Below are 234,473 nucleotides of genomic sequence, written 5' to 3'. Positions count from 1 at the left end.
CATACTGCATTTGCTGAACGTAGAATCATAGAGATGTACAGCATGGAAACAGACCCTTCGATCTAACTCGTCTATGCCAACAAGATATCCCAACCCAATCTAGTCCCACCTGCCAGCACCTGGTCCATATCCCTCCAAAGCCTTCCTATCCATATACCCATCCAAATACCTCTTAAATGTTGTAACTGTAGCAAATGTTGCAAGCCTCTACCACTTTCTCTGGCAGCTCATTCCATACACGCACCATCCTTTGCATGAAAAAGTTGTCCCTTAGGTCTCTTTTATATCTTTCCCCACTCACCCTAAACCTTTGCCCTCTAGTTCTAGACTCCCCCACTCCAGGGAAGAGACTTTGTCTATTTATCCTATCCATGCCCCTCATGATTTTATAAACCTCTATAACGTCACCAATGCTCCAGGGAAAACAGCCCCAGTTTATTCAAACTCTCCCTTTTGCTATGGTTGGAGGATTGGAGCTACATCCTTGAAAATCTTTTCTGAACCCTTTCAAGTTTTTTTTTAAAGATATTTTTATTAGAAATTTAATATTTTGACAGATTTACAAAAATAAACAGAACTTTCAAGCACAAACATTAATATAAAAATAGATCTTAAATATATAATCATCAAAATTCAAAGGAATGATACTAAAGAAGAAAGAAAAACAATGAAACTCAGTTAACTACTAATCTAATCCACAATTATCCAGAGTGTACAGTTGAGTCACTTACATCCTTCAAACAAGAGAAAATGTTCTCTAATACACTCATAACAGTATAATAAAAAGGAAACTATTTCCAAACAATAAGAACAAAAAAAAATAAAACATGTTTGAATGGAGATCCTCCCCCTTGTTCTCAGGGGGCCTTACTTCCTTTCTAAAGGTCCACCATATCCTCTCCCAAACAGTGTCCCACCCTTGACCCGGGCGCTCCTTAATAGGATTTAGATATAATACCGAGCTAGAGTTAACAGTGTGCGCCCCACCCCCACCCCTCCCCACCCATACCTGAGTATATCTGATAGCATCAATGCCACGTACAAACACACACAACTATAAAATTACAACTCCAACAAATTACAGTTAAGTATAATAACATAAAATAGCAAGGAAAGACAACCCTGCTCCCAGAAGCAAAAGTAAAGTAGAGTAAAGTATCCATTTCTCCCCACGGAGTGTGGAAGAGGCAAGCCAACATAAATTGTTTCTTACGATTTATTTAAACGAGTCTAAAAGTTCCTTAGCCTCTTCTGGTGATCTAAAATTATACTCGGATCCTTCGTGGTTAAAGCATAACGTCGCTGGGTAGTGTAAGGTGTATTGAATATTTAAGTTCCTTAGACATTTCTTCACCTCATCAAACGCCTTCCTCCTTCGTGCCAAAGCCGGGGAGAAGTCCTGAAATAACATAATCTTGGATCCTTCATGAATCATAGCTTTAGGATCCTTTCCAAGCTTTCTGGAGGCGTCCAGGAGTATCTGCCTCTCCCTATAACTCTGCAGCCGGAACAGGACCGGGCGTGGGCGCTGGTTTGGGCCAGATCCGCGTACTGCGACCCGGTAGGCCCACTCCACCCTTACCCGGTCAGTTTCAGCCCCCAGGTTTAAAAGCTGGGGCAGCCATCGCTCCAGAAATACTGCTAACTGTCCCTTCTCTTCTTGTTCAGGGAGGCCCAGAAGACGGATATTCTTTCTCCGATTTCTATTATCCAGGTCATCCATGTAGATTTCAAAGGCCCTGACTCTCTGCTCCAGAGCTCGCACCTGTTCTGCAGCTGTTTGTGCTGCAGCCTCGGAGGTCATGGCCTTTAGCTCCGCCCCCTCCACTCGGCCCTGTAATTCCTCGAGAGCCTCGCTGTGCTTTTGTAGCTTTTCTTCGAATGCATTCCATCTCTGTCTGGATTCTGCAATGAAATTGACGAGTGTCGTTTCCAGCCTGGCAATCATCTCTTCAAGGCCTGTTTTTACATCAGCTGCAGCCGGAGGAGGAGAGGAGGGTGGGGGAGGGGTCTTTGTTTTCTGAGAGCTGCGGGATCCCTTTGGTTTACTCATTATCCACTTAATATTAAACTGCTTAAATATAATAGTAAACAGTTAATTAAGGTTAGAAAATTTTTTTGGGTGGTTTGGTAAGTGTGGTGGGGGTGAGTAACTCACTTTACCCAGGTTTTGGGAAGAGCTCTGTAAACTCAGACTTGCTGAGTCACCGCCATCTTGGATCTCCCCCCTTTCAAGTTTTACAATGTCCTTCCGATAGGAAGGAGACCAAAAATGCATGTAATATTGCAAAAGTAGCCTAACCAATGTCCTGTACAGCCACAACATGAACTCACAACTCCTGTACTCAATACTCTGACCAATAAAGGAAAGCATACCAAACACCACCTTCACTATCTACCTGTGACCCTACTTTCAAGAAGCTATGAACTTGCACTCCAAGATATCTTTGTTCAGCAACATTCCCCAGGATCTTACCATTAACTGTATTAGTCCTACTAAGATTTGCTTTCCCAAAATGCAGCACCTTGCATTCATCTAAATTAAACTCCATCTGTCACTCCTCAGCCCATTGGTCCATCTGATCAAGATCCCCTTGTAATCTGAGGTAACCTTCTTTGCTGTCCATTATACCTCCAATTTTGGTGTCATCTGCAAACTTACTAATTTTACCTATTATGCTCGCATTCAAATCATTAATATAAATGACGAAAAGTAGTGGACCCAGCACGGATTCTTGTGGCACTCCACTGGTCACAGGTCTCCAATCTGAAAAACAACCCTCCACCACCACCCTCTGTCTTCAACCTCTGAGCTAGTTCTGTATCCAAAATGGTTAGTTCTCCCTATATTCCATGAGATCTAACTTTGCTAACTAGTCTCCCATGGGGAACCCTATCAAACGCCTTACTGAAGTCCATATAGATTACGTCCTGCCCTCATCAATCTACTTTGTTACATCTTTTTTAAAAAATTCAAACAAATTTGTAAGACATGATTTCTCAGGCACAAAGCCATCTGATTTTCCTCCAGCTTAAGATGTATTTTACTGCAGAGAATAGAGATTTCCTGAACCTAGGGAGTTCTGAAATCTAATTCATTATCCAAAATTGTTCAGCTACCTAAGATCAATCACAATATTGTCAGATAGATGGCCATTGTCATCAATAATTGATTACCCGACCACAGATCAGTTGTTACTGTTACTGGCGGCATTTCCACTTGTACACACCCTTGGCTCTAGCTTGTCTGTACCTTGTATCATGGCTAGAGCCAGCCGCGCTCTGAACAGAAACTGAACAAGTTTCCAGTTACTTGCTTTTTTTAAAAAAAATCAGTAATCCTTCCACAATCCTTAGATTTTAAAACAGTCCTTTTCCCTTTTCAGTCCCCAATCAAACATACAAAAAAAAGTATTAATTCAGAAATTTATTTTTCTGTAAATTGTTTAATGCTTCCTTTTAAATATTTATTTTCACATCTTGATATATAAGGATGAGTTGCTGGGCCAGTAATCCAGAAGTCCTGCTTCATCCTCTGCAGGTTAAATCCCACAACTGTAGCTGTGCAGCTGATAGAATTTAGAAAGCAACTGCAGATAGTTCTTCTACAATCCGATGGTTGTGTTCTTGTGCAATATATAAGAATCATGCTTTGGAAACCATGCTTAAAATGTTGGTGATGTAATTGCATCATACATTTTAATAGTTTGTGCTTTAGATAACATTCCTTAGTGGTATAGTGGTTAGGATTCCGCATTTTCACTGCCACGGCCCGGGACCGATTCTTGGCCAGGGAACGGGTGCTTTGATTATTGGGCAGCATGGTGGCACAGTGATTAGCACAGCTGCCTCACAGCGCCAGAGACCTGGGTTCAATTCCCGCCTCAGGCAACTGAGGAGTTTGCACAATCTCCCCGTGTCTGTGTGGATTTCCTCCCACAGTCCAAAAATGTGCAGGTTAGGTGAATTGGCCACGCTAAATTGCCCGTAGTGTTAGATGTAGGGGAATGGGTCTGGGTGGGTTGCTCTTCAGAGGGTTGGTGTGGGCTTGTTGGGCCGAAGGGCCTGTTTCCACACTAAGTAATCTAATTTAAAAAAAATAGAGTCCCTAATTCATCAATCTCATTACAGCAAACTCACGTGAACAAAGTGCATTTTAGCAGAATGATCTGCAACTAATCTGAGATATATCAATTGTTGCAAAGACCTAATCTCAACAATTAGAAAAATAATATTTTTAAAATTATTAACCATAAATAATCTCTGTATCTTGTCTGCTTCCCTGTGTACCTCATGAAAAGGTAATGGATCAGGAAGTTGATGAGTTCATTCATTTGTCTGCATTCAGTTAGTGAAGGTGATTGTATTACTTTGGCCTAGATCTTCCAATGGTTGCAAATCTGTTTCTTGGGGAAATCCTGACCTGTGTATATGTGTGGTATTACCTGGAAGTTTAAGTTTCTAATGGACAGAATTATATCATCTAAGCCTCTCTAAGGAATTCTCCATCACTGACCTTAACCTTGGATTCAAAGAAATACACACAAATTTGCAATGTAATACTCCCATTGTTAATCATAGCCTTGTCTCCTCAGTCTTGCTCCTCTCATGCTTTGCATCACTTCACCATTTGCTATCTGGATTCTCTTGTTCCTTGATCTGGTAAATACCTGTACAATTTCCCTAAAAGGGGCTTTGGCAGGGGGAGGGGTTTGCTGGAATGTGTTGTTTTGGTGGGGTGTTGTCTTGGTGCAAAATTGTACTGATGGGGGGAGGGGGAGGCATGTCACTGAACAAAGACTAATACATCTAAAATAATATGAGGTGAGGATTAGCCTCAGAGGCATGTGATGAAAACATGACTGTTAATTCACTGCAGGATCCCCAGGCTGAAGTCAGGACAGTCCAAAGGTGCCAGCATAAAAAGGTAAGTGGCAGTTTCAAACCTGGTCAGCACATTTGCTTCTATACTGTCATTGACAGGGTGGCACGGTGGCTCAGTGTTTAGCACTTCTGTCTCATAGCGACAGGGACCTGCGTTCAATTTCAGCCTTGGGGACTATCTGTGTGGAGTTTGCATATTTTCCCTGTATTGGGTGCTGTGGTTTCCTCCCACAATCCAAAGATGTGCAGGCCATGCTAAATTGCCCATTGATTAGATTAGATTAGATTACTTACAGTGCGGAAACAGGCCCTTCAGCCCAACAAGTCCACACCGACCCGCCGAAGCGCAACCCACCCATACCCCTACATTTACCCCTTACTTAACACTACGGGCAATTTAGCATGGCCAATTCACCTGACCCGCACATCTTTGGACTGTGGAAGGAAACCGGAGCACCCGGCGGAAACCCACGCAGACACGGGGAGAACGTGCAAACTCCACACAGTCAGTCACCTGAGTCGGGAATTGAACCCGGGTCTCAGGCTCTGTGAGATAGCAGTGCTAACCACTGTGCCACCATGCCACCCAGGATTGTGTTAGGTGCATTAGTCAGAGGAAATGGGTTTGTGTGAGTTACTCTTCGGAGGGTTGGTGCGGATTTGTTGGGCCACACTGTAGAGAATCTAATTTAATGACCAGAAGATCTCAGCCCTTGAAATTACTGGTTGGGTTCCTGTTACTGATTTCTGTCTAGGGAATTCTATTGTGTATGGATAGTGGAACAAGGTCCATTTAGTCTGAGCTGTGATACCACATTTCATTACATAGATTTAAATGGATATTTGGGTAAAGTATTGATGGTTACCACTGTATATTCCAACATAACCTCAGGAGAAAGGGGTACACAAGGAAAACTAACTTATCGCATGACAAGATTTCATATTTAAGATACAAGAATTCAATACAAGAGTAGGCCATCCAGCCCTTTGATCCTGCTCCACCGTTCATACTATTATCGCACTGAGTTATCAGATTTACCCTATCAACTTTTCCTAGTTATCATTCTGAAATATCCAATGTATTTGAATATTTAAAACCCCACCTTATTCTGCTAGCTAAAAAATGTGTTGCTGGAAAAGCGCAGCAGGTCAGGCAGCATCCAAGGAGCAGGAGAATCGACATTTCCGGCATAAGCCCTTCTTCAGGAATGGGAGGATTGGAAAGAGAAGTTGTTCAGAGTGAGGACCAGTTCAGTCAGTCGAAGGAGGTGTCAGTGTAAGGGTACTGGTGGGTTTGGCGGGAAAGGAATAAGCGGAGGGATTTCAGGCCTTCGTGATGGGGGATGGAGGCGTATAGGGACTGGATGTCCATGAAGATAAGGCGTTGGGGGCCAGGGAAGTGAAAATCATGGAGGAGGTGGAGGGGCGTGGGTGGTGTCCCGAACGTAGGTGGGGAGTTCTTGGACTAAGGGGGACAGGACCGTGTTGAGGTACATAGAGATGAGTTCGGTGGGACAGGAGCAGGCTGAGACGATGGGTCGGCCGGGCAGTCAGATTTGTGGATTTTGGGCAGGAGTTAGAAACAGGTGGTGCAGGGTTGTGGGACTATGAGATTGGAGGCAGTAGATGGGAGATCCCCTGAGGTGATGAGGTTATGGATGGTCTGGGAGATGATGGTTTGGTGGTGGGAGGTGGGGTCATGGTCAAGAGGGCAATAGGAGGAGGTGTCCGCGAGCTGGCGTTTAGCCTCAGCAGTGTAAAGATCGGTGCGCCAAACTACCACTGTGCTGAAGAAGGGCTTATGCCCAAAACATCGATTCTCCTGCTCTTTGGATGCTGCCTGACCTGCTGCGCTTTTCCAGCAACACATTTTTCAGCTCTGATCTCCAGCATCTGCAGTCCTCACTTTCTCCCTATTCTGCTAGCAACTATATAACTGAAAGTGCTATTATATCGTATATATTTATTTCTGAATATGCTATTGATTCAACCATTTTGTTATGAACGCTGCAATGTATCCAGATGCAAAATTTTAGTTCAATATTTTTACCACTCTTACAAAGTCTGGGATACCTTCTGTTCCACTTTTCAGTTTACATGCTACATCCTTTCTTGCCACATTTAGTGATCATTTTCTATATGTCTACCCTGCTCTCATAGCTGTTGTTCCTATTTAAGTTACTTGTTAATGTACATTGGCAGGCCATCTTTCCTGCGGGGTAGTTGATGCAATTCCTCCATGCACTCTTTAAATGTTTGCCACTGCCTGTACACCATCATCCCTTTTAAGTAAGGTTCCCAATTCATCGTAGCCAGCTCGCACCTCATACCATTTTGTTTCCTTTATTTAGAGCCAGGATTATAATTTGGGTCTGCTGGTCATATACAGTCCATCAAATGGCTATCTGTGAGATAGATGAGATACTTGACATTTGGGAGAATGCTATCTCACAGAGGTTTGTGGAGTCAAAGTAAACTTTAAAAGCACAATATTAAAAGTGGGTAACTTCTGTTTTCCAGTCCCCAAAAATCATTGCACCTTGATCTAATTTTCAGCTCAATATCATTTTGTAATTTTATAATTATCATTTTATAATTTTCTCCATATCAAGTCCACTGCTTTGTGAATCAAGCACCTGATGGAATTTGGTAGCCAACCCACCAATGTCTACTGAAGAGATGGACTGAGATAAACTTGATTTATTCCATCATATCAAATTCCTGGAATCACTTGCTGACTTCCTCAGGTGTGTACAGAGATTTCTGGATGAAACTAATTTTTTAAAATCATTGTTTTTTTTTCCTAATATTTTCTCCAGACATGGGAAATGCTGCAACATTATTTTTAAAACAGAAAGAATCACAGACCAGTTTCAATCTAAATGTATTCACAGTACTGACCATTTATGCTACGTCTCTGTTCTTTCTCGAAAGTGCACCTGTTCAATTTTCACATCATGTCTGTAAAGAGCCCAAAACTGAGCAATCACATTGTCCGATATTTCACTGAACACCCCACTCCTTGATTTGAGAAAAGTGATGATTCCAGGCATCAGGTCTAACACCTTTGCAGAATCTTCCCCTCGTCTTAACCACGTCATATCAACACGATGAGGTTGCCATAGGTAGTATCGAAATGCCGAGTAAGAATTTAAACAAGGAATTCAGAAGGGTTCTTGTTCAAAATTAACTTACAATCTTAACAGCTTTTATTACATAAGAAAAGTTCATAACTTTACTCATGTTTGCGGGTAGCTTATACAGTGATAGTTGATGAAAGAGGAGAAATTAAGATCATTTCTGCAGATGTAACAAACCTGCAGTGCAATACGCATAGCTGATGTAAAATTGGTTGTGCTGATCCTTAAAAGGTCTCATATTTCCAGCACTACACACCGCCCCCTTAAAATTGATAAGTTTTCACTCTTTCCACTTTACAAGGGGTTTGTTCCAATTTCAGAACATATTGTGCATTTTTGATCAACTTTTGAGGTTCCAACTTTTGCATCCACGTGAGTGACTTTCAGGCTCTGCCTATGACCCGTGATTTCCCTCCTGCTCTTCATGTCTCCTTTCCTACTGCTGTCCCTGTGGTATCAATGACCTTTAACCCTTCTGCATTTCAGTTGGGCCGTTTACATTACTGTATCATTTGTACCTTTAGAGCCCATGACTCTCAAGCTTTCTATACCCTTGTTGGTCTTGCACCCTCCTCAACAAAGCCAGAATGACCACTACTTACTTTAACACACCCAACCCCTCCTCTGGCCCATTTCAAGACCTTGTATTCAACTCTGATATTCTTCTGAGTCCCACACTACTATCTGCAATTGTTCCTATCACTGTGACCATTCCCTCAGCAATTGAATATCATGACTCCAATTCCCAGATTTGAGCTGCCCACAGTCAGAATGATGCCCTTAAAAATTCCTGGATAATCTGCAATTTACGTATCTCTCTCCCTAACTCCCACTCTAACTGACTGACTGCGACCGTCTCCAGCTTAATAATATCCTTCCTATAATAGGGCGACCAGAACTGGACACAGTACTCCAGAAGAGGCCTCGCCATATTCTGTAACAACCTCTCCTGATGAAGTTCTTATACTCAAAACGTCAACTCTCCTGCTCCTCGGATGCTACCTGACCGGCTCTGCTTTACCAGCACCACACTTTTTGACTCTGATCTCCAGCATCTGTAGTCCTCACTTTCTCCCTGTACAACCTGTACATGACATCCCAATTCTTATACTCAAAAGATCTGAGCAATGTAGGCAAGTGTGCTTAAATACCTTCTTAACCACCCTACCTATATGTGATGCAAACTTCAAAGAATTATGTACCTGAACCCCGAGTGTGAGACGTAAAAAGTCTGCTCAAGACAAATTCAGGAAAACAAAGTTTATTAGCAATTAGCAAGTCTGCAGAGTTGGGTACCCCTCAAAGAAAGGGACCCTGATCGTTACAAAGCATCCCCTGATATACCCTTAAACTCCACCCCCTGTTGAGTCAGGTGATTCTCAATCTTGAGTAACCGGTACTTTTCCATTACTTGTTTTTACCCCAATTTTGCAAGCGCAGCTGGACACCTGCCCCCCCTCAAGTGTTTACAATTTTCCCAGGCAGCTGACAACCGCCCATTGTCCACTTCAAGTTGTTTCTCAACGGTTGTCCTTCGTTATCAGTCACGAGGTTCGTTTCTGACATAAATGTCGGCCTTGTGGTTTTTCCTGCCTGGACTTGTTCTGCTATGAGTAAGGTCGCCCATTGTCTGGTTTCGTTATCTGTCAAGGGGCTTCATTATTCTGTTATCTGTCTAGCTGCTTGTTTTCTGACTTCTGCTGACCTTGTGGTCCAGCTGCAACTTGTTTACCACTTCTGCTACCTACTATGTGTTAGTGCTGCTGCTATAGCTAAGTTAGTCAAATTCATATGTCGGCCATTTTCTTTTGGTCACCTTCTTGCCCCTTATGCTTATGCACATCTTGAATCATTACTCCAACTCTCACACCGAGGTGTCTCTGTTCTACAACACTACCCAAGTCCCTACTTTTAATTTTATAAATCCTGCCCTTGCAGTAGTTTTACGAAATTGCAACACCTCGCATTTATCCAGATTAAAATCCATCAGTCCATTGACCCAATTGATTTGTAATCTCTTTGTAATCCTAGATAACCTTCTTTTGTCAGCTTTAACAAAATTGTTTCCGACCCAAGTTTCCCCTCTCTGAAAGCTAAATTTTACTATGTTACAGTACATCGTGTAATTTTGAGGTATCCTGTTAGATGTCTTCTCCAGGTCCAAGCCGATAAGACAGAATACCCACCATGGACTTCTTGCCACCTCAGAATTGCTGCAGAAACGCTATCCTACCTGGTCAGATTTAATAACATATGATACCACATATGAAAATGAAAATACAGCAGATAGGGTAATAACTATTTAAGATAATAAAAATTGTTTGAAATATTGTTTGAAAAATTTTCTTGGCAAATTCTTGTAAATACAATGTTTGATCGTAAATCACATGATTTGACACAACAGTGACAGAGCAAAAAGTTGACTGTGAACAACCAGAGTGTCATATGTTCAACTGTCAAGGTGTTTTGACCTGATGCTTATGGCACTGGACCAGAAATACTGTAACTCACGCGGCAGGTATCCGGAATTAACTGACTAACAAGGACACGATGGGCCAACAAGGTCTCTGTGTGCGCTGTAACCATTTTATGAATTTAAATTGACTGTGATTCCATGTCCAAAAAATGGTCAGCGGGTCGGGGAAGGGGAAGAGTAAACGTTTCAGATTGTTTGGCGATAATGACTGTGATACGGTTTTGCGCGTTTTTCAGGTGACCGTTAGTCTTCATTTCCCGGGACAGGTTCCCGCGCATTTTGCTGCGGGGGCGGGGGGCGGTGGTATGAGAGAGAGGGGGCGGGGCGCGGGAGGGGTGTGGGAGGGGTTACAAACTGTTCATCATCCGCGTTAACCCCGCCCACCCGCAGCCACTGGCTTATATTAGGGCGGGCACGGGGACCGCTCCCTCTTTCCGTCGCCGGGGCTTGAGAGCGTTCGCAGGGAATTTGCTGGCCTCCGGATGGCGGGTATCCTCCTGTCGGCGTCCCGAGGTAACCGGCCCTCACCCCAGCGGCTGGGGTGTTTCGGCCTCCCCTGATCCGGGGACAGATCCAGAGGGAGCCGTGGGGAGCTCCAGTCGATGCCCTAGCCCTGGCTCGGGAGGGGGGGGGGAAGGGAAATGGTGGGGGCGCGGGGGTTTGTCGGCCTCTGCCTGGTCTGTGGATCCAGGGTTGCCCGGGGTGGGGGGGGGAATGGAGGAAGTGGTGGCGAGCGAATGTTCGGGGATCCTGGTGGGGGTGCTGGCGAAACTGCTGTCGGTGTTGGAGCTGGCGGGGGGAGGTGAGCGAGAGATCCGGGGGTGGGGCGGTTACAAGACGTTGTGGGGGGGAGGGGGGATTGCTGAAGCTGGATCGCGGGCAGCGGGTTGACCCGGCCTGCGCGCCAGGGGCCCACGTGGTGGAGTTGCCCTTTGCCGCCTCCTGCAGTCAGCAGGCGGGATTTCCACTGGAGCCGAGGTGCTGAGAAAGGAACAAGGGACTGTGAGCTCTCCCCAGCTTGGGCTGGAAACCACTGACACTAACTTCTCCTTACCTGGTCAGGTTTGTGACAGGTTGCCATGATGTGCAGGTGCTGGTGTTGGACAACAAGGTCAAACTTTACACGATACCAGGTTATAGACGGTTTTATTTGAAAATGTGTTGCTCCTTCAGGTGCCTTGTAAGAGAGGAAGACCTTAGACACAATTAAAGACTTAAGAGCCATCTTATGTTTGTTCGCATGAGTTGTATGACCCTTTAGTCTTTTCCTGATAAATTATCTGCCTCTGTTCTAACTCTCTCTGTACCACCTGATGAAGGAGCAGTGCTCCAAAAGTTAGTAAACTTCTCTCAGATAAACCTGCTGGACTATAACCTGGTGTCATGTGATTTTTGACCGGGTCAGGATGGATAGGGATTGCATGCATTCAAACTTGAGGGATGTTGCAATTAAGATCGGTTATCTGGTAGCTCTGGTATTACTTGCCCCCCCCCCCCCCATATTCATCCATATTGTTGAGATTTTCTTGGATTGTTCATCCAGTTCACTTGGTTGTGTGGTAGGCAGGACGGGTTATTTTGTAGCATAGTGCTATCTGAACTCTACTATAATGGATTGATTACCGTAGGGAACTGAATTGAGGCATACTCGGTGAAGTCCAGTAAGATCTGAACAGCTAAAATTGAAAGTTGTTGCTGAAATTAGTGAACCAGCATCCCAGTCTTTATCAGTACACCATAATGCATCCAATTTCATTGAAAGGATGAATCTGCTGGAGCTTCTCTGCATCAATAAGGAGACAGGATGTGGTGATCTTGTCCTAAAGTTGATCTACAACTCTTGTATGAAATGTCACTAGAATAACTGGGGAGGTAGTCGTTTCTAGTGTACATGTCTGTGGAACCACCGTGTTGTGGTGGTTGTGGTATTGCGGCAGCATGGTCACTCAGTGGTTAGTACTGTTGCCCCTCAGTGCTACGTTCAATTTCAGCCTCGGGTGAGTGTGGTGTTTGCATGCTCCCTTTGTTTGTGTGGGTTTCCTCCCACAGTCCAAAGATGTGCAGGTTTGGTGAATTGGCCATGCTGAATCGCCCATAGTGTTCGGCGATGTGTAGGCTATGTGCATTAGTCAAGGGAAATCTAGAGTTAAATTATGGGAATGGGTCTGGATGGGATTCTCTTTGGAGGGTTGGTGTGGACATTGGGCAAATGGCCTGTATCCACAGTGTAGGGATTCTGTGATTGATTCTTAACTGTCCTCTTAAAATGACCTAGAGAGCTGATTCCATTCAAGAGAAATCTAGGAATGGACAGCAAAGTTTGAAAGCAGTGGCCACGTGCCATACAAAAGTAAAAGTTCAAAATTGGCAAGGATTTCTGCTGATGTCATAGGGTCTTTTCCTTTTGTGTTGAGTAATTTGGAATAAGCTGTAAAATAGTGAGCATCCTGATGCAGAATGTTGTAGTGGCAATACTGAGAGTGGCACAGCTGTCTAAAGAATCATAACTAGCAACTAGATGTGTTGCTAGTAGAGAAAAACCATTGGCAGATATGTTTATTCATGACAAAATTGGACAACTGGCCATGAGCTAAGTTTCTGCTTTTCTGCTACATGTCCAACATTGGCACTTCACTGACAAACGGCAGCTCGCTCCCCCCATCATTAGCATAGAGTTTCATAGTTTTATCAGAAATTCAACTAGTATAACTCAACTGTTTCTCCATCTAGAAGAAACAAACGAGTGCTGTGGTGAAATGATGTCATAGTGTGCCCTAGTTCTAGCCTTTAGCACATGGGAATATCCTTTTTGCATCTATCCAGTCAGTTACTAATTTGTCTAGTAAAGAGAATAAAGTACTGTATAAAGAACGTTATTTCCTAGCAGCAGTTTGGGAGTACCGATGCTACACAGCCAGCGTTGGCCAGGACTGGCTAGTAACTGCTGGTCATGGCAGCATTTTACTTAACAGCCTGAGAATGAATACAGATAGAAGAATCTGAGCCTGTTAAATCTGCAGTATCATGCTAGAGCTAGTGTTGTGATTCAGAATGAGCATTTTTAATTGTGCTAAATATTTAATCTTCAAATATGTAACATGGTTTTTTTAAATATAGATACAACCTGTGTAAAAACTTTTAAGGAATGAGAGAAATCATGCATTTCTTTGGAATGCTACATCCTGTCACTCCCTCTTTCACTGGTCATCTGACAGTTGGATCAAAGAATGGCACTCGGCTGGTAAGATCTCAATACAAGCTTTGGATAGTTCCTGATAGGCTTTTTCAATAATTAGAAATAGATTTTGTTTTGAAGTGTTATGTAACAAATCTAGTTTGGAGGGTGTAAAGAAGACTAACCTAGTGTAAAATACTCAAACCCAGAAAAAAAACAGTAACGAACTTGTTTTGTCTTGCTATGCATATTAAATTTTTACAGAAAGTGAGGACTGCAGTTGCTGGAGGTCACAGTCAAGAGTGTGGTGCTGGAAAAGCACTGCAGGTTAAACAGCATCCGAGGAGCAGGTGTTGACATTTCTGATGAAGGGTTTATGCCGAATTGTGTATTCTCCTGCTCCTCTGATACTGTCTGACTTGCTGTGCATTTCCAGCACCATATTATGTTTTTGATCAGGTTCTGGCCTGTCCTGGAATGTGATGTTAAGATTGGAAGAAGGTAGCATGTAAATGCTTCAAGAACACCAACTATTTCAAGTGGAAACTGTACTGACCACCTTTTCATGTGGGGTGATTTTCTTCTGGCATCCAGTGGAGCAAATGATTGAATTTGACTGTTTTTAATCTGGTGTTCATGCAGTCCTTCCACACGTACATCCCACTTTTTTTTTGTCTTCCAAAACCACCATGAAAAGGCAAAAGACAAGATTTCAAACATTTCTTGCAATTAGTTGTATGTGCTGGCTTGAATTTTGATGAGATGGCGGTATCAAACTAGGTTAATTTCTGGCTTGCTTTGTAAATGGTGGATAATGCGAGTGACTTTTTTTTGTTGTTGGCCATCTTTTTAATGTTGTGAACATTGCCTTCTCTGCAGTTAAGTTGCATTGTATCTGCCTGATGTGACAAAGCAGTAAAGCTGTGGAACAACCTGGGGGTGTGTAAATGAACCAGGTATGTGTTTACTATTTTCTTGTAATGCCACAAAACAAATTTGCAGAAAAAAATCTGATTCTAATGTGTCTACAGTAGATAATTGCCAAAGTCGGGTTACCCTGTGATTAAAGCATGATCACATAATTTGAGTTATCCTTTCTTTGAAAGGAGAAGACTACCTGTCCTGCAAATATGAGGGTTTCCTGATTGTTAATAAGATATCCTTTCTTGTATGTTCACAAGTCACTTTCTCAACTGACATTCTCTTATTTTTAGAATTTTGACAATGGATGTCTTGTTTAGCTCTGGGTGAATCTTGTTCGTACAATCGGCTCCTTGTGGTTAGGACATCTTACAAAGGTAAGGCGAGTTCTGCAGTTTACAGATTAGACAAACCAATATGGATTAAAACAGTGATGCAAATTCTGTTTTTTGCTGTTGTGGTTATGATACTCATGATTCCTATCTTTAAGATTGATGTGAATGTACTGTAGTGTGCATTATTCTTAGACACTTGCCCTGTATGGAAGTAAATGGGATTTTCCTTAAAGGTATCCCCCACTCTTAATGAAGGCTTTCTTTTTTTATATTCTCATCTAGCTTTTTTCTCTGATGACTAAAAGATATAATTACTGCCACCCAGCTAAATATAAATTTCTACTTTGGACATCTCTAATTTCTGCTTTAGCACTTGCAATTTTTTGGTAAAAGTTAAATGGTTAAGATGAATATGCATGTCCAGTGATTAGAACATTTTCACTGCTGTTCACATCATGAATTTTTATGATTATGTTGAAAAACTGAGGACATGTAGTTAAGTAGAAAGTATTTTTTTTTGTTTTAAATGTTGTAGTAATTATAGTTTTAAAAATTGTTTACTTTTAATCATTTCATTCCTTCAAGCATGTTGATATCTTTTTGATTTTCCTCTGTCTGCTAATTGCTAGGTTTAGGAGTTTGCAAATTGAAGATCAAACATGTTGGTTAACACTCCAAGTGGAAAGGTATGCACTTAAACCTTTTAGTGATGTTAGCATCACTGATGGCTAAATTTAAACACGTAATTCTGAAAGATTGTATAATGCAGAATTAACCTGCTACAAAAGTCATTGTTAGCTGTGATGAGTCTTATGCCTTTCTGAGATTTGTATATGTAGAAACTTCAGAGGCTGTTACTGAGCTAACGTTTCTACCTTATGGTGGTTTGGATGTCAAGAAATTGTTTTAAAGTACTTATTGTGCGCTTGGTACTGTTTGCAAATGCTATAATTAGCATAGTTGTTTCCAGAAGCCTGAAAACTAGGTGGGGCCACTTTGATGCCAATCAGAAAATAAAATTGTGATTCTCATCTCAAATTAAGTAGATGCCAGTTTTGTATCATTGCAAGTCCATTCCTTTTTTTTGTTAATTCCTCAAGCCCTTTGAGGTGTGATGTGGCATGGTTCCTATACTATTCATATTCCTGCACTGAGTTTTGTTGTAGGTTTCTGCAACTTTTTTTTAGACTTCAGGTGAGCAAAGCTGGATATAATTATGAAGTCATTTAGATTTTTCAGATATTTGGTTTATTTTTTTTTAAATGTGCAAATTAAAACTTAAGGTTTTATGCTTGTTGATGCTTATTCTTTTTGTTTTGTTCTCCTGCAAGGCATATGGATAACAAGTTATATGGCTACATGATGTTATCATGAACACTACATGGAGAGTTACTGCAGTGCTAACCATGTTTGGTCAGGTAAACCTATTTTGTTCAATTTACCTTATGACAGGTCAGTGTGAATGAGAGACTGAACTAGATGTTCATGACTGTCCCATTGATTACATTTGTCACTAACTACCCAGCTGACCCTGTAAGGGGCAGGATGATCAATATGTTGAAATGAGGGTACAGTCCAGAAATGTTGCAGTGTAAAGGTTGAGAGTGACCATTGTGATCTTCTGTCCAGTGATAATTAGTATCCTTTTTTCCTAAAAAAAGCTGAACTAAATACAAATCGGAATTTAGAAAAGTTTAACAAAGATACGAAAGCAAGTGTTACCTTTTTGAAATAAACAGTGACTTAGTTGAAGATATTTGTTTTGGTATTTTCCACACTTGTTTTCATTTCCTCCCATTCTGTTTGCAGGTTACAATCATGTCTTCTCTCATCGTAAGACTGGCTGATCTGATGATCCTCCGGATTGTAGATTGGAACTAGAAGAAAATCTTTACTTGCGGCAAAGAATGAGATCAATTGAGTGAAGTGTTGTAGTATGCTATTTTCAGAAACCAATAGAAAAATAAACTTAAGCAAAAACAGTTTTACTTTGTCATTGTTTTCTTTTAAAAGCTTTGCTGGTCAAATAGTAATCAATCTATTGACAGTCTGACCAATAGTATATGTAATTTCATAAATTTTTAATTGTAAAAAAATTGAGTCTATTTGCAGTTGTTCCACTGAAGTTGGTGCAATTATGTCCCTGGCCCAGCAAAAAAGTTAAGCATTTAAGTGACTAATGTTAATTCGAGTGAACTGGGTGTAGCCAAACTTAAGCCAAGACTTAAATTCTTGGCAAAAGCATTTTCCCTCTGCATATAGCAGTAATACATTTACGGAAGCAATCTAAGCTGATCCTGTTGCAGGGGTAACAGCAGTTTCCTGGGTAGCAAAGGGGCTATCGGTTTCTTCCTCAAATTTTAAACCTGGTGGAAGAGAGATGTAGCATGTGTTGCAGTTCCAAACATGATAAACTGCAGCCTAATTGAAGTCTTCAGGTATACCTAATCATATTCCCACCTGCTGAGGCTGATTGTCTTGGTGGTGAGAGCAACTAATGAAGTGTGTATTCCATGGCAACCATTCTTGTGTAACTTAATGAAAATGTGACCCTCCTGGGGAGCCTTTTTTAAAAACTACAATGCATTTGTCTGGTTGTGGTTCTTGTAAACAAGACTGATTCAACCAGTGATTCTGTCAGAGGGAAGGAACACTCATTAGTTTAGCTTCCAGTGAAAGGAGGAAACACCTGAGCTTATCACACACATTCTATTTTATAAAACTGTGGAATAACAGATCATTAGCCAAAAAAAAGCTTGAAGTATTACAAAGGGTGGCAAATGAACAAGCTTTTGGTCATATTTTCTTTTGAAGGAAAAAATGTGAAAAGGTTTATGGGGATTTCAGAATTTCTAACCTTTTTAACCAGCTGGGTCTGTAGTCATGAATGGTAACTAAAATTTGGTTGGTTAGCTCAAATGTGGATCTGGAGTCTGGGATTGAATTCAGTTAAGGCTATCAATGATAACTGAAGCTGCCCATCTTAAGTCCTTTTTTCCTTTTTAATGGAAGGAAATCCTGGGGTTGATCGATCCAGACCCACAACAATCTCTTTTTTTCCCATGATTTTTTTTTTTCTCTCATCCCTCCCTCCAGCCCAATGCCATTTGGCCCAAAGGTAATTTAGACAAAGGTAACAAATGCTTGCCTTGACCAGTGCTGCCAGCAAGATGTGAAAGAATGAAGGGGTAAAACGGCTAATAGAAGTCAGAATGGGGTGTATCTTTTAATGGAAAAAGATCCTTGTACTTTCAAATAAACCTGGTGCTTGAGGTTTTTAGCTCTGTCCTCCCCAGTCTGGCACTGGCACTTCCATGTTTTTGTAGCAGAAAGTTTAAGCTGGGTGGTGATGCTTTGAACAGGGATGAGGACATGTGATTTTGAAATCAGGACTGGGATGGGAGGAAGTCTTAGGCAAGGTTTGTAGTGGTGGAAGCACCAGGAGCACTAGATCAAATGTAAATGTTTCAGATTTGATCTGTATTCACTACATTTTGATAACTCAAGTCTGCAGTTGATTGGTTTCAAGTAGACATTTAAATCCGATTAAATGTTGCTTTCACTTGATGAATTTCTGTAAACCCCCTTGGAAAAAGCAAATGCTGAATGTGAATTCCTAATTGTTATCTTAAAACTCAAACAAAATTACAGTAACATGTGCAACTATCCCACTAATGGTAAAGAATTTCCCCAAGTATGCAAAACTGTCAGATGTTACAATTTGATAAAATTAGGAGGGATTATTCATGCCTGGCAGCTTGTTTCCACCTGTGCTTTCTCCATTACTGGTGCAGTTGTGGCTGGTGTGATTTGTCTTGGAGACATTGGAGCTGCCTTGGGATTCTCACTTAATGCAGGTTGTGGCAATGAGGGCCTTTAAATGGATCCCCTATTTGATGAGAAATTCTTTTTAAAAGAAGGATGTGAGGTCTTATTCAGTTGCTGTAAATTCAAAAGTTGCACTGTCTGGAAGTAAGTCACATGATTTCAGCTTTCAAGTATTTCTCCCAGTAAAATAGTTTACAAATCTCTATCAGCCAAAGATTGTCTTTTGCTGTGAATTTTTTTCAAATTCCATGAATTGATTATGTAATGTTTGGATAACCTTCATAAACCTCTGTTGTAATGATATGACACGTGCTCTGATACATTTGTATACAAACAAGACATGTACAGTATAGGATGTCCATTTGCCACTAAATGGTTTCCTTGGAAAGCTAGTGATGGCGGCATCAGATTTTTATTTTTAAGGGCTCTGTCTGAAGTTAGCATAGTCTACCTTTAGTTTTCATGGGTGGCATAAAATGTAGGAGCAAGTGTAGGCCATTCAGCCCATCGAGTTCTGTTCAATGAGATTGTAGATGTGTTCATTCTCAACTCTGCTTTTCCTACCTGATTCCATAACTGATTTTTCAAACTACCTCTGCCTTGAATATACTTAACCCAGGTGTGACCGTCCTCTGGTAAAGAATTCCATAAGATTCAAGAGCCATTGAGAAGAAATTCCTCCTCCATTTCTGTTTTAAATGTATGACTCCTCATTCTGGCCCATTGTTCCTTTTAAATGGCTCTTAACCCATGCATCAACCTAGTGCCAATTTCTGCAACTTTTCTCCATGCCCTTGCACACTTTCGATCCAAATTGTCCAGTGTGCTCTTGAAGGCTTCTATTGAACCTGTCTCCACTGCAGTAGGTAGTATGTTCCATTCTCTAATTACATGCTGTGTGTGGAGAAGTATATTTTTCATCTTGTTGCTTTTGCACATCATCTTAAACATGCATCCCCCACTAAAAGAAAAAAAGGCAACCTCTCCCTGTCTAGCCCACTCATGATTTTGAAAATCTTTATCCAATATCTCGCTCGTCTATCCTTAAACTAGTTTAATATTCTTCTATGTTACATCTGTGGTCTCCCTATGTGTTCACATCATTCATATAATATGATAACCATAACTATGCAGTATTACACCTGAGGTTTAACACTACCTTGTACTCTTATGTCTGTTAGGATACTGTATGCTTTATCAACTGCTCCTACCACCTTCTTTGATTTGTGTGCATATGCCAAAGATTACTGTTTCTGCAGTCCCCCTTAGAATCGTACCCCCCTATTTAGTATTGTATTTCAATGTTCATCCTACCAAAGTGTATCACATTACACTTCTCTATTGAAATCTCATCAGCCACCTATCCATCCACTCCAACTTGTCAATATCTTTTTGGAATTCTACCGGTTATGGATTAGGCGAGCACCCCTCAAACTATTTTTAAGGTAGTCTCGACCCTAAAATTTTTCTTCTATTTAAAGGTAGATGTGAAGTGAGTGTTCCAGGAATTATGTGACTGGTCAAACCACTTTATATTAGACAAAATATAATTTATTTAAACATGGTAAAAACATAAACTAAAGAAAGTGGTCATTTTTCAAGATGTCACCATCAATTTCCCCATATTCTATATCTTCCATGTCTTCCACAATAAACACTGATGCAAAATACTTGTTTAGTATCTCCAGCTCCACACACAGGCTGCCTTGAGGGGCCCTGTTCCCTCTGTAGTTACCTTTTTGCCTTTAGTGTACTTATAAAATCCCTTTGGATTTTCCTTAACCATATTTGCCAAAGCTATCTCATGTTCCCTTTTTATTTTGCCTGCCTGATTTCCTCAAGTACACTGTTTAATGCCTTTACATTCTTCTAAGGATTCACTTGATCTATCCTGTCTATACCTGGCATATGCTTCCTTCTTTTTCTTGACCAAAACCTCAATTTCTCTAGTTATCCATCATTCCCTATACCTACCAGCCTCACCTTTCACCCTAACAGAAACCTACTGTCTCTGGAGTCTTGTTATCTCATTTCTGAAGGCTTCCCATTTCCCAGCTACCCCTTTGCGAACATCTGCCCCCAGTCAGCTTTTGGAAGTTCTTGGCTAATACCTCAAAATTGACCTTCCTCCAATTTAGAACCTCAACTCTTCGATCTAATCCATCCTTTTCCATCACTATTTTAAAATAAATAGAATTATGATCACTGGCTCAAATCCCCCATTGTCACCTGCCCTACCTTATTTCCCAAGAGTAGGTCAGGTTTTGCAGCTACTGTAGTATGTATATTCACGTTATTGAATCAGAAAATTTTCTTGTATGCTCTTAACAAATCCCTCTCCATCTAAACCCTTAACATTATAGTAGTGCCAGTCTGTTTGGTAAGTTTAAAATCTCCTACCACAACCACCCTATTATTTTTACAGATAACGGAGATCTCCTTACAACTGTTTCTCAATTTCCTGCTGACCATTGGAGGGTTTATAATACAATCCCAATTAGGCGATCATCCCTTTCCTGTTTCTCAGTTCCACCCGGTTGTATTCCCAGGAATATCCTCTTTGAGTACAGCTATAATGCTATCACAAATGCTAGTCCCCCTCCTCGCTCGCCTCTTTTCCCCCCCCCCCCATCCTTCCCATAACATTTGTATCCTGGAACATTAAGCTGCCAGTCCTCTCCCTCCCTGACCATGTCTCTTTAATTGGTATGATATCCCAGTCCCATGTTCCTAACCATGCTCTTGAGTTCATCTGCCTTACCTGTTCGGCCTTGTGTATTGAAATAAATACAGTTTAATTTAGTAGTCCTACCTTGTTCTCTGTGCCTGCTACCCCAGAAGAGATTCCAATGATCTAAAAATGTGATCTGTTCTCTCCTGCACCGGCTCCTTGGCCATGCATTCATTTCTCTATCCTCCTACTCCTGCCCTCACCAGCTTGTAGTACCGGAAGTAATTCAGATATTACTACCCTTGAGACCTGCACAACTTTCTATAATGTCCCTTCAGAGCCTCATCCTTTTCCATTCCTATGTTGTTAGTTCCAATATGTACAACAACCTCCTGCTCGTTTCTCCCCTTTCGAGAACATTCTGTATCGTCTGAGATATTCTTGATCCTGGCACCAGGGAGGCAACATATCATTTAGATTTTTTGCTGCCAGCTGCAGAAACATCTGCCTGTGCCTCTGACTAGTGAGTCCCCTATCACAATCGATTGCTTGGAACCCAACGTACCCCTCATTGCAATAGAGCCATTCTCGGTACCAGAAACTTGGCTGTTTGTGCTACCTTCCCCTCAGAGTCCATCATTTTCCAAAACAGCTAACTTGTTTAAGTTGGGATAGCCACAGGAGATTCCTTCACTACCTCCTCCCTCTCGTACCTTTCCTGGAGTTAACCCATCTACCTGACTGTATCTGCGGCTTTTGTCCCTTCCTATAACTGCCATCCATCACACCCCCTAGCTTCTGTAAATTTCTTATTGCCTCTAACTGCCACTCCAACTGATCCATGTGATCTGATAAGATTTGCAACCAAAGACATAGTCATCAGTAACTTGGAAGCTCTCCCTAATCTCCCACATCCGACAGGAAGAGCACATCTCTCTATGAAAGGCCATCTTTAATTTAATACTTAGAGCTTATTGGTTTCTTGATTAATTTTTTAAAAATATATCAATAAAACATATAATCAAGAAATAACCCACTCTCCTCACTATTGTAGATTTACAGCAAAGCTATACTTAAAAGCTATACACCTATCTGTTTCTGTGCTGTGAGCTCTCCCAAACAGGTCCCTCTAAGGTCAGCTTTGAATTTCGCTGTTTGTTAATTTTTCTGAGACACACCCCAATGTTCAGAGATACTTGAATTCAAACAGCAAAGGCAATAACTGTGCAGATTCATTGCTGTGTCAGCAGCATTGGTTTCATTCTCTGACCATGTGGTCACTACCTTTATCTATCCTTTTTAAAGTGCTGTTGTTTTGATCTTTTACCCCAAGGTTCCAAAACAATGCAACAGTATATAAAATAGTAATTGCTGTTCCTGGACTTTGAGGAAATCACCTCCAACACCTAAAATACCTCTTACATCCACATTTTTTTTCTCATTTTCTACCTTTGATTACCTAGCCTCTGTCACTATATCTTTGGAGTAGCATAGTAAAGCTTCTCTGGACTACCTCCAATCCCAGTACACCTTTCCTTAGATAAGGAGACCAAAACTGTTCAGAGTATTCCAATGTGTCTTGTATAGTTTGTTCAAATCCTCCCTACTTTTATACTCTTCTTCCCTTTGCAATAAACATTGACATTCTATTTGCCTTCCCTATTACCTGTTGAATGTTTTGACAAGGACTTCCAATTCATCTGTTCTGTAGCTTTCTGCAATCTTGCTCAATTTAAATAATCTTCAGCTCCTCTATTCTTCCAGTCAAAGCAATTAGCCTCATTTTGTACGTTATATTCTATCTGCCACCTTTATGCTCACTCTTAGCCTGTCTGTATCCCTCTGCAGACTGTCATTCTTACTGCTTGCGTTCCCACCTATTTTTGTGGCATCCACAAATGAGTTGGGCTCTTCTGGATTGATTGGGCTCCTGATTTTTCTGCACATCAAGTTGTTTTAAAAATGCACAAATCAATAATAAAAAAAAAATCCTTGCATGCATCTTGGGAACATAAAAGCTGATTTCTTCACAATAGTTTTTTTTCCTGTACCCTGGATCTATGTTAAACTTTACTCACAAATAAATTGTTATATAAACATAAAAAGGAATGAAAAGCTTTGGGAGAAAAAAAATAACATTTTCTTTCATGTTTGGTTAGAGCATCCTAGAGATATGTAACATGAAAACAGACCTTTTGGTCCAACTCGTCTATGCTGAGTAGATATTCTAAATTAATTTTGTTCCATTTGTCAGTATTTGGCCCATATCCCTCTTAACCCTTCCAATTCATATACCTATCCAGAAGTCTTTTAATTGTAATTGTACCAGCCTCCACCACATCATCTAGCAGCTCATTCCATACATGCACTACCCTCTGGACAAAAGGGTTGCCCCTTAGGTCCCTTTTAAATCTTTCCTATCTCACCATAATCCTAAGGCCTAGTCTCCTCCATCCTGGGGAAAAGACTTGTCTATTCACCCTATGCATGCCCCTCAAGGTTTTATAACCCTTTATAAGGTCACACCTCAGCCTTCAATGCTCCAGGGAAAACAGCCCCACCTATTCAGCCTCTCCATATAGTTCAAACCCTCCAACCCTGGCAATATCTTTGTAAATTTTTCTGAATCCTTTCAGGTTTCACAACATTATTCCTGTAGCAGGGAGACCAGAATTGAATGCAGTATTCCAATAGTAGCCTAACCAATGTCCTGTACAGCTGCACCGTGACCTCCTAACTACTATACTCAATGCACTGTTCAATAAAGTAAAGGACACCAAATGTCTTATTCACTAACCTGTCTACCTGCAACTCCACTTTCAAGGTACATGAACCTGTAACCATTGTTTGGCAACTCTCCCCAGAACCGTACCATTAAGTGTTTAAGTCCTGCCCTGATTTGCTTTTCCAAAATGCAGCACCTCACACTTGTCTCAGTTAAACTTCATCTGCCACTCCTCAATCTATTGGCCCATCTGATCAAGATCCTGTAGTACTCTGAAGTAACCCTCTTCATTGTCCATTACATGTCTGATTTTGGTCTGTACGTCTGAAAGCCTGGCCCAGGAGGAGGAGTTTAGAAATACTTTGTTTTTACATAGCAATGAGGGCCTTGGACAGAATGTTTCTGCTAGCAGTGAGGTCACTTACTAGGGACCATAAACTTAAGATGATTGGTAGAAAGAGGGGACATGAGGAAGTACTTCCACCCAGAGGATGGTGCGCGTCTGGAATTCACTTTTCAATTCACGGCTGAGTTGGAAACCTTCATTTAAAAGGAAACTGAATCTGTGTCTGAAGTGTTCTAACCACCAAGGCTACAGACCAGGTACTGGTAAATGGGATTAGAATGGGCTGCTAGTTTAGTCAGCTGGCACAGACTCAGTGGTTAGTTTGTGCCTGGTACAATGGTTCTATGGTTCTCTAGATGCTGTAGGTCTCTCAATCTTGATGAGTTAATGCAGTATTGCATCAATAACTGAAGCTGTGCCAATGACAGGCAAATCAGTAGGTTTGTGAAACCCCCGCACTGAGGTATCTTTTCCTGTTCCATGATGAGCAGATTTTCTTTGGTGTTGAGTGATTTCTTGATGACAGCATTTCCACCGTTGTTAAGTAATCAGACTGTTTATCCGATTTTCAATTGTGGATGTGCAGAAATTTTCCATAAAAAATATCGCGAACACTGAAGCTATTATTTTCAGTCTCAGCAACAGGCTCCATTCCCTAGCTTCCATATCTCATAGAAGTCTATAAAATTGTAACAGGACCAGACAGGGTAAACACAGGAAGGTTGATCTTGCTGACAGGGGAGTCCAGGCCAGGGGTCACAGTCTAAGGATACAAGGTAGGCCATTTAGAACTGCGATAAGGAGACATCTCCTCACTCAGAGACTGGAGACTCCATGGAATTCTACATCACAGAAAGCAGTTGAGGCCAAAACATTTAACATTTTTAAAAAGGAGTCAGACATAATTCTTAGGGCTAAATGGAAGAAGAAGGGAAGTCTGAAATTGAGATGTTTCAGCAAGAGTAAATTAAGATACAATTGGAAAAGAATTGAGTTAGAAGTGAAAGAGGATTTAAAAAAAAGAAAAATGGAAAATTTAAGATAAGAAAAGCAGGAGAATGGAAAGTAATGAAAGGCCAAATGAAAAAGATATGAAACTTAATTACTTGAACTCCAAAGGGATAGGGAAATTAGACATCACGAGGTGGCCATAGAAAAACTTTAAGCAAAGAAGGAGAGAAGAGATAATATCTCAAGAGGACGATTTTGATTCTAATCAGGGATTAGGTCAAACTAAAAATCCATGCTTAGTACCTAAACTTACTGAGACTGGAGTCAACACGTATTTCACCTCATTTGAAAACATAGCTTGACAAATGAAGTACCAAAAGATGTTTGTTTCTTAATGTTACATAGGTTCAGCTATGACTATGTACCACAAGTTGTCAGAAGTTCAGTCTGTTCATAAATGTTCTGAGCTTGTTCCTGAAACATATCAATTACAATTCAGGACTACTGAAAGAAGTCTGTTGGATATTTGTAGAACTTGCAAAAAGGTAGAAAAGAAATGTTGTGGGATCAGTGGTTTTGACTAGTGAAGTTAGAGAAACGTTTTGAGAAGGTAAGGGAAATTATAATTATGGAAGAATTCAGAAGAAGCATTCTGGCAAACGTAAAAGCTTACTTAGATCCTCATTAAGTATCAAAGGTCAGAGAAACAACAGTCAGTGAAGGATATTAATGATATCTTGCAGAACAGTTACAGGTGGGGAGATGGTCATACAGGAATCCACAAGTAAGTCAAAAAAACAGAAAATTGGCAGTTTGAAGAGGTACTGGTTTTTTGGAGTGAACAGAAGAATGCAAAAATGATAGGAAGACTAAAACATTAAGTGCTAAAAAGAAAATAACATTTCCATCATAATAATTCTGGACATACCAAAGCCAATTGCTGGGAGTTAAGAGGGACTGATTGCCAGGTATGAATGTAAAACGTCCTCAGAAAAGGATTAAGATAAAATTGTGGTTAAATCACCTCAAGCTGCTTTTAATTCAGCTCCTTACTAATAAATCTCACAGACAATCACACACTGAAATAGTGATTTAAACTTTATTGCATGTAGAAACCAAGAACCTTAAGCAATGTAAGCTTCACAACTCAACTTAGCTATTACCCAATTATTGGTGGAATGTGGCCATGATTCCAATCAGCAGAGTCTGTCTCTGATGTCCCGGGTTTGATTCTTGTGCGGAATTGTTCTTTGAAGTTCTGCGGATGAAGAGTTTTGATGTTGAATTCTTATACAGTTTCTTGTATTTCAAGTCTATGGTGGAACATTATTGACAATCCTTTAGATTCTTTCATCCAAAATAATGATTATTCTTCTGGAGTCCTTGCTTCCTTATCAGACGTAACTCCTCTGTTCCTTGTTACATTCGGCCTTAACTGTCTGTTTGAAGACCAAGTCTGTCTTGCCGTTAACTCCTGAAGTCCTTCAGCAGTGCATTTATCCATGTGACATAAGGCAGCCAATTATCAAGCAGGTGTCAAAACAATTTCATTTATATAGCCTCGACTCTTCCTTTTCCCAGGCATGGCTAATTGTTTTCAATCCCCTATGTAACAGCTTGTTTTTGTCCCTTAACTACTTTTTCCAGGCAGGGTTATTACTGATCACTTTATGTTTAACAGTTTATCTTTGTTGGTTCTTTCAATCCATGAACAGCTATTGATATTCTGAAGTTTGTAATGTCACAGTACCAAAACTATAGCAGTCGTGCAAAGAGAATTTTTCCTTAGAATGTTCTAAAAATGAAAAGAAGATTATTTGAATTTTGACAAGAAGAATAAGACCTCTGAATCTTCTGAATGTTTTATCTCAAAAGGAGAGGTGTTTCCTTATGTTTCAGATCAAAACAGTAAATTGATAAAGGTATTGAGAGGTTCTGGAGCAAGTCAGTCACTGATGCTGGCTGATGATACTATTTGACTTCCAAAGGGGTTCATGAAGAAGAACTTATCAATTGGAGTTGTTCATGGAGGTTACAAACCAGTTCCAGTATACACAGTGAGATTGAAGAGTGACTGAGGAAATAGTGAAGTTGTAGTTGGAGTAATGAAACAAATTCCTAAAGAAGGAATTGATAATATTTTTGGAAATGACCTAGCAGGTTCAAAAATATTGGTTTCACCAAGGCTGGTAGAAAATTCAGTATATGAAAGTTTGAAAACATGTACCAACAGATTTAAGAACAGTTTCTTCCCCACTTTTATCAGACATGTGAATGGACCTCTCATATTAGAGTTGGTCTTTCTCTGCACCTTCTCTGTAGCTGTAACACTATACTCTGTATTCTGTTTTATTACCTTGATGTACTTATGTAAGGTATGATTTGTCTGGTTGGCACACAAAACAATACTTTTCACTGTATCTCAGCATGTGTGACAATAATAAACCAAACCAAAACAAATGAAGACTGTTTTGTGGCTGCTTAATGACTCGACCTGATGTCCATAGACTTAGACCAGATGGCATGGAGTCAGTAAAGCAGGGATATGACTTGGAAATTTAGTTATCCGACACTATTTCTGAAAATTTAAGTACAGTATAAAAGAATAAAGGCAAAGAGAATTAGATTGACATTTTGATTGAATTTTCTTTAAAAGAAATGTTACCAATGCATCCTGAATTGCAAGTTATACCAAATAGTCTACTCAGAAATTGAATTTGAACCAATATCTAAGTATCATTGCTCAAAATTATAATATCACAGTACTAAAAGTATAGTAGTAGTGCAAAGGCAACATGTTTCCTTAGAATATACTTAGAAGGGAGAGAAGATTCCAAACGATTAATAGGAGATGATAGCCTCGTGGTACTGTTGCTGGCCTGTTAGTCCAGAGACCCAGCTTCAAATCCTGCTGTAGCAGATAGTGGAATTTGAATTCAAAACAAAAAAAAAATCTGGAATTAAGAGTCTAATTATGACAATGAATTGATTGTCAGGAATAAAACCCATCTGATTCACTAATATCTTTTATGGATATTTGACTCTAGACCTACAGCAATGTAGCTGACTCTTAAATGCTCTCTGGGATAGGCAATAAATGCTGGGGCCTAATTAGCAACGCCGTCATCCTATGAATGGATTTTTCAAAAATTATTACTTGAAAGACATAGTGCTAATGAGGTATTCAAAAACCAGCTGATGAGGAGTGGGGAGTAGTTCATCAGGTGATTGTCCCATCTGATGATAAGAATCTGTACATTAGAATCCCTACAGTGTGGAAACAAGTCCATACCAACCCTCCAAAGAATATCCCACCCAGACCCATTCTTCTACCCTATTACTCTACATTTCCCCTATCTAATGCACTCTAATGAACACTATGGGCAATTTAGCATAGCCAATTCACCTCAGCTGCACATCTTTGGACTGTGGGAGGAGACCAGAGCTCCCATAGGAACCTATGCAGACATGGGGAGAACGTGCAAACTCCACACAGACAGTTGCCCAAGGCTGGAATCGAACCTGGGTCCCTGGCATTGTAAGATAGCAGTGCTAACCACTGTGCCGTCCCATATTATAATGACACATTATGAGTGACTTATGAAATTCCAATCACAGGTCACTTAGATGTTAGGAAAAGGCTAAAATAATAAAATATGTTTATTGGTTAGGATTACAGAATGATGTGTCAATTTTGTTTGACATTCCATGCATGTCAGGTAATGGGAAAGCATAGCCATCAACCTGTGTCTTTAATTCCAATACCAATTTTCAAGCAGGGTCTTAGTAGATTAGGTAGGACTCCTACCTAAACCCAGGAATGAAAATCAGGATTTTCTTTTATTAAATTCCCAATGGTGTGGAAACAGGCTCTTTGGCCCAACAAGTCCACACCAACTCGCCAAAGAGTAACCTACCCAGACTCATTTCCCTACATTTATCCCTGACTAATGCACCTAACACTATGGGCAATTTAGCATGGCCAATTCACCTGACTTGCACATCTTTTGGAATGTAGGAGGAAACCGGAGCACCCAGAAGAAACCCATGCAGACTCGGGGAGAACGTGCAAACTCCACACAGACAGTTGCCTGAGGCCGGAATTGAACCAGGGTCCCTGGTGCTGTGAGGCAGCAGCGCTAACCACTGAGCCAGCATGCTGCCCAACGATTGTGGATTTCCAAGCAAGATGACCTGAAGCAGTGCCTTTAGGAATAATTACTGTGAAAATGATGGGTGGAAAAGTTACTTCCACTGGCATGGTGGCTCAGTGGTTAGCACTGCTGCCTCACAGTGGACCTGAGTTGAATTCCACCCTGGATTTTTCTTTCAGCTGCTCCGGTTTCCTCTCACAGTCCAAAGGATGTGCAGGTTAGGGTGGATTGGCCATGGGAAATGCAGGGTTACAAGGATAGGGATGGGAGGGGGATCTAGGTGGGATGCTCTTCAGAGGTTCGGTGTGGACTCAACGGGCCAAATGCTCTGCTTTCATGCTGTAGGGATCCTATGACATTTCCTTATAAAATATGGATTAACCAAAATCAAGTTAGGATATGAATATTATGCCACAAATATTCAAAGGAATGACTAATTTGGGGATTTGCATTTTCTGCTTATAACCCACAATCTCAAGATGCATTGAAAAAATGGCACCAAATGCTGAAGACCATGACAACTTATTGCCAAGAATATCTGAATGGTTAGGATAAAAGTATGCTTTGTTACTGTTTGCTATTAGGAATGTTCCTAATTAGTACACAGGATACAGTCTTTTTGAACTGCCACATGAACATTAAGTGTAGAGACCTCTTAAAACTGATTAAAGTGAAACTGGTGATAGATCAAAGCTCTGAGACATTTTGAGCTTTAGCGATAAACCAATCAAAGCACATGAACTGGCCAAGAAGCAGTTGAAGAGTGCTCAACAAACAATGAAAATTAAAACAGATAAAATGGTTGAAGTCAAATTTTTGTTGCTAATGACAAGATGTTACCTTAATTATTGAGAATTATCGAAAGCAGGGTTCACTGGAACTTATCAAATCAAAAAGAAATTTAATAATGTAAAATATTTGGTAATTACTCCAGACAGGAGGAAGAATCAGCAAGTGTGTCATGTTAATATGTTAATATGACAGGGATGATAGTTAGGATAAAAAATGTGTTAACTGTAGTGAAAGAATTAGCAAGTGACATAAAAACATCAGAAGAACTGTGAACATACAAATATATTAACAAGGGACAAGAGAAGGCCACTCAGCCCTTTGAGATTATTCTGCCATTCAATAATATCATGGTGAATCTGATTTTAACCTCGCCTCGAAATTCCTGCATATCCCCAATAATGTTTCATCCCCTTGGTAATCAAGAAACTATTTACCCCATCTTAATTTTTTTTTAAAGATTGCCTTATTTCCAAGGTATGCCCCAGGTCTATATTCTCCCACAAGACAAAATATTGTTTCAACATCATACATTTACAACATTTAAAAGCCATCTGGGTGGGTATATGAATAGGAAAGGTTTAGGGGGATGTGGGCCTAGTGCTGGCAAATGAGACTAGATTAGTTTAGGATATCTGGTCGGCATGGATGAGTTGGACCGAAGGGTCTGTTTCCATGCTGTACATCTCTATGACTTTACATATTTATTGTTAAGGATTTAGGTCACATGATGGTGTGCCTAAGGGAGTGCCCCCTCCACTTCGCATCCCTCAATCAAGCCCACACCCCAATCAGTGCCCATCCATCCGATCCAACCCAGGGATTATGTCGTGATAAAATCACTAGAAAAAGATTCTTTCTCCCCTAGGTGGAAAGGCCTGAACCTGATCCTAATGATGACCCGGACAGCTGTGAAATTGGAACGATGGCCCGAATGGACACATGCCTCCCGATGCAAGAGGGCTCCACAACCAATGAACAGGGACCACCCAGAGAAAGACACCACTCCAACCACCGAGGATGGATCCAGCTGCTCATGGCAGCCATCACCATCAGCACCCTCGGCCTGACCTGTCTGACCAACACTGTGGCTTGCTGGTAAACAGGGACAAAGGGCAGCACATTTCATAACTCGCCGTGACTTACGGACCAACACCTTCCTCAAAATGGCCCAGAGATTTAATCAGACCACTGCTGGGTCTGCACTAGGGTCCCTGTCCACTCTCAGGGACATTCCCTCAATCCCCTTAAACACCTCTGACATGGTGGAATGGTGGCTAGACCCAGACAGATCCCCTGGCCATGCCCAACTACAGGGACAACAGCCCAGCCTTTTGGAGGTCAGCAGGGTACCACCTGGACAAATTTAAAGGGTGGTTTTACCCAGCCTACAACCTCTCCGGTGAGCCCCCAGCCCTGACTATTGCAGACACTGACACACATGGGCCACCTGCGGGATCCATCTGTTTAAAAAGCACACAGCCATCCAGGTGGGAGGCTGGCTGGAACCGGTGCACTGACTCCCTGCTCCTAACTCCCACAGCATGGCGATCTACTGCAGAAGGCAGCATTTTAAACCTACAGATCCTCAACAGGAGCAGCCAGAACACCACCTTCTTCACCATCTGGACAGGGACCCCGACCCGCCATCTCCAGACCTACAAAGGCATCTATTTTATCTGTAGCCACAAAGCCTACACCTGGTTGCCATTATCCTGGGCTGGGAGCTGTTACGTCAGGTACGCTGTACCATTCATGTTTCGCTCCAAGTCTCCTCCCTTCCCAAAGTCCATGACCCACAGCAGATGAGTCCTCTCTGCCCATTGAAGCAGCTCTCTACCTGATGTCACCCCACTCGGTAACCCTATGGTTACAGGTAGAAGCCCACAGAGTCGTAGCCACACTAGAGGAGGTGGCAAACTCCACAGCAGGCACACTCAACCAGCTGAATGCAGAGGCTGTTGCCATCCGTACTGCGGCTCTGCAGAACAGGATGGCCCTGGACTACCTGCTCACTGCAAAAGGGGGCACATGCGCCTTTGTTGGTGCTGACTGCTGCACTTACATTCCTGACCTCAGTAAAAACATCACAGACCTGGCCCAACATGTCCAGCAGGCAGCTTCTGTCCTGCATGATCAGAACACCCTATGGGACTTATGGGACTGGGCAGTGTCCTGTCTGGGGTTATGGGGAACAGCCATACTGCAGGGACTGATAGCCCTCATTGCTATCATTGCCGGCCTTATAGTGTTAGCCATGGCCATCCGACTGTGCTGCTCACACCTATGTGCAATCCTGTTACCCTCTGCCCCCCCTCACCACTCAGCTAGCACAGATCCACTGGGAGAACATCCCTGCCCCTGGCCTCTGCTGGCCAGACACTGAGAGCTACCTGTCCAATACGGAGCTAACCCCCTCCCCCCAACCTGACAAAACCCCTGGCTCTGGCTACATTGCCCCCATCTTGTCCCTCCCCTATGCAAAACAAAAAAAGGGGGGAATAGTGAGAAAAGATTTGCTAACCCACGATAGGTCCTCAAAAGTAAAAGTGGCCAAACTATACCAGAACACCCAGAATCCCTGAGCAGGTCACAAGCTGGATCAGACAGCATGCAGACAAGGGAATACACTGTAAGCTCCCATGGACATGACAGAGCGCCACAGATATATCAAAGCCTTAAGGGCAGTTTCACAACCCAACAATACCAAAGCCACACAGAGAGCAGGACAGACAGACAGGCACCAGCAAAGGACATGCTCCAGGAACAGGACGATGGAACTACCTCACCACTTCAGAAGAGACTTTGACACCTACCTGTGGAGATGAATGGAACCATGATACTATCAGGATGTTGCATTGTGTGAAGGAACAGGATATTCATCCGATTAAACTGTTTTCCATTAGCATCCTTGTAACTAAATTACTCCATTTTCAGAAACATTGTAGTTTCCCATTTCTTAATCAGTGTCATTGTGCAGCATTACTATAAAACTGGTCTCATCCTCAGCTCTGGGAGGAGAAATCTGATCTACCTGTACAGACTGTCAGTTCTGTGTCAGCCTGGGTCAATTTCTCGTCCAGCGATATCGCTTGCAATAAATTGTTTGTCAATTTCACTTCGAGCTGTGTTTTGTGATCTCTGACCTATTGGGCAAATTTCTCCGACAGTAACCATGCCTCCTATATTCATATCCAATCATTTATATAAATGACAAAAAACAGTGGACACCAATTTTTGTGGCACACAACTGGTCACTCGCGTCCAGTCTGGAAAGTAACCCTCTATCGCTGTCCTCTGTCCTCTACCTTCAAGCCAATTTTGTATCCGGTTGGCTAGCTACCCCTGGATCCCATGTGATCTAACGTTACCAATCAGTGTAACATGCAAAATCTTGTTGAAAGCCTTGCTGAAGTCTATATAGACAATGTCTATCCCTCTGCCTTCATCAATCTTCTTTGTCACCTCTTCAAATAACTTAATCAGGTTAGTGAGATACAATTTCCCAAGCATAATATCATGTTGACTATTCCTAATCAATCCTTGCCTTTCCAAATGTGAGTAAAACCTATCCCTCAGAACCCCCTCCAACAACAGCTGACATAAGGCTCGCCGGTCTATAATTACCTAAACTTTATTATGGGTGCAATACTACTACAAGAACATGAGATGGGGATCAAAATGCTTGTCACTTATTTTTCAAAGAAACTGATCATAAATCAACATAAATATTCAAATGAGGAAGAAGACATGAGTCTTAGATTGACTCAAAATCATTTTGAAATTTATGTCAAATGAAAGAAACCACTTTTTAAACAAACCACAAACCTTTGATTTTTTTGAAGAAATGTACGGTCAAGAGCTTATGGTTGTTTTGGTGGAGCTTAATATTTTGGATATACAATTTAAAAAGTATTCAGGTATCTAAAAAAGAAAATGCTATAGTTAAGGTTTTGTCAAAAGTACAATAAAGGAATTGAGTGCTCGATGCAAATTGAGTTATGTAAATATAATTGCAGGGATCTCATTGCAGGTTTTATGCCATTTAGTTTTCTGTTAATATTACACAGAAATAGAGTTAAAAAGAATTCTTGTTCTGAAATGAAAATGTTTCTTAATGATATGTTTTTCTTTCTCATTTACAGCGAGGTATGATGACGTGCATGATTTATAGATATGTGTGTGCTATTATGGACCAGGCCAGACACCCTCAAAATATTTTTAAAAGGTAGCCTAGAACCTAACTTTTTCTTATTTTAAAGGCAAATGTGAACTGGATATTCCAGGTGTGATGCAGTTGGTCAAATCACTTGGCTTTAAATAAAACAGAATTTATTTAAACACTACAGTCGAAACACGAATGAAAGGAAATTGAACTTAGAGTAACGTAACTACTGGAAAACTTAATCGGCCCAATAAAGCAACTTAAGGAAGGAATTGTTTCGATCCAGTAACATTCGATAAACACATGCCTTTATAAAAAGGTCAGTTGAAACACAAATTCTTACAAGCAGGAGAGAACAACTTCTAAAAAGATTTCAGAGAGAAAGTCAGTCAGAAAGCAATCGCTGAAGCTTGGAACCTTTCTGGACTGTAGCATTTTGTGACTGCTACAGCTAAAATAAACTAGAAAAAACCTGAACTGGGAGAACTGGTCACTCCTCTGCCATTGTTAAACTAGGCTCTTTCTAGACCCATTGGTCCCTCTGCCTTTGCGACCCCTCTCAAAAAAAAACCTCAAAGACAAAATACACCTTGCTAAAGTGACAGCATCATCACAGTATATTAATATCATTGCTTTAGAGCTTGTATTGTAAACTAGTGTCATATGGGTGTTTGTCTTTTTTGTGAAGCTGTTTAACAATTAGATCAGTCTTTCAGAACCATGACTTTAAAACCACTACGTGCCAGAAAGGGCAGAACTGTAACGATCTTTTTGAGTTTTGTTCAAAAGCTTTTTGGGTTCATTTTGAAGGAGACCTGTCTGAGATCAGAAACACATATTGTCTCTCCATGAAAAGGAGATTGTGTACAGCAGTTATGGAAAAAAGTTACTTCAATGAAAGAGTATAGTTTGTGAAATTTTCACACCAAAAGTGTTTATTATTAAAAGACTGAGAACATCTAAGCTCTAATCAGTTGTGTGAGGATTCTAGGTAAGAAATCTTCACAATGTACAGAAGCAAAACTAAGAAGCAATTAAGTCAGAGATTGGACTGGGAAGGAAGAAGTATCTGGATTTTGTGAACTAAAACGCAATGGTTTTGGGGAGTAGATCGGATTCTGTTTTGCTGCTTTCAAAATCTTTCAAAAACAGTTCCTGCTCTTTCTGACTCATACTGCTTTTAAAGACATAGTTCTGAAAGATTGACCCTAATTAATTATTAAACACCACCACAAACAAGAGTAAGACCCCTTTGCAATAGTTTAAAATGCAAACTCTGAAACAATAATTTTGTGGTTATATGTAGATAGATTGGTTTGCTTTATTTTATTTTGTGCGATAAACTTATGTTTTATTGTTAGAACCCAATCTACAGTCTTGTGTGCTTATGTTTCAATGGAAGAACATCACAGCACAAAATAGGTTAGATTGATCAAACGAGATACTAATCAAAAATCTGTCTATTTTCATCTACCGTACTCTGGGGTAATGTTTTCCAAACATTCATGACTATTTGAAAGAAGTAATTCCTCCCCATCTCTGTTTTAAATTTGCCACCCTATAGCCTAAAACTAAGACATCTCATTCTACATTGCCCCACAAGAGGAAATGCCCTCTCTATGTCTACTTTGTGATTCCTCTTTAGTGTCTTTTAGTAACTCCAGTGAGTATAGATCTAAACTGCTCAAAGTCTCTCCTCACAAGACAATCACTTCAATTTCCAGTTGTTTGCAGTTTTACCAGTTCGGATACAAGTGATGTAACAGCTTTGTTGCAGATAGTATCTCTGATTTTGTTTGATTGGGAAAACTTGCCCACAGCAGAGTCAAATAAGATTACATTACAAACATTTTTTTTAAAAAACTTACATATTGGCAGTGACCACAAGACTATTCCCTTATTGCTAAGCTAGCTAATGGTTCAAATGGTTCATTAATGGGCAGCACGGTGGCACAGTGGTTAGCACTGCTGCCCCAGAGACCCGGGTTCAATTCCCGACTCAGGCGACTAACTGTGTGGAGTTTGCACGTTCTCCCCGTGTCTGCGCTGGTTTCCTCCGGGTGCTCCGGTTTCCTCCCACAGTCCAAAGATTTGTGGGTCAGGTGCATTGGCCATGCTAAACTGCCCGTAGTGTTAGGTAAAGGGGTAAATGTAGGGGAATGGGTGGGTTGTGCTTCGGCGGGTCGGTGTGGACTTGTTGGGTCGAAGGGCCTGTTTCCACACTGTAAGTAATCTAATTAATGAAGGTAAAATGTGCTAAATTGAGACGGGTTTATCTTTATGCCAGGACCTCTTAAACGAAAATGTTCATTAGATGTGGGAGCTTTTTGTCCATCAGGACTGGATTGAGAATGACCTGTTCCAGTGAAAGCCAAATGTTTTGGGTCTGTGGCCTTTTACAAGATTATGAATTAACAACTTATAGAGTTATGGAGATGTACAGCACGGAAACAGACCTTTTGGTCCAAGTCATCCATGTTGACCAGATATCTTAAATCAATCTAGTCCCATTTGTCAGCTTTTGTCCTATGTACCTCTAAACCCTTCCTATACATCTCCCCATCCAGATGCCTTTTAAATGCTGTAATTGTACCAGCCTCCAACACTTCCTCTGGCAGCTCCATACATGCCATACACGCACCACCCTTTCTGTGAAAAAATTGCTCCTTAGGTCCCTTTTAAATATTTCCCCACTCACCCTAAACCTATTCCCTCTAGGTCTAGATTCCCCGACCCCAGAGAAAATACTTGGTCTATTTCCCCTATCCATGCCCCTCATGATTTTATAAACCTCTACAAGGTCACACCCCTCAGCCTCCGATGCTCCAGGGAAAACAGCCCCAGCCTATTCAGCCTCTACCAATAGCTCACATCCTCCAATCCTGGCAACATCCTTGTAAATCTTTTCTGAACCCTTTAAAGTTCCACAACATCTTTTTGATAGGAAGGAGACCAGGATCGCACACAATATTCCAAAAGTGGCCTAACCAAGGTCCTGTACACCTGCAACATGACCTCCCAACTCCTACAGTCGATGCTCTGACCAATAAAGGAAAGCATACAGTCGTGTAGGACTTTGGTTCGGCCACATTTGGAATACTGAGTACAGTTCTGGTCACAACATTACCAAAAGGATGTGGATGCTTTGGAGAGGGTGCAGAGGAGGTTCACCAGGATGTTGCCTGGTATGGAGGGTGCTAGCTATGAAGAGAGGTTGAGTAGATTAGGATTTTTTTCATTCGAATGACAGAAGTTGGGGGTGCGGGGGGGGGGGGGGGGGGGGGGGAAGGGGGAAACCTGATTGAGGTTTATAAAATCATGAGAAGTATATACAGGGTGGATTGCAAGAAGCTTTTTCCCAGAGTGGGGGACTCAATTATGAGGTGTCATGAGTTCAAGATGAGAGGAGAAAAGTTTAAGGGAGATATGCATGGAAAGTTCTTTACACAGAAGGTGGTGTGTGCCTGGAACACTTTGCCAGCAGAGGTGGTAGAGGTGGGCAGATAGCATCACTTAAGATGAAACTAGACGGAAACATGAATGGCAGGGAGCAGAGGGATACCGACCCTTAGAAAATAGGTGTCAAGTTTAGAAAACGGATCGGTGCAGGCTTGAAGGGCCTGTTCCTGTGCTGTAATTTTCTGCTTTCTTTATAACAAACACCTTCTTCACTATCCTATCTACCTGCGACTCCACTTTCAAGGAACTACGAACCTGCACTCCAAGATCTCTTTGTTCAGCAACACTCCCCAGGACCTTACCATTATCATCTTGCTCTGATTTGCCTTTCCAAAATGCAGCATCTCACATCTATCTAAACTCCATCTGCTACTCCTTGGTCCATTGGCCCATCTGATCAAGATCCCATTGTACTCTAAGGTAACCTTCTTCACTGTCCATTTGATAAGAGCTACTGCAAGTTAAGTCAGGAAACTGCATGTCAGGAATTATTTCTGGTTATATATTCATTTCAGAAAGTGGGGTAAAATGCTAACTTAAGAGAGGAACAGAACACTTTTTTGTAAACAACAAAAGCTATTTTGAATGCTGGAAATCTGAAAGAAAGTGCTGGAGAAAATCAGCAGATCTTGCAGCATCTGTGGAGGGGGAAATAGTTAATGTTTCGAGTCAGATATGACTGTTAAAACTGAAAGCGGTTGAAAATAATGTTTTTATGTTGTAGACAGAGGGGGAAGTGCAGCGAGTGAAACAAATTGCATGTGTACAGAATAAAAAAAACAAAATTTTCTAATCCCTTTCAGTTCTCAAGAGTCAGATCAGACTCGACCCATCAACTCTGTTTGTCTCCCCACAAGTGCTTCAGGACACTGACTTTCTCCAGCACTTTCTACTTTCAATGACAAAAACAGATTTTAAAACACAAAATGTTAGAAATGCTCAGTACATCAGTATCTGTGGAGGGAGAGAGAGAAAAACAGTCGACAACTCAGCTCGGAGGATCTTTCAGATTGCTGAGGGATATCTTTTGGACACCCATTCAGTTGTTCAAATGTAGCCGTTCAACTCTTTTGGAGTGCACAGAATAGTTCATTGATCCCACAGTGTGGTTGCTCGATGACTGTGATAATGGTGAGGTTACAGTTCAGTGCCTGGGTTACAGTGGGGGGGGGGGCTGCAGTATTGTGTGCCCAGTGGGTGCCTCCAGCTGCTGCTCTGCTTCGCCCTGCCTCATGATCTGCCCCCTTCCTCCTTGTCCAAGCTGCTAAGATCGGCTCTCCCTGCCTCCCTCGCTGACTGGTGCCTGATGCTGGGCGGACTTTGCACTCCGAGGAAGCGGAAGTGGAGCTGGGTCGGTCCAATCTGCTCTGGCTGCCACGTTGGTGGAGACGTGGACTTGAAGCACCGGCGGCCCGGGAGCGACAGGCGGAGCCGGAGGTAAACCGGGGAGAAGGGTGAGTGCCTGGATCCCGGGGAAGGGTGGGGGAGGATGGGCAGCTGCTCTGTTGGAGCTTCCTCCAGCGGGCCCCGGCTCCCTGTGAAATCTCTCCCAGCTGAGGGAGCACAGGGCTCGGCAGGGAAGCTGCAGCCCTGGCCGCTCCCAGGGGCTTCCTTTTATAAATGGGGTTTTAATTTGGCTGGAGGCCGGCTCTGAAACTTCACTCGTTTCTCTGCCTTATTTTTTTTGCAGCAAGATCCAACTTCCCCCTTTCCCCGATCCTCGCAGTCTGCCTGCTGGATTCAATGTTTCTTGCTATTTACATTGAAATACTGTACTGTCTGTGTCAACATTGTATCACCAGTGGGTTCACTCACTGTCACCATCAAAGCGGCCCAATTCACCCTCTATCTCTCTCCAATCCAGGGGTTCTGCTGGTCAACACTGTTCTACATCATTTTGCCCTTTTTTTTGTTCACAGGTTGATCTTAGTATCCCTCCCCTTTTCCAAATAATACTATTTATGTCCAGCAGTGAAAATGCAGTGGGTTTTGTGTGTATGTGTGTGGCGTGGGGGAGATGTTCAAAACTTGCATCTTTTGCATCTCAGATCCTGGAGTTGTGCCATTCCTCAGCTACTAACAACCTCGCCTCTGAGTCAAAAGGTTGTGGAATCAAGCTCCAGTCTAGAGATTTGAACATTAAGTGCTGAAGCTGGTATTGCAGTGCTGTCCCTCAAAACAGACGTCAAGCCCAGGACCTGTGTCAGGTGGACTCATAAGATCACATGGCATTATTTTGAAGAAGAGCATGGGATTTATCCCCTGGTGTCTCCGCCAGTGTTTATCCCTCAGTCAGGAGCATTAAACAAAACATATTATCTGGGTCATTATTACCTTGCGGTTTGTGGGAGTTTGCTATGTACAAATTGGCTGCTGCTTCTCCAACATCACAATAGTGAGTACGCTTCAAAGAAGTGCTGTGCTGCTGGTAAAATAATCTGGGAAAAGTGCTCTATAAAACTGGTTTCTCCCACCTCCATTCCCCACAGCAAATAGGTGCAACGATTTGACAGATCAATAGTAGAACATGATGGAGGGCACATTGTATGTTTCAAATCAGTGAAAATTGCTTCTAGCAATCTTTTAATTGCTTGAGATTTCCTCGTTTGTCTCAAAGATGGGAAGAAAAGTGTGCTTGTTAATACTTAACCTGTTACAGTACATTCCCAGTGTACTCGTCCAGTTGTCAGCTCTGGTACAGGATGAGTGCTGGTGAGACTGAAGACCGAGGGGATGGAAAGAGCCCATGCAAGACTCTCCACCTTGATATTCCCGAGTGAGTCTTGGGTTAGCCATTCATTACTAGGACAGATAATATTATCTTTAATCCTGTTTTTATCAGGGTCGTTGTTGGAAATCTCTCTATGGATAGTTCAGTCAGTTTGGGTCTGTTAGTTTATTGGTGAATTAGGAATTGCAGCTTTGAGGATTAATCCTGCTGATGTTTGGCCTCATTGATAGCACTTTTACTTCTGAGTCAGAGATTGTTTATTTGAGTCCCACCCCAGTATTTGAGCACATGGATTAACACTCTTAAGTACATCTTCAGCTTGCTTTTTAAGCAGTTAATTTACTTGTCAAAAATATGTTTGAGAGGACTACAGTTATGTTTCAAAGGAAGTATGAGTTTATTGTACTTTTTTTCTGAAGAGATAATCAGTCCTACCATAATTAAACAATTTAAATCTTTACTTTCATTAATATGGGGAATACAGGACCTGGGGAATTGCACTAAAATATTTAGCCTATCCAGATTCTTCCAATATTCAGTGTGATCTTTGACTTAACTCCAAATATCCACCTTTGCCCCATGTCTCTTAAGACTCTTGGTTGATAGAACTTTAGAAACCCCACAATTAACATTTAAACTAATTTAGCATCATTTACCATTTGCTGGCAAATGGTCAAATCATCTACCATGTTGTGTGTGTGTGTGTGTGTATATACACACACACACGTGTCCATATGTCAACCCCAAACAGGAGGTTGCCATTCCTCCTGTTCCATCATTCAATGAGGTTATGGCCAATCTGCAATCCACCTCCATGTACCTGCCTTTGTCCCACTTACCTTAGTACATTTGCTTTATCTATTATTAGAAGCAACAACTGATTCAGCATCCACTACCATTTAGGGGAGAGAGTTCCAAAACTCAATCACCCAGTGTGTGTAGAAATGCTTCCCAATATCTCTCCTGAACAGTCTGGCCCTAATTCTCACATTGTGTCCCCTGGTTATAGATTCTCCAACCAGTGGAAATAGTTTATCTAACATGTCTGACTGTAATTATTAGGCTATGTTTTCTAAACCCAGTCTGTTCATCCGCAGGCAATAATTTATGTTTATGAACCCTAGTTTGCGTATTTCGTCTTGATCAAAGTACCTCCGAGTCCAAGTATCATTCTGGTCTATCTACATTGTTAATATCCGATACCGGTCTATTCTCCTGAAGGTGTAGTCCCCAGAACAGTTCACAATACTCCAGGTGTGGTCTAACCTGATGTATATTCCCTTGTATTCTAGTTTGTTAGATATAAAGGCCTAGCATTCCATTAGCCTTTATGATTTTTTTTGTTCAATTCATGATACTTTGATAATCTGTGTCTCCAGGCCTACTTAGAATACCATATATCTTCATGTCATCAGCAAATGAAATATTACAATTCAGCAAGCAAAAATAATAGTAAATACTGCCAAATAATTAGCTGGGTTTGCTTTGGGTCAGGCACGACGTTTCTTTGTTGTTAAAAAAGAAGCACTTTTGCAAAAGAGCATTAGAAAGATTCAGTCCATGTGCTATCATATAGTGGTGGAGATCTTTTAGTTTCTATTAACTTGCAATCTATTTTTTCAAAGCTTAGCCTTGCAGCATGCTGTCACTGCCACAGATTGCCATGTGCGCAGGGTCGATTATATAATTAGTTATGTGGTGATCTCCTGGGATTGGATGGGGAGACAAAGCTTTTAGTGACTGGGAGAACCAGAACCAAACACAGAACACAGACTCCAGTTGGGAATAGCTAAGTACAGAATGGCATCCTTTCAGAGATCCAGTCAGATCATGACTTAGAGAGGCAGGAATAAAAATGCAAAATCATTTCGCTGCTTCCTCTCCTCTGTACACTGTCACCCTTGAAAATGTATTAAATATATACTTTTTTTGGCAACTTAGTGAAATTGCTTACTGCTGACCTATTGCGAAACCTTTGGCAAAATGGCACATTGAGTTGCAAAAATAGATTTAAAGTTTTCTGTTGAAACTGCATTGATAAGTGTGTTCTCAATGGTTACCTTTTGTGCAGAAATAGAATAAAGTTGTGAAAATATATAACCTTTAGCTTTTCTGAGCTTATTGTTCTCCTGCCTTGTGCTGACTAGTTTAAGGGAGCCAGGGAGTTGCTGTTATGCTGCAACTCTGCCAAATTAATATTAATTCATGAAAGAAACATATGGGTAGGCAGTCTAGTATCTAGAAACCAAGAAATCTGATGTATCAAACTGCTCCTAATTTCTGTGGATATGCATAAATTCTGATTCAAGCATAAATATTTGCTTAGTTGGTAATTGTTAATGTGCTAGAGCTTGTTGAGGTGATCACAGCAGCAGTTAAGTGCAGCCATTTTCTCTTAACTATGAATTGATTATAACTGGCCCATATCTAACCAAAATACACGTTTCAGAACCAGCAGATTTCAACTAGAGTAAACTCAGTTTCTTCAGTTTGCCAAGAACACTTTGCAAAAATTGAGTGATATGAAGAGGCCAATGTGCATAACTCTATGAATTGGCTTTATTGGAAATTTCATAATCATCTAATCCACATATTAATATATCACGTGTTCACTGCTTAATTATATAATTGTGCATTAATATGGAGAAAGGTAATGGCTATTGTAGGTAGCAGATATTTCTCCAAGGTTGTACAGGAAAATTAGTGCCACTCTATTTTTCCATACTATCTCCATGGTCAACAACAATGACAGTTTAGCAGAAACCAAAGTGGAGAACCATTTTTAGGGGAGGTAATGTTGTCTGTACAGGGAAACATTCTTTGGGTGCATATCGGAGCATGTGGGAATGAACATTTGTATAACCCCCTCACATCTCCCACCATATGTGTTAAATGTTAATATGGCATGAAACAAGAAATAGAGTAGTGCTTTAATGGAGCAGGTATAATTTCTCCTTTTATCCCCCCCGTTTTTATCTTAGTCTAAATTTTGATCTTGGTTTGTGCTTATTTCAGCCAACTCTGCACTAAAGACATTACTGTTGGCCTGAACAGCTAAGAATCAGTGATGAAATATCTGCAATTGGGAGGGGAAAGATTTAAAAGGGACCTAAGGGGCAACTTTTTCACGCAAAGGATGGTGTGTATATGGAATGAGCTGCCAGAGGAAGTGGTACATTTGCAACATTGAAGAGGCATTTGGATGGTTATATGAATAGGAAGGGTTTGGAGGAACATGGGCCGAGTGGTGGCAGGTGGGACTAGATTGGGTTGGAATATCTGGTTGGCATGGACGAGTTGGACCAAAGGGTCTGTTTCCATGCTGTACATCTCTATGATTCTGTGGTGGAGGCTGGTAGAATTATGACATTTAAAAGGCATCTGGATGGGTATATGAATCGGAAGAGTTTAGAGGGATATGGGCCAAGTGCTGGTAAATGGGACTAAATTAATTTAGGCTATCTGGTTGTCATGGACGAGTTGGACTGAAAGGTCTGTTTCCATGCTGTACATCTCTATAACTCTATGCTAACCATTGATTCAGGCTAAAATGCAAAGACAGGATGGGCTGAATGGACTCCTGTGCAGTATTCGATATATGATTGTCTGGTGCTACGTTTGGGTGTCAATTCGATCTAGCTTTGCTGGGATTGAGCTCATTGCTTTGAAGGGTTGTTGACTAGTCTGTGAAATTTACAATCTGGTTTTGAGTATGAAGGAAGGGATTGATGTTGAGCTAGTGTGTCATTGTGTCATTTTGTGTTGCATTGCAATTCCATTGATGTGTCCAGCAAACTTGAGGTGGGGCTTAACATGTGATGAATAACCTGATAGCAGATTACATGGTCCATAGTAATCATGGACTGTGCATTGACCCTTGGGGTTAGTTTGTCTATGATCAGCACGTTGTCATTAGTAATCCAACCACTGTTAACAACAGCATACTCTCAATTAGAACCAGCTTTGTGATTCCCCACAAGTATATAATTTTTCAGAATTAACTGTCTTTCTATCCTATCTTTCTCACACTCTAGTCCCACCATCATGGAATTCACATCATATACTGGAGCCCCATGTCTCCCCCATTTTCCCTGATCATCAGTTTTGTTCATCTTTACCTATATTTTGTTTAATCATTTTTATTGCTGACTGTTTCATACATAACCTGTATGACAGAAGGGAAAAAGATCCATTCAAGCAGTTGAATCTTGTAATCATCGTCATTATACATCTTCATAAGTCAACATAACATTAGTAGTGGGCAAACTTGAGATTATGATCTGGAGTTGAGTTAATACATGTTTGGAATGACTTTGGCAAATTTGGAGCTGCTAGCATTGAGGCAACTTTCACTGTGTTTTTGGAAGATGTAATGCAGCATATTGATACAGGAGAAACAGTGATTGCATGCATTTTCAGAAGGCATTTGAGAAGGAACTTAAAGGGAGCTTTTAAACTGTAGGACTTGCGTGTAGGGATATGCTGAAAGAAAATGCTTGAAATACTCAGGAGGTCAAGTAGCACAGTGGCAAAAAAAGTATTAATGTTTGAGGATCATGTGTTTCCTCCGGGTGCTCTGGTTTCCTCCCACAGTCCAAAGATGTGCGGGTCAGGTGAATTGGCCATGCTAAATTGCCCATAGTGTTAGGTAAGGGGTAAATGTAGGGGTATGGGTTGGTTGCGCTTCGGCGGATCGGTGTGGACTTGTTGGGCCGAAGGGCCTGTTTCCACGCTGTAAGTAATCTAATCTAATCTAATGTCCTTTCATCAGAAATAATGGCAATAAATTAATTTAACAATTTTTAGCAAAGGGCAGAGACGAGGAAAGTTGATGTTGAGAAAAGAACAAAGGAAAAGCCTGCATTTGGATGGTAGGCAAGAGAGATTAAACAAAAGATGAACCAACAACTTATACCATTTAAAGGGACAAGAGCAGAAGTTGCATGGGACAGTGCCTCCACATTTCCCTGGTGAGACAACATCACTCTGATTTAGTAATATATTGCTGATCCTTCAGTGTTACTGGGTCAAAATCCCAACACCATTGTTACCACCTTTATACCAGATATACTGCAACTGTTCAAGAAGCTGGCTCACTACCACTTTCTCAAGTGCAATTAAAGATAAGCAGTTAATGATGTCCTTGCAGTCATGGTTCAAATCTCACTCATTAGAGAAAAGTTGTGGAGTTGAACTTTCTAAAACTTGGTAACATTGGCCAGCAGGGGGTGGGGAGTCATCTTAAGAATGAGAGAAAATGCAGAAGCCGCAATAATCTAAGTCAGAGGAAAAAACTCTCAATGATCTCCCGGTTCTGAAGATTGCTCATAATTTTTTTAAAAATAGGATCATTGAAATTTGATCACTACTTTCCCTGCCTTTGCTGCTAAGTGCAGTTTTAGCTTTTAGGGGAAATGCTATTTTCCGATCTTGTAAGCAATTGAGTTGTGCATTTTTATTGTGTAAAATTAGTTAAGATTAGTCCTAGAGTTAACATTGGGCCCATTATATCTGCAATGTAAATTTATCTGGAGTGGGAAGTCCATGTTACCAAACTTACCATCTTTTTACTTAGTTGCCTATCCACTTTTGTATTAATCCCTTCTGTATTTTCTATTGACTTTTATTTGTGTAAACATCATTACCTGACTTCCTTAAGGTCCAAAAAGCTGAAGCAGTTCAGTGAAAACTGCTATTGCTCCTTCTTTATTACATCCGTCAGATTAAAACTGTAGGACGTGTCTTTGTGTGTGTACATATGCAGGTGAGGAGTGTAAACTCATCAAACTAATGGCATGAATTTAATTTAGTTATTTATTTGGCTCCTAATTTGCATGTCAAAATTAGAGTGGTGCTGGAAAAGCACAGTAGGTCAGGCAGCATCCAAAGAGCAGGAAAATTGACATTTCAGGCAAAAGCCCTTCATCAGGAATTCAGCCCTGATGAAGGTCTTTTGCCCGAAATGTCGATTTACCTGCTCCTCGGATGCTGCCTGACTTGCTGTACTTTTCCAGCACCACTCTAATTTTGACTCTAATCTCCAGCATTTGTAGAACTCACTTTCGCTTCATAATTTGCATGTGTCCACTGTAACTCCTTTTCATAAAGGAGAATTGCTAATGATTGAACATATCTTGCCTTCAATTCTTATTGATTTATTTTAAAATTGAAGAAATTCTTTGAGTGTTTCCACTGAAATATGTCATTAAGGTGTGCACTGAAATGTTGCTGATTGACGGCATTATTCTCTATAGGAATGTTATTCTAGCTACTTCAGTTATTAACAAAGTGATCTTTTGGAGTCACTATGGTATTTATTTGGCAGGTAGTGAAGTCCTGGGATTTTGCTGATTACTACTTTTTTGTTCGGATCTACTTCTCTGCATGTATTAGAACAAAATTTTGGTAATCAATTTCTTCATGTATTTCTGGTAACATTTTTTGAATTTACTAATACTGAGCAGGACCTATTTTAAAAAAAGAAAGAATTAAATTTCTTTCTCCCATTTTGTTATCTTATTTTCTCCTCCTTCTCAGATCCTTCCACATGTGAAGAGATGAACTGGTGATCTTTCCCAGTGTTAATGACACTTCTGTAACCTTCATTGGGTGAGCTAAGGTAGCTTGGGCTGAACTTGTTTTGTTCTCTTCCTTTACAATGTGGACAAGAACCTCCACTCTGCTGAGCATGGAACCTATTTTGTAAAATATGCATTTTTCAATTTTTATTGAAAATTGTATTTTATCCTGAATTTGCTATACCTGGGGAAAATAGTTTAGTGTGGTTAAATATGACTGTATATCTACTGTATTCAGTGATTATTTGAGGAGTCTCTGTGTGACAGTTGAGTGGGTGGATATCTCATGACTACAGGATTGCAAAGGAACATAAGTTGAATGCTTGGGCAAAACACGGCAGAATGGAATATAATTCTAGAGGTTATGCATTTTGACAGGAAGAATAGAGGAGTTGAATATTATTTAAATGGAGAAAGACTGCAGGAAGATACAGTCCTTGTACATGAATTACAAAGAGCTAGCATACAAGATATGCAGGTACTAGCAAAGGCAAATGAAAGGGTGACCTTTATTTCAAAGAGAGTGGATTATGAAAATAGAAACATCTTGCTAAAACTAAACAATGCATTAGTTAGACCATAGCTGTAGACAGTTTTAATCCCCATTTCTGAGGCAAGATATACTTTCATAGGATGCAGATTGAAGGAGTTTCATTAGCTTGTTCCTGGATATAAAGGGACTTATGAGGAGAGGTTGAGTAGATTGGGCCTGTACTCACTGGAATTTAGAAGAATGAGAGGCAACCTTTTTGAAACATACAAGATTCTTAGCTTAAAACTTACAAATCAAGCAAAGACTTCAATTTTGACATGATGATCTCAATGGTGTAAATTATTTATAAAACTTTCTGTAAGTTCAGAACCAACCTGATATTTTTCTTTCAGTTGAATGTGTTTCTGAATCCATGGTATAAAGAGGGTTTAATAATCGATTTTAGCAGATAATTTCTGAATTCACAATGACAGATGCTGCAGTTCTTCAACTTCTCATGGATTACAGTTGTATGAATAAACATATGTAGTTTTAAATCTATGGATAGGTACTGTGTGCCCCCAAAGCCATGTGGACCCAGTAACCTTGGTTATTGAAGAGACCAAAATTAGGCAACTTGACACAGTAATGTGCAGAGGTTGTTTCCCCTTCTAGGAAAGCAAAGGACCCAAGGAAGACAGGGATGAGAAGGAATTTCTTTTCTGAGGGTAGTGAATCTATGGAATGCTTTACCAAGCGGCTAATAAGGCTGGACTGTTAGGTATATTCAAGGTTGAGGTTACAGAATTTTAATCAGAAGGTGAATCAAGGTTAAGGAACGTGGAGTTAAGGATTATCAAATCAGCCATGATCTCATTAACTGTGGAAATGGTGTGATGGGCAGAATGGTCTACTTCTGCTCTTACGTCCTATGACCTATCATCCAATTGGCATTCGTCACTGTTTAGGTCCACATACTGAGAAATATGATCATCAGGGCAAGATGCAGGAAGGCTCCAAGCACTCCAGAACCTTGAACAATTTGTATTTTTCTCAAGTGCGTTATTTGTTTTGTTTCGTTGGTAAACGTTTTTCAATCACAAATGTGTTCTGATGGAATTTTTGAAATCATGAATGGGTTGGACCGAGTAGATGTGGAGAGCAGCACAATGGCTCGGTAGGCCATACTGCTTGCCGCACTTGTACCAGGGACCTAGGTTCGATATCAGCATCCAGTGAGTGTCTGTATGGAGTTTGCATGTTCTCCCTGTGTCTGTGGGTTTCCGCTGGATACTCTGGTTTCCTCCCACAGTTCAAAGATGTGCAGGTCAGGTGGATTGGCAATGCTAAATTGTCCCATGATATCCAGGGATATACAGGCTGGGTGGGTTAGCCAGGATAAATGTGGAGTTATGGGTGCAGGGTGGGAGCGGGGTCTAGGTGGGATTCTCTTCACTGGGTCGGTGTAGACACATTGGGCCAAATGGCCTCTTTCAGCAGCATTGGGATTCAATAATTCTAAGCTGTTCCCACTAGTTTGGTTTAAGAAAAAAGAGAGGGCATGCATTTAAATAGATGCGCAAATGCAGCAAAGGTGATGTGGGAAACTCCTTTTTCGTACAGTGAGTAGTTAGGGAACGGAATGAATTGCCTGGAAATGTGATGGAGGTACATTCAATTGAGGCATTGGATGGTTATTTAGATAGAAATGGGGTGCGGTGATATGGGGGAAAGGCAGGAGGTTGGACTTCGCTCATGGTGCTGGTGCAGGCATGATGGGCCTAATGGCCGCCTTTTGTACCGTAATGATTCGGTGACTGTTTACCTCATGGACCACCAACCTTGACGTAGACCTTCATTGTAAATATGACTGTGGGCTTCTCCATTTAAAAGGCGAAGACACTTTTCTGGCTGCCTCTGTGCATTTGGAGCATGTAGGTAGCATCTTCAACAGCTGAGCAATTTAACTAACTGCTGTACTGATCCTTATTGTTTCTATGTCTATCCCAACACTGAGGCACTTGGTATCTTTATTCCCCAGCTCAGCTAGCAAGAATGAAGCTTAAAGAAATCAATCGGACTGCTATCCAAGCATGGAGCCCAGCTCAACAGCACCCTATTTACCTGGCTGCAGGTAAGAAAACTACTGATGAATGACTAACATTTGGAGAAGTTCAAATGGTTCATAAAAAATCAGAATTATATAGTTGTCCATGTGAAACAATCTTACAGATAAAGAGCAACATGAACATGTGCCTGAATCAATGCTGCAATGGAAAGGGGAAATGTCGTGCAGGTATAGAGGGATCTGGGTTTGTTTGTACAGAATCTCAAAATGTTAGCTTGCAGCACGGCAAGTAACGAGAAAGTTGGCCATTGTTGTAAAGAGGATGCATTATAAGTGTAGTGAAGACTTATTGCAACTATTGAGGATGTTGGTGAGACTGCAGCTGGAGTACTTACTCCTGAGGTAAAGAGATTGAGGAGGCTTCTCTTGGAAGTGGTTAACAAAAGCCTGATTCCTTGGGTGAAGGAGTGGTTTTTAAGAATTAAGTTAATCAGGAAAAGGATTAGCAGGGACACAAGGAAAAATCTTTTCACTTGGATGATGATAGTTGTCTGGAATTTGCTGCCTGGTTTGGTGGTGGAAGCAGAAACTTGTTTAAGAGAGACTTGGATCTGCAGCTGAAATGCTGTAATTTACAGCTGGGGTCAGGTGCTGAAAGGTGGGATTAAAATGTGACGAGGTTTACTTTTCACCCATTGCCGACATGGTGAGCTGAATGGCCTCTTTCTGCGCCGTGATCTTTGTATGGTTCCTTGGGAAAGTTTGAGCAGGTTGGGCCTACACATATTGGAGTTTCAAAGATTGAGAAGTAATGTTATTGAAATATGTAATGATCTGAGGGGAATTGACAAGGGTATGTGGTGAAAAGATGTCCTACTTTGTGGAGGAAGCTCTAATGAAGGGGCAAGGTTTAAAGGCTCTCCCACTGAAGACTTGGATGAAGAGGAATTTCTTTTGAGGTTTGAAGGCATTGAAATTTTCCTTCTAAGAGAGTAGTGCAGCTTGTTATGGTTGTGGAATATAATTTTTCATTGAGAGTGAGTCCAGGACTTTGAGCATTGGCAGGAGAGTGGAGTTGAGGCCACAGTGAGATCACCTATGATTTGATCGAATGTTAGGGAAGGCTTGAGGTGTCAGATGATCTACTCCTCATCCTTGTGTTCCTTAATAAAGGACCTTGTTGTTTTGGCTGGATGTAGTCGGATAAATATCAGATTAATCCAAACATTAGCTGCTCCTTTCAGTCTTGGGAAGACCTGAGATATCTCAAGGTTATTTGATGAGAGTCTAGAACTCAGTGCTCAAAAGCTTGATAGTGACGCAACCTCACATTGCAAAGAAAAAAAATCACTTTGATATATGCTTGAGGTGCCTTAACCTAAAGGGTTACCCCCCAGAATTGGAAAGTGGAATTTAAGTTGATGCATCTTTATGGCTGACAGGGAGTCAACATCTTGGATTATTTTCTTAAACATTAACCTGAACTGGTTTGCCATTGTGGAGATAGATGGAATATAGTTGCCTGTAGTACTGTAGTAGTAACAGAGAGTCACATGCCTGAAATTGGAAATTTTAAAATGCCTTTTTTGTTTATTTCGATGATAATTCCCAATTAGTTGAAAGAGCATCAAGAACTTCTCCAAACGAAAGCAACTCCTTTGAGCTGTGGTGTTAAAAACTTAACCTTGTTGGATGCCTTGTGCACTTCAGTTTGTTGAGTATAAAGCGACATTGATGCTTTCTACCAAAGATAGTTTATCAATTTATTACCCATTTCTAATTAACCTTGAGAAGGTAGTAGTGAGCTGTCTATTTGAACCGCTGCAGGGGTGCAAGTATACCCATAATGCTGTTAGTGAAAGGATTCCAGGATTTTGACCCAGCAACAGTGAAGAAACTACCATATAGTTTCCTGTCAGGATTGTGTGTGGTTTAGAGAAGAACCTGTAGGTAGTGGTTTTCTCAAGCATTGACTGACCTTGTCTTTCTAGGAGGTAGAGGCTATGGGTTTGGAAGTGCTACTGGAAGAGCCCTGGTTGTTCAGTTACAGTATGAAAAATAATCATGTTTTTTGGATCAATTCAATCTTGTCATTGTTGTGTTGAAAGTTTCTTTTTAAAATTCAGGAGACGTATACTTCACTAGCTAGGCCAGCTTTTATTGCATATCCCTAATTGCCCTTTGCTTTTGTATAATTTTAACTGGTGCCTAGTAAATGAAAATTGACTGTTTTAACCTGATCAGTATTTTCTGTAACCATTAATACAACAGTAAAATACTGGGGATGATGGAAAACTGCAATAAAAACAGGAAGTGCTAAAAATACTCTTGTGCAGAGAGACTTGGTAATGTTTCAGGTCAATGACCTCTTATCAGGATTGGACAAAATGTAATAGGTTTCAAAGAAGTGAAAGGGAAAAGTTTTGAAAAGAACACAAGAAATGATTTGTGAAAGGGTGGAAGATGGAGATTAAATGAAGAAAGAATTGATTACATAAGGTGAAAGGGAATGGCAATAGTACGGATGCAAAATGCGTGTGTAAAGGAGATATGACTAAGAGAAAGGTGGTTAGTGGCCACCTGAAAATGAAAACCAGAGTAAGAGTAAAAGTGGAAATAAAAAAATTGGCAGTGGAGATTATGGCCTTAAATTGTTGAATTCCATATCAAGTAGGGAAAGCTATAAAGTGTCTAACTGAGAGACGAGGTGATTTTCCTTGAGCTTGTGTGAGCTTCCTTGGTACAGGGAACTGTTCCACAACAGTTGGCTGATTACAGAGATCAGTGTGGGAGGATGATGGTGAATTGGAATAACAAATTACGTTATTGCACATTGACCTCTCTGTTCCCTTCTCACAAATCTCAATATAAACTTATAAACTCAAAGAACTACATCTTCCAAGAAAGAATCTTATAGCTTTCCTGACTGAACATTAAGTTAAAAAATGTCAGACTATATCTGCCTTCGTTTTGTTTTCCTTTTTGTCGCTGGTTTTGGTTTCACTCTCTTTCTCTCTTCTTTGCTTTTGGATGGTAGGTGTTCATCATTTTGCTATTCATGTCTTCTGTAGAAAAATATTTTATTTCTTTGTTTCTCCCTATATGGCATTGCCATTCACTTCAGTTGGTACCACCAATTAAAGTCATAGAGATGTACAGCACAGAAACAGACCCTGCGGTCCAACTCGTCCATGCCGACCAGATATCCTAAATTAATCTAGTCCCATTTGTCAGCACTTGGTCTATACCCTTCTAAACCCTTCCTATTCATGCAATCATCCAGGTGCCTTTTAATGTTGTAATCGTCCCAGCCTCCACCACTTCCACTAGCAGCTCATTCTAAACATGCACTACCCTTTGTGTGAAAAAGTTGGCTCCTAGGTCCCTTTTATATCTTTCCCCTCTCACCCTAAATCTATGGCCCCTAGTTCTGGACTCCTCCACCCCAGGGAATAGACCTTGTTTATTTACCATATCCATGCCCCTCATCATTTTATAAACCTCTATAAAGTCACCCCTCAGCCTCTGACGCTCCAGGGAAAACAGCCCCAGCCTGTTCAACCTCTCCCTATAGCTCAAATCCTCCAACCCTGACAACACCCTTGTAAATCTTTTCAGAACCCTTTAAAGTTTCACAACATCCTTCTGATGGGTTGGAGACCAGATCTTTTGTAATTTTGTCTCCTACTGCATATCCTCACTTTTGTTGTTTTTGTACCCTTCCCACTTTTACTAGCTTAAAAACCTGCTACATCTCTTCTGTGGACCTGAAGTGCAAAGCATGCTTCTCTCTTCATAGATAGTGCCTGAACTACTGAGAATTTTATGTTTTTATTTCAGGCTGTAACCGTGGTTTTTTTTCTGCAAATGGGAGAAGTCAGCAATACAATGATGGGAAATATTTGCTATATCTGATGTAAAATATCTAGATAGAAAGCTGTAAAACTTTAAAAACTTTCACATTTACAGTGCACAAAAAAAAAGTCATTTTCTGAATTATAGAAACTGTATCTGGCTGTGAACTTCAGCAAAGTTTGAAGAGACTGTTTGAACAATGGAATTTGGGAATTGCTGTTTAGCTGGTTGAAATGTGCAGCTGGTGTGTGTGTATTTTTAAAACTGATGGTAGCAGTCAGTAACCAGCATTTTGCAAAGACACAGTTGATTCGTGTCCAGAAAATCTAAATCTACATTTATCTTGGTGCTAGGCTGCAGTGACTTTGTGCAGTATCTTTACATTCTTTCTAACTTTTAACACAGGCACCTCAGCACAGCAGCTGGATGCGACATTCAGCACAAATGCATCCCTGGAGATCTTTGAGTTGGATCTGGCTGATTGTACCCTGGATATGAAATCATGTGGTTCCTTTTCTTCCCCACACAGGTAAAATCAAATAAGTGTTAGATCCTAACTTAATCCTGCACAAAATGTACCATATGTACTCGAGTCAAAGTCGATCTCATATTAAAGTCAACCCCCTATTTTTGGCCAAAATGTCGGCAATTTCTATATATCTAGTGTAAAAGTCGACCCTAGTTCTTCACAGATAACAGATCAACATTTGTGAGTCAAGGTATTACTTTGTACATAAATGTTACGATGAGGAAATGAATTTTTTGTTCATGTTATTATGTGATTTGATGTACAATTCACACTACTTTAAAGTGAAAAAGAGTCAGGTGACAATCAATCTCGTGGAATAGTCATATACCAAGTTGAGATTTTGAAATTTCTTCTTCATTTTGTGTAAAAATGCCCTGCAGAAAATAACAAAAATATATAGCAACGTTTAAACTGAAAGTTATTGAAGTTACAGAGAAGACAATTAACCGTGTAGCAGCAAGAGAATTTTGTGTTTCGGAGAGGCTCATGAGAGACTGGAGAAAGATATTGAACCAACTTCAGACGATGCTAAAATGAAAGTGTGCCTCCGGAGGTAAATCCAGCAAGAGGACACAACTGGAAGAAAAATGTTGCTGAGTGGGTACTTGAAAATCAACAAAATGGAAAGTGTGTTAATTGTGAAGCTATCTGAATGAAATGAATCAAAGAAGGATAAAATTTGGGATTTTAAGGCAAGTGCTGGATGGTGCATCGAGTTTGTCAGAAGGCATAACTTAGTAATTCGGCAGAGAAGTAAGATTGCACAAAAGCTGCCTGCTGAACGAGAAGATATGATATCACAGTTTCACCAATTTGTAATCAGAAATCAGCAAAGTAAGACTACAAGGTATCTGCGTTGGAGGTTGTTCTGCTATAATGCGTACTTAGTTAACGTGAATTAGCTGCTCTAATGCAATTAATGAATAGGGCATACTAAAGCGTGAACTGTTAAAACATGTTGGCTATAACGTGATTCCATCTCACATTCTCTGTACTGTCCAATGCATTCAAACTTTCACATTTCTTGAATGATTTGAAATTAGTGTCAGCTTTTATTTCCTTCCATGAATCTACGATCCATTGACTTTAAGTGCAGGTTTTAATGCACGAGTTTTATATAGCGTGGGCTCAGGAGAATGCAACCATCGCTTTCTAGAAGAACGACCTGTATGACTCTCAACTTGCCGGAGGATCAAACTGTGAACCAAAAAGGAGAAAACCACTGGCCATGAGAAAAGCAGTTGACTTTCGTTCGTTCTTGTCTGGCTGATGGCAGCAAGTTAAAACTGATGGCTGTTTTTAAGGGAAAAAACTTTGCCAAAGGAGAAGTTTCCAAAAGGAATTGGCATCCATATGCATCCACAAGGCTGGATGGATGAAGGTGGATTTAGAAAATGGATAAAGGAGGTTTGGAATTTACACCCTAATGGACTACACAAGGAAAAGAGTTTTCTTGTCTGGCACCAGTTTAGATGACACCTAGTGAAGAACGTTGTTGAAGCGTTCACGTAACACCGACGTAGCTGTAATTCCTAGCGGATTTACAAGCGGATTTACAAATGAACATCTATTCATTTGTAATGAATAGATGTTGGTGTCAATAAACCATTCAAGGATATGATCAGAATGAAGTGAAATAACTGGATGGGTAACAGAGAAAAAGCATACACAAAAGAAGGCAGTGTGAGGGCCCCATCACTGCCACTGATCTGTGAATGGATCGTAGATTCATGGAAGGAAATAAAAGCTGACATTATTTTCAAATCATTCAATAAATGTGGAATTTCAAATGCTTTGGACAGTACAGAGGATTATCTATGGGGTGATGTAGATGAAGAAGAAAAAGTGGATGATATGCTACCGCTAACTACAGACAGTAAAGATGAAGTTTCCTCAAGTAGTATATAGAGGGTCCTATTTGGGAAAGGGCAAAATGCGACCTTTCTTGGGACATAGGGCAGGACAGGTGACTGAGGTGACAATGGGGGAGCACTTTGGGATCAAAGACCATAGATCTATTAATCTTAAAATTGTTATGGAGAGGGACAAAACTTGTCCACAGGTTCAAGTTCTCAACTGGGGCAAGGCAAATTTTGTTGGAATGAGAAAGAAGTTTGCAAGGGTTGATTGGAGTAGTTTGTTTGCAGGCAAAGGGACGTCCGGCAATTGGGAGGCCTTTAAAAGTGAAATAGCTAGAGTTCAAGGTCTATATTTTTCTGCGAGGGTGAAAGGCAAGGTTGACAGGAATAGGGAACCTTAGATGATGAGAGATATTGAGGCTTTGATCAAAAACAGGAGGAGGCATTGGCTCAGGTAGAGGCAGCTGGGATCAAGGGAATGCCTGAAGGTATATGGGGATACAGGTGCTACTGAAGAAGGAAATCCAGGTGGTTGAAAAGGGGGCACGAGATAGCCTTGGCTGAGAAGATTAAGGAGAATCCAAGGAGGTTCTTTAAGCATAAAAAGGATAAAAAAAACTAAAGAGACAATAGGACACGTCAAGGATCAAAGTGGACATGTATGTATAGAACCGCAGGAGATGGGCGAGGTCTTCAATGAATCCGTGTTTACTGTGAAGAAAGAAATGAAGATTTGGGAACTTGGGGGAAGTTAGTGGTGATATCTTGGGGGACAATCCATATCACAGGAGAGGAGGAAGTGGATGTGTTAGAATCTATGAACGTGGCTAAATCTCCTGGTCATGAATAGATATATATAAGAACACTGAAAGAAGCTAGAGAGGAAATTGCAGGAGCCCTGGCTGATATTTTTGCATCATTGTTAGACACAGGTGAGGTCCCGGACGACTGGAGGGTCACAATTGTTGTGCCATTATTCAAGAAGGGCTGCAAAGTAAAACGTAGGAACTTTGGACCAGTAAGCCTGACATCTGTGGTAGGTAATTTACTTGAGAAGGTTCTGAGAAATACTGCATTTGGAAAGACAGGGTTTGATTAGGAATAGAGCATGGCTTTTTGCATGGGAGATCATGACTCACAAATTTGTTAGAGATTTTTGATGAAGTGACCAGGAAGGTTGATGAGGGCAGGGCTGTTGACATAGTCTATATGGATTTCAGTAAGGCCTTTGATAAGCTTCCACAAGGTAGGCTGCTCTGGAAGGTTAAGATTGCATGGAATCCAGGGGGATCTAGCAAATTGGATACACAGTTGGCTTGATGGTAGGAAGCAGAGGGTAATAGTGGAAGGTTGCTTGTTGGATGGGTGGCCTGTGACGAGTGGCATGCATTGGGGGTTGGTGTTGGGCCCATTTGCTGTTTGTTATCTATATCAATGATTTGGATGAGAATGTGCAAAGCATGATTAGTAAGCTTTTAGTAAGAAAGCAAACTAGGCACTATTGTGGACAGTGAGAAAGGTTATTAGAAATTGCAGCTGGATCTTGATCAGCTGGGGAAGTGGACCAAGAAATGGCAAATGGAGTTTAATATAGATAAGTGTGAGTCTTGCTTTTCGGAAAGTCAAATTACAATAGGAGTTTCATGGTGAATAGTGGGGCCTTAAGGAGGGTAGTGGAACATAGTGACCTTGGCAGTGAAGAAGGCTTTTGGCATACTGGCCTTCATCAGTCAAGACATTGAGTATAGAAGTTGTATAGGATATTGGTGAGGCCTCACTTGGAGTATTATATTTAGTTTTGGTCACCTTACTAGAGAAAGGATGTTACTAAACTGCAAAGAGTGCAGAAGAAATTTGCAAGGATGTTGCCAGAATTCAGTGGTCTGAGTTATAGGGAGAGGTTGGACGAGCTAGGTCTTTTTTTCTTCAGAGTGTAGGAGACTGAAGGGAGGACCTTATAAAAATGTATAAAATCATGAGAGGCATGGATAGGGTGAATGCACTCAAGTCCTTTTCCCAGGGTTGGAGAATCGAGGACTAGAGGGCATCAGTTTAAGGTTAGAGGGGGAAGAATGAAAGGAAACCTGAGAGGCAACTTTTTTACACACAGGATGGTCTGCATATGGAATGTACTGCCAGCAGAAGTAGTTGAGACTGGTACATTAACAATATTTAAAAGGCATTTGGACAAGTACATGGATGGGAAAGGCTTAGAAGGACATAGGCCAAGTACAAGGAAATGGGGTTAGTGTGGATAAACATTTTGGTCGGCATGGAAAAGTTTGGGCCTAAGGACCTGTCCCTGTGCTGTAGGTCTCTATGATTCTCTTTGATTCTATGAGGAGGATCCATACGATGATATCATTTATCCTGATAATTATAAAGCTTTATTCAGTGCTGAAGATGTTGAACAGTGTGATTTTGCAGGATTTTAATGAACTTTTGTATTTGACATGTTTCATTTAAGATGTAGCGTAATTGTGATTTAAAGCTGTATTATATTTTTACTTCACCTTTTGTATGTATTACTAAAAGCTTACTAATTCATTTTTGTTTCTATTGTCTTTACCAGTAATTACCATAATTCATTGTGTTTTTTTTATCTTTATTAATTTAGAGACCATTTGGGCTTCTGCTAATGGTATGGTATTTTGGACTGTAGCATGAATTTCAGCCCCTCAAAAGTAGCATCCATGTAATAGCCAACTCGATAAATTTAAACATTAAAAATAGTCTTAAAAAGTTCAACTATTACACGTGTATATTTGGCATTTTATATTTAATTCAATCCCTCCACTGTTTGCTTTTGGTTAGTTAAGTGATGAGTTTTACTCTGCTGTGGAGCTGGATGTTTCTAGTTTGTGATAGCAGACTGAGGGATCCACCCTCCCCAAAATGAAGGTGTCCCTTCTCATTCTTCCAGCATCTTCCATTTGGGGCTGTATGTCATCAACAGGTTTATGACTGGGAGAACTGACAGTCGCAGATTCTCTGGGGCCTGCCTTTTCAACCCCTTCACAGATACTTTTAGAAGGAACATATAGGAGAAGAAAGTGGAGGATATGCAAATAGGGTTCAACAAAGAATGATTGGTGGACACGTGTGGAGCACATGGAACAGTTGGGCTGAATGGCCAGTTTCTGTGCTCTAGGTTTGATGTAAAAAATGAACTCATTGAACTTATCTTTCTCAGTTCAAATCTGAAGGCAATGCAGGATTTTTTTTGGTCCCTAAGACTCAGCACAATCATTCTTTTATATGTTTGTGTCCCTAAGGTACCATAAGCTTATCTGGAGTCCTCATGAAATCAGGGCGGGTGGCCAGTCCTCTGGTGTCCTAATTGCTGGTGGTGAAAATGGGAATATCATCCTGTACAACCCATCTGAAATTATATCAGGAGGAGAAGACGTTGTGATTGGACAAAATAACACACACTCTGGTCCGGTTAGAGCACTTGATTTCAATCCTTTCCAGGTAAGTTAGTACAACCTTCAAATTATCTGCTACATGCATGTATTTATGGAAAAAACCTCAGAAAGTATGTCATTCTCCATCATGGTGAAGGATGGGGATAATATTTTTGGTTTCCCAAAGGTTTCCATAAATAGGATGTCTTGGATGGCTTAGACTAATTGGTAGACTTAGAGTCCCCTGGTTAATCGGCAGCTCCATATTTGTTATTATCATTCAACTATCAGGATGGTAGAAGGCAAACTAAATGGTTTGATTGTTTAATGCAGCATCAGCAAAAAACACTCCCAGGTCAAGTGGCAGCAGTGACTGTGCTCAATCCCAATATGCTGTTGAACTTCATAACCTGGACATCCTTTTGTTGGTACAAGATTAAGTGGCTTTTTGTGCTACTAATCTATGCTCAATAGGAATTTAGTTGCAACAGATCAGTTTCATTTCATTTCAGCTCTTGTTGCCAGCAGAGAGAAACACTTAACATCTATGCATTCAAATACAAGTTTCAAACTAGACAGGCAGTGATCTTTGTGGAGATGCATATTCTCGTGGACTTCTAGTCTAGGATTTTGAGGTGTGTTTTAACTTACAATTGATGTAGATCTTACAACTAAACTATAGACTGAGTTTGAAAGAACCAATCTTAAGTTTACTAGCCCCGATTAGTTATAAGGCGCTAATATGTTTTCAGAATTTGACAGAATTGAGAGTTGACAGAATTTATTAAGTTTATCAAAGCAAGCTCAAGATAAATTATGCTTAATAAGGCAATAGTTTTTCAATTGATCCACTTCAGAATACCAGTTTGCAGCACTAATTTACTGGGCAGTCGTACCTTGTTCTGTTTTGTTGACTGAATTCTTCTTCTACCTTTGGTTTTCCTTGTTGGGCATTGTCCCCACTAATTATTAACCATTACCAGCCATTACTCCCTTGTGCATGATCAAAGGGCATCTTGAACTTCATGTGTTCAGTCATCCTAAATCATAAATCTAAGAATTTTACAAAATCTACCAATAACCGACATGCAACTCAACAATAACCATTGCCACCTAAAACTCAAAATAACGACACCAACTAACACACACAGGCCTATTGCAGACTTTAAGTCACTATTTTGAAACATTGTTTTTATTCGAAGACCCGTCCACTTCAAAATAATTTTCACATTTGTTAGCCTAGGTTTACATCAGCTTAACGCTGAAAATGTGTTGCTGGAAAAGCGCAGCAGGTCAGGCAGCATCCAAGGAGCAGGAGAATCGACGTTTTGGGCATGAGCCCTTCTTCAGGAAAGAAGGGCTCATGCCCGAAACGTCGATTCTCCTGCTCCTTGGATGCTGCCTGACCTGCTGTGCTTTTCTAACAACACATCTTCAGCTCTGATCTCCAGCATCTGCAGTCCTCACTTTCTCCTTAAGTCAGCTTAAGCCATAAAACATTAGTGAAACCATAAACACTTTGACCAGTGGTATGACTTCTTCCTAAAATAAACTGTTTAACAACTGAACTCAAATTAATCAGCATGTGATTTAATCACTCACTGCTAATGAAGACGAAATTAACAAGTATTGGAAAAAATAATTCAATTCAATGGTAGGACAATTGATGATGCTTGCCACTGTGTCGTTGTAGACATGCATGGGGCTGACCTAGCTGGAATATGGTAGGTAGGCAGAGAAGATTGTGGGTGATCTGCTTTGTTACTATTTTTAAAAGCAATGGTCTTACTTAGAGACATGGACAAAGTCTTTTTTTGTTTTTCTTTATTCCTTCACTTATTCTGTCTCATTATCCTTGAGAAGATGATGCTGGAGAGCCGCTACCTTGAACTGTTCTGGCCTGTGTAGGCTTGCAGTGCCTTTAAGTTAGAATTCCAGGGTTTTCTTGTCCCCATGGTGGCCTAGTTACTCTGCAATATAATATTCCTTGGCTCTTTCTTTCATTTCTACCGCGCTGTTCAATCTTTGCTCATCTATTCTGTTTCATCGAAAGTCAATGCAAGCTTCAGGTGCAGCATTAAATCTTCAGCCCTTTTTAATCTTTGACTAGAGTAACTTCAGGCCTTAGCTATGTGGCCCATTTTCATCTCTGTACTGGATGCTGGTAATATGTGGAGGGTTTTATTGAGGGAAAATGAGAGCTTGGTTTACATTTGGATCTCATAATTTTATTAGAGCACAGCACTGGTCTTAAGAGAGGCTGTAGAAATGGTTTATATTACCATGTGTTAGGTCACACATTCTTCGAAATATGCAACAGGCATATTATGCAATGAGCATAAAATGTGAAAAGTCAGTTGGAAACTGAGCATAAATTTTTTTTCTTTGGAAACCAAATAAAGAAAGCGCAAGACTAACTCCAGAGTGAATTATACAATGAACGGAAGAGCCTTGGGAAAATTTGATGGGTAGAGAGATCTGGGAGTGCAGGTCCATTGTACCCTGGAGGTTGCTGCACAGGTGGATAGAGTGGTCAAGAAGGCATATAGTATGCTTACTTTTACTGGAAGGGGTATTGAGTATAAGAGCTGGCAGGTCATGTTAAAATTGTACGAGACATTGGTTTATCCGCATTTAGAATACTGTATAAAGTTCTGATCGTCACATTACCAAAAGAATGTGGACGCTTAGGAGGGGGTGCAGAGAAGGTTTACGAGGATGTTGTCTGGTATGGAAGGTGCTAGCTATGAAGAAAGGTTGAGTAGATTGGGTTTATTTTCATTAGAAAAAAGGAGATTGAGGGGGGACCTGATTGAGGTTCATAAAATCATGAAGAGTAGAGACAAAGTGAATAGAGACAAGCTTTTTCCCAGGGTGAAGGATTCAATAATGAGAGGTCACGCTTTTAAGGTGTGAGGTGGAGAGTTTAAGGGGGATACACGCGGCAAGTACTTCACACAGAGGGTGGTGGGCATTTGGAACACGTTGCCAGCAGAGGTGGTAGAGGCAGGCACGGTAAATTCATTTAAGATGCATCTAGATAAATGCATGAGTAGGTGGGGAGTAGAGGGATACAGATGCTTAAAAATTTACCGACAGATTTTAGACATTACATTTTGATTGGCTCAGGCTTGGAGGACTGAAGGGCCAATTCCTGGGCTATAAATTTTTTTTGTTCTTTGTTCTTATCGAACTTATCAAAAAGGGTGGGTGGGGGTGAGACAACAGGGAAACCTTGAGCTCTGGTACCATTTGTGAAGGGGACACATAACAGTGTGACTAATTTTTGGTAATGTGACGATCAGAACTGTACACAGTATTCTAAATGCAGATAAACCAATGTCTTGTACAATTTTAACATGACCTGCCAGCTCTTATACTCAATACTCCGTCCAGTAAAAGTAAGCATACTATATGCCTTCTTGACCACTCTATCCACCTGTGCAGCAACCTCCAGGGTACAATGGACCTGCACTCCCAGATCTCTCTACCCATCAAATTTTCCCAAGGCTCTTCCGTTCATTGTATAATTCACTCTGGAGTTAGTCTTGCGCTTTCTTTATTTGGTTTCCAAAGAAAAAAAATTTATGCTCAGTTTCCAACTGAACTGGAAAGTGTTAAACATGTATTTAATGAACATGAAACATCAACTCTGTTCCTCTTTCCACAGATATTGCCCATCCTGCTGAGTGTTTCCAGCATTTTCTATTTTAATTTCAGATTTCCTCCATCCACAGTATTTTGTGTTGATAAGGTCTGTCCTTGGTACGCTAACGTTTGGACAAAAATGCCTTCAGAAGTTCTTCTTCTGGGTCTGCTATTGTTTGTTATTTATATAAATCACTTGGATGAGAGTATAGGAAGCACGGTTAGTAAATTTGCAGATGACACCAAAATTGACAGTACAGTGGAGAATGAAAATTATCTAAGATTACAAAGAGATCTTGATCAATTGGGCCAGTGGGCTGAGGAGTGGCAGATGGAACTTAATTTGGCTAAATGTGAGGTACTGCATTTTGGTATTACAAACACGGCCAGGACTTGTGTAATTAATAGTAGATCCCTGGGTGGTGTTGTAGATCAGAGAGACTAAGGGGTTCAGCAAATGGCTAAGACGAAGTTTAGCAATATTGCCTTCATTGCTCAGAGCTTTGAGCAGAGGAGTTGGGACGTTATGTTGACATTGTACAGGATGCTGGTGAGACCTCTTCTAGAGTACTTTGTGCCATTCTGGTTGCCCTGTTATAAGAAAGATGTTATTAAACTGAAGGTTAAGCAGGATGTTGCTGGGAATGGAGGGCTTGAGATAGACTGGAATGGCCGAGACTTTCTCCACTGGAGCATTGGAGATTGAGAGGTGACTTTATTGAGGTTTATAAAATCATGATGGGCGTAGATAAGGTGAATGACAAGGTTCTTTTCCCCCAGGGTGGTGCATTTCAAAACTAGGGGACGTATTTTTAAGATGAGAGGAGAAAGATTTAAAAAAAGACATGAGGGGCATTTTTTTTTACACATTTGTGAAATGATTACCACAAAAAGAAGTAGATGCAGGTGCAGTTATAACATTTTGTGAACTTTATATAAATGTATTTAATAGGAAAGGTTTGGAGGGATATGGGCCAAGCACAGGCATGTGTGACAGTTTAGTTTGGGACCATGGTCGATATGGATTGGTTGGACCAAAGGGTCTGTTTTCACACTGTTTGATTCTCAAGATGAAGAGGTCAATGAGTGATGGATTTTTATACTTACTCCCCAAAATGGAGAGATTTAGACAGGGAATTGAGGCCTAGACAATTGAAGGTGTACCTTCTAATTAGTGCGATGAAAGAACACAAGTGCACAAGATAGTAAAGTCGCATGGACATTGAATTCTTGGAAAGTTGTTAGCTCAGGGCAGTTTCGAGAAAGTAGGTGAACTATTGGGGGTAAGTGAGTTAAACACAGAATGAGAATGATAAAAGGCAGTAAGAAAAGTATGCAAATATGTAGTAATATGAAGTATGAAAAGTAAGGCATTTAACAGGATCATAAAGTCAAAAAGGTGTACGCTGTTTCTCCAACTCTTTTCAGATGCGTTACCACTTAGCATTTAAAATGGTTTGCATTTACACTTGCTGATCCTCTCCCATTGTTTTAGTCTGGGAACATTTTATTCTGTTGTGGTTGTAATCAACTTATGGAATTGCATCTCTAGAGAATGTCAGTAATGCAACAAATAGGAAGGGAAGTCATATGCCATCTGTAAAAATTGGAGAAAAAAATAAATTTTGCAAATATTTTCAGTATAATCTTCTACTAGAATTACTTTAACGAGACTTAGTAGTATCTGAAATATCTATTTATTTCAATTTTAACTAAAAAACGTTTGACGCATTTGAAAAAAAGTCTGCTTTAGCTGAACGGGTTGGTGAGATCATGCAACTGTGTAACCTGCCTCTTTCAGAGTTGTCCAGGTAATGTTTCCAGTACACCTAATGAATTATTAATTGCTTCTTTTGACCAGAGTAACCTTGTAGCTTCAGGAGCTAATGAGTCTGAAATCTACATCTGGGATTTGAATAATTTTGAGACTCCAATGACACCTGGGACCAAATCTCAGGTATGTTTATTCCATTCATGTTTCCTTGTACTCAATCTAGCTTCATTCCGAGTGTTGTTGAGAAGCTGCTGCAAAAAACGTATGAATGTAATCCACTCGAGATGATTGAAACTTTTTTTAAATGAGCCGGAATGATTCATTTAAAACAAAATGAATTCCATGAATACTGGCCTCTTTCATTTTGTCTTAATCAATAGCAATAGTTGACAGCAAATTTGGCTCACTATTATCAGAAGAATGATATATTAGCTTGTCCACACTGCAATTTTCCAGTTTGACTCAATACCTAAAAACTACAATCTGTATTAGTTTTGCCATCTTTACAGCTCTAATATAATACTTGATTCTAGGTCAATGGTACTTGTTGAACAGCTTGCTGGAAATGAATCAAATTGATTTAGAATTTGGATTTCCTTTGATAAGTGGCTCCACTCAGAGCTGCCTGTTTATTTGCTTTTGACAAGCAACAGGTCATGGCAAAAACAAAGTATTTCAGATGTTGGAAATCTGGACCAGAAATGTCTGGAGATGCTCCGCAGTTATGGCAGCATCTGTGGAGAGAAAGCAGAGTAACATCTTGGGTCCAGTGACCCTTCTTCAGAACATTTCTGCTTTCTTTCCATAGGCGCTGCCAGACAGTTTGCATTTCTCAAACAGGTAATTACAATTCACTCTTTCAAAAGAAAACTTGATAACTGATTACTTCTCATCTTGGAATTGTTTTGAAAAGAGCATGTTGTGACTTGTCAGTGCTTTGCTCAAGATGCATAATAGACGCTTTCTGAAAGGCTACCTTTTTGGCTTTGGGGGCTAACTTTTGGTGTTCAAGAGCTAGATAGAGGAAGGGAAAACATTGTGGCTGTAAGAGCTACTCCTTTTCTGACGTATTTTACGTGTTGGCGGTGATTCCCTTGAATTCCTGGAGCAGCAATTACTGTTTTATATGCAGTTGCATTGTTTTGGAGTTTTGTGGGTGGGGGGGATGAATTAAAAGATCAAAACAACGGCGCTTTTGAAAGGAGGGAGACAGACAAAAGGCAACGACCACGTGGTCAGTGAAGGAGAGAGAGAAAGAAACCTACACTGCTAACTGACACAGCAGTGAATCTGCACAGTTACTGCCTTTGCTCTTTGAGTTCATGTATCTCTAGACATTGGAGTGTGTCTATGAAAAATTAACACACAGCGACATTCATAGCTGACCTTGGAGGAGCCTGTGTGGGAGAGCTCACAGCACAGGAACAGATAGGTGCATAGTTTTTAACGTGTAGCCTTGCTGTAAGTCTACACTAGTGAATAGAGTGGTTTTGTTCTTGATTTATATGTTTTATTGAAATCTGTTTTTTGACTACATTTTAAAAAATATAAAGCATAAGTACTAAGTTAGCCTTTTTTTTAAGAGCAACAAGACAGTGCTATTTTCTGCGTCTGTAGATTGGTAAGCTGCAAAGGTGTGGGAGTTTAAGGAAAGTTTCCATGTTACTGATGATTATATCTGCAGGAAGTGTCTTTGGTTGTGAATCCTATCGGATCGCATGAATCGGTTGGCTTTGCTGTTGAAGGCAATGAGGAATTTACAAGAGCTAGTGGGTGTGATGGATGGCAGTTGTGGGAAGGGAGAAAAGCAGCAGATACAATTAGGCAGATGTGTTAACTCCAGGAAAGGTAGGAGGGATAGCCAGGTAGTGGCTATCCCCATTTCAAGCAAGTATACTGTTTTGGAAAATGCAGGGGTTATGGATTCTCAGGGGAATGTAGCACGAACAGCTAAGTTTCTGGTACCAAGAATGGCTGTAATGTTATTGAGGGGTACGCCGGGTTCCAAGAGATCGATTGTGATAGGGGACTCCCTGGTCAGAGGCACAGACAGACGTTTCTGTGGCCAACAGCGAAAAATCAGAATGATGTGTTGCCTCCCTAGTGTCAGGATCAAGGATGACTCAGAGAGGGTACAGAATGTTCTCACAGGGGAGAGGGACCAGCAGGAGGTCACTGTACACATTGAAACTTATGACATAGGAAGGGAAAAGGATGAGATTCTGAAGGGAGAATATGGAAAGTTAGGCAGGAATTTAAAAAGGAGGTTCTGAAGGGTAGTAATATCTGGATTACTCCTGGTGCTACGAGCTGGTGAGGGTAGGAATAGGAGGATAGAGTAGATGGATGAGTGGCTGAGCAGCTGGTGCAGGGGAGAAGGGTTCACATTTTTGGATCATTGGAATCTTTTCTGGGGTAGAAGTGACCTGTACAAAAAGGACAGATTGCACCTGAATTCGGTGGGGGCTAATATACTGGCAGGAAGATTTGCTAGAACTGCTCAGAAGTATTTAAACTAGTAAGGTGGGGGTTGGTTGAGACCCTGGGAAATAGTGAGGAAGGAGATCAGTCTGAGTCTGGTACAATTGGAAAAGGGAGCAAATCAAACAGTCAGGGCAGGCAGGAACAAATCTGAGAACGAGGTGGGACTGATCCAACAGGGAAGGCAGATGAACTCAGGGCATGGTTAGGAATATGGGACTGGGATATCATAGCAATTATGGAAATGTGGCTCAAGGATGGACAGGACTGGCAGCTTAATGTTCCAGGATACAAATGCTAAAGGAAGGACAGAAAGGGAGGTAAGAGAAGAGGGAGTGTGGTGTTTTTAATAAGGGATAGCATTACTGCTGTACTTAGGGAGGATATTCCTGGGAATATCTCCAGGGAAAATATTTGAGTGTGACTGAGAAATAAGAAAGGGATGATCACCTTATTGGGATTGTATTACAGACCCCTGAATATTCAGCAAGAAATTGAGAAACAGATTTGTAAGGAGATTTCAATTATCTAGGAGAATAATAGGGTGGTTATGATAGGGAATTTTAACTTTCCAAACCTCGACTGGGACTGCCATAGAGGTAAGGGTTTAGATGGAGACGAATCTGTTAAGTGCGTACAAGAAAATTTTCTGATTCAGCATTTGGATGTACTAGAGAAGGTGCAAAACTTGACCTACTCTTGGGAAATAAGGCAGGGCAGGTGACTGAGGTGTCAGTGGGGGTGCACTTTGGGGCCAGTGGCCATAATTTTATTAGTTTTGAAATAGTGATGGAAAAGGATAGACTGGATGTAAAAGTTGAAGTTCTACATTGGAGGAAGGCTAATTTTGAGGGCATTAGGCAAGAATGTTCAAAAGTTGATTGGGGGCAGATGTTCATTGATAATGGACGGCTGGAAAATGGGAAGCCTTTAGAAATGAGATAACGAGAGACCAGAGACAGTACGTTCCTGTTAGGGTGAAGGGAAGGGCTGATAGATGTAGGGAATGCTGGATAACTAGAGAAATTGAGGGTTTGGTTAGGAAAAAGAAGGAAGCATATGTCAGGTATAGACAGGATAGATCAAGTGAATCCTTAGAAGAGTATAAAGGCAGTAGGAGTATACTTAAGAGGGAAATCAGGAGGCAAAAAGGGGACATGAGATGACTTTGGTAAATAGAGTTAAGGAGAATGCAAAGGGTTTTTACAAATACATTAAGGACAAAAATGTAACGAGGGAGAGAATAGGGCCCCTCAAAGATCAGCAAAGGCGGCCTTTGTGTGGAGCCTCAGGAAACGGGGGCGATACTAAATGAGAATTTTGCATCAATGTTTACTGTGGACAAGGAGATGGAAGATATAGAATGTAGGCAAATAGATGGTGACATCTTGAAAAAGTCCTTATTACAGAGGAGGAAACACATAAAAGTGGATAAATCCCCAGGACCTGATCAGGTGTACCCTAGAAGTCTATAGGAAGTTGGAGAAGTGATTGCTGGGCCCCTTGGTGAGATATTTGTATCATCGATAGTCACAGGTGAGGTGCCGGAAGACTGGAGGTTGGCTAATGTGGTACCACTATTTAAGAAAGGTGATAAGGACAAGCCAGGGAACTATAGACCGGTGGGCAATTTGTTGGAGGGAATCCTGAGGAACTGGATTTATATGTATTTGAAAAGGCAGGGACTGACTATGAATAGTCAGCATGGCTTTGTGCATGGGAAATCATTTCTCATGAACTTGATGAAGTTTTTTGAAGAGGTAACAAAGAGCGGTAGATGTGATCTATATGGACTTCAGTAAGACATTCCACAAGGTTCCTCATGGGAGACTGGTTAGCAAGGTTAGATCTCATGGAATACAGGGAGAACAAGCCATTTGGATACAGAACTGACTCAAAGGTAGAAGACAGAGGGTGGTGGTGGAGGATTGTTTTTCAGACTGGAGGCCTGTGACCAGTGGAGTGCCACAAGGATTGGTGCTGGATTCACTACTTTTCATCATTTATATAAATGATTTGGGTGTGAACATAGGAGGTGCAGTTAGTAAGTTTGCAAATGACACCAAAATTGGAGGTGTAATGGACAGCAAAGAAGATTACCTCAGATTACAACAGAATCTTGATCAGATGGGCCAGTGGGCTGAGGAGTGGCAGATGGAGTTTAATTTAGATAAATGCGAGGTGCTGCATTTTGGGAAAGCAAATCTTAGCAGGACTTATCCACTTAATGGTAAGGTCCTAGGGAGTGTTGCTGAACAAAGAGACCTTGGAGTGCAGGTTCATAGCTCCTTGAAAATGGAGTCGCAGGTAGATAGAAAAGTGAAGAAGGCGTTTGATATGTTTTTCTTTATTGGTCAGAGTATTGAGTGCAGGAGTTGGAGGTCATGTTGCGACTGTACAGGACATTGGTTAGGCCACTTTTGGAACATTGCATGCATTTCTGGTCTCCTTCCTAATGGAAAGATGTTGTGAAACTTGAAAAAGTTCAGAAAAGATTTACAAGGATGTTGCCAGGGTTGGAGGATCTGAGCTACAGGGAGAGGTCGAACAGGCTGGGGTGTTTTCCCGGACTGTCAGAGGCTGAGGGGTGACCTTATAGAGCTTTGTAAAATCATGAGGGACATGGATAGGGTAAATAGACAAGGTTTTTTCTGTGGTCTGGGGGAGATCAGAACTAGAGGGCATAGGTTTAGGGTGAGAGGGGAAAATATAAAAGAGGCATCCTCACGCAGAGGATGGTACGTGTATGGAATGAGTTGCCAGAGGAAGTGATGGAGGCTGGTACAATTGCAACATTTAAAAGGCATTTGGATGGGTATATGAATAGGAAGGGTTTGGAGGGATATGGGCTGGGTGCTGGCAGGTGGGATTAGATTGGGTTGGGATAGCTGGTCGGCATGGTCGAGTTGGACTGAAGGGTCTGTTTCCGCGCTGTTCATCTCCACGACTTTATGTGGAGGTTAGGTAAATTAGCGATGCTAAATTGTCATCGTGTTCAGGGATGAGTACGTTAGGTGCTTTAGTCAGGAGTAAATGTAGAATAATAGGGTGGGGAAATGGATCTGGGTGGGTTACTCTTTTGGAGGGTTGACATGGACTTGTTGGGCCTAATGGCCTGTTTCACACTGTCGGGATTCTGTGATCTATAATTATCGTCCATATCAAACCTTGCCTCTTCAAATGGAGATTAATTCCTTCAGAATATTCTCCCTACCACTGATGTGACATTTACTGATCTCACCAGTTTCATTTCCTGGTTTATTCCTTTTTTTTTAAAAGTGGAATCTCATTAGCTTCCTCCAGTGCCTCCTTTATGGCCAGAGAAGAACTAAAAGTTGGGTCAGAACCCCTGAAATTTTGTCGCTGGTCTTCCACAACGGCCTGAGATACAACTCATCCAGACTTGGGGACTTCTGTGCGCTTAAGCACACCAAATCCTCCAGTACATCCTTACTCCCTGTGTCAAGGTTCCCGAATTCTGTACCTATATCCTCTTTCTCCAAAGTGAAGACAGATATGAGATACTTGTTTAATGCCCTATCAATATCCTCTGGCTCCACTCATTCCCTGGTATCCTCTTCCCACGGTATCCTCTTCCCTATTATATACTGGGATTGTCTCTAATCGTAGCTGCCAGTGTTTGTCCCAGCTCCCTCTTTGTTCTCCTAATTTCTTTCTTGAATTCTTGCCTGCAAGTTCTTGACTCCACTAGAGCTTCCATTAATTTGCTCCCTTTGTAGCTGTTAAAAGCCTTTCTTTACTTTCTTACCAATTCTAAGTAATCATAGTAATCCTAGATTCTCGAGGCTTATTGCTGTTACATTTCACCCAAAAGGGAACATGCTGGGCCTGTACTCTCCCCAGTTTCCTTTTGAATGCTTTCAATTGTTCCTCTGCAGATTTATGCAGAAGTAGTGTTCCCAGTCTATTTTGGCCAGATCCTCCCTTATTTTAGTAAAATCTCCTTTCCCCCAATCCAAAACCCTTTTTGCAGACCACCTTTTTCCTTTTCCATAGCAAACTTTAAACATGCAGTGTTGTGGTCATTATCACTGAAATGCTCTCCTGTCACCTGGCTGGCTTGGTTTCCCCAGAATTAGGTTCAACACAGCACTGTCCCCTGTTGGACATTCTACGTGCTGGTATAAAAAGCTCTCATGAATACATTTCAAGAAATCTGCCCCCTCTTAAACCCTTCACACTATGACTATCCCAATTAATATTAGGAACATCAAACTCCCTGAATATAATTGTCTTTTCTTGTTTTAAACACTTCCATGAATTGTCTACATTATCTGCTGCACCACTCTTGTTGGCTGGCCCAGCAATGTGACTGCCCCTTTTTATTCCTAATATCAACCTACAATGCCTCTTTCGAAGACCCTTCCATGGAATCCTTACAGCAGTAACTGTCTCCTTAATTAATGATGTGACACCACCTTTTTACACCCTCCCTACCTTGCCTGAATATTCTATACCCCAGATGTTGAGTTGACAGTCCTGCTTCCCCCCTCGCCTTGATCCCACCTCCCCCTCTCTTGATCCCTCCTCCCCAACCACATCTCAACAGCGTTGAAATTTCATGTCAACCCACACCCTTAACTTCTCTGTCTTACCTATAATACTCACAGCATTAGAGACCATACAGCCTTACCTTATTCCATTGAAATTCAACATGGCTGAACTCCCTCTAGTTTGATTCCTTTCCGAAAGGATGCTGTGTTCCTGTTGTACTATCACTGTGCCCACTCCCCTCCTGAGCTACTTTAAACTCATCCCAACAGCAGGAGCAAACTCTCTGGCAATGATATGGTACCCATTCTGGTTCAGGTGTAGACTGTTCTTCTCCCCCCCCCCCCCCCCCCCCCCCCCCCCGGAACGATCCTGGTGATGAAAGCATTTAAAACCCTCTCCTGCAATTCTTGAGCCATACATTCATCTGTTCTATTCTCATAGTTTTGTACTCGTTAGCACATGACATCAGGAGTAATCCGGGGATTATAACCTTTTGAGGTTCTGTTTTGAGTCTCCTGCCTAGCTCCCTGAATTCTTAATGGAAGATCTCATGCCTCATTCTACCTATATTGTTGGTATTAATGTGTGCTATGACCTCTGTCATATTATCCTCCCCCTTCAGGATGCCCTGCAGCCTCTCAGTGACATTAGCACCAGGAAGGTGTCACAGGATCCTGGAGTTGTGCGCAGCTGCAGAAATGCCCGTCTGTTTCCTAACTAATTCATCTCCTATCACTCCCACCTTCTTCTTCCTCTCCCCTATACAGTCAGGCTGCTCATGATGCCAGAAGCTTTGCTCTGTCAGCACTCCCTTGAGGAACCAGTACCCTCGTCAGCTTCTAAATGGAAAAACGATTTGTGAGTGGGACCTCAGGGGATTCCTGCACTACTTCCTGATTGTCCTTGAGTGCCTGATGGTCACCCATGCCCTTTGTTCCTGCAGGTCTTTGAGTTGCTAGCTACTCTGCCAGCTAAATCCTCAAAAACAATTCCACTTCCTTAAATCCATGTTGACTCTGCCCAATCTGGTTATCACTTTCTAAGTTTCCAGTAATCATATCCTTTATAACAAATTCTAGTATCTCCCCTACTATTGACTTTGGGCTATCAGGTCTATTGTTCCCCATTTTGTCTATTCTTCCTTTCATAAATAGTAACATTACATATCAGTCTCCAGGCAACATTCCAAAATCTACAGAATTTTGGAAATTGATCATCAATGCTTCTACTAACTCCATAGTCGCTTCTGTCAACACTGTGGGATGGAGATGATCAGGTCTCAGGTGTTTTTCATCCTTTGATACCCTTCATTTCTGTATTAAAAATAGTGATTTATTTTGTTTTATCATTTTTACTAGTTCCTTAGATCTATATTATTCTTGGGAGATTTCTTTATCTTCTTTGATGAAAGCAGTCACAAAGTAAATATTTAGCTTCTCTACCATTTCCCTTTCTCTTACTAGAAGGTTGTCCTGTCTCTGCCTGATGCAGACACACATTTGTCTTTTCTAATCTTTTCCTTTTGCATACCTATAGAAGATTTTCCAGTCTGTTTTTTATGTTCCTTGCCAGTTTACATTCCTATTCTATGCTCCTTTTCATTTTCTTGGTCCTTCTTTACTTAAGCTTGCTATTTTTTTGGCAAATTTATAAGCCTTCCACTTCGATCCAATATAATCTTAAGCTTCTTTTGTTAGCACAATTGAGTTGATCTTCCTGATGGGCCTTAAAGGAATGTATATTTGTAAACATGTATTAAATCTTTTAAATACTCACCCTTACCTGTCTATCGTCGTAACTTTTCAATGTATTTTCCCAGCCTACCACAACCAACTAGCCCTCATTGTTTAATATGTTCCATTGTTTAGATTTAAGACCCTATTTTTGCATTGATTTAAATTTTATTTAAACTTAGACTTTTCCATTATCATATTACAGTTACTTTTCCCTAAGGGTTTTTAGACATCAAGGTTTTAATTAGCTCTTTCACGTTGCACAATACTAAATCTAAAATAGTCTGTTCCCAGTTGGTTCCTCTTCATATTGTTCTAGAAATCCTTTTCATGCACATTTCAGGACCTAATCTTCTGCGATTTTGTTGCTCATCAGATTTAGCCGGTCCAAATGTGGATTTTAGTCACCACGATTACTGCATTCCCTTTGCTACAATCACCTCTTTTTTTCCTGATTTGTACTATATCCTTCATTTCCACCACTATTTGGTGGCCTAAAAACAATTGCAAATGTTTGCTGCCCCTCGCTGTTTCTTAGTTCCATCCAAACATTCTACATCTGGTTCTCCAGATCTGAGATCTTCTCTCAAAATATGCAGATCACATTCCTTATCGGAGCCATCCCACCTTGCATTCCTTTTGACCTGCTGTTCCGGAATGTTGATTCTCCTTGATGATCGTCCCAGCATTGGACTCTGCGGCCACATCTCATAATACCTTTTAATGCTGTTCTATAGTTTTGACCTTAGTCGATGTCAGCATTTGTCTATGCTGCCTTCCACTTTTGTTTCCAACTTTTCTGCTTCTTGTAACCAGTTTTGTTGTTTTCCTATGATATTAGTGCTGAGCTTGCTGAAGTGCAATGTGTTCTCCATGTACAGATCCCATCTGTCTCTGAAACTGAGAGCCCTTCCTCCTACACTACTTTGCTTGCCATGTGCTGATTTGCACAATCATCCTATTTCTGTGTTAGTTAGTACATGATGCTGGGAGTATTCCTGGAATTACTACCTTAGATGTCTTGCTTTTCAATCTCTTTGCTAGCTCCTTCAGCTCTGTTTTCAGGCCCTTTTCTTTCTTCCAAATAAGAGGGCATCGGTTTAGGGTGAGAGGGAAAGATTTAAATGGGACCTAAGAGGCAACCTTTTCATGCAAAGGGTGGTGTGTGCATGGAATGAGCTGGCAGAAGAAGTAGTGGAGGCTGGTACATTTAAAAGGCACCTGGATGGGTATATGAATCAGAAGGGCTTAGAGGAAAATGGGTCAAGTGTTACCAAATTGGACTAGATTAATTTAGGATGTCTGGTCTGCATGGACAAGTTGGTTTGAAGGGTCTATTTCTGTTCTGTACATCTCTATGATTCTGTTATTCATACCAGTTTACGACCATGCCATCTGTGCTGTTTACCCGTACCCAAAGGATTGTTCTGCAGTAGCTCTGTGATATTCCTGAGTCTGGAACCAGGAGGACAACATACTCTCTTGGCGAGATGTCTCTGTTCCCATCACTGTTGAACCTCCGACCACTACTGTCCTTCCACTCTCCTTCGTCCCACCTCCCTGTAGACCTGTGCAGTTGAGCAACATGTGATGCTGTAAACTTGGCTCTTGCTACATTCCTCTGAGAAATCATCGCCCCCATCATTATCCAAAATGGAAAACTCGTTACTTAGCAAAATAGCCTCAGGGGACACCTCCGTAACCTGCCTGGCACTGCCAGACTGTCTGCGAGGTGATGGGATGATTAATAGAGGAAATTAAAATGGTGGAGGGTTTAGTCTGAATGCAGGTAGTTCTCCTATAATGCAGTACCTGTGTTCTTATGCATCACCGTGTTACAGAAAATCATGCAATAGAAATAACGGCGCCTGTGGGAAAAACAGGGTTGGGGCAAAATATCAGTAATAATTGAAACAAAAACAGTAGTTAGCCAAATACAAACAATAACACAGTCTAAGTAAATGCTTAAGTCATATATTTTAATGAATAATAAGATTTTAACACTTTAACACTAAAGTCATGACTACAGCACTGTACCTTTTCACAAGTCTCGTCATCAGACAGTGCGCGATCTGACTGACCATGTGATGCCGACACAGAAATCCAGTCCTCAAGATTCTCCTACCACCACCCCCGGTTTGAAATAAAGTTCCTTCTAAATGCAGGCTATAATTCCCAGTTTCAAGCTACGTTTCAAGGTTTGCAGAGCTGATTATATTCCTGTTTTAGCTGAACACACTGAATTTGCATTTTGCAGTTATAGGGTCCTGAGGCTGGGTTTCACTGTCCAGGGATAGAATCATAGTGAAGGGGAGTTTGCTTCATTACAAAAAGGTCTGCAGTTCACAAATCGGGTTACAACTCAATAGCGTTTAGTAAATGCGTATTATTGGAGAACTACCTGTAAATAGAGAAATTATTTGCAATGGCTGTAGTGTTGATAACTAGCAGGGAGAGCAAAAGATTGGTGAGGAAAAGAACCAAAGAAAACATATTTATGGAACAAGTGTGTGAAAACACTGTCACTTATGGTGGTGAATGCAAATTGATAATTGGATACACACGTGGAGGAGAAGAATTTCAAGAGTTATACTTTGAATAAACTGGCAGTATTGATGGATCAAATGGCCTCATTCCACACTACATGATTGCAGGATTTGATAATTTTTTATTTGTTAACTTGAACAATAATCTAAACACATTCTGAATGAAATTTAAACTTATCAACTAATATTAAAAATGTAATTAAACTTTAAATCTATATTAAGCAAAATAATAAACCAATTTTATTGTGGCACGAAACCGCACTGCTGGTGTTATTGGAATATATTCTGCAATTTTAACCCCTAAAAGGATCTATGGGCAACAAATGAGATGGTGAGCAATATCAAGTTAAAACTAAAGCTCGTGCAAATGCAGTAAAAATCAAAATCCAACATACTAAAAGAACAATACAAAGAAAATTATATTCTGCAAAAAAGAAAATGGAAACTTGTACAAGGTTTATCAAAAGTAACAGAAAATCCTTTTATAATCTATTCAGATAAATGAGATGATGGAGGAATGTGGTTCCATGCAAGTGTGACATGGGAGAAACAGGAAATAGGTGTGTCTCTTACTTCACTTGCAGGCCCCACCAGAGAATTACACTTGGTCTTGGTTATTGCACCTCAGAAAGAATACATTGTCTTTGGAGGAGATTCAGAGCTAATTCACCAGAAAAATAACTGTGCTAAAGTAATTAAATTACAAGGATACGTTGCTTACACTCGGTTTGTATTTAATACTGGGGATTAAGTCATATGATTTAAATATTTTAAACAATTCACTAATTTGCAAATATGGATAGGAAGAAAACTGCCTTCTCTGGTCAAGTCAGAAATAAGCGTACGTAATAAGAACTAAGCTGCTTAGGAGAAAGATTGGGCATTTTTCAACACCAGTGATAAAAATCTATGACTCACTGCCCAAAAATCTGTGGATGTTGCATACATTGGAGCTTTCAAAGCTGATAGGTTTTTTTTGTTAGCTAAGGACATCACAAAGTTGAAGTTTTCGCCCTGTATCTGTGAATTTATTATTTACTTGTGGCGTAATTGAACTTAGTATTTAAAAATTCAATCTTAAAAATATATCCAGTCACATCCCTGTACTATCTGAATAATTCTACAGGTGAGATGTGCATAAAATAATTCTGATTGCAACATTATTTGGGCTTTTGTTAACTACAGCAAGTTATTAACATTGGATGTGTACTCTTGAGATGATTACATGATTGTGGCAATGAAGGGTTTGGCTTATGATTTGTGCTATACCATCTTCTGAATATTTTAAGTACAGGTTCCTGCATAAAATGGACCATTTAAAGTGAACGGCAGGAAATAAGTTATTACTTCCGATCTATTTCAAAAGGATAGGACTATGACTAATTTAGATTGGTTTATAACAAAATGAACATGTGTCTATGTGGAGGGGCAGCGGTGGTAATGGAATAAAGCTGTTCCCTGATGAAGCTGGAAAATCTTTTTGAACATTGCATTTCCATTCTCTTGGAGGGAGTAAACTTTGGTTTTATGTGCACAAGTCTGCAAACTCTTTTACAAAACTTTCACAAAATATTCAGATAACTGCAAGTGTCTTCTGTGCAGGAAACCTTGAGACAGCAGAGCTTTAGTTGGCTGCACTTTAAGTAAAAACTAAGCATGTTGCTCAATAGGAGGAGGTAATATCTTCAGTCTTGTGTGTTAAAAGTCCTGTATATTTTAAGAACTTCTTTCTATTTGATTGAAGTGTTCAAAAAGGATATCACACATCTTTGTTTCAGTAGAATAAACATATATCACTTGTATCACTTTTTCTGTAACCGTAGCATTCTCAAAACCAGATTATTACGTTGATAGTATTTTTCTTCCACTATGGTCACAAGTGGACAAATCGTAGGGCATGGCATGTGATCATCTTTCTTATAGCAGGGAGATCAGAATTGCATACAATATTATGAAAGTTGCCCAATGTCCCGCAGGAAGAGTAGCCTTTTCCAGCACTACACTCTAGACTCTGAGGTCTAGCATCTGTAGTCCTCACTTTCTCCTAATGTCCTGGACAGCCACAACATGACCTCCCTACTCCTATGCCTGATGCGCTGACCAATTAAGGAATGCATACCAGATGCCTTTTCACTATCCTGTCCACCTGTCACTCCACTGCAGACGTGCACTCCAAGGTTTCTTGGTTCAGTAACACTCCCCAGGACCTTACCATTAAGTGTATAAGCCCTGCCTTCGTTTGTCTTTCCAAATGCAGCACTTCGCATTTATCTGAGTTAAATTTCATCTGTCACTCCTCAGCCCATTGGCCCATCTGATCTAGATCCCATTGTAATCTGAGGTGACCTTCTTCACTGTCCACTACACCTCTAATTTGTGTCATCTGCTTCCTATTATCTCATCAAATTATTTATATAAATGACAAAAAGCAGGGGATCCAGCAATGATCCTTGTGGCACTCCACTGGTCACAGTCCTCCAGTCTGAAATGCAACCCTCCACCACTACTCTCTATCTTCTACATTGAGCCAGTTCTGTATCCAAATGGCTAGTTCTCCTTGTATTCCATGTGATCTAACCTTGCTAACCAGTCTACCAAGAGGAACCTTGTCGAACGCCTTACTGAAGTCTATATAGATCACGTCCACTGCTCTGCCCTCATCGATACTCTTCTCTACTTGTTCAAAACTCAAGCACAAAGCCATGTTGACTATCCATAATCAGTCCTTGCATTTCCAAATACATATAAACCCTGTTCCTCAGGATTCCCTCCAACAACTTGCCCACCACAGATGTCAGGCTCACCAGTGTATCGTTCCCTGGCTTTTCTGTACCACCTTTCTTATATAGTAGTACCTCCAGTCTTCCAGCGCCTCACCTGTGGCTATCAGTGATACAAATATCTGAGTAAGGGACCCTGCAGTCACTTGCCTCACTTCCCACAGAATTCTCATGTACACCTGATCAGCTCCTGGGGATTTATCCATTTTAATGGATTTCAACATCCAGCACTATCATTTCTGTAATATGGACATTTTTTCAGAATATTGCTATTTATTTTCCAATGTGCTATATCTTCCATTTCCTTCTCCACAGTAAACATGGATATAAAATACTCATTTAATATCTCCCCCCTCCCCCGTCTCATGTCCCCTTTTTGCCTACCTGATTTCCCTCAAGCATACTCCTACTGCCTTCATACTCTTCTAAAGATTCACTCGATCTCTGCTATCTATACCTGACATATGCTTCCCTTTTTTTCTTGACCAAAACCTCATCCAGCATTCCCTCACCTGCCAGCCTTGTCCTTCATCCTAACAGGAGCATACTGTCTCTGACTCTCGTTTCATTTTTGAAGGCTTTCTATTTTCTAGCTGTCCCTTTACCTGCAAACATCTGCCCCCAATCAACTTTTGAAAGTGCTTGCCTAATACCGTCAAAATTGGCATTCCTCCAGTTCAGACCTTCAATTTTTACATCCACTTCACCCTTTTCCATCACTATTTTAAAACTGATAAAATTATGGTTACTGGCCCCAGAGTGCTCCCTCACTCTCACCTCAGTCACATGACCTGCCTTATTTCCCAAGAGTGGATCAGGATTTGTACCTTCGCTAGTAGGTGCACCCACATGCTGAATCAGAAAATGTTCTTGTACCCACACTTAATAAATTCCTCTCCATCCAAGCCTTTAACACGATGTGATGACGATTCTTCTTTAACAAGGTAATGTTGTCCTTGTTTTCTTTTTCAGCAGATTGTAAAAACACTGGTTGTTTGGGCTTGGATGGGTTTTAGGGCCAATTTGATTAGAGCTAACCGGTACTGCATCTGGCAAAAGGCTTTTAAAATTAAAAAAAATTATACAAGGAAAAGGGAGTAGCCAGTTCTCCCAGCTCTGCTTTTCTCTGATCTGGTTATTCACTGAAAGCAATCAGGCAGTTTTGTTTCTGTAAATATATTTATTAGCAAATTTTTTTAACTTTACAAACATATAAAGTTTTTGAAAAATACAATCAATAACAAATATCAGTATAATTAAAAAGAAAAAAAAACACAAATTACAATACAACTACTATCTACTAACTACTAACCTACCCTATAATACAAGACAAACCCTAACACTGTGCAAAGCAACACCAAAAAAAAAGAAAAAGCAAAAAAAACACAGAATACAGAACAGCTATGCTAGGCGCAAAGCTCCCTAACAAAGGAACGGGAGCATTGTATATACAACCGTATTAACTCAGGAGCCCCCCTCCTGGGCCCAGGGCTTGACAAATCTAACCATCCTGGTTAAACAAATGCCCTAGTTAAGATAACTGACAAATCTATATCCAAATAACTCAAGTAGGGCTGCCATGTCTTATAAAAATGGCCTGTTGTGTGGTGCACCATGTTTGTAAAGAAGTCCAAGGGAATGTGCTCCATAATTAATTTCTGTCATCCCAGCAAGTCCAGCGGGTTCTCAGACACCCAATTCATCAGAATATTCTTCCGTGCACAGTATGCAAGAATAGGAAATAGTTTCTTCCCATGCCCGTCTAAAGATGGTAAATTCAGTAGACCTAAGAGGAGAGATATCGGATCTACTTTGACTTCAGTCCTCAATACCTTCCCTATCTCTCCCACCACAGCGCTCCAATAAACACGGAGCCTGTGGCATGTCCAGAAGCAATAGGTAAGAGTGCCTACATTTACTTTACATTTGGGGCACACTGAAGATGCCCCTTTTTTAAACTTCACCAGATGAGCCCTGTGCAGAACTTTTAACTGTGTAGCACATGTCCTATTACAGATTGAGATCTTTCGAATATTCTTTCATATGTTCTCCCATGTTTCAGAAGAGATCACCACTCCTAGCTCTTGCTTCCAGACCTCTCATAACCAGTTAATATCCTGCCAGGCCCTGCCACCCAGCAGGTGATAGAGGGCACTAACCAAAAGGGTGCTTGTGGAACGTAACAACATCCTCTCTGTATCGGGCTTATATGGCTTAGTGAGAAGCGTAGACTTCTTCTGGATGAAATCCCTAACCTGAAAAAAACGGAAAAGATCTCTGCTGGGCAACCCGTATTTATGGCTCAGTTGCTCAAAAGACGTCATAACCTCCCCCTCAAACAAGTCTCCCAAACTGGAAACTCCTCTCCCTGCCCAGACTTTGAACCCTGAGTCCACCATCCCTGGTCAGAACCCTGGCATGCCAACTATAGATGTAAATGGCCAAGTCTTGGATAAACAAGCCTCACTCTGATGCATCACCCTCCATGCCTTGACTATACCAATGACAATGGGGTTCCGGCAGTGGTCCATAACTGTCCTCATCTTATCTATGAACAACAGGTTAATAAAAGGACACTTTGCCTGGGAGGCCTCGATATCCAGCCATATTGAGTTTGGATTGTTACCTACCCAATCACAGACAAAGGAACAGCAGGGAACTCAATTGATGCCTCCTGATGTCTGGGAAATCAACTCCTCCCCCCCTCCTTGAGGCAACTGCAATTTAGTAAGTTTGATGAGGGGCTGCCCACGATGCCAGACAATGGAACCAAACCACCCCATAAGCTTCCGCAGCGTTGACCTGGGAAACATTATAGGGAGCATACGCATGGGATAAAGCAAACGAGGAGGAACTTAATGAGAGATATTCGGCCCAGCCATGAAATTGGAAGAGCCTCCCAACCCTGGAGATCTCGCCTAATATTGTCAAGCAAGTGAGCAAAGTTAGTCCAAAATAACAGGTCAAACTTGGGGGTAATAAAAATGCCTAGGTATCTGAACCCTGGTCAGGCAATTTTTGACGCTACTGGACCCAAAGAAGCAGGTCTACGCTGACCTTCTCTCTCTCTGACGTCTTTTCTGTAAGAACCTGTGTTTGATTTGACCTTTTGTGTTTGGGTTTTTCATGGGGATTGTTGCAATTATTGGGAACAGCTTCATTAAGATGGTAAAATCTGTTGGGTTTTTGGATAGGCTAAGTTATTCCGTATTCTATTCTCTTTTGTTTGCGTTTCATTCTGTACTCTGTAAATAAATTTTGTTTTGTTTTAAACTAAGTGGTTTGATCAGCTTGCTTTCCTCCTCGAATATCCGCATTACACCTGTTTAAAACCTCAAAGTTAGGTCCAGGCTATTTTCTTGAAATGTTTTGAGGGGGTTTGGCCTGGCCCAAAACATATGGCAGTCCCAGGCTATGTTTGGCAAGTTAAAAGCCCCTCCCATACCTACCCTATTATTCTGACAGAGAACTGAGATCACCTTACAAATTTGTTTTTGGATTTCCCACTGACTATTGGTGGATCTACTGTACAATCCTATTAAGACAACCATCCCTTTCTTATTTCTCAGTTCCACCCAAATAACTTCCCTGGACGTATTCTCAGAACTATCCTCCCTAAATACAGCCATAATGTTATCTCTAGTCAAAAATTCCAACATCCCCCCGGTTCTAAAATGGAGTTAAAATGAAGTTTTGCTTTCAAGTCTGTAAAGTGACTTTCTTTTTAGAAAAGGTAATAAAGTCGTTTTTGAACAGGGAGTTCAATATTGCGTTTCAAGAAAGCAGGTAGAAATGACTAGCAAGCTACCAAGGGAGATAACTGCTAGAGTGTTTCTTAAGTAGAATGTTTTGACCTACAGAAACAAATGGCTAGAGGTCATGAGCAGATGGAGTTAAGAAAAAGTTATCAACTCCAGTAGAAGACAGATTTTAGTTTCACAAACTCTTGAGCTGTTTTAGCAGCCTCAAAGCAGGCAAAAGTCATAGGTTAGCCTGTCAGTGTGATGGGGAGAGACAGTAATTGAGAGAATCAAATTGGGTGAATGTACAAAAGCATGTGACTTTTGTTAGTTCAGTAAGAAATTATAAAGCGAAGATAGGTGTGATATTTCATTAGGGTTGAGTTTCTGGAAAGAAACAAGAGCTAAATGGGTTGGTACCTGGGACTTCGATGTTGTGGCCATTACAGAGACGTGGGTAGAACAGGGACAAGAATGGCTGTTGCAGGTTCCAGGGTTTAAATGTTTTAGTAGGATCAGACATGGGGGTAAAAAAGGGGGAGGTGTGGCATTACTTGTCAAAGATAGTATTACAGCAGTGGAATGGACGATGGAAGAGGACTTGCCATCTGAGGTAGTTTGGGCTGAGGTTAGAAATAGGAAAGGTGAGGTCACCCTGTTAGGTGTATTCTACAGGCCTCCTAATAGTCCTAGAGAAGTAAAGGATAATATTGCGAGGATGATTCAGGAAAAGAGTGAAGGTAGCAGGGTGGTTGTTATGGGGGACTCTAACTTCCCAGATATTGACTGGGAGAGCTATAGCTCGAGTTCATTAAATGGGTCGGTGTTTGTCCAATGTGTGCAGGAGGGTTTCCTGACACAATATGTAGACAGGCCAACAAGAGGTGAGGCTATACTGGATTTGGTTCTAGGTAATGAACCAGGCCAGGTGTTAGACTTGGAGGTAGGTGAGCACTTCGGGGACAGTGACCACAACTCGGTGACTTTTACTTTAGTGATGGAGAGGGATAAGTGTGCGCCGCAGGGCAAGAGTTATAGCTGGGGGCAGGGAAATTATGATGCAGTGAGGCATGACTTAGGATGTGTGGATTGGAAAAACAGGCTTCAAGAGAAGAACACTAATGAGATGTGGGGATTGTTCAAGGAGCAGCTACTACATGTCCTCGATGAGTATGTACCAGTCAGGCATGGTGTAAAGGGCCTTGTGAGGCAGCCGTGGTTTAGTAAGGAATTGGAATCCCTTGTGAAAGGGAAGAAGGCGGCATATGTAAAGATGAGGCGTGAAGGTTCAGTTGGGGCGATAGAGAGTTATAAGGTAGACAGGAAGGATCTAAAGAGAGAGCTAAGAGAAGCGAGAAGGGGACATGAAAAGTCTTTAGCTGGTAGGATTAGGGAAAACCCAAAGGCTTTCTATAGGTATGTCAGGAATAAAAGGATGACTAGGGTAGGTATCGGTCCAGTCAAGGATAGTAGTGGGAAGTTGTGTGTGGAGGCGGAGGAGATTGGAGAGACACTAAATCAATACTTTTCATCAGTATTCACTCAGGAAGAGGACACTGTTGCTGATGTGAATATGGAGTCACAAATGATTAGAATGGATGGCCTGGAAATATGCAGGGAAGAGGTTCTGGGAATATTGGAGAGGATGAAAATAGACAAGTCTCCTGGGCCTGATGGCATATACCCTAGGATCCTATGGGAAGCTAGGGAGGAGATAGCAGAGCCATTGGCCTGGATTTTTATGTCGTCATTGTCAACGGGAATAGTACCAGAGGACTGGAGGATAGCGAATGTGGTCCCCTTGTTCAAGAAAGGGAGTAGGGATAGCCCTAGTAACTATAGGCCAGTGAGTCTGACTTCAGTGGTGGGCAAAGTCTTAGAGAGAATGGTAAGGGATAAGATTTATGAACATCTGGATAGGAATAACGTGATCAAGGATAGCCAGCATGGTTTTGTGAAGGGCAGGTCGTGCCTCACAAACCTAATTGAGTTCTTTGAGAAGGTGACTAAGGAAGTGGACGAGGGTAAAGCAGTAGATGTTGTGTATATGGATCTTAGTAAGGCGTTCGATAAGGTTCCCCATGATAGGCTAATGCTAAAACTACGGAGGTATGGCATTGAGGATACATTAGAGGTTTGGATTAGGAATTGGCTGGCTGGAAGGAGACAGAGGGTAGTAGTTGATGGACTATGTTCATCTTGGAGTGCAGTTACTAGCGGTGTACCACAAGGATCTGTTTTGGGACCATTGCTTTTTGTTATCTTTATAAATGATCTAGAGGAAGGGCTTGAAAGCTGGGTAAGCAAGTTTGCGGATGACACAAAAGTCGGTGGAGTTGTGGATAGTGAGGAAGGAAGTGGTAGGTTACAGCGGGATATAGATAAGTTGCAGAGCTGGGCTGAAATGTGGCAAATGGAATTCAATGTAGCTAAGTGTGAAGTCATTCACTTTGGTAGGAGTAACAAGAAGGTGGATTACTGGGCTAATGGTAGGCTACTTGGTAGTGTGGATGAGCAGAGGGATCTTGGTGTCCATGTACACAGATCTCTGAAAGTTGCCACCCAGGTAAATAGTGCTGTGAGGAAGGCATATGGTGTACTGGGCTTTATTGGTAGAGGAATTGAGTTCCGGAGTCCTGAGGTCATGTTGCAACTGTATAAGACCCTGGTGCGGCCTCATCTGGAGTATTGTGTGCAGTTTTGGTCGCCATACTATAGGAAGAATGTGTAGGCATTGGAACGAGTGCAGAGGAGGTTTACCAGGATGTTGCCTGGAATGGTAGGAAAATCTTATGAGGAAAGGCTGAGGCACTTGGGGCTGTTCTCATTGGAGAAGAGAAGGTTTAGGGGAGATTTGATAGAGGTGTATAAGATGATTAGGGGTTTAGATAGGGTCGACACTGAGAACCTTTTACCGCTAATGGAGTCAGGTGTTACTAGGGGACACAGCTTTAAATTAAGGGGTGGTAGGTATAGGACAGATGTTAGGGGTAGATTCCTTACACAGCGGGTTGTGAGTTCATGGAATGCCCTGCCAGTAGCAGTGGTGAACTCTCCTTCTTTATGGTCATTTAAGCAGGCATTGGATAGGCATTTGGAAGTTATTGGGCTAGTGTAGGTTAGGTAGGATTCGGTCGGCGCAACATCGAGGGCCGAAGGGCCTGTACTGCGCTGTATCTTTCTATGTTCTATGTTCTATGTAAATCTATCTTTTTGCTGTTGATGTTCCAAGCATTTATTTTTATATTTGCATTTTGTTTAATAGCATATGTTCTCTTGTATATATTTGTATATATTTTCACTGACGTACCACAGTAGTAACCAAAATTGCAAAGGTAAATTTTATGGTCCACAAGCCAGGTTTTACTATGAAATCTAATTTGTCCAGTATTACTGTCAGATCATAATTCCATCTTTCAGTTTGCTTTTGTTCATCTGGTATATCCTGCATAAAATGGTATTAAATGAAATCCTATTTTAGATTAATCAAATTTCACAAAACCATAGTTCTTAATTAAATAGAGCTGCTGATGTGGAAAGTGACAATATATTTCATTTCTTTGGTTCTCCCTGGCTGTTTTCTAGCCTCCTGAGGACATTAGCTGTGTTGCCTGGAATAGGCAAGTACAGCATATCCTGGCTTCAGCTAATCCAAGCGGTCGTGCTGTTGTTTGGGACCTGCGGAAGAATGAGCCAATATTGAAAGTCAGTGACCACACTAATCGAGTAAGTAGTTTTCTTAGGACGACACATGTTTGGGTAGTATGGAACATTGTTCAATTATAGTCAAAAATTTTAGAATTCATAAAGAAAGTGCAATGAATTTTCTGGTTGTGTAGAATCTGAAGTGAGGTTCCTCACCTTGCCAATGATTTCCTACACCTCTGCTAGATATCCCTGTTCTGTTATGACCATTTTCCATAAAACATTAAGTTCTTCACCATGTTGTAGCATGACTGTGCCATTATGCACAGTTAAACCAGCCAATACATAGGTTGGTACCTGAAAAGATGGTACAAACAAATGTGCTGTGATTGCTCCAACATTTAATTCTGTATAGCATTTTGGGTAAGAAAATAATGACACTAACTCCTGGGAAATAAGATAAGATTTTACAAACCCTTCTTGCAGCAACTCCAACTGCCTCAGAGTTTTACTCCAAAACAGAATCTTGTGCAGTTTATGTGATTAATTTCAGTTTAAGTTTGGAAAATTCTTAATTCACACCTAAAATGTTGGTCTTGCCCCAAAAGGCCAGTGTTTGTTGACAATCCCTTTTGCAGTAGATGATGTATGTCCACCCACAACATTGTCAGAAAGGGAATTTCAGAATTTTACCCAGTATTAAAGGAACGCTGATACACTTTCAAGACGGACTGATGGAAGAGAGCTTGCAGCTTTTGGTTTTCCTACTCATCTGCTGCCTTTGTCCTTCCTTTATTCCTTTTATAGTGTTGCTGTCACTGACAAGGCCATCATTTGTTGCCCATAGATACACATTCATTGTCCTTGCTAGGCTACCTCACCAGGCAATTAAAAGTCAACCCCATTGCTGTGGCTCTGGAGTCACTTGTAGGCCATGCCTGGTAAGGACAACAGATTTCCTTTCCAGAAGTTAATAAACCAGATGGGAATTTGAACAGTCCATGATATCATTGGGACCTGCGATAGGCTTAGGGTTATGCTAAAAGCTAAGACTAGATTTATATTCTAGAGCTAGTGATTGAATATAAGTCCCACCAGCTATTGTGGGACATGAATCTATGACCTTGGAACATTAGCTTAGGTCGCTGAAATACTAGTCCACTGACATTACGACTTTACATTTCATCATTGCCTCCTCCTAGATGGTACAGTTCGTGGTTTGGAAGATGCTGTCAAAAAAGCCATGGCTTGTTCTTGCATTTTGTAAGTGATACATACTGCAGCCACTAAGCAGCTGATGGAGATGATGAACCATTGTGGCTGTGGGCTTATCAATCAAAAGGACTTAATTGTCCTGGATAGGGCTGAGCATCGTTGGGTCTGCAATTATCTAGTTTTTTTTTTAGAATTTGCATTTCCAGGACCGTCACTGTAAACTCTGCACAACCAGAAAATTCGCCACATCTTCTTTATGATTAGCATACAATGTTAGAATGATTGAAGCAAAAATGGAGGTTATTTGTCCTGACATGCCTGTGCTACCTCTCCGAGGGAAATTCTGTGCTCCCACTCCTATGCTCTTTCCCTATAGCCTTCAAATATTGTTTCTATCCAAGTGCTCAACAATTGCGTTTGAAAGCCCAGTTGAATCTGGCTGCTCTTCAGCATTGCATTTAAGATCCTAGCCACCCACTATGTTTAAAAATAAAAACTTTGTCTCTGTTGGTTGTTTTGCCATTCTCTTTAAACCAGTGGTTTCTGGTTCTCTGATTTGCTGAATGGAACATCACTGGAGGCGTGGCTACAGTTTCCTGAGAGCAGCTCCATTCTTATATTTACCATGCACACCACCACTTAAAAAGTAACTCTCAACTCCCATAACAGTGATTAATGCTGTCAGGGATGCTTTTCAAATAGGGAGCATCCCTGACATGCATTAATCACTGTTATGGGAGTTGAGAGTTACTTTTTAGTGGTGGTGTGCATGGTAAATATAAGAATGGAGCTGCTCTCTTTCCTGTGCCTGATATCCTTGTCTGGCTGTTTCTCTAGCTTTCCCCTTCGTTTTATTTTGTTCTTTGCTGCTTCTCTATCTGTCTTAGAGTCATAGAGATGTACAGCATGGAAACAGACCCTTCGGTCCAACCTGTCCATGCCGACCAGATATCCCAACCCAATCTAGTCCCACCTGCCAGCACCTGGCCCATATTTCTCCAAACCCTTCCCATTCATATACCCATCCAAATGCCTTTTTAAATGTTGCAATTGTACTAACCTCCACCACTTCCTCTGGCAGCTCACTCCATACATGCACCACCCTCTGCGTGAAAAAGTTGTCCCATAGATCCCTTTTTAATCTTTCTGCTCTCACCCTATACATATGCCCTCTAGTTCTGGACTCCCCCACCACAGGGAAAAGACTGTCGATTTATCCAATCCATGCTCCTCATAATTTTACAAACCTCTATAAGGTCATCCCTCAGCCTCCGATGCTCCAGGGAAAACAGCCCCAGCCTGTTCAACCTCTCCCAATAGCTCAAATCCTCCAACCCTGGCAACATCCTTGTAAATCTTTTCTGAACCCTTTCAAGTTTCACAACATCTTTCCGATTGAAAGGAGACCAGAATTGTACGCAGTATTCCAATAGTGGCCTAACCAATGTCCTGTACAGCCGCAACATGACCTCCCAACTCCTGTACTCAATATTCTGACCAATAAAGGAAAGCATACCAAATACCTTCTTCACTATCCTATCTACCTGCGACTCCACTTTCAAGGAGCTATGAACCTGCACTCCAAGGTCTCTTTGTTCAGCAACACTCTCTATGATCCTACCGTTAAGTGTATAAAGCCCTGCTAAGATTTGCTTTCCCAAAATGCAGCACCTCGCATTTATCTGAATTAAACTCCATCTGCTACTTCTCAGCCCATGGGCCCATCTGATCAAGATCCCGTTGAAATGTGAGGTAACCTTCTTCGCTGTCTACTACACCTCCAATTTTGGTGTCATCTGCAAACTTATTAACTATACCTCTTATGCTCACATCCAAATTATTTATGTAAATGACAAAAAGTAGAGGACCCAGCACTGATCCTTGTGGCATTCCACTGTTACCAGGCCTCCAGTCTGGAAAAACAACTCTCCACCACCACCCTCTGTCTCCTACCTTTGAGCGAGTTCTGTATCCAGATGGCTAGTTCTCCCTGTATTCCATGAGATCTAACTTTGCTAATCAGTCTCCCATGGGGAACCTTGTCGAACACCTTACTGAAGTCTATATAGATCACATCTACCGCTCTGCCCTCATCAATCCTCCCTGTTACTTCTTCAAAAAACTCAATCAAGTTTGTGAGACATGAGTAGAGGTATGTCAGAGAAAGAAGCACCTAATGTTTATACTGGTTGGGATTGTAAATTGAAACTTATGGGTCTCGGGAGCTTCCCTTGTTTCCAGTGCATTTGTTGCTCTGTCACCCCATTACTTCCCCTTTTTTTGGTCTTTCTGCTATCCTTTCTTTGTCTTTCACTTGTCTCCCTTTCAGCATAACACTGCCTTTTCCTGTTTAAGTACCTGCCTTTCACTCACTAATCGGGGCCCAGAGGGGTAGTTTTTTTCACACACAGGGTGGTAAGTATCTGGAATGGGCTGCCAGAGATAATGGTCGTGGTGAGTACAGTTTAGCCATTTAAGAAACATTTGGGCAGATACAAGGAGGGGATGGGTATGGAGGGACATGGACTAAACACAGGCAAATGGAATGAGTTTAAAATGTGAAAACTTGGCAGTATGGGTGCATTGGGCCGAAGGACCTGTTTCCATGCTGTAGACCTCTGTGCCAAAGGGAGTTGTCAAGTACCCAGAAGCCAGGTTAACCAATTCCCATTATTCCATTCTTATTTTGCATTTTATCTCAAAAAATATTTGTATGCTTTCAAAATTCAAGGAAACAAGTAGAATGAAGAAAGGGAACTCTTGTTGTCTCCCTCTACATTATAAACTACTACTCTGCCTTTTCCCTCTCACCTTCTGTTCTTCAACCCAACATGAACCAGATCATATAACATTATCTACGAGCATTCACAAGTGTTGTTCCTGTTGGCAGATGCACTGCTCTGGACTGGCCTGGCATCCTGACATCGCCACGCAGATGGCTGTTGCATCAGAGGATGATCGAATGCCCGTGATTCAGATGTGGGACCTTCGGTTTGCAACATCTCCCTTGCGAGTGCTGGAAAACCACACAAGGTAGAGTTAAATGTAGAGAAAGACAGGTCAGATTGCCATCGTTATTCTCTTTAATCTTGATTTAGTGGGATATTCATTTATTTTCTTAACTCTAATTCATTCAATCTTTTCTGAAATTTTTCATAGTTAACAGAGAAGGAATGAAACTACATCATGCATCCTTTTGTGGATACTTCTTTGATACAAAGGTTGCTTGTAATCCCCTCAATGCTTCAAAACTACATGTTCTTCCCCCTTTTGTGGCAGTGTTAAACTTCTTTGCTAAGTTTATGATGCAACTAAAATGTCCAGCATTTATCTGGAGTGCATCGCCATGGAATGGCCATCTAAAAGATTCCTCCCCAACTTGGATGGTTGTCACTTACTTATTTTCTCCTTGCTCAGTTATTGTTAGATCATCCAAGTTTCACTTTGGATCAATTGGTAATACTCTGGCCCAAGTCAGAAAATCAACAGTTCAAACGCCACTTTAGGACTTGAGCACAATAGTGCGAGGTGTTATTTCAGTGCAGCATTGTCTCAGCTACTTTGGCTAAACTAGTGAACCAAATCCTTCATTAAACAATGTGTAAAAGATTTCAAAGAAGAGTGGGGTTCTCCTGCTGTCCTTCGGGATCGTTCATCTCATTCTTGTCTGTGGGACTTTGCTGTTCCCAAAATGGCTGCAGTGAAATAACAAATTGCTTTTGAATCTTTCGTCAGATCAGTTCAGGACTCTGCATAGACTTTACAAAAGGATATTATTTCCAATACTGCTGAGGATTTTTATGTCAACATTGTGTGAGAATCTGATTAGATTTTGCTGGGAAGTTAAATAGCTCCCTGTCACTCTAATCTGGATTGTACAATTGATATAGCAATGCGGGTGAGAGTGAGGTCTAAGGGGGCTGTTCACACCTGACGCTTACTTTTAAAGTTAAGGAGCAGTATTTCTTTCTTGCTAACATTGTGACTTAAATATGTTTTGCAGAGGAATTTTAGCCATTGCCTGGAGCCTGGCGGACCCGGAGCTACTGTTGAGTTGTGGGAAGGACAATCGTATGCTTTGCTGGAACCCCAACACTGCAGAAGTAAGCCAAATATTTAATGAAAAGGAAAAACACAACTCTAGAGACATAAAAACAGGAGTCGGCCATTCAACCTGTTGATCCCGCTGCAACATTCAGTATGATGATGACTGGTTGAACAACTTCAATAATAATCCCTTTAAGCCTGTCCTTGTTGGAATATTTTAATCTTGACTCAGTCTCAACTTTTCACCGGACTCGGTGTAGAATTGCATGTAACTTTGTATTGATTTGAAATTTTTGAGCTCCCTTTTCTCAAGAATGAACTAAATATTAAAATTAATTTGTATTCATTGAGTGTCCTAACTTGTCCAACAGCATGCACTTGTATAGCTTCTTTAACATAGTAACTTGTCGCAAGGCAGTTTGCAGGCACATTGCAAATAAAGGTTTGACACTGAGTCTAGATTAAAAGCTTTTAGGATAGATAACCAAAAACCTGGTCAAAGAAATACTTTTTAAGGAGAAGGGGAGGTTAAGGGATGAAATTCCATAGCATAGGGCCTTGAGAGCTGAAGGCACAGTGATTAAAGTCAGGGATACTTGAGACTAGCATGGGAGGAGAGCTGATATCTCAAAGGGTTGTAGAACTGTAGGAGATTACAGAGATGAGAAGGATGACTAAGGGGGGACATAAGGAGGTGCAAATTAGGACACAAACAGCAGAGTTGTGATTGAACAAGCTTATGGAGAGTTGGACATAAGGACAGCCAGTCAAATATGATCCCAATTCTACCAACAGTTTGCCTTGACGTCTCAGTTACCAGGAGGAGGGATGGAGTCATTGACTTGGGAACAATGTTTCTAGCAGGGCAGATGAAATGGCATTCCCATTTATAATTTACTTTAATTGAAGGAAGTTCTACTGCTGTGGTACTGAGTGGTGGGTTATCAGTTTGATATATCAGACAGTGGAAGATTTGCAACAAGCGGTCATGAGGTTGGACTGGGTTTGTTGCATGTGTATGGAAACTGATGCTGTGCTTCTGAATGACATCACTGAGGGGCAAAATTTCAATGAGAAATAGAAGGGGTCTAAGGATACTTGGGACACCAGAGGTAACGGTGTGAGAGCAGGAGGAGTTAACATTCAAATTATTCTCTGATTATAATGGAAGAGATAAGAATTGTAAGAAGTAAGAACATTTCCACCTATTTTGTGAATGACAGAGAGATGAAGGAGGATAGTGCAGTCAATAGTGTTAAAGGTGCACAGGTTAAGAAGAATAAGGGAGTGGGGGTGTGTGAAATAGTGTTCTTCTATCACAATCACATCAGTCATGATTTGAACAGCCATTTTACTATTCAGGTGGGCAGAAACCTGACTAGAGGTCATCAAATAAAGTTTCTATAAGCATTAGATGAAATGTTTTGGACGTGACTTTTATGGTTTTATCCATTGATCTTGTGGTAGTTGACAGGCTGTCCTTTACCATTTTGTCATTGATAGGGATTTCAAAACAAAACTCAGCTGTCTCCACCTTATGCAATGGGCTCCCTCAAGGAGTCTTTTAGATAAATATGATAGCAGAAGTACAAAAAAAAATTGGAAGCAAGAATGGGACTTTGAATAGATAGAATATTTAAATTGTTTGACCCATTTTGAGTGAACTCCATGTCCAAAAACCTGAGAAAAAGTGTTAATGTTCCCTAATTCCAAATAATATTGTGCAGCTGCGAGACCCGTATTTCTCTATTGTTTGGTTCTGTTTGATTGCCCACCCTCACCCTAGCTCACAGAAAACATTGAGTCTAGTGGAGAATCCTGTTGCTCTGGTCCATAATTAATTCTGTAATCAACCAGTTCAATGTGTACATAGCTATATCGCTGATGGCACTTGTCTGTGCCTTCTGTTTACACTTAACAAATTGGAACAGTTAAGTTCAGTATTAACATTGTCTGTATGACTTGATGTGAATCATGTATTATCCATCCTAACTATTAACCTGTGATTATTTGTTTTCTTGTTCTTGGCTGTTACCAGGTTGTATATGAGCTTCCAACAGCTACACAATGGTGCTTTGACATTCAGTGGTGCCCCAGGAATCCTGCCATCCTTTCTGCTGCTGCATTTGATGGTCACATCAGCGTCTACTCTCTCATGGGTGGGAATCAGGATGCTCAAAGGCAGCGACAGGTTGACAATGTAAATGAATTATTTACAAAGGCGGTGATGGTTTATCTCTCTTTGTGTGAATTTCATCACGATTATTTCTGCTGTGGTTTCTTCACTGTATCTAATACAGTATCTAATTCTTCGCCTTTACACACTTGCAGCAAACATGACAAAAATGGTAACAACAAAGTCTTGACTACAGTATTAAACAACTACACGCATGCACCCTTTGGAGCTGAGGAAATCAGTCGATCCTCCATTGGACAGTGCAGTTCGCTGACAGCAGCAATTTGTATTTAAATAGAATCTTTAGCATAATACATTATTCAAAGGTACTTCACAGTGAACATAATGTGATACTGAAGCATGTAAGGAGATATTAGGTCAGATGATCAAAATCTGGTCAAAGAATTAGCATTGAAAGGAGGAAAGTGAGGTAGAGAAGGCAAGTGGTCCAGCAAGGGAATCCCATAACTTTGAACTTAGACAACTGAGGGCACAACTGTGAAGGGTAGACGATTTAAAACTTTAAATGCTAAAGAGGCCAGAATTAGATGAGCACAGACACCTTGGAGGGTTGTGGAGCAGGAGGAGATTACAGAGATAGAGATGAAGCAAGGCCAAAATGTGATTTGAAAATAAGGGTGAGAATTTTAAAATTTAGACATTGCTTGGCCAGTGTTCCACATAGGTCAGCAAACAGAGCTGTGACAGGTGAACAGGATGGAGCATGGGCAAGTTTTGAGAGGGTAAAATTGGGGGAATGCATTGGATAGACGACATGGAGGCAACAAAGGTATGAAAGTCTGTTTCTTTAGCAGATGAGCTGAGTTGGAAATGGATCACACTCATGTTGACACAAAAGTCTGACGGGAAGCTCATCCTGAGGTCAAACCTGACAGCACGTATTCAGCCTGGTTTAATTGCAGCAAAATAAATGTAAAGTTTATAAATCATGTTGGGACTGGAGATGTGAACTGTTGGAGAATAAGTGAGGACAGCAGAAGAGACATGTTGTTGGAGATAGAGTTATGCAGGAGGCACAATGAGCTGTCGATTAATGAAAACAAAGTGTCGCAGTTATGCTGGCAATCTAAAATAAAAACAGGAAGTACTGAAAGACTTAGCAGATCTGGCAGATTCTATGCAGAGCGAAACAATAAACTTTGGATGCAATATGGCTCTTTAGGCCTGAAGAAGAATAATATTGATCTTGAAACATTAACTCTTTTTCTTTCTCTCCACTGATGCTGCCAGATCTGCTGAGTTTCTCCAGCACGTTTTGCTTTTATGTGTGCTGTATATTAAGTTGGGTGTGCTGGGAATCATTAGGGACTCCTGAGGATAAGGGAAAAAAGACGCTCTCCAAGGTCACTGTTTATTCCTCAGTAGGCAAGGAAGCCAATCTGTTGCAGAGTTTCTGTCAGAACTGTTCTGGAAAAAAAACCAGCATGTGAAATCGAAGAACATTTGCCGTTTTCAGCAGTGGTCATAATGCAAACTCTGATCTGAATTCTGATGTGATGTCCCTTTGCCACTAAGTGATCCCTTGTACTTTTTAGGCTCTGTCTGGTGTAGGCCCAAAGGACTGGATAGCCTCTATCTGCACCATAACAATTCTGTGAAGCTGTCATCTATTATTTACAAATGCTGTGCTTTTTTGGATATAGATTTCCTCCTCTTTTGGGAATTTGGATCCATTTGGTACTGGACAAACCCTTCCTCCCTTGCAACTTCCTCAGTCCATAGCACAACCAAGTGCCGTGCTGCCTCTGAAGAAACCGCCCAAGTGGATTCGCCGCCCTGTAGGAGCTACATTTGCTGTAGGTTTTGGAATCTTTGTGATCCTAGAGTTAGAAGTAAACTTGAGCTTTCTAAATTATTTATTTATTGCTTTTGACTTCCCTGCACCCTCCTTCAGAAGGTAATCACTTATTTAGAATATGAACCAAAATATGACAGCACCATCTTTCATCTCATTCATCTTGAGCAAGGTTAAGATGATAAATGTTGACCAGGTACTTGACTGTGGGAACAGCTACAATGAAGCTGCTTTTGTCTGCATCTGCCATTCTCATGCACACCTATCACTGATATAACTGGGTAAATCTCAGATAAATTTAAATACTAAGTTCTTTGAAAGTAGGAGCTCAAGACTATTTAGCTCTTTGAACCTCCTTTGCCATTCACCTCATGGCATCGAGATAGAAGATCAGCCATTTTCCCACACTATTCCCATCCGTCTTTAATATCTTGAAATCTATTGATGTCAGTCTTGAATGTACTCAATGACTGAACCTTCCCAGCCTTCTGGAGTGGAGAACTCCAAAGAATTCCCGTCCTCCGAGTGAAAAAATTCCTTGTCATCTCAGTCCTTAATAACCGAGCTTTTACTTTAACTCTGTGTCTGCTGTTTGCAGAAGGCCCCCACATGTACGCAGACACACATGCCCAGCCACTGACGTATCCTATCAGTCCATGAAAGGACATAGGAGTAATAGCAGGCCATTCAGCCCCTTGAGCGTGCTTCACCATCCTAGATCATGGCTGATCATTTCTTTCAACAGTTTGTTGCACTGTCCCCATATCCCTAGATGGTCATTAGTCACTAGAAATATATCAAGGTGTCAATTTCATATGCTTCACTGCAATCACATCTTAACTCAAGAGGAAGACGGCCCACTCTCTTCAGTCGCACCATCCCAGGGATTAGTCTCATGAACCTCTCTTGCACCTTCCTATTGGCAGATATGGCCTTCTTTGCATAAGGAGACCAACATTGTACACACTACTTCAGGAAAAGCGCAGCAGGTCAGGCAGCATCCAAGGAACAGGAAATTCGACGTTTCGGGCATAAGCCCTTCATCAGGATTCCTGATGAAGGGCTTATGCCCGGAACGTCGAATTCCCTGTTCCTTGGATGCTGCCTGACCTGCTGCACTTTTCCAGCAACACATTTTCAGCTCTGATCTCCAGTACCTGCCGACCTCACTTTTTCCAAACTACTTCAGGTGCTGCCTCACCAAGGTTCTATACAATTGCAGCAAGACATTTTCTTTCTGCACTCAGATCCTCTTGAATTAAAGGCCAGCATAGCATTTACCTTCCAGTAAGACTGAATGCATTTGTGGTACACTCACTATTCATTCAGTTGAAACCTCAAATTCTCCTACCATATGTACCTGAGTGCCATATCCAATTGCGTTCAGCAACGCGAAGTTACTTGATTGCACTTTCTCTCAAGGTGCCGTTTTATATCACTGTTACATTCAAGTACCTGATCTTCTCCTCCTGTCTGAACTTGACTACTCACTTTCGATCACTGTGACATTGTGTATTTGAATGCTTTGGTTGCTGGTGCAGTAATTTATTTTTAATAATTTACCAGAGTTTTAACATTTAGTAGATCAATATGTCACATCTATGTACCTGACATTGCTGTAAATTGAAATCATGCTGAACTGTTCTTTGTTTTTTGTTTCTCTATTGCATAACTTGTTTCCAAATAAATTTGAAAAAAAAAACAAAGTTTGGAGGAAAACTGGTCACGTTCCAAAATGTGAAGCCCCAACCTCAGCAGCAGCAGCAGCAAGAAGCTCCTTTCCAAGTGTTCGTCAGCCAAGTTGTCACAGAATCCGAACTCGTGAACCGTTCCAATGAATTGCAGTCAACCATACATTCAGGAGGCTTTGTGGAGTACTGTCAGTCCAAAGTTAATGCTGCCCACACAGACTTTGAGAAGAATGTTTGGGGGTTCTTAAAGGTGAGGGGAAATACTAAATTAAGAGAGTTCATAGCTTCATAACTGGTTGACCCAGGAAAGCACGCTATTTGGAGTGGTAAATCAGTACCGCAATGCAAGAGTAACCCACCTAGTCCCATTCCCTTGTCCTTTCCTTATAGATGGCACTGTTGTTGTTCAGGTAAGAATTCAGTTTTGTTTTGAATGCTTCAATTGAATCTAACTTTGTCACATTCTTAAGCAGTGGATGCCAAATGCTAATCAGTCAGTGTGTAGGAAATATTTCCTCCTGTCATTGTTGCTTCTTTCACCAGTCATCTTAAATCTGGGTCCCTTGGGTCAAAGTCCAACAGGACATTTCTCCTGACCTACTCTGTTGAAATTTCTCGTTATTTTGAATGTCTTTATTTAAGTCGATTTGATAAACTTTCTTTTCTCTAAGAAGCCATGATGTGGAGGTGCCGGTGTTGGACCGGTGTGGACAGAGTTAAAAATCATACAATACCAGATTATAGTCTGACAGGCTTAGTTGAAAGTACGAGCTTTCAGAGTGATGTTCCTTCGACAGGAGTTACCTGACGAAGGAGCAGTGCTCTGAAAGCTTGTACTTTAAAATAAACCTGTTGGACTATAACCTGGTGCGATGTGATTTTTAACTTTCTCCAAGAAGAACAGTTGTGGCTTCTGTAATCTCTCAGGGTAATGGAAGTTTGTCATCCCTGGAATCTTTTCTGTGCTCTCTCTCAGGCTTTCCTCATGGGTGATGCCCAGAACTGGAGTTAGCATGCCAGGTGCGGCTGAAACAAGGACAGGTTTATCATGATATCCCTCCTTTTATATCCTGTCCCCTTGGTTCATTCTTACATGGGATATGGATGTTGCTGGCAAAGCTTATTTCTTGCCCATCCCTAATTGCCCTTAAATTGAGTGGCTCCCTTGGTGATTTCAGAGGTCACTTAAAGAGTCAGCCTCATTACTATAGGTCTGGAGCCTGATATAAGCCTGACCAGGTACCGGCGGTAGACTTCCTTCCCAAAAGGACATTGGTAAACCAGACGGGATTTTACAAGAGTTGAGGACATATGTTACCATCATTGAAACCAGCTTTCTATTCCAGAACTCATTAAGTGAATTTCAGTTACACCAATGTCCCTACAGAATTTGCCTGGACCTTTGGTTCACTAGTCCAATGATGTTACCACGTCACTACCATCTCCTTTACAAAGCACAAGGTCCTGTATCTCGTACACCCACTTTCTCAACCTACCCTACCACCATCAGTGATTTATGCACATCAACCTCTGTCCTCGTTATAAATATTGGGGGATAAATGTGATGAAGGACAGGAACCTTGACCCTGAACCACTTCCTTAACAAAGAAGTTCTGCGGGTAATTGCAGCAGGCATCGTGGAGATTGTCTAATTCAGCACAAATCAGGAATTGAACTACTTTTCATGCTTTGCCATTTATTGATTAGCTGAATAAATGGGTGACTTGGATATCTGCTGCTTGGATCCATTTATTGGCACCGATATTTTTATTTTAGTTAGAAATAACCGCCAAATGCCGCATTAAAACTGAGTATCTGGCCAAGCTTTTTAACGAGGAGAAACAAATACACTGCAGTTGGAATGCTTTATATGAACCGTTTACACAGGCATGAAAAGGTATCTGTGGCATTTACAATTTACAGCCAGTCCATAAAAGTTGGAGCCTCCCTCTGTCCTGTCAGCCAAGGAGAGGTGTGGTCCCCTGAGCATAAGAGCTAGTACTTCCAAATAAACATGTTGGACTATAATTTGGTGTGTGATTTTTAACCCAGCACAAGAGAGCAGCTGGGTGGCAGCAGAGAGACTGGGTCACTCTGGTACCCAGCATCTCACATCAGGGTTCCAGATCAAAATCTCTCTTTGATTACAGGAACAATGCTACAGAAGTTAATACAATTGACGCAAAGCTTTAATGAAAGCTTGGATGTCCACATGTGCCCTCTGTCTCTCACGTGTGTGTGTTTTTCTCTCACTCGGATTTGCACTGGTGCATTTTCAGTTTTGATTCTCAATATTTTGTGGCTTTTTTTGGTACTAACCTTTTCGGAGTTGTGGAAAATATAACTTAGCACGGATACTTTAGTCAGCTCAGCTGGTAAATCATAGAGTGAGCGCATTTCACTGATTTAACTGTCATACTCACAGGTAAACTTTGAGAAAGATCATCGCAGTAAATACTTGGAGCTACTGGGATACAAGCGACAAGAACTTGCAGAGAAGGTAGGAAGATCATTACTTGGTGTCAACATCTGAGTGCTAAAGAAAAATAAGTTGTAATTTATTCATTTTGTCCATGAGATCTATTGGAGTAATTATTATTTGATAACATTTACGTGTGAGGGAGGATGAGAATTCAGAATTTAACTGAAACTATATTCTCTTGGGGCCAGTACACTTTTCAACATTTCTGCATTTCTATTTTAGATTGCAACAGCACTACAGAGTGAAGGAGACAAGATTGGACTTCCATCATATAAGGTAAAAATCATACAAAACAAGCAAAATGAAACACAGGCCTCTCTCATCTCAGATTGTGAAATTGGAAAAATAATTGTCCTGCTTTATACAAATGCTTCTATTTATTTATTATGCATAAGTAACTTAGAGAATACTTTCTGTAATCTTGTTTTTATGGTTGGAATTTACAGTCCAATTACAGAAGAATGTCATTTAGCCCACTGCCTGGGTCCAACTCTGCAAGAGAAAATTTAAAATATCAGAATTTATCTCACTGTTCTGTTTTCCCAATACCCAATATCTTTAATTGCTTGAAAGGTTTTTTGTTGTGGATCAGTCATCATTTGTGGCAAAGCGTTCAAAACACATGCAGTACCTTCCATGGCAAGTGGAGGTCCCAACTGTTTTGATGGAATGTGATGCACTTTTGAAGTATCCTCACTATTAAACTGAAGGAAAATGTGATAGGAAATGTGCACAAAGCAGAGTCTGTTTTTATGGTGTTCATGGAATCCCTACGGTGTGGAAATAGGCCATTCAGCCCCTCAAGTCCACACTGATCCTCCAAAGAACATCCTACCCAGACTCACTTCCCCAGCCTGTCCCTGTAACCCTGCATTTCCCATGGCTAATCCACCGAGCTCATCACAATGGGCAATTTAGCATGGCCAATCCACCTAACCTGCACATCTTTGGACTGTGGGAGGAAACCGCAGCAGTGCTAACCCATGAGCCACCATGCCATCCGTATTGGTGAGGGATGATTATGGCCTAGCTTCTGGAGATATCTGGCCTGCTATTCTTCACACAAGTACCATGGCACTTTTTATGCTCAACCATGAGGCATACAAGGCAGCTTATTAACAGCTGTTTTGAAATAGGACATCTCCAACAATGCAGTTCCCAGGCTTCTCTTTGCAGCCTTTTTGAAAAGAGGCATAACATTAGCCACCTCCAGCCTTCCGACACTTCTCCCATGTCTATTCATGATACAAATATCTCTATTAGGAGCCCTGCAATTTCTTCCCCAATTTCCCACAATGTCTTAGAATACACTTGATCAGGTCCTGGAGATGTATCTACATCCATGCTTTTTTCAGACCTCCATCACCTCTTAAGTAGTGTGGACTGTTTCCAAGACAAAAGTATTTACTTTTCAGAGTTCCTTAGCTTCCATGTCTTTCTCCACATAAATGTTGAAGCAAAATATTTGTTTAGTGTCTCTCCCATCTGCTGTGGTTCCACACACAGATGACCTCATTGATCTTTAAGGAACCCTATTCTCTCCCTAGTTGTTCTTTTGCCATTAATATACTTGTCGAATCTCTTTAATTATTTTTAACCTGTTCTGCCAAGGCTATCTCATATCTGCCTTTTTGCCCTCCTGATTTCCCTCTTAAGAATGTCCCTACTCTCTTCTTACTCTTCAAGATATTCACTTGATCTCAGTTGACCAGACATGACATATGCCTGCTTATCTTTGACCAGAAACTCAATATCTTTATTCATCCATTGTTCCTTACTCCGACCAGCCTTCCCCTTCACTCTGACAGGAATACACTGTCAAACTCTCAGTATCTCACATTTGAAAGCCTCCCACTTGCTTTTTCAAAGTCTCCCATAAAGATGTTGGTAACAATGAAAATCCCAGGGCAGTACCTTTATTTGTTTGAAATAGGAACTTTGCCGTTGGAATGATGTTGACTTGATGCATATGGGTGGAAGATCATAAATTTGATCCAGTGATACTGAAATTCTGTTGGATAAGCAGAAGTTTTCATCCAGATTGATAAGACAAGTTTCAGGCAAAGGCACATTGAACACAGCCAGTATCAGAGCTGACCTTTAGTTTGATGAGTTCATTGTAGCACTGAGCAATCAGCAGCACGTGGTAACATATATTTATTAGAAACATAGTTGATTGACCGATCAGCAGTGATATCCTGCCCGTATGCCCATCTCTGGATCAGAGGTGCTGGAAGAGCACAGCAGTTCAGGCAGCATCCAAAGTGCAGCGAAATCGACGTTTCGGCAAAAGCCCTCCTGAAACGTCGATGATGCTGCCTGAACTGCTGTGCTCTTCCAGCACCACTGATCCAGAATCTGGTTTCCAGCATCTGCAGTCATTGTTTTTACCTCATATGCCCATCTCGTCTACATAAAACTACCTCTTTCATTTCTTCCAGTCATTTCTCCAGAAAACCATCAGGGAGTGTTGGTCAAAACTTTTGAAGTATCTCAGTTCTTGGAAGGAGCTTTTTCTTAAGATAACTGCTGTACAATTGCACTTTTCAGAGCGAAACTGTGCATCGTGCAATTGTAAATTTGTCTTCCTCGACATTACTACTTTCATGATGAAACCCATCGAACCTTTTGAACTTGATTTTGTGCTTAATTCCTGAAGTGGGAGTTGAATCCAGAAGCATTTGAGTCATAGCAGATATTTATCAACAACATATATGTCAAACAAATTATGGACTTTGTTGTTCAAACCTTTAAAAAGTGAAATTGGTTTCCTGCATTCTCTGGTGTTGAAGATATAATGGCAATTTTCTTACTATTTCCAGTAGTAAAGAGACATATATATTGCACTTCAGTAACAGCATGGTTTCAGCAGGGAGTAAATGCCATATTTAATAGAATTTTCAGCACAGGAAAAATTTGTTCACCATGCCATACGTGTGAGACTCTTTGAAAGAGCTGTCCACTTATTCTCAGCCCACTCCTTTTAAATTCTTCTTTCTTAGATGTTTATCTATTTTTCCTCTAAATGCTGTTAGATTCTGTTTCCATTGCTGTGATTGGAAGAGACTTCCACTTCTAATCCCTTTTTCATTACCGATTGTAGACCTTTGTCTTTTAATTACCAACTAACTGAACAAAACAAATACTAGTATCTTTCCCCCTATATATCTTATAAAAATGCCATATAATTTTATACAGCTTTGTCCTATTTTGCTTAACCACCTTGTCCCAGTTTCTCTAATCTCAATTTTCAATCATGGTTACCTACATCTGTGAAATAATCATGCATTTTATTGTATTAATATGTGATTTTTAATTGAGCTTGAAAATCTGATTGATTCTGAATTTCACCAATTGTACAAATCATGGGGTATATATTATTCCACAAGATGACTTTGTTTATGTTTTTCTAGCCTCAAAATCACAAGTTTCTCTTTTTGAGGTTAAAATTTACATCAGTGCATTATACTCTACCCTTTTAACTTTGTGTCATGAGTCTAAATTGAATTCGATCAAAGTGAGCTACAGATCAGTCATGATCTTAATGAACAGTGAAATAGCGACGCTGTTTCTGTGGTTCAAAGTCTGTTCTTGCTGGCTGTAAAGGTTCTATGTGAAATGAGTTTCAGCGATCTCAATCTAATTCCAAATGAGCACAGGTTTGAAGTAATCAGGTGGTCCTTTATTTGCCACTGTTTCATTCCAAGAGATGATGCATAGATGGTGTAGAAAATGGACAGGGGTCAGATTAGTAAGGTCTTCTGAAGTTGGCTTGAGGAACAGAGCAGACAGAGTTTTATTTTGTTGAATCGAAACTGGTAATTCCAGGTGTACAGGTACGTATCCCTTTATCCGAAACGCTCGAGACCAGCTGCTTTGCGGAAATCGGAATTTTTTGGTTTTCGGAACTAATGTAGCGTCCCCTGTAGGGTGCGGAGCAGCAACCCATAATCAAATATAAATACTGTACTGCAGCAAAAACACATGAATACTCGCACTAAGCAGGATAAATAAAGACTAGAAATACTACCACGCTTTATTTATAGAGTAGTGTGCTGATAAATGAAATACATTGACCATAAATATTCAACAACATTAGGGCGGCACAGTTGCTCTGTGTTAGCACTGCTGCCTCACAGCACCAGGGTCCCAAGTTCGATTCCAGCCTCGGGCGACTGTCTGTGTGGAGATTGTATATTCTCCCTCTGTCTGCAGGAGTTTCCTCTGGGTGTTCCAGTTTCTTCCCACAATCCAAAGGTGGTGTGGGTCAGGTGAAGTGGCCATGCTAAATTGTCCATAGGTTAGGTGCATTGGTCAGAGGGAAATGGGTCTGGATGGGTTACTCTTCAGAGGGTTGGTGTGGACTTGTTGGGCTGAAAGGCCTGTTTCCACACTGTAGGGAATCTAATCAAACATTTTATTTCCATAAAAAAAAATTACAATAAAAACATTCGGTAAAACTTAAACATTCACAGCTTCAGCACTATGGCAGGCGACGGTTTTAAAGGCTTCTTCAAGTGTCATCTGTCTCATTAGCATAGGTTTCTGTCTACGCAATCTCTCTTTAATTGAGTAAATTGTCATAATCTCTTACTCACTGATGAATGAACGTTGTTCAAGGCCAGCAATTAACTGATCACACATTTTCACCATATCGTCAATGGGGTCTTTTTCAACTATGTTCATATCGTCGTCGTCATTGTCGCCGCTGCAGCCGCCGCCGCCACCACCACCACCATCCGTACTTGAACCCATTTCAGCAATGCTCCCATCGCTCAAGGAATGCATGACAGGCACATCATTTCTTCGATGTCAGCTTCATGTCATTTATTTACACTTTCGTCCGATATATTTTGTGCGTAAGTTACAAGGCTTGCTTCATCTTTTTCTCTTCAGTGACATGAAATCCTTTAAACTCTTCATCTGCAGGCTCATTTACAAGAAACATCGTTGTAGCCCAGAGTCTGTGCCAAGCATTTGTAAATGTTGCTTTATCAACATCATTCCAAGCATTACAAATGCGTAAATGGCATCCTTAAGACTAAACTCTTTCAGAAAGTCTTGAATTCCTACCTCTCTGTTGACTGCAGCAAGCATACTGTTTAAAAAATAGTCTTTAAACTTGCTCTTCATCGAGCGGAAAATTCCTTGGTCACAAGGCTGTAATACTGATGTCACTTTTCACAAGCTGTTCGGCAGGGAGATGTGCGGAGCAGTTGTCAAGGAACAATAACACTTTTCTTCCAGTCCAGCTGATCTACAATGAACTCGTGCCACTGGTATGAAGTGTTTACTGAACCAGTTGGAAAAAATTTCTTAGGTTACCCATGCTTTCTTGTTTACATAATTATGCACAGACAAATTGTGTACACCTTTAAGACATCTCAGATGTTTGCTTTTCCCAGTCACTGCCAATTTCACCTTGTGTGTGCCTGCAGCATTGACCCACCCAAGAATAGTTCATCTGTCCTTAGTTTCCTTAAACCCTGTTGGTGCTCTCTCATTAGCCGTTGCTAATGTTGTTCTCGGGACATAGCGCCAGTAGAGAGCTATTTCATAAGCATTGTAAATTTGTTCAGGACTAAGGCTTTCATCAGATATCAGCTTGGCAAATTCACTAAGATAATTTTCAGGTGCTTTGTGGTCAGCAGAAGCCTTTTCGCTTCAAGTTTTCAGGTATTTCACACCATTACGCTTCTTGAATTTCTGCAGCCAACGTTCTGAATTTGACATTCCCCTTTAATGTTCAGTTCTCTATGATATCTTCTGGCTTGTTTCATGACCATCAAACCAGTCAGTGGCATACGTTCACTACTTTGTTGTCTAATCCACTCCATCAACACACGGTTACGAGCTTCATTTTTTGCCCGATGCAGTGTTTTCCTATTTTTCATTAGTTGATGGTCATCACTATCACTGTAAAACTTCAATAACTTGTCTTTCTGTTTCTTCAAATCATAGACAGTGGTAGTTCTGACACCATATTCTTCAGTAAGACACCGTGCAGCCACACCACGATCAAGCTTCTGCAATAACTCTCTGCGTTATTGATAATGATAGATGTTTCCTTTTCTCTATATTATTGTTAGCCATCGATGTGGCTGCACCTCTTTTTGACATTTTTATTCTAAAATTAAACAATTTAGCACAGTAAAAACGATGCACAACTGACGCCTCTGAGTGCTGGGTCACGCCGCCACGTGGGTCGAGTGGGTGCGGCCTTCACCCGCTGAGAAAATCCTGTTATGTTATGCAGATGTGACTGATGCTGCACGCTCCATGAAAATCTTTGGTTTTTCGGAGCTTTTCGGTCTTTGAAGGCTTGGACAAAGAGATATGTACCTCTACTAGTTGTTATTGCAAGGCAAAATTGAAATGTTCCAATCCTCAGTACCAATCTTTTAAATTCATTATAAAGAACAAATAATTATTTTGTGTAGTATATGATCAATCCCTATTAAGTCAAATGTGTAACTTTGAACATTTCTACAGTCTTTTAAAGTCTTCTAGTGCAGATAATTTAGATACAAGTTTCAAAAATAAATCATTGTTGAATTCTCTTTTTCCTGTCTGTTATATAGTTTTTCTGTACTCGCTGCTGCTCCTGACAGTGTGGACCAGATTAGCCATTTCATGTGTGACTTAAATTGGTGTGGTTTTGGCACTTGTTCATTCTTAGTCTTGTGCCTGTGGGTTTAATGGCATGTGCACTTAATCTGATCACAAAGGGCCAGTTTAGATTGTAACTCTGAGCTGTCTTTATGGGAACTGTGCGGCAAAGCTTTATATTCTTTTAACTGCTACTGGATACCAGTTTCACTTGATGCTCAGTTGATTTCAGCATAGTTTTTAGTGGCTATTATGCTTTAATCCAGTGTTTGCCAGTTCTTTTTACTAATGACATCAATATAAAGAGAATTCTTTGTCTCACTACAAACAAAAACTTCAATATGAGTACAATGTTTAATCTATGTGTTTGTATGTGTGCAATATTTAGCTGCAACTATGCACTTTTGTATTATTCAGTTCTGAGGTGAGCCTTTGCATTTCAATAAATATTGATCATGATGAGCTACAGAAGTGACAGTACAGGCTGAAAAGAATGGCTCACTATTAGAACCCTGTTTTTAAAAATCAGGTAGAGAAATTTAATTTTTGGTTCAATTGTACCTTTTTAAAAAACATTACTGACATTATTGACTTTGAGAATACTGGTTTGGAAGAGTTAGAGGTAGCAGATTATCAATAATCTATATACGTATGCTTCATAGTTGTACCTGCATTAGTGATGAACCTTAATGTTTGTAAAACCAATGCCCCGATAATGTCATCACTCAGTGTTTAACTGAAATATTAACAATTCATGTGAAAAACTGAATGAAAAACTAGACAGTTAACATAATATTGATGATTCAATTGTGACAATTTTGTTTTAAAAAAGGTCATTGTAATTTAGATCACTTTATTTCTGAAAGTGTTTTCTGTTGAAGATCATTTTATTTGCCTGTTTAAAGGTGCAATTCTTTTGTTTTCTTGAATCAACTTGGTCCATCTTTTTGGAAAGTTGTTTTATACTCATCAGGTGAGGGATTTTGTTGTTGAAGAATGGAATACTTTCAAGCGCTATAATCAGTTGCAGGCACTCAGGTTATGTACTACATGGGAGTTGCACAATGAAGCTTTCTCCCCTCTTAATTGTGTGCTCCATCCTCAGCCATGCCTGTACGATACCACAGGGGTGATTATTTGTCTCATGAGTCACCTCTTGACCTTTCTGAAAATAACTTGCCAATGCAGTGCCAAATTATATGTGTTAAAAACATAGAAAATGGGTTCAGGAGTGAGTCATTTGACTCAGTCAAAATAATCATGACTGATCCTCTATCTCAACATCCTGCTCCTGTGCTCTCCCCATACTTCATAACATCTTTAGCTACCAAAAACCTATGTAACTTTTTTTCTTATTCAGTCATTTGGCTTCCACAGTCTTCTGTGGTCGAAAATTACATACATTCAATACCCTCTGAGTGAAAGCATTTCTCCTTTTCTTAGTTCAAAATGGCCTATCGCATACTCCGAGACTGTAATTCTTTATCTGGATCCAGCGACCAGGGGATGCATCGTCCTTGCATCCTGTCTGTCAAGCCCAGTGAGATATGTTTCAGTGAGGTTCCCTTCCATTCTCCTGAATCCTAATGAATATTGGGCCAGTCAACCCATTGTTTTGTCATAATCAGGCCGGTGAACCTTTGCTGCATGCTGTCTCAGGTAAGGAGGTCAAAACTGCGTTCAGTAGTCCGGGTGTGATCTCACCAAGACACTGTACAACTGCAGTAAAACCTCCTTGCACCTGTGCTCAAGCACTAATAAAGGAAAAATACCAGTTGTCTTCCTAACTGCTTCTGCACCTGCCTGCTTGCCTTTGGTGAGCAATGTCCTAATTTATCACCATTTAAACAGTCATCTGCCATTTTGCTTTTCCCACTGAAGTGGACAACTTCACACTTATCCATGTTATACTGTATCTGCCATACATTTATGCACTCACTCAAATTATGTTAAAGCCTTTTTACATCCTTACTACTCAATTTCACCTAGTTTGTATAATCAGTAAACTTGGAAATATTATATTTGAATCCCTAATTCAAATTATTGGTATAATAGCTGGAGCCAAAACACTAATACCTGTGATACTCCACTTGTCACCACCTTCCACTCTGAAAAAGACCCACTTATCCCTAAAATAAAACAAAGAACTGTGGATGCTGGAGATCTGAAACAAAAGTAGAAATTGCTGGAGATACTCAGCAGGTGTGGCAGCATCTGTGGAAAGAAAGCAGGGTTAATGCTTTGAGTCTGGTGACTCTCTTCTATTTGCTAACCAATTCTCAATGAATTCCAGTTTATTACCATCAATCCCATGTACTTTGTGCACAGTAATCTCTTATATGGGACTTTATCAAAAACTTTATGAAAATTCAAATGTGATACAGCCATTCTATTCTACTCTTCATCTATATCATCTATTCTATTACTTACATCCTCAAAATGTCCCAGTAGGTTTGTAAAATATGATTTCCCTTTCATCGATCTATGCTGACTTTATGTAATCCTATTATCAACTTTTAAGTGTCCTGTATCACATCCTTTATAACAGGCTCCAGTATTTTCCCTACCCCTGATGTTGGACTAACCATCTGTAATTCCCAGTTTTTTCCCTCCTTTTTAAATAAAAAGGAGTTTTCCACCTTCTAGCCTGCTGGGACTAATCCAAAATTTTAGAAGGTGACCCCAGTGTATCTATTCTTTCCATGATTTGGAGATGCCGGTGTTGGACTGAGGTGTACAAAGTTAAAAATCACACAACACCAGGTTATAGTCCAACAGGTTTAATTGGAAGCACTAGCTTTCAGAGCGCTGCTCCTTCATCAGGTGGTTGTGGACCAGCGCTCCAAAAGGCTAATACTTCCAATTAAACCAGTTGGACTATAACTTTGTTCTTTCCATGGCCATCTTCATTAGTACCCTGGGATGCAGATTATTGAATCTTGTGGATTTATCAGCTTTTACACCCTTTAAGAATGAGGCACATTTTACATAGGACCTATAATAGCCAGCAAACAAAGGTGAATGAATTCCAAATGTGTTGCATCATGTATCTTAATAAAGTTACTACAGACTCATGAAGGATTTAGAAAGAGGGCAGTACTTCACTGGCCTTGCATATTGAAATTGTAATACTGTGGGTCTATCATTTGTGGAATAAGTTTCTTACCCCACTGTTCTGTCTGACATTGTTGTCTTCTGGCTGTGCTTGTGCTTCCTAATGTTCCTTATGGTGTTATTATTTAACCCTTCCACTTTAAGGCTGTCGGTGACTTTGAGCATACAGCAGAAAGTGCTGAAGACATCCCTGCTATAGAAGATCAATTGCTGGGGGAGGTATTAGATCAATCCCATTATTTTATATGTATGCATGCAGATAACACTTTGTGCTGCTTTACTTGAGTATTTTGAAACCAGTGTAGTGTCACATGTTGCAGATTTTTCAGTGAATACATTATCAGAGCATTAACTTACTTAATGATCATACATATTATTTTTTTCAAAAGGGATTCGCTTCCCTGTGCTATTTTCCTGAAGGTGCAGACTTGCTGGAGTACAGCCATCAAACTGTACCTATAGCTTTTGCAGTGAATATAGACAGCTAATGACAATGTCTCATAGTTTTGTATTCTCTCCTGGTGTCCAGACACACATTTTCATTGGATGCTGAATATTTATCAAGAAATGGAATTACAGCTGATCTACCCAGATACAGGGGATCTGAGGGCAGTTGTAATGTACCTGCTGCTGCTTTGGCTGAGATCAGTTACAAGAGCATTGGTGTGAAATGATCTTGGATCATCTTGGTCTTTGTACAGCAGCTAAACCAAAAGGGAGAAAACAAGTACAGTCTAGGATTATATATTATAATCTGTACTTGGTTTGTACCTCAAAATCTCTCTTATGACCACACTATACTTGAAAAAGTTGCCATCAGTCATATAGTTCCATTGTTTATTTGTAATACACACATCTTAGTGACCATATTCTTCAAAGCACTAGAACACGTAGCTTAAAGAGCAAGGTAGACTGTGCCTTGAAAATGTAAGTTGATGATTGTAGTGCCTGGCTTTTGAGTATTTTGTATGTGATCAATAATTGCTTTTCTTTTGTCATCTAGGCAGAAAGTGAGCATGAAGAGGGTGAAGGAGATTTGGATCTCAGTGAGTCCACATCGGAGAAACAAAATCAAGATGAAACCAAATTCAACATTTCGATTAGTGGAGGTTAGTGGTTTGTCGAAGTTTGGGAATTGTGTTCTGAAGAACCACAGTGCAAGAGTAAACAAGTAAACTTCCTGGCTTCAAACCTGTTGAAGGAGTCAGCCTAAGTACAAACTTAAATCAATACTTTCTTTTGTATACTTTTCTTTGAATCACTAATTACATTTTCCATGAGGCAGTTCTCTGAAAGAGCAGCAGGTCAGACAGCATCCAAGGAGCAGAAGAATCGATGTTTCGGACATGAGCCCTTCTTCAGGAATCTTCTTCTCTGAAAGCCTGCAGCATAGAAGTCTATAACACAGAAAGAGCGGGCGGCACGGTGACACAGTGGTTAGCACTGCTGCCTCACAGCGCCAGAGACCCGGGTTCAATTCCCGCCTCAGGCGATTGACTGTGTGGAGTTTGCACATTCTCTCCGTGTCTGCGTGGGTTTCCTCCGGGTGCTCTGGTTTCCTCCCACACTCCAAAAAAAATGTGCAGGTTAGGTGAATTGACCACGCTAAATTGCCCGTAGTGTTAGGTGCAGGGGTAGATGTGGGGGAGTGGGTCTGGGTGGGTGCGCTTCGGCGGGTCGGTGTGGACTTGTTGGGCCGAAGGGCCTGTTTCCACACTGTAAGTAATCTAATCTAAACCAAACTAGAGAAAGCTCATTTGGTAATCATGTCTCTGTCAGTCCTTTCTAGAATAAGCCTCCTGAATGGAAGTCTTGTTTAAACAATGAAATACTGTATCGATCTTGTGTGATCTTTCTTTCCACAAATTAGTCTGAATTTTTAGAATCATTCATAGAAAATACAAAAGTTGCATAGACTTTCAATGAAGCTCCTCATCTTCATTAAATGCATGTAAAACTATATTTTGCAGAGTTCTGTCTATTCTGCTAGACAATATAGAAAAAAAATGAGAATTAAAAATATAAGATGCAGTGCATCATTGGAGCAGCTGATTGTAGCGTATATGGTTAAGTCCTACCCACATAATGAAGTGTTAAAGCTGTGGTTGTGAGCTGTGGATGGTTCTAGTCAGAACAAATTTTCTTATTACACTGGCCCCATAGAGTCCAATTCAAATCTCTAAAGTGCAAAAAATCATTCATCACATGAAAATACCAATCCCTATACCTTGTTCCTGTGCAAAAGTAACAATAAACATATCTGTTGGCTCCTGTCTGAGTTCATCCATTTGCCCTCAACTGCAAAATGCAAAGGCTGAGTTTCATTGCTAACACGAGCATTTGCACAGCTCCAATGCACCCTTCAACACAAGGCTGCTAAAAGACAGTGAACCTGAAACTTCAGCATCTGTGAGAAAGATGAATTCGGACAGAACCTTGAAAGTCAGAAGGAAAACTCCAGATATAGCAACAGTGTTGCCACACTTGTTGGGTACGCAAAGCTCTTCTATTGTGTTAGAAAGTAACTAGATCATCTCCCATCATGAAATTTTAGTTTCACGCCCTCAGGATGAAACAGGTATATAATTAGAGCTGTGGGCTGATCTTGAGTCAGGCAAGGGAAAGAAAGACTTGTATTTACGTAGCCTGTTTTCATCTCCTCATGATGCCGTAGGTGTTCAGTGACAGAAGTGTAGTTGCTTCAGTGTAAGTATTTCAATAATGCATTTGTAGATATGGTCCCTCAATTAATGAATTGCCAGTTCATCGGCTTTGAATGGTGATTGACAAAATAATGATGAGTAAGATATCAGCATAGCTCATACGCAATATAATTTTTTTTAATATCCACCTGAACAGATAAAGTCTCATTTCAGTCTCTCAAAGAGAACAAAGATCCTTACAGCACAGGAACAGGCCCTTCGGCCCTCCAAGCCTGCATCGATTCAGAACTTCTATCTAAACCTGCCGCCTATTTTCTAAGGATCTGTATTCCTCTGCTCCCGGCCCATTCATGTACCTGTCTAGATACATCTTAAATGACGCTACTGTTTCTGTCTCTACCACCTCTGCTGGCAACGCATTCCAGGCATCCACCATCCTCATCGTAAAGAACTTTCCACGCATATTTCCTCTAAACCTTTCCCCTCTGACATTGAACTCATGACCCCTCGTAATTGAGTTCCGCACTCTGGAAAAATGCTTCTTGCTATCCACCCTTTTTATACCTCACATCATTTTGTAGACCTCAATCAGGTCCCCCTCAACCTCCGTTTTTCTAATGAAAATAATCCTAATCGACTCAACCTCTCTACATAGCTAGCGCTCTCCATACCGGGCAACATCCTGGTGAACCTCCTCCACACCCTTTCCAAAGCATCCACATCCTTTTGGTAATGTGGCAACCAGAACTGTGCGCAGTATTCCAAGTGTGGCCAAACCGAAGTCTTATACAACTGTAACAAGACCTGCCAACTCTTCTTCATTGGATGGGTTATTGAGAATGAAAGCATGCTGTATTCCTTGTTGACCACTTTACTGACCTGTGTTGCTATCTTCAGGAAACAGTGGACCTGAACACCCAGATCTCTCTGTAAGTCAGTTTTCCCCAAGACTTTTCCATTTACTATGTAGTTTGCTCTTGAATTGGATCTTCCAAAATGCATCACCTTGCGTTTGCCTGGATTGAACTCCACCTGCCATTTTTCTGCCCATCTCTCCAATCTATCTATCGTCTGCTGTATTCTCCGACAGACCCCTTCACTATCTGCTACTCCACCAATCTTAGTGTCATCTGCAAACTTGCTAATCGGGCAATTGGTAGCTTCCTCCAAATCATTAATATATACAGAGGAACCTCGATTATTCGAATATTGGATTATTCGAAGGAGATCCTGAGGTCCTGATGGAAACATTACGTCAAAGAGCTGTTTCAACCCGGGTCCCACTTTTATTTACAGATACAATGATTAAAAACGAACTCGGCTCACTGAAATGCTGCCAAGAACAATCCTGGACAGTCCAGGCACCGTCTCTAAATGACTGACCACCTTTTCTCTCTCTCTCTCTCTCTCTCTCTCTCTTCCCCCCCCCCCCCCCGGAGTTCTGTTCAGAGGTGTACCCTGAACCCCTCCCCCAAGAAAATCTCCATTGTCGTGTACAGGGTAAAGGTGGACCCTGTCAAAATGTTGCAGTAGAAGGGTGTGTGTATGTGTGCGCGCATGCCATTTGGAGACTTACCCCACAAAGGCAGCAGCAGTCTTACTGTTGGTGTACAGTCCAGCTGCCGGCCGGGATGGGGATGGACGGGATTGGGAGTGGACGTGGTTGGGGGGGGGGGGGGGGGGGGGGGGTATTTGGGGGGGCAGGGTGGGAGCGAGTGGGGCTTGGGGGCGGCTGCTGGTGCGCAATGTGCTGCCTCCTTGTTTCCTGAACGGGGAGCAAACTTCACAGAAAACTCCGAGCCCCAGAAGAAATCAATTAACTGAATAATGAATTATCCAAACGCAATAGTGCCCATCCATCTCGTTCGGATAATCAAGGTTCCTCTGTATATCAGAAACAACAGTGGTCCCAGCACGGATCCCTGTGGAACACCTGAAAGATAACATCATTGACAATATAGTATTTGCATAGTACAGCACTGGAGGATTTATTGCATTAAAATATTTTGCTGAAGTGAAACATTTTTAAAAACAGTTCTATCCATATTCTAGATGTCGACGGGCTGATTACTCAGGCTTTGCTGACTGGTAACTTTGAAGGAGCAGTTGATCTTTGCTTGTATGATAACCGAATGGCAGATGCCATCATATTAGCAATAGCTGGAGGTCAGGAACTTCTAGCTAAGACACAAAAGAAATACTTTGCCAAAACAAAGAGCAAGATCACCAGGGTAAGATAGCTTCTATTTTTAGCATATTTTGAACCTCAGTGCTCATTCTCTTTGCTCTAAAGTTTTGGATGAAATGTTTAGTTGATAGATGCTGTAGTGACAAGAGATTGGAAAGAGATTCTACAGTCATGTGATCTTCAGAACTGGAAGGAAGCTTTGGCTGCCTTGTTGACCTATGCGAGGTCTGATGAATTTGCTGCACTTTGTGGTGAGTAGAGATGCTTTATGCTGCATTCTGAAATGTTTGTTATCCTGCCTCTGATTGCAATCAATGGGAATTCCTCGTCAAAGTGATTTATTTAGTGGCAGATTACTTTGTGACTGAGGCACCGCCTATTTATTGAAAAATACCCAACTCCAAAAATGGAATAAAGAGCCAGAATCACTGTGTGTTGGTACCATAGCAACTGATTGTATGTCTAAAACAAGAAAAGGAATCACACAATACAGGGTTATGGTGCAACAGATTTATTTGGAAGCAATAGCTTTTGGAGCACTGCTCCTTCATCAGGTCGCTGTGCTCCAAAAGCTAGTGTTTCCAAGTAAACCTGTTGAATTTTAACCTGGTGTTGTGTGATTTTTAACTTGGTCCACCCCAGTCTAATACCAGCACTTCCACATTAAATTATAAATGCCTTTCTTGTATTATACATCTTTCAGCACTACTGATATACTGGGAGAGGTCAGGCACCACCATTGTTGTAGAAGTGAAAACAGATTGCAATTGATGTCACATTATTTGCATTTATTTTCTTTTAATAAAGGGTGAAGTAAAAATCAACTGGCTTTAAAATTTCCTCTCAAATAAATTACTGTATCCAAGGTTTGAGAGGCCTGCAAGTTTGTTTTGTTTTGCTACACTTTTTATGAATACTCAACCAAGCTAATGGTCGATTGGTAAATGATTGCGTCCAGAACATTGCAGTGATTCTGGAGCTGAGCAGGAGCAGCACATCTGAAGTGCGAGGCTGAGGCAAAGACAGAGCAAATTGCTCCATATTGTCATTCCAATCATCCTCCTTCTGTGACATTTGATTAACTCCTGTTTTGATACAAATTACACTGCATTAGAACACAAAAGCTCATTTCCACTGCCATTGAAAAATAAATGATTTAAAAAAAAGCACAGGTTTGGTTTTCGCTTTCTGTCCTGAATTGCACCAATCAGGAACCAGGGACGAGGGATTTTGGAAGGTGAAGCCATAATTAGCGATGCCAGTTGGCAGCACAATACATCTTATGTTGCTGTACAAGTAGAAAGTGAAATCCAAGATGGCTAGAGTCTGGTTTGAATGTGGACAATAAATTACATGAGTAAAAAAGATTTTAGTGTGCCTTATGTTTTGTTTCTTTCCGTCTTAGACTTCTTGGGCACACGGTTGGAGAATGAGGGGGACAACAGCCTTCAGTCCCAAGCTTGCCTTTGCTACATCTGCGCTGGTAATGTGGAGAAACTTGTAGCCTGTTGGGATAGAGCTCAGAATGGGAACTCGCCTCTTGCTCTTCAGGTTATTGCCTTTGAGATTTTTGGTACAACATGATTGTGCTTTTATGAAAAACAATGGCGATGTTAAGTTCTTGAAAGGTAGTTGGACCTCCTGTCTTTTCAGTAATTTTTTTAACAATTATTTACATTTTGTAAATTTCAACCCCAGTCTCACAAAGGGCTTGTTGAATTTAGAAAACAGCCTTCCATAGTGGTTTCACAGAGAGCTGTTTAACATTCATATATTTATAAGGGACCTGAAATCCCTCTTTATTCCAGCTATTTCTTTCCCAAGGCTAGATTTTGCTGGTAACATATCATCTGTGTACCCAAGATAGACTAGAAAGAATATAATTTTTATCTAAATTAAACTTAGGTGAGAATATGAATGGAAAGCGTTCTCCATCTGTATTTTAACATTATTTTAAGAGGGAATATGCTCATAAATGTTCAACATGTGAGAAACAGCCTTTGCACAATCCAGCTGCCAGTTTGGGCGACATGGTGGCTCAATGGTTAGCACTTCTACCTCACAGTGCCAGGGACCCGGATTCGATTCCCGTCTCAAGCTACAGTCTGTGTGGAGTTTGCACATTTTCCCCGTGTCTGCGTGGGTTTCCTCCGGGTGCTCCGGTTTCCTCCCACGATCCAAAGACGTGCAGGTCAGGTGAATTGGTCATGCTAAATTGCCCATTGTGTGAGGTGCAACATTCAGGGGTAAATATAGGCGAGGAAAATGGGTCTTGTTGGGTTATTCTTCAGAGGGGTGGTGTGGACTTGTTGGGTCGAAGGGCCTGTTTCCCCAATCTCAATAGTGTGAGGTAGCTATGCTTTCCTGTAACCATGCTGAATCTTTATTGTGGATCTGTCTAGTTAGCAATTATGTAATATATGTTTAAATAAATAGTCCTGCAGTGAAATTGGCAAGTTTCTGTCAAGCAAACATAGAACCACAACAACCTGCGGCCTCCTTGACATCGCGACATTCCCATGGGCTCTCGATAGAGTTGCCAGGCTTTCATTCAGTGCTTTACCCTAGTGTATAGTTGGAATTGAGAGTGTGGTGAAGTGTCCATCTGATCCGTGACACTGTGGCTAGGAGTTCTGTGTTGTCCAAGTTTCTTCCATCTTGCTACGTGGAAGAACATGTGTTTGTAAAGTAGCTTATAGCCTTGTTTTAACATGTTTTCTGCATAACAGAAACCCTACATTGCAGTGCTTCTTCAGCAGTGTACTGAGTGTCAACCTAGATTATGTTGTTTATGTCCTCAAGTCTTAGACTCCACCTTTAATAGTAAGAATGCATCCTATTCCTAGTTAGAGATACTTAACATGGACAATAATTGCATAAATTAAGTCCTTTGTAAGATTTCAGGTGTGAGGCTTTTAAACAAGACTCACGTTCAGGGAATTATAATTCCCGAATTGTGTTGGAAACTGGTTTAGTGGTAGAACAGCAATAGTTTTATTCTAAAACATTAGAAGCAAAACGTGGAACTGATGCAAATAACAGATATATTTTGGTGAAATTGTTGCTGATGAGAGGAATCTGATATTGCTTTGAAATGTATATTCTTTTACCACGACTGACTACATAAACCAAATTTTTTGTTTGACATATTAATGACCTGTTCAGCTTTAAACTGTGTTTCAAGCCCCTATCTAGCACCCAAGTGGCTTTCTTCTACCTCCACATTATCCATGCCTTTATCATATGTAGCCTGACCTCTCTGATCTCTTCTTTGCTAGCCTTCATTTCCTAAAAAAAATCTCAGCAGTTTTTGTTCATCTACTCATTAACTCCATTAGTGCTGACCTTTATTAGATCTTTTTCGTCCAACATAATACATAATAAAATCTCTCCTTAAAATGCTGACATGGCCTCATCTGAATCCACTGTGTACCCTGCTCCAGCCTTGCATTGTATTTGCATCCTTTGATCTGCTAACTCTTTGTTCCCACAAATCCTCCTCCCCACCCTTTGTTGTACTGTTTGCAAGGTCATTAAGCACCACAGCCTGGATCTTGAGCCCAAATTCCTTAAGTTTTTCTTTCTACCTTTTTAAACTTTTTGAAAAAAACATCTTTTCAGCAAAGCTTTCAGTCCCTCTCCTCTGGCTCCTGTATCATTTGTTTTAGTATTACTTTGTTTGTAAAATTTTGTTTAATAGTGTTCATGTAAAGCACCTTGGGAGATTTAATGACCTTAAAGGCTCTGTGTAAATACAAGTTGCCATCTCCTGCTGCACCTGAACCAACGTTTGAATGATTTAGCTTGCAATTCAGTTCTGATCACATAGAGGGAGCTGTAGCACATCCAATGGACTCCGCACTACTGGGTTTGAATGTTAAACCTCTGGGAGACTGGGAGCTTCCAATCAAATTGAAACTGAGAGTCTGAAGATCTGTAACCTCAATCCTTATTAGGAAGCTGCTCAACAACTTATTAAGCAGTGATCCACATTCACAATACCCAACCCATTGATATGGGGTCAAAATCCTTTGAACCAAGCTCGTGAGTGTCACTTTCCTCGTGATAGGGAAATTTCCCTTGTTCTTCCAGTTTGTCAGCTTCCAGTAAGTATAGTACAATTTACTTTGTGCCATTGGCTGCATGAACTGTGGTGTGACTGTGTGCAATGGAACTCTGAGATCCTCTAGTCAACATCCAGTGGCACTAACCAATTCTGCAAGTGACTAAAGTCCTTCCTTCATCTCAGTAACTTCCAGGGCCATATTTGCAAGGTTTTGATGTCGCTCAGTCCAGCTACAACCAATAACCTGATTTGGAGCAAACTTCTCCAGCAGCAAGAGCCAAATGTTTTCTTGTTTTTTTCCCTGTATTCTTTGTTTTCAGGATCTGATTGAGAAAGTAGTGGTTTTGCGTAAAGCAATTGAACTCACCCAAGGAACGAACAACAATGGAGTGGGTGCTGTTCTGGCAGAGAAGATGAGTCAATATGCTAATCTGCTGGCTGCCCAAGGAAGTCTGGCTGCAGCTTTGTCTTACTTGCCTACTGATACAGATCAGGTATGCTGAAAGGTGGTTTGGCTTTGGCTCCACTTTACTGCCATGTGATGTTTAACAGTGTGTTTATTATGTGTAGTTCTGGCCACCATAATACAGAAAGGATGTGGAGGTTTTGGAGAGGGCGCAAAAGAGATTTACCAGGATGTTGCCAGGATTGGGAGTGTATTAGCTGTAGGGAGAGGTTGGATAAACTTTATTTTCACTTCAATGTCAGAGGCTGAGGGGCGATTTGAAAGTATATAAAATTGAGAGGCATGGATAGTCAGAATCTTTTTCCCAGGGTGAAAATGCTAAATACTAATTCCAAAATATATTCTAATATCAGTTTTCCTTGCAAATAAGCATTGCTGTGGTTTTATGTTCAGGACTCACTCTTTATCTTTAGATTTCTCCTACCCGCCCCTGCTACATTTCATAGGGTAGGCCTTTAAATGTCACTGTTTATGCTGATTTGCTTTTGTCCTCCTAGAAACAAAATGGTTATATTAATAGTGAGCAAAATATCAATATCACATTTACATACGTCTACGTTAATGCAAAATTAATGGGGAGAGTAAGATATTCCTCTGTAGATGGTGCAGAACAAACAATCTCCAGTTCACAACGTTTTAAAAAAAATGTTTGGTGCAAAATGTGATGGGTGATGGAGTTGCGATAATTGTGACACAATCACAACATTGTACAGAAAGTAAGGAAAATTCCAATTGTCTCAATGACAGCTCACCTTAGAACAAACGAACATCTTCATTGCTGAAGCTCATAAATCCATCTTTTGCCTTACTTTGATTTTTTTTTAATTTCTTTTTTGACAAGTTGGCGATCTTGCATTTACGAGACAGATTGTTCCGTGCCCAGGGTGAACAGGCAGCTGGGCAAGAACCTGCTGCTTTTTCTCATGGGAAGCATCAAGTTCCAAGAGGTCAAGCAGGCTCCAACCATTCACTTGCCCCGGGGCAGCTACAGCAGCAAGCATCTACCCAGCAGTACTACGCACAGGTGAGAGGCAGCTTCTATATCAGTTTTAACCCAAGATTAAGCATATGTATGTTTTGGAGAATGTATAGAATATTGTTTTAATGCAACTTCAAACAGGTCCTAAGCATAAATGCTTTGCTTTTGATTAAGACTTTTATTTACCAAATGTGTATCCTGTGATGACCATTTATGTGGTTCAGTAAACTCAGTAGCAGAGCATAGATGAAGGTATGTGATTGTACTGCTCAGTATCTCACTCAGGGTTGTTACAATTTGTTATCTAAGTTGAGCATTGTCTTTTGCTCATGTTGTTCTGTCTGATCAAATGTAGACGGATGATACGGTACTGATAGATGAAGGAGTTGGAGCTTTTCAGTATGATAACTTTAGTTAAGGAAGTAGAACTTAAAAAAATTGGTATATCTCAAAAGTGAAAAGACTTTGGAAGGCATGTAATGTCAAATATTGAAGGAAAGGCTTTAATCACAATCTTTCAAAGATTATTGGATTTTGAATTTGTGCCAGAAGACCAGACTATTGCTGATACAGCAGCTGTGTTCCCAAAAAGGTGAAAGGTTAAAGTCCAATAACTATAGACCACTTAGCCTGATTTCAATCGGTGAACTGCAGGAGGCCATAATGCATGGGTTAGTTAAGGACAATCAGCCCAGGAGAGTAAGAAGGAAGGTTTGTTTGACAGGTTTTTAGTTTTTGAGAAAACTTTATTGATAAAGCAAATTGCTACGCATGAATATCTTTAGTAATGTGCCACCTAAGGCTGGAATTAAATTAAAGCATAGTTAATTAATTGAGAAGATAGATGAAATTTAATGCAGATAAAAGTGAGGCGATAGACTTTGGAAGGAAGAATAAGAAGTATAAAGTAAATAGTAAAATTCTAAAACTAAAGTGGTTAAATATACATTTGCAATGCTAGATTTTATAAACAAGGGTTATAGAGTAGAGAAGTAGTTTCAAGCCTCTCTTAATCACTCATTCAGCTGCAGTGAGAATATTGACCTGGTTTTGGCCGTGTTTCTTGGGTAATGATGACAAGACTGCAGACAGGGTGTATATGATTTTAACTAAAGTAAGGCAACAGCAACACTTGTGTTGTCTAGCACATTTAACATAGAAATGATCTTGGGAGAGGTGTTTAACAGAAGAGAGATAAGAGAGAACTTTCATACATGAAGCACTTTTCACAACCTTCATGTTTTAAAATGCTTTACAGCCAATTAAGTACTTTTTAAATGTTATCTCTAATATAGAAAACACAACAGCTAATTGGTGATCTGAATACGTGATTATGATTAGACCATTAGTTCTGGGTGTTGGTTGAAGGGTAGATGTTGTCCAGAATTTCCTTCCTGCTTCTTTGTAACAATGCCATGGGATCTTCCACATCCATCTAAGAGGGCAGACTAGGCTGTGCTTTAAAACTTTGTCTGTAAGAGGCAATCTCAAACTCAGCACCAGTCCCTCAGTATGGTACTGAAGTTTCAGCTCTGATTTTATGCTCAGGTCTCTATCATGAAGTATAAGGAGGGCTGAGTTCATGAAGAACTTTAAAAATGAGGACGAGCATATTAGTTTACCTGGAACCAATACTAGCATTGAGCTCAGGGCAGACAGATCAGTCCACTGTTATGTGGAGCAACGAGTGTAACTACCTGGCTTTACATTAGAATTAAATAAAATTAGATAGCTAGAGGGAGATCTAAAGAGCTGTTCAAAAATTACAAAAGGCTTCGATATGCTAAGTAGATAAAAGCTCTATATTAAAACTTTACCTTGTGCCATATAGCTTTAATATAACTGCAAGCACATTAAGTGATAAATTATATTGTTAATAAGGAGGTAGTTGTGACCATTTTATTCCACATGGACTTTAACATTTTTCTCTTCAATTTTGTGCATATTTTCTAGAGTAAGCATTATTTGTCATTATTCATTGCAGTGAAAACTCACAAATGGGAGTTCTGGCAGCAGATGATCAGTAGGGTTTAAGTGGAGATTGCACCTTACTGTTTTTCAGAAGGAATTTGAAGAATCCATCAGTTGAACGCTACCTGAAGTTAATGAATCTGCTTTTTAATGATTGTAAAGGAGTCTGTGCCTAAATGATTTTAAATAGAAACAATGCCTGAACTGCACTGCTAACCAATGAGGATACGAAGGAGATAAATAAAATGGCAGAATGTTTGGGTGAAGGATCCCAATTAGGACAATGACCTCCTTTTTTTGGATACTGCCTGCCTTTCTCTGTATCATTTTTTTGTTGTTTCCAATTTTTTTAGTAACATTCAAAGATTTTCTTTTTGACCCTCTTGAAACTGCATTATCAATGCAAATATCTCAAATATAATTGGGTGAAGGGTTGTCGGAGATATCAGGGACATCTGTGAAAGAGATTTTTGGCCTGCTTTTGTTTTCATCGATTTTGCTTTTGAGTGGGCAAAGACTTGCAGTGAGCTGAGAGTTAGGCTGAACTCAGATGCAGATATTCATTGTATTCTCCCATCACAACCCCTTTCATTTGGAGTGCTGAACCATAACAATTTCTCCAAAGTCCTTACCTTTCAAGTGACATCTAATAGCTTCTGAGGGTAATTTAGTGGAATTCCTTATGCTTATTTGCAGCTCCACAAATATATTCTACAAATATATTATCCACTGAATTGGTGGAAGAATCGATACACGTCTTTTAAACCAGTAGACAGAATGACTATTGGGGATTATGACATTCTGGTGGAGGGGGTCTCACCTGTTTTGCAAATTCCAATTGAGAAGTTGGTGACTCTTTTGTTTTCTCTCCCCACACAACTACAGAGTTTCTTTTTGCAATGTTTTTAATTCTGCTTCTAATCACACATCTTACAGTTGCTGTATCTGTGTTAGTGTTTTGTCATCAGAAAGAACTTGTGACCTTTCACTATTCTGTCTGTGATCATACTGAATATCTCAAAATCATGATAAATAGCTTGATACCATAGTAGCTATATTCATCTAGCTCAGACTATACAACTGAAATCCGATAGCACATTGAATGTAACATGCCCTCACGTTAAATTCTCTACATTCTGAAATGGCTCAACTTAACCATTAATAGTGGTGGAAGCACATTCAGTAATAACTTTCAAAAGGGAATTGGAATAATCCTCGATGGGTCAAAATTGCAATGTTGAGAGGTAAGAGGGAGTAGTAGCAATCAAATAAGTCTTTCAAAGTATTAGCACAGGCTTAATGAAAAATGACTGATTCTGTGAGTCAATCACAAGCCAAAGTACAACAGTACAGAATGTATAAAATACATAATTTGAATCAGGAATATAATTTGAAAACTAGATTAATTCATATCCCTAGTAAAATTAGGCATTAAAAAATGTTCTATTCTGTTAGCAGCTGTAATGCTGGGAAGTTTCATAGACTCCAGTGGCTGATCCAATTACAAATGGCACTGTAGCTTTATTCCTGATGAAGGGCTTTTGCCCGAAATGTCGATTTCACTGCTCGTTGGATGCTGCCTGCACTGCTGTGCTCTTCCAGCACCACTGATCCAGAATCTGGTTTCCAGCATCTGCAGTCATTGTTTTTACCCCACTGTACAAACCAAGCACACACAACACAGAAATGTCAAAATCTCAGCAGGATCAAATAGGAACTGATGTTGAATCGTTAGGAAAACTCCCGCATGACTGAACAGTCGAGCAAATGCAGTTTTGTTTTGACATGTGTAAATGATGTATGTCCTTGTATTTGTCATGCACATACTATCTAAATTAACCCCATTTCTGATGCCCCAGTTTTTGACTAGTGCTTGCATGTTACCGTTTACAATGGAAAAATCCCATGTCGATATTCATCTGCATCACCTTTTTGAAAGCTTTTAGGTCTCCAAGTAAATGGTGATGTTGTTGCATATCATGGAATGATTAGAAAAAAATCTCTTAGCGAGTATTCCCAATAGTGGTCACTGGGTGGAGGGGTGGCAGCAGCTGCTGCTGGGTGTGGAAGGGAAAAGATTTTGACTGTGGAGGCTGGACTGTGTTACTGGACTAGTCATTCAGACATCCACGCTGATACTTTGGGAGCATCACTTCAAATCTCACCATGGCAACAGTTAGAACCTAAATTCAAAATTCGTTAGTCTGGAACATAAAGCTAGCCTCAGTAATAGTGATCATAACAACAATAATCAATTAAAACCGATCTGTTTCACTAATATCACCACCTCAGAAATGATTAGTGTGGAGGTGCCAGTGTTGGACTGGAATGGACAAAGTCTGAAGTCATACAACACCAGGTTATAGTCCAACAGGTTTCACAAGCTTTCGGAGCATTGCTGCTTCGTCAGATGAAGACTAGGGTCAAACCTAACTTAATTCTGTACTGTACTGTGGCTAATTCAACTGCCAGGAACCAATTTATTTTCTATGTTTTAAAAAATGTTTCTTTCTACACATTATGACACTGAGATAAGGTGGGGGGGATTGAATTATTAATAAAGGAAACCATTACTGCAGTCATGAGAGAGGATGTCCTGGGTGAGGTCTTAAATGCACAGGAGAGGCTGTGGAGGAAATTATCTAGGATATTCCCTAAGATGAAAAGTCTCAGATATGGAGCAGAGGCTGAGGGAGATCTAAGTGAGATATGCAAATTATGAGATGGATAGACAGAGTAGATTGTGAGAATCTTGTTCCCATGACAGATGTGTCTAAGACAAGAGGCCAGAAGTTTCAGGTGAGGATTAAGTGGTTTTAGAGGTGATCTGAGGAAAATATGTTTTCACCCAGACAATGGTAGAAATATGGAACGTGTTACCTGAGAGGGGGGTGGAAGCAGAAACTCCCGCAACATTTAATAAGCATCTGGATGAAAACTTAAAATGCCAGGGCATAGTAGGCTTTGAACCAAGTGCAGGTAAATAGGATTAGTGTAGTTTGGTGTTTGTTGGTCAACATAGACACAGAGTCATAGAGACGTACAGCACGGAAACAGACCCTTCGGTCCAACCCGTCCATGCTGACCAGATATCCCAACCCAATCTAGTCCCGCCTGCCAGCACCCAGCCCATATCCCTCCAAACCCTTCCTATTCATATACCCATCCAAGTGCCTCTTAAATGTTGCAATTGTACCAGCCTCCACCAATTCATCTGGCAGCTCATTCCACACATGTACAACCTTCTGTGTGAAAAAGTTGCCCCTTAGGTCCCTTTAATAACTTTCCCCTCTCACCCTAAAGCTATGCCCTCTAGTTCTGGACTCCCCAACACCAGGGAAAAGACTTTGTCTATTTATCCTATGCATGCCCGTCATAATTTTGTAAACTTCTATAAGGTCATCCCTCAGCCTCCAACGCTCCAGGGAAAACAGCCCGCCTGTTCAGCCTCTCCCTATAGCTCAAATCCTCCAGCCTTGGCAACATCCTTGTAAATCTTTCCTGAACCCTTTCAAGTTTCACAACATCTTTCTGATCGGAAGGAGACCAGAATTGCATACAATATTCCAACCAATGTCCTGTACAGCTGCAACATGACCTCCCAACTCCTGTACTCAATATTCTGACCAATAAAGGAAAGCATACCAAACACCACCTTCACTATCCTATCTACCTGCGACTCCACTTTCAAGGAGAAATGAACCTGCACTCCAAGGTCTCTTTGTTCAGCAACACTCCCTCATACCTTACCATTAATTGTATAAGTCCTGCTGAGATTTGCTTTCCCAAAATACGGCACCTTGTATTTATCTGAATTAAACTCCATCTGCCATTTCTCGGCCCATTGGCCCTTCTGATCAAGATCCTGTTGTAATCTAAGGTAACTTTCTTCGCTGTCCACTATACCTCCACTTCTGGTGTCATCTGCAAACTTACTAACTGTACCTCTTATGCTCACATCCAAATCATTTATGTAAATGACAAAAGTGTAATGGGCCGAAGGACCTGTTTCTATGGTATATAACTCTATAACAATCAGAGAATCCATGTACCTACAGAAACTGGATTCAAACATGAGTCCCTATTATTTGACATAATATAGTGCTTAATACCTGCACTGCACTGAATAAATATCTTGTTGACACAAACAGTGTTAATTTGAATAGGGGTTAAAATAGCTTTTTAAAATAGAAGTAAGGTCCTCACCTGTCAGTGTCATGATTTGAAGGTACCGGTGTTGGACAGGGATGGACAAAGTTAAAAATCACACAACACCAGGTTTATTTGGAGGCACTAGCTTTCGAAGCACTACTGCTTCATCAGGTGGTTATGGAGCAGAATCATATGACACAGGATCTATACTAACAGGATTGCGGTGTCATGGAATGTAATATTAAACAAATTTAGATTAAGTCTTTTAGAATAACCATGTTAATTTCAGATCTTTCATATGTAAATCCCTGAACTTCTTAAAAGTTACATTCTCGAGATATCTTTAACAATAGATGTCATCTCAGCTCAGATAATGCTTTAAGGTGAGAGGTTAAAGTCTGTGTCCCAGTGTACAGAACCTTACATGGATTTATGCAGTTTTTGGGCAAAATAAAATGTAATTATGCAAGTACAAATTCACCCCCCAAGCTTTTATGTGTGCGTGTGCGGGGACACTGAGTGTGTGTGTGTGTGTGTGTGTGTGTGTGTGTGTGTTTGTGCGTGTGAGTGAGTGAGTGTAATGGGGTATAAGTCTGTGAGGGATGTATTGTGAGTGTGTGTGTGTGTGTGTGTCTGTCTGTAGGAGTGATTGATGTCAAGTGTCTTTATGTTGCAGCAGTCTTTGTGTTTGTGTGCATGTTGTTTAAAGGAAACTATCATGTCATCTTTTATTTTCTTTTGTATAAAATATGAATGTGCATTATAGTGGTTTCTTATTTTATTTCCATTATTGGTGTCTGTCTCTGTTTGATTCAGGTTAGACCTGCCCCTACTGTCACATCATGGAGTAACCAAACTTCCACTGCCCTTTCCAGCTTTCCAACAGCCTCTGCATCTAACACACAGGTACAACAGTGTTAACTACTGCTCTCTCCCAAATTAGCAGCCTGTCTTCACAGTCAGATAGAAAATGAATTGCATTGGAAATGGGAAAATATTTATTCTAATACGTAATCCACTTTGCTTGGATCCTTGACTACGATTTATTGCAGTCTTTCCTGAATGTTGTTGTTTACATATTGAAAAGAGCTCTGAATGTTGACTTTGGATTTACATAGGTATCAGTTTAAATAACTAGTAACTGATTGTCTTGTGTATTTTGCGTTGCTTGGAAATATTCAATCAATAGATCTATTTCACCAAAGTGATTCCCTCCACCTGGCTACCCATGAAATGTCCTTATCGGGCACATGAAACACATTTGAAACAATTGAGAATATTTAAGATCAATCCACTTGTTTCCCTACTTCTATGACTCTTATTACTGAGTTCATTGCATTTGGGTTGAGGGCGGTGTGACAGTGTACTTAATGAGCAAAACATCAGTGAAGAAATATATTCGTATGTGTCTAGATGACTCCTGATTTATTGTAACACGATGTAACAATGTTTGCTGCTAAAGTAATGATGCTTACAGACATTCTGAAAAATGCACATAAGGGACTTGCACATAATAATCACTTGAGAAATTATGCTGCTGTTGCATTGTGTGAGTCGCACTCCAAGCTTTTATCATTGTCAGTTACATAGAAGGCTGAGTGTTGTTGAAGATACGACTCATCACATTACAAATCATGATTTTTGCTGAGAAGGCAGTTTCCACACCTTCTTTTGTTAGAAGTACAGGTTAAAGAAAAGAGAGTTCACTGTCAGAAGATGTAAAATTACATTGAGCATTGATGAATCACATGCTATCAGCTTAGGGAAGGAATTCCATCTCATAATGCTTTGCATGAAAGCCACCATTGCTTCTCTGTCCAATTCATTTTGGGTATGGTCTTTGAAACAAACTTCTACGGAAATCTATAAAGCAAAAACTGACCAAAGGGACTCATGTCGTCAGTTTGAGCTGTTACGTGAAAGGATAAAGGAGGAGAAAATTGATTGCTGATTCTGTCCAGTGGATATTGGGTATTATTGTTTCAAGACTGGTGTTTGACTTGAATTGAAATTCACCATTTTGCAAGTTTTGTTCAAGCTCTAATGTGAAAATAAGTCTGAATATAAGTAAAAGGTTTCAGTGTGTTAATTATTTTGTAATTATCTTGGCAACAAAGTGTTCAAAATTAAACATTGCTACTATTTGTCCTTATCAACTGAAATAACATTTATATACATGTACTACTGTTAAACTATGAAAAATAATATATTATTTGCCCATGAAGCAGTTCCTTCTGTAGTTTATCATGGCAAGACTTTTAGTTGTAATGCTTTAAGAAACTGTCTTTGTCTTTCATTTACTGTTGAGCTCTGTATAAAAATTTGACTTCAGTTAAAATGACAGTGTGAGCAAAATGGCAACTTGGTGCTTAAATCCATGAAGAAAATTTGAAATGATCTTGTATTAAAAGAATTAGGTCCAGTATGAGTCCAAACTTTCTCCGCTTTCTATCCAGCTCATCTTGTGAACCCTACATTGTGTCCTAACTGTTAACTCAATGTTATCCTATACCTAAGAATTATTTTCTCACAATCCCTTAGCTTTGGTACTTCCCTCAATGTCTTCAAATACGTACGATTAGCATTTTTGCTAGTTTCCTTCACTCTCCTCCAGATCCTCCTTTCCCTGCTTCGTTCAGGGTCTCTGCCTGCAGAGTTTTTAATGGAATGCTAACCCACACACAAACAGCTGCATGAATGTTGATTATTTTAAAATTTGAACTGTTTTCTAAGACAGCTGTCTTTTCAGGATTTGAATGTTTACTATTAAATAATACCATACACAGTAATCCAATATGTTGCAACTTTTAAATCTATTCACGAGCTGTTTATACTTTGTTAGCTGAGTTTTTAAAAATTGCATTTTGAATGCAACATTATAGCTTCAAATGCTGCTTTGCTTATGTCCCCCAGGGTGAAGCCCCACCACCAGGTTTCATACTTCAGGGTATTTCAAATCCAAGTGGTCCAATCCAAACACCAGCTTCGACATCAGCTGTTTATAACATGTATTCCCAAGTGGGATCCCGCCAGACATTCCCTCAAAGTAAGTGTAGTCAGCAATCTCATGTTTTTTGCTTGGAATCAAGCTATCCTATAAAGTATTTCATGTTTAAGTACCACAATAAAGTAGCTGAACCGCTATGTTTTGTTGGATGTTTTAGAAAATATCTAGTAAATGCTTTATATGTGATTTATGTTTTAATTTTATCTGCACGATTATGTGTCATTTAGCTACCTTAATTATCCTGCAACTAGTTGAGATCATAGTAATTCTATTGGGGTTTTGCCATAGAATTACTGCGGTCCCAGACTGGCAACAAATGTATCCTGTTAAAATTCTGAAAGAGAATTTCCAACAATTTAAAGTCTCTATAAGCAAATTAGTAGTTAGAAAGAGGAGGATTCTGGCTGATTAAATTTAAAAACTAGATGTGTACATGGTGGCAGAGAGCATGCTGAGGTACCAAATGATTACTTTGGATGTGTCTTTATCAAGAAAGAAACAGCTATGAAAGTCATATTGAAAGCAAAGGCAGTTGATAATGAGCTAAAAAATGAAGAGCTGTTATGAAGGCAGGTTGTCCTTTATTCTGCTCAGTCGCCAGAGCTGTGCTGGCTATTACAGGTTAGTATGTTTAATCTTGGTGGTAGGAAAGGTTTGGAAATCACCATTCAATACAAAATTAACAGACACTTAGACAGATGTGGATTAACTGAGGAAAGCCAGCCCCAAGTTATTAAAAATCATGTTTAACTGATTTGATTGAGTTTCATGAGGCAGTAGAGGTGGTGATTGAGAGTGATATGGTTTGCATGAAAAGCATTTTCCAAAATTCCACATAACATACATGGTAAGCAAAATTGAAGTCTCTTGACTCAGAGAGTCAGTGGCAGCAAGGATTGATTGATGTTATTTTTTGCCCTGGACAAATGTTTGTATCATGGGATTCCCAGGATTCAGTATCAGACTGCTGCATTTCTATGTGTATTAAATATTTAGACCCCTATGTACAGGGCCCAGTTTCAAATTTTGCAAATAGCTCAATATTTTGAACTATACTAATGATTTAAATAAGTGAACTGAATGTAATATCTCCAAAAGTTTGCAGATGGCACAGCTGAATGGGAGGATGAACTGTAAGAGAAAATGCATCAGTGCGCTTTGGGCCAGTTTATTAAATGGACAAATGCATGGCAGATGAAGTATGATGTGGATAAATGTGAGATTGTCCACTTTGATAGCAAAAACAGGCTGATATATGATTATCTGATTGGGAAAGGGGAAGGTGTAAGGCGGGGTTGGGAGACAATCAAATCGATAGTGAGAAAAGAGAAAAGGCTGAGGCTCGGACTGTAGTAAGGGAAGTAAGTCAAATAGTCAAGACAGACAAGAACTTGGCAGAGAACGTGGTCAGAGTGATAAATCAAGCTGCATTGATTTCAGTGCAAGGCACCTGGCCGGTAAAGGAGCTGAACTTAGGGCGTGGTTGGGAACATGGGAGTTAGCTATCATAGGTATGAGAGAAATGTGCTCAGGGATGAACCGGATTGCAGTTTAATGTTCCAGGGTATGGGTGCTATAGGAGCAATAGAAAAGGAGGCAAGAGAGAAGGTGGATGTGGCATTTTTGGTGAGGGATAACATTACAGCTGTACTTATGGAGGATACTCCTGGGAAATCATCTAGTGAAGTTAAATGGATAGAACTCAAAAATAAGAAAGGGATGATCATCTTGTTGGGATTGTATTATCGGCCCCCCCGCCCCAAAACAATAGTCAGCGGCAAATTGAAAAGTAAGTGTATAAGGAGATCTCTGATATGTCAGAATAATAGGGTTGTAATGGAAAGGGATTCTAACTTTCCAAACATATATTGGGAATATCATAATGTCGATGAGGAGGAATTTGTTTAGTCTGTACACGAACACTTTCTTATTCAATATGTGGATGTATCTATTAGAGAAGGAGCAATACTTGACCTGTTGGGAAATAAGGCGGGGCAAGTTATGGAGGTGTCAATGGGGGAAGCACCTTGGGTCATATGATCATAATTTCAAAATAATTAAAGTTCTGATTAAAAAATTAAAGTTCTGAATTGGAGTAAGGCCAATTGATGGTATTAGACAGAAACTGTCAAAAGTTGATTGAGAGAGGCTATTTGCTGACAAAGGGAAGGTTGGAAAGTAGAAGGCGTTTAAAAATGAGATAACGAGAGGTCAGACACAGTATATTAGTGAAAAGGGCAAGATTGGTAGGTGTGGCGAATGTTGGTTGACTAGAGAAATTGAGTTTCTGGTCAAGAAAGAGAATCAACAGCTTGGATTGGGTGAATCCCTAGAGGAGTATGATGGCAGTAGGAGTATGCTTAAGAGGGAAATGAGGAGGACAAAAACAAAACATGAGGTAGCTTTTGCAAATAGAGTTAAGGAGAATCCAAAGAGATTCTGTAAGTATGTCAAAGCAAAAGAGTAACTAGGAGACAATAGGGCCCCTTAAAGATCAACATGGCCATCTATGTGTGGAACCACAGGAGATGATTGAGATACTAAACAAATATTTCACATCCGTATTTACTGTAGAGAAGGACATTGAAGGTAGGATGCTTGGGGAAATAAATAGTGATGTCATGAAAAGATATTCATATTACAGAAGAGGTGCTGAACATCTTAAAACATATAAAGGTAGATAGGTCCCCAGGATCTGATCAGGTGTATCCCAGGATTTTGTGGGAACCTAGGGAACAGATTACTGGGCCTCTTGCTGAGAAATTTGCATCATCAACAGCCATGGGCGAGGTGCCGGAAGACTGGAAATTGATTAATGTGGTGCCGCTATTTAGGAAAGGTGGTAAGGAAAACCAGGGAACTGTAGGGCAGTGAGCCTGACATCAGTGTTGGACACGTTGTTGGAGGAGACTCTGCAGGACAGGATGTACATGCATTTGGAAAGACATGGACTGATTAGGGATAGTCAACATGGCTTTGTATATGGGAACTGATTAAGTTCTTTGAAGAGGTGACAAAGAAGATTGATGAAGGCAGAGCAGTCATTATTTATATGGACTTCAGCAAAGCTTTTGACAAGATTCTGCATGGTAAACTGCTTAGTAAGATTAGATCACTTACAATCCAGGGGAACTAGCCATCTGGATACAAAATTGGCTTGACGGTAGGAGACAGAGTGGTGGCCTGTGACCAGCAGTGTGTGACAAGAATTGGTGCTGGGTTCACTGCTTTTTGTCATTTATATAAATAAATGTGAATATAAGAGGTATGGTTAGTAAGTTTGCAGATGACACCAAAAATGGTGGTGTAGTGGACAGCGACGAAGATTATCTCAGGGTACAATGGGACCTTGATTGGTAGGGCCAATGGGCCAATAGAATTTAATTTAGATAAATGTGAGGTATTGCATTTTGGTAAGTCAAACCAGGGCTTATACAGTTAAAGGTAGAGCCCTGTGGAGTGTTGCTGAACAGAGACCTAGGGGTGCAGGTGCATAGTTCCAAGAAAGTGGAGTCACAGGTAGACAGGGTGATGAGGAAAGCCTTTAGCAAGCTTGCATTCATTGGTCAGGCCATTGAGTATAGGAGTTGGGATATCATATTGGAACCGTACAGGATATTGGTGAGGCAGAAGTGAGGACTGTAGATGGCGGAAACCAGAGTTTAGATTAGAGTGGTGCTGGAAAAGCACAGCAGGTCAGGCAGCATCCGAGGAGTAGGAAAATCGACGTTTCCGGCAAAAGCCCTTCATCAGGACATTGGTGAGGCCTCTTTTAGAATTTTGGTTGCCCTTCAATAGGAAGGATGTTGTTAAACTTGAGAGGGGGCAAAAAAGATTTGCAAGAATGTTGCTGGGACTGAAGGGTTTGAGTTATGGTGAAAGGCTGAATAGGCTGGGGCTTTTTTCTCCAGAGCATTGGAGACTGAGGGGTGATCCTGCCGAGATTTATAAAATCATGAGGCGTATGGAAAGGGCGAATAGCCAAGGTCTTTCTTTCTAAGGTGGGAGAGTCCAAAACCAGAGGGCATAGGTTTAAGGTGAGAGGGAAAAGATTTTTAATAAACACCTGAGTGTTAACTTTTTCACACAGAGGTTGGTGTATACATGGTAGTGGAAGTGGTGGAGGCTGGTAAAATTACAACATTTAGAAGGTATCATTTTGGGTATATGAATAGGAAGAATTTAGAGGGATATAGGCCAAGTACTGGCAAATGGGACTAAGTCAGATTGGGATGTATAGTTGGCATGGATGAGTTGGATCAAAAGGTTTGTTTCCATGCTGTATGACTAGTCAGGTTAGATGCATGAAGGAAGTTCTTTAAAGCTGCAAGTCCAGAACTAGGGAGTTTGAGAGTATGAGTTATTGTGATTTAGCAAAAAGACAAGACATTTCTTCACCTGGAGTGGTGAGCCTGTATCATTTTCTGCAATAGAAATTGGTTGAGGCCATAAATATTGAATGTTTTCAAGAAGGAGCTAGATATAGTTCTTAAGGCCAGAGGGATCAGAGCATATGGGGGGCGGGGTGGGGGGGAAGCAGGAACAGTTGGAGATTAGCCATGGTCATATTGAATGGCCTACTCCTACTCCTATTTTATACATTTTTAAGTTTCTCTGAAGAGGATAGTGATCAACATGAAGAGGACAATAACAGTGGAATGCGCAGATATGTGGCAGATGTATGCCAAGAAGTGTAAAGTAATATACTTTGGCAGGAAGAACAAGGAGAGTCAGTGTTAAATAAAAGGTGTAATTCTAAACGGGGTCCAGCAATTGAGAGATCTGAGGTATGTTTGTGCAAATTGTTGAAGGTAGTAGGCTCCAGATTAAGGTCGTGATTTTAATGACCTTATGTGATTTCATGTTTTATAAATAGAAGCATAAAGTACATAAGCAAGGAAATGATGATGGCCCTTATAAAACACTGGTTCAGCCTCAACTGTGAAACACTGTGCTTAATTTTGGGAAGTGCACCTTAGGAAGGATATGGATACTTTAGTAAGGACAGGAAAGATTTACTGGATTGGCTCCAGAGATGAGGGACTTAATTTACGTGGATTGATTAGAGAAAGAAGGGTTGTTGTCAGAGAAGAGGAAGTGAAGAGGAAATTTGACAGAGGTGTTCAAGCCTAACAGGGGTTTTAGAGAGATTAGCTAGACAGAAATTGTTCCTTTTGCTGGAAGGCTGGAACATGGAGGACGGAGATATATGGTGAATGGCAAAACAAAAGCAACTGCACCATGAAGAATACTGCATTTTAAATGCAGTGAGTGATTATGATCTGAAATTTAAAATTATATAGTTATTATGAAAGTAGATTGCTGTGCACACTAATCCTGATGAATTTTTGAAGTCACGCGACACCACATTGTAGTCCACAGGTTTATTTGAAATCACAAGTTTTCGGAGTACTGCCCCTTCGTCAGGTGAGGTGAAGAGTAGTAGTCAGGCACAGAATTTATGAAATTTGGTGCCTGTGTGCTTCTCTTCACTTCACCTGGCATGGAGCAGTGCTCCGAAAGCTTGTGATTTTGAATAAACCTGTTGGACTATAATCTAGTGTCGTGTGACTTCTGATGTCGTCCACCCTAGTCCAACACTGGTACCTCTGCATCCTGATGAATTTCAGTGTGAGGAACCATCTACCACTTTGTTGTTTTGTCTCACCACAGTGACCCTCTTAGAAGTTCTAGAATAAAATTAATAGTCGATTATTATTGAAGGAGCTATTCACTATTTTTGTGTTCTTCTTGAATTTTGACTAATATTTTGCTGAGTTGTAACCCAGAATAAATGTTTATTTAACCTGGCTTTCTTGTTTACTGACAAACTAATTCTGTTCCATAGCTTACCAACCACAACAGTTACCCCAAGGAGCAGGGGGATCAACTTATTATCAACCGCATCAACCTACTGCACCTCCACCCCCTTCTTCCTACCCGTCTACGTATTTGCCTTCTGTTCCCTCTCATTCTTTGCCTCCTTCTGTGGCTCCTCCATACGCAGGACAGCCACAAACAGCTCCTACAGCACCTGGTTCTGCTGCTGCTTTTCCTCCTCTTTCTGGGGCATCCTACCAGCATGGTGGACCTGGAGCTCCAACACCTTCTGTGGGCTATCCACCAGCAACTGGACCAACAGGTACACTGCCTGCAAGTAATGAGCTGCCTGCCTCGCAAAGAACAGGTCTGTTGTTGTTAGCATGTTGCTTTTATTTTGTTTGGAATGCATTTGGCATTTATTATTGTAAGAATGGCAACAATTTAGATCTCTGCTTCATCTTAGTCGATATGCAGGTAAAGGAAGCATGGCTATCTTAAGCATCATTCCACGCTTTGTCCTTGATTTAAAGTTGCTTAAAAGAAAAGGTTCGTCTTCATGAAAAGTATTTGGCTGAACTAATTTTTTTTGTTTACAAACAGAAGTGCATTATGTGTACAATGTTGAAAATGATGCATGGTTTCCTTTGTTTCCCTTTTTACTATGCCTGGTGTACATAAAGTAGTAAACTAAATTCACCGACATACAGTGTGCATGATGTTGATCCATATGGCAGCAAACTGTAAACACTGAAATGTCGCATGTCTGCTGCTTGTTTTCAGTCAACTAATATTGTTTTCAGTTCTTATAGTTTCTGCTCTGCCCCCAATGCGGAGGGGAATTTAAATTGGAATGCCGTTAACTGATCTCTATCTTCACTAGCATGTTACTTCAGTGGTTGAAACATAAAATTTATCATACTTTCACTAATTATTTGAACAAAGGCATGTACTTGTTAAGACTATCACACCACTTTTGTGTACCATGGTAGCTCTACCATTTTAATTCCCATTCCTTATTTTTCTCTGATATTACTTCCCGAATGCATATCCACCTCTACGCCAAACACCTCAGTGTGCAATCTGTGGCCTTTAGCCAATGCATTTTCACAATTCTTTCTGTGAAAGTACTTTGCTGGATTTTTGTTTAACTACTTTTACTCAGAATCTTAAGGTCGTTGTTTTAAAATAACCTTCTGAAAGGGGACACTATTATTATCTTAAACAAGGTCATTCAATCACACCACTTTGGCTTAGCGGTAGCTCTCTCAACTCTGAGTCAGATGGTGATGGCTTCAAGCTCCACATTTGAAACCTGAGCACGTAAACTAGGGACACACTGAAGGAAGGGTTACACTGCTGAAGGTCTTTCAGCTGCTTTGTCAAACCTAGTCCTGCCTGCTGCTTTAGGTGGTCGTAGTTCATCCAATGACAATACTTGAAAAACAAAGAATTCCTGTCCTGTTCTTGTCAGTATGTTTCTCTCAAGCAACATCATATATCATGTATCTCATTGCTGTTTATAGATATATATGCAAATTACTGTAGTTCCTTTATTTTGCTAAATTATAAGTGTTAGCATCTCAAAAGTATTTAATTTGCTTTAAAGTGTTTTGCAACATTCTGAGGTTGTGAAATGTGCTGTAACATTGCAAGTTAGTTCTTTGAATCCTTTAAGCCCTTCACTTCCAAGGATTATAACACAGGTTTTACTCAGTGTCTCATTATGACTGAAGTTTTTCACGTCAGTTGCCATTGTTGAATGTTGAGACCAAACTTTCCGAAGGCAATCTTCAAGGTAGATCTGGCCAACTGTCTGGAGTAGGTCATCACCACAGAAGATGTACAGTTTAAAATGAGGAAGTCCAACACCGCATTAGTTTATTTGATCACTTTTTGCAATTGTGAATTAACTTTTAATTGCATATGTATCTGAATTGCCAGCCTGTTTGTCCATCTATCACACTATAGAGCTTCTCTGTTTGTAGTTCTCAGCTTTATCAATCTTGCATTCAGAGCAAACAATGATTTTGCAGATGTTGTTTCATATAATCTCTGACTAGTTTATTCAAACAATGTCTTTTGCAATTAGTTTTAATAAACATGTATTTGAGATGCATCATAAATTCAGGCACTGCTCTAATTCTACCCTCTTCAGCATTTCTAATTTCAAGTGCTCTTTTGTTGGTGACCACACCTTCAGAGCCTGAGCATTTAGCTATATGTTCCCTCTGTAAACCCTTATGTTTCTTTCTATCTTACATCCCTCCTCTAAAACATTCTCTAAAATCTGGTACTTCGATTTTGGTCATGGACGGGTTGGACTGAAGAGTCTGTTCCGTGCTGTACATCTCTATGACTGTTATGTGCTCTAAAATCTCCTTAGTGTTGCAGTTCATTTCATATTGCTCTTGTGAAGTGTCTTTATTTATGAATCATCTATGTTCCTATGGCACCTTTGACATAATAAAACAAGTTGTTGATGAACTCGGGGCAAGGATCATTGGGTTGTTAATTGTAGGACCACAAATTTTACAAAACGTATCTTCAGATTAATGTCATCTGAATATTTGGTTTCTTTCTCATTTGTATTCCAAACTTCAGATCGAGAGCTTACAGCCTCAGTGCTAATTCCTGAGACACATGAATCCACAAATGCCCTTTCTCTGCATTTTACTCTATTTTCCTTCAGTCAGCTACCCTGTCTAATTCTGAATGTTTGCCTGAGGAAGCAAGGGAAAAAAAAATGCCTTTTTTACAAATCAGTCACTGCTGTCGTGTTGTACTCAACCCATACACAGCAAACTCCATACACAGCAATTGGATAAATTACTGGATAATCTATTTCAGTGATGTTGCTTGAGGGATAAATATTGGCTAGTTCAGTAACACGCTTATTTTGTTTCTTAAAATAACATTCCAAGATCTTTTCCTTCCACCTGAGGGGGAAGAATATAATTTTGCAAGGGGGTGATTAGATATATTGAAGGGTAATGCAGTTGATGTAGTTTATGTGGACTTCAGGAAGGCATTTTAAAAAGTCTCACATTGGAAACTGATCAAGAAGGTAAGAACCAATGAGATCCAGGGCATTTTAACGAATTGGCTAGGTGACAGGAAGCAGAAGGTGCTTGTCGAGGGTTAATTTTGTGACTGGAAACCTTGGTCTGGCGGGCATTCTGTATGGGTTTAGTGCTGGGTCCTTTACTGTTTTAGAGTGCATTAAAGATCTAGACATGAATGTAGGAGGGATGATCAGTAATTTCGCAAATGACTCAAAGTTGGTGGTGGGATAATTAGTGAGGAGAAAAGCCATAGACTATAGGACAATATAGTTTGTCAGATGGGATTTAATCTGGAAAAGTGTCGGGTGATTTATTTTGTGAGGACTAAGAAAGCAAGGGAATAAATGACGAATGCTAGAACCCTTGGAAATACAGAGGGTCATGGTGATCTTGTTGTGTGTGCCTATTGATCCTTGAAGGCAGCAGGACAGCTAGTTAAGAAACTATCTGGGATACTTGTCTTTATCAGTCAAAGTAAAGCAAGGAAGCGATGATCGAGCTGTGTACAATATTAGTTAAGTGACGGCTGGACTACTAGATGCAGTTCTGGTTGCCACACCATAGAAAAGATGTGATTGCAATAGAAGAGATTCAGCAGGATGTCGCCATGGCTGAAGTGTTGCAGCTATGAAAAGTGACTAGATAGGTTGGGGTTGTTTTCCTTTGAGGAGAGAAGGCTGAAGGAGAAACTGATTGAGGTGTACAGAATTATGAGACGTAGATAGGAACAAACATTTCCCCTTAGTAGTGGGATCGATAACCAGATCTAAGGTAAGGAGCAGGAGATTTGAAGATAATTTCGGGAAAATCTTTTTCACACAGAGGATGATGGATATCTGGAACTCACTGCCTTGAAGGATGGTAGAAGCTGAAATCTTAACAACATCTAAGAAGTATTTGGACAAGTTTAGGTTTAAGTTTTATTTTAACCACTCAAGGAATGTGGGCATCACTGGCTGGGCTAGCATATATTTCCTGTCCCTAGTTGCCTTCAGGAAGATGGTGGTCAGCTATCTTCTTGAACTGCTGCAGTCTGTGTGCTGTAAGTTGACCCAAAATGCCATTAGGTAGGGAATTCCAGGATTTTGACCCAGTGGCAGTGATGGAACGGTGATATAGTTCCAAATCAGGATGGTGACGGGCTTGAAGGGAAACCTGAAGGTGGTGTTCCCAGGTATTTGCTGACCTCGTTTTTCTAGATGGAAGTGGTCATGAGTCTGGTAGGTGCTTGAAATAATTTCCCAAAGGCCACTATTGCGTCCCCAAGTCACCTTTTATTTAGATGTGCATAATACATGACATTGACCCAACTAGCAAGGGCCTAGAGTGAGCAGAACCCCTGAAACTCTTGTTTATATCTGTCAACCGATTAGACCAGGTTAACATCCCCAGTCAACGATTTCATTCTCTGAGATCCACCTGGCTCACCTCATTCCAGTCACCAAAGTGCTGCCCAAGGAGCTTTGGTGCATTTCAAACTCCTAATTTAAAATGCATTCCTACATGCATTAGAAACAATATCAAACCTTGGGAGATGTGACTCCCTCTAGTCAACAAAGTGACTGAAACTCCAATGGATCAGGCTCGCATTGTTTTCTTCAGTGTAAGTACTGCCACAGTCACATTGGAGCTGTTTACATACTAAATTCATGCTACAGTGTGCAAGCTAGTGGGTTGTCTAGACCCATATGCTGTGTGCTTATAATATAGATAAGAATGTACTTTGTATGGCAAAAGGATTGCCACTATGAAATGCAAAGTTTTGATAGATTGAGAGAAATTAATTAAAATACTATCTAGAGTTTCCTATTTTTATTAAAAGTTTTCTAAAAAAAAACAAGTTGGGAAGAAATACAGAATAGGGAGGCGTGCTTTTGATTCAGAGGATTTGAATGCTTTATTAATGCACAATAATGAGTCATCCTCCTATGTTTCCTCTAAACATTAGCATATACCAAATTACAAAACAATTTAGAAATTAGATAAGCCATGTCTTCTGCATCTCTTGTTCTGAATTTACTTTGCTTCTATCTACAGGAGACATATATTCTCAGGACCAAACTACTTCCTTAGAAGGTGAACTAGAGATAGTAAAAAAAATTTTACTTTGGAAACCTCAGTTGATTTGGGAATAATTTTTCCTAATCCAAATGGAATCCTAATGATACTGAATTTTAATTAAATCAATGAAATGGATCATTAATAACACTACTTTGATGCTAAACTCCAGCACTCCTTAGTGGGTTTAATTAAAAGTTAAACTAGTACACCAAATAGAATCTGTTTTCAAGTATGTATTTTTTGTAATGTTACTTGGCACTAATGCAATTTACAAATGCTGCTGACTTGCATTCTGTTTTGATAGCACTCTGATTAATAATTACCAATGGAATCACAAATGAACAAAGATAATCTTTAAAGTGTACTGTTTGTCAGGAAGATCAAAAGTCATTTGCCGGGTGTCAAAATTCTGCTTGTTTCCAAATCATTCTCTCCTCTGCCTCCCTCAATATTAAATCGTGTTTCACTCGATGTGATTAGCTTAAACTATTCAATTTTCTGTGGATAGCTGAGCTTGGATAGCCATAAATATAAAATTGTCCCTTCTCCTGAATTGATACTATCAGCCATAGGATTTTTGAAGGACTTTGGGGAATTGTATCTAATCGTGGTTGTTCACAATGAAATGAAATTACATTTTAAAATGATCTTGAATAGGGTTGGATGAAATGCTAGTAAGGATACAGTTTAGAATGTTGTGTGGAGGAATTGAGGTTGAGCTTTCTTGAACACAGCTAACTTCCAGAAATAGAATTCTGTTGTATTTGTTAACTGTATGAGGTCTTGGTCTTCTTTTTGCATAACTAAAAGCTATTTTTAATTAGAAAATATTTAGACTAAATAAGAAAGATTTGGGAAATTACAACTTTTCTCCCTTGGGATGGAAGGGTTTCACACCAGAATGAAGCATTTTCATTTAGTGAAACTCTGAAACAGAAAGTCAGGATTTCTTCCTGTTACCCTTCGTGTTGACACAGGCATGTGACCTATAACTATGGTGATAGTTTTATATAGTTGAGAGCAGATTCTAGTGGTGTTAATTGCCATGTTGTTTATTGACAAAGCATGCAGTGAGGTTAAGTGCTGTGCACATGCTTTTTGTATGCTGCATCCACAATGTAAAAAAGTCTTATTTTAATGAAAATTGGTCATTAATGTTTGGTCATTTTGACACATAAATAATGAGCTGAAGTTGTTTTGTTACATTTCAGGATTCAAAGCCAGTTGTTCAATCCCTTAACTTTTAATTCTCTGAATTTTCTGCAAGATTCTCTCATTTAATCTTTGAATGGCAAACTGCAGGACAGAAAAGACTTTAAAGCAAAAACCCATACCGTAGTGCAAGAGTTGGAAAAATGTGCACCTCCAGGAATTTGGCCAGAAGTGTAGTTTTTTTTAATGCTTTTCTGAGGTTTGTAGCTGAGAATGTCTCCACTATTTTTGTAGTTATATTTATTTAGCAGATCAGAAATAGTGAATAAATGATTACCAGCTTGTTTTTTCAAAGTTTGAATCTTGTGAGAGAAGGGGATAACTGAGTGGAGACTGTTGAGCTCCTCTTAAGTTGAAGAGGAGATTTTAAAGCGTGTTCTTCTTACACAGTGGGCATGTAAAGAGGACCATGTGTGTTTGGGATGATTCATTTGATGCTTAAGAAATGGCCTCCTCCTGTGCTGTAAATTACTGGTTGTCTCTGTGAAAACAAAATTTGGAGGTGAACACACTGTAGCATTTATTTTACCAATGTATGAAAATCTGGCTGAAACAAAAAAATTTGATTGCATCATGTAGGAATCCTGATTATGTTCATGAAAAATTGCTCAATCTTTATCGGAAATCAAATTATAAAGCTGTGGCAATAAGTAAAATCTTCATTGTATTAGTAGTTAAGAGTGCCTGATTTATATTAGCGAACTTGCAAGGCTACTGAATAGCAGATGTGTTTACACTGTAAGCTAACGGCTGTTATGAAAGAGAGAATTATAACACTCCTGTCTACCTGAGTTGATTCAGCTGCATGATCATTTTGAATATAGCTTTGCTTCTGTTTTCTAAGTATTGAAGCAGTTGATAGAAAAATTGCGACAGGCCTTTTCTGGAGGACTCAGATTTTCACCATGACTGTACCTGATGGTAAGGAAGCTGAATTGAAGCAGACCATGAAGGTCACCAACTGAACAACTCAGTCCCTTCAGTGTTTTTAAAAACCAAATACTGAGGATTGGGAGCGAATAATAAAACAAGGCAAAGGCGATTATTAGTTTTTGGGCAGTAATGGTGATGTCTGCTGTGCTAAGAGATAAAAACACATAAGAAATAAGAGTTAGAGAAGAGGATTCTTGTTATTTGTTAGTTTTCCCACTGCTCACGCAGCTCAGTTTAAAACAACATTTCTGTTTCAAAGGACCTCAGAATGGTTGGAATGACCCTCCAGCTTTGAGTCGGATGCCAAAGAAGAAAACCATGGTAATTAAGAAATGTTTCAATATTTTTAAAACTTGGTTATTCTGTGAAAGCAAATAGTGAGATGATCGAATATATTGTTGTTTGGTGGAGTAGAGTGAAATGGTGAAGGGTAATTATCATAGGATCCCTCCAGTGTGGAAGCAGGTCATTCAGCCCATTGAGTCCACACCGACCCTCCGAAGGGCACCAAACCAAACCCACCCCCTCGCCTGTAAACCTGAATTTCCCATAGCTAATCCATCCAGCCTGCACATCATCTGAACACTTTGTGCAATTTATCATGGCCAATCCACCTAACCTGCACATCTTTGGACTGAGAGGGGAAGCTGGAACACCCGAACGAAACCTACGCAGATACGGAGAATGTGCAAACTCCACACGGATGGTCACACGAGGGTGAAATTGAACCCAGGTCCCTGGTGCTGTGAGGCAGCATTATTATTCAGTTTCTAATATAAAATTCTGCAGTCTGCTCTTATTTTTGTATTTCTGTTTTGAATTTCTTTGTCCAAACTTTTATTAACACTTTTTACATCATTGTGCTAGAGATGGTGCTGTCGTGCCCTCATTTAGAGGGTGAATGAAATTCCCACAGGTTTCATTAAAATGTGATCATAAAAGATTGCAAGAGGCACTATTTGCTAAATTGCTCTGTTTGATTAGCTGGGTCTAATCACTATTGATCCTTAGTGTGCTTGATTGATTCAGCATACGGTGGACTCAGAAAAGTAAGCTGACGTTAGAAATTGCTGCAAAAAGACCTCGACACCTGAAAGAGCAGACATTATAAAACACTTAATAAATTCCTGTTTCTCTCACATTCCTGTTTCATCTCTGCATGCTTGGAGGCAGATGAAATAGAATAAACACAGCTGTCAGGAAATGTGTGAAATTAGAAGATGCTTCTTAATTTCGAGATGGGTTTATGTTAACAATACGAGAAAAAAAACTTAATGCTGGAAATTTACAACAAGGTAAAAACTTGTTTGGTGAGAGTGAAGGTTCCATTCACTATTTCGACCTGGTTACAAACTCCATACCAAATCCTGATGAAAAATTATATAAAACTATGGAGACAGGTGTCTAGTCCAACATGAACATCCACATAGCGAGATGGTTTGGAAACTCATTGAATTTCCTGTTACTACAAAACATGCTGCCTATGGTTTGAAGACTGCAGGGAATCCAGAGAATAAATCTGTCTCAGGCAGCAGTAATGCTGTCATTGCACAGTAAGTGCTTGGACTTAGATGATGAGTGCAGTTAAAATAAGGTTCTAATCAGATCTTGATAGCTCTGAACCCACAAATTTAATGTCATAACATCGAAAATTTATTCTGTTCAGAGAAAAGATAGATAATGGAGTTTTCTCCTGATACCACAGCTTACACTGTTTCTCCACAGTTCTTCTTTCCCCTTTCAACTGCTTATCTAATAGGTCTGTGTAGCTCAAAGGGAAAAATAAACATACAGGGTGTGCTGCCACACCCAACAAATGTTCTCTGCCTGACATTCTGTGTTCACATAGAGTCATAGAGATGTACAGCATGGAAACAGACCCTTCGGTCCAACCTATCCATGCTGACCAGATATCCCAACCCAATCTAGTCCCACTTGCCAGCACCCAGCCCATATCCCTCCAAACCCTTCCTGTTCATACACCCTTCCAAATGCCTCTTAAATGCTGAAATTGTACCAGTCTCCACCACTTCCTCTGGCAGCTCATTCCATACTCATACCACCCTCTGCGTGAAAAAGTTGCACCTTAGGTCTCTTTTATATCTTTCCCCTCTCACCCTAAACCTATGCCCTCTAGTTCTGGACTCCCCGACCCCAGGGAAAAGACTTTATCTATTTATCCTATCCATGCCCCTCATAATTTTGTAAACCTCTATAAGGTCACCCCTCAGCCTCCGACGCTCCAGGGAAAACAGCCCCAGCCTGTTCAGCCTCTCTTTATAGCTCAAATCCTCCAACCCTGGCAACATCCTTATAAATCTTTTCTGAATCCTTTCATGTTTCACAACATCTTTCCGAAAGGGAGACCAGAATTGCATGCAATATTCCAACAGTGGCCTAACCAATGTCCTATTGATGGCCTTGATGTATCTTTCCAGTAGCTGAAAATGTGTTGCTGGAAAAGCGCAGCAGGTCAGGCAGCATCCAAGGAGCAGGAGAATCAATGTTTCGGGCATGAGCCCTTCTTCCTGAAGAAGGGCTCATGCCTGAAACGTCGATTCTTCTGCTCTTTGGATGCTGCCTGACCTGCTACGCTTTTCCAGCAACACATTTTCAGCTCTGATCTCCAGCATCTGCGGTCCTCACTTTCTCCTAGTATCTTTCCAGTACTTAATATTTCAATTTGAAAAGAGACTTTCATCAATTTGTTGTTTAATGTTGATTGTTTAGGTAAAGCCATTTTTAGATTCCTGTAGAAAATGCAGATCTTTGCTTCACTGTTAAATTATTGTCTCCAAAAGTCACATAGTTGTAAATTGCCAATAAATGCTTAGGCTGCTTTGTGACTTATTAAACAGCCAAGCTGATTTTTGTTTTGTTCTTCTTCACAGTCCATTCATTGTTTTAATTACAATATCATACAGGTACCTGGCAACTTCACGCCTCCTGCACCCATCACGGCTCCTATAATGAACCCAATTGCAGACCATCAGGCTCCAATGCAGCATCAGCAAGCACATCCTCCACTACAGACTTCGTTCCAGACTCCCCAGCAACTTTCAAATCAGCCAGCAGTCCAAAGCTCATATCAAGGAATGGTGCAGGCCTCACTACAACCAATGATGCCAAAGCATAGCACTGAGGAAGCTCCTGGTGCTCCTACTGGTGACATCATGCAGGTACAAGATTGTCCTGAGATCTTAAACTCTGCAATTCTTACTGAGCAAACTTGGCTCGGATGAAATTGGATTATTTTGTTATTGCAAATTTGATCCTGGACAGAATAAAATTATATAAACAATATGCGTGATACTTTTACAATGGGTTCATCGTTTGCATTAGTATTTTCTCGTAGTTTCCTTTGAATGAACTAAAGTTGCTTCTTATCCACCACATCCTACCTCCAAACAAGTGTTATCTTAGATTCAGATCCAAGTTAACATTTCTTTCTAGGTAGGATGGGTGATTGTCTCAGATAAAGAAGCTAAATAGTGGGCCAGCCAGATAGAGTCATAGAGAAGTACAGCATGGAAACAGACCCTTCGGTCCAACCTGTCCATGCCGACCAGATATCCTAACCCAATCTAGTCCCACCTGCCAGCACCCAGCCCATATCCCTCCAAACTCTTCCTATTCATATATCCATCCAAATGCGTCTTAAATGTTGCAATTGTACCAGCCTCTACCACATCCTCTGGCAGCTCATTTCATACACGTACCACCCTCTGCATGAAAAAGTTGCCCCTTAAGTCTCTTATATCTTCCCCTCTCACCCTAAATCTATGCCCTCTAGTTCTGGACTCCCCGACCCCAGGGAAAAGACTTTGTCTATTTATCCTATCCATGCCCCTCATAATTTCGTATACCTCAATAAGGTCACCCCTCAGCCTCAGATGCTCCAGGGAAAGTAGCCCCAGCCTGTTCAGCCTCTCCCTGTAGCTCAGATCCTCCAACCCTGGCAACATCCTTGTAAATCTTTTCTGAACCCTTTCAAGTTTCACAACATCTTTCAGATAGGAAGGAGACCAGAATTGCACGCAGTATTCCAACAGTGGCCTAACCAATGTCCTGTACAACCGCAACATGACCTCCCAACTCCTGTACTTAATACTCTGACCAATAAAGGAAAGCATACCAAACGCCTTCTTCACTATCCTATCTATCTGCAACTCCACTTTCAAGGAGCTATGAACCTGCACTCCAAGGTCTCTTTGTTCAGCAACACTCCCTCGGACCTTACCATTAATTGTACAAGTCCTGCTAAGATTTGCTTTCCCAAAATGCAGCACCTCGCATTTATCTGAATTAAACTCCATCTGCCACTTCTCAGCCCATTGGCCCATCTGGTCCAGATCCTGTTGTAATGTGAGGTAACCCTCCCCGCTGTCCACTATACCTCCAATTTTGGTGTCATCTGCAAACTTACTAACTGTATCTCCTATGCTCGCATCCAAATCATTTATGTAAATGACAAAAAGTAGAGGGCCCAGCATCGATCCTTGTGGCACTCCACTGGTCACAGGCCTCCAGTATGAAAAACAACCCTCCACCACCACCTATGTCTTCTACCTTTGAGTCAGTTCAGTATCCAATGGCTAGTTCTCCCTGTATTCCATGAGGTCTAACCTTGCTAATCAGTCTCCCATGGGGAACCTTGTCGAACGCCTTACTGAAGTCCAAATATATCACATCTATTGCTCTGTCTTCATCAATCTTCTTTGTTACTTCTTCAAAAAACTCAATCGTTTGTGACACATGATTTCCCACACACAAAGCCATGTTGACTATCCAGAATCAGTCCTCGCCTTTCCAAATACATGTACATCCTGTCCCTCAGGATTCCCTCCAACAACTTGCCCACCACTGAGGTCAGGCTCACCGGTCTATAGTTCCCTGGCATGTCTTTACCGCCCTTTTTAAACAGTGGCACCACGTTTGCCAACTTTCAGTCTTTCAGCACCTCACCTGTGACTATCGATGATACAAATATCTCAGCAAGAGGCCCAGCAATCACTTCTCTAGCTTCCCACAGAGTTCTCGGGTACACCTGATTAGGTCCTGGGGATTTATCCACCTTTAACCGTTTCAAGACATCGAGCACTTCCTCTGCTGTAATCGGGACATTTTGCAAGATGTCACCATCTATTTCCCTACAGGCTATATCTTCCATATCCTTTTCCACAGTAAATACTGATGCAAAATATTCATTTAGTATCTCCACCGTTTCCTGTGGCTCCACACAAAGGCCGCCTTGCTGATCTTTGAGGGGCCCTATTCTCTCCCTAGTTACCCTTTTGTCCTTAATATATTTGTAAAAACCCTTTGGATTCTTCTTAATTCTATTTGCCAAAGCTATCTCATGTCCCCGTTTTTCCCTCCTGATTTCCCCCTTAAGTATACTCCTACTTTCTTTATACTCGTCTAAGGATTCACTCGATCTATCCTGTCTGTACCTGACATATGCTTCCTTTTTTTTTAACCAAACCCTCAATTTCTTTAGTCATCCAGCATTCCCTACACCTACCAGCCTTTCCTTTCACCCTGACAGGAATATACTTTCTCTGGGGATGCAGAATAGGAAGACACCAATTGAAATCTTCAGGAACTTGGGCTACATTAATACATACAGAAATCTATCCTGTGACTGCATGAGAATTTACAGAGAGTGTGGTGGTTTACTTTGGAAAAGGGTGATCACTTCCTCAGTGCTTTTTGCTTTCTATGCTGCATTTATTTTATTTTTGAATTTATTTCCCCACTTCATTTCATCCTCTCAATTAAGCCACAGCTAATTTCAGCATAAGCCTCTGGCTATGGCAGGTGCCATTTTACAGTGTCTGCTCATGCATAGTTGTCTCCATAGGAAATCCAGAAATAAACTGCCTCAATGGTAACAATCCAGTTTAGTTACTGGAATAGCCCATGATACCTATTGATTGTCAACATTGCCGAATGGAGGTTTGGAGTTGTACATTTGGTAAACCTAAGGTTATTGCTGCATGTATCTAATAAGCATTGAGAAAATGTAGCTAATGAGCTAGCTTGGAGAAATTGGGCTGCTCTTTTTGGAAAAATGAAAGGCACCATCTTCCTGCTGAGCTAAGGGTATTTGGGGGTGGCAGCATGATGGACTGACTGAATTGCTCTATGGAAAGCTGACATTGATTCAATGGGCTAAATGGCCTGCCATGTCATAATTACTCTAACTCTGTCTTGTTATTTGCTCAGCCAGTACAACCAATAACCACTGAGAAAATTGCCAAGAAGCCCATTCCAGAAGAGCATGCCATTCTGAAGATTATTTTTGAAGGATTGATTCAGCGTTGCATGACTGCAGCTACTGATCCTGTACGTGCTGTCCAAAGTTGATATCATTTGCCTTTCTTATAGGTAGTTAATAGTTTCTGCTGTTACTAATTTGTAGGCTAATTCTCTTTGAGAATTGTGAATTGTTCAGTAAGCCTGCTTCAGTGCCAAAATTAAAAGTGATTTTGAAAGTATGTGTCTTTATATTAAACTGTACCGTGAAGATAAAATTCTGGTGGCTCAGGATCCAAATATATATAACGAGGTGCAATATTGATTTATACAGATCGGAGTTGGAGTCCTACCTTGAGTTGTGTTTTTTGAATTCGGATGGAATATAGTATGGGTACTGCAGTTGTTTCCTGGCTGGGAAAAGGGGGAATTAGCCAAGGATTTGGTTTCCAGTAAGGACCTCTCGATTGCAAAGTGTGGCTTTGTAAATGTAACCCTCCACTGAACCATTGCTGCCATCATAACAGAGTATGCTGCCAGCAGGTTCAGGTATAAAGAATGCATATTCAAGAGAGAGGCATATAAAGGGTGCCATAGCTCTCAAAATTATTCCTCTTTTGGAAGGATTGAGTCAGGAGAGAAAAGCTAACGGAAACTTGAAATTAGTAAGGTACAGTTGTGACTGTGAGAAAATTATAGCACACTTATTTTAATTAAAGATTTTTCTGCTGCTATTCAGTTACTTAGTAGATCATAAAATTTTGTTTGTTTAGCAAACCAAGAGGAAGCTGGATGATGCAAACAAGCGATTGGAATCTCTGTATGATAAGCTACGGGACCAGGTGGTGAGTAGCTGAATATGAACTGATTTTCTTTTATATTGTACTTTGTGATATCCTGAGCCTCTCATTTCCTGCAGCATGGTTCTTGCATAGCTTACGTAAACCAAGAGTAAACAAGGTAGCTTTCTTTCTTTCTTCCCTTCCTTTTCCTCCAGAAAAAAAGACTTGCATTACCTGAAGATGCAATAATATATTTCCTAATATCCAAGCAATTGCACACCCCACCACCCCATTCCACCCTTTTCTGAAGCCGCTATCATATAAGAACAAATCTCCTTCAGTGATGGCCAGCTTCTCCTAATTACTTTCTTCATAGACGCAATTTACCGAGTCCATATTTGGACCAAAGAAAGCCACGAAAAAGCACCGGGCATATTTGATAGGTGGTGCCAGTGAGGAACGTTGTTGGCCAAACTGGCAGCATTTTTATGTGTTTATTTTATTATTAATGGGATGTGGGCATTGCTGGCTCAGCCTGTGTTTATTCTCTGTCCCTAGTTGCCCTTGAGAAGGTGGTGGTGAGTTGAGTTCTTGAACTGCTGCAGTCCATGTGCTATAGGTTGCCCCACAATACTGTTAAGGAGGGCACCCTAAGACTTTAACTCAGCAATGGTGAAGGAACAACAGCATATTTCCAATCAGGATAGTGAGTGAGTTGGAGGTATACTAGCAGGTGGTAGTGTTCCCATTAATCTGTTGCCTTTGTCCTCTTAGATGGAAGTGGTCTTGGGTTTAGAAGGTGCTGTCTAAGAAACCTTGTTGAATTGAATTTCTGAGTGCACCTTTCAGATAGTAAACACTGCTGCGAAGAGCATCGGTGGTGGAGGGAATGAATGTTTGTGGACGTGCGCTTTGTGCTAGATCTTATTAGGCTTTTTGAATATTGTTGGAGCTGCATTCATCTAGTCAAGTGGGGAGTATTCTGTCACATGCTGATTTATGCTTTGGGGATACAGGAGGTGAGTTACTCACTACTGTAGTTCTAACCTCTAACCTGCTCTTGCAGTCACTTGTTTTTATATGGCTAGTCCAGTTTCTGGTCAGTGGTAACCCCCATGATTGATAGTGGGGTATTATGGTATAGTGACTTGAATATCAAGGAACAATGGTTAGATTAATTTTGGGGGATGGTCATTGCCTGGCATTTTAGTGGCACAAATATTACTTGCCACTTTTCAGCCCAAAATTGGATATTGTTCTGGTCTTGCTGTATTTCAACATGGACTATTTCAGCATGCAACCACTTTTAAAATCTGACAACCAACAAAATCGTTGTTCCCTTCGCAATTTGATTTTCTTGCATTTGTCCTCATGAGTGCAACAAGAAAAGCTTCCATAGTATGTCTCTTTTCAGCAAGAATCCATTTGTAAGAAAGTCCTAACAATACACTTAAAAATCATAGTATGATCGCACAGAATAAAGATGGTTTCATGAAAGTAAAATTGTGTTTAATAAACTTACAGTTTTTAAAAAAATAATTACTGGGACTGATAAAGAGGAGCCAATGGGTGTAGAGGACTTGCATTTCCAAAAACGATTGGATAAAGTGTCAGGTAAAAGGTTCATGCATAAAATTTAAGAGCGTGTGGAATTAGCAGTATTATGTTAGCACGATTGAAGGATTGGGTTATGGACATAGAGCAGTGAATGGGCATTAAGTTTCAAGTTTGCTGGCTGTATCTAGTGGAATGCTGCAGGAATTAATACTGTGATATTAGCTATTTACAATCAATGTGAATGTTAAAATTAGATATTAATTAAAAGGTAGCTAATAAGTCAAAGAAAAAGTGGTCTTGCATTAACTACTACAACCAAACTAAACCTTACCAAACCATTTTATTTTGTGTCACCCCTCTGGCGGGTGTATAACATTAGTGGAGCCATCACCTTGCCACATCCAATGGAAGGAGACCTCCTCTTGATTCTTCAGGTCAAAACTTCCAGTTTTACTTTGAGAGTCATTCCATGCCATCCGGGTTTTCCTGGATAAAATTACCACTAGCAAGGTACACTTCAGTCAGGTTCCCTGTTCTAAATTGTCAAGAGTCTCATCTGACCGGTTCCTTTCCTTTAGAAAAAGAAGCAAATTCTTCTGGGTATCCTGGTCAGCCACTAACACAAGACAGTGCTCCTTCCTTTTCCACACCAATAACTTATTTCCTCCTGTGTCTCAAAAGCAGTGTCCTTTGTCTTTGAGATAAAAGTATACCCCACCCTTCCTCTTTTCAGAACATATTGCCTTAAGCTAATGGGGCTTTTTAAAATAAAATTAAGTTCAGCATGCATGATATTTGACAATAAACACTGCTTCATTTGTTGAACCATGTTTGTGATTACTGTCTGTCTTTAATTATAAATCTCGATAACCTGTTGACAAATCTGATGTGACCTTCTGAAAAGAAAATCGTTTAGGAGTCATGATGAAACCATTAATAATAATCTGAAGATCACCAAGTAGCCTCATTAATCTTGCTGGTAATGGCACAGTCAAAGAAATATGTTCTTGATATTAACATTTTTCTTCTTTTCTTACAGCTCTCCCCAGCCATAATTGGTGGCTTACACAACATAGCAAGGAGCATTGAAACTCGGAATTACAGTGAGGGATTAAACATCCATACACACATTGTGAGCACCAGTAACTTCAGTGAAATCTCTGCCTTCATGCCAGTTCTGAAAGTGGTTCTCACCCAGGCTAATAAACTAGGTGTTTGATTAAAGAAGTCATGATTAAGAAAAACAAGTTATATACTTTAAAAAGTAAATATTGGCCAAACCTATGTTGGTTTAGATTAAAATGAAAATCTAAGCAAAGACCAATTGAATACCCATATGATTAATGAACGTAAGTTTCATTCCATATTGCATTTTTTTTTCATTGTCTTGCCACTGTGTTTTTATATTAGGCAAACATTCCAATGTATAATCAGATAATATGAATCCAGTGGCAATACATTCAATCTTTTAAATGCCTATATTGCCTGTTTTAAAAAAGAAGCCATTAAATTATGTGACCTACATAGGACAAATTGAATCCATACAGTATTGTAATAATCCAGATGCATGCATTACTGATCAAACTAAAATACAGGTTTATGTGCCACTAACTTATTTAGTGGCAAAGTGTACTTTAATGGAAAGAAGTGTAGAGCTTTGTCTAACACCAATGCAGACTGGAAGAGTGTGCTATATATATACTGGAAGAAGATACTTGACCTTATGGCGGAGTCTCTGGAAGAAGTTGCAACAGCTTGTTCTTCCTTGTGTTCAATTTTATGATTCAGAAGTACACCTACAATCATCTTTTAAATAAAGATTAATTTATTACATTCATTGTCTTTTCTTTTTCCATTAAGCTAGTCATAAATTAATGCAGCTGAATACTAGGAATGTATATCTGGCAGATAGTGCTAACTGTTAACAGCAGAATCAGGAAAATCCTATATCTCGGGATAATCTAGCTCTGAGTTCTTTTCTAGAGCAGTCTGTTCAGTGGTTAAGTTGAAATGTGGTACATTTTGCTGAAAGATGCTCTTATACAGTTGCACATACCCACTCTCACTCTTGGCTTAGTGCAGTACTGTTGATTTGTTTTCTGTTTGAGACAATTAACATACTATACTGTAGTAAAGTAAATGGGAAGCTCCCTTATTCCAATCATCATTGAAGCCTCAGATAAACAAATCTAATTACCTTCTTGTCGCAAGTAGTTAGGATAGTGAGGAAGCATTTGGAATGCTTTCCTTTATTGGTCAGGGCATTGAGTATAGGAGTTGGAAGGTCATATTGTAGCTGTACAGGACATTGGCTGGGGGAGTCCAAAACTAGAGGGCATAGGTTTAAGGTGAGAGGACAAAGATTTAAAAGGGACCTAAGGGACACCTTTTTCATGCAGAAGGTGGTGCATGTATGGAATGGGCTGCCAGAGGAAGTGGTGGAGGCTTGTACAATTACAACACTTAAAAGGCACCCAGATGGGTATATGAATAGAAAGGGTTTAGTGGGATATGGGCCAAGCGCAGGCAAATGGGACTAGATTAGTTTAGGATATCTGGTTGAGCTGGACCAAAGCATCTGTTTCTGCACTGTACATCTCTGTGATTCTATAATTTCCATAAGAAGCTGCATGTTCCCACATCCCACCTGTCCTCCCATTCCAATGAGGATAAGATTTCCAGAATTATGATTCAATAGCTAATTAAAAACCACTCTTGAAGGAAATTGTGTACATTCAGAGTGAACTTGAGATATTTGAAGCATTCAAACTATTTGCAAACTTTAGCTCATGAAGAGAATAGTGACCACATCATTTAGAGCCATTAATCTTTACGTATGTGTGTTATATACTTGAGGTTTTGTTTAGTTCAAATGTAGTTATATACATTGTTTTCGGTTTTCTTTAACAATCTCTGATGCTATGAAATGCAATCTGCAATATAATCATCTCATTCTTTCAATTCTGATCAATGCCTCTTGAGATGAAGGCCATCAGTATATTTGTTTTGTCCTTCCTATAAACTGCCTGACCTGTTGATTATTTCCAGCATTTTGTTTCTTTATTCTTCCATCCTAATTATTGCTGAAGATAATTGTTATTTTCAGCAAACTCTAAGTAACTTTCATAAAGTCTTTTTAAACTCAATTGAGGAAAATCAACAATTCTTCAGCAGTATAAAACTTTGCTTCTCTAAAATAAAAATCCTTGGTCTTTGTTGTGTGATTACCAACTTGTGCTAAATTGGGCATAACCCAATTTCCGAAATGGGTTGAGATAGCCCAAATTCAGCAAAAGCAATTCCAAATGTAATTAAATATGAATATTCCTCACTTGTTCAGCTTTTGCATTCAAGTGAAGAGTCCATCATCATCATAGAGTGATAAAGATAAATAAAGCTACAACAGAAAATAGGTCATTCAGCCTAATTAGTCCAAGCCAGTGTTTACCTTCCATTTGCAAACATAATTTTTAAAAGAATTATTTTATGGGATATTAAACACCAGCATTAATTTTCAATCCATAAATGCCCCTGAAAATTGGTGATTTGCTGCTGCATTCATGCCCAAAGTGTTTTTTTTGGGGGGGGGGGGTGCGTTCCAGGATTTTTACATGCCCCATTGAGGGAACAGCAATATATGTTCATGTCAGAATGATATGGCTTGGGGGAGGCGGGGGTGGAAGGTGGAGGGGAGCATGGAATTTTCAGATGTAGGGTTCCCATGTGCATACTACCCTGTCCTTCTGGATGATGGAAACTACCAGTTTGGAAGGTGCTTTTGAAGGAACCTTGGTAAATTACTGCAGTGCATCTTGTAGGTAGCACACACTGAAGGCACAATGTATTGGTGGTGGAGAAGTGAATGTTGAAGATGATTAACAGAGTGTCAGTCAAACAGATTCTGCTTTGTACTAGACGCTGTCCGGTTTCTTTGATGTTGTGGGAGCTGCACTTATCCAGGCAGGTGGAGAATATTTCATCACCCTCCTGACTTGGACCCTGCAGATGGTGGCCAGCATTTTGAGGAATGAGAGATGTGTTTCTTCCTTCAGAATTCCTAACTTTTGACCTGCCGTTTTAGCCACTGTATTTATACAATACTTCAGGTTCTGGCCAATGGTGACACCTCGGGATATTGATAGTGGTAAATTTAATGATGGTAATGCCATTGAATCTTGAGACAAAATGGTTAAATTCTCTCATTGGATATGGGCATTGCTTGAAACTGGTGTGGCAAGATATTCCTTTCCACTTATCGTAAACCTGGATGTTGACCAGGTGTTGCTGCATTTAGACATAGACTGCTTTGTTGGGGATTCACCAATTGAACATTGCACAGCCCCATTTCTGACCTTATGATTGAGCTGTGATCACATTCATCCACTCTGTTTCCATATTACTTTACCATGTGGATGAAGGAAAGGGGAATATATCATGAATGGTAAAATCGTTTTTGCTTCAGCCACTGACCTTCTAAATACGTTAACATAATGTTGCAATCATTTGTCCATGCTTTATCACTCAACTACTGAAAATTCTCTGCTTCTATCTGCCTAACCTCATAGTTACACGACTTCAAACCTGACTTTCACATTTGGATTATGCTGACTATTGTACAAAGTAATGAGATCCAAGTATTTTTTCTATTTCTTCACAATGTATAACATTAGAATATTCCTTTTAATGGTTAAATATGTAAATTAAATATAATTTAGAGATTGTTTTAATAATATTCATAGAGAAGGATATCTGAGTCAAAACAGCAAAATAAAGCAAAATATTTAACAAACTAACAAAAGGAACAATTGGCAAATAAGAAAAAATATAAATCTTAATTGGGAATAGAAAATTGGGCGGCACGGTGGCACAGTGGTTAGCACTGCTGCCTCACAGCACCTGTAGACCCGGGTTCAATTCCCGACTCAGGCGACTGACTGTGTGGAGTTTGCACGTTCTCCCCGTGTCTGCGTGGGTTTCCTCCGGATGCTCTGGTTTCCTCCCACAGTCACAAAGATGTGCGGGTCAGGTGAATTGGTCAAGCTAAATTGCCCGTAGTGTTAGGTAAGGGGTAAATGTAGGGGTATGGGTGGGTTGCGCTTTGGCGGGTCGGTGTGGGCTTGTTGGGCCGAAGGGCCTGTTTCCACACTGTAAATCTAAAAAAAAATGCCAATCAAATATATAAATATATTCTAGAAAGAAAAAGAAAGCAAAGTTGGGCAGAGTTGGACCAAATTTGCAAAAAGTCTAGTTCTTATAGGTAGCTTATAAAATACAGATCAAACATTGAATTGAACTAGTTTTATTGTCACAAGCACTCGCATAAATAGTGAAAGATTTACAAGTCACTGCTTACAGTGTCATCTGAGGTAGAAAGGTACCTAGGTACAGTTTATTGGGAAAAGAATTGTGGGTAGAACAATAGCAGATACAGTTTTGCACAAATGTGAAGTCTTTGATTTGAGAAAAATGGTTGCCATGCCACATTTGTGAGTATTGTAAAACTGAAGGATCAAGTTAAAAGAGAACATATTCAATCAGTATAAAGTGGCAATCAAGAAGACCAGCAATATTTGTTGTACTGAACCTGTTATCATTTTCTTGCTTTTGCATCATGAAATATTTTTTCATTTAATCTGTCCTGCACTCCACCCTATCCTTCCTTCCCTTTTATTCTTGGCTCCCTGTTTTGGAAATAATGTGGGTTTTTTACATCTTGCAAACAAAATAATGAATGTGACATTCACAAGGTTTATAAAATCATTTTTTGATTAAATACGTAAAAAAGCTTTAAATGAAGATAAAATGCACATTTCATGATGGTAGAAAACGTGGAACTGATATCAGGAAGTTCAGGAACATTTCCTAATATTGTAGGGAATTATTAGATTCCCTCCAGTATGGAAACAGGCCCTTCGGCCAAACAAGTCCACACCGACCCTTTGAAGGGTAACCCACCCAGACCCACTCCCCTACCCTATATTTACCCCTGACTATTGGACCTAACACTATGGCAATTCACCTGATCTGCACATCTTTGGATTGTGGGAGGAAACCCAAGCAGACATGGAGAGAATGTGCAAACCACAGAGATATCTAGGTCCCTGGCATTGTGAGTCAGCAATGCTAACCACTGAGCCACCATGCCACCCCAATTGTGCTTCGAAAATAAAGGAGAATGTGAAGGCATTGGATAGAGTGCAAAAAAAATTTATAAGGTTTCAAAATCCAGGGATGAAAGACTTCCGTTACATTGATAGATTGGCAAAGTTAAAGTTGTTCTCCTGAGAAAGGTGAAGATTGAAAAGACATTCAATAGAGATTTTCAAATTCAGTGTTCGCTCTGATTTTCTTTCTGGTTACGGGCCTTCCGATCCGTGGTGGCAGTGATTTCCAGAATGGATGAGGATTGTTCCCACTGGGAGATAGCTTAGAATTAGAGAGCACTGATTTCAAGGGATGGCAAATAAAAGATTGAATGAACATGAGGTGAGCTAGTGAGTGGTTAGAATCTGGAATGTACTGCCTGAGAGGGTAGTGGAGGGAGATTCAATCCTGGCTTTCAAATGAGTATTGGATGATTATCTGAAGAGAAATCCATACAGGACCACAGGAAAAAGGAAATGGAGTTGGACTGGATGATTTGCTCTTTTGGAAAGCTGCCATGAACATACCAGGTTTTATTGCCATGTCCTGAGCTAAAGTGATTACATGATTATACTATATTGGCTGTAAGACACTGAAAAATTCATATATTCACATGAAATGTGTTGTGTAAATGCAAGTGTTTTGTTCAGACATTGGAGCAGGTTCCCAGTGTAGTGAGGATAATAACAAGAAATCATGGGGAATAATAAAAGGGGCTTATAATGTCTTTAAGTATGATTAAACAAAGTGAGATGAATGTTCTGTATTATCTGTACTGGTAAATGTGTGACCTACTTTGAGAGCAAGGTATCTTTCTTAAGATTATGCAATCCTTGTGATGAAGGTACTTTAGCGGTTCTGTGGGGTAGGTAATTCTGCCTGCCTGCTATGCTTAGGGGTATGAACTTGTAAGATGATGTTAAAAAGGTATTGTGAGCTGCTGCACTGCAGTGTGTTGCTAATCCATGTGGACGGTAAAAGGAGGGTATCTTTAGTACCGCGTGGGCTGGTTCCTGTGTGTTGTAGCTTGTATAAATGGGTGCTATACATGGAGCAAGGGTGAGAAGCAGAAACAAATGCTGACCCTGGAACGCAACAAATCTGCTACTGAGTAAGTCCATATTTGAAATGTTCAACATAACTTCGTATACTCTTGGTCTAAAAGACTTTGCTCAGAAAGGTGGTTCCAGAAACCGATACAGTACTAATCAGGAGTGACAATAACCTTAGTTCTGGCAAGTTTCTTGCCTCCTTATTCTATACAGCCGCTCACCTGATTGCTGATGGTCTGAAAAAGTGGTGGTCTGGTGGGGTCATGTTACTCATTCAAAATCCTGCAAGCTCATTGTTTTACAAAGTGAAGTTGCATGGTGCAGATGTATTGACTTCCATTGGTGAAGCTGAGGCAAGAATGTTGGCTTCTACAGAATAGTGGGTCTCTTTGAAGAAATTAGCTTCTTTTTTGCAAAATACAACACTTCTAAAAAGAATCTCCAACATGAGAACCCCCCCCCACCCCCACACTCACACCCCTCTCCTCACGCACACCAACCTTCACCCAATCCCACAATGCTCCGTACCACCACAAAACCACTACTCTAACCTCACACATATCTGAATCACCACCACCCCCCCCCCCAACCCACTTCCCACCAGTGGAACAACTCGCTGATCATCTGCAGGCAGGATGCCTGGGGAACAGCACAAATATTCAGGATTTAGGACAGTTGGAAATCCTACCTCAGCACATGATCCTCCAGGAACGGTAGCCCCCTTATTTTCAGAGAAAGTGGTGCATTGCAGAGAAGAACAGCGAGGTGATTTATTTATGAGGAGAAACTCAAGAGGATTGAACTTTAGTTTCCAGCTGTTCTAAAAGTATGCGTGCAAAACATCCCAGTCTTGCCAAAAAGCCAACATAACATGAACAGAAGCAGACTATTTTTATTTTACCGAGCACCCACTGACGGAACCGATGAGGATAAAATTGACAAGTCTTCATCTGAAAAAGAACATCCCCCACCCACCCATCCAAGAAAAATAGGACCACATCAGAATATTGGGTGGAAATAAAATGAGGCATTGTGCAGAACAGGCGAACAGTTCAACATCACCGATGGCGCTTCAATCAAATTCACTCTTTAATGTTATTTGAAGTAATGCCTTTAAAAGGATTTGACTGAATGTTACCAATTATGGAAGATTAAAAATAATATTTTTAATTCATTCCTGGAATGTGGGCACCGCTGACTGGGCAAGCATTTATTGTCCATCCCTAATTGCCCAGAGGGCAGTTAAGAGTCAACCAGTGGGCCAGAAATGTATAGCAGTTTCCTTCTCTCAAGCGAGAATAGTGAATATTAGGGAGTTTTCTTCAGACAATCAGGCAGAAGTTTCATGACCATCATTAGACTCTGAATTCCAGATTTTTATTGAATTAAAATGACATCATAGGGCATAGTGAGATTTGAACCCAGATCCCTAGAACATTATTTGGGTCTCTGGATTAATAGTCTGGCCCTCACTTCCATTATGCAGACACAAAATAAAGCATTGTGCAAAATATTAATTTTAATATCATTAATTAAGAAGAAAATGAATTTACCAGAGTCATAGAGCACAAACAGACCCTTTGGTCCTACTTGTCCATGCTGACCAATCTGACCTAGTCCCATTTGCCAACATTTGGCCCATATCCCTCTACCATTCCTACTCATATACCCATCCAGATGCCTTTTAAATGTAATTATATCAGCCTCCACCTCTGGCAGCTCATTCCACACATGCACCACCCTCTGCATGAAAAAGTTATCCATCAGGTCCTTTTTCAATCTTTCCCCTCTCACCTTAACCTATGCCCTCTGGTTCTGGATTCCCCCACCCCAGGGAAATGACCTTGTCTATTTTCACCCCTCAGCCCTCGACGCTCCAGGGAAAGCAGCCCCAGCCTGTTCAGCTTCTTCTTATAACTCAGTTGGAGTTCCTTTGACTTCAGATTTCTGTGGATTTTGTTTTTGTTGTGATTTTTGTGGTGGTGTTCTGTGCCCTAGTTGTGTAATTTTGGATCATGTAATTTGTCATATTTGATTTTTCGCTTTTATCAGGATTTCAAATTTCGCTGGATAGGTGCTGGTCAATTTACGTGGGATTTCATTCTAATGTACTGCAAGTTATTTTCTAATCAAAGAATACCAATAACATCTAAAAACAAATGTGAATGTATGAATCTAGGTTAATGTTCTCAATGATTCGTATACAAATCTCAGAAGCAAAAGCCGATCGAACAAATGGTGACGATGATTAAACGCAGTAAATGCTGGAAATAATCCACAGATCAAGCAGCATCTGTGAAGAAAGAACCGTAGTTAATATTTAAGATCTACAACCTTTTGTTGCAAAGAAAAATGTCCTCGATAAAGTGATTGCTTTACGAACCCTCTGTAGTTTAATCTTAATCATTTGCCAAAATGGAAGGGAGGCGCTGAGCAATAATTGTAGTTGTTCAAAAACATTTTGGACTCTTGAGTTTGGTGTGACATTCAGGACAGTCTTTCCTAAGTAAATGAACATAAACAAGACCCGCAAGTAATACATGGGATGTAATCTTTCTCAAACTGCGAGGGTCATTTACGATCAAATAAGAGATTGATGTTAGTGGCTTTTGTAATGAAACAAATAAGACGGAACGCAAGTTTTTTCTTCCAATGAAAGTGTTGATGGATAATCAGAAAGGCAGGGAACTGGTATTACAGATAATGCAGGTAGCACTGGATATAAATTACCGGCTAATTAGAGTTGACTGCTTTGTAAGCCTCGTTTTCTACACAATGATCCTGTCAGCCCCAGTCCTGGCAGACAATGTGTACTGTCAGTCCAGGGGGAGCCAGGCCTCTCATGCAGAAAGGAGGGCAGGCAGGTTGAGTGAGCCTTTGACTTGACCCAGTTGATGGTCATTGTGGACCAGGACCAGTCTGGTTGCTATGGTGCTGGCCCCGTGCCTATGGTCTGGTTGCTAAGGTCTGGCTTTGATGGTCTCACTGCAGTCAGTGCCTACAGGTCGAGCCGCTCTGGAGCACTTGCTGTGATTGGCTGCTGCTGCTGCTACCTCCGGCTGCACACTTGCTGCAAGATGCCTGCGCTGTCCCTGCTCTTCCTGTAGCCTTTCCCCTTCCCGACTCCCCTGGACCACAGGCTCCCACCAGCGGGGGAGGGCAGCCGCTGGTCACCGGAGACCATGGAGAAGCCGGAGCGAGCCGACGCCGCGGCGGTGGAGGGAGCGGGGGACTCGGCTGAGAGCAAGAGGCAGCGGAAAGCCGAGCCGGGGCGGGAAATCGTCTGGAGAAACGTCGCCCTGATGAGCCTTCTGCACCTTGGCGCCGTCTACTCGCTGTCCCTGCTCCCCCAGGCTCAGCCGCTGACATGGCTGTGGGGTAAGTGAGTGAGTGAGTGACTCCCTCCACAAACCCCTCTCCCCAAATCCCAGAGGAAAGCTAGCATCCTGCTGGAATTATCCTGGATTGTTATTTCCAGAGAACCCGAGTAATGTTCTAATGAATTGGGTGGGGGGTGGGGAGAAGTCTGCAGTTAATGGTGACTGTGAATCCATTGTGGATTGTTAGAAAGACCCATCTGGTTCTCTACCGTCCTTCCATCCTTACCTGGTCTGGCCTATAGGTGACTCCTGACCCACAACCCTCTGGGCAATAAGTACTGCCTTAGCCACTGATCCCTTCATCCCATGAAAGAATATAACCCCCCCCAAATGATTCGGTTCACACTGAATTCACTTACGGGGCAAATCAACATTATGTATGACCCTCTGAGGGAAGGGACAAAAGGTAATATCGGACCCTCGGGGGGAATGGAGGGAATTATCTGCCCTTCTGGGGAAATGCAGTGTCTGCCTCTCTTGGCAAGGGGTGGGTGATGCGACCTTTACATGAAGGGCAGGTTGGCTTAGGGTCACAGAGTGCCGGCCAGCGCCTGGTACTTCATTATTTCACCTGGAGCCCTCTCCCTTGTGCTGGCCGCCACGCAGACCAGAGTGCTCTGACTGAATCTGAAAAGCAGCAAACGTTAAGTCTCGATGACTGGATTTTAATGCGCAAGAATGACGGCCGCTGGAGGGGCCCAGCTTCGTTTTAATCAGACACAACAGTACAGGCCGTGTCAAGACTGCAGTGGACCAGAGAAATTCCAGGCGCAGAATGACGCATCGTGTTTGACACCTATTGCATGGGGGGGGATCAATTTGTGGGCAGGATCACATTCACTAATTCGTTAACTAACAACCGAATGACCAAAATCTATTACTCGGGAGTTTGCTTTCGACAGTGGTTGCTGAATATTTGTAGTGCCCTTTTTGAACAAGTTAAATATATAAAGCATGTGATCGAACACAATGTGACACTGAGCAACATAAAATGCTGTTGGGACAGGTGAAAGAAGTTTCGTGAAAGAATACACAGACAGGAGTGGATTTTGGTGTCCGGTTGTTAGTTGCACACTGTACCTTCTGCAGTCACCCGAAAAATTCTGTGTTGAATCAGAAAATTTACGATAACTTTTCTATTCAGGTATCCTTGTCATTTTAGCCCCAGGGAATCAGTGTTGTATCATTCAGAAACACTTCAGGCAGAAAAAGGTCGGGATGATTAATGATAAGACCATCTTGAATATCTTTCATTTTAAACTTTCTTTGTAATCTAGTCTCTGCAGTAATTCAGTCTGATTTTATAATCTACAGTTTATAACAAAAGGACGTAGGTTGCATTAAAAATCATCTCATTTTGAGTGGTGAGAGTATGCATAGAGATGTACAGCATGGAAACAAACTCTTGGGTCCAACTCGTCCATGCTGACCAGATAGCCTAACCTTATCTAGTCCCATTTGCCAACACTTGGCCCATATTCCCCTAAACCCTTCCGATCCATATACTCATCTAGATGCCTTTTTAAATGTTGTAATTGTACTAGCCTCCACCACTTCCTGTGGCAGCTCATTCCATACATGTGCCATGCTCTGCATGAAAAAGTTGCCTCATAGGTCCCTTTTAAATTTTTCCCCTTGTCACTCTAAACCTATGCCTTCGAGTTCTGGACTCCCACTCCTCAGCCTCCAACGCTCCAGGGAAAACAGATCCAGCCTATTCAGCTTCTCCCCACAGCTCAAATCCTCCAACCCTGGCAACATCCTTGTAAATCTTTTCTGAATCCCTTCAAGTTTGCCAACATCCTTTCTTTAAGTTTTAATATTTGATTTTTCTTATGATGTGACTACTACACCTGACCTGTTGAAACAGCCTCAAAAGTTCCAAATAATGTCATCTTCAACAGATAGTAAACATTTATAATTTAAATAAAACAAAGAACTGCAGATGTTATGGATCTGAAGCAAAAGCAGTGTGGGAGTAACTCAACAGGTCATACAGCATCTGAAGGGAGAAAAACAGAGTTAAAGCTTTTGGTACAGTAACTTTTTCTGAACCAGACGTTTTGTATTGTTAATGCTGTACCAACAGAAATCAAAATATGTTCTGGCTTACAGTTTAAAAAAAAATGCTTTCCCTGTTGATTCTGACTTGCATGCAAGATTCAACTGTGCAGATAAAATGCATTGTAAGATTAATTTATGGCCTTTTGAAATCTGATTTGTGCAAATAAATAAGAGAATATTCCATGTTCCGTGGCAAGCTTACAGTTGTAAATCAGTTTGTCACAGATTGTGAACCAATTTGATATCCAAGGAAATGATGGTGATTACTCAATCTAAAGATTATATTATTTATTTTTAAAATGATTTTCATAAAGAGTACATGTATTGAAGTATTAGAAGCTAAATAATTTGGAAATGCAGCAAATCTCCCAAGGTGTAGTATTAAGATTTAATACAGATTGGGTCCAATCAATTTCAATATATATGTAAGTTGTTATCATCAGCCTTGGAATTAATTTTGATGTTTGTTAAAGAATTAAAGTATATCAAGAAGCATTAAGCTTCCTGGAGTAAGGGAAAAATTCATATGGTAAGATGTAGCAAAAATAGTTGGGTGTTGACAGGTTTTCAACTAATGATAGTTACATTGTTTGGTACAATAGTAGATGTGCAGTTCGCTGTCACAAAAAAACTTCATAGTTTCCTGTGAAATAAATCTGTGCACTAAATTCAAATATTGTGCTATAGTATGTTATATCATGCAAGAGCATTAAATTGAATGAACTACCCACTGATGGTGCAATAGCAAAACTACTGTAATGAAAACATAATTGAGAGGACCAATTTTTCTTAACAAAAATAAGATCAAAATTCCAATAGTATTGAAAAGTATGTTTTTTCCTTTTTATTCTTTCATGGGATGTGGGCATCACCCACAAGGCTAGCACTTGTTATCGATCTCTCATTGCCCTCAAACAGGCCATTTCAGGGCGCAGTTAAGAGTCACCTGCACTGCTTTGGATCTGGAGTTTATATATAAGCAGACCAGGTGAAGATGGAAGCTATTTCTTTCCTAAAGAACATTAGTGAACCAGTTACATTTTTTGGACCATTTTACCATTAGATTAGCTTTCTTATTTTCTAATTTATTTGACCGTCTGTCGCAGTGGGATTCAAACCCATGTCCCCAGAGCATTATCAGCATCTGTGGGTTATTAGTCCAGTGACAATGCCACAACATCGCTGCCTCCTCCATCGTAATCCAGTTATTTGTGGGTGACACTCCCTTTTCTGGGTTCAGCTGACATGATGCTCAGAGCTTCTTTTCAATAGTTGATGATATGTGATGTGAACAGAGATCCCCATTGATGAATGGTAGATTTCTTTGTTAAATATTTACAGTTACAGCGTTCAGGAAAGATAAGAAAAAACTAATGGGGTGGCAGTTTTGTTTAAAGAGGACATTGCAGTACTGGAGAAAGAGAGTGTTCCAGAGCATTCAAGGAAAGAATTGATTTGGCTGGAGCTAATCATTAAGCAGATTGCAATTACATTGCTCAGTATAATACATAGACCACCAGCTAGAGGGAACGATATTGAGCAACAAAGTTGCAAGCACATTACAGAGATGTGTAAAGATCTAATGTGTAATGGGAGACTTTAACTACCTACATGTCAGTTAGGATATTGACAGTGTAAGCTGCATGAGGGCTAAGCATTGCTAGATTGTTCAGGAGACTTTCCTACAGCAGTGTATCTGGTTCAATAAGAAAAGAGCACTGCTAGACTTGCAGGTGAAGCCACAAATTCACCTGCGCCTCCACACACACCATTTACTGCATCTGCTGCACCCGATGTGGCCTCCTCTATATTGGGGAGACAGGTCGCCTACTTGCGGAACGTTTCAGAGAACACCTCTGGGACACCCGGGCCAACCAACCCAACCACCCCGTGGTTCAACACTTCAACTCCCCCTCCACTCCCCCAAGGACATGCAGGTCCTTGGACTCCTCCATCGTCAGACCATAGCAACATGACGGGCTGGAGGAAGAGCGCCGCATCTTCCGCCTAGGAACCCTCCAACCACAAGGGTTGAACTCAGATTTCTCCAGTTTCCTCATTTCCCCTCCCACTCACCCGCCCGCCCCCAACCTTGTCTCAGTCCCAACCCTCGAACTCAGCACCACCTTCCTAACCTGCAATCTTCTTCCTGACCTCTCCGCCCCCACCCCCACTCCGGCCTATCACCCTCACCTTGACCTCCTTCCACCTATTGCATTTCCAACGCCCCTCCCCCAAGTCCCTCCTCCCTACCTTTTATCTCAGCCTGCTTGGCACACTCTCTTCATTCCTGAAGAAGGGCTCAAGTCTGAAACTCGTGCTCCTAGGATGCTGCCTGACTTGCTGCGCTTTTCCAGCAACACATTTTCAGCTCTGTATTTCATGCTAGCCAGACAAATCCTACCTTACATAACTACGTCAAGGTAATAGAACAGAATGCAGTGTTACAATAGAACATAGTGTTACAGCTCCAGAGAAAGTGTAGAGGTGTCAGATAGTGAATACAACTAAACACAAAACTGAATTCAGAAGGTTGAAAAGGGGGTTAAAAAGCAGTGAAATTATGAAAAAAAGACTGGCAGCTAGCATTAAGGGTCATAAACAAATTTTGTACATTGTTACACTTTTTTTGTATGTGGAATAAAATATAAAAACTCAATAAAAGGGCAATTTCAAAGTCTTCACTAACACTTCAGTAGTAAAAGGATGTTAATAAGAGGAGTAAGACAACTAAGGGATAGGGATTTACAAAGAGAAAAGGCATGGCTGAGACGTTAAATGAATATTTTGTATTTGTTTTTACCTGTGAGATAGATGTTGTCCAGAGCATGGTGACAAAAAAGAAATGTCAGTCCTTAGAAAGGCTTAAAATTGACAAGTTGGTGGTATTGGATAAGTTGGTATTCAAAGTTGATAAGACACCAGAATCAAATGAGATGCACCCAAGGACATGAAAATGGAAATTAGAGGCATTAACACTCTTTTCTAGCTTCAAAAGTGGTACTGAAGCATTGACTAATTACTTCTTTGTTCAAAAATGGTTGTAAAGATTAGCCCAGTGATTACAGACCAGTAAGTACATAGATTATTTTTTTTTGGTTAGACTTACAGTGTGGAAACAGGCCCTTCGGCCCAACAAGTCCACACCGACCCGCAACCCACCCATACCCCTACATTTACCCCTTACCTAACACTACGGGCAATTTAGCTTGGCCAATTCACCTGACCCGCACATCTTTGGACTGTGGGAGGAAACCGGAGCACCCGGAGGAAACCCACGCAGACACGGGGAGAACGTGCAAACTCCACACAGTCAGTCGCCTGAGTCGGGAATCGAACCCGGGTCTACAGGCGCTGTGAAGCAGCAGTGCTAACCACTGTGCCACCGTGCCGCCCACATTTCCCCACTGCTAAGTTCACTTTAGCAGTGGGGAAATGTGTAGAAACAGGTATTTAGCATAAGATTAATTGTCACATGGAATACTGAGTTGATTTGGAGGCATAAATTTAAGAGAAAATTCTATTTAACAACTCGCCTGAAACATTTGAAGAGGTAACAAAATAAAGAGCTCTGTTGTTGTCGTGGACTTCCAGAAGTCTTTTGACACTGTACTGTGTGAGAAGTTATAGCTTGTGTAATAAAAGAGACAGTAAAACATAGATTCAAAACTGGCTGAAGGATATTAAACAGACACTAATGGTTATTAGGTATTTTTCAGGCTGGAGAAAGGTTTGGAGTGGAGTTTCCCAAGTCTTCACACTGCTTTTTTTTATTGTACAGATACTCGTATTATGAAGTTGTCCCTTATGAATGACACAAAACATAGGAGAATTGTAAACTGTAAGAGGGATACTAAAATTAGAATGATACACAGAAGATTAGCTAGGCACTTGCTCAAGGCTGACACACAGATTTGTAAAGTGTTCTATCAGGGCTGTTGTGGTGCATTAGTACTGTACCTGCTTCTGAGCCAGGATGCCTGGGTTCAAGTCTGAGCTGCCCCGGAGCTGTGTAATAACATCTTTGAACAGGCTGCTTAAAAATATCTAGAACTTCAAAAGGACATTTGACAAGTGGATGAGTGTACAAATAGTTGACAGATGAAGTTTAATGTGGAGAAGTGTGAGGTGGTGCACTTTTTTCATTGCTCAGACTTTAGAGTACAGGAGTTGGGATGTCATGTCGAAGTGCTACAGGACTTTGGTGAAGCCTCTTCTAGAGTACTGTGTGCAGTCAGGTCACCCTGTTCCTGGAAAGATATTATTAAATTGGAGACGGTTCAGAAAAGATTTACCAGATGTTGCCACGAATGGAGATTTTGAGTTATTAAAATAGGCTGTATCACCTGGGACTTTTTTCACTGCAGTATAAGAATTTGAGGGGTATCCCTGTTGAGTTTTATAAAATCATGAGGGGTGTAGATAAGTTGAATAGCAGGGCTCCTTTCCCTCAGGTGTGGGAGTTCAAAACTTAGGGGACATATTTTTAAGGTGAGAGGAGGAAGTCTTAGAAAGGACATGAGGTAAATTTTTTACACCGAGTTCGTGTGTGGAGTAACCTGCCAGAGGAAGTGGTGGGTGCAAGTACAGTTACAACATCTAAGAGGCATTTTGATAAATACATGAATTGAAACGGTTTGCCGGGATATGGGCCAAATGCAGGCAAATGGGACTAGTTCAGTTTGAGAACATGGTGAGCATGGATTAGTTGGACTGAAAGGTCTATTTCTTTGCACTAGAATCAGAGACACACAGCAAAGAATGTGGAGAGAGAGTATGAAATAAAGGGTACTGTTCTAAGGTATGTCCAAATGTGCATAAGTTTTAAAGGTGGCAGGATGGTTAAGCGAGCTGTTCATTACACACAGTGTTGTAGGTTTATTCTAATTGCTGTGAGGAATATTAGCCAGAGTGCAAGGTGCTGATTTTGGGCTCCCCTCATTTCACCACTGCTCAGATCCCTCAGCCAAAGTGTTAGTTGTAGAATTATTCCTTTTTTAAAGAGTGAATGATATAGGTTTCAAAGTTGGGAGGGGAATAAAAGGAAAGGGGCATGGTGTTTGCTTGCAGAGTCAGTGCTTTTGATATCACTGTTGAGAATTAGAAAGGATTGTTGTTAAAGCATACATATAAATCCTGAAATATCCTGTAAGGGCATAGAGTACAAGGACAGGGAGGTTATGATGAATTTCACTAAGACATTGGTTAGACCTCCAGCTGAAGAATTGTGTACAGTTCTGGAGACCACTTTATAGTTCAGATGCAGCAGTGCCAGTGCAGAATTTTACAAGAATCGCTCAGGAAACACTGCAGTTACGAGGATAGATCGGAGAAATAGGGATTAATTGCTTTGGAGAGGAGAAGGCTAAGAGGAGATTTGAGAGGTGCTTTTGAAATCATGAAGGGTTTGGCTAAAGTGAATAAGGCAAAACTGTAGACAGATTCAGTACTAGATAGCACAGTAAAAATAAGCTAATACAGTACAATACAAAAAAGTGGTGAAAGAACTTTTTCACATAATGTATTTAGAACACAATGTTATTGAACTTGCATGATGTCCTCTCTGTAATTTGGCTATTACATTGACAATGGTCACTGAAAGCTAGGTTAGACTGATGTGGCTCACAGTATTCAGCATTTAAATGCACAATTTGGTGTTATGTTAATGGTTTCAGGTAGCTTTTTTTTTGCTATAGCTTAAACCACAGAAAAGGCAGAAATAAATAGTCACATGTTGTATTCTGATATGTAGAAATGAAAGTAATTGAAACTACTAGCAATTTTGCTTTTAAAAAATCCTCAATCATATACAGATGTAACTGGGAAAACAGTCAAAATTTAAAACTCATACTTCCTGCTGTATTTTAGAAATTTGTAGATGTTGGTCAAAAATCGGTACTTTTTCATAAATGGGACAGCTTACATGAAGTAAGATTAGGGTTTTTGCAAATAAACCTGATTGTGATTATGGAATGTTCTACACAGTTTATGTATTTTATCCTGTGTGGAGTAAGTACCTCCATATCACCGATTTGAAAACCTGAGAGGGGCTATTTAGTCATTAGCATGCTTGAAAAATGTTGCACAAATGGTGAGGCAGTATGAGTTTCTCTTAATTATCTGCTTGAACAACCACAAGGTGCACGTAGACTTTAGTCCATCAAACTGCATTGCAAATGCAACATCATCAGGGTATTTGTAAGCACTTACAATCTACATTTATAAATGCAGGTGAAAATTGTTTATGTGTACACAAATTACAAAAGTCCTGAATTGTAATGACTGTTCTGTGAATTTGAATAGTGGAACCTTTAATAGTGAACTTATAGGTATTGAAAGTTTGGCTGCAGTAAAAAGATCCCAACTTGTTATTTACCAAGTCATTCAGTACAGTGATGGTTCTGTTTTGAAAATATGGGCGAAATCTAGATGCTGATCCTCCATTGTTTAACCCATAACAAACAGTGTTTTTTAACCAATCAATGGAATCATCAACTTTAGTCTAACTTTCTTAATGAAGTCTCTTAAATGTATATTTTTAAATTTCAAAGTATGAAATTCTGCTGTAGCGTCTTGGGATTATCAGTTTATTTTCCTTCAAATCAGATTTGTGTTGGAGAAATAAGAAATGTTAGATGCTGTCAGACCTGCTGAGTATCTATGGTGAGAAATGGCATTAATGTTTTAGGTCAAGGACAGATGCTGTCAGACCTCCTGAATATTTCCAGCATTTTACGTTTTTATTTCAGTGTTCTGCTAAGTACAGTGTTTTGATTTTTGTTGTTATTCTGGGGAGGTAAAGTAGAGAGTATTTGTTTTAATAGGCCATTCCCTTAATTAATTCAAAGAACAGAGCAAATGTAGATTCTTTTACTCAACTTATTTAGATACATTATGGCATATACTAGCTAGAGTAGGTGTGACTTGAACACTGACCTTCTGGCCCAGAGGTAGGGACAATGCCGCTGTGCCACAAAAGCCTCCTTATAAAATAAAGTTATACTCAGTAGAACGCCTTACGTGGCTTACATAAATGTCTCATTAAAATGCCAGTAAGTGATTTTCAAATCAATCAATCTTGATAGTGTAAAACCTTTTGACTTACTCAGAGTTTCCTAGAGTAGTTTATTGCTGCAGTGTAAGAGACAGTGTTGCATCTTTTTTTTTAGACAAGGAACTCCATATGGATTGGATTGATGCTCATTTTTCCACAGAATTCCTGATTCAATTTTGCTGTTTGTGAGCTATATCTGTTGAAACTTTCTCTCTAATTTACACGGTCAATTAAATGGAACATTAGGCATGTGTAAAACAGACACCCATTAGTGACTTTTGTGGTACCAGTGTTCTACCTCTCAGCCAAGGGTACATGTTTAAACTTAGGCGAGAGATGTGTGTAATGACATGGTCGAGCACACAGATTAAAATATTTTGAAGATATTGTTGTTTTCTTATTAACCATTTTACATAACTTCCCATAATTCATTTAATACTTTTGACTTTTAAAGTGAAATCATGGTTATGAGGGAAAGGGGATATGAATACTGCAAATCTAAATCAAACTGAAAGTATACAGATGCAAAAGACAGGCTAATGTTTCATGTATAGATCTTTTGACAGAACACCAGATGTATTACCCATTTTTCTTTTCCTTTTCAGATGCTGACCAACATATTGTATATGTTTTAATTTATAGGTTATGTTATAAATATCTAATACTTTTATTATTGGTTGCTTTAATGACCCAAAACCTATCTATTTTATCCAACCTTTTCCCATTTGCCTTATAAGCTCTTGACCCTACCATTACCTCAATAACTCTATTTCCTGAAATGGCAATTACCCCTTGGAGCAATATATACTGTTACAGAAGGTACAAAGGGAGGAAATGCTTACTTTGGGTTTTAAAAAAGCTCAAATTCTGCAGAAGTATAGAACACACTGGTGTTGTTGGCCTTGTTTTGATGTTCACTTAGTTGTGGATAGCAGTGCAGAAAATAATGTACCATGATACTAATCCAGGCCATTGTGTTTTTCTACAGCTTATTTTTGTTTCATAATAACTGCGCTCGGAGTGACAGCTGGTGCCCACCGTTTATGGAGCCACCGATCTTATAAAGCAAAGCTGCCTCTACGAATGTTCCTGGCTGCTGCCAATTCCATGGCTTTTCAGGTGATTTTTTTGAACTTTTTAAACAAACTTTTAAACTGCTGTCTTATTTAGTGGGCTGAGTATTTATTTGCACATTTCTTGTATTGATATTTAATTCGTGATTGTCAGCAAAAAAAAAATCAAGCTTTGTAAAATGGATTTTGTTAATTAGGTGTAGATAAATTATTTGGAATTAATGGATTACTTAACTTTCAAATTACTCTGTATAGGTTCATGCTTCTGCCATCTATTTCATCTATCCTGTTGTATATTTGTTGGAGAAGTGTAAAATTGAATCGCATTTAATATCAATGAGCTACAAAAGATAACATTAACTCATGTAGAATAGGAGGCCATATGAAGAAAGCTGTGAATCTATTACATATTAGCATTCTTACATGTGTTGTGATGTAATAAAAATGCATTTCTGATTCATGTATATAGAAGATATATAACAAATGGTCATGGCACCAAGATTATATCACATTTGTTCTTTCTTTTATAATGGTTTTCTCACTTGGGTTAAGTGGTATTTGTTAGTGTTGACTGCTTTAAACAGTTTATTGTAGTAATGGGTGGGCAGACGGGCCTGCCATTGGGTTTGGAGACCAAAAGAAAATATCCAAGATGACAGAAGAAAATAGGAACAGTTGACCGGTGCAGCACAGGAAGATACTATCACAGTGGGTCTTTAGGGAGGACTTCTACCTGAATGTAACTGTAGTACAATGTGTCAGAAGAGGTTTCCCTTCACCTGGCCAAGCAAATGTAGTATTCACCTGCCCACTTTTAGCACACTATTCCCAAATGCACCTGTATGGGCCCCAGAATCTCTCAATTATGTAACATACCCAAACAGACCCATTTTTCTATCAGTTCAATTTTCCCCACTATTACTGTTGAGTTGGAAGTAATTTGTATTTGAGTCACAGAGCTCTTCATAACTCCATTGCACACAAGGTTCAGAACCTCCTGCTTATAAAGAAATAAATGTGCTTCAAAATGTTTTGCTCTATGTACAAATTGGTGTTCGTCATGATTTCAGTGATAGCACTCTAACAATGAGATAGGAAGTTATGTGTTCAAGTCTCACTTAAGGACAAAAATGAAGGTTGCAATGTGCAAGGAATGCTGCATTGATAGAGGTGCTGTCTTTTACATGAAATGTTTGACTTATTTGAGTGGACATAAATGCCATGATGCTATTTTAAGGAAGAGGGGTTTATCACCAATATGCTGGCCTATATTTATTCCTCATTCACCAAGCGATCTCATGTTATTTGCTGGAGCTTGCTATGTGCAAATTGGCTGGTGTGTTTTCTGCATTACTACAGTGACTACACTTTGGAGATGCTTAATTGGTTTTAAATTACTTAGGGGCATCCAAATGCCATTAAAGGTGCCATATAAATGCAGGGTTTTTTTTCTTGCAATTAATAATGTAAATGATTCTACACTGAATGCTTAGTGCTAGTTATTTGGAAAAAAAAAGGTTTTCCAGTTTTGTTTTGAGCAAACATTATAATTAACTGTTTGTTTACTTGTAGCTCGTGTGGACTGTAATGGTGAACAGCAATCTTTGATTTTCATCTTTAAAGCTGAAGAAAGGTCTGACTTATTATCATGTGTGGATCATGATACATGAATCTTTGTCCAGTGGACAGAGGTACAATACTGGGATTAATAGCTTAGGAACATACAAAAGCAGTAGGAGGAGGCCATTCAGCTGCTCCAGCCTGCTACATCATTCAATAGGATTGTGACTAATCCAACTATTCCACATACCTTTGCCTATCAAGAACCTTTCTTCGTCTGCTTTAAAATTATTCAAAGGCTCTCTTCCTGAAAAGAAGCTTTTCAAAGGAGTTTCAAAGATGATCTTTGAGAAAACAACATCTCTTTATCTCTGTTTTAAACTTAGTTTGAACTGTGATCTTCTGGTTCTAGATTCCTTTCCATATGCACACTCTCAGGTCCCTTCTGGATTTTATGTTCAATCAAGTCATCTTTTATTCTCTAAGCACTCGCAGATAGAAGTTTAGATTGTCCAATCTTTCCATGTTTTAGTCTAGTAAACCTTCCCTGAACTACTACTAATGCAATTACTTCCTTACGTAAGTAAGGAGATCCGTGCTGTACACCGTATTCAAAATGTAGTCTCACCAATGCCTTATACAGTATAATTGAGTAATAACTTATTGCATTAAACTCCCTTTGCAATAAATATTAACATTCTATCAGCTTTCCTAATGACTTGCAGCATCTGCATACGTAACCTTTTCTGATTTATACATTAGGGCACCAGATCTTTCTGTATGTCAGAGCTGTGCAATCTCTCACCATTTAGATCCCCTTCTCCCTCCCTATGCTCCTAAGCACTATACACCATCTGACAGATCTTTGCCCATTCATTTAACCTGCCAGTATGCTTTTGTAGCTCCTTAAGTCTTTTACACAATCTACTTATCTTTGTATCATCAGTAAATTTAGCAGTCGTGCCTTTGCCTACATCCAAGTCATTGAAGTAAATTGCAAATCCAACACTTCAGCACGCACATCCCTGTGGCATACCTTTCATTACATCTTGCCAACCTAAAAAGCATTCTTGCATAGTCTTTCCTGTTACATAACTAATCTTCTACCTAATTCTAAAATATGACACCCTTCACTACGATCTTGTTTCTGAAATAACCCCCGATATGGCACCTTAGCCGTGCCTTCAGGAATCCTTAGCAAATGTGTCCATTCATTCCTATTTTAAAACCTTTTTATTAACCTATTTTTCAAATCAACCTGTTCAGAAATGCTGTTATACATCTCTGGAGCAGATGGGACTTAAACCTGGGCCTCCTTGTCCAAGGATATGGACACTACCACTGTGCCACAAAACAGCAATGTTGGTTCCCTTTATCCAACGCATATATCACGTCTCCAATTAATTCTAATGAATTGTTTAGTTGTGATCTCCCTTTCACAAAACTGCATTGACACAGTTTGATTTCCTTTAACTTTCTATAATATCTTTTATAGCTTCTATCTTCCTAATGTCAAATGTTAATCTACCTGGCCTTTAGCCTCCTACTTTCTGCTTCACTCTCTTTCTAAATTAAAGAATCAGTCGCTATATTCTAATCCCTTTCTGCAGGAAGTTGTGGAAAATTAAAATCAAGGCATCAACTATCTCACTAGCTGCTGCTTTTAGGATCATACAATGAAGTCTGTCAGTAGCTGGAGACTTGTCACCCTGCAGCATTTCTGTGGTCATAGTTTTCTTGAATTCCTCCATCCCTTCCATTTCCTGATTTTTTTTTTCCGTTATTTCTGGGATGTTACATGTATCCTCCTCAGTGAAGACCAATGCCAAGCTCGCTTTCTATAGGCCAGTGTTTGTTTTAACACTTCTTGTTTTAAATATCTATTAAAAATTCTTTTATTTATTTTATGGCACTGACATAGAATGATAGGGAGGTACAGTGCGACAGTGCTCTTGCCTTAGTCACTGCATAACCTTCTAACAGGTTGTGTCACTCTCCCACAGTGACTTGAGAGCAAGTGTGGAGCAGAGACTAACTGCTTATCTGCAGAGGGAAAAGAATAAAATGAATGATGATACAACTTATTTGATTTCATGTAACTCTTCGTCGCCTATTTTGAACTATTGTTTTCAGAGATCAGCCTGCAGAATCTGTAGAATAAAATGATTGGGAAATAAAGAAAGCCAGGCCTTCGTTTTTACATAGATGTCTCTGCATCACCAGCATGATCTTGGGTTAAGCGGTTAATGAAACCAGGAAATGGAGGGACAGAAGAATTCAAGAACGTTGTGATCATCAGAGATCATGAGAAAATCATTGAAACTGCAGATTGAGAAGTCCCCTTGATTGGTTTTTAGTCCTTGAAGAGGAAAGACCTGAAACAATTGAGTTTTTCAGCTAAGTAAGCAAGTAATCTTGTCGAGAAATGAAAGACAGTTATGGGTATAGAAAAAGTTAACCTCTTATTACCTAAAGTTAATTTGTAATAAGAGAATTGGGGATGTAACTTCGAGTTTAACAGTTTAGTTTGGAGCTGAATTCTATATTTTTGTTGTGGAAAGTGAAATGAAGATATGTATTAAATTTCCACCTTGAACAAAGTAGGTAATATCCCTGGAATGGTGTAAGAATCAATTGAATGGTGTATTGGTGCTGTTGGGTTCTCTATCATTGAATGATGAAGGGTCGAGCAGCTGTCTTCATCTATGAGACCATTCAATGCTTTTAGCGTGGTTGTTTATATTTAGTGAATCTGTTCTGAAATGTCCTGTAATGAGTGGATATTGGATTGATCAGATTTAAATATATTTTTGTTCAGAAGATTTTCTTCAGTGCTGTGCAAACTGCTTGCTGCCCATCTGATGCTCTGGGTGATGAAGGCATGAGTGAATGTGCTTTCCAGTTTGCTTTATCTTGCTTTGGTTTACAAAGATGTGGAATGTCTGCAGAATCAGTTGCTCAGGGGATATTTCCTTGGACATTCCAATCAAAAATGTCATGTTTGTAATCTGAGAATTTTGAACAATGGCATCACTTTCCTCGTAACCTACAATCTCATTATTACTTTATACAAGCTTTTAAGTAATGCACATCACTTCCAGCTCCACTGTAAGAAAGGAAAAGCAATTGGGGGTTATCCATCAGCTAGATGGTTTTGTTTTGACTAATTTGTGAGTGGGAGAAAATTATTCAATATTTCTAAATCTGTCTGCTGCAATGGCACTAATTATCCCACTGGTGGGAAGCTACATCCTGTTAGCACTCAGTTAGTTATTCAGTCTCCCTGCTGAATAACCTGTGCGGGTGGCTTTGCTTTCCATTTCCTGTTGTTTATGAACAGTGGGAATTAGTCTCAAAAAAATTGCATATGATGGAAATCTAAATTTTTCTGTCGTTAACAATTCTAGTCAAAACTTTAGGAAATAAATGTTATTTCTTGCATTAATATCAGTTAAATAATTGGATTACTGGCATAGTTGGCAAACAGTTGCCTAAAGTCAACGAGGTTCTGAAAATGACACATACATAACCGATCAGAAGTGGTCTATTGCTGCTAAGCTAAGGCATTAGCTAATTAATGAATTCAGGAAGAAATGAAGAAATCCTGAACTTTCTCTTTTGTTCTATTCATTGTAGCAAGGCTGACATATCATGTCCACCCTTAGCTGCTCTGCAGTCAATGTTGTGAACTTCTCCTTAAACCATGGCACTTCTTATCCATGTAAAGGTGCCATCACTGTTAGGTGGTGAATTTCTGGATTCTCACCTCGCAATGATGAAGGATGGAAATCTATATGTGGATGTTTGAAGTTTACAAGGGAAATAGGAGGTTAATATTGTTCTTATGACATTTCTATTCTTCATCTTGGTGCTCAAGGTTGCATATACGATTGAAACAACCTTGCTGAGTGGTTACCATGCACTTTGTAAAATGTACATACTGCAGCCACAGTGCACTGGATGTTGAGTTCAGTAGTGGTCAGGAGTGGGGAGTGATTATCCTGGATTCCATTTTGGTTTGCAGCTGCAGCCATTCAGATAAAAGGTAAATGTTGGATCACACCCTTGATTTGAGTTCATGAAGTGGAGAAGTTTTGAAAGGTTAGAAAGTGTACCACTCAGTAGCAGCATTATATAATCATCTACAAGCTGCACGATAGAAATCTGCCTCTACTTCTTTGACAGCATTTTCTAAATCCATGACCCCCATCTTAATGGCAGCAGGTACATTGGAACACCACCACCTGCAAGTTCCTCTCCAAACCGCTCACCATCCTGACTTGGAAAAGTGTTATCATTCCTTCAGTGTCACTGTGTCAAAATCCCAGAACTTGTTCCCATCTTCTTGAGAGCAACCAGGAATAGGTAATAAATGTTGGCCAGTCAGCCAGTAACACCCACATCCCACACACAATTTTTTTTTAAAAGCATTTATCATTGAGTATGCAGCCCAATACTGCCCTGTTCTAGTTGCTTTCACAACTCTGATCTTGGTGAAGTCCTCATTGCCTTCCCAGAAAGAGAAAAGGTCATTCATCTAGAGTCATTAGTACCATCAATAGGTGTAACTCTGGAGACTGTGTAATATCTGGAGTCAGGCGGGGGCAAGGTGGTAGTCTGGGTGGGGTCTGTTGCCTAATTGAGAGATCATAGACTTGTTTGAGTGACAAACATTTACCTATCCACAAGGCTTAAAGGTACAAGATCAAGTGAATTAATGTGTCAGCTCTAAAGTGCCTTGACCAATAAAAGTAATTCCAACTGAAACTCACAACCATCTACAAATTTTCATGCATCCAACTCAGTTCTAAAACAGTGGGAGCAAATAAAGTAAGCTGTGTTGTACTGTAGCATGCAGGCTATTGGGTTTGAGCATGTCACCAGACTTGTTCAGTGAAAATGAGGCTGAAGATATGATTCCTAGAACAGTACTGTGCAACCTTCATTACCTGTCTGAAGGTAATGTGGGAAATAGTGGTCAGCATTTCAATAGCTCACAGCTAATGTCAGGAGAGAAAGGACTTGTGGTGAGAAGAGACTTTAAGCTTGAGAGATCCAACATTGTGACCAGTGTGAAGCTGTTTTTTTTTAAAGTCACCATCTATAGACCTCGATCAAATGGACAAAAGCACTTCATTCATGCCTTGGCCATCTGTCAATGCTGGAAAGAACATTTTGAACAATCCTCACTGGCAATCTACAGGGTGGCTGATACCCTCCAAACTATCATTCAGTATCCTGTGGTAGAATGTCTCGCTGCACCACCATCAATGCAGGAACTGTAATAAACAATCAAACAGTTGAAAGAAAGCTGAGGTTGCCAAAGATGGCAGACCTTCACCTGCATCAAGACATCAGCTTTTGAAATACAACTATTGTAACTATCTTTCAAGAACAGAGGTAAATCACACTGTGAGAACTATTGAGGTATTTCACTTTTGTCAGTAGCAGGGAATATCCTGACCCACATTCTCTTGAATCACCAACCACCTCCGGGTAAGGAAATGCCCCCAGAGCCACAGTGTAGCTTTAGACCTTCGAGTAGAATCTTTGATATGGGTTTTGTTGTTAGAAAAATTTCAAGAACAGCAGTAGGATGTACTCATCAACCTGACCAAGGCATTTCTTTCATTAAATTGAGAGTCTCATTGAAATCTGCTCCAAGGATTTGGACATCCAAGAAATGTCTTCACATTCCTGCACTTGCTTAATCATATGATCACAACTGTATTGAGTGAGATATTTGAAACAGTTGCTTCAAGGCTTTGTGATCATTTAGAACTGATTACAATGTATCTTACAATGGCTGACCAACTTTTCAAAGACCATTTTCCCTCTTGTGTTAGTATTAAATAGTGCCTGATGGAAAACTGTTTAATCACAGTTGCCTTTGTGCCAAAACATAACTGACAGCCTTAGATGTACGTGATCTATTGTTTACAGGTAACTGCAGTGTCATTAGCTACCCTGGACCAGACTTACAATCTATTGTCTATCTCTTCAATTCTGCAGACTAGGAACTTGACTTGTCTTTGAGTGTTTCCAAAACAAAACTCCAATATCAAACATAACTTGATCATCTAAATATCCCACCTCTCCATTTACAACAGGGAAGGAAAGAAAGTTAAGCAACTCCTACATTCCAGATTCCATTACCGTGTGGGAAAATGTAACCACTGGAATATCCAGGGCAGAAACGCTCAACCCTGAGTAGATGTAATTCTGGAATCCAGGGCCAGCTGAATGTTGCCTGTTACTTGTCAGCCCTCCTTTGAATATTGTACATGTTCAAAGTGTACAGTGTAGGCTGATAAGCATTGTGAAGAGGGTGGAATAAAAATAGGCAATAATAGCCTCACTGCTGAGCTTATGATAATGGCTGAGTCATACTGCAGGTGGCAGGGATGAGAAATTTTCTCTGAGGAATTCCTGCAGAGATCCCTGAGATGAGTTTGGGGAACCAGGCACCTAGTATCACTTCTGATTTTGTTGATTCTGGTAAGTGTTGCATATTAAACCATTATTATCTTACTAAAATTCTTACATATAATGTGTTGTGGCATGAAGTGTAATATCTAATCCAATATGTTTAGATATTTACATTGTACTAAGTAATTTCTCAAAGTTGCACACTGAGCGTAAAGACCAATGTTAGACTTCATGGCAAGCAAACACAGAAATTGCAGGAAAAGCTCAACAGGTCTGGCAGTATCTGTGAAGAGAAATCAGAGTTAACATTTAGAGTCCGATGTCCCTTCCTCAGAATTGCTGCCAGACCTGCTGAGCTTTCCCAGCAATTTCTGTGTTTGCTTCTGATTTGCAGCATTTGCAGTTCTTTCAGTTTTTATTTAGACTTAATGGTATTTGTTTAAAGTGTGCAATGTCATTGGACATTTTGAAATTGCTATTCTTCCTTCTTTGTAAACACTGTGAACGTTATTACTATTTATAGCTTCAAAATAAGTTTTGTCAATTTGTGAAGTAAAGTTTGGAAGATAGAGCTTCTTAGTCCAGGCCGAAGATGTGTAAGACCAGCAGCAGCACAGCTTTGTATGTCAGTCAGTGCAAAAGTGGCAAATTTACAGATTTTTATGTTAAATGAGAGTTTAGAAATATAATTGAGTAGGTTAACAAGGATTAAAGTTATGTAGGTAGAAGTACACTGAACATGTTCTAAATAACATGTATCTGTTTACTGTTAAATAATTATTTATTTGCTTCCTAATTTCAAACTGGTTTCATTTGCATGCATTGTGAATTAAGCAAAATCTATCTTGTTTCTGCAGATGATTCTTCAGTCTCAGGGGTCAATGCAATTGAATACCATTATTATCTTGCCTATTTCTCAACATTTTCTGTACTTTTGAGTAGACAGAGAAGTTGTTTCTCCTCTTGGTGTGCAACAACATATGTACAAAGGCACATATCTTCTTGCTTACAGGTGCCACGTGAGTGCTATTCAGACCTTTATGTTAGCTGAACACCACCATTAGAGAAAGTGATAAGGGCACTTCTGACTTTTATATGTCTCTGTAATGATCTCACTTCTGACAAACTCGGAGAGAAACTATTCTCAAATAGGATGGAGCAAACTCCCGCTATTCTCGTTTTCACCATTCTCGAATTTTGTTACCCGTGCTTTCCTTCCATGTACCACATCTCCCACGATAGTGTCAATGTCCATTTATCTGTAGTTCTGGAAGATAAAATATGATGTAAAATGGTTACAAAAATAAAATAAAAATTTAAAAAGACTTTCTGCATGAACACATTGGTGAAGCATCATGCTGTATTTCTTGGTGCGTGTCTGCTTCAATTTGTGCATGCGTCATAACATTGTGCAGGCAAGTAACTAGTTGATTCACCAGCTTCACCTTTTATATTAAGATGTAAGATCGCCCATTTTCTGTTTTTCTAGTGAATTGAATTTTTTTCCGTTGATTTTTTTAAATAAAATTGTTGTTTTCAATGTTTTTTTTTCTTGGCTTGGTTTTTGTAATGTAAATGTTGAAATTTTGGTGGATTGGAACTAATCTCACTGATTTCTACCTATAAATCGTGCTTATTTTTTGATACCACTGCTTGTGATGTTCTCCAGGAATATATCCCTTGCTGATGGTGAGATGTTACTGTACTATAACATTACTTCCAAAAAACAGTCAGTGCAATCTGTATTAGCTATCTTCATTTGTAATTGTTTTACTAGATAACTATTTGTAATTTTTGCTATAGTGATGGATATTTATTGTTGGCATGAATCCAAAAAAAATTCAGATCCTTTGCTTGAAACAAGGTGGTAGAATCCTAATTATGATGGACTGTTGCTATGTTAATAAGAACCTACTGTATGGACCAAGGACCCTCCCGACTCAACGCGGTTTAACAGAGAGGTGGGAGTGGGGGTGGGGGTGAGGGGGGGACAAGCTTGAATGTGTTAAGCTGAGTTTAATGAGGGGCCTTCATTATGTGGGGGAAAAAACGGCTTGAAGCCTGCACTTTCTCGCGGTGGGACCCGGTCAGCAATTTTACAAGAAGTGCTTTTTAATTGGTTTCCTGTGAGGATGGCAGGTGGACTATCTGTGCTGTTGGCCCAGTGTCAGAGCCAGCATCTCTAACGCCTTACCAGCACAGTCAAGAGTAGTGGTTGTTGCTGAAGTATGCAGAAAACCTTGGACTACAACAGGAAGACAAGGAAAAAAGAAACTGAAAATTCACAGGGCTGAGGAAAAGGGGAGATGTCTCTGGTTACTTTATTAGCAGCACGTCAACCATCATGAGCACTGCATGATTTGGCATCTCCAGCTAGGTGCCATTGGCACAAAAAGGGAAGAGCAGCAAGGGCTGGGGGTTGTGTGGAGTTGGTTCCTGGCATTGCCATTGTGCCAAGGCTACATTGGAAGGGCTCTGCAAGAATACCTCTCAAGTCAAATTGACTATTGTGAATGGAATGCACTAGGCTTGCTTTCACTATCACAGGAAATGTGTACTTCCATCATGCAAAGAGGTGTCCTTTTGAAACTGCACCGGATGCAGTTTCCTATTGAAGTATGATTTTTGTGGAGGAAGCCAGTTAGAAAATGTTGAGAGGTAGTAGACTGTCCTAGGTACAGTAGAGCAGGTTGGTTGTGCAGATACTGAAGAGAAAGTTGACCATCTGATTAATTACGGTCTCCACAGATCTCCTGAAAGCTATGCCTGAAAGGCATAGGTCAACCTCCCCACTCTTCTGGTCATCTTATTCCTTAAAAGAAGTTGTGCATGACCATTTGCTCCTTCAGCAAAAGCTACAGCAGCAGGAACATTGGAAACCCATGTAGATAGAGAGTGATAGCCCAAAATCAAGTGTATAGGGTTCAGTGCAGCTATCAGTGCCAACAGTGTCTCAGGATATCATACAGTCCTTACCTACAGCTGCCAGCTGCTTTTCAAGCTTTCACTTTTCTAAATGTATCCAGAAAGTCACTAATGCTCTGTTTGCTAAGGCTAACTCAGTTATTAATTTCCTATTCAATGTTGATAATCAGGCAGTCAGGACAAGCAGGTGCAGGTTGATATCCATTGTACCCTGTAGTGATCGGTGTCCTATCAGTAACCAGCGGTCTTCCTAAATAGGAAGGACTCGCACTTCATGAATGTGCCAATCCATCTTTCACCACATTAGCTAGATCACGCCAGTCAGTGTATATTATCCAGGAATCTGCCATGATGCCTACGTTGTGGAGCATTCAGATGCCCGTATCCTTCTGCCCATGCCCCAACCTTGGTATTTACCTGGATGGTTGGCTGGTAGCAAGGGCTACGCCCCTCAAACCCTTATGTTAACCATCAGGAATCCAGAGTTACACTGTAGTGTGGTACAGCACTGTGTATGCTTCCACAAGGGCCATTGTAGAGCAGGCCAGAGGGCTTCTGAAGATGAAGTTCTGTGTCTGGATTGGTCAGGTGATGCACGGTGTCCTGCATTACAGGGATGTGCCCTCCACAACCTGACTCTAACAAATTTGGGATGTCTTGGATCTCGGGGTGAGATGGAGGAGAGGGAGGTTTCTTCTGAGTATAAAGTTGTTGCTGAGGATCCTGAGGTGGCCCAGGAGAGTCCTCAAAGATGCCAACTTGATTGTCTAATGAGCGAGAGAAGGACATGAAAACCTCATGGCCATCTGATTCCAGGGAGACTTATCTACATGGGCATGTTTGTTATTGATTAGCTGGCTGGGATATTGCCATGTCCTCTATTTTGCTTTTATTTCCGACCATAGTGCAATTCTTTTTTCCTGGCTGCTTGTGATGTGATAGCTAGGCTGTTTAACCTCTGTTAACTGCACGTATCTGTAGCTGTATCACCCGAGCATCCTATGAACAGGGTCTTATGGAGGGCAACACTTTCCTGGGTGACTCCTGTATTAAAGATTAGATCAATCAGGGAGCACTCAACCTGAGGAAGGCTCCCCTGTCTGTGATATACTACTTGATGTTAGTCCCATTTACCCCTTTCTCCCTACAGTCCTTAGGATCCTAACACTGTTGTTCACAGTGCTGTGCATTCTCTGTGAGGTGTATAGAAATGCTAACACTTCCCTACTTCTCTTATCTTCCAACCCCTGCCCATACCTACCCAATATGTACATACACACACCTCTGCCATGGAGATGACCGTTGGATCCTGCAACCCTTAGATGCAGGTGACCTCCATGTTCACGACTTGGCTGTGTAGGACTGTCTGATTGTCCAAGATTCAATAAGGTGTTAAACTAATAGGATGTGTGTGTTCCTGAGTACCACCTCTGCAGCTTTTACTGTGGTGCCCAAATGTCAACGATTTGCTAGGTTATAAGATGGAGAACCAGCACATGTTGACAGTCTCACTACCTCGTCAAAGGTATGCTGACAGAAGGGCAGTGTATTATTGGGGGAAGCTATGGTGCATCTTTCACTGTAACCAGTCATGTCAGTACTTAGTAGAGAAATGATGAAACATTAGAATGATGAAAGTGCATAGGTATTTTGTGATACAACTATTTCCATTATTGAAGTACCCATAATGCTGAGATACACGGCAAGGGATTTCTCCTTCCTTTGCCTACTACCTCATCTAGATACAGGCCCGATAATAGCACCTGATGTGGAGGGAGTCTGACCAGTATGCCCTGGTGACCGTGAAGACTTTGGCAAGGATATTCCGTGGGACCCTCCCATGTTCAGCACAGATGCTGGTCTATCCTCCATGGTGTCTGCTGTAGGCAACGGGTTCACTGGCAGAGGGGTGATGGAATGCCCTGCGATGAAGCTTTCTGTCCTCCTCGTAAGTGCCTGCTGGCACCACAAGTTTCTTTGGAAAGAAAGTGCATCTAAAGTAAAGTCAAGATGCCTTGTTCCCCCTCTTGCCTTACAGTTGCTGAACCACCATTGTTAAAGTGATGGAGTGCAGGTCCAAGTGTGTAACTAGCAGCCACTGAGTTTTCTGTTGGAACTAGGCCTCCAAGGCACCCAAATATTTGGATATCAGTGCCACAACAGTAGGACATTGGATGGATACCCACATCTTTCACTCCACTCTAATGCAGGCTGTCCCATTTATACATGTCCCAGAAGCGGTCCCAGTGATTCAGGATTCTGAAAACCCTCCCTCTGTACTGCCCAGCTCCCTGAATTCTTGATGTAAGACCACATACCTCACTGTTTTCCCATATTGTTGATAACAATATATACCATAACCTCTCACTTATCACCCTCCCCTTTCAGGATGCCCCGCAGCCGTTCCATGACATTCCTGATATTGATATCAGGAAGACCCCATTCCCCCTACCACCACCACCACAGTTGAGTTGCTTGTGGTGCCTGAAGCTTGGCGCTGACTGCATTGTTCCGAAGTACCAGCATCCTCATCAGCTGTGGACTGACAAATTTGAGTACAGATGACTTTCATCCTCGAGTCTTAATGAGCTAGGCCTGTTGCTGTTAATTTTCCAAACCTTCCTAGATTGCGAAAGTACTCAATTGGAACTGGAAATGAATAAATATAACCTCTCTATTGAAAAAGGGAAGGAGGCTGAAAACAGGAAACTATCGGCAAGTAAGCTTGACATTTGTAATTAGAAAGATCATTGAGCCTTGTAGCATAGAAATAGACACTTTGGCCTAACAGTATTAGAATTGATCATTAAAGAGTTTATAGTTGTGCACATAGAAAACTTTAAGATGTGTGGGCAGAATCAGCATGGTTTGTTTCAGAGGACAATCCTGTTTAACCAACTTGCTGGAATTCTTTGAAGAAGTTACATGCACTGTGAATAAAAGGGAACCTGTAGACATACTGCACATGAATTTCCAGAAGGCATTTCATAAAGGTTAATGTCAAAGGTCATTCTGCTTTTATTAATATAGGAATTAATAAGATGGCAGTCAGATCCAGGGAACTTGTCAGCCTTTAGCCCATTGGATTTCCTAGCAGTTTTTAATCCAATGATGATTGTTTAATGTTCCTCCCACCTTTTTGCCACTTGATTCTCTAATGTTCTCAAACTGTTTCTGCTGTGAAGACAGATCTAAAAAGCTTGGTTGAAGTTTCTTCCATTTCCTTATGTTCTTTTATTATTTAGTCTTGTTCTGTATGGGATCAGTGCTCACTTTAGCTACTCTCTTCCTTTTTGTATACATAAGGAATCTGCGGACCTTTTTATACTTATTGCTAGTTTTCACTCATACTCTGAATTCTCACTTTTTAAAATAATTCTTTGCTGGATTCAAGTTGTTTAGTTTTTCTGGCCCAACACAAATTGCAACATTTGTATGGCTTTTCTTTCAGTTTAACATCAACCTTTTAGTTCATAAACTTTCTTGTAGCTTCCTTATTTAGCAATTGATGATGTTTTTCTTTTTGAATTGAATATATGTCTGTTAAGAATTCCGTTTAAAAAATGTGCTATTACCTTTCTACTGTCTTACCTTTTATCCTATTTTCCCAATCCACTTTAGGCAATGCTATTGTCATGTTCTTAATTTCCTTTATTTAAATTTAAGACAGGAGTTTCAGATCCACATTTCACACCTATTATGTTATTTTGTGATCACTGTCCCAACTGCTTCCTGTGGCAGAGAATTCCACAGGTTCTCTGCTCTCCACCCTCTGCGTGAAAACATTTCTCCTCCCATCTGGTTGGTTGTTCTATGAAACTCTTCCAAGTACACCATTTGAGCTTATTCTCTATAGGTTACCTTTGCCAACTTGATTTGCTACCTAGCTAACCACATTAATCACATGCACTGACTGTAATTTTCTCCTGTATAAAATCTAACCCAACCAATTATTACTGAGATACAATTAAACTATATTCATCTCCAACATCTTTGTAACTTTTCCAAATAATAAATCTGCCAAGTGTTTTTATTGTACTGCTTATTGCTCATTCTGATGTAGCCATTAAGTTTGTTGGCACGTTTCTGTCAATAGATTCCATCTTTAATAACTTTGGCAAGAACAAGTTCACCAATTCACAATAGGAAATGGTTTCCAAAAAGTTTGGCTTGGTTTTTGCATGTATGAATATATTTTAAATCAGTGAATGAAATGCAGTTTGAAAGTGAGTTGGCAGACCTCAATGTGCAACTGACAGCCTCTCTTAAACGTCCTTTCGTTTCTTTCTTTCAGTAGTTATCAGTTTACTGCTTTGTCTTCATTAATCAAGATTTTAGTACAGTACCCATTATATGGGAAAGTATCACCCAGGGGCTAGCTTGTGGTCAGAAATTGGGCGCAACTTCAGATTAGAAGCAGGATCTATAGAACCTTAACACAGAGGCATGTCAAAAGATCTGAAACTTTGCTGAAACTCTGATGTGTGCCTAATTGATAAGCAAAACTGACAAGGAATCTTCTGCCCCAGTTCCATTTTCTCACCGTATTCTCTTCTCCCTTGACATAAAGTCATAGAGATGAACAGCATGGAAACAGACCCTTCCCACCAACTCATCCAAGCCAACCAGCAATCCTAAATTAATCTAATCCAAATTGCCAGCATTTGGCCCATATCTCTCTAAACCAATCATATATCCATCTAGATGCCCTTTAAAGGTTGTAATTATACCAGCCTCCACCACTTCCTCAGACAGCTCCATATCTTTCGTATATGGAAAGCTGTTCATATCTCTCGAATATAAGCAATGATTAAAGCTCCATGATTGTCTGGGGCAAGAAATTCCAAAGATCCACCACTGTCTGAGAAAAGATGATCCTTCGCAAGGCGGCCTTTGTGTGGAGCCACAGAAAATGGGGAGATACAAAATGAATATTTTGCATCAATATTTACTGTGGAAAAGGATAGGGAAGATATAGACTGTAGGGAAATAGATGGTGACATCTTGCAAAATGTCCAGATTAGAGGAGGAAGTGCTGGATGTCTTGAAACGGTTAAAGATGGATAAATCCCCAGGACCTGATCAGGTGTACCCGAGAACTCTGTGGGAAGCTAGACAAGTGATTGCTGGGCCTCTTGCTGAGATATTTGTATCATCGATAGTCACAGGAGAGGTGCCGGAAGACTGGAAGTTGGCAAACGTGGTGCCACTGTTTAAGAAGGATGGTGAGGACAAGCCAGGAAACTATGGACCAGTGAGCCTGACCTCGGTGGTGGGCAAGTTGTTGGAGGGAATCCTGAAGGACAGGATGTACATGGAGTTGGAAAGGCAAGGACTGCTCGGGATAGTGCTGAAACACGTGTTGCTGCAAAAGCGCAGCAGGTCAGGCAGCATCAAAGGAGCAGGAGAATCGACGTTTCGGGCATAAGCCCTTCTTCAGGATTTGGGATAGTCAAAATGGCTTTGTGCATGGGAAATCATGTCTCTCAAACTTGACTGAGTTTTTTGATGAAGTAACAGAAGATTGAGGGCAGAGCAGTTGATGTGATCTATATGGACTTCAGTAAGGCGTTCGACAAGGTTCCCCATGGGAGACTGATTAGCAAGGTTAGACCTCATGGAATTCTGGGAGAACTAGCCATTTGGATACTGAACTGGCTCAAAGGTAGAAGACAGAGGGTGGTGGTGGAGGGTTGTTTTTCAGACTGGAGGCCTGTGACCAGTGGAGTGCCACAAGGATCGGTGCTGGGCCCTCTACTTTTTGTCATTTACATAAATGATTTGGATGCGAGCATAAGAGGTACAGTTAGTAAGTTTGCAGATGACACCAAAATTGGAGGTGTAGTGGACAGCAAAGAGGGTTACCTCAGATTACGACAGGATCTGGACCAGATGGGCCAATGGGCTGAGAAGTGGCAGATGGAGTTTAATTCAGATAAATGCGAGGTGCTGCATTTTGGGAAAGCAAATCTTAGCAGGACTAATACACGTAATGGAAAGGTCCGAGGGAGTGTTGCTGAACTAAGAGACCTTGGAGTGCAGATTCACAGCTCCTTGAAAGTGGAGTCGCAGGTAGATAGGTAGTGAAGAAGGCGTTTGGTATGCTTTCCTTTATTGGTCAGAATATTGAATACAGGAGTTGGGAGGTCATGTTGCGGCTGTACATTGGTTAGGCCACTGTTGGAATATTGCGTGCAATTCTGGTCTCCTTCCTATCGGAAAGATGTTGTGAAACTTGAAAGGGTTCAGAAAACATTTACAAGGATGTTGCCAGGGTTGGAGGATCTGAGCTACAGGGAGAGGCTGAACAGGCTGGGGCTGTTTTCCCTGCAGCGTCAGAGGCTGAGGGGTGACCTTATAGAGGTTTACAAAATTGTGAGGGGCATGGATAGGATAAATAGGCAAAGTCTTTTCCCTGAGGTCGGGGAGTCCAGAACTAGAGGGCATAGGTTTAGGGTGAGAGGGAAAAGATATAAGAGACCTAAGGGGCAACTTTTCCACACAGAGGATGGTACATGTATGGACCAGAGGATGTGGTGGAGGCTGGTACAATTGCAACATTTAAGAGGCATTTGGATGGGTATGAATAGGAAGGGTTTGGAGGGATATGGGCCGGGTGCTGGCAGGTGGGACTAGATTGGGTTGGGATATCTGGTTGGCATGGACGGGTTGGACTGAAGGGTCTGTTTCCATGCTGTACACCTCTATGACTCTATCTCAATTGCTTCTCATCTTTAGGACCATCCTTTTGATTATGTTTCTGTTGATTTTAGAAGCTCCAGAGCAAATAACCTTTCTGCATCTACTCTATTGAATCCTATGAGACTTTTGCCATTCTCTAGTATGGGAACAGAATTGTATGGCAATTCTACTGTGTAAGGGAGATAATCAGAGCATCAGGAGACCTCCTTAAGCTCTAATTCAGCATTAGAAAAATAATTGAAAATTTCCTACAAAGCTTTCACCCAATTTCCAAACTGCACTGTATTCAACAGGTTAGAATATATTTACATTGAAATAATTTAGAATGCAGTCAGAATGTAAAATTGTTGGTGAATTTGCGTGGAGTAATGCACAAAAAACTACTACAGTTTGCTCAACTAATGTAGTCTGAATTGATATTCATTCTTCAAAACAGGATGACTTTTGGTCTCCATCTAATCAAACTCTTTCCTATGTTATATGTGAGAATATGTGTGACAGATTTCAGAAACTAGGCCTAGAAAAGCTTCATTTGTAGTATTAACATTCTTCTTACCGAAAAATCAAGTTTTTCCTTTCACTTTTCACTTTAAAGTGACAGGTTGTTTGCAAGGCTCTGGATGTAAGTGATGATGAGAAAATCATGAAAAGTTTAAATCACTTGAAATACCCCAATGAACTCACACTAAATCTAAACATTAAAGTTTCTGGAATTGCAAATCTAATCTTTCACACAATTCTAAATCTTATCAAGTCTCCTTGAGTACTACCTTCCAAACCAATGGCACCTCCCATTCAGAAGAACAATGGCAGCAGATATTTTGGAGCACTTCCACTTGTGAGTTCCTTTCCGAGCCCTCACTGTCCTGACTTGGAAGTGCAGGTGTCCCACTATATCTGCAGGTGATACGTTCCAAGACCTATTGCAGATCCCCGAAACTGCAGATAGTAGTGAAACCCATTATCTAAGTGGGAAGCTTACCTTCCTGGCAGCCCCCTGGAATTATTTCTGGAATGTTCCATGGAATGTTTTCAGGCCATGGTAAACCATGGATAATTGAAACAGTGGAAACTGAATCTGTGAATACGAGAGTTCTACTGTATATCAGCATTCTATACTGTTGTTCAGTCAAAGTTCTGGAACTCCCTCCATACTGGCCTTCCCTTCCTCAAATGCAATGGATGCAGAAACTTTAAATATGTTTAAGGCTGATGTAAGTAGATTTTTGATGATTAAGGGAATGAAAGATTATTGGGATACACCGGAACATAGAGTTGAGGTTAAATCAGATCAGCTGCTATCTGAATTGTAAAGCATGCTTTAAAAGGCCGAGTATCCTTGTTCCTTGCTTGTATGCTCACTTTGTGGCATTGAATTTACTACATTAAAAAACGTAAGCAGTCTGATTTTTAAAAAATACTTCAAAGCACTGGTTGAACCAGACTTTGAGCAGTTGGAGAAAGGCAGTAGATGCTGGCCCAGCCAGTAATGTCACATCCAATGATTTGAATTAATGAAAACCTAGGGAAGTAACGTACACACAGGAATCAAGTCAATGGCTGTAGTATCGCCTACCTGGTCCTCTGAATTTCCCTATCACTATTGTTCTTCTATTCTTCAACCTCTTCCTCCACCATCATCCATCTCTGTACAGCTAGGCAAGCCACGGTACAGTGATGTGGCTCAGGCTGCACTTGCCTGAGGAACCATTGTCCATACCAGTATCTCAAATGCAACACCGATTAGGAAACAAGGGAGACTGAGAGGACTCCTGCCATACCTCTGTTTTTTTTTAAAGACTGCCTCTTCCCTCTCTGTCTGTATGCTCCTAATCTTTGGTATGACTGCCTCCCTATATGTGTTTTCCACATCATAGTCTTCTGCCTCAATAATGAACACAGAGTCTCCAACTGCTGATTGGGTTCTGAAATCCATTACTTAAGCTTCAGCAGCTGGTATACTTGCGGATATTTGTCTGGGTCACATGGAAACATGGCTTTTCTACAAGCTCATTTGTTTGATACAACCAGTGGATCTATTGAATTCCAGCAGAATTCAGCAATTTGCTGGATCATGGCAGGGGGTGGAGGTGTTGCAAGTGATGAAGACATGGTTGGTTTCGATTCTACCTCGTTCTGTTCCCCCTTTACTGCAGAAGTTATACATTTCAAAGCTCTTATTTGTAATCTTGTTGCTAGCATGCATATCTAGATCCTGATAATTACTGTTTGACAGGTTGAAATGAGTGTGTTAATACAAATTCTCTTTCACTCTATGGCTGTCTCAGTAAGACCATAATAATGGGTTCAGTAACCTGACTCACTATAGACTTTGGCACTAATCTTTACTGGCATTAATCCCAGTGTAATTACCGTGTTCCAGCTGACACACCTTTGATAGTCAGAAGTTAAGAGGCAGTTTGTACAAAGAAGTGCTGCAGCGTTGTTCTGAGCACAACAGATAGGAGTCTCGTCAAAATGACTAATTTTTTAAAGTGTAAGATGGCTGCTTGACGTATGGTCGAGATTGCGTGACTATGGCAGAGTGTAATGGACATTTGTGATTACATTTCAATTCATGCCCTCCCTTTTTATACAATTATCATGAAATTTTTGAGTTAACCAATCTCCACTGCTGTTCTAGTGCATTAGTAACTTGTTATTCTTGTCAGTGTCTGCATATGCATTGCATACATAAGCTTTAAATTGTGCTGGTCCCTTCATAATGAACGTGCATGTTGTTGGCTGGTGATCTGGGTGATGTGCCTTCACTGGGGAATGTTGTTACAGTGTCATTTATTGTCATCCTGGTACATGTTGTTCCATTTTGGTTGTTGATTTATTTGCTGGTGTTAGATTTATGAACTATGCAGAATTCATAACTTTTCCACTGTTTTCCTGATCAGCACCCTGCCTGCAAAAAACCCTCTTAATAAAACAACCATTTATTTGTACATCTTTCAATGTATCGTGCATTTATTGCTCACAGTGCAGTCTGCTTGACATTGAAGACAGGTACAGTTTACCTTTCCAGATCACTTCTGTTCACACCATAGTTATCACTCCAGATTTCCAGTTATCTGCTATTTTAATCTCATTTTATTCACACTCAGACTTCTCTGCCTTCAGTCTCTGTTCCGGTGAAACTCATGGAAAGCCTAAGAAGAAATACTTCATCTTTCAATTAGGCACTTTACAGTCTCTGGACTCAATATTGTCTTTAATAGTTTCAGACCAAAACAATTGCTTCAATTTCTTTGCAAGATGATGCCACCTTTCCAAATGACACATCATCATGACTCCCCTTTAATTTTTTTTTTACTTATTCCAGTGTTGTCATTTTCTGGTGTTGTACTCATTCCTTTTTTCCATTCTACCACAGATCTTTCCTTTTATTCTGTTGCTCACTTTCCCCCTATCCTATTCTGCTTCTATCCTTGATTTAAAACTGCAATATTGCTAATGTTTTCCAGTTGTAATGAAACATCATCTTAAAGTTTTAACTTTTCTCTGTGAACATCGTGTATTTTTATTTTTCTGTATTTTTGATTGTACGCTGAAATGGGAAAAGGATTGTTTTAAAAACTAACAGTTGTAGAATGAATTGCTGTACTTTGTAAAACCATCACTCAGCACTTATTGTAAATGCTGTTTTACACTGTTATTTGTTCAATTGATGGGGAAGTTTAGTTGCAGACAAACGGGACCAAGGAGTGTGTTCGGAGATTTTGTCAGCTACAAGTACCTGATTGCTCTGTGGTGTGATAACTAAATGTTGATCCTCAACTTTATTAGGTTAGCACAAAATATCTCAAAACATGCAGCACAAGCACATTAAATACAATTGAAGTAGTAATAAATAATAATTATCGTTATAATTCAATATATGAAGCAATCAAAATGCTTATACATCATGTTGGCTGTAGTTCTCTATTGACTGACCAGGTTATTCTTTCCCTGCAGTTGTAAATTTTTTTTAACAATTTTGTTTGTGCTTTAATTCTAGGGATGGATGCAATACTTGTAAACAGTGACTAATAGTCCAATTAGAATTAATTTTAAACCACCTGCCACTACCTTAAATCTATGACCCTGTTTATTGACCTCTGTTTTGAAGGGAAAGGTTATTCCTATCTACTCTATCTATGCCCAACATACTTCAATCAGATCTCCCATGCATTGTAGGTGGCAGGGGAAGTTGAAAAAGGTCATTGAAAATGCACACAAGATCCTGAGCTTTATAAGTAGAGGCATGGATTACAAATAAAGGAAATTATGATGACTTTTTGTATAAAACACTGGTTTTACCTCAACTTGAGTATTGTGACCTTGAGTATTCCTAATTATAGGAATTAAACTTTAGAAAGGATGAGAGTGGGAGCAGCATAAGTCTAAGAATATGGTTGCAGGGATAAGAGGCTTCAGTCATCTGGAAAGGTTAGAAACGCTGGAGTTGTTGTTCTTAAGCAGGAGGAGGTGAAGAGAATGTTGGATAGAGGTTTTCAAAACCATAAAGCACATAGACAGAATAGATAGGGATCTTTCATTTCGCAGAAGGGTAGAGAATCAGCGAAAGAAGTAATAGCAACATTTTTATGCAGTGAGAAGATAGGATCTGGAATGCCCCACCTCAGAGTATAGTCGAGGTGTATTTAGTTGTGATTTCAATAGAGATTTCAATTAGTACCTGAAGAGAATTAAAAAAATGCTGGGTCATGGAAAAAGAGCAGCTGAATGGAATGTAGACAAGACAAATATTTATTATCTAATCATTCATGAGATGTAGGTGTCCCTGGCAATGCCAGCATTCATTACCCATCCCGAATTTCTTCTGAGGACTGTTTAAATGTCAAAAATATTGTTTTTGGTCTGGAATCACAAGCAGTCCAGACTGGGTAAGGATGGCAGATTTCCTTCACTAAAAACCATTCGTAAATAGGGCAGATTTTTGCAGCAATTGATGGTGGTTTCATGGTCACCATTACTGAAACACCGTTTTCATTTCCAGATTTAGTCAGTGAATTTCAGTCCCTCCAGTTGCCATGATGGCATGTGACCCAAGCATCAACCTGCATCTTTGGATTACCAGTCCAGTGCCATATGCACTTTGCCACCAACTGCTCTAATGGACTGGCTGGCTTCCTTCTGTGTTGTAATCTTTCTGTGATTCTATATCACCTGAATTAGACCCTTTGTCATCACGATAGCTGATAGCTAATTAATCAGATCACTGTGACAGATAGCTGGTGAATTCTGATGAATGGTTTTGCTTTTACTCCTAGGGGGTGGTGTTAGCAATTCTGGAAAGGGTGAAAATTAATGTCCTCTGGATCGGATGGGATTTATCCTAGGCTTCTCTGTGAGCCCAGGGAGGAGATTGCAGAGCCTTTGGTTTTGATCTTTTATGTCATCCTTGTCTACAGGAATAGTGCCAGGAGACTGGAGGATAGCAAATGTTGTCCCCTTGTTCAAAAAGGGGAGTAGAGACAACTCTGGTAATAATAGACCAGTGAGCCTTACTTTGGTCATACGTAAAGTGTTGGAAAAGGTTGTAAGAGATAGAATTTATAATCATCTAGAAAGAAATATGTTGATTAGGGATCGTCAACACGTTTTTGTGAAGGGTAGGTCATGCCTCACAAACCTTTTATTGAGTTCTTTGAGAAGGTGACCAAACAGGTGGATGAGGATAAAGTGGTTGATGTGGTGTATGTGGATTTCAGTAAGGTGTTTGATAAGGTTCCCCACGGTAGGCTATTGCACAAAATATGGCAGCATGGGGTTGAGGGTGAATTTAGTGGTTTAGATCAGAAATGGGCTAGCTGAAAGAAGACAGGGTGGTGGTTGATGGGAAATATTCATCATGGAGTTCAGTTACTAGTGATGCACCGCAAGGATCTGTTTTGGGGCCACTGCTGTTGTCATGTTTGTAAATGACCTGGATAAGGGTGTAGAAGGATGGATTAGTAAATTTGCGGATGACATTAAAGTTGGTGGAGTTGTGGACAGCGCCGAAGGATGTTGCAGGTTACAGAAAGACACTGATAAGCTGCAGAGCTGAGAGGTGGCAAATGGAATTTAATGTGAAAAAGTGTGAGGTGATTCACTTTGGAAGGAGCAAGAGGTATGCAGAGTACTTGGCTAATGGAAAGATTCGGCATCTCCAAATCATGGTAAGATTCATGGTAGTGTAGATGAGCAAAGAGATCTTAGAGTCCATGTACATAGATACCTGAAAGTTGCCATTCAGGTTGATAAGGTTGTTAAGAAGGCATACAGTGTGTTAGTTTTTATTAGTAGAGGGATTGAGTTTTGGAGCTACGAAGTAATGTTGCAGCTGTACAAAACTCTGGTTGCATACGTTTCTGGTCACCACATCATAGGAAGGATGTGGAAGCTTTGGAAAGAGTGCAGAGGCGATTTACTAGGATGCTGCCTGGTATGGAGAGAAGATCTTATGAGGAAAGGCTGGGGGACTTGAAGCTGTTTTCATTAGAGAGAAGAAGGTTGAGAGGTGACTTAATTGAGACATTTAAGATAGTCAAATGGTGAGACAGGTTGAACAATGCGAGCCTTTTTCCTCGGATGGTGATGGCTAGCACAAGGGGACATAGATTAAAATTGAGGGGTGATAGGACTGCGCTGTTATGTTCTATGACTGCCTGTATGCAGTGCTGTCAGATTATTTTTCTTGTATCAGCATAACTTTCAATACACTTACAGGCACATAGACTTGTGAAGCTGTCATCCAGAGCCTGACTATGTGGGTTGGTTTTCCTCTTCTAGTTGACCACTGGTACTGAGCTGAAGAAACATGAAAAAGGATTTGGAACCCATCTCCTGGCTCAGATTCAGTGAGATGATTGGGCTACTTTATATAGTGGCTTGACCAACACTGAGTGTGGATGAAGACAGCTGCCACGACTTCAATGGGAACATAGTGTGTAGTTAGGTTGAGGTACAAGGCAACCATTATTAGGAGGCACAGCGGTGGATCTGGCTTAACTGTATGTTTTGCACAATTTTTGTTGGTAAAGAAATCTTGCTGTTTGCAATTGCCTGTCCATAGCGTCTTCAACATTTCACCAAGCTTTTCAAGTTATAAGGCAGCAGATTTAAGTTTACCTTTATTCTAGCTGAAGACAGTATGTCTTAATTCTCAGTTGGAATATTTAGGCAAAATGTATCTCCCAGCCCACATTGCTTGAGAATGTAGGAACAACAAAGCTTACATATCCAAGCATACTAGCTTACCTGTGTTTTTATAAGATATAAAGAACGTGTCAAATGGAAGGTGTTTTCTTGTGCACAAAGTCATTCTGGCCAACCTGACATTTAACTCGGACGAGATTAATCTCTCCATTACTGCTAAGGCTTGTCATGTCAGACACTGGATTTCCACTTGCCTGCTAGTGTGTTCGTCAGTGTTATACAGTGTAAGGTGAACTAGGTCAGTACATATATAATTATTGAAAAGGAAACTTAATGGCCAGATCTTTAACTTTTTTGCACCTGTCTCCTCACAGAATGACATCTACGAGTGGTGCCGAGATCACCGGGTACATCACAAATACTCGGAGTCCAACGCTGACCCTCACAATGCCACCCGTGGATTCTTCTTTTCTCATATCGGCTGGTTGTTCCTGAGGAAACATCCAGATGTGGCAGAGAAAGGAAAGAAGCTGGATGTTAGTGACCTTCTTGCTGACCCTGTTGTTGTGTTCCAAAGAAAGTAAGCACAACCAAGTGAGATGAGAGCTCAGCAATACTTTGCAATACATGTCCACTATTATTAATAGTAAATATTGAATGTGATTACTTGTTTGGAAACTTCATTCCAAAAGATCAAAAGGTAACCAGTTTTATTTTTGGGTCATTGCCATTGTCTGCGGCATGGGCTTCCAAAGGTTTTACAAAATAGTTTATCTGAGGAGCAGTATTCCTTAATTGACATTGTTATCGGTAGAGCTACTAATATTGCCATCTTACATAACCAAACTGTTAATAAATCATTTGTATTAAAAATAGATGAATTAATAATTTATTATAGACTAATACTTGTGCCAAAGTTTTGATTTAATGTCATGAGCTGAGCATATGATGGCTGATAAACCAACTCCAACTTACACTCTGCCCCCCCCACCCCCCCATCCCCTAAAGAGCTAGGAACAGGAGCAGACAGTTCAGCCCGAGCAGACAGAGCCTGCTCTGCCACTTACAATCATGGCTGATCTCATCCTGGCCTCAACCCCACTTGTCTGCTCGCTCCCCATAATCCTTTAGCTCATTACTATTTTAACAATCCTTTATCTCCTCAAATTTACTCAGTGCCCCAGCATTCACTGCACTCTGAGCTGGTTAATTCCATAGATTCATGACCCTTTGAGGGAAGTAACTTCCCCTCACTTCTGCTTTAAAATTTGCTATCCCTTATCCTAAAATCATGATCTCTCATTCTAAATGACCCAACTTGTGGTAGAATCCTCTCTGTCTGCTTTGTCAATTCCCCTCGGCATCTTTTATGCTTCAATTAGTTGTCCTCTCATTTTTCTGAACTGCAAAGAGTATTGGCCCAAACTGCGCAATCTCTCTTCACTGTACATGGACAATGGAAGATGTGACCGTAAATCTCACTACAGCTGAAATAAACATGGCAAGATTTGTGTTTCTGCATTATAAATTTTTGCCATTAAATTAGAGAAGTGTTTATGATGAAGTTTAAAATTAACATTGTTGAAAAAAACATGGAATAGTACTTCTTAAAGATATTTTGTAACATTTGGGAGAGATGCAAACTGTTGGATTGCATCAAAGTGAAAATGTCAGTTATTGGAATGAGGGCTTCATCTAATTCGCTCATTGAAAAAATTTAAGCCAGCTGTCTGCATTATATTCAAAGCTAGCTCACAAAATCACTTTCAGTAAAGGGGAGATTCTCGTATCTGTCTAGACTTCTGAAAACTCTGCCATATTTGACTCTTGCCTTTCAGAGAAATGCCTTTTAAAATGTTGTGAAGAAGTGTTTTGGAAATGGTATGCAACAAAATCATAACCTTTTAAAACCTCACATTCAATGCAATCTAAACTTTGTGGTTTTAAAGGAAATAAAACTGAACTTCTTTTCCTTTCCAATCTTTTTCAACTCTTCTTTTCATTTTTTTGGCCAGACTTTTAAAAATCTGTTACTGCCTGTCTGCTGACAGAGTGGTCAAAGCAGGGCACCACTTTTTTAAGAAAACAAACATAACACCACTATTCAAAAAAAAGAGGGAGACAGAAAACAGGGAACTACAGACCAGTTAGCCTGATGTCGGTCACTTGAAAAAGTGCTGAAGTTTATTATTGAGGAAGGTTTAACAATGCACTTAGAAAAAGTAGAATTATTTCAACAAGTTAACCTGGTTTTTCAAAGGTTTAAATCCTGTTTAACACATTTAGAGGAAAACTAATAAAGTAGATAAAGCGAACCAGTGGATGTAGTTTACTTGGACTTCAAAAAGCATTTGATATGGAGTCAAATGTAGGGTTAAGACAGAAGAGGCAGACAATGATATAGCATGGATAGAAGACTGGGTTATGGGTAGCAAGAATAAAGTTGACATACCAGGTCAGATGAACTGGTCGGAGGGTCAGTGTGGACATTTTGGGCCGAAGGGCCTGTTTCCACACTGTAGGAAATCTAGACGATCTAGAAGAAGTGATCAAATTGGCAGCTGTGACTGATGAGTGTCACATGGATTAGTGCTTGGGTTTCAGCTATTTGCGATCTGTATGAATGACTTGAATGATTTGATGATGAGACAGAAAATAAGGTCACAAAGATTGCTTATGATACAAAGCTGTGAGAAGCACGTGAAGAGGTCTTAAAGAAATATAGATAGGTAAAGTGAGTAGGAAACAAGTTGGCAGCTAGAGTAAAATATCAATGGGTGTGTGTGTGTGTGTATGTATATATTAAGAAACATGTTCATTCACATCTTGTATTTATTTCCTTTTCACCTGTTGATCCTTACTTACCTCATAAATAAGGAAAGGATCAATGACTAGTTTACACTTGTATTCTATAACACTAAAGCAGTCATTAGAAATTGAGTAATGCATTTTTATTGAAAAGCTTACTCACCTCCCAGTGAGTTTAATTATTTGAAGCCTATAATTTTTATTTGAATTGTGCCTGACTATTTAATTTAAAATGCATCTCTCACAGATAACTTGTACATATTGACAGAACATTTCTTAACATTAATAAATAGCTTATACAGTTGCTTTTGATTGTGCTGCATTGGGCAGCAACAAGAAAATAAATAGGTAATAACTCGTTGCACAAATTAAAACCACATTTCCAAGAAGGAAGCTGTCAATGCATCAAAGTTTTACTGTTGGAATCCAGTGTGGGCAAGGCAGTACCTATTGCAGTAACAGGCATAAAAGTCAGAAGGAACCAGTTTCAAATCTTAGGTTTATATACAGTCAAGTTGGCAGTTTGGGGTGTTAAGATATGCCTTTGTGGCTGTGATCTGATTAAAGGAACTACAATTGGCTAAGATTCCCGTTTTTAATGTTTGCCTGCTGAAAAACAAATGTCTGACGGAGGTAGGATCAGGTTGGGATGTGATGTCCCTATGTGGTTGAAAGCAGATTAAGATTGCTTACAATATTCATATTTACAGTACTGTGCCACAAGCTTACCTCATAACTGTATTCCAACCAATATGCCTACAATTAAAATGACAGATGTTTAGTTTTCAGGATTTATTGTTTTATTCCACTTTCCAAGTTTTGTTTTGCATTGCTAACATTTACTATTAACATGCAGATAGTATAGTGCAACAAGTGATAGTAAATGGACAGATGCAGTGTCTAAAGTAACTCTAAGATATCCAGGACAGGAAAATTCTCAATTTGATCCCATGTCTTTGTCCATTTAATTATCCAAGCCAGTATACTCCATATTCCAGGCATTGAATGGGAAGAATCAGCATTAGATCCCATTTCTGCCCGGTGATTAACACATGAAAATATGAATTAGGAGAAACAAGTCCCACAGCCACTGAAGCCTGTTCTGTCATTCAGTTAGAATATATTCAAGAGCTGGCCAGATATAGCACTTCGGGTGAATGGGATCAAAGGTTATGGGGAGAAGGCAGGTTTAGGCTTTTGGGTTGGACAATTGGCCACGATTGTGATGAATGGTGGAGCAGGCTCAAAGGACCGAATGGCCGCCTCCTGCTCCTATCTTCTATGTGTCTATGGCTGATCTACAATCTCACCATTTGCCAGATTTTTGCACATTCACTGAACTTATCTATATCTCTTTGTGGCCTCCTTAGGTCCTTTTCAAAACTTATTTTCCACCTGCTCTTTATATCATGGCACATTTTGACAATCATATCTCTGGGCCCTTCATTCAAGTAATCTATATAATTTAAGAAAAATATTAGTAGGCCCAACACTGATCCGTGTGCCTCGCTCCACTTTACATCTTGATGGGAGAAAATGAGGACTGCAGATGCTGGCGATCAGAGTTGAGAATGTGATGCTGGAAAACCACAGCCAGTCAGGCAGCATCCGAGGAGCAGGAGAATCGATGTTTCAGGCATAAGCCCTTCATCAGGAATGAGCTTGCCGTCGAGTTTAATTTAACTAATCACTACACCATGTGCTATTAATTTCCACAGTACCATTTGATGTGACAACTTTTCACATGCCTTCTGGAAATCTATGTACAGTCTGTCCAATAGTTACCCTTTCTTCAAAGCACATATTACTTCTTCAAAGAATTCCAACAAATTGGTTTGACCTGATTTCCCTTTTATAAAACATGTTGACTCTCCCTTATTACTCGAAGTGTTTTAAGTGCCCTGCTGTAAAATATTTAACAGTAGCTTATAATGTTTTCCCTATTACAGATATTAAGCTAACCAGCTGTAGTTTCTGTTTTTTGTCTCACTCCTTTTATTAAAAATCATTTACATTGGGTATTTCCAAACTAATGGAGTCTTCTGCAAATTTTGTAAAATTAAAATGCATTAACTACCTCACTGGCAACTTCTTTTATGACCCTAGGGTGAAACCCATCAGGGCCTGCAGACTTTCAGCCTATAGCTCCAACAATTTGCTCATTCCTACTTCCTTTGATAGTTCTCTTGAGTTCCTATTTTTTCACTTCCAGATTTATAGCTGTTTTTGGGATGTTAGTTATAATCTCTCAGTGAATGTTGATGCAACTTACCTATTTGAATCATTTGCCATCTCCTTATTTTTCCATTATTAATTCTCAGACTCACTTTTTATAGAACATGCGCTCAATTTTTAAAACTTGTTTCTTTTTAAATATCTATAGAAACTGTTGGTATCTGTTTTTACCCCTCTAGCTAGCTTTCTCTCACACTCTAATTCTTTGTTCTTTATTGACCTTGTAATCAGTCTTCTCACATTTTATATTCTGTCCAAGTTTAGGACTTACCCATTTGTTGATTTTTCTACAAGTTAGTTCATACATTTGACCTTTTTAAAGTTTATATTGGACTCTGATCTTTCCTTTGGAAATTTCCTTTCTCATTAGAATGGATCTATTCAGCACCAATCGTGACTCCTCAGATCCTGAAGCAGCCTGTGTTCAAATACATAAGATCTGGGCAATATCTAGGTTTGGGTTGACAAGTGGCAAGAAACATCCATACCACACAAATGCCAGACAATGACCATCTCCAATAAAAAACAATCTAACTAAGATATTCAGTAATGTTGCAATCATTAAATCCTCCATCATCAAAATCCTGGGGGTTACTATTGACCAGAAACTCAACCAGATTCACCACCTAAACATAGTGGCTAAAAGAGCAGGCCAGAGGTTAGGAATATTGTGGCAAGCAACTCACCTCTTGACTCAGTCTGTGCAGCTCCAGCATTACTCAAGAAGCTTGACTCCATCCAGGACAAATCAAACCACTTTATTGGCACCACATCAGCAAGTATCCACACCCTTCCAATGCTTAGGAGCAGCAGTGTGTACAATCTACAAGAAGCACTGCTGAAATTCACCAAAGAATCTTAGCACCTTCCAAGCCCACGACCACTTCCACCTCGAAGGACAAGGGCAGCAGATATATGGGAGCATTACCACCTGCAAGTTCCCAATCAAGCCACTCACCTTCCTGACTTGGGAATAGATCACTTCCTTCACTGTCACTGGGTCAAAAACCTTAAAATTCCTCCCTCAGTGCATTGTAGGTCACCCCACAATGCATGGACTACAAAGCTCTCCTCCACCTCAAGGACAACTAGGGATAGGCAATAAATGCTGGTCCAGCCAGCAATGCCCACATCCCACAAGTGATTTTTTAAAAAAATTCTATGTATTTAGAAACATCCTCTCATATTTCTGCCACTGCATCTGTATTGACCTCTCCCTTAATCTAATTTTGCCAAGCAACAATGTGCTGATTCATGACTTGTTGTCCTGAATGGTAGCTATTTGGAATTTGAAGTCCTATCAAAGCCAGAGCAGGGTTATGAAGGGATAAAATCAGACTATGTGGATGTCAGTGAGGTGAAACAATAGCAGGAAAAGATAGTAAGAAAATCCTATAGGAACACTTAACTTTACGATAAAGTATAAGAATCCTCAATACTGTAAAATAACAAATGTGCAGGAAAATACTCCTGGTAAAATATTATACACTATGTTCCACAATATAGCAAACTGAAACACTTTAGGCAGGAGAAGGTCACTGATCCTGCAGTTTGTTTGAGTAACTCTTTTTCTTATCTATGAGATTTCTCTGCTTCATTTGTATCAGTTCACTAATCAAAAGTCCACAGAGAGACAATAAACTTGTCTAGTTATTTATTGAACTTCTGAAAGTTTCAACTGATTATTTGAATTGGAAGCTTACTCCTTGAATTGATCATATTTTTTATGAAAGAAGTTCACCAGGAATTTCCAGAATGTGTTCTCCCATCTGACCACTGTACCTTCTGTGGGAGGTGGGAGAAATCTAACACGTTTTTGTATGTGTGGTGCTTTGGATTGAATGTTATTTTTCCGTTTTATTTGAATCCATGCTGACTGATCCTGGCTCATTGTATATGTCAGGTAATTGATAATCTTAAAATGTCTTAAGTAAATATCTTGAATAAAATTTATAATCTGTCAATTTGCCAGAAAATATCTGGGTCCACCTTAGAAAAAAGATCAAGTATTAGCCTTACAGTTCTCCACTAACCTTTCCTCCAAGGGAGGCAATAGAAATGTTACTGGACTCTTATTTCAGAGCTCTAGACTAATATTCTGGGAACAAAGGTTTAAATCTCACCATGGCAGATGGTGAAGTTTAAATTCAATAAAGTCTGGAATTTAAATAAAAACTGGTCTAATGGTGAATGGAACGGCTGTTGATTATGTAAAAGCTCATGTGACTCACTAATGTCCTTTAGGGAAGGAAATCTGTCATTCTAACCTGATCTGACTTACAAATGAGTCTAGACCCACAACAATATGATTGATTCTCAGCAATGACCTGGGAAATCACTGGGTTCAGGGGCATTTAGGGATAATCACACTGATGTACTTGGCCTACCATACCATGGAAGAGAATAAATGATGTGGGGTAACCAAAACTAACATGTATATTGCAGGTAATTCACATAGTTTACAGCAGATTTATTTAGGCAAAAGTGAGGACTGCAGATGCTGGAAACCAGAATTTAGACTAGAGTGGTGCTGGAAAAGCACAGTAGGTCAGGCAGCATCTGAAGAGCAGGAAAATTGATGTTTCGGGCAAAAGCCCTTCATCAGGAATAGAGGCAGGGAGCCTCCAGGGTGGAGAGATAAATGGGGTGGGGGGGGGGGGGTGGATTTGGGCAGAAGGCATCATTAATTCCTGTCTCCTTCAGTTCAAATAAGGGCAGTTATTTCTCTCTGTAACCAGCCAATGAAATTTTTACCTGAGTGATAGTGGTTTTAATAGGAAGTAAGGCAAAAGACAGAAAATTATAGACCAATTAGCCTAACCTTGGTTGTGGGTAAGATCCTGGAAACCACTGTGAAGGCTGAGATTCCTGTTTACTTGGAAATGTATGATAAAATAGGACCAACTCAGCATGGTTTCATCAAGGGGAGGTCATGCCTGACAAATCTGCTAAAGTTATTTCAGGAAGTAATGAGCAAGTTAGACCAAGGAGAGCCAATGGATATTAGCTACCTGGACTTCAAAAGCCTTTGACAAGGTGCTACACTGGAGGCTGCTGAGTAAGATAAGGACACATGGTGTTAGAAGCAAAGTGCTAACATAGAGTCATAGAAAGCCTACAGAATAATTAGACGCCTGGCTGTCTGGCAGAAAGCAGAGAATGAGGATAAAAGGATCCTTCTTAAGATGGCAGCCGGTGACAAGTGGTGTTCTGCAAAGTTCAGAATTGGAAGCAGAACTTTTCACTTTATACATTAATGATATAGATGAAGGAACGAAGGGCATTCTGGCTATATTTGCAGATAATACAAACGTAGGTAGAGGGACAGCTAGTATTGAGGAGGTGGGGAGACTGCAGAAGGATTTGGACAGGTTAGGAGAGTGGGCAAAGAAGTGGCAGATGGAGTACAATGTGGAAAGGTGTGAGGTAATGCACTTCAGTAGGAGGAATAGAGGCATGGACTATTTTCTAAATGGGGAGGAAATTCAGAAATGTGAAGTGCAAAGCTAGTTCTAGTCCAGGATTCTCTCAAATGTATCCTTGAGTCAGTAGTTAGGAAGGCAAATGTAATGGTGGTATTTATTTTGAGAGGACCTGAATATAAAAACAGGGATGTACTTCTGAGGCTCAGTAGGGCTCTGGGGTCAGACCACATTTGGAGTATTGTGTGCAGTTTTGGGCCTGATGTCTCAGGAAGGATGTATTGGCCCTGGAGCATGTTAGAGGAGATTTCACGAGAATGGTCCCAGGAATGAAAAGCTTAACATATGAGGAACATTTGAGGACTCGGGGTCTATACTCGATGGAGTTCAGAAGGATTGGGGGAGAGGTCTAATTGAAACATCCTGAATATTGAATGGCGTAGACAGTAGATGTTGGGAAGATGTTTCCATTGGTGGGAGAGACTAGAACCTGAGGGCACAGCCTTAGACTAAAGGGAAAACCTTTTGGAACAGAGATGAGGAGAACCTTCTTCAGCCAGAGAGTGGTTGACCTATGGAATTCATTGCCACAGAAGGCTGTGGAGGCCAGGTCGTTGAGTATATTTAAGACTGAGATAGATAGGTTCTTCAGTACTAAAGGGATCAAGGGCCATGGGGAGAAAGCAGGAGAGTGGGGTTGAGAAACCTATCAGCCATGATTGAATGGTGGAGCAGATTGATGGGCTGAAGAGTCTAATTTCTGCTCCTATGTTTTATGGTCTCATGGTCTTTTAGAGTTTTATTCTTTGTACATATTCTGATGATTGTGTTTTTAAGAGAATTGTGCTGGTAATTTCTGTTGAAGTAAAGTTTGCTTATTTTCATAGGTACTACAAGACTTCTGTTTTAATCATGTGTTTCTTCATGCCAACTTTTATTCCCTGGTACTTCTGGGGAGAAAGTCTGTGGAATTCATATTTCTTGGCATCTATCCTTCGATATACAGTATCCCTGAATGTCACGTGGTTGGTTAACAGTGCTGCTCACATGTATGGAAATAGACCCTATGACAAATCCATCAGCCCGAGAGAAAATCGATTTGTTACATTTGGAGCAATTGGTGAGTAAGAAGCTGGTTGTTAAGTTTATCTGTGAAAATGGAAGTCGTTTTAATTTTATGATATTTGATAAAAAGTAGGGACAGACCTGCTGCTCACATTGAACCAGGTATCAGAGGTTTTAGTGACGAAATTCAAACTTTTCCAATCCTTTTGTGTTTGTCTCCTGAAAATGACAACTGCTTTATCTTCAGGATTTTTTTGTGATGGCTCGTATTATCTTGGGGGGTGTGTGGGGTGCGCTGTGAGGGGCAATGTTGGCTAGCTCAGTTGGCTAGATGACTGGTTTGCAAAGTAGTGATGCTAACCTCATCCCCTGGAATGGTAACTTTACAATTTTCTTGTCTTGAGGTGGTATCTTTAATATTTTTGTCAACCTCTGTCTCCAAATCCTTCTGGTCTTCCGCAGCACTGAGCCTATTTCCTTTATGAACGTTCAATTCAATCTGACATATTTTGGTTCGGAACGTCATCAGTGTTCCCTTACAGATTCCTTTTCATCTCTTAATAAAAATTAGCAATATCTATTTCATTCATTTTGTTTCTAATTTTCATCATTCTCTTACCTTCACCGGTCCATTTCTGATTCTCCCTGCTTGACTTCTGATCTCCATTTCTGGAGATTAGCTTTCTACTAATGTTCTCTACAAATCCACAGGCTATCACAGTTATTACTCCATTTTCTCCACTTTCATTGTTGTATTATTTCCAATGAAGCCAGCTTCCATGTCAACAGTTAACCTGTGGAGTGGTTAGATACAACTAACTTGTTAGTCTACCCTAATCCACACTCCTGACCACACTGCAAATTTCCCTCTACACCACGCAGCCCATCCTGACTTTTTCATTTACTGTCACTGGGTTAAAATCTTGGAATTCTTTTCCTAACATTGTATACCTTCACTATATCCTCGCAGCAGTTCAAGAAGGCTCATCTTCATCTTTAAGGCAATTAAGGATGGTCTCGTGATGTGTACAATCCACAAACTAGTAATAGAATGTCAATGGTGTTTTATTTCTTTGTGTTGAATCATGAAATCCCTACAGTGTGGAAACAGGTCCTTTGGCCCAACAAGTCCACACCAACCCTCAGAGTACCCATCCAGACCAATTCCCCTACCTTATTATCTGATATTTGCCCCTGACTAATGCATCCAGCCTGCACATCTTTGGGTTGTGGGAAGAAACTGGAGCACCCAGAGAAAACCCACACAGACACAGGGAGAATGTGCAAACTCCACACAGAAAGTCGCCCGAAGCAGTAATTGAACCTGGCTCCCCGATGCTATGAGGCAGCAGTGCTAACCACTGAGCCACCGAGACTCTTCTTTTTTCTTGTTTATTCTTCCTGCCCCTTTCCTCTTCGCTAGCTTAAAAACTCTTACAATCAGATTTCTGATAATTCTGATGACAGGACATAGCCTGAAATGTACCTTTGCTTCTCTCTAGAGATATTTGCCTAACTGGCTGAGTATTTCCAGTACTTTTACTTCCTCCTTCTGCCATTTCTCTGCATAATGAATTGCCTAATTTCTGGTACCATTCTTGTAAATATCCTGTGCATCATCTGTCAGACCTTAACAACCACCTTAAGGGATGGTGCCTTGGATTGAATTTAATACTTTCAAGTTAAGTTTTGTGAAGTTTTGCTATAACTTCTTTGATTTTGTATCTCAATATTTTAATGTCAAGTATTTCATTTTTAACATCTGCCTTAACTTGCTTTTTGATTCTTCCTTTCAGAGTGCAGAATCTCGCATTTTCGTATGTTAAACTGCATCTACCAAATTTTTTTCTCACTCACTCAAACTATCTATATCCCATTGCAAATTTCTCCTTATGCTGTCATCACAACACACTGTCACATTTGGTTTTGCATTAGCAGGGAATTTGGATACATTACACTCTACCCCTCCTCCAGTTCATAATATAGATAGCAAATGATTAAGACCCTAAGGCTGATTGTTATGACACTCCATGAATATTTTGATCCCCTCCATTTCTGCAGCTACTTCCCTTAAAGCACTTAACTGCAGGCATCACATTCGGGCAACTTGCAACAATACATCAAATACTTTGTCCCTCATAACAGAGACTGTTACAAGATATTTCCTACCATTAGTAGTTTGTTTTTTATCTATTTTTGGGATATTCATAGTCCTCCACAGTGAGGACTGATGTAAATATTGATTTAAATTATCTGCCATATCTGTAGAAACTCCTACTGTTTAGTTTTATATTTTTGTCAATTTACTTTCATAATTAATTTCTTCCCTCATTATTAGCCTTTTAGTTATCCACTGTTGGTTTCTAAAAAAGATCTAAATCATCTGGCCTATCATTAATTTTTTTCTGCTATTTTTGCCTTAGTTTTTATTAGAAATTCTTATTAATCCTTTTTGTTAAGCCTGGATAATTCATTTTTCTCATCAAGTCCTTCTTTTTGACCAGACTAATTCTTTGCTAAGTGTTATGTAATACATGCTGTAGACAAGTCTTTCTTCATACCCCTGCAGTTGCCCTTATTTAAATTGATGACATTGGTTCGAGACCTGAGTTGCTCTCTCTCAAATTGTATTTGAAATTCTACCATGTTGTGATCACTATTTCCTAGAAGATCCTTAACCATGAGATCTCTTATTAATCGCAAGTTACTAGATCTAAAATAGCCTGTCCTGCAAACAGGCTGTTCTAAGAAACAATCTCAAATGCTCTCTACAGATTCATTTTCCATGTTGCCTGTGCACATCTGATTTGTCCAGTCAATATGCAAATTATAATCACCTATGATACTTATAGCACCCTTCTTACACACCTCCAATATTTTCCCATTTATGGTTTGTCCTAAAGAGAGGCTACTCTTTGGGGACCTATAGACAATTCCCACCAATGACTTCTTTTGATTGATTTTCCTCATTTCCATCCCAACTGATTCCACATCAGTCTGTTGCACCTATATCACTATCATCACCACACCAATACCAACATTTATTAACAAAACTACCTCATCTCCTTTCACCTATTCTTCTGGAATGTTGACTATCCTTGACTATCAAGTTCTTAGTTTGATCACCCTGCAAGTAAATCTGTGAAATAGCTATCAAGTCATACTCATTTGTCTTTACTGTGCAGTCGACTTAGCTATTCATCAGGCATTCAGATAAAGATTCTGAATTAGAACTCCTTTTTCCCCCAACAAACTTTGAGCCGCACATTTACCTCACTAACCTTATTTATTGAATTCCAGTTTGCACATGGCTCAGGTGGCAATTGAGTGATTATTAACTTTCTGGTTCTGGCTTTTAAACCCTGAGCTTCTCATAGTCCCTCCGCCAAACCTCTCTTCTATGCCTACCTATGTCATTGCAACCTACAAGAATCTCAACATGATCCTTCCTTTCTCACTCTAAGTTCTTGTCCAATCCAAAAAGAGATTTTAATCAGGTAGGCAACACAGCTTTCAAAACCCAGTTTTTGTTTAAGAGAACAATTTTATGCCCCTAATTATGTTTTGCCCTGTAAGTACTTCCTATATTAACATTCTTTCCTCCCTCTACTCCAACGACATTCTGGATCATGTTGTTTGCTCATCCTCCCTAGTCAAGAACCTTATACTTACTGGACAATTGGAGTGACTGAAGCACCTCCAAAGCAGCCATATTCACCTGTCCCTGACCACCGATCAAATTTAATTAAGTTAATTTAAGGGTGACTGCCTTCTGAAACACATTTTCCAGACAGCTGTGCCCATTCCTGAAATGCGACAGTGTCTGCAGCTTGGACTGCAGCTCACTCCAAAGTTCATTTAGCAGCCAATACTTGCTGCGATGTGACAACTGTGAATTGTGCTGATGTCCATTAGCTCCCACACACTACAGTGGCAACACATCACCTGTCCTGCCAGCTTGATTCTGTTTCTTTCATTAATTTACATATTAAATATTTTACATGAATTTCTCAACTGTATTTGTCTGCTGTAATAGCATCTCCTGATTTCAACCACTTGGGCAATCAAAAGAGATGCTGAAGAAATACCCATCAATCACCCACCTGTGTCCCAGTAATATTACACTTTGGCTCTGACAGATGGAAAGAGGTTGCAGGTGCTGTAATGCTGGGTTTATCTTGGGCAGGTTGTTCTCCATGTGCTGAAACGTACATTTCGCAGTTAAATTGCTGATTCCAAATGCCAGCAGACAGGTCAAGACTACAGGTTACCATGCCCTACTTACATATAACTCCATTGAGATCTATGATTCCATTCCCCAGCCAAACTTAAGTTCAGGCAACAGCTCTATTCTTCCCTTCCTAGTTTTGATTTGTTTCATCCACTTGAAATTAGGGATGCTATTTCGGAACAACCGGGAAAGATGAAAGCGATAGATGATAGTTATGCTAGGAGCGAGCATGCCACATTTGCAGTAAGGCAATAGTTTACAACGCAGAATCATTTAACTGGTAGAGCCATGCTTAAAAGAGGTCAATACATTGCATTGGAAGAGAATTCAGATCAAAACTGTCCATGATCACATCTGGATGGACATATCTATCGCTAACCAGACATGATCAAGACCAAGACCTCGGACAGGGCCTACACATATTAGATTACTTACAGTGTGGAAACAGGCCCTTCGGCCCAACAAGTCCACACCGACCCGCCGAAGCGCAACCCACCCATACCCCTACATTTACCCCTTACCTAACACTACGGGCAATTTAGCATGGCCAATTCACCTGACCCGCACATCTTTGTGACTGTGGGAGGAAACCGGAGCACCCGGAGGAAACCCACGCAGGCACAGGGAGAACGTGCAAACTCCACACAGTCAGTCGCCTGAGTCGGGAAATGAACCCGGGTCTCGGGCGCTGTGAGGCAGCAGTGCTAACCACTGTGCCACCGTGCCGCCCCGGAATTTGGAATTATTTTACTTCCAAAGAGAAGAGGCCATGCACATCTGGGCTGGATTCCAAGAACTGGGTTCCTTTTTCTAGATTGGGCCACTTGATTAAATACATTATTGCATTAGATGAATCTGTTTTTCTCCTGTTTTGTACCAGTGCAATTCTCTCCTATTGCTGTTGTTACAGTTTATTGAGCTTGCATCTATTTACTGAGGGCAATGTTACGGTACACCTTTTAAGAAGCAGGAATGAATTTCTAATTTGCAGCATTGTGTCACATTGCCAGCTGATGGTATGACCAATCAGATCCCAGAATGAAATCTGGCTGATAGATCGTATGTTTTGTTTTAGTTGCCACTGCAGTCGTTAACTGAACCATAGTCTCACAAGGCTGCTGTGTTTCTTTAAAACAGATATTTATTACCTGAAAGACAAAAACAAACAAAGCTACCTAGGTATAGAACACAGTTAGAAAATTCCTAAAATACCCAACAAAACAAAGCTTCAACCTATTTCATAGTATTTTAAGTAGAGAGACATTATACCTTTATTTAAATTCTTTACGTTCTGAACTTTAAAAAAGCTTGAGAGTTAATATTTTGGATGAATACTAAATTACTCTAATTTTTACAGGAGAAGGATTCCACAACTATCATCACACGTTTCCATTTGACTACTCAACAAGTGAGTTTGGTCTGCGACTGAACCCAACAACATGCTTTATTGATTTCATGTGTTGGCTTGGCCTGGCAAGTGATCGAAAGCGAGCTTCTAAGCAGATGATTGAAGCACGTAAACTGAGGACTGGAGATGGGAGCGCTTAAAAGAAAAATGAAGCAAAGCTCAAAGTCCATATGAAGATTTCACTGATTGAAATTTGCTGGACATATAGTCGTCATATTTCAAGCTTGTGACAATGCATCTAGCTTTATTGCAGTTTCTTTTTTTTTGCACTTAATTTTTTCCAGACCATGCAGGTGGAAGATATCCTTGAATTCATTTAATATATTTTACAAACTGCAAAAAGGCCTACTTAATCTGCTTGCCATGCTTTGATGTATTGACAGCAGATGTCCCATACAACCCTGCAGTATCTGAAGGACAAACTGTATATCCAAAGTTTGTGAGAAGATTTGTAGCTCGGGTGCTCGTTCTTGTGGTTCTGTTCGCCAAGCTGGGCGTTTTTGTTGCAAACGTTTCGTCCCCTTTCTAGGTGACATCTTCAGTGCTTGGGAGCCTCGTGTGAAGCGCTTCTGTGCTGATTCCTCCGGCATTTATACTGGTTTGAATCTGCTGCTTCCCGTTGTCAGTTGCTGTCCGCTGCAGCGGCCGGTTTGTAGGGTCTAGGTCAATGTGTCTGTTGATAGAATTTGTGGATGAGTACCATGCCTCTAGGAATTCACTGGCTGTTCTCTGTTTGGACTGCCCTATAATAATGGTGTTCTCCCAATCGAATTCGTGTTGTTTGTCATCTGAGTGTGTGGCTACTAGGGATAGCTGGTCGTGTCGTTTCGTGGCTGGTTGGTGTTCATGGATGCGGGTTGTTAGCTGTCTTCCTGTTTGTCCTATGTAGTGTTTTGTGCAGTCCTTGCATGGGATTTTGTACACTACGTTGGTTTTGCTCATGCTGGGTATCGGATCCTTTGTCCTGGTGAGTTGTTGTCTGAGGGTGGCTGTTGGTTTGTGTGCTGTTATGAGTCCTAGTGGTCCTAGTGCAGCACACCAGAACTACAAAAAGAGGAAGAAGAGCACCTATACAAGGTATTCACCAAGAACGGATACCTGCGCAATTTCATCAACAGATGCCTTAAGGAAAGACAACGAAACGAGGACATGCCACAACCCAAAGGACTGGCCATACTCCCATACATCAGGAGCATTTCTGAACTGACAGCCAGACTGCTGCGACCACTAGGACTCATAACAGCACACAAACCAACAGCCACCCTCAGGACAAAGGACCCGATACCCAGCATGAGCAAAACCAACGTAGTGTACAAAATCCCATGCAAGGGACTGCACAAAACACTACATAGGACAAACAGGAAGACAGCTAACAACCCGCATCCATGAACACCAACTAGCCACGAAACGACACGACCAGCTATCCCTAGTAGCCATACGCTCAGATGACAAACAACACGAATTCGATTGGGACAACACCACTATTATAGGGCAGGCCAAACAGAGAACAGCCAGGGAATTCCTAGAGGCATTGCACTCATCCACAAATTCTATCAACAAACATATCGACCTGGACCCAATATACCGGCCACTGCAGCAGACAGCAACTGACAACCGGAAGCGGCAGTTTCAAACCAGTATAAATGCCGGAGGAATCAGCACAGAAGCGCTTCACACGAGGCTCCCAAGCACTGAAGATGTCACCTAGAAAGGGGACGAAACGTTTGCAAGAAAAACTCCCAGCTTGGCGAACAGAACCACAACAAACTGTATATCCATTAAGTTTGTTTTGCCCTCAGATTTTAAATTCAGTTATGATGTTAATATCATGGATTTATGAAACAGCATAGTGAAATGATTCCCCACTCTCAAAAGCTGATGCAGTAGTCTGCAACATAATTTCATAGTTGTGGGTTTGAAAGGGATAAACTACATGAATTTGTTTTAATATTATTGCCAGACATGTTGTTAATTTCACATATATTTTATTTTATTTAAATCCATGCCAACTTTGTGCTAGAAACTAGTTACTGTAGGGTAAGTGAAGGGCCTTGAAACGTGTATATGCATAATGAGTTGTTAAGAGTCTTTTGTATAATTTGAAACAAAACAGTTTTATTCAATTCTGGTCGGGTGATGTAATGGAAGATTGATTCTTAGGTGCCTGTTGTATGACAAAGGAGAATTGTGAGTTGGAGGAAAAGGAATCTCTATTAGGTTCATTGGATGTGGCACATATTGTGTTCAGAGAAAATACTGACAGCTTTTTGATCTTTTTTTGAAACCAAATTGTGTAAGGTAAATATGATTTGCAGAGTTGAGCCTCATGCATATTTGAACATTGGAATCAAGATTGGTAGCAGACTGTTTTCTCTGAATATGTGGTCTTTCCGATACTTTGAGTAAAGCTGAAATAAGATTTGGTTTTTAGAATGTTTCCTAATTGGGTTAAAGTATTTAAACCTTTTGGGTGCTCTGTTCTTTGCTGTTTATTCAAATTATATTTTTATTTATTTGGTTATAGTTGGGTGCAAATATGTAAAGGAGATGAAATTTTAAAATCAAAATTGTCAAAACATTTTGAGGAGCATATCAATCCGGATGTGTTATTAATTCAGAAACACAACAGAAAACTCTTAAGGCAGGTAATAATTTCCACCTCATACATTTATGCCAGTGTTGATAGTGAGTTCCAAAGACTATCCCAACTCAACATATGCCTCTACTGTTTGAATTTTTTAAAGGAAGTGGTTATTGGTTACCATTGGGATTGCTGCTGTTCATGCTATGTGTGTGAAAAGCAGGGAGGTAGTGGTATGCTAGGGGTACAAACGTGTGATAATGTGAAATAAATAAATCATGCAGTAATCGTAACAGCAACTGGAAATCTATCCAACCCCATCTGTCTAGTGGTTTGAACTGACCATTGAGCCATAAGTCAATATCAAGATTTTAGACAAAATTTTCCCCTCACTAGTATGGCGACATAAATGAGTAGTATGGTGACTAAATAGGGTGACAATGAAAATAATTAAATCCTTAACATCAAGAAAGGTTTTTTTTGACTGGCAACTTCAGAATTTAATTCTTGAGTAATGGCTACCTTATTTCCATATATTTGCATCTGATTAAAGCCCCAACTCCCTCTACTAATATCACACCCAATTTACCATTCCTCCACTGAGAAACAAGATAATGCAAATTCCTAATAGGTAAAGCAGCTCAGGTACTTGGCAGCTATAGCTTGCCAATTGCCTGTCCTGACCATTATGCCACTGCAGCTTCTGCACACCATCAGTGCATGGTCCCTGCAGCACCACTGTGCTCCTTGACTCTTCATCTCAGAACTCCACGTTGGCAAATCGGTAGCTTCACCACATCAGCAGGCCTGCTCTTGGACTAACTCTGCCACTGTCCACTATTTCAGGCCTATGTCTTGCATGCTTCTCTAGATCACTTTGTGCTTAGGGACACCTATGTATCTCATGCATCTATGTAGGATGCTTTTGCGCTGGCGTGAACACATAAGCGTCTTCTGGCTGTTAGCTTTCTAGGTGCTGGCTGACTTTAGTACCTACTTGGAGGTTGCTAGTCTCTGTGTGGGTCACATTGCTTTCTTCACACAGATTGGAAAGATCTTTCAGTGCTTACTTACTTACAGGCTACCCCAACCTCTGCTGTTTACCTTGGTTTTTAGTGTCACTAGAAAGAGGCAACTTGTGTTACAGGGGAGCAAATGTTTCAGTCATGTCACAGTATGGCGCCATGCTACATCAACATCCCAGCTGCAGCATGAGCCAGCTGTTTAAATGCCAAACAAACTCTGTGTGCATGTGAATGGTATTTGTGAAAATCAATAGAGCAGAGACCTTCGTTGTGTGAAGGATGACTACTTTGCGAAGGGGATACCCTCCAAGTCCGTTCCCAACAGTTAAGGGTCTTATCCAAATACCATCGGGCATTCACTATGGTGAATCCTGCAGGTTAAGTGCAACCAATCCGGGGATTACAGGTGGGTCTGTTGGGTGCTGTTGAGGCTTCAATCCTGGGAGTGTGATAAACCAATTTTACCTTCAATGTGGCAACAAGGGGGATTGAGTATAATTGAAATGATTGCTACCACAGTTAGTAGTCATGTATGCACAGGAGAGCGAATGAGGTGTCCTCTGAATGAATAGGAAGCATCAAGAGCAGAAAGCATTAGTAGTTTGGGAGGATGAGGTGGTGAGAGCCCTTGAGTGAACATGATGCATGCAAAGCTTATAATTGTTGTTCATCAGCCTTGGTGAGATGCATGCACAGTGTTAGACTGTGTGCTGGCTCTTTAGTGTGAGATAGCAGAGAGAAAATGGTGCTACATGTTTGCCTGAAGCTCGGAAGATCATTCACCCTCTTGAAGCACTGCTGGGCATCCCTTTTCACGCAGGACACAGCAAATTCTCTCCAGGCTGACTAGGTGTGGTAGCATGGCCTCCTTTGGCTGTCAACAGAGAAAAAGAGCCCTCCACCACTCTGTAAACCAGCACTTCCGTATTTCTGCCCTGGAAGCAGGGAGCTAGCTTGTCTTTCCACTCAGATAGTTTGTGATCAAAGAGAATTAAGCTGCACTGTTTAGGAGTTAGTTCTAGGTTTGTGGCATCTGAAGTGATGTGCAGCTGAGCTTTAAGTAACGAACCTGAGGCATGGAGCCTGGAAGAGTTTGCACCTTTGCCTCACTTGCCATGCAGTTTCCTCGAGAAACCTGCTCAACAGTTCAGTAGTATAATTAATAAAGTGAAAAGCAAAAGATTGCATGAGAACATTCAGCCTGGGCCATGGTAGTGCAGACACCATGAAAATTCACTTGCTACCGCACTTTAACTGTAAATGGGAAAATTCCACCTAGATGTCAATTCTTTTAACCTTATATAACTATTTGTTCTATATATAGTGATGTGATGTGTTCTATGTCTTATTTATGGGTTAGATAGTATATCTACTGTTCTGTACTGTTATTCTTTATTAATGATAATGCAAGAAATAACTTAGAATATTTTCTTTTAATATCTGAATAAACCAAAGTCTGATCTTGCAATTACTTATGGATTTGACCACAGTTAGTTAAATTAAAAATACCGAAGAGCAAAAGAGAAGTTCATCAGTCAGATTTGAAGGACACATTTATAAAATTGATCACAATATGATATATAACAGGCTGATGTTAAAACATTGCACAGTGATCGATTAACTGAAAGATGACCTGTGTGTTTCAGTTCCTATAACCAGCCCCTGGTTAAATTGCCTGCTTATTAAAGGGAGATCAAAGGTCTTCTCCAGGAGAATATTAAGAGACGGTTTACAGGACCATTCTTCTGCATCACCTAGTTGCCTGTAAAAGAACAACACTTGGACTGAGATGGTAACAATGTATTTCGTCTATAATTGATGCCTGATCTTGGAACCTAAGAATGGGAAAGGGAATATATCGTATTTTGACCGAATAGCTCAATGAGTTTTTTTTTTACAGTGAATAGTTGAATCGTTCAGGCCAGGAGTGTCCCAAGTTTGAATTCTATCGTGTTGAGTTAGCTGATTTCAACCAAAGTGAGTGTGTTCTGCTGATCTCAGTCTGTGCATTATGGAAGGAAAAATATCAAGCCATTATTCCTGTTCCTACTTGCTATCCTGTGATCCTGATTGAAAGTGCAGTAAGTGGACATCAGGTGTTGGCCTCTACTGTGATGTACCCAAGGCCAAACAACTCACAAGAAACATTAGCATAGTTCATACATTAATATATATTTACCGCACAATATTGTCTAAATTATTCAAATGGCTCATCAGTTATCACTTATTCCATCATTCAGTTACAGGACACTAATATTTCCTTTGTTAAAAGTTTGACATACTGTCTTGAACACTGATGCCAATGTGTTTTTTGTCCTTTCGCCATTTCTGGCCACCCTCAATGTATTAGACATTTTAAATTGACATTAGATGCCAACAAACTATATTTGAAAATACTAAATGCTCAAAGTAACGTGTTCTTTTGGAGATTTAGCAATGAGTGTCGTTGAAGCTATCCACTTGGCTCAGATGAATGAGTTTTGTAAGAATGCCAAAACCTGACTTGAATTCTGTCATCATTGTCCTGTTGGTTGACTGATCCTGATGTCAATTTGCTGTCTTGGTGAGTGGTAGTATGTGTAGTGACTACTGATGGCAGTCAAGGAGTAACGTACCTCACTACTGCTATTAGTAGTGAGAAATGTGTATGGTGAAGAATTTATTGTAGCTGGAGGTAGTATAAATAGTTGATAAATGACGCCAAAAGCAGATAACTCTCATAGACCATTCCTCTCCTTGGCGATGGTAAGAGTGAAAGTATGTATTAGTGAATTATAATTTTTTTAAATTACAAGTTTTCTTTTGTATGTATTTCTGCAAATCTAATTTTGGATGATTTGTACAGTACAGTCTGAGAAATGTCAGTTCTGTAGCATGTTACTTATTTGCAGTATCTACGAAATGAACTGTAAAGATGTTTAATTTTTACAGTGTTGATTTAACTTTACTTATAAATGAAGGTACTGTCCTCTTGTGTAATATGCCACCTTTTTGGAGAAGAATGTCTAGTTGTTTCAAAAAGAGTCTTGTGCAAACTCATTCTGTGAACTTGTTCCCACTCTAGTTTACAGCAGCTGATAGATAATTAAATATCAATCTGTAAATAATTGTGCTTTGCATAATTAATTCAGTAAGGAGTTTTTTCTCATTTAAACTTGATCGGTGTTCCTAATGTTAGCTATAAGCCCACACTGGTAACACACTGAGAGTTTTAATATTTTGGTGTATTTCCCACTGAACACCCGTTTCCAAATAATAAGAGAAGATAAATTAGAATAACCAAATATGTACCTTGAATTGGCTGCGAAGTGACTCCAGACTCTCTGCTCTACTCAACCCTATGGACAATGGATGAATTAACCGAATTAAGAAGCAGTTTAGCAAGCTCAGTGGGTTTGATTTAGTCAGTTGACATGAGGAACTGTTTCTATTATGACCAATTAAGTATTATTTCTTATTTCTTTGTATGAGCAATATGCCCATAAGTCTCCAAGTAAAACAGGATATCCTATGAACCAAATGCAAGCTTATGTGGTATAAGGAAACATTTTGAAAATCATTCCCATCTACTTATCACATAATTTACTGTATTTTCCCCCTAACCTATTCTGTCCCTTCCACCATAAACCCCAGGACTATTGTTGGGAAAGTTGGCATACTAGCCACACTTGTCTAGAATCCTGTGTTGTTGACTTGTAAGTAATATAACTCGGCCAAACTCTGAGTAAAATCAGAAACAGCTTTATCAAATGTGTGCACAGAAGAATATGTGACATAATGTATTTATGTGTTTTTATTCATCACCATAATCACTACGTTAGGCTTGTAAAGATCATGGAAGGCACTAGTGCACTTTTAAGGCAATCATTTTTTGGAATTTGGCCTGTGAAAATTGAAATAAAATGAAAATAAAGACCAGAAATAACCTGTATTTTGACCAATTTATTATAACAAATATTGTTTGCATTCTTCAAAATGTAATGCTCTCTCATTAACCTAAATATAGAGTTTGTAAAAGGTTTAAAATAAATGCTATTAAATTTGCCTTGTCTCTGTTGTTAGTTGCAATTATCAACACTTTGACCACTGTAACAAAAAAAATTTGCTTTATTTGAAAATCCTCACCTGGGATGTGCTGCCTGTACTTTGGCTCCAAGGTCTAGGTCAGTTCTTCTGTACTTTGTCCAAACAGCTATTCTTGGAGCCTGACCAACTATTAGCAGAGACCATTTTACCATGGCGGGAATTAAATTCAAGTTAGTGATCAGATGCTTGTACTATCCAAAAGAGAGCTCTGGATAATGATTGATGTGAATACTGGGTTATTAATTCCCCAGCCAATGCTCAGAGTACTAAATGTAGCAACACTTCTGTTGCTACAGCTGAACTCCCTATGTGCTAGGGAATAAATTTGGGCTCTTCCTTGCCTCTGTGATTCCATGTAGGTTATTTGACAAATGAATGGCAGAAGCAATCCTCTCTTCTTGCTTGTGCAGGAATAACAGCTAAAGTTCATCATGACTGATAGGAAGAGTGTGCAAGAAATCAAGCTGTTTATTCCATGAGCTATACCAAAAGGCTAAGTGTCTTATTTAAACACCAAAATAAATGTTGTCAACTTGTTTCTCATTATTAGTACTAGTTGGAACAAAAGAGACAATAATCTAGTTTCTTCAGTATCTCAAAATAACTTGTTTATTAGGAACAGAATTAACAAAACAAGATGGAAGATGAAAAAAATTTCTGGCTGTAACAGACTGCTCCTTTGAGGTATTGTAGGTGTTGGAGGTGATTTCCTCGAATTCCAGGAGAAGCATTACTGTTTCATATACTGTTGCATTGTTTTGGGACTTTGGAGAGAAAAAAAAATCAAAACAACAGCACTTTTAAAAGGGAGAGGAATGGACAAAGGAAGCACTTGGTGAGGTCAGTGCAGGAGAGAGAGAGAGAAAATGAAACCCACATTGCTAACAGACACAGCAGTGAACCTGTGCAGTTACTGCCTTTGCTGTTTGAATTCATGTATCACTGGACATCGGAGTGTGTCTGAGAAAATTAACAAACAGCAAAATTCACAACCGATCTTGAAGAAACCTGTTTGGGAGAGGTCACAGCACAGAAACAGATCAATGAATATTTTTAAATGTGGCCTTACAGAAAGTCTGCAGTAGTGAGGAGAGTGGGTTCTTTCTTGATTATGTGATTTATTGAGATATTTCTTTTGATTAAACTTAAAAATATAAGCCATAAGTATTAGGTTAACCTGGAGTGGTGTTTTGTAGAGGAATAAGACTGCTATTTTATGGGTCTGTAGATTGGAAGAAGCAAAAATGGCCTTTAGTAGAGTGATATACTGTTCTTGTTGGATGTGGGAGTTTAGGGAGAGTTTGTATTACTGAGGATTATATCTGCAATAAATGCCGTTGGTTGTGAATCCTATCGGATTCAATGGGTCGGTTGGAGAGACAGAGGTAATGAAGAATTTACAACAGCAAGGGGATGTGATTGGTGGCAGTTATAGGAAGGGAGAAAAGTTGCAGATTCTGTTACATTGATGGGTTAACTGCAGGAAATGTAAGAGAAGTAGGCAGGTAGTGCAGGAGTCTTCTGTCGCTATCACCATTTCAAACAAGTATGCTGTTTTGAAAAATGTAGAGGGTGATGGATTCTCAGGGGAATGTAGCAAGAACAGCCAAGTTTCTGGTATTGAGACTGGCTCTAATGCAATGAGAGGTACATCAGCTTCCAAAAGATCAATTGAGTTAGGGGACTCTCTAGTCCGAGGCACAGGTAGACGTTTCTGTGGCCAGCAGTGAAAAATCAGAATGGTGTGTTGCTTTCCTGGTGCCAAGATCAAGGATGCCTCAGAGAGAGTGCATAATGTCCTCAAGGGGGAGAGGAACCAGCAGAGATCATTGAATACATTGCAACCAATGACTAAGGAAGACAAAAGGATGAAATTCTGAAGGGGGAATATAGAGAGTTAGGCAGGAATTTAAAAAAGAGATCCTCGAGAGTAGTAATATCTGGATTACTCCCGGTGCTGTGAGCTAGTGAGGGTAGGAAAAGGAGGATAGAGCAGATGAATGCATGGTTGAGGAGCTAGTGTATGGGAGAAGGCTTCACATTTTTGGATCATTGGAATCACTGCTAGGGTAAAAGTGACCTGTACAAGAAGGACGGATTGCATCTGAAGTTGAAGGGGACTAATATACTGGCAGGGAGATTTACTAGAGCTGCTCAGGAGCATTTAAACTATTAAGGTGGGGATGGGCGGGAGGGTGAAGTTGGGACCCAGGGAGATAGTGAGGAAAGAGATCAATCTGAGACTGGTACAGTTGAGAACAGAAGTTAGTCAAATAGTCAGGGCAGGCAGGGACAAGGCAGAGAACAAGGTAGGACTGATAAATTAGACTGCATTTATTTAATTGCAAGAGGAACTCTGATGAACTCAGGGTATGGTTAGGAACACGGGACTGGGATATCATAGCAATTACTGAAACGTGGCTCAGGGATGGGCAGAACTGGCAGCTTAATGTTCCAGGATATAAATGCTATAGGAAGGATAGAAAGGGAGGCAAGGGGGGAGGTGTGTGGCATTTTTGATAAGGAATAGCATTACAGCAGTGCAGAGGGAGGATATTCCCAGACATACATTCAGAGATGTAATTTGGGTTGAACTGAGAAATAAGAAAGAGATGATCACCTTATTGAGATTGTATTATACACTCCCTAATAGTCGAGGGAATTTGAGAAACGGATTTGTAAGGAGATCTCAGTCATCTGTAAGAATAATAGGGTGGTTATGGTAGGGGAATTTTACTTTCCAAATATAGAAACATAGAACATAGAACATAGAAGGATACAGCGCAGTACAGGCCCTTCGGCCCTCGATGTTGCGCCGACCGAATCCTACCTAACCTATACTAGCCCAATAACTTCCAAATGCCTATCCAATGCCCGCTTAAATGACCATAAAGAAGGAGAGTTCACCACTGATACGGGCAGGGCATTCCATGAACTCTCAACCCGCTGTGTGAAGAATCTACCCCTAACATCTGTCCTATACCTACCACCCCTTAATTTAAAGCTATGTCCCCTAGTAACACCTGACTCCATTAGCGGTAAAAGGTTCTTAGTATCTACCCTATCTAAACCCCTAATCATCTTATACACTTCTATCAGATCTCCCCTAAACCTTCTCTTCTCCAATGAGAACAGCCCCAAGTGCCTCAGCCTTTCCTCATAAGATTTTCAAACTGGGATTGCCATAGTGTTAAGGATTTAGATGGAGAAGAATTTGTTAAGTGTGTACAAGAAAATTTTCTGATTCAATATGTGGATGTACCTACTAGAGAAGGTGCAAAACTTGACCTACTCTTGGGAAATAAGGCAGGGCAGGTTACTGAGGTGTCAGTGGGGGAGCACTTTGGGGCCAGTGGCCATAATTCTATTAGATTTAAAGTCGTGATGGAAAAGGATAGACCAGATCTACAAATTAAAGTCCTAAATTGGAGAAAGGCCAATTTTGATGGTAATAGGTAAGAACTTTTGAAAGCTGAATGGGGGCAGATGTTCGCAGGTAAAGGGACAACTGGAAGATGGGAAGTCTTCAGGAATTAGATAACAACAGTCCAGAGATAGTATGTTCCTGTTAGGGTGAAAGGAAATGCTGGTAGGTATAGGGAATGCTGGATGACTAAAGAAATTGGGCGTTTGGTTAAGAGAAAGAAGGGGGGGGATCCAAGATGGCGGCGACCCAGCAAGACTGAGTCCACAGTGCTCTACCCAAAACTTGGGAAAAGTGGGCTATCCACCCCCACCACACTCACTAAACCATTTATAATAGTTGTTAACCTTAAATAGTTACCTATTAGTACATTTAAATAGTCTAATACTAGCAGGAAAATGAGTAAAGGGAAGGGAACAGGCGGCTCTAAGAAAGCAGGGACCCCTCCCCCACCCTCTCCCTCTTCAGCTGCAACAAAGGTGTCTTCAGCTACTTCAGGAGATTTACCAATGAAGATGAGCTTTGAGGAGATGTTTGCCAGGTGGGAGGCGAAGATTGATGCTTTTATCGAAGTGCTTCTCTGCTCTGCCGAGACTCAATCAGCCGAGCTGCAGAAGCAGGGCAGAGACATTCAGGAATTGGAGTGCCGAGTCAGAGAGGTGGAGTCGAAGGCCGCAGCCTCAGAGACTGGGATAAAATCAACAGCCGACCACATCCATTTTCTCGAGAATCGAGTCCAGAACCTAGAAAACCACATTGATGACCTCGAAAATCGATGTCGTAGAAAATATATTCGGTTGTTGGGCCTGCCCGAGCAGGAAGAGGGAGGTCAGCTGACAGCATTCTTAGAGCATTGGCTGCCACAACTTTTAAATCTGCATAATGGATCAGGCCAGGTAAGGGTAGAATGGGCCTACCGGGTCACAGTACGTGGGCCCGGCTCAACCCAGCGCCCACGCCCGGTCCTGTTCCAGCTGCAGAGCTATAGGGAGAGGCAGATGCTCCTGGAAGCCTCAAGAAATCTGGGAAAAGATCCCCAAGCTATGACCCACAAAGGATCCAGGATCATGCTGTTCCAGGACTTCTCCCCAGCTTTGGTCCAAAAGAGGAAGGCATTCGATGAGGCAAAGAAGCGTTTAAGGGACTTAAATATCCAGTACTCCTTATGATATCCAGCGACGCTACGCCTTAGCCACGAAGGATCCATATATAACTTCGGATCACCGGAGAAGGCTAAGGAATTCTTGGACTCTCTTAAATAAACTGTAAGAGATTGTGGACGCTGGTCTGCCTTTCCCATTATTTTGGTCTACATCCCTTCATCTTTTCTTATCTTTCCCCCTATGTGTGTATGTGTGTGTGTATGTATATATATATATATATATATATATATATATGTTGGGGCGTTTGGTTAATGTTGATGGGGAGAGGTGGTTACCTTATTCTATTTTACTTCTGTTTTTAGGAGCGGGGTTGTTTTTCTTTCCCCTGTTATTTTGTGGTATTATATTTAAGTATTACATGTTGAGATTGTAATCTTACAGTTATATATGGTATTAATATTCCCAAATATATTTAGATGTGGGTATGGGTGGGGGTGGGGTGTTCACTGTTAACTCTAGCTTTATATTATATTTGAATTCTCCTCATTTTATTGAGGAACACCTGGGTCAAGGGTGGGGCACTGGTTGGAAGAGGGTAAGATGGACTGTGGGAGAGGAAGTGACGCTCCCTGGGAACAAGGGAGAAAATCTCCAATTCGGAATGTTTTATATTTTTTATACTTAGAAAGAGTTTTTGGTTATATTGTTTTGAGTGTATCAGAGAATCTTTACTTTTGTAAATCTTGTATGCTCCATGCTCGGGATGTTCTAGATAGGGTTTCCCCTCCCGAGGGGTCTCGGATCTGTCCAGATGATTATGGCTGAACAGTCAGTTAAGTGGTGCACCTGGAATGTCAGGGGGAGTAATTCGCCAGTTAAAAGGAAGAAAATATTATCAAATCTTAAGAAGGAGAGAGTTGATATAGCTCTCCTACAGGAGACACACCTGTCGGATAAAGAACACTTAAAATTACGACAGGGCGGATTTGATCAGGCCTTTTTTTCCTCTTTTAATTCAAAAAGCAGGGGAGTCGTTATCCTTGTCCGGAAGAACTTCCCTTTGAAAATTCTAAATCAGATAAAAGATGAATCTGGACGATATATTTTGATTAAAGCCCTCATAAATGGAGAGGAATATGGGATCTTAAATGTATACTGCCCCCCGGCACACCCCTTTAAATTCATAACGGAAGCTTTTTCAAAACTGATGGCCTTTGGTGCCCGTCATACAATTATAGGGGGAGACTTTAATTGTATTATGGATCCGGAAATAGACAGGATTCCCAAGAGTGCCGCTGGAGTATCTCCCAGATCTAGACAACTGGCGGACCTGAATAAAGAATTAGGATTGGTAGATGTATGGAGATGTCTCCATCCACAGGGTAGAGATTTTTCTTTCTACTCTAATCCACATAAATGTCACACAAGAATTGATATGTTTTTTGCCCCATCGATTTTTCTAAACTCTATAGCAACCTGTAAAATAGGTACTATAGCAATCTCTGACCATGCCGCTGTATACATGGAAACTAAGGTAAAGAACAATGGGACATCTGCTCGGCATTGGCGTATGGACCCCTTCCTGATAAAAGATAGCAAATTTTTAAAGTACTTCTCCCAAGAACTTAAAACTATTTTAGAAATTAATACTGGTACGGCTAGCAATCCATCAATGATGTGGGAGACCATCAAAGCTTATGCACGAGGTTTGATCATCTCCTATTCAGCGACCCAGAGGAAAATGAAGGGAGAGCAACAGCGTCTGCTCGAAGCTCGCCTAAAATCAGCCGAAACAGCATACGCTGATAGACCTTCTATCACAAAATTGCAGAGGATTACAGCTCTTAGGACAACACCGCGCTTACTCAAACGGCTAAAAGGGAAATATTATTTGCGAAACAAAGATTATATGAATATGGCGACAAACCGGGTAGATACTTAGCATTTCTTGCAAAGAAAAAGAAAGCCCCTCAAACTATTCCGACCATCAAGGAAAGTACAGGTACCCTGACTCATGATCATAAAAAGATCAATGCGACCTTTAAAGAATTTTATTCTGAACTATATAGATCGCAGGATTGTGAAGATAGGATTAGGAGGATGCAGTCATTTTTTAAAAATTTGACCTTCCCGGGCCTGACTCTGGAACAGGTGTCGGCCCTAAATACCCCTTTAACAGTCCAAGAAATACTTGAGGCAATTAGGCAACTTCAGAGCGGAAAAGCACCGGGCCCGGATGGTTTTCAAGCTGAATTCTATAAAGAATTTACAGGAATATTGGTTGACCCACTTATGGATATGTATAATTTTGCGCATAGTCAGGTCTGTCTCCCGCCCACGCTGAAAGAAGCAAATATTTCTCTTATCCTCAAAAAAGGAAAAGACCCAGAAGATTGTGCATCTTACAGACCAATATCCTTACTAAATGTAGACTTTAAAATTCTCTCAAAAATGTTAGCACTAAGACTAGAAAGGGTACTGCCATATATTATAAAGGAGGACCAGACGGGATTTATTAAGGGCCGCAGATCATCCAATAATATCAGAAGGGTCTTGAATATGATCCAAGCCTGTCATCAGGGAAAGATACCAGGAGTAGTAATTTCATTGGATGCGGAAAAGGCATTTGATAGGGTTGAATGGTCATATTTATTTTACACATTGGAAAGGTTTGGCGTTGGACAGGTGTTTACCAAATGGGTTTCAACATTGTATAATGACCCCAAAGCAGCTGTTATTACTAATGGGTTAAGATCGGATGGCTTCAGTGTGGGTAGGGGCTGCCGTCAAGGATGTCCTCTCTCACCATTGTTGTTTACACTGATAATCGAACCATTAGCAGAAGCCATCCGGACTGATCCTAATATAACGGCCCCGAGGATTGGTACAGGTAAACACAAAATTACCCTCTATGCAGATGACGTTCTCTTATTCCTCAGTAATCCTTTAATGTCAGTGCCTCGTCTAATTCAAGTTATTAATACATTTAGTGCATTCTCAGGCTATAAAATTAATTTTTCAAAATCGGAAGCCATGCCAATGGGTGGTCTGGCTATGATACCCCACTTAATGGACGGATCCCCTTTTCCCTTCCGTTGGTCCCTGGAGGGCTTCTTATATTTAGGTATTTTTATCACGCCAGTATTTGATCAGCTGTATAGGGCTAATTTTGTACAATTAATGGAAAGGATAAGGCAGGACCTCCAGCGATGGAGAGACCTTCCGATTTCCTGGCTAGGGAGAATAGCATTAATTAAAATGAATGTTCTGCCCCGTCTCTTATATCCTATGAGAATGCTCCCGCTGATGCTGCCAAGGCTAGCCCTACGTAAATTATATGGCTGGTTGGGCTCCTTTATTTGGAACCATAGACAGCCCCTTATTAAGCTGAAGAAGCTACAGCTTCCACAGGCAAGGGGAGGACTGGACTTCCCAGACTTTAGGAAATATCAGTTAAGCTCCCTACTAAGTTACATAGCTGATTGGGTTTCATCTGATCCACAATCAATTTGGCTGGATATCGAAGCCTCCCAAGTAAAATACCCACTTATTAACCTTTTATTTTCAGATAAGAGGAAAATCATTACAGACCACTGTAAAAATCCCATAATATTAAACACAATTAAGGCCTGGAATATAATGCGGCAAAATGAGGGTAACTCACATAAAACATCCCCCCATGCACCAATAGTAGGCGCATGGGGATTCCAACCGGGGATTACAGATGCCACCTTTAAACTCTGGAGATCCAGGGGCATCTCATGCTTAGGGGACCTATTTAAAGATGGGATCCTGATGTCCTTTGAGCAGCTGCGTCTGAAATTCAGAATACCTAATGGGGATCTCTTTCGATACTTCCAAGTTCGAGATTATATACAGAGGAAGACTACATTAATAGATAGTCTTTATAAATCAGACAGAGAACGTAATGTCTTACGACCAGCGGGGGCATCCTCCGTTAGTACTATATACCATTTGCTACATGATGGAGTCTCAGGAGACATGGATGACCTGCTTAAAACATGGGAGCAGGACTTGGGGCTAGAAATCTCTGAGGATATGTGGAATGACATTTGGGAAAATGCTAGAAGAATTGCTATCTGTAACAGAACTCAGGCTATCCAACTAAAGATACTTCATAGGGCCCATATAGCTCCGGCTCGACTGGCAAAATTTAAGGCAGGAGCATCTCCAATGTGTCCTAAATGCAAAATAGAGGTGGGTACTCTTGCACATTGTCTGTGGACTTGTCAGAAAATCTGCAGATACTGGACTAAAGTGGCAAATACCCTGACAGAAATTTTAGGAACGGAAATTAGGGTGGACCCTGTATCTCTCCTTTTGGGCTTTTCGAACCTCTCATCTCTGGATATGCATGGGAAGAGACTATTTTCTATTCTCTCTTTCTGTGCAAGGAAAAATATTTTGGTGAACTGGGTGGCTGAGGGCCCCCCTGGACTTTCAAATTGGCACAGATTAATTATGGAATATATCCCCCTTGACTTCCTCACAAATATGGTGCACCGAAAGACTGAATTATTTTATAAAATATGGCAGCCCTTTTTGAATTATATAAATGCAGATATTTCGGCTATCCTAACAAGGGCTTTTATTTAGTGAAGATTTCAGACCGGGCTGCTCCGGGGCCCCTTGGGAGAGGAATCCTGCGCGAATACGGGTTTTATTATATTTGATGTTTATACATTCCGAGCATGTAAGAGACTTAGGTATACACTCTGGTTAATTATAGGTTAGATTAGTAGAAAGTTGAGTTTTTTTTCTTTCTTTTTTCGTTTCTTTTTTTTTTCCTTTTTTTGTTTTCTTTCTTTCTCTTTTCTTTGTTAAATTATGACTATTGTATATATGATTTAATTGTACATCAATGTTTGTATTTGAGAGTTTTGTTTATTTTTGTAAATTTGCAAAAATGTTAAATTTCAATAAAAATATCTACAAAAAAAAAGAGAAAGAAGGAAGCATATGTCAGGTGCTTCAGTCAAGAGAGAATGGGGTGGCACAGTGGCTCAGTGGTTAGCACTGCTCATTCACAGCACCAGGGTCCTCTGTTCAATTCCAGCCTCCGGCAACTGTCTGTGTGGAATTTGCACATTATCCCAGTGTCTGCGTGGGTTTTATCCGGGTGCTCTGGTTTCCTCTCACTGTCCAAAGATGTGCAGGTTAGGTAAATTGCCCATAGTGTTAGGTACATTAGTCAGAGGGAAATAGAACTAGGTATGTTACTCTTTGGAGGGTCAGTGTGGAGTTGTTGGGATGAAGGGCCTGTTTCCACACTGTAGGGAATCTTCTTGTGGTTCTGTTTGCCGAGCTGGAAGTTTTTGCTGCAAACGTTTCGTTCCCTGGCTAGGGAACATCATCAGTGCTATTGGAGCCTCAAGCTGTAGGGAATCTAATCAAATGAATCCTTAGAAGAGTATAAAGTACTTGGGAAATCAGGAGGGCATAAAGGGGACATGAGATAGCTTTGGCAAATAGAATTAAGGAGAATCCAAGAATTTTTGTAAATACATTACAGACAAAAGGGTAACTAGGGAGAGAATAGAGCCCCTCAAAGATCAGCAAGACGGCCTATGTGTGAAACCGCAGGAGTTGAGGGAGATACTAAATGACTACTGTATTTTGCATTAGTGTTTACTGTGGAAAAGGACATAGAATGTAGGGAAATAGATGGTGACATCTGGAAAAATGTCCATATTACAGAGGAGAAAGTGCTGCATGTCTAGAAATGCATAAAAGTGGATAAATCCCCAGGACCTGATCAGGTATACCCTAGAACTCTGGGAAGGTAGATAAGTGATTGCAGGGCCACTTGCTAAGATATTTGTATCATCAATAGTCACAGGTGAGGTGCTGGAAAATTTGGAGGTTGGCAACGTAGTGTCACTGTTTAAGAAGTGTGATAAGGACAAGCCAGGGAACTGACGTCAGTGGTGGGCAAGTTGTTGGAGGGAATCCTGAGGGACAGGATATACATGTATTTGGAAAGGTAAAGACAGATTTGGGATAGTCAACATGGCTTTGTGCGTGGGAAATCATGTCTCACAAACTAATTGAATCTTTTGAAGAAATAACAAAGAGGATTGATGAGGGCAGAGCGGTGGATGTGATCTATATGGACTTCAGTAGGCGTTCGACAAGGTTACCCATGGGAAACTGGTTAGTAGGGTTAGATCTCATGGAATACAGGGAGAACTAGCCATTTGGATACAGAACTGACTCAAAGGCTGAAGACAGAGGGTGGTGGTGGAGGATTGTTTTTCAGACTAGAGGCCTGTGACCAGTGGAGTGCCACAGGGATTGGTGCTGGGTCCACTACTTTTTTGTCATTTATATAAATGACTTGGATGTGAGCATAAGAGGTATAGTTAGTAAGTTTGCAGATGACACCAAAATTGGAGGTGAAGTAGACAGCGAAGAAGACTACTTCAGATTGCAACGGGATCTTGATCAGAGAAGTGGCAGATGGAGTTTAATTTAGATAAATGAGAGGTGGTGCATTTTGAGAAAGTAAATCTTAGCAGTACTTGTACACTTAATGGTAAGATCCTCTGGAGTGTTGCTGAACAAAGAGACCTTGGAGTGCCAGTAGATAGGAAAGTGAAGAAGGGGTTTGGTGTGCTTTCCTATATTGGTCAGAGTATTAAGTACAGGAGTTGGGAGGTCATGTTGCGGCTGTCAGGACATTGGTTAGGCCACTGTTGGAACATTGTGTGCAGTTCTGGTCTCCTTCCTATCAGAAAGATGTTGTGAAACTTGAAAGGTTCAGAAAAGATTTACAAGGATTTTGCCAGAGTTGGAGGAGTTGAGCTATAAGGACAGATTGAACAGGCTGGGCTGTTTTCCCTGGAGCTGAGGGGTGACCGTATAGAGGTCTATAAAATCATGAGGGGCATGGATACGATAAATAGACAAAGTCTCTTCCCTGGCGTGGAGGAGTCCAGAACTAGAGGACATAGGTTTAGGGTGAGGGGAGAAAGATATAAAAGGGACCTAAGGGGCAGCTTTTTCACGCAGAAGATGGTTCATATGTGGAATTAGCTACCAGAGAAAGTGATGGAGGCTAGTACAATTGTAACATTTAAGAGGCATCTGGATGGGTATAAGAATAAGAAGGGTTTAGAGGGATATGGGCCAGATGCTAGATTGGATTGGGATATCTGGTCGGCATGGACAAGTTGGACTGAAGGGTCTGTTTCCGTGCTGTACATCTCTATGACTCTATTACATGGCTAAATGAGTTATCAAATAAACTGCTATATAGAATTAAACTATATCCCCCCCTTAATCCTAACAAGACATTAGATTAGATTCCCTGCAGTATGGAAACAGCCCTTCGGCCCAACAATTCCACACCGACCCTCTGAAGAGTAAGCCATCCTGACCCATTCCCCTACCCTATATATACCCCTGACTAATGCACCTAACACTATGGGCAATTTAGCATAGCCAATTCACCTGACCTGCACATTTTTGGATTGTGGGAGGATACTGGAACAAATCCACGCAGACACTGGGAGATTGTGCAAACTCCACACACAGTCACCCAAATGGGAATTGAACCTGGGTCCCTGGTGCTGTGAGGCAGCAGAGCTAACCATAGAGCCACTGTCTAGTGAGAGTGGTATGTAGTCCACCTAACTGTAGTGGTGATTTTGGGAATGACATTAAGCCGGAAGTCAGAAATGCATGTGTTAAAGAAACAGATATGACTATGGATGACTTTAATCTGCATATAGATTGGGCGAATCAACTTAGTCACAGTACTGCAGAGAATTCTCAGAGGATGATTTACAGGACCAACACATTGATGAATCAACTAAAGAACAGGCCACTTTAGACTGGGTGTTATGTAATGATAATGGAATAATTGGTAGTATAGTTGTGAGAGACCCCTTAAGGATGAGTGACCGTATTATGATAGAATGTTTCATCAAGATGGAGAGTGAAGTAGTTGTTTGGGACAAGGGTGCTGAATCTTAATAAGGAAAACTACAAATAGTATGATGCATGAGTTGTCTATGACGGTTGGAAAATGTTACTGAAAGGCATGATAGTGGTGGATATGCAATGGCAAACATTCAAAGTGCGTATGGGTGAACTACAAAACTTATTTATTCTTAACTGGTGCAAGAGTACATAGAGAACAGTGGCCATACCCTGATGTATAACGGAAGTTGTATGAGATGCAAAAAAAGTATGTAAATTTGCAAGAAAAACAACAGACCTGCGGATTGGGAACAGTTTAGAAGTCCACAAAGGAGAACCAAAGGATTGATTAAGAAGGGAAAAATACAGTATGAGAGTAACCTTGACTGTGAAAGTTTCTGTAGGTATATAAAGAGAAAAATACTACAACCAATATACCAACCACTACAGCGGACAGCTGAAACTGACACCCGGAAGCGGCAAGGACAGACCACTATAAATACCGGAAGAAACATCAAAGAAGCGCTTCGCGGGAGGCTCCAGAGCACTGATGATGTCGCCTAGCCAGGGGATGAAACGTTTGCAACAAAGACTTCCAGCTCGGTGAACAGAACCACAACAGAAAAATACTGGTGAAAACTAATATCGGTCCCGAATGTCAGAAACAGAGGAACTTATAAAAAGGAACAAAGAAATGGCTGACGACACTTCAGTCTTCACAAAGAAGGACATGAATAACATACCAGAAATGATGGGAAACACTGGGTTGAGTGAAAGGGAGAAACCAAAACAAATCTATATTAATAGACAAATGGTGCTGGAGAAATTCTCAGGGCCTGATAATCTACATCCCAGAGTATTTAAGGAAGTAGACCTAGAAACAGTGGCTGCATTGGTGGTCATCTGACAAGAATCATTAGACTCTGGAACATTTCCTATAAATTGAAAGGTATCTAATGTAATATTTAAAAGTGAAAGCAGAGAGAAAACAGGAACTATAGATTAGTGAATCTTGATGTCAGTAGTGGGGAAGATGCTAGAGTCCATTATCAAGGATTTTGTAGCATAGCACTTAGAATACAGTGGTGGAATCAGACACAGTAAGCATGGATTTACAAAAAGGAAATCACACTCAACAAATCTACTAGAATTCTTTAAGAATGTAATTAGTAGAATTGATTGGGGGAACCAATGGATGTGGTTTATTTGGACTTTGAGAAAGTTTTTGATAAAATCCTACAAGAGATTAATGAGTAAAATTAATGAATAAAATGAATGGCTTGGGTTTGGGGTAATTGGTTAGCAGACAGGAAACAAAGAGTAGGAACAAACTGGTCTTTTTCTAAATAGCAGGCAATGATGAGTGGGGTACTGCAGAGAATGGTATTGAGATCCCAGCTATTCACAATATACATTAATGATTTAGATGAGGCAACTAAATGTATTATCTCAAAATTTGCAGGTGACACAAAGTTAAGTGGAAGGGTGAGTTGTGAGGAAGAATCAGATATGTTGCAATAAGATTTGAACAGACAGACTGAATGAATGGGCAGATGCACACCAGATGCAGCAAAGTATACTTAAATGTGAGGTTATTCACTTTGGTAGCAAAAACAGGAAGGCAGCTTATTCTTTGGCTGTACATTGAGAGAAGGGAATAACCAATGAGATTTGGGTGTCCTTTATGCACCAGTCGCTGAAAGTAAGCATGCAGGTGCAGCAGGCAGCAAAGAAGGCAAACTGTATGTCGACTTTCATAGCGAGATATATCATCTGCTGAACAATTTTGATAGTGTTAACAGTGAGATGGTCACCCAATTTCAGATCATCAGTCAAGTTCATAATTTGATTCATATATGCTTTCTAGAAGTCACATATACCCATATGCAGGCATGTGTTCTCTGCAAACAAATTAAATATTTTAATCTTTATAATTCCTTATTGTTTTCTGCATGACGATCAGGATTGACTGGTCAACCAGCTGCCATCCATTTCTAAATTTAAAAAAAAAGAAATGTGGATTCTGGAAATCAGAAACAAAAACAGAAACTGCTGGAAAATTCAGCAGGTATGGCAACATTGTGAAGAGAAAGTAGAAGAAGGGGTTTTGGACTCTAACTTTTAATTCTGCTTTCTCTCCACTGATGCTAACAGATCTTTTGACTTTTTTCACCAATTTCACCTGTTCTTGTGCCATCCTTTTCTCATGATGTATAAATTGTTTCAATCATTTAAATTTGACATTCTTGCATGACTTTCCACATAAGAAAGAGCAGACGGGAGGCTAGGAGTACTGCGGCATGTAACTTACTCATCTTGATTTAAAAATATACTACTGTTCCTTCACTGTCCTTGGTTCAAGATCCTGGAATTCCCTCCCTAAAGGCATGTGGACTGCATTGGTTTAAGGCCATTCACCACCATCTTCTCGACGGCAACTGGGATAGTGAATAAATGCGTGCCCAGTCAGCATCCCCAATGTCCAATGAGTATATACATTTAAAAAATCTACACCAAGGTTTGAACCTCTCTCAGTGGGAGTATTTATCAATTATCTTTCCTACTTCTTCCCTCTGTTTTGATCTCTTTTAATTTCATGTGACTATGACTCTACGTCCATGGTATTTTCCTGTTAATAAGGAGTCAATTTAATTATTTATTATTTCCTTATATTATCTGTTCGTTTATTATGTGTATTTCTGGGTGGCGCAATACCTTTTCCTGTTATTCATAATTAATTGATTTATGTTATACAAAATACTTTACCATTTATTTTCTAAGTAATTTATAATTAATTTAATGCTGTAGTTTATCTTCCCTTTTTTCACTATTTGCCAACCCTTTTTTAAAATTCTCTTTTGCTAGCATCTCTTTTCTTCTTGTGTGCATCTTCAGC

At 40.3% G+C, this 234,473-nt stretch overlaps 2 protein-coding genes, 1 long non-coding RNA gene and 1 pseudogene across 12 annotated transcripts; all 4 read left to right on the top strand.

The window, feature by feature from the left end:
• The first annotated feature begins 10,935 nt into the window (after window positions 1–10,935).
• On the top strand, window positions 10,936–16,913 carry LOC132819944 (uncharacterized). The gene is made up of 7 exons (XR_009645162.1): window positions 10,936–11,013; window positions 13,618–13,741; window positions 14,555–14,631; window positions 14,890–14,973; window positions 15,561–15,617; window positions 16,263–16,349; window positions 16,741–16,913. It is a non-coding gene; the product is annotated as an uncharacterized LOC132819944 (long non-coding RNA).
• A 22,445-nt stretch (window positions 16,914–39,358) lies between these two features.
• sec31a (SEC31 homolog A, COPII coat complex component) lies at window positions 39,359–152,543 on the top strand. 9 transcript variants are annotated; one of them, XM_060825689.1, is made up of 29 exons: window positions 39,359–39,456; window positions 49,842–49,934; window positions 54,129–54,252; window positions 59,387–59,585; window positions 65,028–65,123; window positions 86,321–86,461; window positions 90,486–90,628; window positions 91,599–91,698; window positions 93,681–93,842; window positions 95,483–95,635; window positions 97,342–97,575; window positions 99,751–99,825; window positions 100,030–100,083; window positions 109,675–109,749; window positions 110,534–110,639; window positions 114,246–114,424; window positions 114,506–114,632; window positions 115,787–115,932; window positions 118,768–118,941; window positions 119,755–119,937; window positions 126,832–126,921; window positions 128,929–129,061; window positions 134,871–135,209; window positions 139,945–139,983; window positions 142,373–142,434; window positions 145,038–145,292; window positions 148,342–148,461; window positions 149,145–149,216; window positions 151,750–152,543. In XM_060825689.1, the coding sequence occupies exons 2-29, from the start codon at window positions 49,856–49,858 to the stop codon at window positions 151,927–151,929; spliced, it is 3,840 nt and encodes a 1,279-aa protein (XP_060681672.1). In that variant the 5' UTR covers window positions 39,359–39,456; window positions 49,842–49,855; the 3' UTR covers window positions 151,930–152,543. The 9 variants fall into 9 exon arrangements, with proteins under 9 accessions (XP_060681672.1, XP_060681682.1, XP_060681664.1 ...); XM_060825699.1 differs by having other exon boundaries at window positions 39,359–39,473; window positions 134,871–135,164; XM_060825681.1 differs by having other exon boundaries at window positions 39,359–39,473.
• Window positions 152,544–160,955: 8,412 nt separating this feature from the next.
• On the top strand, window positions 160,956–218,952 carry LOC132816172 (stearoyl-CoA desaturase 5-like). 2 transcript variants are annotated; one of them, XM_060825669.1, is made up of 6 exons: window positions 160,956–161,284; window positions 171,393–171,523; window positions 196,620–196,825; window positions 205,598–205,830; window positions 211,364–211,414; window positions 216,667–218,952. In XM_060825669.1, exons 1-6 carry the CDS (start codon window positions 161,089–161,091, stop codon window positions 216,786–216,788), a joined length of 939 nt encoding a protein of 312 aa, XP_060681652.1. In that variant the 5' UTR covers window positions 160,956–161,088; the 3' UTR covers window positions 216,789–218,952. The 2 variants fall into 2 exon arrangements, with proteins under 2 accessions (XP_060681652.1, XP_060681645.1); XM_060825662.1 differs by lacking the exon at window positions 216,667–218,952 and having other exon boundaries at window positions 211,364–211,953.
• Window positions 167,183–167,280, top strand: LOC132821082 (U6 spliceosomal RNA; annotated as a pseudogene).
• Window positions 218,953–234,473: the final 15,521 nt, after the last annotated feature.

Source organism: Hemiscyllium ocellatum, chromosome 1 (genome assembly GCF_020745735.1).
Source record: "Hemiscyllium ocellatum isolate sHemOce1 chromosome 1, sHemOce1.pat.X.cur, whole genome shotgun sequence".
Classification (NCBI taxonomy): Eukaryota; Metazoa; Chordata; class Chondrichthyes; order Orectolobiformes; family Hemiscylliidae; genus Hemiscyllium; species Hemiscyllium ocellatum.
This window is presented reverse-complemented; position numbering and strand designations above follow the sequence as displayed.

Coding starts and splice junctions, on each gene's coding strand:
- sec31a (XM_060825689.1), top strand. CDS start 49,856: ATGAAGCTTAAAGAAATCAATCGGACTGCTATCCAAGCATGGAGCCCA. Junction 54,253..59,386: donor TCCTTTTCTTCCCCACACAG/GTAAAATCAAAT, acceptor TGTGTCCCTAAG/GTACCATAAGCTTATCTGGA. Junction 97,576..99,750: donor ATGTTTGGGGGTTCTTAAAG/GTGAGGGGAAAT, acceptor TCATACTCACAG/GTAAACTTTGAGAAAGATCA.
- LOC132816172 (XM_060825662.1), top strand. CDS start 161,089: ATGGAGAAGCCGGAGCGAGCCGACGCCGCGGCGGTGGAGGGAGCGGGG. Junction 196,826..205,597: donor GTTGTTGTGTTCCAAAGAAA/GTAAGCACAACC, acceptor TTATTTTCATAG/GTACTACAAGACTTCTGTTT. Junction 205,831..211,363: donor TGTTACATTTGGAGCAATTG/GTGAGTAAGAAG, acceptor TAATTTTTACAG/GAGAAGGATTCCACAACTAT.